This window comes from Zalophus californianus, chromosome 5, assembly GCF_009762305.2.
Source record: "Zalophus californianus isolate mZalCal1 chromosome 5, mZalCal1.pri.v2, whole genome shotgun sequence".
Taxonomy (NCBI): domain Eukaryota; kingdom Metazoa; phylum Chordata; class Mammalia; order Carnivora; family Otariidae; genus Zalophus; species Zalophus californianus.
In genome coordinates, this window is record NC_045599.1 from 40,912,638 (window position 1) to 41,200,712 (window position 288,075).

Consider the following 288,075-nt stretch of genomic DNA (forward strand, 5'->3'; position numbering starts at 1 on the left):
ATGAAATCATATCACTGACCCTGCCTTTCAGTATAGAAATTAGGAAGACCTATGACATACCTCAGCCACTGAAGGAAAAAAGAAGGGCCTTCTTCCCCAAAGAGCCACATCTTATTTTTCCACAGGTGGCCAATAATCTTCATCTCACATTTGTGGGCAAGGCTGCTGATAGACGTCATGGTAATAAAATTTTTTACTTAAGACACAAATCTCCCACTACTACCATGGGACTTTTACTAACAATGACCCAGAGACGGTAAACTGACTCCAACAGTGTTATCAACTGGCAGTGGCTGCCCAGAGCACTGTATGGAGAAATCTGAAGTTTGGGAGAAGCAATAGGGTGATTATGGATTAGGACAGCTAGGTACCAATTCATAAGGGTGAAAAAAGAAATCACTGGAAAACTTAGAAACTCCAAACCTAATGAAGTGGAGAAAACTGTGTTTTGAAGATCCTTTCAGGAACATACTATATGTGTATATATGTGATTGGAAGGAATATTTTTATAAGATCCTTGGAGGCTGTGGGTGAGGGACACAAAAGGCAGCACCCTCTAGACCCATCTTGGGTGTATCGGTTGGGTGGTGGTGGGGGGCGGACAGTCTGGGTTCTTTGGTTGACATGGAAGGTAAAAAAAAAATCACTGAAGGCAAAATTACATTTACAGGTCTCTTAACATGTCCTCAAGTCCCTAGTATCTGGGCCCTCAGAAAGTAATAAGCCTGTATAGTTAATGTGATGCAACTCCGCTGTAACAATATATGGCCCCTAACTAGCCTTCAGAAGTGGCCACAAGGGGCAGGTCCGGTAGGCTGCAGGACTTTCATTTGGCGGAGTGGATTGTGTGTGGTGGCAGTTGCCTTTAGCTGCTATCCTTGCTCTTCACATGCCTAGTGCTCTGCTCCTCTTCTCATATTACATATTGACAAAATAAGTAAGTTAGGCCCCAACCTCACATAGTACCTGAAAGCACATTTCACATAAAATAATGAGCTAAATGTAAAAGACCAAAATTATTTTTTTTCTCCAGACCAAAATTATTCTAAAAACTTAAATTAAAAATTTGGTAACATCCAGTGTTGGCAAAGATGTGCACTCATGTGTATAATTTCATAGCTATTTCTATTAAAATTTTGATGGGGTGCCTGGGTGTCCCAGTCAGTTGAGCAACTGACTCTTGATTTCCACTCAGGTCATGATTTCATGGTCATGAGATCTAGCCCTGTGTTGAGCCCTGCGGAGGGTGGGGGGTGGAGGGGGGCTCTGCACTGGTGCAGCGTCTGCTTGTCCCTCTCCTCCTGCCCCTCCCTCCACTGGTGCATACGTGCGTGCCTGTATACGCTCACGTGCTTACTCTCTCTCTCAAATAAGTAAATAAATAAAATTAAAAAAATCTTTTTACTTCATTTCTCACTATCTATCCTGTAAAAATGCTCATGCAGAGTTAAGATACCTATATAAGGTTATTCATTGCAGCATGAATATTTTTCTAATACGGAAAAATTGGAAATAAAATTTTCTTCAGAGAAAAAATATTTCTCAAAGAAAAATTGCTAGAAATTAAGGTACATCCTTAGTTACGCAGTTTTTAAAAAGAATAAGTTTATAAATATTGACGTGGAAATAGCTCTAAAACTTACCACAACTCATGTGAATTTAACTTCTTCATCTGTAAGATGGGGAGATTGAACTAAAAACATCTCTAAGATTCCTTCAAATTTTATTCTAAAAAAAGGAAGTATGTCATATAGCTCAATAATTTTGTGGTCTTAACAAAACAGAATTATCCCTTTTTCATTTTTTCCCTTGGGAAAATCTGAAATTCACAAAACTAATAACCCCCTCTCTACTTTTTCTCCTTTCTCAAGGTTAAATCTACTTTATTTCTCAATCCAGAGGATCAAAACATCTTGGAACCTAAAAGTAAATAAGGAAACACTGAAGGTAAATATGTCCAAACAGCTTTCCTAAGGGAAAAAAAAAAAACCCGAATGCATGGGTTGCGTGGGTTTCAAAGACAATACACTGCAGAGCCCACAACTAAATGAATCACTCTCTAAACCGTCCGAGCAATATTGGTGAAGTCTATCAGCAGTGATCTGCTCAGCCAGAAAAGGGCTGTGTTTGTACCAGGGAGGAGAGGTTTAAGAAGAGCCTCCTCATATGAACGACTGAGATGTCCTGGTTCCAATTAGAGGCGATTCCAAATTTACATGAGTCAAAAAGCAATCTCCTAGGAAACGGTGAAATGTAAAGGATTTCATTTTAAACAAACAGGAGAGATAACCTAAGGAAGCAGAAGTTTCGTTTCCATGTTGACTATATTTCCATAACCACTTGAGAGCCCAGAGTTCCTTTGTTGCACAAGTAAAAAATTTGCTTAACTTTTCTGGACCCTCAGCTTCCCCATATGGAAAACAGGTATGGAACTTTTGACTCATCTTTCAGGGTCACTTTTGAAGAAAGGTGAATATTAGAAAAGACTTCTGGAAACAGAAGAGAACACATCAATCACTGAGGGAAAACCAGGGCATAGAGCATAACAATAAATTATCCACTGGCTAAGAAAGTCCTGGATCCAATATAGGCAATCATTTTGGTTCTTATTTACAGCCTGAGAGGCCTCTGAAGCTCATTAGAGTCTGGAATTACTTCATACGCTGGGCTGGAAATTTCAAAGGAAAATTTCAAGAAATTTTAAAGGAAACTTCCAGATACACTAGCTGGTTTGCTCTTCACTAAATGTTAACTGTACCATTTCCTCTTTAAAATCAGGCTGAATTTTGCACTGGCAGAGCCAAATTCTGTTTCTATCTCTGAGCAACTCTTGCTGTTGTCAATGCAGCTCTGTGTGTAGACAGGAGAGGAGAATATGGCCCATTGTCCTACCAGATGTAAATTATGGTCCCGATTCAACAAAAAACATCTGCCTTCCACGCAGGGAAAATAAGAAGAGTCTCTGAAGCCAGACTGATCTTTTGTGACATGGCATCCTGGCTCTCGGCAGAAATTCACGTTGTGGTTTGTGATTAGCAAGGAAAAAAAAGAGAGAGAAAGAGAAAGAAAAAAAAGGATTCTGAAACTGACTTGATTTATGATTTATAATTATTCTGTTTTGAGGCCCATGCTAATGATAAAATCTCTATTAAAATTTATTCAGAGAGAATAAACTGATATTTTTTGAAAGAGAAAAGATTTTAAAGAAATTTTTATTTGTATTACATTGCTGTGCATGAAAGTTGATGCTTCATTCTATCATTCTCTCTGGACCTCCAATAAAAAGGAGTATCCATAATACAACTGATTTTATTATTATCTGTAGTCATTGTTGACTGTTTCACTGAAGGTACGGATGACTGAAATAAAGGGTTGGTGGATTATATAGATCACACCCTTAAAATAATAAAATGTATTTGATCTTTACCTAAGTATAATAGAATCTTTTTTTTTAAAGATTTTTTTTTAAAGACTTTATTTACTTATTTGAGAGAGAGAGAGAGCAAGTGAGCACGAGCAGAGGGGAGGGGCAGAGGGAGAGGGAGAAGCAGACTCCCTCCTGAGCAGAGAGCCCCATGTGGGGCTCAATCCCAGGATGTGGAGATCATAACCTGAGCTGAAAGCAGACACTTAACTGACTGAGACACCCAGGCACCCCTTATTTATTTATTCTTTAAAGATTTTATTTATTTATTTGAGAGAGAGAGTGAGAGAGCGTGAGAGAGCACAAGCAGGGGAGGGGCAGAGGGAGAGGGAGAAGCAGTCCCGGGACTCTGGGATCGGGGCCTAAGCTGAAGGCAGACACTCAACCGACTGAGCCACCCAGGCTCCCCAGAATTATTTATCTTGGAGAGAGAGAGACAGAGAGACAGAGAGAGACAGAGAAGGCCTGAAGCAGGGCTCCAGGCGGGGCTCAATCCCAGGACCCTGAGATCACAACCTGAGCTGAAACCAAGAGTCCAAAGCTTAACCTCCTGAGCCACCCAGGTGCCCCTAATAGAATATCTTAATATTAATCTATTAGAGGGGTGCCTGGCTGGCTTGGTTAGCAGAGCATGTGATTCTTGATCTTGGTATTGTAAATTGAAGCCCCATGTTGAGTGTAGAAATTACATAAAAATAAAATCCTAAAACAAATCTTAATCTATTAGAGTTTTCAATTTTTTGTGGTCCTACCCCCCCCCCCCCACCTCCATTGGGTGAGAGAGAGCTGTGAGTAACAATAAGCAATTTCCATGCAGTTGAGGAGTGCTGGGGAAGGTAGTTTGGCTGTTCTGGATGCAATACTGAGTTGAGTAAAGTAGGTCAGGGTTGAGAACTACTGGAACCCCTCCAAACCTTAACTTTTTTCTCAGAGAATCCCCTTGAGTTAACTTGATAAAGTGAAATGATTTCTGCAACGGGCTAAATCTGATTAACCATAGAGCATTAATCATATTCTAGCTATCAGGCAAAAAGTCATGAGAAACAAAGAAACCAAGAGATCTATATAAAAAGAACCTAGAAAAACAACAAAATACACCTTTGCCAAGATTTCAAATCAGGATTCAGAGTAGCAGGATATCTGAGATGATTTAGACTTGCATAATAAACAATTGAAGGAAACCTCAAAATGGTTAGTAAATGTGCAGAAGAGAACAATCCCTTGTAATCAGAGAGGCTCTGAGTGTCCCATGAGAGAGATGTCACCTAAACTTGACCTGACACTGCCTTTTGGGCTCATCTTAGGTCGAGGAGGTGCTGAGCCCAATGGACAGGGGTTAGAATTGCTTTGTGAGGGCTCTGTTTCTTGCTGTGCCTTGAGCAATGGCCCGACCAGAGGATCCATTCCCGTACCTCAATCTAGGTCCCAGGGCTGCCTGGTCTGTGTAAGCTGTCTCAGTTGGGCCTCATCCCTAAGGGTTTCAGAGATGATATCTGTTGGCTCTGCCATTACATGACATGCTGTTTCCTTAATAAGGCACATCCAGCAGCATCCTTGGATATATATAGCTTTAGGAAATTCCTGAAAAAGTCACAGAAAAAGGAGAGGAAATGATTTGCTACCTGCTGTTGTGGTTTGTAAGTTAGTGAGTGTCATGGTTAACTGTGTGTCAACTTTCTTAGGCCACAGTATCCAGATATTTGGTCAAACATATCTGGGCATTGTTGTGAAGGTATGTTTTTTTAGATGAGATTAACCTTTGAGTAAAGCAGATCACCCTCCATAATGTGGGTGGGCCTCACACAATACTTGAAGGCCTCAAGAAAAAGAATGACACCCCCTGAGGAAGAAGGAATTCTGCCAACACATTGCCTTCAGGCCCTGAAGCTGCAACATCCAGCCTGCTAGCCTGCCCTGCAGATTGTGGTCTTGCTAGCCTCTTCAATCCTGAGTCAATTCTTAAAATGAATACTATGTATCACCGCCCCCCCCCCCCCCATTCTCTTCTATTGGTTATGTTTCTCTGGAGAACCCTGACTGCTACCATGAGGAAAGAGCTCAAGAAACCCTACTTTGGGCTTAGACTGAGGCAAGAACTGGGGAGTAGGGTATCTCCATTGCTTTCTATTTGCATTCAGGTATAATCACACTTTTGCCAAAAAAAAAAAAATTAATAGTCCTGGTTGATTTGTGTGACATAATTAAATACACCAATATTTTGTGTTTCTATGATAACTCAGATGTTTTACCATCCACACTTACTTGAAAACCACTGATCTGATTACACAAGGAAGATAAGGTTGCTTTTCCCAATGCACTGCCATGCTTCTCTTCTCAAGCTATCAAGCCTCTCAGTAGAAGGGGTCTGGCCCAATCCATGAAGTATTTTCAGGATTGTAATGATAGAGTCCTAAAACTGAGCATTTGTGTGTCACAGTTTAATAAAGTGCTTTCAAATACAGTATTCTAAATTCTTCTAAACAACTATATGAGTTAGGTAACAGAGGTACTATTATAACCACCCTATTTTGGAAAAGAGAAAACTGAGGATGAATTTAACTTCTATATGTCACACAGCTAGTCTGTTCAGTGAGTCTAGGGAAAAATCAGGATTAGAAACCAGTTCTTCTGTGCCTTACCTAGTACTTTTCTTACCACCCAAATATATATCTGGCCAGGTAAGCAAACTCTTTGTCAAATTGGAACGCCAATTTAGCATCCTAACAAGGAAATTCATTGTCTGTGCTGTCAGTGGTTTTTGACAAGGAGATGAGATGAAAGGGAGGTTAGGGCACTGGGAACCAGGTCCAACTAGTGCTAGGGATGGCTGGAGAGCTGGAAGTTCAGGGAGCAACTGGTGAGATATCCCCATTTTTCTACTGAATGAATTCCAAGTCTATCAAGGGGCCCAAGGCTTTTTTTTTTTTTTAATTCCTCCTTTTTCCCTTCTCAACTTGTCAAAATAAGTCTAATTCAAATAGACTCTGGGGGCGCCTGGGTGGCTCATTTGTTAAGCGTCTGCCTTCAGCTCAGGTCATGATCCCAGAGTCCTGGGATCGAGTCCCACATCAGGCTCCCTGCTCGGCGGGAAGCCTGCTTCTCCCTCTCCCTCTCCGACTCCCCCTGCTTGTGTTTCTGCTCTCACTGACTCTCTGTCAAATAAATAAATAAAATCTTTAAAACAAAACAAAACAAAACAAATAGACTCTGGGAAGCAATTCCTAATCACTCAGTCAAAATTAATCACTCTCTCTCCTGTGTACTCATTCGCATCTTTTATTATAGGACTACTCATATATTAGCATGGATCTGTCTCTCTAACTAAGTGGTATAGAAGTTATGGTAGCTTTCTGCCATTATTTTTATCAATCGGTAAACACTGAAAGTACTATTATGTGAGGGTCCAATGGATTTTTATTACTATGAAAAGAGATCCTTAAAGTTAGTTTTAAGTGATGAGAGGTTGGTGAAAGATTTTTTTAAGAAACAACTTTTATTGCCGTTTTCATAAAACATGATACATTTTACTTTAACACTTTAGAAAATACAGAGAAACAAGACAATAAAAAAAAATCCAGTAGTCCTAGCACCTAATGTTCATATTTTTATATAAACTCCTAGCCCTTTATATATGTATAAATGTGTATTTATAGATGTATAAATGTTTTTAATTCTATAGTTAACTGTAATCTCTCTTCACTAATATTTATAAACATCTTTTGATGTTACATTTATACATCTGCATCATCATTTAAATAGCTACACAGTATTGTTAGATGGCTATTCCATGACTAATCTCCTACCATTGGACATTAAGGTTGTTTCTAACTTTTCTACTATAAAGAATAAGAGATGAACATTTCTGTGTGTGTATGTCAGCATTTGTCCAATAATTTCGTTAGAATATTCCTCTGGAAATGAGTCAAAGGCTCACTTTGAAGCTTTGGTGCCTACTGCCAAATAACACAGGAAATCTGCACCCACTCGTATACCTACCACATGTATCTGAGTGTCCATTTTCCACATCTTTGTCAGGGTACTATTATTATTATTGTTGTTGTTGTTGTTATTTTAGTATTTGTCAAGTAGAAAGCATTTAAAATTACTTTTCTTTTTTTGGCTAGTAAGGTTGAACTTTTTTGTCTTTAACAGCTTTGAGGGATAATTTACATACCATAAAATTCAGCCAGTGTAAGTGTACAATCCAATGACTTTAGAAATTATGTAGTTGTATAACCATTACCACAATCTGCTTTTAGAACATTTCTATTGAGTAAGGGACAGGTGAGTCTAGGTAGGGAGAGACAGGTAGGTGGCGACAGGAGTAGGGTCATGCAGGGGGCTACCTAAGCAGGCTCACAGAAATCCCAGATGTGTAAGAAATGGTAGACAAGATATTAACCATAGAGAAGGGAACATAACTAATTTATTTGGTTTGTTCTAAATAGAGATATTTTCATAATATTTACAAATCCACCTTTTTTGTCTTAAATGTTATAGACAAGGTATTTACCAAGTTCCCTGGTCAGTTTTCTATAAAAGACTGACCACAGATACAAATGTAGGGATCTGAAGGGGTACGTGCACCCCAATGTTTATAGCAGCAATGTCCACAATAGCCAAACTATGGAAAGAGCCAAGATGTCCATTGACAGAGGAATGGATAAAGAAGATGTGGTATATATACATAATGGAATATTATGCAGCCATCAAAAGGAATGGAATCTTGCCATTTGCAATGACGTGGATGGAACTGGAGGGTATTATGCTGAGCGAAATAAGTCAATCAGAGAAAGACATGTATCATATGACCTCACTGATATGAGGAATTCTTAATCCCAGGAAACAAACTGAGGGTTGCTGGAGTGGTGGGGGGGTGGGAGGGATGGGGTGGCTGGGTGATAGACATTGGGAGGGTATGTGTTATGGTGAGCGCTGTGAATTGTGTAAGACTGTGGAATCACAGATCTGTACTTCTGAAACAAATAATATATTATATGTTAAAAAAAAGAAGAAGATAGCAGGAAGGGAAGAATGAAGAGGGGAAATCAGAGGGGGAGACGAACCATGAGACTATGGACTCTGAGAAACAAACTGAGGGTTCTAGAGGGGAGGGGAGTGGGGGGATGGGTTAGCCTGGTGATGGGTCTTTAAGAGGGCACATTCTGTGTGGAGCACTGGGTGTTATACGCAAACAATGAATCATGGAACACTACATCAAAAACTAATGATGTAATGTATGGTGATTAATATAACATAAAAAAAAAAAAGATTGACCATAAAAGCTGTCAGTGGCAACCCATTTGGGACCCCTTTCTCTCTAGAGAGCTTTCCTTTCTGTTCTCACCTTCCCTTAATAAATTTTCACTTCACTTCACCCTTTTGTCCGTGAGATTCATTCTTTGATTCTGTGAGACAAGAGCCCTGCAACACTATCATCCTAGAAAGTTCCCCCACACCTGTAACGGTTAATCCCTGCTTCTACACCCAGTTCCAGACAGCCATTGCTTTGCTTTCTGTTCCTATAAATTTGCCTTTCTAGACATCCCATATACATGAAACCATAAAGATGTGTTTTGCATCTGGCTTCTTTCACTTACATTATGTTTTTGGGGTTATCCATTAGCATGGATTACTAGTTCGACCCTGTACTTTTTTTCTTTTCATGTTTATTTGCAGTTTTTCCTCTGAGAACTGTCTGCTACAAAGGTCCTTGACCTTTTTCTACTGGGGCACTGAATGATTTTGCAGATGAAGAACATAATCAGTGTCATATTAAATACAGGATTCTGGCAGCACTGGGAAGAATGACTCTATGTGCCTTTCCAAATCTAGGACAATCAGTAAAAGTTTACTGCACTGAATTAGGTTTTATCTACATACAATAAAGGACTATGATATGGCACTAAGAAGTAATTTATTTGAATCATTTTAGTTTCCTCTACTTAAGGAGTGTCATAAATTTCTAATTTATTTTCTAGAAAATGTTCAAGTTAATCCTTAAAATCTGATTTTAGTTTAGTATAGTAGAAATAGATCCTTTCTGGAACAAAGCAGAGTAAATAAATAAATGTTGCTCTTGGTAGTATGTTTTCTTACATCAAGAGCCCTTAAAATGTTCCTCAGCTATCCTGAGATTCATTAAATAGCTATTGGACAATGAAACAGTATTCTTTGTACTCTTTATCTCTGTAAAAATTGAAAGAAACCATAACAACAACAACAAAACCTGCTGCAAGACCCACCCTCAAGTTACAAACTCTAATCTAAAAAATAAAAAAGTCCGATTTTGATCCCAAGTTAACCATTAATGAGTTTGTACCCCGTGCTACTTTGCTAAGTCTTGTTTGACTTCCAGAAATAGAAGCTCAGATTTGGTAAAAGTTAGAGTTCTTAAAGGTAGCAGAGAAACTCAGTTTGACATATGGGAGGGCACAAAACTTTTCTTCATTACACCTCCTTCAGCCTCCTAAATGCCCCACCCTCGGAGCAGTTTGTGGACTGACTGTTTAAAGCTAGAGAGAAGCTTAAGTCCTGGCTCCTCATTTGCATGGCTGCTTTCCTAAATTTTGCATGTATTTCCTTAAGAGGGAACTCCAAATTATGTAAGCGTCCAGCCCCACAAAACCTGGGTCTGCCCTATAATAAAAGATCTCTCTCACCTGTTCTGAAGGTTGTTTGTAGGTTGCTCTTTACTTCATGGGTTGAATGTCGATTCATTTCTGCAAGCCTTCTTTCCATGATTTTCCCTAGACATCCTTTTAGGAAATATGTTATGCAAATAATAAAGTGACAACAGAAATGATATACCTAGAATCCCATCACCTCAGCAGGTCACCCATGTTTATTCTCCTGTGGCCCCTTCCAGGTTTTGTCATGTCTACATCATTTTATGTGATTACCCTAGGATTTTTAAAAGTTTTATCTTAAAAGAAAGTTTGATCTTGATAAATGTGCAACACAAAGTTGCATTTATTGCACCTATCCTACTTACCTCTTCAAAAACCTGTATGACATGGCTACATCCCAGCGTTCAGTGGAGACAGAGCAGCAGGAAAAGGTCAATGCCTGGAATTTCAGTGTCACCTAGGGAAAATGACCAGCTGCTGGTACACAGGAGGGTGGGAAAAGGATGCTAAACTGGGGCGCCTGGGTGGCTCAGTCTGTTAAGTGTCTGCCTTCGCCTCAGGTCAGGATCCCAGGGTCCTGAGATCGAGCCCCACACTGGGCTCCCTGCTCAGCGGGGACTCTGCTTCTCCCTCTCCCTCGCCCCCTCCTCCTGCTTATGCTCTCTCAAATAAATAAATAAAATCTTAAAAACAAAAAAAGGATCCTAAACTGTCAGGGCTATATCGTTTGTTCACTACTATATACTCTGTGCTTAGCACAGGGTCTGGCATTCAGTAAGAACTTAAACATTGATAAGGACTAATTCTGAATCTGGCTGAACCAGTTCTGTTTTTGTGGGGGGGGGGTTGATAGAACAAAATTTTAGAAAATAGCAATTAATTTATTGCTTTCCATTAAAGTTGAATGTGTCTCATTAATTTGTGTATTAAGTGTCTGCTATGACCAAACAAAACTGCGTCACTTGGGATCACGTGAGGGTGGAAGGAGGAACAATCTAGAGAGTATGCTCTTTCTAGTCCCAATCCCAATCCTAATCCTTACTTCATGGCCCATGATGAATAAGGAGAATGGAGAAGTTTTTACTCTTTTAAAAAGACAGCCTTATTTTCTATTTGCAGAGAGTAAGGAAATAGACAAAAATGACATTGGGGGAAAAAAAAAGAAATTTTACTTAGGGAAGGAAGAAAAGTAGAGCTCTTTATTGCCCTTAAATAGCTCTGGAAGATTATGACACCTACCTCTTTGCCAGAAACTAGGGTACACTTACCTGAAATGTAAGTTCATTTTGTAATGTTCTTGCAGGGCAAGATCACACCAGTTTATTGTCCAAAAGGGGTGATCATTTTAGATTTTGGTGAACATAATCCAGCACATACCTTTCCTTCAGGATGGAACACTAAAGGAGGGCTCCTTGTGGCCTAGGGTGACAGATGCCCCAATCACTTAAATGACTTGATGTGACATGCACAAAGTCACTAGAGAAGTCTGACCCTGAAAAATACACAACTTCAGCTTCTCTCTGCCCTGAGGTCAGTGCTACTAGGCAATAGCATTTCCTGGTAAAATTCAACTAAACAAAATCCCGGAGTTGTTTTTCTTCAAAATAATTTTGACTTAATTTCTCCTTTCATATAAAAAGACAACAAATTACATTTCAGAGAAAGCTGTTTAAGTTACAAGGTTCCCGTCAGAGCTGTTTTGCAATACGTGTTTACATAATCTGAAGTGAAGTCGGCAGTCAAGTGTGAAACTGGGGCCAGCCAGGCTGCCTTGTGCACATTTCACTTTGGATCACAACCTAATGTAACGTTCTATTGTTTAAGTGTCAAGTAGGTTTGAGTTTTGTTTTGGACATTCAAATTGGGATAAGAAAACAAACTGCCACCACCAGATTCTAAAAAGCAGTAAGGTCCATGCTTTGTAAAGAGAACATGCAGCATCAATATTTTCTGCTTTTATGAATGAGCTCAAACATTTGACATTTTGTATCCTGATATTTAAGTAAGTCATGTCTTTGGAGAGAAAATTTTATGCAATCTATTTGCACGACCCAATGTGTTACTACTTATTTCCTGTATTAAGTAATTGTGCTTTGCTGTCCAAGATTCACAGAAGTGAATAGTGTAGTGTTACAAATGCAAAGAGAACAATAAATAATAACCAGAAGCAGTTAAATACTTTCCATAAAATTTCTTAGAAAAATATATTTATTTATATTATTTATAATAATATAATACTTATAATAATATATAATTGCCAAAATAAAAGCAATTATACCTTACAGGATCCCATATGACAGTGAAACTATAAAAAATCTAAAATTTTGGACAATTCTTAGGAGGCTGACAAATGGGTTCTTGCTGCTTTACCCCACATTTCCTTTACCAGCCCTCTCTGAGGATCCCAATTGGAAGGGGTTTCGTTTTCTGTAACGGTCTCTTGCATTATAGTTAACTACATCCATAGTTCTTTACGAGATTAAAGTTCTTTTAGAATATGAATGAAATCTTACACATCTTTGACTCCTCCAAAGCACTGAACGTGGTGGTTTACTCAATTACTTATGGAAACAAATGTCAAAATAGAGACTGCAAACCATAAGTCAGTATTTACCTTTAATACAGTCCCTTTTTGTGGGTAAATTTATTCTTTACTGTAATACATTTTTTGGATGTGATGACAAAACTGATTCTGGGCGATTATCCACAGGTATCAAATGTCAGAGGACATTTCTTTGTTCTTTTTGGCCTAGTAACAGCCTACCATATTTTCATCCAGAACCTTTTTAGGGAATGTTTCTCTAAACAAGCCATTTAAAATTTTATAATGTCCTCAGTTGTATGTATAAATAAGCTAAATTTAAAGAAACTGAGGTTAACCACATCAGAGCAAAAAGTAAAATAAATTTAATTAGAAAATTAAAAAAAGACACAGAGAAAGTCTACAATTAATTATAATGTAATCTAAATGAATTCATATCTCATCATTCCAACGTGTGAGCCAGGACATACACACTCAAATGAAGAGCATCTGGCCAAGCTAAATAACAAGCCAAAGGTATCAGTTTCATGAGTAGAAACTTAAGAAGGCAAAATTATTCAGCATAAGCCTAATGTAGGATTTTGGAAGTTCTAAATTATCAAGTCTTTTAAAGAAAACGAAAATCAAATATCCACATTGCTTTTTAATTTAGTAAATAATGCACTGTCATATTCACTTTGATCATTACACGGACAAAAATATACCAAGTCATTTTTCCATGTGTTAAAACATTCAAGTACATTACTGAAAAGAGGCAATGAAAATTCTGTCTCTGAAGTTTTCAAAGATGAGGGAGGTAACTAGGGATAAACAGGGATTAAACGTGGGTCTCAAGGAGCTATGTAGCTTTTGATTCCTATGTCTCTAACTGAACGAGACTGAAGTCACGAAGATGCAGGAGAGCCCAAGCACAGAGACATTTCCTCCATACGTATACTCTATTCTAAGAGGTTAACATAGGGATACAGATACTTAATGTAGAATCTTCTAATCAACCTGACTTCTACCAGCAGTTTCTGCTAACAAAAACTTTTGAAAATGGCTCCAATTACCGTGGAGATGAAGTAACATAATGTCTGAGATTGGCTTTAAAATATTACAGTGGAAAAGGAAAAAAAGGATAGATGAAGCAAATACAGCATAAGTTTTATAATTACTAAGTACAGGGGATGGGGATGTGGGAGGGTTATCCTATTATTTTCTCTACTTTTGCGTATGCCTTCAAATTTTCATGAGACTTTTACAAAGAGAACTTTAAGAAATACCACGATTTTTCCATATACCTGTCTATGGAATGGACAGAAAGCTTTCCTGAAAGAAATTATGGCTGGTCTCAATTCTTGGGTTCTTTACTAGGCTTAAAAAAGACCATTTCACCTTTCAAAAACCATTTTGTCTGTCTCTCTCAAAAGAAGTAAGTAACATAAATCTACACATTATCCTGCGATGTGGGATGTGTATTAACAAAATACACTTTTTAATGTTAGCCTAAAGTTAGAGAAATCTAACTTTTCAAGCTGAACATGAAGGCTGTATTACATGGAAGATATGGATTTGAATTCTGGTTTAGACTTTATTCAGTGAAAAAGAAGAGAGAGTTAATTTCAAGAATTCAGATTCCCTAATCCTTTTCTCAGATCCAAGGAGATTTTTCTTATGGGGATTTAACCTCTAACCATGCCAGTTAAGAAGTAAGGCAGTGTGTGGGGGGGTCCCCTTCTTGGAAGTCTTACCTCAAAAAGGATTAGTCCTTTCCTGTGGTAAAGAGACACTTCAACCCCTCACAAGATGCTGGGAAGGAGGCCTCACTCTTCTGGCCCCTTCTCCATTTCCTTTCTTCCCTGTAGGGACTCATGTACCCAACATTCTCTGCCATGCTTCCTACATGCTTCCCCGTTGGTCCCGTCATGACATCCTATGCAATGCTCAGGGATTCAAAAAGCAAAAGAGCCCTCTTGGGTCTATGGGGACAATCACACTGGTTCCCATGCAAAATCTGGCTGGGGGAGCTAGACTTTTGACCTAAGTTACTAATACTAGATTAGAAAAAAGAAGTCAGACTCAAAAAGCTCTCCCAGTTCGTTTATTTTGTGTAAGGTTCATGATCAAAGAGCCTGTACTGACATTCTTTCTTTCTCTCTTTTAAATAGAGATTAAGGATGCAGTTAAAAGTTCACTCATTTAACACTGATGCCATGGAGATTTCTTTTTACAAATGAGGTATTTGGTTTACTGTCCCAAACAGTACATGTTTGGGTAAACTGAAGAAATGGCCTAGCAAGTAATAAAATGAAAGTGAATACGTTGAAACAAAACAGAAATAGCATCTGGCAATGGTTGCTGTGATACTCTGAGAACCTTTACTGTAGTCAAAATAAACCCACCCACCTTATATCTGTAAAAAGCAAAAACCAACATGATTTTTCCTAAGGGCAGATACTTCTACTCAGAAAAGACAATGAGAATGAAGGGGTGGTGCATATGAAGTGAGACAAAGATCATTCTTCTTGCCCCTTTCTCCACTCTAATCAAAATTACTTATTCATGGACCACTATTCCCCCCACCCCTTTTTTTCAAATTATTTTAGGAAAACATTTAGAATTACAGCAACAACAGCATTTATAAGTCAATTTATGTGGAACTGTTGTCAAAGTTCAAAATGCCATGAAAGATCTTGAGAAGACATCGAGTATTTCACATAAAAAACTGAACAATCAGGTTAGCCAGGCCCAAAATGATGATAAAAATGTGAAAGATTAACTTTGGCCACGTCAGACGGTCTTCTCGGCGGAGGGAAATTATATAGATGAGAGATGGATATATGAATACAAAGGCCAGGCCGCATGCTGCTCCTGAATACCTGCAAAATAAAAACTTTTTGGGTTAATTATTCCTTGCAACTATACTACAATTAAAACCCTCTTCAGTCTTATATTGCAACAAAGTTATTTTTGATTCAACTGTTGTTGACCTAAAGAATTTGAGTTGAAAACATTTTACTTCCTAAGTTAATATAAAATATTATTTCCTGTTCATCTTTATAGCATCTGCTTGACAGAGTTTTTTATTCATCTCTCCAATCTCCATAGTTTTCTGTGTCTCCATGTTTGTGGCTGCTTCCTCAGAAACATCTGGAGATAGGCTTCCTATCTTTGATCTTTTATAAACTAATTATGCATTCTGAGTTTCTGAAGGACTGCTAGCATCTGCTTAATAATGAGAACAGATGAGTACCTCTGTGGTGTTCAGCATAATTATCAAAGATAATAACAAAAATACCTCAACACAAGACTGACAGAAGAACCCAAACTTTCTTCTCCCTTACCCTGTCCTCAGCTTAACAGAAACTTTAAATCCATTATATTCAATAAGCATCAGGCTAATACTCTTACTTTTATTTCTTGCTACTTTTTAAGGTAAGGGTCTTCAAAAAAGTGACTCAAGCCTACTTTCTAGAGGTTGAGGAAGAGAAATCAGATCACTGTAAACCCGTCTTCCATGAGAATCTGAGTTCACAATTTTATTCCCCATCTACTCAACCTACCACAATATTTTTAGAGAAAGTATATTAAGTAAAGACCCACCTGGAATCTAAACTCCTATCTAAACTCTTACTTTCTGACTGCAACTCACAGCAAAATTATGTTCTTGAGTAGAAATGGGTTAAAAAAGTTAGAATACAGCCACATTGAGATGATCCTTACTGAAAAAGATATCCCAGAAGAAACTGAAGGAACAAAAACTTATGGCCCAGGAGTAAATTCTGCATAAAATAAATGCAAATAAAAGTAAAAACAGCATAGTGGTTGTCTTTATTATAAGACATATTTCAAGTATCCTCAAAAAAAAAAAGTTACAACACAGCCTTAACAAATGACAGACCTCCAGGTACTCAAGAAGTTATACACTATATATTAAATTTTTTTTTTTTTTTTTGGTAAAGAGAAGGTACAAAGGAAAACGATGAGAAAAAGAAAAAGAGAAAGGGAAAAAGGGAAAGATGTTTAAGGGATAATGGGGCTTCTAGAATCAGGAAGAAGCAGTGTGATGGAAGAAAACGAGCACCTTAACTGACACCAGGGAACTATATTTGAATGTTACCAGTTTTAAATACTCACAAGAACTTCGTACAATTAAATTAACAACAACGGTAATATCAACAGGAAAAGCATAAAAATAAAGAACAATACATGAAGGGGCACAGTTCCCTTATAGGCTTTACCTTATGATTCCTCCTATGTTTGGGTAGAAACAGGCCATGATCACTCCAGTTCCCACAATAATTAGATTAAGAATCAGCACATGGAAAATGCTAGAAGTTGAGGAGAGAATTTGGAGGAAAAAATAAAAACAGGCAAATTATAACCATTAATATGAGAATAAAATTCATCATTAACATCTTTAAATGAGAATGTCTTAAACTTGATAATAAAATCACAGCAGAAATAGAAGGCAGCAATAGTATTCAATGCTGGTGATGGCACAGTGACCCTGGACCTTTTGTGCAAATATATGAATAGGTTAAAGATTTGTAGAACAAACTGGTAGTATGTATCAGAGTTCACGCTTTTTATTTTATAATTTCATTTGGAATATCTTAAGACAATAAACAAAAATAAGAAAAAAGCTACTAACATAAAGATATCTGTGGCAAAAACAAGTATCCTACATATACAGTAAGGTAACAACTTTCTTGATGGAATATATTAAAAATTATTCAAAATAACTTATCATTGTTCCCTAGATGGTAAATTCATCGAGGCAACTTGGAAAAAAGCTAGCTAGATTTTTTACTACACAAGAAAATCTGAAAACACTGGAAAAAATATCAGAAGAAAATACACCAAGAAGGCAGTAGTAATTGTGATATGATTTGGAATTTGGAGTAATTTTTCCACTTTTCTGTATTTAACAAACTTTTTATATCTTACAATATTTTTTTGTATTTATTTTATTTTTATAATTAGGAAAATATATTAAGGGAAAGACAAAATGGGCAGGTTTTCATTTTTCAGATTCAGCCACTTAAAGATATTCAGTGTTCATCATGAATAGAAAAATAATGTAGATAAAATTTGATGCTCAAGAAATAACTCCATTTCCCAGAAAGATGATTCTTAAAAGAAATTTACACATCAAAGCAACCTTGTGAGCCCAAGTTATTAGGGGGTAATTAATCCCAGGTAAAGATTACAGAGAGAATAAAAACGAGGAGAATTATTTACACAAATAAGTAGTCATACATCCTGATGAATTACAAAGATATTCAGGCTTCCAGATCTTGCTATTTATCCAGAAACTCCAACTTTAAAGTTGCTCCAGAGCTTTGAGACAATGATTGGGCCTCTGTTATTTCTGTATTGTAAAAGGAAACAACTTTGTGTATTTTCCAAAGAAGTGGTTCTCATAGTGTAACCACGAACCCCAGGGAAGTTCCCAATACCCTTTCAGGAAGTCACTGAGATAAATATTAATTTCAAATCATAAAAGACATTACTTGCTTTGCAAAAGCAACTGTGGGTAAAACTGCTGGACCCTTAGCATGGAAAGAGGCAGTTGCACCTACGTGTATTTTACACTGTGTGCCTTACTGCCAAAAAAGAGACCTTCATAAAAAAGTAAAAATTATTAGTTTTATTAAATCTCATGCTTTGAACACACATCTGTTTTACTATTCTGTGTGATCAGTTAGAAAGTACATAATACAGCATATCTGCTACACAGTGAAGTAAAATGGTTGTCTTGAAGAAAAGTACTTGTGCAACTGAGCTGGAGAGCAATCTAGCCCTTTTTTCCGAGGAATGCTATTTTTACTTGAAAGGCAGACAAACTGTGGTTCTTCAGACTTGGGTATTTGACAGACATTTTTTTTTAAATGAATGATTATGAGCTTGTCATTTCAAGGAAAACAACTAGTGGTATGTGTGGCCAACGATAAAATTTCAGTTTTCAAGTAAAAATTAGAATTTTGGACAGCTTGTATTTGCCACCCTGAGCTTGACAGTTTTCCAGTATTTAAGGACTTTTATGATGAAACTGGTGGCAGTGTTACGAATGTGGGTTTTGATATTATATAATGAAGTGTGGAAGATCTGCAGAACTCAGTGAAATGATATTTTCCAAACGATTAAACATGGTACAAAAACATGCATGGGTTAAAGGATCCAAAGTGTACTATAGACCAATGGGTTTTAATATCAGTGACTTTCTGATTCAATTAACTTCTAAGAAACTACTACTTGTTAAGATTTGGCACAGTATCAAAGAAGAATAACCACAATAATCTGAAAATGCTATTAAAAGTACTCCTTTGTCCAACGTGTCTATGTAAGAGTAGATTTTCTTCATATATTTAAATGAAAACAACATATTGCAACAGACTGAATGCAGAAGATAAGGGAATCCAATTATCTACTAGCAAAGCAGTAGATAGAGTTTTTCTATCTACTTTCAAAGAGTTTTGAAAATGTGAGGCGCTTGGCTGGCTTAGTTGGAAGAGCACACAACTCTTGATCTCAGGGACGTGAGTTCGAGCCCCACACGGGGTATAGAAATTACTTAAATAAATACAACTTAAGAAAAAAGTTTTGAAAATGTAAAACAAAAGTTTTTTTGGGAAACAATTATTTTTCATAAGTATGTTATTTTTAAACAAGTTTTAATTTTTCATGTTAAATATTAATAGATATAACCCACATAAGTTAAAGTGCATGGGGGTTCTCAATAAACTTTAAGAGTGTAAAGGAGGTGCTGAGCCCAAAAAAGTATGCTCTGAAATATGCAGTCTGTAGAGTACTTGTAACTGTAGGATAAATGATAGTGTGTTGGTGGTGGTAGAGAAAGAAATGTAATGTGAACACGAAAGGGAACTTCCAGATTATTTCCAAGAGGAAAAAGCATTGCCACAGCCACCATTATGCAAAATAATGGCAGAAAACAGGAATAATGCATTTACCTAGCGTTTTTTTCTTCTATGACTTCACTGTATTATTTTATTTTGGGAATGTAAATACAACACAGGGCGTAAACACAACAGGAATCTCACATGTACTGAAATCCAATCCTCCAGATGAGCAATGTTATAACTGTAGCTGTTGATACTGTCAATGCTAAAAAGGCGGTACCTCTTGACTTTTGCTTTTACAAGTTTTTTGTTTTTGAACCAACGTATTTTTACTAATTATTTACTTAATGAGGGAACAGATTGCATCAGTTCACTTCAAAGAAGAACTGATGAAGACCCCTTGTTTAACTGGTTACTGTAAATGTAATTTAAAAAGTTTTTATCTGAAAGTTTTCTTCATTTAAGACCATTTATTTCAAGTAAAATAGGTTAGGACTGGGTATTTTTTACTAGGATGAATCTCTATTAAAACTTAATGTTAAGAGTAGAAGTTAACCAGGAATTCAAAATGAAGTTCCAGGGAAACTCTGAAGCAGTATATGGAAATTTCTCTTGGATGAGGGTAAGTAGCTTTGAATAGGTTTTCAAAAGGACTCAAAACTGCTCCATCACCAGTAAGAGATTAAAAATTACAGCAGTAGTTACAGAAGCAAATAGGAATTTTAGCTTGTTGTATATCTCACCTTCAATTTTAAGCAACTATGATTTAAGTAAAAATGCATGAATGTTAATAAATATACAAGTACATATCAATAACTAATAATTAAAATAAAAGCATTGCTTCTCATTAGCCATACATTGCTAATACAGGTACTATATACTACTAACTTCTTGGCAATGTGTAGATTAATGGCAAATAAATTGTAAGATAAATATAGTTGGTATCAGAGCTAGTACATAACTATACTAGAAGGAACTAACTTTAAATCATTCTGGTACGGAAGCAGCTTCTAATTTTATAGTACTTCAGGGAAAAGAACAACTGTGATCTACCCTTAGTAACCATTTTGATTAGGCAAATTTTTATAGCAAAAGGATCAGTCACATTTTAAACTGACCTGTTTGCACAGTCATTTGCTGCTTGGCACATCTTGCTCGTCAAGAGAAGAGCCCTTACCTAGGATAAATGTCACCGAAGACATGGCCCAATAGTTGAACACGAGCCAGATAGCCTAGGAGTGGGTATACAGTCATCATCTGGAACAGCAGGAATATCCTTGCAATGAAGGACAGGATGTCACTGCTAGGGAAGTTGTCCAAAAAATTCTAATCCAAGAAAGATAATGAAGTAATGTTAAAAATAAATTCAGCACGTACAAATTTATAAAACGGAATATCTTTTGGTTATTTGGATCACAGGTGCCACACAAGTTTTGGTTTGTGGACCGGTGCTCACCCACAAACTATATGTGAACTATTATTTTTCAGTAAGTACAAAAATTGAAATGTTTAGAAACTTTTCTAGAAATTTGACATTGCCACATTATTTTATTTTACAAAAGTATCAGTCTGTAATTGACTTGACATTAAAATGACAAAACCTTGCCCTTCACAGAATCTCAGAAGCACTGCTCTGTAAGGTACAAGCATAAATCTGTTTTAATACATTCAAATGGCTAATTTAATTCGATGCTATTTGATCCTCACCAATTCTCTTGCTTTTCCTTCCCTGAAACATCATAGCACTTCCAAAGTAAAGATTATAGAATAATGTGAGAGTATATATATATCACCTATTATCATTATTATTTATAGCCTATAATTAAAAAGAAAAGGATTTATTTCTATTTCCTCTCATGATTTTCTCCATTTTAGTTTGGGATCTAAAAGGAAAGTTAATTACTCAGAATTTTTTTTTTTCTTTTCAAATACGAATACCACAGATATTCCTATTCCCAAGAGAGTGGGCTTTATAAGGGATTGTTCACATCAGGGGAATTTTCAGCAAACATTTGGCTGCCAAAGAACTTCTGGAATCATGGAAATCAAGAGAAGAACATTTCAAGCTATCATAACAGTAATAATTCAAACTTATTTGTCTTATAAAGATGAGAATATTATTAACAGTATTATGCTGAAATAACTCTTATAATTGCAGAGAGCCTGATGTGAGGCTCGATCCCGACCTGAGCCGAAGGCAGATGCTTAACGACTGAGCCACCCAGGCACCCCTCCACCACACTCTTACTAGAGGAATTTCTTCTGACTAGAAAGAAACTCATCTGTAAAATGCTATTTTTGTCAGTCACATTACTCTAGAAACTACACTGTTCCTAAGTTTATGATGGGTCAAATCAAAGAAAGTATTACTTATGACATCTTTCTTTATAAAATCTTTTCTTCTATTCTTTCCATCTCCCTCTCTTTTTAACAGCCAAATAGTCTTTCTTTGTTTTACTGCCTGCCACGGTGTACAAAAATGAGTGTTAGACCTATCACTGGGGACTAATGAGCAAAGACACCAGATTATCCAGGACATTTCCAGATCCAGGCTTTGGAAAATAAGGAGGTTGCATGTATTCCCAGCAGAAGTTTTACAAATTCATGAATAGCACCAGTAACAGTTTTCCAAATAAAGAGAAATACTATGCACATAATAAAAGGAATTATCTATTTTGAGTACCATAAGGGGCTAGCATGCAGTATGCTTTCTTGAGAGTCTCTTTAAAAAATCTATGGTGTATGTATTATACTATTTAGGGAATAGGAAACCGAAGTTTAGAAAGGATGGGGAAGATGCCTAAAATCTCACATGCAGAGTAAACAGTAGAGATGGTATTATAACTTGCTACTGTATCACCCCACCTGCTCTGCAGATAGGAAGGTGTAAACAATCATAAAGAGAGGGTACCTAGTGCCTTACCTGCTCTATGCAATCCTTGGTTAATGGTGGTGAAGGAAATGAAGCAAAAACCAGGACTCCAATATAGAGGTAAGTTAATGTCACCAGCATATAAGCAATGGACAAGTCCCTCACCTGTAAAAAGAGAACAAAATTCCCATAATACTGAATAAATTTGCAGTTAAATCTGCCTGAATAGACTAAATAAGAAAACTCACAAATTCAAGATTTATCTTTTGGCTGTGTGTGTTTTTATGTACATGCCTTCTAGGTATCCAATCTGTTCACAGAAAGTAGATAAAACAAAATTCACATACTTCACAATTAGTCCAACAATTTCTTTTTCTTTCTTTCTGTTCTTTCTTTCTTTCTTTCTTTCTTTCTTTCTTTCTTTCTTTCTTTCTTTAACATAAATGGTGGCTTAACAAAAAATTATGACTAATTTCTAAGGTAATTTATTTACCACATTACAAAATATTTGATTAAAAATAATAAAGCTAAGGGACAAGAAAGCAAAAACAAGCCACCTTCAGTATGACCTACAGAATTAAAAACATTTTTCTTTCAGTAAATTGACTTTGTTAAACCATCAAAGCATGCCCTGGCTGAAAGAAACTGGTACAGTATTAAAACATATTTAATAAAGAAGGAAAGCTAGTTAAAGGGCAGACAGTAAGCAGGTATCACAGACAAGCTTAACAAACCTAAACAGTAAACAAAAGGAAATCAAAAGGCAACTGTTCCAACAGCTGCACAATGTTATTATTGGAATCAGTAAACAAATGCAGCACATTAAATAAAGTGGGTTGCTTTCTTCCACTGCTGTTCCCACCCTCCTGACCTCCTACACCCATGTGAAGGAAAAAGCTCCAAGACATTTAATGCAACCAGCTGTCAGATCCAAAGAGAACAGATCCCACGGCTCACAAATCTGGTCTCCATCATCGCTAAAGTTACAGCCAAACAATTCAGCACAACTAAATTATGGCAATAAGCCTATTCATTTTTCATTTTAAACACAAATTACTTTGAAAGCTAAGAAAACAGATAAGAAAAAAATTATATATAATTTTACTTTAGTTTGATAACACAATAAGGAAAGTGGACATTTGGCATTAGGGAGCATTTCTGATTTTTTGGACAACTCTTCTCCTTAAATGGGCTGAGCAAGAATAGAAAGTTATAAACTTGAATGTTCATAAATTCACTTAAAAAGCAAGTAACAAGCTATGAGAAATCCTAAGGTTAGGTCTAAATAGACAATCAGCTTGAAAACAAACCAGGGATTCCAGACCCTGAATTAGATGGTGGACACGCCTATGAAGAAGCCACAGGAACTTGGGATTATGCAGGTTGGTTCTAGCATTCTCAACGAGCTTCTAATTGTTTAGGGTTGAGGAAGGAAGCTTCAGGGGGCTTTCAAAGTCTTTCCTCTTTTTTTTTTTTTTTTTTAAGATTTTATTTATTTGACATAGAGAAAGAGCACAAACGGGGAGTGGGAGGAGAAGCAGGCTCCCTGCTAAGCAGGGAGCCTGACGATGACCTGAGCCTAACGCAGCGACTTAACTGACTGAGCCACCCAGGTGCCTCAAGTCTTTCCTCTTTAGTTTGTGAAGCCTAGGGCCCATTTCAGGCTAGACGTCAGTCACTCCTAAGTTTGTCTCATGGTTTTGTAGAGAATGAACAGAAATGAACAAGGAAACTCTACCTTTCATATCAAAGGGTAGTATTCTCCCATTATGATGTTTAAAAGTCATTCTACCTTCAACCTACTCAATGTGACTCAAAAACAGAGGTAGTCTTATAAAATGCAAAATCTTGGGAGGCCAAAACAGCTGTGTCAGAGATAGTTATACATAAAGTGGGACAGCTACCATTTCATGGACAGTCTTTAGCTTACATAGCACCTGATCACCCATCATTCTGGTCAGGCTTTCTGCAAAGACGTGTACCTTAGTAGACTTTGGGGGAAAGTCTGATGAAGATGATAAGGCTAAGGTGCAAAGGCTTCCTGATAATCAGTTTTCCCTTCTGTTTTCCTGTTCTTATAGCACTGTATACATACCTGAAATTACAACATCTAGTAGAGTGTACTGTAGTTATCACTAGTTTCTATTATAAAAGTAATCTATGTTCATGAATGAAAGCTCCCAAGGGGGAAAAAACTGTCCCTCAACACCCAAAAAGTAGCCAAGGTTAAGAGTTTTTGTATCATGTTGGTATTTTAATTTTTCTATGTCTAAGTTGGTTCATACCACTAGACTATGAGATCCTTGAGGGCAAGGACTATGTGTTTTTCATCTCTATATCCTCAATACCCAGAACAATACCTGGGACAGAGGAGGAACCTGGTAAATGTACAGGAAAAATAATAACCATGCTGGCTATAGTTAGTAGCCAGTTATTAAACAGGCTAGGTGCTCGGCTATGTAGTAAGCACTTTACATGTATAATCTCATTAAATGTAGGTGCATTCATTTTCTTCATTTTATAAATGAATAAACTAGTACAGCAAGGTTACAAAACTTGTTCATGGTTACAGAGTAAGTAGCTGGTAAAGTCAGTATTCAAACTAAAGATGTTATGGCTCCAAATTGCATGCCCTTAGCTATTACAGTGGAGAAATGATCAGTCTCGAATGCATCTGTGTCACAGTTAATAAACAACAATAAAGAAAAGATAGGTGGCTCAGTTAACCATCTGCCTTCGGCTCAGGTGATGATCCGAGGGTCCTGGGATTGAGCCCTATATCGGGCTCCCTGCTCAGTGGAGAGCCTGCTTCTCCCTCTCCCACTCCCCCTGCTTGTGCGTGCTCTCTCTGTTAAATAAATAAATAAGATCTTAGAAAAAAAAAAGAAAAAAGATAAAGAAGTAACAAGTTACGAGTAACAAAGGATACAGCAGAGTGCACACACAGATGCAAGAAAATATTAAAATCAGAACAGTTCTATTTTACAGTAGTCTAAATGTACATTCAATGCAACTAAGTTAAGAGTTGCATATCTGTTTTCATCTGAAACTACTCTAATGAACAGAAAAGATGTTTTAATATGAAAGCAGCTGAGGGTTAGCATGATCCTGGGAAACATGCCACCTATGAATACCATGCACACATGTGCGTTTTGCTATTCTCTGGCTTGAACACAAGCCATCACTGTACTAGGCCTGGAGATACAGCCTCTTAAAAGCCCATTTAATGGAAAAGGGAGGAAAAAAGCCATCTTTTAGACAATGAGTCTCAAAGTAAAAAATATATTTAAAAAGAGGCACAGATGACAAATGAATCCTACACATTAATAAGGTAATCTACTCTGCCTTACGAATGAGCATCGGGGGGCAGGGTGATGGGAAGAATGCTACCTCAGAATGAGGACTAGCTTTACGGGGGTGGGCAGGAGTACTGCTGGAAGCACATTCTGCTTCTCGAATATAGTTTATGATTTGTTCCACATACTGTTCACAGTGAAAACACTATGCAATGGAGCATTTACTAACAAAAATGACAGAAACTGACCACACAGACCTATCCCAGACATTTACATAAAAACCTCTGATGATGTATAGTTAAGTAAACTACACAGATTCATATGAAGAAGCAAAAAGTAAATAACAAATTGAGATATAAGGGACTGCAAATGTTTTTAAAGAACTAGCATGATGTGAAACTAAATAGACAGGCAAAACAAAACAAAAAAAGCACTGTATAGGTTCTAATTCAAACATGATGAGGAAATACCAAGAGGTTAGTCCACATATCCAGGATCATTTCCTAGATGTTTACAGAGACTATATATTCTGACGATAAAGAATGAGTTGGATGATCTTCAAATCTACAACTTTTTTTTTCTTTTGGTAAGGTATGCCTTACTAAGGAATAGAAATTATATCCCATTTAGTGACACACACACACACACACACACACACACAAAACAACTATGTTTAGTGAAAACAAAACAAAACAAAAAAACCATGAAATTAAGCTGAATTTAACAAAGCTGGAAAATCTGATCATTACACCTGTTTAGGAGCCACATTATTTTCCTCCTTCACAAATGTCTTTAGATCCAAGTTCAACTCCAGTTTATATAGAAGAAAGTGAGGCCTTTTTATTCTTTTGTCTTCTCTACTTTTAAGCCTTTGTTTACTGAACTCTGAATGACTAACACAACATTAACAATTCAGAGTCCCTGACAAGCTTCACATTTTTTTTTTTTTTAAAGATTTTATTTATTTGTCAGAGAGAAAGAGAGAGTGAGCGGGCAAAAGGCAGAACGATAAGCAGGTTCCCTGCTGAGCAAGGAGCCTGACACAGGGCTCAATCCTGGGACCCTGGGATCATGACCTGAGCCAAAGGCAGCCGGTTAACCAACTGAGCCACCCAAGCATGCCAGCTTCACATTTTCTGACTTAAATCTCAAGAAAATATATATTAACAGGACTTGTATGAGTCAAATTACTTACTGAAACCTGCTGAAAAGTATAATTATTAAATAAACTAAATGACAATTTTTTTCTTAGAATATAGTACCCATTTAGCTTAATTTATGCAAGTATATAAGCCAATTTCAGTACAATCAAAAGGAGAGTTTATGTATTTACATATATTTAAAGTGTTTAGAATTTTGTTGGCACAAAGTGTTAGCTTTACATTACAAAATGCTAGCTTTATCATTAGTATTTACTAATGTTTTAAGAAGTTAACATGAAGTCTAACTGATTTTTTGAAAGCTAGACTATACTTCATACCCTAGTTTCAATTAAGACAATAAGAAACCATCATCCACTTAAATTTTTAAGCTTCTTTTTAAAAAATATTTCCCACAAAAGACAAAAGTTGAGTTAAATTTTACCAGCTGAATCTCACATACTAGTTCTACAAAGTGCTAGTCTCAAAAGGGAGCAGAAACGGGAACGCATTTTATGGTGTGTACACATAAAAAAACAGATTTCAAGGCCCACTGAGTGTTCTAGTAAGAAAGGCAGAGAATCTTCCTGCAATCCTTGGGAGACCGTAAACTGAAATGTCTATCTCTCCATGCAGTCCTGAGCTTCTCTCACTGGGGAATGCACATCTCCAGATACATAAATTTCCAGAAAAGCGATTCTACTTAAGAGTTTTAGGAAGCACAAAGTTAAGTAGAGGCCGTCCTCTTTTTTCATAGTAGTATGACACTAAAACTGCCTGGACACCTCTTTGAGGAAGATGTGGTGGCAGCTGCAGCACAGCTGGGGTCCACCTGCTCCCGCCGTACTGCTGTTTGCTCTCACCCAGGAACAAGTTGGTCAGAAAGCTGTGCACTGCAGCTATGGCTTACAGATACCAGAAAGACTGCCGTAAAACCTGAAGTGGGGATTCGCTGAATGTAAATGCCCTGAACAATCTGTGCTGACTTCATCAGAGGCACACAGGAAAAGAATATCAAAGTAAAAGAATGAGTTTGGATGCCCACCAAGACTCTGAGAATCACTATGCGATTTAAACTCCTTGGACTGAAGGTACTAAGATTCCTAAGATTTTCCAAAGTCAGTTCTAGACAAGGATCCACAAGCCACTCACTGACTTGCACAGTCCTTCAGAGATTGTTAAGCTTTTAACTTCCAGCAGTATTGAATGGTTGAAGTCACTACTGTAGATATTTACACCAACTATTTCAATAAATTATCATTTGTTAAAAAAAATGTGTGATACGATCATAATAATCTATGAGAAAAATTGATTGTTCCATGACCTTTACCAATTTTTGTTGAAACATTAAAAACTCTCACTGTTGGTTACAAATGTATAAGGAAATGAAAACATTAGCAAAATTACTTTTTTTTAAGTTTTTTATTTATTCATTTGAAAGAGAGAGAGAGAGCAAGCAAGAGTATGAGCAGGGGGAAGGGTGAGAGGGAGAGTGTGAGAAGTAGACCCCCCCACCCCTGAGCAGGGAGCTGATGTGGGACTCGATCCCAGGACTCTGGGATCATGACCTGAGCTGAAGGCAGACACTTAACCGACTGAGCCATCTAGATGCCCTAATATACTATTTTAAAACATCAGAAACATTGAGAATTAAAGTGGTGGGTTTTTTTTATTTAAAAAAACTTACCAAGGGCACTTTGAATTATTTCCTCCTTCTCACGGTATAATTACAATACAGAGCAAGCATCTTTTCCATGCCTTAGTGAACTGTCATATTCCTTTCTTCTAAGTTTGCATTACCTTCCATCACTTCATCCATTGTGCCTTCAAAGTTGTGAAGTATTTCTCAGAATTCTTTCAATGTGAAGTTTTCTGATAGTGCCACTTCCTGGGGGACAACTTCATTCTTCTCATCACAACCACTTTCCTCATTGATGTTGATAAGTTCACCTTCCCCAGGTCCCCAGATTCCTCTGGCTGCACATTCAGAGTCTCTTGAACGTCTACCTTTCCACAAGCAGAGGTTTCTTCCATGATTTCATTTATGTTTCATTCAAATTTCATTTCCAGCATTTTCACTTTTTATTTCATTATTGCACTTTCACCTCTGTCAATTTTCTCTCTCGATTTTCCATTTTTTGTAAAATATTATGTGGATTTACCACCAGGTAAGAAGGAGACAACTTAACTATCTGCTTGGCAGTCTGTGTGTAAAGTGAATGACAGATGCGTAGTGACCAATCAATGAGACTTTGAAAGAAGTGATGTGATTGGTAACAGATCATGATATATGTCTGTTATTTATGTGGTGATTTGTGAATTGAAGGGCAAGTAGCTATTACTTTATGTAAGTACTCAAATTTCAACTCCTGTGGTAATTGGAATTTGAACCATGTTGTTAGGGGGACTGAGGTAATTTAAACCACAGTAACTGAAAGTCATGCATATAGGAACTGTGTAAAGTGAGGTCTGCCTGTCATTTAACTCATTATTTTAAGATTTTTCTACTAAGACAAACTAATTCAGAGTACAGTAAAAATGTGCATGCATGCTTAAGATGAAATATGAGACTTCAATGAAATTGTGTTCTTCACCTGTAGATTCCCAGGTATATGAGGTATTCTCTGTCATTAGGAGACTTTAGTGGTAAAGTTTGAGAAGCAGAGCCTTATTATGGATAGAATCATCCAATACGTTACTTGGTCTAAGCTGGCCTAAGAAAAAAGTTGATTAGTATAGACAGGTGACTTAGATGGCACCAAGGAACACATTATTAATAAGATACACATTATTTCCTGTGAAGATGAAACAGGTATTTTCCACTATCTTTCTAAACTTCCTAAAACTTCATGTAGGTAGCTTTGTTCAAGTGACAATGAGTGAGGGAACTTGTGAAGGAGGAGGAAGGGATTTAAAAGTACAGAGCTTTAAAAGTATATGCTCATTTTCCCCTTACATCCCAAAGTCCAAATGCTTACTTAGGATAAACAAGACTTTCTTCCTATTCCCTCAGAAGATTTAAAACTGTTTATGACAAAAGTATAAGTATAATAAGACTAAACATTTCCAAGATAAAAACTAAATCTAGGGGCGCCTGAGTGGCTCGGTGCGTTAAGTGTCTGGCTTTGGCTCAGGTCATGATCTCAAGGTCCTGGGATCGAGCCCCGTGTCGTAGGGCTCCCTGCTCAGACTCCTTTCTCCACCTGCAATTCTGCCTGCTTCTCTGTCTCTGCCCCTCCCCCTGTTTGCGCTCTCTCTCTCTCTCAAATAAAGAAATAAAATCTGTAAAAAAAAATAAAATTGAAAAATAAAATTAAAATCTAGTGCAGTGATGAGAGAAAAGATAAGAATTAACATGGTTCATTATGTATTTTTCTGGGGATCCATTATTAGCATTATAGGAAGAAATCTTGGAGAAGAGTTAATATGTTCTCATTGCAAAATACGTTTGAAGGCACTGGAAAGAATCTGAAGGGGAAGATATTTTCTCCTGTTAGGTGAGAGATCCAGTCTAAATGTAAGGAGAGAGGGTAAGAGGGGATATAGAAACAAAAAATTTCTAGCTGCTACTATACACCACAGCATGTTAAATACCTTTCCTATTTTATAATGTTTAATTGTGATTAAAACCCTGAGATGTAGGTATCAAATAATGCTATTTTTACATCTGAAAAATCTGAAGGTCACCAAGTTAGAGAGTTTGGAAAATCCAGATTAACTCAATTCTAACTCCATTCACAGGTAATATGCCAGATGTGTTACTACGTAAGAGTAAACATGAAAATGGTGGAGTTTGATTTATATTCTTGCCCTAATTTGAGAGCTAACTTCCTTCTCCTTAGAAGGATTTTTGCCTTCATAATGACTCTGCCACACATTGCTTGACGTTTTCTCAGAATCCCCAGGCACAATGAACTCTTCTTCCTTTGTATTTCAGTAACAATTGTACAGACCTCTATTAGAGCTTCACCATGATTTTCGTTTACATGGTTAGAAGCCATCAAACTGATTTCAAAATCTGCAGACAAGGCCACAAGTAACTGGTTAACTTCTGCCTGCTTTGGGTTCAATTCACTCTTCTTTCTCTAGTATCTTAAGGTGGAAGGTTAGGCTGCTGATTTGAAATCTTTCTTCTTTTTTAATGTAGATATTTACAGCTATAAAATTTCCCTTCAACCACTGCTTTAGCTGCATCCCATAAGTTTTGCTCTGTTGTGTCTTCATTTTTAGTGATCTCAAAGTATTTTCCAATTTTTCTTGTGATTTCTTCTTTGACGCATTGCTTATTTAGGAGGCTGCTATTTAATTTCCATGTATTTGTCAATCTTCCAAATTTCTTCATTAGTGATTTTTAAATTTACTTTACTGTGGTCCAAGAACATACTTGGTATGATTTCAATCCTTTTAAATTTATTGAGATTTATTCAATTTCCCAGCATATGGTCTATCTTGGTATATGTTCCATAAGCATTTGAAAAGAATGTGCATTCACCTGTTGCTTGAGAGAAGACCTTTATAAATGTTAATTAGATCAAGTAGGTTGACATTATTTTGGTTTTCTATATCCTTATTTATTTTCTATTCCATCAATGATTAAAGGAGGGGTAATGAAATCTCCAATTATAATAGTGAATTTGTCTACTTCTCCTTTCTGTTTTGACAGCTGCTGCTTCATTTATTTGGAAACTCTGTCCCTGAGTGCCTATGTATTTATGATTATTATGTCTTCTTGAGGGATTGATCCCTAAAGATCATTATGTACTGTTGCTCTTTACTTCTGTTAATACTCCTCATTCTGAAGTCGACTTTGATATTAAAACAGCCACTCTACCTGTCTTTGTTTAGTGTCTGCATGGTATATCTTTATATTTAAAGTATATAGCTGACCTTTGAACAACGGGGGTTTGAAATGCGCAGGCCCACTTAAATGCAGATTTTCTCCAATAGATACAGCACAGTACTGTAAATGCATTCTCTTTCTTATGATTTTCTTAGTAACATTTTCCTTTCTCTAGCTTACTTTATTATAAGAATATAGCATATAATACATTAAAAATACAAAATATGTATTGAAATCAACTGTATATGTTATCATTAAAGCTTCCAGTCAACAGTAGGCTATTAGGAGTTAAGCTCTGGGGGAAAGTTATACATGAATTTATGACTGTGGCAGTGGGGGACAAGGTAGTCAGCACCCTTAACCGCCATCTTGTTCAAGGGTCAACTGTAGTCAGGTTTTGTTTTTTAATCACTCTGATATCTTTTAATTGCAGCATTTAGACCATTTATATTTAAAGTTATCATCAATATGATTGGGTTTAAATCTATTATCTTGCTATTTGTTTTCAGTTTGTCCCATCTAGTCTTTGTTTCTTTCTTTTTATTCTGTTTCTTTTTTTAAATCTTTTAGATAACCTGGGTATTTTAAAAAGATTGTATCACCACTGCTGGCTATTAGCTATGCCTCTTCATTATTTTAGTGATTATTCTATAGCAGGGGTTGACAAACTATGGTCCATGATGAAATCTGGCTTGCTGTCTGTTTTTGTAAATAAAGTTTTCTTGAAACATAGCCACCATCCATTTGTTCAAATACTCTTTATGGTTACTTTCATGACACAGAAGCAGAGTTAGGTAGTTTTAACAAAGACCATAAGGCCCACAAAGCCTAAAATATTTACCATCTAAACCTTTACAGAAAAAGTTTGCTGACTACTGTTCTATGGCTTAAATTTAAGAATTAAGATCCAATAACAAAATTCAATTCCTCTGACAATTACTCACGTTGTTTTCTTGGTTCTTGTTGTTCTTCAAGAGTGTAATAATACAATTATGAATAAAGAAAGCAAGGGTAAGCACTCCAGTCAGCTGTGGAAACTGAAATCTTATCTCTAGGAGAAAAAGAGAGCGAAAAAAAAAAAACAAACCACAGTACATTAAAACTGACAGCCAGAAAACGAATGTTAATAGCCTAAAGTTGACTGCCAAAAATTAGCTGCCTCTGCTTTATCCAGGGAATATTAAAATGTCTTTACAAAGTTCCTCAAGGCTTGAACAAAGTACTTGAGCAAAGTACTTGAAAAGGGAAAGAAAAGGAATTAAGAAATGACTACTCTGTGAGGGTACTTCACATCAGTTAATGGTGTTTGAGGTCACACAACTACTGTGTGGCACAGCAGGTTTCAAATTTAGAACTTTAAAGGTCTTCCTCTTCTAATACTTGAATTTGCCAGAAAAATACCTTTAGAAAAGGAATCAGAAAAGGGAGAATTGGTCATTTAACATTTTTCAAAGGCTAATGTAAAAGGCACTGCTTAAAAATACAGAAATAACAAATGTCTACACAGAGGGCAATGGTTAAACTAGGATATAACTGCTCTGTGGTATACAGTACATAAGAATTATGTTCTAAAGAAAGGTTTTATGCTATGGCAAATGTTAATGACTCAAATAGCATGTATAGTATGATTTTACATTTATTTTTATTTTTTTTTTTTTTTTTTTTTTTAAATTTTTATTGTTATGTTAATCACCATATATTACATCATTAGTTTTTGGTGCAGTGTTGATTTTACATTTATTTTTAAAAGTTTGTGTGTGTATATACATACGTATGTATGCTAAGAAAAAAGATTGGAGGGATAATCACAAAAGTTTAAATAGTGATTATCTCTAAATTTTCTATAATAAATTCAAAGTTAATATGAAATAAGAATAATAAAATAATAAGTATTTCAAAAGCACTGCCAATTTCTGTCTTTGAGGTTTGCTAACACAAAAATGAAAAACTGCTTTTATGTAGAATAAGACCAAGATTTACATGAAAACAGTGCTATATCTAGGCAAAGTAGGTGGCAAAAGTGAAGAACAACCCGTCTCAGGGGATTCCTTAGTTATAAAAAGAAAAGAAAGTCCACTGATTTTTGCCATAGTATTTAGGAAAGAAAATAAGAATAACTAAGAATCAAGTGCTGGCTCTGAAATAAATCAGGATGTAAGAGTTTAAAAATTATATACTTAAGTTTTCCATTAAGTTTTTGTTGTTCTATTAGCTTTTTTTTTTTTAATATTTTTTTATTTATTTCTTTGACAGAGAGAGACACAGCGAGAGAGGGAACACAAGCAGGGGGAATGCGAGAGGGAGAAGCAGGCTTCTCGCCGAGCAGGGAGCCTGATGTGGGGCTTGATCATGACCTGAGCTGAAGGCAGCTGCTTCACTGACTGAGCCACCCAGGTGCCCCGGTCTATTAGCTTTCATCTAAATTTTTATTCACAAAGCAATTCAAAGTCTATTTTTCTAGGGTGCCTGGGTGGCTCAGTCAGTTAAGTGTCTGACTCTTGGTTTGGCTCAGCTCATGATCTCAGGGTTGTGAGATCGAGCCCTGTGGTGGGCTCTGCACTGGGCATGGAGCCTGCTTAAGAGTCTCTCTCTCCCTCTCCCACTGCACCCACCCCCCCCACCCATGTACACATGCTCTCTCTAAAAAAAAATATAAAACAAAAAAATTTTTCTCAGGAAAAATTTCCCCTTTTCTGTCTATAATCTTTTAACTTTTTTTTTTTTTTACATCTAAGCAATTAAATAAAATGTGGGGGCAACTCCCACTTCTGTTTAAAAAGATAAAAATTCTAAAACAATTTATTTTTAAGTAATCTCTACACCCAACATGGGGCTTGAACTTACTTCGAGATCAAGAGTTGCACTCTCTACTGACTGAGCCAACCACAGCCCCCCTGCCAAAACCAACTCTTAATACATTGGGCATATAAGGATACATAGATCACTTCAGATCAATAATCAGAATTATATTTATATAATATTAAGAGAGGTACCATTTTTGGAAATATGATAAATTATTTACATGACTTTATTCTTTGCAGAATAACTGAAAAACTCTTTAGTAAGAATTCAAAGTCATCAAATCACAAAGGAAGAGAGCAAAAGAGAAAGACAGGAAAAAAGGAATTACAAAACAACCAGAAATCAATTAATAAAATGGCAATATTAAGTCCATACCTATAATTACTTTTTTATTTTATTTTATTTATTTTTTTCTTGTGCATATCCAGGATGATTTCCTTGGGATGACTTTCTAGAAGGAGTATTTTTTTTTTTAATATTATGTTCAGTTAGCCACTGTATATATCAAAAATTCTTTTAAATGTAAATGGACTAAATTCTCCAACCAAAAGAAAAAGAGTAGCTGAATGGATAAAATAACAAGACTCAACCAGATGTTGCCTACAAGAGACTCACTTCAGCTTTAAGGACACACACAGACTCAGAGTGAAAGGCCGGGAAAAGATATTCCATGCAAATGTAAACCAAAAGAAAGTAGGGCTATACGTATATCCAAAAAAAAATAGACTTTAAACCAAAGACTGTATCAAGAGACAAAAAAGGTCATTATATAATAATAAAGCGATCAACTCATCAGACATTTGCAAATATTTATGTTCCCAACATAGGAGCACCTAAGTACATAAAGCAAATATGAACAGATCTGATGGGAGAAATAGACAGCAATATAATAATACTAGAGGGCTTCAATATACCACGTTTAACAATAAATAGATCACTCAGACAGAAAATCAATAAGGAAAGATTGAACTTAAATGACACGTTACACCAGATGTACTTGATAGACATTTACAAAACACTCCATCCAATAAGAGAATACACATTCTTCTCAAGTGCACATGGAACATCTCCAGGATACATCACATATTAGCCCACAAAGTATGTCTCAACAAATTTAAGAGAACTGAAATCATACCAAGCATCTTTTCCAACCACGATGGTATGAAACTAGAAATCAATTACAGAAAAAAAAAACTGGAAAATTCACAAATATGTGGAGATGAAGTAACATGTTACTGAACAACGAATGAGCCAAAGAAGGAATCAAAAGAGAAATCAAGATGTTGAGACAAGTGAAAATGGAAATACTTACCAAACTTAAAGGATGAAGCAAAAACAGTTCTATGAGGTCAGTTTATGGTGATAAACATTCCCATTAAGAAACAAAAAAGATCTCAAATAAACAACCTAACTAGATGCCTGGGTGACTCAGGCAGTTGAGTGTCCGAATCTTGATTTTGGCTCAGGTTATGATTTCAGGGTCCTGGGATCGAGCCCCATGTTAGGCTCTGCACTAAATGGGGGGTCTGCTTGAGGATTCTCCCTCTTCCTCTGCCCTTTCCCCCTCTTAAGCTCATGCTCGCTTGCTCACTTTCTCTAAAATACATAAATAAATCTTAAAGAAAAAACCAACTTTATACCTCAAATAATAATGAGAAAAAAAGAACAAATTAACCTAGAGTAGAAGAAAGGAAATAACAAAGTTGAGAGCAGAAATAAATGAAATAGAGACTAAAGAGACAATAGAAAAGATTAACAAAACTAAGCTGGTTTTTTGAAAAGATAAAATAGATAAACCTTTAGCTAGATTAAACAAGAAAAAAGAGAGAGGACTCAAATGAAAAAAATTATAAACGAAAGGGGAGACATCACAACTGATACCACAGAAATACAAAGATTTATGAGACGACTGTAAACACTTATACACCAACAAATTGGAAACCAACAAATTGGACTTAGACACCAAGAGATAGATACATTACTAGAAACATACAAACTACCAAGACTGAATCATAAATGGAAAATAAGAACAGACCAATTTCTAGTGAGGAGATTGAATCAGTAATAAAAAAATCTCCCAATAAAGAAAAGTCCAGGCAGGACCAGGTATCTTCACTGGTGATTTCCAGCAAACATTTGAAGATAAATTAATACTAATCCTTTTTAAACTCTTCCAAAAAATAAAAGAGGAGGGAACACTTCCAAACTCACTTTATGAGGCCAGTACTACCCTGATCCTGATATCAAATTCAGGCAAGGACACTACAAAAAAAGAAAATTATAGGCCAATATCCCTGATGAACATAGATGCTAAAATTCTCAACAAAACATTAGCAAACTGAATTCTATACCATGATTAAGTGGGATTTATTTCAGGGATGCAAGGATAGTTCAACATTCACAAATCAATCAACGTGATAGACCACATTAATAAAACAAGGGAGAAAAATCATATGATCAGCTCAATGGATGCAGAAAAAGCATTTCACAAACTCCAATATCCATTTATGATAAAAACTCTAAACTGGGTATGGCGGGAATGTACATCAACATAATAAAGGCCATGGCCAACATTGTACTCAACAGTGAAAAGCTGAAAGCTTTTCCTCCAAGATCAGGAATGAGAGACAGGATGCCCACTCTCACCATTCTTATTCAACACAGTACTAGAAATCCTCGCCACAGCAATTAACCAAGAAAAAGAAATAAAAGGCACCCAAATCAGAAAGGAAGAAGTAAAACTGTCTCCATTTGCAGATGACATTATATTATATATAGAAAACTCTAAAGACTACACCAAAAAACTTACAACTAGGGGCGCCTGGGTGGCTCAGTTGTTAAGCGTCTGCCTTCGGCTCAGGTCATGATCCCAGGGCCCTGGGATCGAGCCCTGCATCAGGCTCCCTGCTCTGCGGGAAGCCTGCTTCTCCCTCTCCCACTCCCCTTGCTTGTGTTCCCTCTCTCACTGTGTCTCTCTCTGTCTCTCTCTATCAAATAAATAAAATCTTAAAAAAAAGCAAAACTGTTACAACTAATAAATAAATTCAGTAAAGTTTCAGGATACAAAATCAATATGCAAAAATCTGTTGCACTTCTATACACTAACAATGAACCATTAGAAAGAGAAATTAAGAAAACAATTCCATTTACAATAGTATCGGAAAGAATAAAGTTAAGAATCAATTTTAACCAAAGAGGTGAAAGACCTGTAAGTTGAAAACAGTAATGAAAGAAACTGAAGACGACACAAATAAATGGAAAGATATTCCATGTCCATGTTTGAAGAATTATTACAGTTAAAATGTCCATGCTACCCAAAGCAATTCAATGCAATCCCTATTAAAATCCAACGGCATTTTTCAAAGAAATAGAACAAACAATCCTAAAATGTGTACAGCATCACAAAAGACCCGGAAAGCCAAAGCAGTCTTGAGGAAGAACAAGACTGAAGATATCACAATCCCAGATTTCAAACTATAGTACAAAGCTACTGTAATCAAAACAGTATGGTACTGGCAAAAAAGAGACACAGAGATCAGTGGAACAGAAGACAGTGCCCAGAAATAAACTCAGACATACATGGTCAATTCATTTATATTAAAGGAGCCCAAAATATACAAACTGGATCAGCCACACCCACCTCAGCAGTGCTTTAGCACATCCACGTTCTGACAGTATTTTCATTAACACTGCTTTTCTACATATTCTGTTGGTTCAGAGAGAATGCATAAATGAGGCTATAGCACCTCTGACCTCAACTTATTATATTATTATTGTTATTATTACCATTACCATTATTATTATGCATTTGACCATAGCAGCTCCATTATGAATACTACTTTTAGGCAGGGAATTATAGGACTATTTTTCCTCTACCCTACTGATGTCCTGGAGTCATAGAGGACTCCTACTTCAGCCAACCTTCAATAAAGGGGAAGGAGTGTTTCAGTGCCACTAAAGTTGTTTTTAGCTTAAAAGAGAAGGCTCTTCACGATTGGGACTTTGCCTCTCTATCCTTACCTCCAAACACTTCCCAACTAGTATTCTTTCACTCCACCAACCCAGATTCTTATAATTTCCTAAAGGGGTCATGTTATCTCAGGCCTGAACTGTTGCTTAAACATGTTCTATTGACTGGGCATATACCCCTTCCACCAATTCTTCATTTAAAGAACTCCTTTAGGTCCTTAGAAACCTTCTCTGATTTCTTTCTTTCCTTTTTTTTTTTTTTATTTATTTGACAGAGAGACAGCGAGAGAGGGAACACAAGGAGGGGGAGTGGGAGGCTTCCCGCCAAGCAGGGAGCCTGATGTGGGGCTCGATCCCAGGACCCTGGGACCATGACCTGAGCTGAAGGCAGATGCTTAATGACTGAGCCACCCAGGTGCCCCACCTTCTCTGATTTCTAATTTTTATTTGCATGCAATTCCCCTAGACTATTGTCTCTTAGATTTATCTCTACATTATGATCAGTAATTCACAAATTGATCTTACTGCTCAACTGTAAGATCCTGGAGGGTAGTGAGCCACATCTCTTTCTGACAATGTATGGCACATAATCAGAGGTATTCCTTTATATTCAGAATAAAGGACTTCAGCCATTTAAGTGGTCAAAATTCTATTTTAAACTGTTCTTCAGAATGACTTTGCTTTTTGCTAAGATCTTTCAGTTTTCAATAAGCTCCCTTCAGTATAGCTGATATTTCCTGTCTTTCAGAGCAATCAACTTCTATTACCTCTAAATGCTTTCTGAAGCAATTTATTAATTGATCCTTTTCTAACCATGGCCAGTGATACCAGTGTTGTTTCTAACTTGTCAAATTAGAATGAGTAAATATCTGGCTTTTTCCAATTAACCAACAAAAACTCTTTTTGAGTAATTTTTTTTTAAAGATTTTATTTATTTATTTGACAGAGAGAGCGAGAGAGCACAAGCATGAGGAGCAGTAGAAGGAGAGGGAGAAGCAGGCTCCCCGCCGAGCAGGGAGCCTGATGCGGGGCTCAATCCCAGGACCCTGGGATCGTGACCTGAGCCGAAGGCAGACGCTTAACAACTGAGCCACCCAGGCGCCCCACTGAGTAATTTTCTTAAAAACCTGAGATTCTTTTCAACAGTTTCAGTGAGATATAATTCATATGCACTTCACCCATTTAAAGTATACAGCCATTTTGGAATGCCAACTGGCAATATCAACCAAAGCAGAATATACACATACCTTGCAAATCCACTCTTAGGTTTATACAAGAGAAAGCTGTCATATTTTCACCTTAAATATGTATAAGAATAGAGTACAGCAATAAACATAATACTAAACAAACGGAGACAAACATCCTTGAACAGTAAAAGATAAACAAATTGTGGGTATAGTTATATAATGAAATACCAATGAGAATGAACTACAAATGGACACAACTACATGGATCAATATCACAATTTAATGTTGATTGGAAGAAGCCAGACACTAAAGAACATATGTTCTATATTTCTTTTACATGACTTAAAAACAAAACAAAACACAGACAAAACCAACTTTTGGGGTTAGAAGTCAGAACAGTGGTTAACTTTGCAGGGAGATAGCGGCTGGTAGGCATAATGAGAGGAACTTCTAGAGTGCTAGTTTTTGCTCTGGTTCTGGGTATCTGGTACATTGTGAAAATCAAACCGTATACTTAAGAGTTGTGCACTTTTATATGTGTATGTTATGCCTCAATAAAAAGTTCCAAAGCAAAAACAAAAAAATGATAGGGCCTACATGTAAAAAAATATAAAAACGGAAATTCCATTATATTTGGAGGCATTATTAAGTATCAGTGAGTGCATGGTAGAATGCAGTCTGCTCCTAATGGAAAGTTAATCACAAAGCTATTTAAAGCATATGTGGTTAGAAAATTATTTTTTCTGGTTGCAGATGAACACAATGCTGCTAACAAATGGCAAATCACTGCATAATCCTTGGAGATCAGTGTCTGAAGTCTTTCTGAAATCAGTTTCAAAGCATTTAACAGTTTTTCATTTTAAAAATGTAGTCCTAAATGTGTACTAATTGTTAAAAAGTATTACAGGGCTTCCAACAAAAAACAGCATTCTCTTGCTTCATACCCCCCATCCTGAAGCCTGTTTCCCAGAGGTAATTAATTATACCTCTTATAACTATTCAGCACACTTTAAATTTAGAATCTATCTTATTTAATGCTTATATTCCTTTGCCTTTATTTTTAAAATTTTAGACATAATCCACTGACTTTTTATGTTACTACTACCGCTCACATTTTCCCATCCCCCATCCTCCCAATATAATCTTAATTCTAATTTTGATTTTGTAAAAATAAATATTCAGTGTTTTAATTTTGATGATTATTCTGCATTATTCACAGTTAAGCCATGAAATGTATTATCATTATACTTTCTTATATAAAAATACTTTTGTTGGCCTGTTTTTATGGAGGTTTACGGAGATTTGGAGGTATTTTCTTTTTGGTTGCCTGTCTACTTAACACTAATTTTTCCCCAAACTCTCCAAAAAAGGGGTGAAAACCTACTCTGTACATGGGGCGCCTGGGTGGCTCAGTTGTTAAGCACCTGCCTTCAGCTCAGGTCAAGATCCCAGGGTCCTGGGATCGAGCCCCACATCGGGCTCCCTGCTCTGCGGGAAGACTGCTTCTCCCTCTCCCACTCCCTGTTTGTGTTCCCTCTCTCGCTGTGTCTCTCTCTGTCAAATAAATAAATAAAATCTTTAAAAATAAAAAAACCTACTCTATACAACACATCAAATAATCTTTTCCATTTCATTTTCCTTTTGAAAAAATGCCTCCTGGGGCCCTCTGTCTGCTGCTGTGATCTGGACAGGTTGCTTGCTAGGCCTGCTGCACAGCTGTTTCCTAGGATAGCCCTTCACCACTACTCTGAGGATTCTGTGATTTACTGCTTTTTGGTGGAACACATTCCGCAGGGTTTTATTTTGTGTGTGTGTGAGAAAGAGTGCCTGGAAGGTAAAATTTTGTGAGACTTTACCTTCTGAAAATATCTATTGTACTCTAACACTTGAGTTAGGGTATGGTGGGATTTAGAATTTTAAGTTAAAATAACTTATCCTGAGACCTTCATGACACTTCTTCTGTCTTCTAGTTTTAGGAGTTGTTAAAAACCTTGAGACGATTCTGACTCCAGACCTTTTGTGTAAACTTGTTCTTCATCCCTAGAAGCTTTCAGGGTCTTCTCTTTATTCATGGTGTTCTGAAATCTTGTGATGATATGCTTCAGTGTGGATTTTATTCACAGTGCCAGGTACTGTGGGACCTGTACCTCTAGAAACTCGTGTTCTTTGGTTAGCAGGAAACTTCTTAAATTATTTCTTCCTCCACCCCCCCTTCATTTTCTCTCTATTCCATGGAACTATTTTTAGTTATTAGGCTACCTGATTAATGCTTTCATTTTCTTATCTTTTCTCTATCCTTCCTTCCTTCCTTCCTTCCTTCCTTCCTTCTTTCCTCCCTCCGTCCCTCCCTCCCTCCTTTCTTCCATCCATCCAGGATTCCTAACCTACTTCTTGGGAAGTTGGCTTTATCTTCCAAATTTTCTTTGCATTCTTAATTTTTATTATATTTTTGGTTTCTAAGACCAACCTCCCTCCTTTTTTCCTTCCTTCCTTCCTTGGCACCCAAATACTGTTTCATGGATATATCACTTTCTTTTGTCATTTTGAGACGGTAATTTTTTGCAAGTTTTCTTATTCTTATTCCCTCTTATTCTCTTTTCAAGGTCTTCCCCCCTTACCGAGTTTTGTTTTCATGTAAGAGGCTTTCCACAAAAATCTAGTCATCTTTGCCTATTTTTTTTTATATCGAAGCACATATGCTTTGGTGCTTTATATTGAAGCACAAAAAAATACATACTTAGTAAACATCTAAATGGTCTGATACAAGCAAAGTACCTGCCATTTCTTTGGTAGAACCCAAATGTCCAAGACTCTAGGTCTTTTCTCTTGCACTTGTCAGTTTCTCCAGAGGAGAATCCTCTGTTATCCTATGCTGTCAGCATTCTGGGAGCCAAAGAGTAAAGAAAAGAGAATTGGAGGGGTACAGGGAGAGAGGAGAGTCTTACCACTCAACATAATACTTTCACTTAGTCCCTGTTTTCAGACTAAAGCCTTTTTCCCACCCTTTGTTGTATATGGAGAACCTGAGTTCTGAGCCTAACTCAGTTTCTTCCATCACTTGCTAGACTGAGGAGGAAAAGGGGTTTATAATCTAACTATCTACCTATTCCTGATGTAAACTTGCAAAGAATTCTCCTCATTTTAAACTCTTTTCCTTACTCTTGTTTTCAGAGGGACCAAAATGCCTCTAAATACTTAGGGTTTCGATGTATAGTTCAAAATGTTCTCCTTTGTGATGGAATGCCTCTCTACAGGTACTTAAATTTCAGCTTTGTCGGCTTTGCTGTCAGTCTAACCATCTACCAGTTTTCCAGTATCTAACAATCGACTGCTGTCTCTTGTCTGCTCTTGTCTCTTCTATAGTCTCTTTGTGTTTGTTTTTACATTTATTTCTTCACTATTGCTTTAATGAGATTCAGGAGGGAGTAGGGATAAACACCTTTATTCATTCAACATTGTTTACGGACTACTCACTATGCCCTCAGAATTATTATAGGCCTTGGGGATACAACAATAATAGAGAAGTACAGAAAGCAAAAACAAAGAACATCCCTTTTCTCAGGAGCTAAAACATTCTTGTTAAGGACGACAGATACACAAGTTAAAAAAAATACAGGTATTCCTTACCAACTGAACTTTCACTCTTGAATTCAAGAACCGAATAGATTAAGAAACATTTTTAGAAAGTCCTTTGTTTTCTTAACTTCTGCTACTTTCTATCTGAAACTCAAGAACCAAATAGATTAGAATAATAGATATCCCTTAATATTTCAACTCATTATTAGAATTAGGAACTTAATAGATTTAGATAACCAGGGATACTTGCATATAAGATTTGGTAGTGATGAGAGCTCTAAAGAAAAATAAGCAATTAAGAAGTGAGAGTGGGCAGGAAGCCAGCAAAGCCCTCTCTAATGATAATAACCATGTGGATAGCTAAGAAAAGACAAGGGCATTTCATGTATAGGTAAAAGTGCAAGGATTCTGAGCTAGGAGTGTGCTTGCATTCTTGTGGAACAGCAGGGAAACAGTGTGGCTGGAGTGGACTGAGTAAGTAGAAAAATAACAGGGAATGACGGCAGACAGGATGCCAGGAGTCAGATCATATAGGACCTGTGGACTATGACAGAGGCTTGCTTTATTTATTTATTTAAAGATTTTTATTTATTTGAGAGAGAGAAAGAGTGAGCGTAAGCAAGGGGGAGTGGCAGGCAGAGGGAGAAGCAGACTCCCTGCTCAGCAGGGAGCCCAACAACTGGGCTCAATCCCAGGACTCTGAGATCATGACCGGAGTCAAAGGCAGACGCTTAACCAACTGAGCCACCCAGGCACCCAGAGGCTTGTTTTATTCTGAATGAGATGAATGAGATGGGAAACCAGGCTTTTGAAGGTGGTGTTTTAAAAACCTCACTCTGGCTGCTAGGTATAGAACAAACTACAGAAAGGGAGGCAGAGTGGAAATGCTAAGACTAGTTAAGAGGCTAGTATAATCATCCAGGTTGACATGCTTTGGGGCACCTGGGTGGCTCAGTTGTTAAGTGTCTGCCTTTGGCTCAGGTCATGGTCCCAGGGTCCTGGGATCAAGACCCGCATCAGGCTCCCTGCTCAGCGGGAAGCCTGCTTTTCCCTTTCCCACTCCCCCTGCTTGTGTTCCCCTGCTCCCCCTGCTCTCTCGCTGTGTCTCTCTCTTTCTGTTAAATAAACAAATAAATAAAATCTTAAAAAAAAAAAGTACAGCTGACATGCTTTGCAGATATGGAAGGCGGGGAAAAAAAACAATCAAGTATGATTCTGAAGTTTGGGGCCTGAGCACGTGGAAAATTGGAGCTACCACTTTCTGAGACAGAGAGACCTGGGAGAAGAGCAGATTAGGCAGGTTGGTGCAATGGGGGTGGATGAGGATGGAAACAAATATTTGGTTTTCATAAATATAAGTTTGAAATACCTAGTAGATGTCCAAGTGGAGATGTAGAAGGGGCAGGTAGATAAGGACGATATAATATCTCTTTATAAGAGATAAAAAATTGGGACTAGTCCCCATATAGACAATATATAAAGCCAGGTGAGTACATGATATTACTTAGGGAATAAAGGCAGAGAGAAAGGTAGTTTGAATAAAACCCTACATAACTCCATAACTAACTGGTCAGGAATGTGAGAAAGCAGTCATGTAGAAGAATCAAGAGAAAATGGGGTTTTACAAAGACCCCATCAAAAAGGAGAACTACAGACCAATATTTCTGATGAACATGGATGCAAAAATTCTCACCAAAATACTAGCCAATAGGTTCCAACAGTACATTAAAAGGATTATTCACCATGACCAAGTGGGATTTATTCCTGGGCTGCAAGGTTGGTTCAACATCCACAAATCAAACAATGCGATACAACACATTAAAAAGAAAGAACAAGAACCATATGATCCTCTCAATAGATGCAGAAAAAGCATTTGACAAAGTACAGCATCCTTTCTTGACTAAAACTCTTCACAGTGTAGGGATAGAGGGCACATACCTCAATATCATAAAAGCCATCTATGAAAAAACCACAGTGAATATCATACTCAATGGGGGAAAAACTGAGAGCTTTCCCCCTAAGGTCAGGAACACGGCAGGGATGTCCACTCTCACCACTGCTATTCAACATAGTATTAGGAGTTCTAGCCACAGCAATCAGACAACAAAAAGAAATCAAAGGCATCCAAATCGGCAAAGAAATGAAACTCTTGCTTTTTGCAGATGATATGATACTGTATGTGGAAAACCCAAAAGACTCCACCCCAAAACTGCTAGAACTCATACAGAAATTCAGTAAAGTGGCAGGATATAAAATCAATGCACAGAAATCAGTGGCATTTCTATACACCAACAACAAGACAGAAGAAAGAGAAATTAAGGAGTCAATCCCATTTACAATTGCACCCAAAACCATAAGATATCTAGAAACAAATCTAACCAGAGGCAAAGATTCTGCACTCAGAAAACTATAGAATACTCATGAAAGAAATTGAGGAAGACACAAAGAAATGGAAAAACGTTCCATGCTCATGGATTGGAAAAACAAATATCGTGAAGATGTCAATGCTACCTAGAGCAATCGACACATTTAATGCAATCCCTATCAAAATACCATCCACTTTTTTCAAAGAAATGGAACAAATGATCCTAAAATTTGTATGGAACCAGAAAAGACCCCAAATAGCCAGAGGAATGTTGAAAAAGAAAAGCAAAGCTGGTGGCATCACAATTCCGGGCTTCAAGCTCTATTACAAAGCCATACTCATCAAGACAGTATGGTACTGGCACAAAAACAGACACATAGATCAATGGAACAGAATAGAGAGCCCAGAAATGGACCCTCAACTCTATGGTCAACTAATCTTCGACAAAGCAGGAAAGAATGTCCAATGGAAAAAGGACAGTCTCTTCAACAAATGGTGTTGGGAAAATTGGACAGCCACATGCAGAAGAATGAAACTGGACCATTTCCTTACACCACACACAAAAATAGACACAAAATGGTTGAAAGACCTAAATGTGAGATAGGAATCCATCAAAATCCTTGAGGAGAAGACAGGCAGCAACCTCTTCGACCTCAGCCGCAGCAACTTCTTCCTAGAAACATCACCAAAGGCAAGGGAAAGCAAGGGCAAAAATGAAATATTGGGACTTCAGCAAGATAAAAAACTTCATCAAGATTATATGTTAATAAAAAAAAAGAAAAAAAAAGAGAAAATGGGTTTTAGAAGTTCAGAAAATGTTTCAAGATGGAAGGAGTGACCAAATGTGCTCATGCTGCTGCTAAGTTGAGCAGGAAGAGACGTGAGAACTGGTCACTGGATTTGACCAAGATGGAGTTACTGGATATGAGTGGAGTGACTGGGGCAAAAGCCCAGCAAACACGAGTTCAAGGCAAAATGGAAGAAGTAGAAAGAGTCAGAATAGACAACTCTTTCAAAGAGTTTTTCTTTAAAGGGAAGCAATAGCTAGAGGGGAACGTGGAATTATCTGAGTTTTTGTTTTAAGACTGAGAGAGAGATTTTTATCTGGGACGAATAGTTCAGTAAAGGAAATATTTGATGGTACATGATTAAGGAGAAAGAAGGGATAACTACAGAAATAAAGTCCTGGAGGGGGAAAGGATAGGATGAAACATACATGAGTAGTTTTTTCTACTTTTCCAATTACCTGGCAAGGAGGGCAATAGGATCCACTGCATTGAGAAAGAAATTTTTGCAACAAAAGTATATAAATAAAGATTCAATCAGAACTATAAGTTTATGTGAATTGTTCATCAAGGACAGTAAAGGCTCATACCCTCCAAAGTTCTCTGATTCTTAATTAGCCTTTACTGAAAAAGATTTATGACATATTTTGATTCCTAAAAAATTCTTCATTCATAATAAAGTAATTTCAGGACCATAAATATAAACACAAGCCTCTTTAATCCTCATGATTCTCCCTTCAGATCATTTAGAAATGAAATAAAGTGAAATAAATGGCTTAATATATAAACATATTTTCTTTTCCATCTTCTAAATATTTATACTCTTTTTTTCATATTTCTCTCATGTCTTATTATTAGCAGAAACGTTTATCACTAAGACTCTTAATATAAATCAGTATGGACCTAATTTTAGAAAAGACATCCTAGACTATTTTTATCAATGAATGGAAGCACTAGCTTAAAGTGGTCATTTTCATTCATATCCAATTTTAAATACAATATGGAAGAGAAGGATGCTTTTCGGGCTCCAGTATTTCCTTTATCCTGAATTTACACTGACTTTTTAGTCTATATGGGCTTTTTTTTTTAAGATTTTATTTATTTATTTGACAGAGAGAGACACACAGCGAGAGAGGGAACACAAGCAGAGGCAGTGGGAGAGGGAGAAGCAGGCTTCCCGCTGAGCAGGGAGCCCGATGCGGGGCACGATCCCAGGACCCCGGGATCATGACCTGAGCTGAAGGCAGACACTTAACGACTGAGCCACCCGGGCACCCCTATATGGGCTTCTTATAGAAATAAAAAAAAAAATCAAAGCTAATGCACCCAGATGATCTGAAAATAAGTAACCATAGTAACAAACAACTTCCAACAAACAACTCAATGCACTTGGAAAACCCAGGCGTGTTGTAACAAAAGAAACAGAAAGCGTGGTAGACAATTCTAATTACTGACTTCAGAGAGTAACACCAGATACTAATTAGACCTGAATTCTAGACTACCTGAATTAACAGGTGAAGAATGGAAAGTCGTCTTTCTAAACCAACAAGAAAATTTTGTACTGCTTTCTCCTTATGAGTTTTCAGGATACTAGTATAATACTTCCATTTTCTAATCTTTTTTCTTACTTAGCATTGTCCATTCATTGCTTCATGGTGCTTTTATCATACCCCAAATCCACTGAATTTGGGTGAAACTTAAGATAATTGCCAAGTTATAACCATAAGAGAAAAAAGGAGGGAGAGAACACTTAATAACCACCATCTTAATTAGCCTGAAAAACAATTAAAAGAAAAAACCCATAAGGGAACAGTGATGTTAATGAACAGTATTATCCACATATGTTAATCAATGACTATGTTCTAAGCTTCTGAAATTCTAGCGGTATGCTTCCCCAGAAAAGTCTAGAAAATGAGTTTGATTTTTTAATTGCATTATAACTTCACTGAACTTCAATTTTCAAGCAGAAATGACAAAGGGCCTTGGTTACTCCTGAGAGAAAAGCAGACTAATTTTAACTGCATTCCTGTTTTTAGCTTAATAGCATTAATAAAAAGTGCTCATCAAAAAAAATATTATTTGTCTTATAATAACAATAGTTAGCTAAAAGATCACATTTTTGTAATTTATTGATTTTTTATTTGGCCAAAACAGCTTACCTGGTACAAAATACTCTGTTTGCATAAGCCAGTGAAATTCCAAATGAAATCCCAAGTGTATGGCCTTAAAGGTGACAAGGAAAATCAAATAGAGAACGGACACTGTGCCTGTGAGAAAAAATTCAGAAACCATTTATCATCTTTGCGTGTTTTATAGACTATTTTAAAATTAAGCTTTGTTTCTATATTCTCAGCACAGTTTGGAAAATTATTACTCTTGTTGATTATGCCCATTAAAACCCAGGTGGGATCTAAAGAATAGAAACAAGCTAATATGAGTTTTCAAAAAGCAAAATACTATGTAGTAGGCCTAAGAAGAACTAGATGAAAGTAGCTCATATATTGAAGAATGCGAAACTGTTTAATTTATTTAAGAGTTCAGTTAAGAGGAGGACACATGTAAAGAACTCATTACAAAATTGTAAGCTTATACAGGAGAAAAAAAAACACAACATGAAACTGACTCTTATTCTCTGTATTGGAAATATTAGAGATGGTGAATAAGCTGGAAAAGTCTGTCATAGCGATTACTATGTGATAAGAAAGTAAATAAAGAAAAGTAGTGAATGTGGATCATAAGACTATTTGAGAAAGGTGATAAGCCAAATAATCCATGAACAATCTGATCTAGTATCTAGAGAAGGGTCTGACTAGGGAATACTACCTGCTAGATGACAATATTACAGATTCCATTCATAGGTAATCATACACAGCATGAAGTGGGTATTCAGATTTTTTTAGTATTCTAGAAGTTGGAGAGTTTTCTTTTTAAAGAATTAAGTCCAGTCATTATGGAGTAGAGTCAAGAAATCCAAGTAGGTTTCTTTCTATAGGAATTAGATACTAATATCTGTAAAGAAGCTATAGTTTTAAAAGAAAGGGAAAGTACCAAAAAAAAGTGGGGGGCAAAAGCAAAATATTCTTAAGGAGGTAGAGAATAATCAACTTGGTTACAAGTCTGGTGATTGTTCTAGCAAATACTTTTACCAGTTTATATGCTAACTTTTAAAGATCTGTTCCATAGGAAATTCGGCAAGCAAATCAGGAAACCACAAATGAGTTATATAAGCTGACTGTGGGTTTGCAGATTAGCTGATTCAGAAACGATAAAAACAAGAGAACAAAGCTTATATAACCACAATGCTTGATTTTCTGTGTGTGTCTGCGGCAGTCTTGCAAAGAATCCTATTGTGAGGCAGAGAGGTATAGCGAAAACCCCCAAAACCAACTCCTTGATGTGATGAGTAATCTAATTATTTTATACTCTACACTTCCTACCAGGAGATCAGATATATAGGGAGGAGGTGTAACCCTATGTTTTATTTGGGGTAATCAATTTTTTATGAATGTTATCCTTATCTTTAGTTAACCAGATCTAAGTTTTTAATTGGGGTTCCTTTTGCCATCTTAAAGTTCAGTACTGCAAATGAAGATGGGATCAAAAACATTCCTTTAATGATGCAGAAATCTGTGAAATTTCTTTAGTGACTTCAGAAATTTCTGAAAAACTGGGCTCACAGTAAGAAGTCTGTTCTTTTAAGGAGGCAATAGTGTTCCAATAAAGAAAAAGCACTGGAGAGCAAAAGCAGAATAAACTTCATTAGGTTGAGTTAGAGAATGACACCCCAGGTTGAAAGCTAGGTGATAATTCTGTGCTATATTCTTAAATAGAAACTGCAGGAAAAAATATTCCATAACCTCCCTTAGTAAATTCTTATGTTTCCAATCCTTAGTATTGGGAATCCCTGTAATATACAGTTTGGATCTCTCCTCCTGAAATCTTAATCTGTTTCCTGTAGTTGTACCCACCAAAGAAATGAGGAACAGTGGTTCAGTAAGGATAGAATGGGAAATCTAATAACTCATATTTAAAAAAAAAAAGAACTTGGACTTGAAATGGTCATCTACATTTTTCTCTGTGTCAAACTCCACGAAAAAAACCCAGAAAGCAAGGTAACATATGAATGAGCAAATTAAACATAGGTGAACAGGCCTGGTAGGTAACTTTCTCTAGCCAGATCATATTTCCACAGAATCCAGTGTGTACTCTATTACACAGAAGCTCCATGACACAGTGCCTCAGCTTACCTAGGATATTAAATTTTGAAAAAAATGAAGGAGATTTGAAATTGAGCAGTGGAAGGAGGAGCCCTATGAGGTAAAAGGGCACTGTCTTGGACTTATTCCACCACTTTTCAAACTGCTGGAGTCCCGTGTCATTGGCATAGAAAATCATAGAGCCATTGTCAGGATGGTCATTGCTCCCAGCACTTGGACAAATCACTGCAACAGAAAGCATCAGTCAGATTAGAGAAGACCACGAAGAATACAAAATGACTACCCCAGAGAATGACACTTGCTCTACCAAACTCAACTTGTATCATGAATAAGTTCTTGCTTTCTGAAATAGAGGGTAATATTTAAACACATTAGGAAACTTTTACTTACAAATAATTAAAGGTGGAAGAATCTTAGAAAATTCTGAAGTATATCCTTAATTTCTATGGGAGGTTATAAAATTATCCTACCAACTATCTTTTGGTTCCATTGCCAGAGAGAAAATTTTGGACTAAATGGTATTTGATCTTATTTATACAATAATGTAAGAAATACTCAGGATGATTGTTACCTTTGTGCTACTAACCCACACAAAGGCCAAACAACAGGTTTGTTTGTTTCTTTCTTTCTTTTTAGAAGGCCGGGAGGGCCAAAAGGAGAGGGAGAAAGATAATCTCACGCAGCCTCCACACCCAGTGCAGAGTCCGATGTGGGGCTCAGTCTCACAACCCTGAGATCATGAACTGAGTCCAAGTCAAGAGTCAGATGCCCAACTGACTGAGCCACCCAGCCACCTCAGAACAGATTTCTTTTAACAATAAACAAAATCTATGGGTTTGGAATAAAAAGTGGACAGCATTGAAACAGATGACATGGTATTGCCAAAACCTAACTATTGCTTATAGCTTACGAATCTTGAATTCCAGCAATCTGGAATAATTCTCATGAAAGTTTATCACATATTATAGCAGCCTAACAGCCTAGATGATATCCAGAGAACTGGGAATTGAGTAAAACATATTTTCCTAACAATGATTTTCAAGTGGCAATTTCTGCTGTTAGGAGAGAGGATACAAATCATTCTGTGTTTCTAATTTCATAATAGTACTTTTCCTAATAATCAGCTCTTTAAAAAGAACTCTTAATGCTGGTGAAAAATACTCCTAATAAGTAACAATCATTCTCATCACTAGTCAAAGAGAAAATGATATATTCATTTTAAGTTCTGTTTTTAATTTATTCTCTATCCATTATATATTTGGCATGCCACAAAGCCAAACACTTAATTTTCTTGCTTAGTCAGCATTTTAACATATACTTTTGTCTTCTATATCTGGACAGAAGTAAATTAACTTGAATTTTTCTTGTGCTAATAATTACAGTGGTAAAGAGCACAGGCTGTGGAAGTAAACTGACTAAATAATGAATCTTGACTCTGTCACTTAGTAGTTATGTAACCTTGGGCAAGTCATTAACTTCGCTGTGCATTGGTTTTTCTATCTAAGAAGTGAAGTGAACATTATCTACCTTACAGAGGTGCTGTAAAATGTTTAGAATAATGCCTGCACACAGCAAGTATCCAATAAAGGTCAGCTGTAATTTTACATTAACTGAGATGGACTGTTTCATAGTATTTAACACATCATTCAAAGAGAAGAATGCAAAGTAAACTGTCTTTGCTGATGGTACTCTCCAAATCAACAGTGTAATCACGAAACTTATGAATATATTTTAAAATTATACCAAAATACATTAATATAATTATTCAAAGGTGTGTGTGTGTGTCCGTGTGTCCACAGAAGAGCTGGTACTGCACTTACTCATTTGCTAGTGTTAACAAAACACAGGTCAATGAGTTTAATAAAGGAACAAAGTAAGACACTGAATAGTAAACATTGAAAGGTTTGCTTTAAGAAAGGAGAGACTTCTGTCTGTTCATTATATCCCCAGAGCCTAGACTAGATCCTGACGTATAAGAGGCTTAATAAATATATGTTGAGGGGCATCTGGGTGGTGCAGTTGGTTGAGCGGTCAAGTCTTGGTTTTGGAACGGGTTGTCATCTCAGGGTGGTGGGATGGAGACCCTCGTCGGGCTTGTGCTCAGCACAGAGTCTGCTTAAGACTCTCTGCCCCTCCCCCTGGCAGTGTGCTTTCTCTCTCTTAAATAAATAAATCTTAAAAAAAAATATATAGAATGAATTTTCTCATTGATCAATGTGTTCCTCCATCAAAAGGATATCAATTTAGTATCTCTGAAATCTAAACACATAAATCTAAATACATAATGTAAAGATACATTAGTATTTCTGAAATCTAATACTCTAAAATCTAAATCATTAATACATAAAGCTTTAGGTGATGTTAAAGGTTAACAGCGTAACTGTTAAGAAGGTTACATTAGCTTTTGCTTTTTTTTTTTTTGTTAAAGATTTTATCTATGTATTTGAGAGAAAGAGAGAACAAGTGAGAGGGAGAGGCAGAGGGAGAAGCAGATGCCCTGCTGAGCAGGGAGCCCCACTTGGGGCTCTATCACAGGACCCTGAGATCATGACCCGAGCCGAAGGCAGACGCTTAACCGACTGAGCCACCCAGGCACCCCTACATTAGCTTTTACATTCACTTTCCTCATGACTGCCATAGTGGATAAAACCACAAGCCACAAAGATTTATTTTTAACAAATTAATTGAAGGAAACTTTTCTAAGAAATTAAGATTTTCTTTTTTTGCCAGGGCTTCAATTTATCTTTCTGCATTTACTAACCTTCGTTCATTATTAGGAAATTATTTTACAGGATACAGATTTGTATATCTTAAATATTAGTAAATAATACAGTAAATGTCTAAAAAAGTTAACAACCTGAGAACTATGCTTCTAGACTTCCAAAACAATGAGCAAAGATACAAACTCTTAAAAATATGTATTGACTATTCATAGGGAAACATGGATTCTATAGATGGAGCTACAGTTGTGAATTGTATAGTATGAACTCAATCTTGTTTAGCTCACATTAATACAACCTTTTATGGAGTTTTTTTTTGAAACACATTGGTTGTCATCAATTTAATAGTGGTTCAGTTAACATAATGGTAATGATGTTGCACTAATTATTTACCTAAAATAAAGCAATATGTTCTATCTTAAATTCCTTTTGAAGCAAAGTGGAAAATAAAAAAAACAAGCTAAACTTTAAATTTCAAACTACTCACCAGGGTTGCTATCATTGGTACTCAGTACAGCATCCGTGTCATTAATGTGATGAATAAAATCTAAAAATTAAAAGAAAAAATACAGTTTAATACCAAAATAAATATGCTAATTCAATCATCCCCTAAAATCTTTGATCTATAAAAATCTTTTAAGATCTACTGTGTGGTAATACTACCTAGTACACTGAACCAAGACCGCTTCATTGTTAAGAGCTTCACCATTTTCAGCTTCCTCTACTTACAGGAATGATGTCATTGGCTTCAGGGTTCCCACTATGGAAAATTTTTACATGATTGAAGATTTAAAGAAAAAAAAAATCTACCCACATGGCAGAATTTAGTTAAAGCCCTGGAATCAAGATAAAGTGTACAATTTTTTTCTTCTATTCACGCTAATTGATATAAGTATAGTTACTTCTTATATAAAGTTCTAAAGCCTGCAGAAGGGGAAAACCAACACTTACAACAGCAACACTTAGCTGGAGAATCACTTAAAGCTTTTACAAAGTATTATATATGCTTTTATAGACTGAAGATTATGTAGTAATTATTGCTCACATGTGCCACTAAGTTACACTAAAGGAAGTAGCAAAGTAAAAAGCATATGCAGAATGGGAGAAGATATGTGCAAGTGACATATCTGATAACAGGTTAGTATCCAAAATCTATCAAACTCAATACCTAAATAATCCAGTCAAGAAATGGGCAGGGCGCCTGGGTGGCTCAGTTGGTTAAGCGACTGCCTTTGGCTCAGGTCATGATCCTGGAGTCCCGGGATTAAGTCCCACATCGGGCTTCCTGCTCAGCAGGGAGTCTGCTTCTCCCTCTCACCCTCTTCCCTCTCGTGCTCTCTATCTCTCATTCTCTCTCTCTCTCAAATAAATAAATAAAATCTTAAAAAAAAAAAAAGAAATGGGCAGAAGACATGAACAGACATTTTTCCAAAGAAGATATCCAGATGGCTAACAGACACATGGAAAGATGCTCCACATCACTCATCATCAGAGAAATACAAATCAAAACCACAATGGGATACCACCTCACACTGGTCAGAATGGCTAAAATTAACAACACAGGAAACAACAGAGGTTGGCCAGGATGTGGAGAAAGGCGAAGCCTCTTACACTGTTAGTGGGAATGCAAACTGGTGCAGCCACTCTAGAGAACAGTATGGAGGTTCCTCAAAAAGCTAAAAATAGAACTACCCTACAACCCAGCAACTGCACTACTAGGTATTTACCCAAAGGATACAAAAATACAGATTCTAAGGGGTACATGCACCCCAATGTTTATAGCAGCATTATCAACAATAGCCAAACTGTGGAAACAGCCTAAAGGTCCATTAACTGATGAGTGGAAAAAGAAGATGTGGTGTATACATACATACATACATATGTATGTATACATATTACTGGAATATTAGCCATCAAAAAGAATGACAGCTTGCCTTTTGCAATGATGTGGATGGAGCTAGAGTGTATTACGCCAAGTAAATTAAGTCAGTCAGAGAAAGACAAATGCCATATAATTTTTTACTTACATGTGGAATTTAAAAAACAAAACAGATGAACATGGGGAAGGAAAAAAAAAGAGAGGAAAGCAACCCATAAGAGACTCTTAACAATAGGGAACAAACTGAGAGTTGATGGAGGGAGGTGGGTGGGGGATGGGTTAAATTGGTGATGGGTATTAAGGAGGACACTTGTTATGATGATCACCGGATGTTATATGTAAGTGATGAATCACTAAATTCTACTCCTGAAACCAATATTACACTATATGCTAACTAGAATTTAAATAAAAATTTGAAAAGAAAAACAAAGTATCTGGCTGCTTGAAATTAAAAAAAAAAAGCATATACAGATATCTGAGCATTCAAATCATTCTATAGTTAATGAGAGAATGGGTAAGAATGTGTTTTCTTGTTAGACTGAAGTTATTCTGTTTGATGTCAATCTTTTATAACCTTGGTAACCCTTAAAAAAAGGGTTTAATGTGAAAGTTAAATGAGATGACAAAAAATGCTAGATTAGATTTTCAGGTCATAAAGTAAGTTAAGTATGTGAATTATTCACCTCCACTGTATGCTTCTCAAGATAAAAGCAGTAGAGTAGTGTTCTAGGTTTTTGTAGTACCTTCAAGGGTTATTAGTGATAAGATTGGAGGTGATCAATCTTTATCTATTTCCTGATGCCAAAGACTCAAATAAGGCTAGTAAAACCTTGACACCAAGTATGGTAGGGTGAATATTCTCCCCCCAAATCCATGTCCACAGGAACCTTAGAATGTGACCTTATTTGGAAATAGGGTCTTTATGGAAATAATCAAATTAAGATGAGGTCATACAGGTTAGGGCAGGCCCTAAATTCAATGACTTATATCTTTAATAAGGAAAGAAAGATGTGCACTAAGACACACTGAGCGGAGATGGCCATGTGAAGACAGGCAGAAATTGGGTGATGCAGCCACAAGCCAAGGAATGCCAAGGATTGCCAACAATCAATCATCAGAAGCTAGGAGGAGGCAAGGAAAGAGTTTTCTTCCCTAGTGACACTTCAATTTTGGACTTCTAGTCACCAGGACTGTGAGAGAATAAATTTCTCTTGTTTTAAGCCAAACAGTTTATGGTAATTTGTTACAGCAGCCCTAATATACCAAGGCTCAAAAAGGACAGCATGAGAAAAACAAAACAAAACAAAACAGACTATAGGCTAATATCTCTTTTGAAAAGACACAAAGGTTCTAAATAAAATAGTAACCCCACTCCTCTCGAGAGTAAACTGAATCCAGTAAGATATTAAAAAACAGACATCATGACTGCTAAACTAAGTTTATCTCAGAATATAAGAATGATTTAAGTAAAAGTATATTCATATAATTTACCATATTAACAGTTTAAAGGAGAAAGATTGGGTTGCCTGGGTGGCTCAGTCAGTCAAGCATCTGACTCCTGGTTTCAGCTCAGGTCATGATCTCAGGGTAGTGAGACTGAGCCCCGTGTGGGGCTCTGTGCTGGGCATGGAGCCTGCTTAGCGTTCTTTCTCTCCCTGTCCCTCTGCCCCACCCCACCCTGCTCACACTTTCTCTTTCTAAAAAAAATAATAATAATAAAATAAAAGAGAAAAGATTTATGATCATCTCAAGGGATGTAGAGTATTAAGTGTCTGATAAAATACAGTACACATTAATAAAATTCTTCAGAAAATAATAGGCAGGAACATCTTTAAATTGCTAAAGGGTATAATCAATATCCCACAACAAACTTAACATTTAATGGGGAAAGATTTCCACAGGAACAATATAAGGATGTCTACCAGCACTGCATCTACATAACTTTATACTTTAAAAAAGATAAACATGTCTACATATAAACATGTATAAATTGTGTTTGTGTGTATATATGTATATATATATATATATAAATATAAGGGTATCTGTATACAAATATAAATGTATGTATATATATATGAATCACTTAAAAGTAATAACTGGACAGGAAGTTTTCATTACTCATGGAAATATAACTATCTAAACATAAAATCCAAAGTGAATCTAAAAATTAGAATCAATAAGAGTTCAACACATCTGCTAGATTCAAGACAAAGGCTCCAAAACTTATTAGGTTATTTTATAATATCAACAAATAATTTGAATTTTTATAATTAAAAAGTATACCACTACTTTCTAGGAAGATGGAATGGTTTTGTTACATGGATATATTCATCAAAATCGCATGGCTAAGATTTATGTGTTTCTATGAATGTATATTCTATCTAAAAAAGAGAACTGTATATATAATAATAGTTAACTGAGGCGGGGAGTGGGTATAAGCATAGATCATGTTTTTTCAATGGATAAGATAATGACCCCAATCGGGGGAAAAATCTGTGCCTAAGAGGAAAAAAAAAAAAATCCCTTATTCTTTTTACATATAAAGCACAAATACACAGAGTTCATAAATGGATAAAAGTATATCTATGATATTAAAACAAACTGAAGCAACTATATTTTCTAGAATTACAAATGACTTTTTGCTTTATTTATCTCAAGTCCAGAATTTAAGGCTGAAACTAAAACACCGCAGAGTTACTGTATCTAAAAGTAACTACTGTTAAAGCATATGATATGGATACTTACTAAAAATAAACCTTCCAGTATTAAAAAGAAAATTAGACATAAGCACCCAATAAACTATCATTGCTCCAATGAGAGATACCAAGGAGAAAAGGAGACTCGACCACTGTCCAAAGGACCCAAAGTAGTATCTGCAGACATCTGGATATTCCCAGGTAGTGGTATCCACTGATGCTAGATAAAAATAAGAGAAAGAATAAAATTAGATGTTACTCATATAATCCCATAATCATAATCATAATTGTGTTATTAAGAATATTAAGAATATTCCACCACCAGATATTAGACCAGAGAATGACATAACAGAAATTAAAACATTATAAACACATAAAAAGAAATGTAGGTCAACAAAACAGTACAGATAATAAAAGAAACAGATTATAGTATAGTATTTTGTAATTAATAACAACAAACAATAAATCAAGGCTAAGCAAATCATGAGTAAGAGTCAGATGATATTATCCAATAATATTTGGCATACTTAAATAACCTATGGAGGAAACTTTCCTGAGTCATACTTTATACCACATGCCAATTTCAGACAACTGAGCTAAAAATTCAAAAATTAAATAACAGAAAAGTTAGACAACAATATAAAAATAGACTTTGAAGGGTTATTCTTTTCTATCAAATGAAGAAACAGAAATTACAGTGGAAAAGATAGGTAGATATAAACAAACTTATATAATACAAAAGCCATTCAAATGTTGAATGGAAAAGAAAATTGACAAGAAATAATGGATAAAGGGCTAATGCCTACATCATACAAAGAACTTAGCAGATCTATAAGAGCACCAAGGGACTTGAGGATAAATGGGAAAGAGATAAGAATAAATAATACAATTAAGAGAAAATATACCATTGCTTAATAGAGACCAAAAAAAAAAAAAAATTGAAGACAAAGCCTGGTCTCTTGATTCAAAATTGCTAAGATTCATTGAAATAATGTAGGTCTATTTAGGTCCTAAATTACTTTAAAACAATCTAAAAAGGTATTTCCCTGATGCAGAATTTGTAGAGATGAGTAGAGGCAATGTATTACTAAGCTTTGTGAATTCACACATTCATATTTTCATATTTTTCTGTTATATTTTCTACTTTTAGGACATTTAGATCTCTTGGTAAAGGATAGATCAAAAGTCACACCATTAACTGACAAGAATCATAGAATTTTCTTTTCTTTTTTTTTTTAAAGATTTATTCATTTGAGAGAGAGTGAGTGCAGGGGGAGGGGTACAGGGAGAGGGAGAGGGAGAGGGAGAGAGACAATCCTCCAGCTGACTCCCTGCTGAGCAAGGAGCCTGATGTAGGGCTGGATCCCAGGACCCTGATATCATGACCTGAGCTGAAATCAAGATCCGACACTTAACTGACCAACCCACCCAGGCACCCCAGAATCACAGAATTTTCAATTTAGTTCTGAAAAAGACTTTATTTTAAAAATATGACCTTAATACTTTTTCTTATAAGGAAATTAGCATCAAAGTAAATGCATTCTGCAAAGAACTACAAACCTCTCTGAATTTCAAAGGTAGTCACTAATTCATGGATTTATCAGTTCAGCTGAATGCTATGAATTAGAGAATTAAATCTTTAGGCACAAAATAGTTAACACACATGTGGAATGTACACATTGGTGATATACTTCAACAGGATATACTTATTAATACCCAAACTGCTACTCTATTTTCACCATGGCAAACTCTTACATATCATAGCTCGTGATTTCACTACTCTGTAGCAGCAATAAAGTGTTAAAATGCCCATCAGCATGATGACACACATTCCAGTAGTAAATCCAGCCTGTTTAAAAATACAAACATAAAACAACATATATCATCATGTTAGAATAAATTCATATGCAACCATATTGTTACTGTACCCTAAACAATTATGATAAAAACCTGATGATATAAAATTAAATATAATTATCTATTTTCTTTAATAAATGTTGTGTAGATTTATTAAAACCTCTATTGTAAAACTTACAATATAAAGAGAAAAAAATTGAGGCAAAAAGTGTGAAAAAGCTGAAAAATTATATTACCTGTTTTATGCCCCAAGGAATACTTAATATAGATGTTCCCATCATGGTATTCCAAATCATAAAACTGAAAACACAGAATAGTAGCAGTAAAAATATGGAGCTTGACTCTTTAAACATTTTAATTAAGACAAAAATTAAAATAACCATGAATTTTCATTTACATATAGTTTAAGTTATGCTCCAAAAAGAAGTTTTACTCACATGGTTACTAAACTGGTGTTTTTGCCATATCCTTCAGTGTAACTTTGCAGTTTATAAGCGGAACCCAATGGACTATATACATAGCACTCTTCTGGAGCTGGAACTACATGATCTGGGGCAATCTAGTAAAAGAAGAAATGTTATAAGAGAAATGTTACAACCAGTAAATGTGTAAAGTAGGATATTTTCTAGATATCAGAGTACCTGACTCTAGACACAATTCTAAATATCATGAACAAACAAACAGCACATATCCCTGATTAATGAATATAAAAAACCCTTTCCAAATGTAGTAGAAAATCTAAAGGACCAAGAGTTTAAAGAATAAGAGCAATAAAATGTTCATGTGAAATGACAATGAATTCCTAAAATATGCAACTATCAAAATATTTTTCTCTTCATTTTCATGAGAAAGAAAGAAGAGTCAGCAAAGAGTGAGATTAAAGAATTCTAGATGGAGGAAATCTGGGTCTTACGTGAGGGGAATTTCAAGAATCAAGTGGCCACTGAACTCCTCTGTGAGGGTGGTTTTAGCAAAGAGGTAGGGAACTCAAACTATAAAGAAATGACACATCAATACAAGGTAAAGAAAGGAGATATATACTCAAAAGCATTTAAAAAGCAGAAGTAAAAAGTGAGCTAACATAGCCTAAGGAAAGGCAAAGCAAGGATTGGTAAGGATGGAATATATAAGCAAAAGGATAGGAACCAAGAGAGGCTGAAGACACACAAAATGACTGAACAGATACATTTTCTTATACACATAGCTCTCACCTTACCTCCTATACATATCTTCTGAATTCTACCTCCCTAGAGAGGGGAAAAAAATTAGTCTCCAGATAGAATTCTGCCCATCTCCCTGAGAACAGTCCTTTGGAATACGTAGTAGTCCCATATATAGTAGTATAGTAGTTAAAAACATAGGAGCTCACTGGTATAAATCAACGATCTTTTCTCTTTTTTAAAGATTTTCTTCTTTCTTTTTCTTTCTTTCTTTCCCATGCGAGTGGGGGGGAGAGGCAGAGGGAGAAGGAGAGAATTTCAAGGAGACTCCGTGCTGAGCACAGAGCCCCCCATGAGGCTCCATCTCACGACCCCTGAGTTCATGACCTAAGCCAAAACCAAGTAGGACATTTAACTGACTGAGCCTCTTTTTTTCTAAGTAGGCTCCACGCTCAGCATGCAGCCCACTGCAGAGCTTGAATTCATGACCCTGAGATTAAGACTTGAGCTGAGATGAAAAGTTGGAGTCTTAAGGGACTGAACCACACAGGCGTCCTTCAACTATCTTTTATATTTAGCACCTACTATGTAAATCTACAACTTGGTGCTAGGTTTAGTGTTCAAGAAAAAAAAAATACAGTCCACAACTTTAAGAAGCTTAAATTCCATCTGGAAGACGTATGAAGAAATTAGATAAGGCTAGAAGAGAGAAAAAAATTGTGAGATACTGTACTGCAGGAATGACAAAAAATTAACAGGGACTAGAATAGTTAGGGAAGATTATCTATATAAATAGGAAGTGATGGAACATTGAACCTCAGTAGGTAGACAGGATATGGACTGGTACAATAAGAAAGTGTTGAGTCCTTCTTTATGCTTATAATTGGTGGTAGCTTGTGGGTAAAAAATGTTTTGAATGCTATGCCTTGTGTGGCTTTGGAAACAACTATTTCTGAGAGATAAAAAGGCATATATAGAAATGGGTCTGCTGCCTTCTCTTTTATCCTTAATCCTCCTGGGTCTGACTTATATTATCTTCTTCAAGGGAGTAAAAAGAAAAAAGCGAAAGGACCATGTCTGCATCAGGCAGAGATAAACCATGATGGCTAGCAAAGTTCAGAAAAAGTGAAAATTGAAAGTTACAGGAGGCAGGATTAGAAGCTAGAGGGTAAGAAGTTGCAAATTCTAGAGAGTTACAGACAAAATGGAGAATTGGATTCCATACTTTGGCAATAATATAGGGCAGTGTTTTTCTTTCTTTTCTTTTCTTTTTTTCTTTCGTTCTTTCTTTCCTTCCCTCTTTCTTTTTTTTAAAGATTTTATATATTTATTTGAAATAGAGAAAGCAAGAGAGCGAGCATGAATGGGTGTGAGGGGTTGTAGAGGGAGAGGGAGAAGCAGACTCCCTGCTAAACGGAGAGCCTGATGAGCCATCCAGCACCCAGGCGTAGGGCAGTGCTTTTCAAACTTAAATTTTCCCGTGACTGACACAGGGATGTTGTTAAATACAGATTATGATTCAGTAGGTCTCGAGTAAGGACTGAGACTCTGCATTTTTAGTAAGTTTTCAGTGATGCCAATATTGTTGGCCTGTGCAGGCCACATTTTTGTTAACAAGGATCTAGGAGATGTTGGCAGTCAAATAATTTTCTTCCCTTCCCCATTTTATAATAAAAATATTAAGATAAATGAGGAAATTTTCAGAAATAAAAAGGCACAACTCCGTAAAATCCTGAGACATGTGGTTTCACACTGTTCTTCCCTTAAACACCTTTTAAGGTGTTTTAAGAAAAATAAATTTGTAATTCTCAAGAAATGAGCCTGGATGTATACATACATTCATTAAAAATGGTCATGTCTTGGGGTGCCTGGGTGGCTCAGTTGGTTAAGCGTCTGCCTTTGGCTCAGGTCATGATCTCAGGGTCCTGGGATCGAGTCCCACATTGGGCTCTCTGCTTGGCGGGGAGCCTGCTTCCCCCTCTCTCTCTGCCTGCCTCTCTGCCTACTTGTGATCTCTATCTCTCTGTCAAATAAAAAAAAAATGGTCATGTCTTACTGTTAATTCTAGATCACTGTTTATATACTTTTACTAGAGTCTTCTCACTGTCTGTTAACAAAAGGTATTCAACTTGGTGTACAATGTTGACTTAATTTCCAGGCAAACAATGTCCATTCAGGACTAGACTGGCCCAGCTGGTATCTCTGAAGTTTGCTTCCACAAGTAGAGCCTCTAGAAGGTCTGAATTAGACCCAGAAACATTGGATTACTTCTACTCCACAGAGGGCTTAGATAATTGTTATGGAACTAAGACTTTACTACAAGTACTGATATAAAGGCCTAGGGGAGGAAATAATGAAAAGATTGGGGAAAAAAAATGACCAGAATATTTTGGAAGTCATTACTCTGGTTATACAAAAGGAGATCTTAATACTTCACAAGACTTTAAGTGAGATATCTATGTTCAAATGATACCCCACTCCTTGTCTCTCCCTCAGTAAACATCTAAAGAGTATTGGTTCCCTTCTCCTTTTTTTATTATTATCAATAAAAATATCATTTTTCCTCCCAGAATGTTTCCATTTTTCCTTAAGCTTTCAAGTTTCTGCATCTCTCATATGTGATGATTCTTACAAAGCAACCAAATTACTTCCTATATTTTTGATCCTAAAATAATAATACAGATTTTAGAAGGTCAAAAGTCAACAACTATGGCCCATGGTCAAATCTGGCCTTCGACCTATTATTTTACAGCCTCTTTGCTAAGAATGGTTTTTATGTTTGTAACAATCATAAAACAGTAGTGGGGGTGCCTGGGTGGCTCACTCAGTTAAGCGTCTGCCTTCAGTTCAGGTCATGATCCTAGGGTCCTGGGATCCAGCCCCGAATCGGGCTCCTTGCTTGGCGGGGAGCCTGCTTCTCCCTCTCCCTCTGCCCCTCACTCGTGCTTGCTCTCTCTCTCTGGTGCTCTCTCTCTCTCTCTCAAATAAATGAAATCTTAAAAAAATACACAACCAAAAGTGAAGAAGACTATGCAATGGTATATGGCCCACAAAGCCTAAAATGTTTAGAATCTGCTCTTGGACCCTTGTTTTTGATCTATAAAAGGACATTACTAAATAGCAATATTATATGTGTTTGTATGTATTTCAATTTCCCACTCCTGTAGAAAACGTCTAAAAACTTTTTTCCCTTGTAGCTTCAAACTTAATAACTGAACAGATTAATCAGATCTGTTATTATTTATGTTCTTTATCAATGACCTACTAAAGTACTTCACTAATTTATACTCCTCAGAGCTCTTAGGATTGGGGACTAGCAGAATTCAATCCAACAAATCTTTTAGGCTACTGTCAACATAGAGATATTATTTCAAATCTCTATGTCATGTTAGATAAGGCTGAGCTAGCCTGAGATGTAAGATGTGTACTAATTACTATCTTGATTTTCCATGATGCCATCCTTGGAATAAAAAGTTCACCCACTGGGAGTTTCCCTTGCTTATGCTGTTCACTGTTCATTTCAACTTAACCTTAGACAATTAGCAATGTTTGCCCCTTACCAGTGCCTTGTCTGCAGGAGCGGTGAGCCGGCTGTAGTAATGAATCCTCTTGTTCATGGCAGAGGCATGGTCGCTAACCCTCTGAATGACATCATTCACATTGATGATGTTTGTGGGCTCTATATAGAAAGGCCTAGAGAAGGGAATATACACTTGACAAAGAACATTCAGCCAGAAATTCTGGAAGTCAGCCATTGAAGAAAATAACTTCTTGTCCTCCATTAGAAATGGGATGTACCAAGGCAAGGCATTCAGTTCTCACTTTTGGTGGGAAAAGAAAATATCACAAAAGAAGTATTATCCAATCCAAAGACTAAAGCTTTTGTCTCATAATACTATTATAAATACACTTTTTTAATCTTTAGGAATTTAGCAATAGGAGATATAACAGAAAGAGTTTCAGTCAGTTATTAAAAAGAAGTATAGCAGCTGTCAGTTTTCAACAATGAAATTTAAACCCACACAGCTTTGAATATCCTCTCAAAAAGCTTCTGGCACTAAATCAAAGAAATTATTGTCATAAATGTTCCTCTACTAAAGAGGAACTACTCTCTTCTACTAAAAGAGTCTCCACTCCTTCTTTATGGGCCTAAATTACTTCCTATGACAAATAAAATATCTACTGCTTGGTTCATGTACTAAAGATTAGTAATCTCAACCATACCCCTTGTGAAACTTGTCTGAAGTCCTATCAAATGGAACATCAAGACACTAGCGATATTTTGCCTCATTCTACTGTATTTGGACTTCAGTAACAAATCCTATTATGCTAATATTTATGTGTATGCTTCTTTCCCATAATTATATCCCAATCAACTGCAGATCTGGTTTTCAATCATCATTTTCAGTTACTAACCCTCCCAGTTCATTACCAAAACTCCCTCCATTTGCTTCTAAACTTCCAGTAATATGATCCAAAACAGAAAAACCATGAAAAGGACTGCCTTTCTCCACTGATTCTCAAATCTCTCAAAGTCACAAATGATATTGTGCCCCAAACTGCATATGCTATGCCCCAAATTGCATATAATATGCTATTTTCAAAATACACATAGATCCAAATAATGAAGGAAAAAAACCCTCAGATTTCTCTGGTTCCATATAACTCTTCTACACAATGGGGTGCCTGGGTGGCTCAGTTGTTAAGCGTCTGCCTTTGGCTCAGGTCATGATCCTGGGGTCCTGGGATCGAGCCCCGCATCGGGCTACGTGCTCAGTGGGAAGCCTGCTTCTCCTTCTCCCACTCCCCCTGCTTGTGTTCCCTCTCTCACTGTGACTCTGTCAAATAAAAAACAAACAAACAAACAAACAAAACAAAGTCTTCTACACTTACAGTTCTGAAAGAAGCTTAAAATGTATGTTAGTCATAAGCTGTAATCATCAAGATAGTATGGTACTGGCATAAAAACAGACACATAGATCAATGGAACAGAACAGAGGACCCAGAAATGGACCCTCAATTCTATGGTCAACTAATTTCCGACAAAGCAGAAAAGAATATCCAATGGAAAACAGACAGTCTCTTCAACAAATGGTATGGGAAAAATTGGATAGTCACATGTAGAGAAATGAAACTGGACCACTTTCTTATACCATACACAAAGATAAACTCAAAATCGATGAACGACCTAAATGTGAGACAGGAATCCATCAAAATCCTAGAGAACACAGGCAGCAACCTCTTTGACCTCAGCCACAGCAACTTCTTGCTAGCCATGTCTCCAAAGGCAAGGGAAACAAAGACAAAAATGAACTATTGGGACTTCATCAAGATAAAAAGCTTTTGCACAGCAAAGAAACAGTCAACAAAACTAGAGGGAACCTATGGAATAGGAGAAAATATCTGCAAATGTCTTACCAGATAAAGGGCTAGTATCCAAAATCTATAAAGAACTTATTAAACTTAACACCCAAAAACCAAAAAATTCAATCAAGAAATGGGCAAAAGACATGAACAGACGTTTCTCCAAAAGAACACATACAAATGGCCAACAGACACATGAAAAAATGCTCAACATCACCCGGCCTCAGCGAAATACAAATCAAAACCATAATGAGATAACACTGCATGCATACCAGTCAGAATGGCTAAAATTAACTCAGGAAACAACAGATGTTGGTGAGGATGCGGAGAAAGAGGAACTCTCTTACACTGTTGGTGGGAATGCAAAGTGGTGCAGCCCCTCTAGAAGATAGCATGGAGGTTCCTCAAAAAGTTAAAAATAGAACTACCCTATGACCCAGTAATTGCACTATTAGGTACTTATCCAAAGGATACAAACATAGTGATTTGAAGGGGCACATGTACCCCAATGTTTATAGTAGCAATGTCCACAATAGCCAAACTATGGAAAGAGCCCAGACATCCATTGAAAGATAAATGAATAAAGAAGATGTGGTATATATCTACAATGCAATATTACTCAGTCATCAAAAAGAATGAAATCTTGCCATTTGCAATGAAGTGGATGGAACTAGAGGGTATTATATTAAGTGAACTAAGTCAGAGAAAGACATATGATTTCACTCGTATGTGGAATTTAAAACAGATGAGCAGAGGGAAAGGGAAGGAAAAATAAGACAAGAACAGAGACGGAGACAAACCAGAGAGACTCTTAATTATGGGAAACAAACTGAGCGTTGCTGGAAGGGAGGGGGTGGGGGGCGGGTTAAGTGGGTGATGGGCATTAGGGAAGGCACTTGATGGAATGAGCCCTGGGTGTTATATACAACTGATGAATCACTAAATTCTACCTCTGAAACTAATAATATACTATATGTTAATTAAACTGAATTTAAACTACATTTGTTAGTCATTTCTGGAGACAATCTAATTTTGTGGAAGTACTTGAAAAACCAAGTGACTGAAATTTTAGTTTCTGCTATTTTTCCAACTACTAGACATTAGAGAAATGATAGTACAGATGTTAAATTTAATCCTGTCTCTCTAGTTAGTATACAGAATCTCGGAATCTTTCTTTTGCTATTTATTCTCCACCACAGCACCTAAATAGGATGGGTACTTTCCAGTTCAATCCAACATATATCTTAAAGTTGAGCACTTACTAGAGCAAATATGTGGCTATAGAGATCAACATGACAGTCTACCTCTACTAAGCATATCATTACCAAGTGAAGTAAGGGATGTCAATAAATCTGAAGGTGATATAAAGAAAACAAGAGCCTCAGAGGCTGAATAAACTATCCCTACTTATAAATTTGGTAGCCTTAGATAACTACCAACCCTCCCAAAGCATTATTATAGTGTTCTATATAAATTGTGTATCTACTGTGACAGCAGTACTAAAAAGCAGTGTAAAAATATTTATGTCCAGGAGAAAGTTTAATCATACCTGGTTTCACAATCTACAAAGCATTCATTTCTTTTTTTGCAAGAATAATACCCCACAAAATTCAAGAAAGAATTACAGCTTTAAGGCCAACATAAAACAGAGATTGTAATTAATCAAGGATTACTAAAAGAGACTAACAAGTATATTAATAGAGAGATGTAGATGTTCTACTTGTAGCTTTTTACTCTGAAAATCCAACGGTATTAATATCAACCACTAAGTTGGCTTGAAGGCTTGCTGAAAAGCAGTCCAGGAAGTGCTACATTTTTTGGCTCCTGGCCTCTAACAGAAGTGTTAACTGTACCAGTTTAGTTGGCTTGGGTACTATGAGAGCAGAATGACTCTGAAAGTTTTTCTTTTCCAACAGTTTTCATCGAGATGCTGAGTGCCTGTTCAAACAAATATTTTGGAATCTTTTCAAAACAGATTCTCTTAAAAAATATCCAACTCAGCATATTTTAACTAAATTATTAGAAACATACGCTTACGGCTCCATCTGAGAGAGCAAAAAATATAAATTACCTTTCTAAACTGAACTTCAGTTGGTTCTGAAAACACTTTTAAAATTAATAGTATACAGAAAACAGTATTAAGAGTAAAATACTTTTGAAACTTGGGCTTTTTCTTTTGAACATGGTTTCACATGATTGCTCCCTATCAGTGTTACTTCCCAAATGAAATGTAGCTCAACTGTGCCAAAGTAAAAATAAATTATGATATTTCATGTAGAAATTATATTTGTTTTACCTTATAAATATGTATGGTCATGCTACAGAAGAAAATGCTTTTAACATTTAGCAAAATTTTTAAAATATTTAAAAATGTGATTCAAAATCCCATATTTTCATTTAATACCCTTATAAACAGAAGAACGTTATTTCTACCTCACACCTTTTCTAGGTTCCACTCCTTAAATTCCTTAAGCATTTTTGGCTTTTAAGTTTGTCTCCACCCTTCTACTGACCAGTTATGCTTCTCTGAAGTTTAGCAATAATCCCATGACTCTTAAGGTCCATACTCAATAATGAAGACCTATGACTTAAAGCTGTTCTTTTATTCACATCTCTATGAAAGCTGAAGCACTTCAACAGGTGCTGGACTTGGGTAGGTTGTTAAAAAATGAAAAGGGAATCAAGTATTCAAAAATCTCAAGCAAAATAAACATCCAAAATAATGAATCCACTGCACATGTCTCTTCCTGCTTGGTAAAACACTATGTCTGACACGCAGCTTTTTAATAAAGACAGAAAAGGAGTTAATCAAGTCATTGTACCTAGAAATTCCTTGCTGCTATAATAAAAATACTGGTGACCTGTAGCTTGCTAATGTGTTTATCACTTCCTCTGATGCTTATACAACATCTTTTTCCACAAAAACCCTGCTCTACACTCCAATTTCACTCATTATTATCAAAGGCTGAGCCCAAGATTTTCTCTATTATGGTTAATTAATTTGTACTGGTTCTCAAATTTATTAAATAGTATTTTAAGTGCCAAGCAAGTATGAAGCATAGTTCTAAACATTTAACAATGAATAAGACATAAAACCTGAAGGATCATAATCTGCTGGAGGAGATAGGTAAGCAATTCCAATCCAGAGGGAAAAATACAGAGAGAGTGAGTACTTATGAGCAACAGTGGGAGCAAGAAAGAGTGGACAGAGTTGTGTGGTACTAGGTATGTACAGTGTACTATGTGATCAAATAGAAGGAGAAGCTAAACAATGTCTGACAGATCACTGAGGAAGTTACAGCTGAGGTGAATCCTAAAAGATACAGAGTTCGTCAGATATGGGAAAAAGTAAAGAAATAGTGTTTCCAAAAAATATATAAAAGCATGTAGAAATAACCAGGAGAGAGAGCATGATGTATTTTTGAAAACTCTAAGTAGCAGGAAGAAAAGGGGTAAGACATGAGGTAAACCTGGGCAAGGACATGGAGGACTTCACATGCCAACAAAGGATATGATCCTACAGGGAAGAATCCCCCAGTCTTGGTATCCTCTGCTGATTCCTTCTCCAACCCCAACTCTCAAATAATCAGAGTAATCCAGAGTTTAATCCACTGACATTTTCTTTTCTCTATCTAGACTCAATCTCTTGGTGGACTCATCTAGTCACGTAAATATAAATATCATGTATATGCTAATGGCACTCAAACTATTATCTCTAGCCTGAACTCCTGATTCATGTATCAGGCCGCTCTTGCTACCCCCTCTCCCCCATCCCATCTCTTGGACTTCACTGCTTAAAATACTAATCACACTAGCCTCCTCACAATTCCTGAAACACTACAAGCGTGCACCTACTCCAGGACCTTTGTTACTAATTTCAGGTAAAACACAAAGTTTCTGAAGGCCTTTCCCCTAAATATCTGCATGGCTTGCTTCTTTACTTCTTGCAATTCTTTCCTCACTTGAGGAATGAGGTATTTAGCTACTCTTGACAGCACAGCTAAAATTTCAACCCATCTTCTCTACCCTTGTAATTTTATATATCTTCTCTGCTTTACAATATCTCCTTAGCATTTATACTATCTAACACAACATATACTTATTATTATTGGTTGCTTCCAGTAAATGTAAAGTTCCATAAGAGCAGGGATTTTTGTTAATTTGGTCACTCTTATATTCTCAGGGGCTAGGATAGTACTTGGCATATCATAAAAGTTCATTAGAATATGGTGAGTAAGATATGGTGTATTACTTTAAGAAAAAGTCTATTTTGAAATAATTTTTTTAAAGTAAACTCTATCCCCAACATGGGGCTTGAACTCACGATCCAAAGATCAAGAGTCTCATGCCCTACCAACTGAGCCAGCAAGGTGTCCCAATATTTTGAAATAATTTAGAGTCACAAAGAAGTTAGAAAAATAGTACAGAGAGTTCCCATAAACACTCCACTCAGGTTCCCCAATGACGATATCTTACATAACCATTGTACAATCATCAAAACTTGTATTACTTTTATTTATTTATATATTTTTAAAGATTTTATTTATGTATTTGACAGAGGCAGTGAAAGAGGGAACACAAGCAGTGGGAGTGGGAGAGGGAAAAGCAGGCTCCCTGCTCAGCAGGGAGCCCAATGTGGGGCTCAATCCCAGAACCCTGGGATTATGACCTGAGCTGTAGGCAGACATTTAACAACTGAGCCACCCAGGTGCCCCAAAACTTGTATTACTTTTAAAATTAAGAAAAAAGTTAATGAAAAATTATGGGGATAATTCTTTCAACTTTTCTGTAGGTTTAAATGTTTAAAATAAAACTTGGGGGAAAAATGATGGAGGAAGTAATCAAAGTGTTAAATACTGTACAAAATAAGAAGAAGCAACCTGTACAAAAATCAATTTAGTGTGTTAATTTAGTGTGTTATCCTCAAACCAATTAAACAGTTTTCAGGAGGACAGAATGATTAACACCATGTCAAGTGCTACTGCTATGTCAAATGAGATGAGAACTGATCAATGAAATGACCAGTGGTGACTGTGATGTGAGCAGTTTCAGTGGAGTAGTAAGGGCAAAAGCCTGTCTGAATTAGGTTCAAGAGAAAAATTGGGTATGTGAAGTATAAATAATTCTTGCAAAGAGCTCTTTGTAAAAAGGAGTGAAAGAAATGGAGTGGTAGCTAACGAGTTAAGTGTAAATACTTCAGAAACCATAAAAAAAAAGCATAACAAATACAGTAATCACCCATAATCCCACAATGAGTAAACATTAATAACATTTTGCCAATCTCATTTTCTTGCAAGAAACATGAGATTCCATTACATGTTCACCAGAATTGCTAAAATTTTAAAATCTGACAATACCAAGCACTAGCAGGAGGTAGAGTAATGGAAACTCTTACACACTATAGTGGGAATGTAAACTGGTTTAACTCCTGTAGTAAAGAGTTTGGCATTATCTAGTTAAGTTGAATATACACATACATATATCCTAGAAAAGTTCTTGCACATGTATGCTAAGACACATATGTAATAACGTTTATAAGAACATTAATTGTAAGATCTCTGCACTGGAGACAACCCAAATGTCTAACTAGAGTAGAATGTATACATAAACTTCAGATAGTTATAAAATACCAGAAAGCATGGGAAAGAAATATTGTTACATACAACTTGGATGGAAATTACATGGAACAAAAATTCTAAAATAATACACATAGAATGATCTCATTCACATGAAGTACACAAAAAGGTAAAACTGAATTCAGTATTTAGGGATACAGAAACAATAAATAAAAATAGGGAAATGCTTACACAAACATCAGGAGAGTGGTTACCTGTAGGGAGGAAGGAGGATGTGTTTGGTGAAGGACATATGAGGAACTTCTGGGTGCTGCTGTTTCTATACCTTGGTGTTGGCTGCATAGGTGTTGGCTTTATAATTATTTCTAAAATTGTACATATGGGACGCCTGGGTGGCTCAGTTGGCTAAGCATCTGCCTTCAGCTCAGGTCATGATCCCAGTGTCCTGGGATCGAGTTCCGCATCAGGCTCTCTGCTCAGCGGTGAGTCTACTTCTCCCTCTCCCTCTGCCCCTACCCGTGCTTATGCTCTTCCACTCTCTCAAATAAAATCTTTTAAAAAATAAAATTAAAATGTACACACATGCTACACAGTCTTCTGTACATATATCATGTGATAAAAGACTTTAAAATACAACTTGAATTAACACATTCTTTCAAAATTTAGTAATGAGATCAAAAGGGACCAAAAAATCTTTTGTATTATACAGAAATTTACTGGTTATCTTTTGGCAAACTACCTTAATAAAGATGTGTCAAACTTAAATACAAGTTACCTACTTTTCTATAAAAAGACAACTGTTCCAAATTTGTTAACCCCTCCTGTGATGGCAAGTTGCTATCAAAAGTATGCTACATGAGTACACAGCATGCGTTAAAAACCTAAAAGCCTCCACATATTTAAGTAGGCTCCACGCTGGGCGGGGCTTGAACTCACTAACTGAGATCAAGACTCAAGTTGAAATCAAGAGTAGGACGCTTAACTGACTGAGTCACCCAGGGGCCCCAAGAAAGTAGCTGCTTTTTAAAAATTCACATGAGCAGAGAATATTCTGATAATGGATGTTTAGAAATGTTTCCATTGTACATAATTTTATTGCTGAAAATGATGTCTGTCACCAATAAAAACTCCTATCTGCAATCTTACATACATGGATGAAACTTTTTCTAACATTTAAAAACTTCCAAAGTATGTAAATGGCTTTTGAATCTGTTATTAAACATAAAAAAGTCAAAATAATAATTGTAATAATAAAGCAAATGGTATTTATTCCATGTAATACAAGCACCAGTCAGTATTTTCACTATAAAGTGTTTAGAGTATAAAATGTTTACAAATCAATGAAATTAAACATTCAAAATATTTCAAAAATGGAAATTTGCAAACATTATAAATCATCAAATAAAAATTAGTTTATATAACCTTTTTAAAAAAGATTTATTTATTTGAGAGAGAGAGCGAGCGAGAGAGAGAGAGGAGGAGGAGGGGAAGAAGGAGAGGGAGAAGCAGGCTCCCCGCTGAGCAGGGAGCCTGATGTGGGGCTCGATCCCAGGACTTGGAATCATGACCTGAGCTGAAGGCAAGATGTTTAACTGACTGAGCCACCCAGGTGCCCCTATATAACATTTTTATAAAGTTTATAAAAAACTGTAAAAGTTTGAGGCACCTGGGTGGCTCAGTTGAAGGAGCGACGACTCTTGGTTTCAGGTCCGGTCATGATCTCATGGGTCATAGGACTGAGTCCCATGTTGGCTATGCACTCAGCGGGGAGTCTGCTTGAGATTCTCTCCCTCTGCCCTCCCACCACTTGCATGTATGTTCTCTCTCTCTCAAATAAATAAATCTTTAAAAAAAATGTAAAAGCTTATAACCCTTTTAATAAACTTCAGGACCTTCCTCAAATATTTAGTGCCCCGTCAGCGGAGGGTTCAAACCAGATGGGCAGCTCCTCCACTTTGGACAGAAGCTAATGGGTTGTAGCAGTTTTGATTTCTCCCACAGTTAACCTGGTAAAGATGGTTCTATTAAGTTCTCTCCTTCCCCCAGCAGAGATTAGCCACCTTCTGAAGATTCTAATTCAAGGCCTTTTCTCCCCCTTCTCCAGGTGTGTGTGTGTGTGTGTGTGTGTGTGTGTGTGTGTGTGTGTGTTGGGAAGTAAATGCTGCAAGTAAGTGGAAAGTAGAGCTAGGAGGATGTGAGAAATGAAGGAGAGGAGAGATTGGGGGATAATTTGGAGAGAGAACCAAAAAAGGTGAACAAAACTACTGGTTGTTTTCAAATTAACAGTATTAAAAAACACTATTTTGGACTTTAAAATTAGCATAGAATACTAGAATATACAAAATAGCACTGCCATCACTCAATGTAAGAACTGAGTGACATCAGGGAGAATGAAAATCTACCAGGCAAATTTCAACAAAAATTTCCACATAATTGTTGGATGATATGCAAATGAACTTCAGATCAGTTTGAATTACTGTGTAGCAAAGTGTTACCAAATATTTTAAGATAATAGAGCATAGGGGCGCCTGGGTGGCTCAGTCATTGAGCGTCTGCCTTCAGCTCAGGTCATGGTACCAGGGTCCTGGGATCGAGTCCCACATCGGGCCCTCTGCTCAGCGGGAAGCCTGCTTCTCCCTCTCCCACTCCCCCTGCTTGTGTTCCCTCTGTCACTGTGTCTCTCTCTGTCAAATAAATAAATAAATAAAATCTTAACAAAAAAATAGAGCATATTCAATTGTTATTGATAACATACATGATAAAAGTATTAATATACTGTTCATAAATAAAATTTAAAGCTAATTTTGTCAAGATCATTGTATCTTATAATTTTTATGCTTTATAAGGTACATGATATGTAAGTTCAGTAGTACATATACATAATTTGCAAATGAATATGCACATGTATGCACACACACATACATATTCAGTCCCATTATTTTTAAAATGTTATTTTTATTTTTTTAACTGATAAGGGTGGTCTGATGAAAAAAATAAATGTTAATAAACCCCAGGTTGAAAATTATGGATTCCTTATTTTAGAACCCCAAGCTTTACTTAGCTGCAAGTAAACAACTTCATCAACACCATATAGACATAGAACTTCACTTGAATATTAATTCTCAGGCCTGTATATCTTAATTAAATATAGATTCTACTAATAATGAATTTCAAAATTCTTTCAATGCAATTCAAGCTTCCAAATTTTGGTTTACAAAAATATGTAAACTGGGGGTGCCTGGGTGGCTTAGTCTGACTCTTGGTCTCATTTTCGGTCATGAGCTCAGAGCTGGGCTCCATGCTGGGTGCAGAGTCTGCTTGAGATTCTTTCTCTTCCTCTCCCTTAGCCCCTCCCCACCTGGCACAGTTGCTCACACACTCTCTCTCAAATAAATAAATAAAACCTTTTTAAAAAATCCATAAACTGGTTTATGGGGAGGCTGGGTGGCTAGGTTGTTAAGCGTCTACCTTCGGCTCAGGTCATGATCCCAGGGTCCTGGGATTGAGCCCTGCACTGGGCTCCCTGCTTGGCAGGAAGCCTCCTTCTCCTTCTCCCTTTCCCACTCCCCTTCCCACTCCTTCTCTCGCTGTGTCTCTCTGTCAAATAAATAAATAAAATCTTAAAAAAAAATCCATAAACTGGTTTAATCCTACTGTCCTGAAAATAAACAGTCTCTTCTTTTATGGCCACAAAACGATCACTAACAGAAATGTGCGGATTTTTGTCTTGTTTTTAGTATCAGCACTGGATTGAGGCTAAAAGAATTAAATAAACACCAGGAATCAAGGTAGAAGCAATTGTAAACAAATACCAACATATATTCTTCCATTTTTCTCTAGGTTGATATAAAATAGTACCACCACCATCGCTTCATCCTATCTTCCACCTAGAAAAAGCAGACCCACAAACAGGACATGGTGAGTGACCTCAACAAAGGAAGATTAGGAATGTGGGAAAAATTCCCAAGACAGCATAGTTCTCCAACAACTCTTCCTTTTAACTGCTCTATGAGAATGCAAAAATAAATCACAAATTGTCTCAATTAACTTAAGTGCAATAAATTAAGAATATCATTAACTTAGTATTTTGAAATAAAGATTTGTCTTACTTATAAATAAAGGGTAGGCTTCAGCCTGCAATGTCATGCCAATTGCTACTCTCCTTCTTACACAAATCTACCAAAAGAATTTCTGGAAAAGAAATAAAACTTCGTATCTTGTAACCTAAATATTCTCCATTAAAAAACAAAAAAATGGGGAAGAAGAAAAATGCCAGGTCAGCATTTTTAACTAAAATTTCCTTTCCTTAAAAACTGGAAAGGGAATACAAAGAGGTGAAGAATTAAGTAAATATAAATACTAAGATAAAATCTTATTTTTAATATATACATGTGATTCTTCAAATGAATATCAACATTGCTTTGCTATGTTAATTCAATTGCCTAGAAATTGAAAATACTAAAAGGAAAACTCATCTATTTTTTAAACAGATCACCAAAGAAAATAAGGCTTTCTTGCTCCTCTCCCATAACTTAAGAAAGGGCTACTACACATCAAGCCTTAGATATCTTCGTCATGGTTCAAGAAAGGCAGATGACTAAGAGAACTTCTGCTTTGCCACTGGAAATACACTAGCAACAGATGGTCTACCCAAATAGTCATTCAGGTGATAAAAGCTATATTTTCAACACAGATGGCAAATATTGTAGTAGCCTGATCAGAACCCATTGTTAGCTGTATGGCATGTTACTCAGCCGACTCAGCCACAGTAACAGAATAGACCATAAAGGCAAGAGTCCACTGTGAAATCTGCCCTGCTAACTGGCTTCTATTAACCAACTTTTACATATAGGAAAGTTTTATAAACAAAATATGAGATATTTTAGGAAAAAAGAAAATAAACAGTGCTAGAAAGGGGATTGTGAAATAGGAACTTTCATACATTGCTGGTAGGAATATAATGTGGAACAATCTTTGTAGAAAACAATTTGGCTATAATATGTATCAAAAGCCTTAATTGTGTTTATATCCTTTAATCTAATAATTATACTTCTGAGACTCTACTAGAAGGAAATCAAAATATGGTATGTAGAAAGCTGCTAATCAGCATTATTTTAAATAATTATAAACAGCATAATATTTAAACATTATTAAATTATGATACATTTAAATTCATATTTTTTAACATAATGTTTAGAAAGAACCCTTGGGGTGCCCGGGTGTCTCAGTTGGTTAAGTGTCCCACTCTTGATTTCGGCTCAGGTCATGATCTCATGGTCGCTCAGCACAGAGTCTGCTTGTCCCTTTCCTTCCCCTTCTGCCCCTCCCCCTCACTCTCTCTCTCTCTCTCTCTCTCTCTCTAAAAATGAATAAATAAATCTTGGGGAAAAAAAAGAATTCTTCATACGAGAAAATGCTGACAATACAGTTTTGGGGGGACACTTCAGTGATTTTTAAGCACAACTTTTACTGTAAAACTTTTTACTTCTCCTTGAAACCTGGTACTTTCCCCTTATATATCATTCTGGCTTCAGTCTCTATCCCTAGAGTTTATGGCAGTTAAAATCCTTGGATAACCTTGCCAAAGGACTTTAGGCTTGCATCAGGGGCAGGAAGTTCAGGGAAAGGCTAGAGATTGTTTTATTGTCCAAAGGGCCATTTTGATCAGAACACTTTATGAGAACAGTTTTATTAGAAGCAGTTGTGGGGGCAGAGTGAAATTAAGGTGAGTAGCCCTTACTTTCTAACTTTTCCAGGAACAAGGCAAGAGGTAACCCCAGGAGTCACAGCAGTACAAAGTACGTCCCTATGGTTGCGTACACCTGAGTCCCTACAACCCATTCTTAAAGATCACAGGTTGGTAGATTATGGCAGGATACGACAAATCCAGCCTATGGCATGTTTCATTGGATCACAGCCATGTCCACGTAATCTTGTATTCTATGGCTACTATCACCCCACAATGGCAAAATTTAATTCATAGGACCAAAAAGCCTAAAGTATTAACTATCAGGCCCTTTATAAAAAAAAGTTTCCTAACTCTTGCCATAGACCACTGAAAGTCTCCCTAGGGACTTAGAGGTGGAGATAAGGACTTCTATTCCCCTTCCTGGCGGGCCGAGGGGATAAGGAGGGAGGAGGCCTCATGCCCTTGTCACATCTATGTCAGGGAGCATCTGAATAGGCTTTTCCTTTAGAAATGTTTGTAACCAGATGTTAGTAAACTTCATTCAGCTTAATCCTTTAGAAAATCTACCACCAACATATTATAAACAAAACAAAAATCAAATGAAAGAACTTCAACCTCAGTCAAAACAACTGCTACAACAAATGTTCTTACCCAGAGCAGTGCCTTACAGAAAGCCCCCAAAACACCTAGCCATCAGTACTACAAATGGCCTCGTTGTATTCCTGGCTGGGCTAAGCCAGACCCTAGAGCATAGTTACTCACAGGGATATAATTCCACAGAGTTCTTGGTAATGCTGGCTCAGGATGGGATAAACCAGTATTTTTCCTAATGAAAAATGAGCACTGAGTTAAAAAAAAAAAATAAAATCAAAATATTTATAACTGCTCATCATAGTACTCCCTTTTTTTCAGTGTGTACCTCTCTCCTTCCCTGGAGGTAGGGGCTGTGTTTGAGCACTTTCTCGCACACTACAGGAGCTTAGTGGATGTTTACTGACAAAAGGAAAACATATAAGAAAGAATGACGGGAGGAGGCAAATGGAGAGGGACGGAGATAGAGAAGGAGGCAGGCAGGGAGATAGCTAGGGAATAAAAGGCAGAAGTAATGAATTTAAACTGAATAAGCAGTATATTAAATTGTATAGACTATGTGACCTCTTTAAAAAAATCATAGAAAAGGACAAGATGAAATATACCAAAATATTTCAACAACTCTTGCCTCTATGTGATGGAATTTATTTCCTTATGCTTCTGTTGTCAGAAACTTCCTTATACCCTCCTACTAAAAAAGCTCCACCAAGTAGAGAAAAAACATGATTTGTAACAGTCCACAGAAGCACAGGTGATTTAAACAATGCTTTTAAGAAAATGGGTTTTCATTTTGCATATACTACTTTTATCCTAAATTATAGGAATGCTATATTTTCTTTTCTTTTTTAAGATTGTATTTATTTATTAGAGAGAGAGAACAAGTGCGCATGAGCAGGGGGAGGGGCAGAGGGAGAAGGAGAATCTTCACTGAGCAGGGAGCCCGATGTGGGGCTCATTTCCAGGACCCCGGGATCATGACCTGAGCTGAAGGCAGACACTTAACTGACTGAGCCACCCAGGCGCCCCTGAATGCTATATTTTCTGAATAACTTGGTTCTCATTATAAAAGCAGTACACTGTCTATACTGAAGATAATATATAAGTTATAGAGGAAAATGAAAATCATCCATTAGATAAAAATCATTTCATATTTTGATGAATTTCCAAATGCACATAGACTTATAAAGATGTATGTAAGCATTTAGCAAAAAAGGGTTCCATTGTGGAAAAGTAATGTGGGGAGTGACACACGGGGGGAAGAAGGGTGAGAGAAGTAGACAGGAGAGGGAAGAGAATAGGAGGAAAAACAAGGAAGAGAGGGAGGATACAGAAGGAGTGCTGTAATCAGCAAGTGGGCCGTCCGTTCCATGTCACTGATATATAGTCAAGACCCTAGTCCCATCTAATTAACATGGATGGCACATTCCTCAAAAAAAAAAAAAAAAATGTAATTTATGCAGCTCTGGAAACCAACAGTCCTGGGAAAACTACTCTTTCATCTCTTGCTATACATCTCCATAATCCCTAACTATGGAACTACCAAGCCTTAGTAACCACTTCCAATCATTATTATTGGGCCCAGATCTACCCTTATAAATTAATACACTCTTCACTTTGCTTTGTTATTCCTTCTCTCTCCCAGAACCCAAAAGAGTCAATTCAGGCTGCTAATCAGGGATAGTATTATTGCCAGATGAAACAGAAAGAGGCCAACTTATATATGTGCAGACTAGTAGACATTCTAAGAAACCAGGGGCCGTAGCATAGTGTGTTTGAAGGCACCAGGAATGCTGCTTATTTTCACTATCTACCTCTGTCCCACTGGCTTACCAGACTTCTTGCAATGTTGTCAATTACCAAAAAAAAAAAAAAATCTAACTTTTAGGTTAGGCTTTTATATTTCTGGGATTCTCCACATTAAAATGGAAATAGCCATGGAAAAGGTAAAAGACTAGGTCTCTGACACCTCAGACTGTTTCCCATTAAAACAGCAAAGAGACAACAGATCCCTACAAGAATAGGACAGATAAGTACTAGTGAAAAAGGGGTGAGGAAAAGTATGCTTTACCAAGCATTGCCTAAGAGGAAACTGCTGGGTGAATTATTGCCCTGGGGAACACTGTGGATACAAAAGGAGCATGAAAACCCTAGGCCCTAGGAAAAATGGAAAAGGAAATGTTGGTAGAAGAAAACTGAAAAAGGGGAGCTCAAAAAGAAATTAACCACTTCACAGTCTGGTTTCAGGCCAGCTGGAATGTTCAACTCTCAAGGGGCATAATCCCAGAGCAGTAGCACAGTATGAAGCAACCCTGAATACCAGCTCTATCTTCGGTTACCAGAAAGTCTGGGAAAAGCAGGAAAACAATCTCTCGGACTAGTGATTGCCAATGGAATTTATCACATCCGACACAGGAGATTTCTAAACTTTTCTGTCCCTCCACCCACATTCTTAACTCCACCCCAAGCCAGACGAAAAACTGAGGGGGAAGAGGTGTGTAGAGAGAAAAGTGTACATGTATAGCTGGCAGAAGTTCCTCAAATGATTCAAATGGTTATGGCATGTATTCCTATTCTACAGTGACAAGCTTCATCTTCCATGAGTCTAATTAGACCCCCGTTCCACCAATGTGATAAGCAGATCCAGCACACTATCAGTTCAAAGGAGTTCTTAAAATTGTTACATTTGAACTGATACATGATTTTGATTGCCACCTAGTGTAAGAGATAAAATTAATCACAAGTTAACTGAGAAAAAGCAAGCTAAAATTAGTATCAAATGTTGTTTTCTATACTCTGATGGCCAAACAGTTTCCCAAAGTGTGGTTACATGTGAGATGATTTTTAGGTAGCACAAGGACTAATGCTATCTTAACTACTTGATATTTATCACAATGCATATTAGAATAATGATGAAACTCATCATTTCACAAACCTCTGAAGATGAGGCTAAATTAAGCCTAATTTTAAGAACAGATTTTAAAATATATCTAAATTATAATATTACACAGGTAAAATTGTAATGGGACATCACCAAAGTTATGATCCAAAATGATCAATGTTCTAGAAATAGTTGTCTAAGCTGGTTCTTCTAATGAAGATAACTTTCCTCAGTGTGTCTGAGGTTTTTTTTATGCACACAAAGTGAAGTAACCCATCTTTTAATAGAACTAACAATGTTTTTAGGTACTCCTACTTTTTTTCCTCATCAAATAATAGTTCCTGTTTTCTTAAGCAGAATTAATTCACAAGCAAATTAGCATTCAATACTGCGAAGTGCCTATAAATATTTGCCTTCCTTAAAACATGCTCACCTAGGTAGTTATCCCATGATTGTCAATAGTTGATCCCTTCTCATTTTGACAAGTTTCATTATAGAAAATGTATTTCCATTTAATCTACACGGTTAAACAGATTCTCAGAGAACTGTCTGAACTCCTGCCAACTTATTGCAATGGAATGCACTTTAATGACCTATATTCTATTGTCACAGTGGTCAATTATTTATCATAGAATTCAGAGGTTTCAAGAAAATCCTGAGCATTCAATCAGCATTCATAATTTCTTGTATTCACTTGATGGTGGAATACACAAATGAAAATTTTAAGATTCATTTCATTATCTTTTGTGATGGTCACTATGTAAATGACAATGATACATTTCTTATATGATAAATTTCACACTGCCATCTCTAGCTTCAAGAAAGACTAAAAAATTAAGTATCTGGAAAATGGAAATAGGATTATGAAGGCTAGCTTAAATCACTCTTCCTTTATCTCCTAGATTGGAACCTAGTCCCCCTGTTGAAAAAATTAAGATTCTGTGGGCAAGAAACGACAGTATCTGCCACACCTCCCACCTCAAGCACTATTTCTCTCTGAGGAGGCAACCACTCTTAAATTTACTACTTATTCTTCCAGAATCATTTATACATATTGTATTATACACAGTTTATTTATTTTTACCCAAATGATGGTACACTATATACATTGTTCTGCACTTTTTTTGATTTAACAAGTTGAAGACTTGTTTCATTTTGATATGTAATAAAGCCACTGCCTTCTTTTTAATGGGTGAAAAATACTCCATTGTATCAATGTGCCAAAATTTATTTACCCAGTCCTGTAAGAAAAGATATTCTGGTTGTTTTAAATCTTTTACTATTATAAAAAAAATACTGCATTAAACAACTTTGTACATATAGTATTTGACATTGTGAGTTAATGCTTAGAAGTGAAACTGCTGGGCCATATAAACTTTGGAACTGGCTACTGGCATTTCTGGGGGTGGGGGGGGACATTAAATTTATGGACTAAAATTTAAAGAGCATAAGACTGTATTTTAGAGTCCTTCCACTGACTGCAAAATATGCCTTTTCATTATATGTCATATTTTACCAATTCTAATATATACACTTCTAAAATATGGACACATCTGCATAATCCAGGATATCTTTTAATCACTGTCAGCCAGGCAGCTGTCATAAAAGTAATTATTCCTGGTGGTATGACAGGTAATTGTAATTCCTGGTCATTTCAGTCATCAAACCATTTAAGAACCACTGGAGAAGAAATATGAGCCATATTATTGTCAGAAAAACTTCTATGACACCTTCTGGTAAAATCAGGAAAGTGCAAGCATCCAAACTAAAGAAAGTGTCAGTGATTTGAAAGAAAATTCTTTTAACAAATACTACATTATTAACATTCTTAATGATACGAAGGACAATTGGGTGTGGGAAGGGGAAAAAAAACAATTTTGATGACACCAAGTCAGAAAATTGATTGTGAAGAATCATATTCTAAATGTAAAGTATTAGTAATATCTTAACTGAAATATTTTATGTTTTCATTTTTATAATTGCATAAGAAATATATGATAAAATACCAAATAAGCTCAAGAGTTCTTTCAGTAAATTAAAAAAAAAAATCTCTAAGTCCTAAGAGATTATTGTATCAGGTGTACTGGTAGCAGTTTATCTTTGTGTGCTATATTACAAAAAGAAGAACAGTTCAACTCAAAATCAGCATCTCAGATATGAAAAAATACTCTAAATCTTATTTTGAAGTTTCTCTCATGTAGATTTTGCACACTGTTAAGGCTACTCTTATTTTTTCTTTTGTTCCATTACACTTTCTTACTGGAATACTATTATTTTTGTTTATTTTGTAAACAGCCACTTTACTGAATTCTCTATAATTTTTCAGTGGATTCTTTGGGGTTTTCCAGGTATGCAGTGAAATGAATTTTAAACTCAAATTATCTTAAACTATTTGCTGGAATTTAAGCTCAGTGAAGGTAAGGATTACGTATTAATTTTACTGTTTTATCCCCAGTACTTAGCATATTACCTTGCACAAAGTAGGTAATCAATATATATTTGTTAAATGAATTACATAAATGCATCTTACTTTTTAAAATTTAACCCAACCCCTTTCACAGCACAAATGGTGAGCTTAGTCAAAAAAGTCAAATATAAACAATGAAAGAGTATTCATATTTTTTCCCTTCCACATACAAACATACAGATGCTGTTAAGTAACTGGATATTTTATATTCAAAACTACATATATTTGGTTACATAGTTAGTCCTAGTCTAAATCAAAAAACCCTAGTTATAAAAATAAATGTTTTATTTTAATCACTTACCTTTTGGATCTTAGATCTGATGAATCAAACTGGATATTCATAGGTCCAGGATTTATTATTTCATGATCTACCTCAGGGACGAGACGATGCCTAGAATCACTATCCATATCTGCCACTTTTCTTAGCCTTTAAACACTGATGAAGTCAGTCCTGTATAAATCAGAAAGTATAAAAAATATAAAAATTAAAAATTATTTTACTACTAACAAGTAATACATTGCATGCATAAGATATTAGGAAAATATAGGAATTTGCTGATGATATCTTAATGAGGTATATGCCTAAATCTTTTATCAGAAATTAGCTAAGCTGAATTGGAGTTACTGTTTATTTTTCAGCTTACTAAAAAATAAGTAGGGCAATCTGTTTCTAATAATAAAACAGATTAGGCTATTTGGACCCACTTTCCTGTAGAAAACAACTATAAAAATATTGGATAAAATACAGAAAACGTCTTTTGAAAAGCATCAAAAATGATGATAATCAGGTGATTGGTAGATGTAGGTAAGGAACCTAGTGAGGTAAATAGCTCAAGAAATTGCTTCTGCCCAGAGTATTTGCTGTACCAGGAGAAAATGGGACTGAGGTTTTCAAGGCCTTGTGAAGTACAAGGAAAATAGAAGATAAAACCTGGGATTCACCCAGAGTAAGGAATGATGTAATAAGAAATCATCCCCTTTCCCTTCTCCCAATAACATAGCTGGGAGTACAAAGATCTTTACCATTAGACTGGGAATTAACAAGCAGGAGAAGTGCCGCACTCCCTCACAAGGGAATTACAAACAAGATTTCTTGACAATGCCCATAGGCAGTGTATATGTGTGCACACGTGCACACATGCATGCATCTGTGGAGGAGGAAGTGTTCAATACCACAAACTGCACTTCATGTGGATTTGCAGGAGGTCAAAGAACACTTAAAGCTGTGAATATAATTTAAGGTTAACTTGCTTGGTAGGACTTCTACTAGGTAGGTATCTGCTAGAAACAAATATAAATCAGGCGCCTGGGTGGCTCAGTTGGTTAAGCGACTGCCTTCGGCTCAGGTCATGATCCTGGAATCCTGGGATCGAGTCCCGTATCAGGCTCCCAGGTCAGCGGGGAGTCTGCTTCTCCCTCCAACCCTCCCCCCTCTCATGTGCTCTCTCTATCTCTCATTCTCGCTCTCTCAAATAAATAAATAAATAAAAATCTTAAAAAAAAAAGAAACAAATATAAATCTTTTCTGTGAGGACACACCTTGATCCTACACCTCAAAACAGACCTAACAATCTTTCAAGGACACTGAACAGTACACAGACAAAAATAATCTAGCATGCAAAGAAATAAAGTGTTTTTAGTGAGAACCAGAAGAAACACCAGTAGAAATAGATTCATAAAGACTTCAACTATATGGATTATCAAAATAAGATTAGAAAACAATTATGCTTCCCATCTTTAAATTAAAAACAAAGTGGATATATATACAATGGAATACTACTCAGCCAAAAAAAATAAAAAATCTTGCCACCTGCAGCAACATGGTTGGATCTAGAGAGGGTAATGCTAGGCAAAATAAGCCAGTCAGAGAAAGACAAATATATATGGTATCACTCACATGTGCAATTTAAGAAATAAAACAGCCAACAAAGGAAAAAAAGAAAAACCAAAAAACAGACTCTTAACTATAGAAAACAAACAGATGGTTACTAGAGGGGAGGTTTGTGGGAGGGATGGGTGAAATAGGTGATGGGGATTAAGAAGTGGTGTTTATCTCAATAAGCACTGAGTAATATATGGAACTGCTGAATCACTATATTGTACATTGAAACTAATACAATGCTGTATGTTAACTATACTGAAATTAAAACAAAAAACGAAAAAAGAAAACAAAGAAAAAAAGAAAATTTTAAGTACAATGTACTGCTCATCATAGAAGCTAAATTCAAGAGGGTTTCAGGGGCACCTGGGTGGCTGCGTTGGTTAAATGTATGCCTTTGGCTCAGGTCATGATTCCGGGGTCCTGGGATAGAGCCCCACGTCAGGCTCCCTGCTCTGCAGGAAGCCTGCTTCTCCCTCTCCCTCTGCCCTTGCCCCCACTTGTGCACTCCCTCTCTAATAAATAAAATCTTAAAAAAAAAAGAGGGGGGTTTTTTTCCTTCTACTGTCAACTTGCCATTAAGAATTTTTGATTTAGGGGAGGCTAGGTGGCTCAGTCAGTTAAGTGGCTGCCTTTGGCTGAGGTCGTAATCCCGGGGTCCTGGGATTGAGCCCCATGTTGGGCTCCCTGCTCAGTGGAGTGTCTGCTTGTCCCTCTGCCTCTGCCCCTCCCCACTGCTCATGCTCTCTCTCTTTCACTCTCAAATAAATAAATAAATAAATAAATCTTTAAAAAAAAGAATTTTTGATTTAATGGTGTGCCTGGGTAGCTCAGTTGGTTAAGTGGCCAACTCTTGATTTTGGCCCAGGTCATGATTTCAGGGTCTGGGATCGAGCACTGCATCGGGCTCTGCACTCAGCAGGAAGTCTGCTTGAGGATTCTCTCTCCCTCTCCCTCTGTCCCTCCTGTGGCTTGCATGCTCTCTCACTCTCTCTCTCTCTCTAAAATAAATAAATAAAATCTTTAAAAAGATTTTTGATTTAATATACTAATTACATTAATATCTCACTTTGCATATATGAAGCTCATTCCACCAGCTTAGTTTACAGCCTCAAATCTGATTCCCAGTCCACATTGCAATAAATGTATTCTGTAAAACAAACAAACAAACAAACAAAGACAAAGTGGAAATTATCAGAAAAGTAACTTAGTGGGGCACCTGGGTGGCTCAGTTGGTTGGGCGACTGCCTTCGGCTCTGGTCATGATCCTGGAGTCCCGGGATTGAGTCCCACATTGAGCTCCCTGCTCAGCAGGGGGTCCACTTCTCCCTCTGACCCTCTTCCCTCGTGCTCTCTGTCTCTCATTCTCTCTCTCTCAAATAAATAAATAAAATCTTAAAAAAAAAAAACTTAGCATGTTTGACAAGAACATGAATTTTAACCCCCTCCAATAATAAAATAGCCAAAATTTAAAACTTCATGGGTGGGTTTAAAAGTTCAAAACTAATGAACTAGAAGATACATCAGAAGAAACTATCCAGAACAGCAGAGAGAGAGAAACAAAAAAAGACAGAAAATGTGGAAGACAAGTTAAGAGACATGGGAGATAGAGAAAGTCTAACAAGCATGTAATTGGAGAATCATAAAGAAAGGAGATAGCAGAGGTAATATTTGAAGAGACAGTGGCTGAGAATTTTCCACAATTCATAAAAGATAACAATCTGCAGATTCAAGAAGTTTAATGAATTCCAACCAGAATTAATAAACACTATTATCATAGAGTGGAAAAAAAGAATTAAAATTCCAGACCAAAGGGAAAAAAAGTCAAGTGAAGGTCTTGGAATTAGTGTTCTAAGGTCCTTGTATCGTCCAGATCAACATTATACTTTGAAGCAATGCATGTTGTAATTTTTAAAGGTAACTATTAACATAATAGAAAACAGCATGTAACTTAAAATCTAGTAGAGCAGGAAAAGAGAATGATAAAAAAAATTGCAGACCTAAACAAAAGTAAGAAAGGAGAAAAACATAAAAAAGGTTGGACAAACAGAAAGCATAAAATAGATAAGATCCTCCCATTCTTTCTTGACACCATGCTAATCAGGCTTTCTTCCTCACCGCTATACAGGAAGTGCTCTTGTTAGATTACCAATGACCGACAGTCAATGGTTACTTTTCAGTATTTAACTTACTTGCCCCATCAGAAATAAGTGCGATAAGGGACACTTTCCTTCTTAATAAACTAGATTTACTAGGGCTCTAGGTTTTCTCTATACCTCACTGGTCTCTCCTCTTTGTCTCATTTACTGTTTATTTCTTGTGTCCCAGAATTCTTAAAATTGCAGTCTCAAGTTTCAGCCGTGGTTCTCTTCTCTATCTACCCTCAATTTGTGGGTAATGTTATCCAATCTCATGGTTTAGTAACACCACCTCCATTATATAATACAGCAGCCACTAGTCACATGTAGCTATATATATTAATTAAAATTAAATTTAAAAAAATTCAATTCCTGAGTCACACTAACCACATTTGAAGTGCTTGATAGGCACATGTGTCCAGTGGTTACCATACTACACAGTGTAGATATAAAATATTTCCATCATTATAGAAAGTTCTATTATCTAGACAATGGCAACTCGCATAGTAACATTTCTAGCCAAAATTTCTCTCCTGCATTTTTTTTTTTTTGGAGTTCCAGTGGGCTTTTATTGAGATAAATTAACAAAAACCAAGATTTTATCAACCATTTTTTTCTCTCCTGCATTTCACATTTGCATATCCAACTGCTTACTTAACATCTTTTTTTTTTTTTAAAGATTTTATTTATTTATTTAAAGAGAGAGAGCGTGCAAGCAGGGGGATGGGGAGGAGGGAGAGAGAGAATTCCAAGCAAACTCTCCGCTGAGCCCAGAACCCAATGTGGGGCTCAATATCATGGTCCTGAGATCATGACCTGAGCCAAAATCAAGAGTCAGACGCTCAACCAACAAAGCTACCCAGGTGCCTCCATCTTTTTTTTTATTAATACAATTGACATATAACATTGTACTACTTTTAGATGAACAATATAATGATTTGACATATGTATGTATTCTTCTTAACATCTTTATTTGGATATAACAGACAACTAACATGTCCAAAACTGAACTTTTAATTTTTTCCCCAAAAAATGCCCTACCCATTGTTTTCCTGATTTCAATTGCTAGCATCTCCTTCCTTCTAGTTATTCAGGCCTAAATCTTTAGAAGTATTCATGACTTCTTTTTCTCAGTGTACATTCAATCCATTAGGAAAATCGTGTTGGTTTTCTCTTCAAGTATACTCAGGGTCTGGCCACCATAATTTGTTACCAAGATTTCTACAACAGTTTTCTGATGGAGCTCCCTGCTTCCACCCTTATGCCCTTACTGTCTACTCTGTACACAGCAGGTAGAGTTGTAGAGAGATAAAGAGAGGCATTTGATCTCACCCAGTTGGTTTTTATCACGGGGGGAGGTGATATTAGACCCAATGGGTAGAAACTAGGGATGCTCCTAAATATCCTACAGTGAACAAGACAGCCTCTTACAACAAAGAATTATTCAGTCCAAAATATCAATAGTTCTCAGGTTGAAAAACCCTGCTCTAGGCAGGTAAAATAAGAGGTTGATAGGAAGGGACAGGAGAAGACCTTAAATGGTGATGGCAATATTGTATTTTTCAACTTGATTCTGGTTATATGGCCATTTGCTTTATAATTATTGTTATGTTTTATGCACTTTTCTGAACGGATGTTGTATTTCACACATAAGCACGCACACACATTACACACACACCAAATGCCATAAAGTGAAATAAATAGGTTTTAACATTTAAAGGCAAGTGCTTTACCTTTATTCTTCAACTCTAAGTTACTATGACTATCCTCATTTTATAAATAAAGATACAAGGCACAGAGAAGTTAACCAATTACAAAGTTAATAAGTAAGTGGGAGAGTTAGAATTCAAACCCAGGCAGTCTAAGTTCAGAGCCTATATTCTTTGCCATTATGCTGTGCTTCTTTCCTGTTCTTTGCCCTTTGTCTCTCTTTTATCTTTCACCTTCTTCTGTTTCTTTTTACCAGACTACTTAACAAGTATAGTTTTATTGGTGCTGTATTTGTTTAACAGAGTCTTATATCTGCTGTTGCTATTTTTCTAAATATAGCACTTATGACAGAGTAGAAAGAAAACACTTTTCGAGTCAGCAATCCTTACCTGACACTCACAACCTATGTAATTGAAGATTAACCTTCATGAATCTATTTTCCCATCTGTGAAACTGAAACAATAGCATCCACCTCACTGGTGTGGTTGAAAATTAAGTGAAATGATGCATGTTATACTTAGCACTTTATAATAGGAAAATAAATGTTCAAATGCATTATTATTCCTCTCAGATAACAAATGAAAAAACTTGTTTTGTTGTTTGTTTGTTTTTTACATGGGCAGCCTCTTGAGGTTTTCCTCTTTTCTCTAACTGAAAAATTCTGCAGTAATGAGGTGAGAGATAGGCAAAAGTTGTCAAAATGCCACTATTAAGTGACATAGATGTTGGTAGCATATTCTATCCCCAGAATATGTGCATCTTCTTTCCTGTCATTCCCTTCCATTTCCGTCTTCTGTTTTCCTGCCCAGCATTTAAGCCAAAGATCTCATTAACTTATTAGTCTCTAGAGACAAATAATGTTGAAGTACCTTATGTAATAGTGACTTTTCAAAAAAAGTGAAATCAAAATACTACCATCTCCAGTCATGAAGGGCTTTATTTCTATGTCTTTCTATAAAGAGTATACAAACAATAAAGAGTATACATGCAAAAATGATTATCTATTTTAAGATGAGACAACTAAAATACTGAGTAACGGCAAACCCTGAACAATATATTCATTCAACAACTTCTCACCAAGCCTCTACAATGTACTGAAGTACTGAGAAAAAAAATATTTTTTTAACTCATGGTCCCCATCCTCAATAAACTTAAGAAATATTATTTAGGAAGCCCAGAAGTTAGGTAACTTGTTCTAAATCACTTAAATAATAAAACCTAGTAGGATGTTAATTACCAATTCCGATTTTCAGTTCATCTTTTTACTTTTAATTAAAATCTACACCAATTGCTGGTCCTAGCTCCTAAATTAACTTTCTAATAGATCAGTGCAAAATTTATTTTTTTATGGTAAAAAGTTTACTTGACTGTTTAAAACACAGATTTCACAAAATGCATTGTACATATTTAAGTGTGAAGCATCAGAAATGATCCTGAATATAAAGTATACATTATTCAAAGTAATCGTTATTAATCTTCCATTAATATGGAAGTAACTGAGGCAAGGTTAAGTAATTTCACAAAAACAGAGTTAGCTGAGAAGCAAAAACACTAACTTGATCTTTCAGTTCCTTCCTCTTCATAATAAAACTAATAATTCGGTTGACTTGTTTAGTCTTAAATTTTAAAACTAAAAAGCAGTATTTTTGAAGATTACTTTGAACCATTAACTATAAAACTAGGATTGATAATCCTATTAAACTTCCTTAATTTAAAACTGTCACTGCTGGAGGGCCTGGGTGGCTCAGTTGTTAAGCGTCTGCCCTGGAATTGGCCCTGCATCTCACTGCCTCTCTGTCAAAAATCTTAAAAATCTTTAAAAAAATATTTATTCATTTGACAGAGACACAGTGAGAGGGAACACAAGCAGGGGGAGTGGGAGAGGGAGAAGCAGGCTTCCCACTGAGCAGGGAGCCCGATGCGGGGCAATCCCAGGGCCCCGGAATCATGACCTGAGCTGAAGGCAGACGCTTAACAACTGAGCCACCCACGCTCCCCTAAATAAATAAAATCTTTAGAAAAAAAAAAACTGTCAATGACTACTTAACTTGAAAAAATTGCTCCCTGGATATAAAGAGTGAAAATACTCTATATAAAATACCAACAAAAAATACATTTTAAATTAAGGCAGACATAGCACAGGAATTAAAAAACTTGGGAAATAAAGATATTGTAGAGAAGTTATGCTGTGTATTGGTTTGATATGACTTCAAATCTACTTGTTTACAACCTAAGTGAATTGTTTTAATCCATCTGTTTATGACAAAGACAAAAAAAATTGTTTTAGAAGTAAAGTTGTTTTAAAAGAACGTTGTTTTGACATAAGAATGAAGTAAGCTGTGCTACGATGTTATCTCAACTGTTTTCACTGATAAAAACTCAGGAGCTCAGTTGCTTATCAATAAAAACATTCGAAGAAGCAACTACAAAGAAGCAACTATGGCAAGGGGATATCTGTACTATAAATAGTGAGTTTGGAAGGACTATCAGAGTGTTGGGTATGGGGAAGGCAACTCTACTGATCTAAAATAGCTCTCTGAAGACCTGGGGGGCAATTAGATACTGCTGAGGAAAAGGCTACTTCTATCTGCAGTGGCAAAAGCGGTGCAGCAGCCCAGAAGACCATCTTGCCCATCAACAGGGACAATGCCCTTCCCTAGCAACATGCTCTAACAACAGGAGACTTACTTTTGTGCAGGCAGCTGGACATTAGCTCTGGTTGGCTAAGCTGTCCTTCCCAAGTATCAATTCCAAAAAAGTACATCTTAACTAAATTTGGACTTTATTCCTTTCATCTCCCCTTGTCTTGAACAAGAGTGTGATTAATTTGTCACTGATTTGGAGTATTTCTTTACTGGCTTATCAAGAGTCATTATACTACTGGCTTGTGAAATTCCCACAGTGGACCTATGTTAAATAAACCATTGGCAAATACAATCTCAGTCTCAAGCATTAACTTGCCTCCTGAAAAAAACCCAAGTTATTAGCTTTATAGAATTTTTAAAACATTCTCTCAGTTTCAAAAATTAAATATTTTAGGAATTGAAAAGATGACTGTCAGCCAGTATCCTTTCAACAAAAGAATAACATAAGAACTGGGGGAATATTCATTCAAGAAAATCCAAAGCACATAAAATTTTTTCTAACAACCTATAAATTCATTTGTGTAAACATTTAGAAGCATGCCAGGGACTGTTAAATTCTGTATAGAAGTTCGCTATTATTTCTGAACTTAGTAAAACTAAGCTTAATGAAATTTGTATACTGTGGGAGAAAAGTCATCAATAGAATTGCTAAGAAATACTAGAGAAAAATTTATTTATTTATTAAATTAACATATAATGTATTATTTGTTTCAGGGGTACAGCTCTATGATTCACCAGTCTTACACAATTTATAGCACTCACCATAGCACATACCCTCCCCAATGTCCATCACTCAGCCACCCCATCCCTCCCACTCCCCTCCACTCCAGCAATCCTCAGTTTGTTTCCTGAGATTAAGGGTCTCTTATGGTTTGTCTCCCTCTCTGGTTTCATCTTATTTCATTTTTCCCTCCCTTGCCCTATGATCCTCTGTCTTGTTTCTCAAATTCCTCATATCAGTGAATCATATGATAATTGTTTTTCTCTGATTGACTTACTTCGCTTAGCATAATACCCTCTAGTTCCATCCACTTATTGCAAATGGGCTAGAAAAAAATTTAAATATTGATGAGGAGACACAACCTTATTGCTCCTCAATCTCTAAAAACTGATAAAATCATCTTCAGAAAGTATTGCCAGGATATTCCTTCATTTGAATTATACACAACGGTTAATTTGGGGCATGGCCTACACTGGTTCATTAAGTAGAGTGTGGCAGCTAAAAGCTCATGTGTCACATTGGATTTGAATCCTGGCTCTGCTATTTCCTATGTGGCTTTGGGCAACTGATTTAAATTCCCTAAGACTCACTGGTTCAGGGAATAATAAAAGTACTAGTCTTACAGGGTTTGAGATTTAATGAGATAATATACATAATGTGCCTCACTCACAGTGAGTGTTCAACAAACACAGCTATCATTTTATTATGAGTTTGGCTCTTTAAAAGTAATTAGCATAATTATGTCTTGGCTTAACTTAGTCGTGTGGATAAAACAGCTGATGATCTATATGCCTTTAGTATATAGTGAGTAAACTCAGTGAGGTAAGAAAGATAAAGAAGTTGAGCTTCATAGTATTACTGAACTGTCACAAAGAGAAAAGACCTAAAGGACAGAATTCATTTCTGAAGAAGAAAACTGGGTGTCACTTTGGAGAAAAACTCAGGGAAAAAGACAAATCAATAAATAAGTAGTAGGAGTTGGGACTAACATTTATTTACTGAACACCTACTACTGGACTAAGTTTTTACATGTTATTTAACTGTAACTAATCCTTAGAATTTGAGAAAGAGGTATTACTTTCAAATTATAAAAAAAGAAACTGAAACTCAGAAGTAACTTGTCCTATATCACTTGGCTAATAAAGCCACAGCTGGAATGGAAACCAGGTTACTTAGGTCCCAAATGTTACTTCCAGTATACTGTGATGTCTGCCCTGACTTCTGTTTTTAATCAATACTCTCTGCAATATTCGTTCCTATACTAATCTGAGGATGCAGTTGAGTTTAGGAAGAGAGGATTCTTTTAACCTGGAGATTAATACTTTTGCTAAGATTAAATGTTAGGAAACCCAGAACAAGAAAAATCTAGAAAGGTCCTTGGATTTCAGTCAGCCTTACCCAAAAATGATAATCAAAGTTAGAGAAAACATGAGGGGTGTTCAGGATTTGACGTAAAAGTTCCAGTTTAATCACATATGTGTATTTGTTCTGAGCAAATCTGAAATGTTGTGGCATTGTCAAATTAGCTCTTACTGGGACGCCTGGGTGGCTCAGTCTATTGAGTGTCTGCCTTTGGCTTAGGTCATGGGTCCTGGGATCGAGTCCTGCATCGGGCTCCATGCTCAGCGAGGAGTCTGCTTCTCCCTCTGCCCCTCCCCTTATGCTCGCTCACTCTCTTTCTCCCTCTCTCTCTCCCGAAAAAATAAAATATTTTTAAAGAATTAGTTCTTTATTCCAAAAAAGAACACTGTTTCTTCTCAGTGATCTAAATAAGCTGTAAATGAGTCTAAAGTCTATAGTGCCTTTCAAAGATTTAATAATATTGAAGTAAATACAAAGAATTGTAAGAAAATTGGTAATTTTCAGTTGCCTCAATTAGACAATTAGCCTGAACTTCAAATACCCCAAAAATGCTATTTTGAAGGAAATGTAATGCCTTTTGGAAGTCTTGATGAGTACAACTACAAGATATTCTCAAGTTTGATGAATTAGATTAAAAGGCAAATTAGAGTTTCATAGCTAATATTACATAGATAATAACACAAAATAGTGCCATCAATGATTAACTAAAATGTTAAATACTCCTATACCATTAATTTGCCATAGACAACACTGATACAGGGAGCTAAACATGCAAGATGACATAAACAGATACATTCACTTCTAATGGCTTACTCAATCCTCCGAGTTTATTTTATTTTATTTTTTTTAAAGATTTTATTTATTTACCTGACAGAGAGAGAGACAGAGAGACAGGGAACACAAGTAGGGGGAGTGGGAGAGGGAGAAGCAGGCCTCCCACGGAGCAGGGAGCCCAATGTGAGGCTTGATCCTAGGAACCTGGGATCACGACCTGAGCCAAAGGCAGACGCCAACGACTGAGCCACCCAGGCACCCCAATCCTCTGAGTTTTAAAACAAAGTCCCAGAAGCAAGACTATTAATGTCAAAGCTAAGTCATTTAATAATAAGTCCCACTTACTTTAAAATTGGTTTCAGTATGGAGTCTCAATGGGAAAATGACAGTTTACTGACCTGCTTGCTGATACCTGTGCTGAAAAATACTTTTCTCCATAAAAAGGACATAGAAAGCAACCAAATAAAGTTCATTTGACATTATTCTTAAAAGTATTGACTATTAAGTATCAGTATATTTCAAAGAATGTCAGCTCTTTTCCATACTAGGCTCAGAAGTGTCCTTTCATAATTCTTTGCAAAAGCCAATCTATAGTATCTAGCTAAGATGCTAGCATCCATCTGCAATAGGACCCATCAGTTTTTGCCCACAGAAATGTAGAGCTGACCCTTGAACAAAGCAGAGGTTAGGGGCGCCGACCCCAACCCTCCCCAACCCCACAGTTGAAAATACACATGTAACTTTTGACTCCCCCAAAACTTTAGTAAAAGCCCACTTTTGACTGGAAACCTTATTGATAGCATATATAGTTGATTAACACATATTTTGTATATTGTATGCATTATACACTATATTCTTACACTAAAAGCTAGAGAAAACAAAATGTTAAGAAAATCATACAGAAATTACATTTATAGTACTATACTGTAAAAAATTCACAAGTATAAGTGGACCCATGCAGTTCAAACTTGTGTTAAGGGTCAGTTTTATTATGGAGCCAGCATACAAGTATTTATATGTTCTTTCTTGGAGACTGAAAATTAGTATTACCTAATACCTCTGCATATGGTAGAGGTTTCAGAGACTGAAAATTAGTATTACCTAATACCCCTACATACATTAGAGATTTGAACCTCTGCTTTGAACCTCTGCTTACCAGAGCAGGGGTTAACAAATTTTTTTCTGTAAAGGGTCAAATAATAAATATTTTCGGCTTTGTGAGCTTTATGATCTCTGCAACTACTCAACTCTGTCCTTTAGCACATAAGACAATATATAAATGAGTGAGCATGAGTGTGTTCCAATAACACTTTATAAAAAATAAATACATCTGGCAGCAATGGTGTAGCAAATTTGGTCATAGTTTACCCACCTCTGTCCTATGTCAACATGAAAGCCAATGGAACCATATCATTAAAAAGGCAGCTTGGTGAAAGAAGTTATGCTATGTATATGTGTTTTCTTCTGTATAAGTCTGTAACTGCTAAAAGTCTGGTAACAAACTTATCTCAACCTCTTCCTTATGAATCATTTAATGGTCAGCCAGTAAGAGCTATAATGCTCCAATTCTGAGGAGACTAATGGAACATGCTTCCAAATTGATCCAATAAATGCTTCAAAAGGTGTTAAATTTGACAGTGCTGGAGGGCAATGTAGTCTAATAAAGAAATTACCAGCCAAAACAATGCAAAGGGAACACTAAATGCTCTCAAGCTATGTTTAGGCAGTAAGAAAGAAAATGCTGATGAAGGACTGAAATTTAAGTGTATTATAAAATGCAGGCCCAGTAGAAGCTTTTAACCTCTTAATGATTTTTTTTAACTTTTATGCTCATATCTCCTTCTTAAAAAAATACCATAAATTATTTTATTTTTTAATTCAGGTGGATATTCCCATCACCCTGTGCTGTTTACCCTTTACTGTAAATATTTACGGTATTGTAAAATCACAATTAGCATGCTATTTTTATATGACTGAGATATACAGCATTTAGGATTGAGAAGCAATCTAAGGCTGTGTTATCAGAGCTCAAGTGGGCATGCGTTGGGAAAGGAAAGGCCACATCTTAATTTGTCACCAACCTTTTATATTACTATGAAGTTTGTAGCGATTTTTTCTTCAAATTAAGACAAGGGTTTCTTTGACCTATTGAGAAGTTTAAAAACTTTCCCTTCAGCGGCTGCCTATTATTTTGTATACGCAAGCATAAAAAAAAAAAAGGAGTAACAGGTTAGAGTTTGCTGATCTACTGATCTCAGCAATAGATTAAGGCACTGCTTCAGAGTCATGAAAATTAGGTTTTAGTCAAGCTGGCCATTAACTGGCTGTCTGGTCATGGGCGAGGCAGTTTCTCCAACTTGGTGGACCTTAGTTTCCTCATCAGTAAAGTGAAGAGAATGTGCTTGACTTGTTATTCTCGAAGGCCTCTTCCAGCTCTAGTATTCTAAGACAGCTAAGATGTAAAGTCACCTACTATCAAGACACCCGCTCTCACATTTGAGCCGGGGAAAAGTGTGGCGAGGACTACAGTGTTTTGGCCCTCCATCCATCTGTGGTCCTAGCTCAAGGCACAAAGGTGTTGTGAGCTGCCTTCCAGCTCTTCCCTACTCGGGACAGAGAAGGCTCTCCCATTCTCGCAATAATTCCAATTCTCCTCCTTCTCACCCGGGTGTTTACCTATCATCACCCTCAGGCTCAAACACGCACCGACTCCCCACAGCCCCTCAAATTCTCTCAGCTCCCGCGGGAGTCACCAGAGCCCAGAGAGGAGCGCGCGCCGCCCCTCCGGAGTGGTCGCCTCAGTCCCCGACTTTGGCCTCACGGATCCCCCAAGAAGCAACTGTTCGGACGCGTTTCACTAAAGAACTTCCCGGTGACAGCCGGCTCCATAGCAAGCTCAGCGGTTCCCGCCGCTTCCCACCGCTTCCCCTCTGTCCCCTCCGCTCGGTCACGAGGGACGATTTTGCAAGACCAGGGAACTGCCCTACCTGAGCTTCCGCCAAGTCCTCAGTCTCCAAGAAGTCAGCGAGGAAGGCGTAGACCCTATCCGAAATCCTCTCAACTTGCTGCAGCCCGGTTTCTCCTCCCCTGAACAGGAAGAGGCAATAGCCGAGGCCGCGGGGGCCGGCGGGGGATGGAGTTCTGAGCGCGTTAAGCCGGCAGCCGCCGTCAGACCTCCCGCCCCCGGGGACTACAACTCCCAGAGGCCTCTGCGAGAGCCAACACGCCTCTCGCCGCAGAGCTCAGTCCACCAGCTTTGGAAGGAGGGGCGGTCCAGTTTTGCAAATCTCATCTCTGCTCCCTGATGTTCGGCGTAGTGTGCGATGCTTGCCTGAGGTCCAAAGGCATCTAGGAGAAGAAATGCCATCTCCCGCAGTCCTTACACCTCCAGAGGTTACTTAGGAAAGGGTTGACATGACGTCTCCATCTAGGGCTGACTTCCCACTATCTCTTCTCAGGCTCTTCTGGCTAGTGTTTAGTACTATCGTCACGTGCTTGAATCCCACAGACAGCGAGGGAAACTGGTTTGAAAAATGTTGGGTTGGCACTCTCACTCTTTTGGCTGGACACTTAATTTTTGTTGTTTTTGTTGTTCTGGTTTGTTTTCTTTTATTTTAATGCGTTGACAAATTCGTCCCTAGGCTAAAAGAGGGGCTTTGGGAGTATTTTAGTCCATTCTCCACATCCCTAGTAATTTCTCCCAAAGCCATCCCAAATTAACTGTAATCTAGGTAAAATTAGTATGCTTGTTGTAAAAAGTCAGCTCAAAGTCCCTTGGAAACCATACAGCAACACCTAAGCCCTTCTTACATAGGAAGCCAGTTGCTTTTTTTTTTCTTTTAAGAAAACAACCAGAAGAAAACAACACATGTAATGGGATAAAGAACCCAAATTAACGAATCCAAATTTAAGAGCTAATATTGAGTGCCAAGCATTTTACATATAATACCTTTTTAAGTCTCTACCATGATTCTAGAAATGTGTATTATCCCCATTTTACAAATAAGGAAGTAATCCTATAGAATTTAAGTAACTTACCCAAGGCCAAAACAACTAGTAAGTGACAGAAGAGTCAGACTTCCAGCTGAGGTCTTATTTCAAAGCCTGAGCTCTCAAACACCACCAAACACTGCCTCTGTTATCGAGGGCTTGACAACAGGCAGTTGATATAATGGCAGGTAAAAGTTACTTTGCTAATGGTGTCCTTATTCAAAACTTTTTGCAATTACTCTTTGGCCTACCTTCAAATAAGCAGAACATTCTTTTGATAACTTCAGTGATAGCAAAATTTTCTTCTTTCTCTGCATTCCACATTGAGAAAATAATTTTAGAAAAGACTGAAAAGCACAAAAGTGAATGGTATGGAATGACATCAGTGAAATGGCAAAGTAGGGAACTTCAAAACGTTGCCTCCATAAAAGCAATGAATAAACTGGCAAAATTGCTGGAATAAACTTTTTTTTTTTGAACTGTGGCACTTAAGAAAAGAATGCTGAATTTTGGCAAGAGAGCACTGTGATCATCTCCTACTCTCCATGTTGGTAGCGGCCTTGAAGACAGTAGCTTATGTTCCTGGTGTAGGTTGTTGGTATCTGAGGGAGCAATATGGACCTTATTCTCAAGGAATTGTAATTATGCGTTTTCCCCTTTCGGTGGTTCCCTGAAGGTTTGTCTCAATGGCTTACCTTTATTTTGCCTGCCTTAGAATGTCCCCAGGGCTGAGGCAGCTTCCCAGTGTGTTTGTAGAAAGCATTTAAAGTGAACGTATTAGTCACTGAGTTTATTAAGTAGTTAGGTCCAAACAAATTAATATGCATTTATGTCCTAACAACTTAGTAGTCATTTAAAAATATATTGAATTGAAATTGAAAGAAAAATATTTTATTTCATTCTTAAATAGCCACAGTTGCTTACTAATGGGATATGTACATCTATTGGGTACTGCCTAACTTCTCAAACCTTGAGATCAGGTGGGATACCGCTATCCTTGTTTTGTGCTTCACATTGGATTTTGCACACTTGCTTGAGACCATAGCAACCACTGAAAACTCAACTTGGTGGATATGATGTTATCCAAAAAAATTAACTTGATCTAATGTTGAAATTGTGAATTATCTCAAGGTAGTAGTTCACATGGTATCTGACAGATGTTGCTGTGTTTTCCTCAAAAATTTAAAATACCCTGGGGCACCTGAGTGGCTCAATCTCTTAAGGATCCAACTCTTGGTTTCTGCTCAGGTCCGGATCTGATGGCTCATGAGGTCAAGCCCTGCACTAGGCTTCCATGCTTAGCAGGAGTCGGCTTGGATATTCTCTTTTTTCCCCCTCCCCCACTTGTGTGCACTCTCTCTCTGTCTAAAATAAAGAAATAAATCTTTAAAAAAAGATATTGTACTCTGGGGGTCCCTGTGAGTTTCCTGTGGTACTTTCACTGTTTGGGAACTGCAGGTCACTAGCCATTATTTCTACAACAAGGATTGTCAAACTTTCTCTATAAAGGGCCCAATAGTAAGTATTGTGGGCTTTGTGGCCATATAGTCTCTGTCATCAACTACTCAATTCTGTCTTTATGGCATAAAAGAGCCAACATAGACAATATGTAAACAAGTGGAGTGGCTGTATTCTAATTTATTTATAGAAACAGGTACTGAGCTGGATTTATCCCCAGGACTATAGGTTTTCTGACCCTCAGCATAGAGGATCCAGAGTGGAGATTTTTGTGTATTAGTTGGAATTCTTCTAAGGAGAAGAATTTTTTCTCAATGATTTGGTTACCCCAAGGTGAAATGTGTTTGAGAAATGTAGTATAAACACTTGCATCTGGGTGCCCGGGTGGCTCAGTGGGTCAAGCGTCTGCCTTTGGCTCAGGTCCTGATCTCGAGGTCCCGGGATCAAGCCCTGCGTTGGGCTCCCTGCTCAGCGGGGAGCCTGCTTCTCCCACTCCCCACCCCCTTGTGTTCTTTCTCAGTCTCTTCCTCTCTCTCTCAAATAAATAATTTATTTAAAAAAATAAAGTAGGGCGCCTGGGTGGCTCAGATGGTTAAGCATCTGCCTTCGGCTCAGGTCATGATCCCAGAGTCCTGGGATTGAGTCCCGCGTTGGGCTCCCTGCTCCTTGGGAGCCTGCTTCTCCCTCTGCCTCTCTCTCTCTCTCTCTCTTTCTCTCTGTGTCACTCATGAATAAATAAAAATAAAATCTTTAAAAAAATAAAGTAAAATAATTTCAAGTTTACAAAAAAGTTGCAAAGGCCAATATATCCTTTACTCAGAGTTATCAATTGTTTTTTTTTTTAAAGATTTATTTATTTATTTATTTTGAGAGAGTGAGAATGAGAGAGAGAGAGAGAGAGAGAGAGAGTACATGAGAGGGGGGAGGGTTAGAGGAGAAGCAGGCTCCTCGCTGAGCAGGGAGCCTGATGCGGGACTCGATCCCAGGACTCCAGGATCATGACCTGAGCCAAAGGCAGTCGCTTAACCAACTGAGCCACCCAGGCGCCCAGAGTTATCAATTGTTAACGTTTGGTCATATTTATTTTATTCTCTCCCTTCCTTCCTCCTCTGTCCCCTCACTTTCTCTCTCTCTCTCTCTGCATACACATTTTTCCCTAAACCATTTGAAATTAAATTGCGCACCCTATGCCTCTGTTTCTAAATTCTTGAGTGTATATTTCCCAAGAAAAGGATTTTCACAGTGTAATGGTCAAAACTAGACCTTTTAAAATTGATGCAATGCTCTTACTTAATCTATAAGCCTATGGCAAATTTCACCAACTGTTTCAATAATGTTGTTTTTTTAGTTTTTTTATTATGTTATGTTAATCACCATCATTAGTTTTTGATGTAGTGTTCCATGATTCATTGTTTGCATATAACACCCAGTGCTCCATGCAGAACGTGCCTCTTTAATACCCATCACCAGGCTAACCCATCCTCCCACCTCCCTCCCCTCTAGAACCCTCAGTTTGTTTTTCAGAGTCCATCATCTCTCATGGTTCGTCTCCCCCTCCGATTTCCTCCCCTTCATTCTTCCCCTCCTGCTATCTTCTTCTTCTTCTTTTTTTTTTTAACATATAATGTATTATTTGCTTCAGAGGTACAGATCTATGATTCAACAGTCTTGCACACTTCACAGCACTCACCCACAGCACATACCCTCCCTAATGTCTATCACCCAGCCCACCCCATCCCTCCCACCCCCCCACCACTCCAGCAAACCTCAGTTTGTTTCCTGAGATTCAGAATTCCTCATATCAGTGAGGTCATATGATACATGTTTTTCTCTTCAATAATGTTCTTTATTAAGAGGTTTTGTTTTGGGTCTTTCTTCCTCATTCAGAACCCAACACAGGATTGGTCATGCATTGCATTTAGTCTTCATGTCTCCCTAGGCTCCTTTATTCTGGAATGGCTCCTGAAGACTTTCTTCCTCTTTCATGACATTGACGTCTTTTGTTTGTTTGTTTTTTAAAAATTTTATTTATCTGAGAGAGAGAGAGTGAGAGAGAGAGAAAGCACGGGGGTGGGGGGGTGGGGAGGGTCAGAGGGAGAAGCAGACTCCCTGCTGAGCAGGAGCCCGATGTGGAACTCGATCCTGGGACTCGGGGATTATGACCTGACTGAAGGTAGACGCTTAACCGAGTGAGCCACCCAGGCTCCCATGACACTGATGTTATTGAAGAGTATAGGCCATTTAGTAGAATGTCCCGCAATTTGAATTAACCTAATGTTACCTTGTGATTAGATTCATTATGCATTTTTGGTAGGATTAATACATGAGTATTGTAGAGTCTTTCTCATTGCATCGTATCATGAGGAACATGATATTAACTGATGCTAAAGATTCTAATATTAATTGCAACGTGGGAGAAGGGTTTCCCATACCATCGAGTAATTCTTGGATACCAACTGGGTGTTCTACAATTTAACTCAATTCTAATACTACCTACCTGGAGATAGTTCCAGATCCACAGGTTAAAGGCTCAGTCCTACATGAATTCCACCCCCCCGACTCAGACACCCCTTGAAAGTCCAGATTGTCCTTGTGCTTCCGACCAATTGGCTGTATAGATCAGAGGTTTCCATGACCCCTCTCCTTGGGTTTGACTAATTTGCTGAGTGGTTCCTAGAATTCAGAGAAATATTTTACTTAGTAGATTACTAGTTTATTATGAAGGCTATAACTAAACAACAGATAGATGGAAAAACCACAGATGGCAAGTTATGGGGAAAGGGTATGGAGTTTTCCATGCCCTCTCCAAGTGCACTGTTCTCAAATTCTCATGTGCTCACCAACCTGGAAGCTCTCTGAACTCCATCCATTTAGATTTTTAAGGAGGTTTCTTATCACATAGATACTATTTATTAAATCGCTGGCCCCTGATGGTTGAACTCAACCCCTAGCCCCTCTCCTCTTGCCAGAGATGAGGAGTGGGAGGACTGAAAGTTCTAACCCTCTGAATACCTAGTTGGCTCCACTGGCAACCAGCCCCATCCTTAAGTGTGGTACAAAAGTCACTTCATTAACACAGCAAAAGAAAAAAAAATCACAGAGCCAGTAGAGATTCAAGGAGAGGGAACTATATGAAGACATGAAAACTGGAGACATAGTTCACTGAAGAACTTGGAAACTAGCTATCAATGATGACCAATATGCACCTGTGATACTATGATTTATACTGAGAAATAGATATTTGGTCTTTGACCCCTTTCTGGCACAGAGCTAAAACTCTTAGAATCTCCTGTGATGAGAGTGATAAAGATATCTTTTGCTGTGTTAATCAAATGATTTTTGTACCACTGCAGAGTACTCTGAAGGGGAGCAGAATATGCCACGCCAAAATATGCCACTTTGGCATATTAATTATTTTGAATTTAAGGTACTTGAGAAGCAGCTGATGCAGACAGGACTCTCTCAGCCTTCTTTGTGTCCCAAAAGCATGTGACAAGTTACCCCTGCCCTCATACCAGGAGGGTAGAAGACATCCTTATCACCAGAGATAGGGAATTTAGGGTCAAGAAGGCTATGTAAACAGAACTTGTTATTTCTTCATCAGCTTACTACTTTAAGTCCAAATCTTTTTGTCTTGTCAATTCTTCACAGATTTATTGTTTGTCTAAAAGGTGTAAAAGCCTCCTGCTTTGGTCATTTCTTTGAATCTCATATTGTTGTGGGGCTCCTATACATATGAAAATAACTTGGTTATTCTCCTGTTTATCAGTCTTATGTCAATTTAATTATTAAGCCAGCCAAAGAACCTAGAAGGGAAAATTTTTTTTACCCTGCCACTACATGGGTGGGATGTTTCACTCTGCTAATGAGGGACTTTTGAGTTTTTCAGTCTTTACCTTTTAGCTCTACAATTAATAACTTTGTGTATACCCCCTTTTATATTTTCTGAAAGTGTGTATTTGAGATAAATTCCAGAAATAGGATTACTGGATCAAAGGGCAAATGCCACATGTTAATATTGCTAGATACTGACAAATTCCCTTCGCTCAGGACTAGGCCACAGTCCCTCACCAACAGCAATGCATAAGGGTGTCTGTTACCTGCAGCCTCTCTGATAGTGTACATTATCAAACATTTGCCATTTTATAGGTGAAAATTGTATTTTAGTTTAGTTTTAATTTTCATTGTTCCTGAAATCAAGGCATCTCTATTTTTAAAAACCATTTTGTTGTTGTTGTTTTTTAAAGATTTTATTTATTTATTTGACACAGAGAGAGCACAAGCAGGGGGAGAAGCAGAGGGAGAGGGAGAAAGCAGATTCCTGTTGAGCAGGGAGCCCCATATTGGGCAGACGCTTAACTGACTGAGCCACCCAGGTGCCCCAGCATCTCTGTATTATATATATTAATCCGTTTTCTGGATTATGTTGGAAATAATTCTTCCCAGTTTTGCCTTTGCTATTTATTTTTTTGTCATGCAAAGTTTTATTTTTAATCTTTATGTAGTCACACTGTATAAAATTATTACTTCTGGATTTTGAACTGTAGGTAAATGTTTTTCCAAGCATAGAGAATTCACTGTTTTCTTCTAGTATTTGAAGGTTTTATTGCTTTTACATTTGAATTTCTTATCCTGTTATATGGTGTGAAGAGCAGGTCCTCTTTTATCTGTTTCCATATGGTTGTCCAGTTATATAGAGAATATTTTTGTAAAGAAGAAGTAGTCAACGGTGTCAAGAATTGATAAAAAATCTGTTACTGGGGTGCCTGGGTGGCTCAGTTGTTAAGCATCCGCCTTCAGCTCAGGTCATGATCCCAGGGTCCTGGGATAGAGCCCCGCACTGGGCTCCCTGCTCCGCGGGAAGCCTGCTTCTCCCTCTCCCACTCCCCCTGCTTGTGTTCCCTCTCTCACTGTGTCTTTCTCTGTCACATAAATAAATAAAATCTTTAAAAAAAAAATCTGTTAGGTTAAGAATTGAAAACTGTCAGTTGGTTTTAGAAACAAGGAGGTCAGTGATGCTATTGATCTTGCCCAATATCGATGAAGCAATGGGCAAAAGCCAGATTGCAATGGGTTCAGAAATGAAAGATGGGAAGTGGAAAAAGCAAGGATAGGTAACTCCTTGTGAGTTCGTAAATTAATAAAGTATTTTTATTAAGCACCACATAACAAATTTACAATTCTAGATTTTAAAAATCTAGAATTTTTGGCTCAGTTGGTTAAGCGACTGCCTTTGGCTCAGGTCATGATCCTGGAGTCCTGGGATCGAGTCCCGCATCGGGCTCCTGCTCAGCAGGAAGTCTGCTTCTCCCTCTGACCCTCTTCCCTCTCGTGCTCTCTATCTCTCATTCTCTCTCTCTCAAATAAATAAAATCTTTAAAATAAATAAATAAATAAGAAATAGTTTTTGTTTCAAAAAGTATATATTGAAGGCATCCTAAAATCTTAAACAGGATTCTGGACACCTAGGCCTATAAGAACAATAAATAGGCAAATCTGCCTCCCCCTCTGGGGTTGGAACTAGATGTTGGACACCGAAAGTGGTGTGTCCTTCAGTACATAAGAGTCTCTGAAATCATATAAATATAGAATACTTTATAGCAAATCAGCATTAAATACAAGTCGCTGAATTTTCATAACTTAATTTGTCTCATAGATCGAAAGTTCTGTCCATCCAACACACAGACGGCCCCCACCCCCAGCTGGCCCATCTTTGACCCATTTCAGAGTATTTTTCAGTAAAATCCCTTTATTGGTCAGGGACCAAGTAGGAAAATAGATACCATTTTAACTGTGGTAAAATAGAGGGAATTTGACCTTTGCGAGAATGAGAATATGGTACCTGATGTGGATACATGCCGCTCTGCAGGTACACAGCTTGGTAGGTGGTGTGTAGGCTGAGTTCAGCTCCTTCTGCCTCTTGGCTTGGTGCCTTTGTTGAGGACCTAACCTTCATAACTCTATCTGGTGGCCTGGTTATCCCCATTTTACAGACAGAGTGATTAAATAACTTGCCCAGTTCCTATGGTTAATAAATGGATAACTAGAGATTACCAATACTGACTTCTCAGTAAAATGCTAGTAATTCTTCCTCCCTGTTTGAAAGCTCCAACTCTTTAGTCTTAGTAAGCATAGGTAGAAAGAGCTTTATCCCTGGCTGAGGTTCATTGACAGGACCTGGTCATACTTCTCTTGAGGTGAAATACTTCCCTCTTTTATACCAGGAGATTGACAGTAATGACTTTCACAAATCACATTGCCTTGCCATTTGGGACACAGAAAAGTCAGCTTTTTGTTGTTGTTGTTGTTAGGTATAGCAAACATCTAGTGGGAATGGAAAGGGCTAGACTTTGGTATACTGTGTTTTCCTCGTGACTCTTTTCCGTACTCCATACATAATTCACTGATGAAACACCGTTTTACAGTGAAGGGCCAAGAAGACCCCTTAGTCTTAGGTTCAATGTACCCTGACACAGTATTTGACTTGTATCCTTCACTTACTTCTAGCTCTCATTAAATACCCTTGTAAAAGTACTTAGGGACTACTGAATGTAATACGTCCTCTAGAAGGTCTGGTTGATTATAATCAGGATCTTTCAGGAACACTATTTAAACAAGACTGATATCAGGATCTTTCAGGAACACTATTTAAACAAGACTGATATCTAAACTAGACTCTCAATGTATTCATTCATAATGGGGAGCAAGTAAGGCTTATATGTCTTATCCACTGCACCTCCTTTCTTACTATCAAAATATTTTTGGGAAGTTGAATTATTAATTAAGAAGTTGCTAAGTGAGCATAGAATCAGAACATGTGCTGATGAAATATCATTACCTCATAAAAGAGAAAACCTGTCTAGTGACCAATCCCCATAACCAAAGTCTTTCCATTTGCACCAGTGTTTTCCAAATGTTAGTCATTTGAATACCACCTTCATGATTTTTGTCATTCCTGCATACCATTAATATATACTTTTTCTTTAATTGAACATACTTTTTAAAAACTTAACTATTTAGCTTCATTCTAAGCAATTATATTTCTGAAATACTAGGTTTGCTATGATTGTTAGTTTTCTGAAACATTAAAATAAATATTAAGTATAACACTCAAATAACGATTAAAATGAAAATTGTCCATAAATTGCCTAAAATCAGTGGTATGTGTACCCCACTTTGGTAAATATTGCCTTAATTATTATTGGAAAAATAAAGAGTTTCGTCTCTCTGAATCCTGCTTGGTATGCTGAAAACCCCTCTTTGATGACTTTCTTCGTTAGATGTGTTACTAGCGCCATAGTATCTTAGAGATGCTATAAACCTACCCCCTCCTCCATTTTGTGTTGATTTACAGGACTCCAACCTGTTTTATTTACTTATTTATAAAAGATTTTATTTATTTGAGAAAGAGAGAGAGCGTGCGAGCACAAGCAGGGGGAGCAGCAGAGGGAGGGGGAGAAGCAGGCTCCTTGCTCAGAGGGGAGGCTCAAGGAGCCTGCTACAGGGCTTGATCCCAGGACTCTGGGATCATGACACTTAACCAACTGAGCCACTCAGGTGTCTCTGTAATATTTATTTTAAAAAAATCTTTTGTGTGGTTATGTGCATAGTAAGAGATTCTCAGATATTTTCAGTACCTAGGAGTGAATATCTACTTTCCCCCATTTGAGGTGACCCATTTTTGGCCTACTGGGTAGATTAAAAGAAAAATTTAACAGGCTTGATATGATACTAGGCACAGTTTACATGAATTAAAAAATCATTTGAATAATGTGGAAATAATACTGAAAACATAAGTCTAAAATATCAGTTCTCTTTGGAGAATTTAATGCTTCTTTCTAAGGAGTAAAGGATATTAACTGCAAACTTTGATTCTAAACTGTGAAAAATCTTTGAGAAAACCTTATTACACGGGATGTACAGAATTTGGATAAACTGTATATAAGCTTTCTAGTGAATCTTCTGAGACAGAAATCTTAAAGTTTTATATTCCATTAGCCACTACCATTCTTTTTCCTAGACTGTTTCTTGAGAAATTGGCTAATTTTACTTGTAGCACTTAGCATAGTACCTGGCACATATTAGGTGTTCAATTAAAGCCAATTCAATAACTAAATGAATAACTAAATGAATTCCTGCATTTTCCCCATGTTGCAATTTAGTACCGTCACTAATTTCAGATCTGTCGGAAGGAACACGGAAAATAGAAATGCGGGTGTCCCCCACTATCTGAAAGTGGAGTGTTCTTATGAAACCTTTCACAGGTCACAATAGTGTAAAGTGAAGAAGCAATTACCATGAATTTCTATGAAAAAATTTTGACACTTCTCAGACCAAAAAATGACCTCCCTTATACTTTTCTGATATCTTAGGATACATCTTGCTAATGGATGCCCAAAATAAATTGAGTTAAACCAAAGATGCTCACAAACACAGTCTAAAGCAACAGTGGCATGATGCTGAGATGCTTAGCTCTTGGGGAGGGAGCTTGGTGCTACTCGCTGCCTCCATAAGGCATCACTGCAGAAAAAACACTGAATGCTATTTTTGCTTTTGCTTTTTCCTAAAAGCAGAAATCCTCTTTGGATTTTTGGTTTGTGAAAACAGGCCCAAATGTAGGTCTTTCATAGAAGCAAAGTGGCAGAATGTGAGCTTTCTAAACACGGGAGATACCCATACTGCTTTACTTTCTTGGCACACACATCATGGAGCAAGTATTTACTTAACTGTGTTTGTCTTTTTTCACTGTTTATGTTCAATTTTTGAATTGTATTATTTTCATCCATCTCTTATTTATCCTTTCCTTAATATTGAACTTAAGTTCTCATTAGAATTTACTTTATATTAACCAGGGATAGCTCCCCAAAATTATATAGAATGTTTCATAAAGAACTGCTTAATTGCAATACCCGAAAGCAATAACAATCTGTTTGTTCTAAGACTGAATAGCAGAAAATATTTGCTAAGTGTTTTCTTTAACCAAAATGAAAATACTAATTTATAAAGATATATGCACCTTTCTGTTTATTGCAGCATTATTTACAATAGTCAAGATATGGAAACAACCTAAGTGTCTATTGATAGACAAATGGATAAGGAAGTTATGTATGTTTACACAATGGAATATTATGCAGCCATGAAAAATGATGAGACTGGCATTTGAGACAACATGGATGGGCCTAGAGAGTATAATGGTAAGTGAAATAAGTCAGATTACAAGTATCATATGATTTCACTCATATGTAGAGTCTATAAGGGAAAAAAAGACAAAAAGCAGAATCAGATCTATAAGTACAGAGAACAAACTGATGGTTGCCAGAAAGGAAGGAGTTGGGGGGATGAGCAAAATGGGTGAAGGGGAAGGGGAGATACAGGTTTCCAGCTATGGAATGAATGTCACAGGAATAGAAGGTACAGCATAAGGAATATAGCGATGTATGGTGACAGAGGGTAGCTACACTTGTGGTGAACATAATACATAAATGTGTTGAATCACTATGTTGTGTATCTGAAACTGATGTAACAGTGTGTGTCAACCATGCTCAAATTAAAGAAAGTTATTATCTTTAGCTCAATTCTGAAAAAAAGTTCATTTTAGAAAATATCTCCCAAGTTTTCTGTACCTGAAAAAGAATCTACTTGGTTATCATTCTATCAATGCAATTTCTTATCTTACTCCTTTTGTGTAATATTTTCCCATGACATAAAAAATTTTGAAACAACACATTCAATTCAAAGTGAGTTAAAACACGTTAGAGGGCCCCTTTTTACAAATTCAGAGCAACGGGAATATTGGTGGCTCTCCCATACACATGTAGTGATTTAAGATACTAGCCTCCTCAAGGGTAGGATGTGAAAATTTGGTTTAAAAAGAGAAATTATTAAAAATGACAGTTATGTTAAAATATAATCTGGGTTTATCTTTGTTAAATACAATCTTTTAAAAACAATTCACCTTGAAAATAGAGCTAACTAGATAAATATTGACATATTCTTGGTGGAAGAGACAGAAACAATAATGGTGGTTCTAAAGATGAAAACTATGAAGCTGAACCCATAAAGTGTGTCATCCTCTCTGTCTGAGTGTCAGATTATGTTGGGATTTATATTACTGAATGAAATATTCAGGTATTTCTTCAAAAATTTAGAGAACAGAAAATGATGAAAATAAAAAAATGGAAACTATACATTCAAAGCATCCCTTTGTTAGGCTTTTTGGTGGAATGGGGAAATACTGAGAAATTTATTTTTTGTGAGGCAAAACTAGAATATCTGCTTGGTGAGAACATTAAGCGTGGAAATGACCCTTGGTCACTCTTAGGTTTGGCTAGTATCCCTAGGGATATAAACCTGTGGACCACAATTTCAAGCCTTGTTGAACGACCTACTCTAGCACAATTTTCGTGTTTCTTCTTCATCAGAGGGCATCTCTTTTCCAAGGACGTGGACCCTTGACTCTCCACGACAGGCTTTCTTTACAACAGCGAGACAGAACCTCATCCCAGACGTCACTGGGAGGAAAAGGAAATCTGCCAGCTCCATGGGCCTAGGCTATATGTTGAAGCAGCAGAAATCTCCAGATGTGAAGTAAGCGCCTCAGAAACGAAGAACCAGAGGGGCCAAATGCCTGGGACTGCAGTAGGAAAAAAGGAAAGAGAAAGCTCAACAGGTTGGAGGGAGGGCATTGCCCATCTTCCCTTTTATTTTTGGTGTTAGAAAAAGGGAGGCTTGCAGTACTTGCGCAGAGAAAATCTAGGGCATCTCCAGATTGAAGACCCCACCGAAGAATCTAAAGAGAAGTGGCTCATGGCCAGCCTTGTACCCAAAGGCCCAACGGGCCACTATGGAAACAAGACAGTGGGTCTCACCACAGCGACCTGAAATGCGAGCAAGTAGGGAATGCGCGGCGGAGGTGGGGCGGGGCGACGCCGGCTGCCTGAGCGCTGATTGGCTGGTGGCGCCCGTCGCCTGGTGCCATTTGTTGTTGAAGCTGCGCACCTGACGCAGTCGACGGCGTCCTGCACGTGCAGCCGTTTAAGCGGCGTCCGCGCCTGCGAGGGCCCCGGGGGAGCAAGCGGCGGAGAGGTGAGTGGCCTGGGTGCCTCCCTTTCCTGCGCGGGCCTCCACCTGCCCCCTTGGGCTTCCCAGGGGCGGGAGTTTGGGCTAGACAAAGAATAGATGGGGCAGGTGGGGCTTGGGGCCGTCCTATGGGGCTTTTCCTTCTCCTGCCTGTGTAGGTCTTAAAGCCGAGTGGGCGCCCGAAGTACTCAAGGCCTACAGAGGAGGCAAAGGAGCTTTTTTTGCCCAGCCCCTGTGCAGGTTTTTCTTTGAACAAGAATGGCCCTAGTACTTTTTGTGTACGCACGCTCTTTGGAGTAACTGGTTGTCCATTGTTGGAAGGATTTGGGCCATCTAACCCATGTCCCCTACCCCGCTAAACTTAAAAGGCTTGGCCCCAGCTCTCTCTCTTCCCTTAAACTATCAAAGATAACAAACCAAACGTCTTTACAAAGATGTGCGAAGAGAAACTTTAAGTAGTAGTTGAAAATTTTCCCTTGCCCTTAATATCCAGTAAGCTGTTTGGGGACCCTTGGAAGGCGAGGGTAAATTCAATGAACAGGTTTTAGGGAAAACCCTAAGCATCAGTAAGGACATGATGATTACTAGAATGATTAAGTTGTTTAACTCATTTTTAAAGGTAAAAAAGGTGGGTATAAGGTAAGAAACAAAACTTCCCTCTTTTTGGAAACACTTGGGGAAGATCAGCAGCTAGTTCAGTAGTTTCAGGAGGTGTATGTGAAATTATGATAACTTATGCTTTTAAATATATGATTCTGATCTAAGGCCAAATGTGTGTGTGTGTTGTTGGTTTTTTTTTTTTTTTTTAAGATAAAAATAGAACTGGAAGCCACCATGGGAGATGAAGATTGGGAAGCAGAAATAATCAAACCTCATATGTCTTCTTATGTTCCTGTATTCGAGAAGGTAGTAATATTGAAAGTTTGTGGTTGTTAAATGCTACAGATTTTATTGAAGTTGAAAAATCACTGTGGCAGGAATGTTATAAATTACAGCCTGTTTCAGTATGCTGTGCTTATCTCCATCTGATAGTTATTAACTATCTTAGGGACAATGAGGAAGAGGCACTCTAAGCCTCAAACAAAATAAAATAGGTAATTTGATAATTAAAATAAATGTCATATTATTAACAATTTAAATGTCGGTGATTTAGGACTTACTGTGGGTGGAAGCAGGCTGGTACAAATGTGGTTGAATATGTCTGAGAGACACTTGTATTGAAAATTGAAGAATACAGTCTGGTGCTGGGTGATTCTTTGAATTTTGAAAATTGGTTTCATACATCTTTCAAGATGAATCTGTTAGGCTGATTGAGATGGTGTCAGCACCTTGCTTTTCAAATGTACAAATCTTCAGATCTTTTTCCTTAGTGGCTTTTGGAGAGTTACATTGTAATTCACAAGAAGAGGCCTTGGAGTAGGTTTTTGGGTTTCAGTTCTGACTTGAAGATTGACTTTAAAAAATTCCATTTTAGAAGTTTATATATTTATTTAGAAGTTAAAATTTTAAGGGATTGTTTTTGCATAAGTGTAATCTATTTGAAAATGTCTCCAAAAGTTGATTTTCTTTTCTTTCTTTTAGAATTTCTAGTTTGCATTTATGCATTATGTTGATGAATTTTGACAAACACTTTATTTCAAGTGATGTCTTTGTGGAAGTTCTTACATCACACAAACGTATAAAATACATAATCCTATATTTGTCTTAACTGGATTTGGTCTGTATGTAAAGTTTATTTCAAAATACCGAAGATAATAATCTGAATTTATCATGTTTCCTTTTGTGGAACTTACTTTAGAAATGACATCTTTTGTGTGTTACTTTTTTTATAGTCCTCTGCCTACCATAAAATTCTGTTACAGCATTGGGAAAAGAGGAGAAAAATCACTTAACAGTCTTATTAGCACAAACACTCTCATAAATTTTTAGTAAATTTTCTTCTTTTCTTCCCCCAGTGATATACATAATAGTATTTTTGATTCCAGCTTTTTCACTCTTCAGCACTATTCCATATTATTACTAATTTCCTAGAAGTAATTTCTTATGGTCACATAATATTTCATGGAATGGATCTACCATAATATAATTGATTTTCTGTTGTTGGGAATTTAAGATGTTAGCTTTTCACTGTAATGTTGTCATGAATATCTACAGCTTATTTTTGATCAGGTAATTCCATTTTTGAAAGAAAGTACTCAGTCAAAAGATATTTTATGGTTCTTTTTACCCCTGGTTCTCAGTAGGTTTATTATATTACAAAGTTTAATTCACAGATACAGACTTTTTCACTTGAACTTTAACAGTCACCTAATTTTTATTTCTTCTTAGTCTGAGATTTTTGTCTTCATTAAGTATTCTTCAAAACTACACTAGACTGTAGCATGTTGTGCATGTTTATTGCATAGGATGTCTGAAATTGGGGATGGTTGACTGTCAGAACTTTCAGTTTACCTTTCTTGAAATATTTTTGCTATTTAGTAACCTACCTTGTTTCTTAATATTAGGAATACTAAGTTGAATGTTAATGCTAATTTTACCTTATGATTCTCAATACATTTGTGTGGGGCCAATTTGTAATTTTTTTGCATTGTCTGCAAACTTAATTCCTGGTGCTGGTTATGCAATTAGGTATCTGGCCTAGTTGACTTGAAGGAACATGGTGCAATCAATGGCTTTGTTGTCTGCCTTGGTTGATAAAAAAAGTGCAGAAAGTGAGGATGAATATATGATATGTATGTGTGGGAGAGATCTGAGGTCTTTTATTCAGGTTAGTTTCATTTAAAGATACCATTTTGATTGGCTGTTCTGAATTTCTATTTTAAGAGACAGCTGGGCTTTTGTTTTTTAAAATGTCTTGGCTCTGCAACTGTCTTGGATTGATATCAGACAATATCTGATCAGCCTTTTCTGAGTACTTTTCAGGATCTTTTTTTGGAGATTTAATATTTACCCATGCTTATATAATTTTGAACTAATAGGCCACTGTTCTGATAGCTGTTGGAACTTCCCAAATACAGATTTTGAAGTTGGTGTACCACATGGGTGTGGAACAGTGAAAGATGTGAGGTTAAGAAAATTTGATAATCTAGTAATGATGTAGTCCATACATCTCAGTTGTTAGGCAATGGCACATTGCATGTAAGCTTTTTGAGATGAGTGTTGGAGGGGATGAGTATGGTGAATAACAAGGTACTGGATTTGCTTACTAGCTGTGTAATGAATACTGCTTGTTAGATGACCATAGAAGTAAGTCTCCACAGTGATTGCTTCTGTCTCATCTATCTGCCTTTTTGGTGGCACATTTCAGAAGGCAAATACTCTTGGGATTAAAGCAAACCTAGCTTGAGATAATTGGTCCATCCACAATTAAAAAATTTTTTTTAAGTAGGCTCCACGCCCAGTGTGGAGCTCAATGCAGGGCTTGAACTCACGACCCTGAGATAAGACCTGAGCTGATACCAAGAATCAGATGCTTAAACTGACTGGCCACTCAGGTGCCCCCACAATTATAATTTTATTAAGCAGTAGTAGCAAAGTTTATAATAATTGTCTAGATAAGAAAATAAAGTTTGGGTGTTCTCTGTTCACATTTGTAGTATGGTTCTGAAGTAGCAGGAAAAAATGTGGCCCTTGGACATCATTGAGTTGGCAGAACTAAGGAAGCTGAAATGCTACAGTCTGAGGAAGATTGTGAGCAGTTTCTGCTTATAATTACCACCAAGATGTGGGAGGATATTGTGTGTCCTATTAGAAAGCAGAGAAATTCTTGTTTCTTGCTAAATACATGCAACTTGTGGAAGCCAGTCAAAATGGTCATCCAAATAAAAGTCCAGGTGGCAAGCTTGGAGGAAAGATCTCTGACTCCTCTTTAAAATCTAAATAATGGAGTTGAGAATAGAGTGATAGAAAGGTATGAGAAGGCTGAGAAGGCTAAAGAAATTGCAAAGATGGCAGAAATGTTGGTGGAGCAGGTCTGGAAGATAGAGAAAACTGAATCCTTTTAAGATTAAGATTAAGATTAATAGCTTACAGCCAATGGATTCTAGTCAACTGATAGATTGTCACCAGAGAGAAGGTGAAACTAGAGAGCCTTTTGTTTTCTGTTTTTCTCTGTCTATACTCTGTCCTCATTTGCTCTAGTTTTCTCTCATAATATGGGGTAGATGATTTCACTATGAGTTTTGATTGTTAAATGTTTTTGTTTGGGGAAATAACTTTTATTTGGAAAATGCTCTCACATATAGAAATTAGGGCCTAGATTGTGAGCTCTTGCAGCCGTCACATTTGTTCCTGGCTTTGGTAGTTATCTCTAAATTTTGAGGTTCTTTGCTCTTTCTGTGACATGCTAGCTCTCTTGAACTTTGGGTATGTGTGTGATACGTGAGACTCAGGAGTTGGAGTTCTTCAGCTCTGGAAGTGCTGAAGTAGCTGCAGTAATTTTAGATGTCTTCATGTAGCAATTGCTGAAGAAAGGGAAAAAAGACCAGACTTCAACTGGGGTTGTGTATGGGGCTGACCTAGCTAGGACTGATCAATCAGAAGAAGGGATATAGGATAATATTGTCTGTATTTTGGGACTTTAATTTCTGTGTCAGACCAAAGAAGGAGACATGCTTTGTTTGAAATTTAAATTTTTAAAATTTTATGCAGCACACTATCTGACATAACCTGTGTGGTCTGTTTATTTGGACAACCTATCTCAGCTTTATTTGACATGGAACCTAGAATAGGAAATGAGATCTTGGTATTCTGTATAAATTGATAAAATACTCTTGATGCATTTCAGGGGATTCTGGGTATAAGATGAAAGAGATATTTGCTAAGAACTTTAAGGGGCTGGGGAAAGAAAACATGGAACTGTCTGCATTGGACCCCACATTGGACAGGGAAGAGGCATCTTCAGGGTTCACAAACTGTTCATCTGTACGTTCATTTGGATAGCAGACCTGACAAGTTTTTGAGATCAAAACCTTACCATGTTGATGGAAGTATTCATTGGCTTAAAAACACAAAAGACCTAAAAAAAAAAAAGTGATATTCCAGAATTGAAAATACTGAGTACATACAAGGTCAAAAGAAATGTGTTCACCAAAATGCAAATGGATTCTTTGTAGCTGCATATGGGAACCCTTATATGTAAAACATTTTGAAAATTCTAACTTGGCTTATTTGAATCATCCAATGAATTTTTATTGAGCCCTATTAGGTGTTGGGGATAGTGGTGAACATGATAGATAAAGTGCATAACAAGGTATTAGTTTTCCAAGGCCAGAAGTTAGAAATCTAGGTGTCACCAGGGCTCTCTTCCTTAGGCTCTAGGAGATACACCTCCTCCAGCATTCTGGTAGCTATAGGCATTCTCTGGCTTGTGGCTCCATCTCTCTCTACTCTGTCTTCCCATGGCTGCCTGTGTGTCTCTCTCTCAACTCTTTTTGCCTCTCATAAGGACACTTGTGGTGACATTTAGAGCCTACACAGATGATCCAGAGTAATCTCCTCATTTCAGAATCCTAAATTTAATTATATTTGCAACAACTCTTTTTCCAAATAAGGTAACATTTACAAGTTTCAGGGTTTAGTTCTTAATGTCTTTTGGGTGGCCATATTTCAGCCCACTATAGATAGTATGGCTAAAGTACACTGAGATAAGACAACAGTGGTAGAAAATGAACTCAGAGAGGGGAAGAGGAGAGGGAGAGGAGACTGAAGGTAATTGTGGACTTAAGAGTTAATAGGACTGGCTTGACCGGATATGGGGAGTGAAAGAGAGTAATCAAGGATGATGGCTAAGTTTTTAAATTCTATTTATTTTTAGGAAGTATAGTTGAAACACAATGTTATATTAGTTTCAGGTGTACAGTAGTGATTTAACAAGTCTGTATGTTATGGTGTGCTCATTAGTGTAGCTACCATCTGTAACCATGTAATGGCATTACAATACCATTGAGTGTATTCCCTATGCTGTACCATAGGTTTTTTTAATTTAAGCAACTAGATGGATGATGGCGCCCTTTGCCGAAATGGAGAATCTATGAAAGATGTACAAGCTTTTTCTCTTTTTATGTGCCCCAAATTTTATTTTAATTAATTAATTTTTTTATATTTTGTTCAGTTAGCCAACAGATGTACAAGCTTTGGAGGGGTCAAAACAAAGAATGTTGTGTTTGTTGTGTTCAATTTGGGTTTCCTATGAAAGCATAAGTAAAGATACCAGTCAGTAGGTTATATGAATTTGTTGCCTAGAAGAGGGATCAGGGCTATAGATATAAATTTGGTAATTATCTGCATAATAATGGGATTTAAAGCTTTGAGATTGGGTGAAGTTGCATGGTGTAAAACAGACTTAAAGAGATTTACCCTGGGTACTCCCGACTTGAGTGGCTTAAACAAAAAATGGGGTATAAGGAAGTGGAGGCAGCAACTGTTGACATTTTGCTTTAAGAGAGGTAGAGAAATGGGTATAGTAGCCAAGGGGAATATGAAGTTAATTTATTCTTAAGGTAATGAAAAAGGTTAAGGTTTTTTAATGATGTTTTATTTCAAAATTTGCCTTGAAATTTTTAAATTCTGTGTATGTGGGATTTTAAATTCCACAGCTTGAAGATTATCTAATACTAATAGTTTTTAAGTTCTTGAATGCTAAAGTGCCTCATTACCCTTATTAGTTTTATAATGCTTAAACCAGCCCTTTTTTAGATTCTCTTCATCCAATAATACTTTGGCCACTAGAAAAGAAAAAAAAGTCTTCAGAATTTCACTTTAAAGAAGGAAAACTGGATCACTCTTCTTAATTGTTTTATTTATTTAAAAAAAATTTTTTAAACATGCTATGTCTTGTACTCTGACTTTCTAGTTCATCACAGTCAGGTTCTTAAAAACCTAATTATCTCACAGGATATTTGTTTTAAATGGTAATCATAAATTGGAACTTTTTACTGTAGTAATTACCAAAAGCCCCAGGCATTTCAATGATGGTGTATTGCCTTTCTGTTCTTAATAACTCAGAAAATAATTGGATGACTCTTGAGCTTTACAGAAGTGGTTTTTAAAGTCATTTAGTGTTTTGTGAAAGAAATTTTAGAAAATAAGTATGACTAGTGCACTACCTCTAGCTTTTGGTTTATTTAAAGGAACTCATTTGAAGGAATGTGACTATTCTAATGTCATTTAATTAAGATATCATCTGTAAATTGGAGGTCACCTGTCATTTTTAAATTATTGAATTCTGCTTTTCATGTGCAAGAATTTGGGTGTTCTGTTCTGTAAGTTTTGTCCTAAGTAGATGAAGCTTATGTGAGGGGAAATTAAGTCAATGATGATAAGGGCACCCTAGGAGTTCCAAGTGAGAAAAAAAAGTTATTCAAGTTGTTGTTAACACAGAGATACCTGAAAAATGTTGAAAGATTCCCAGATTAATTTGACATTTAGCTGTTGATTTAATAACAAAAGTTGAATTTTCTGAGCCCCACAGAAATGCAAATATGCCACTGCAAATGTAATACATATGCATTAATAGCAAATACATTTTTTGGAGACTAAGGTAGGGAAAATGGGACAGCCAGTATTTGAGAGCATCAGCAACAGTCTCCAACTGTTGCTGTGACAAGTTTGATTAAAATTAATTGTGAATATTCTGTAACTGACATGAGCCACTTCTTTGTATTTATACTGTACTTGGAATGTATATGTATATATAGGTATATTGTTTTTAGTGCATCAGTGATGTTTTCTTTATTTTTAGAACGAACTTTTTAAAAACCATGAACACATTAATTTGTTTCCCTTTATATAAACACAATGGAAGTTTCTTTAAAAAAGATTTTATTTATTTGGGACAGAGAGTGCGTGCACATGAGGACAAGTGTGGGGGGGGCAGGAGAGGGAGACGCAGACTCCCTGCCAAAGGGGGAGCCCAATGCGGGACTCGATCCCAGGACCTTGAGACCTTGAGATGGTGACCTGAGCTGAAGGCAGACACTTAACCAACTAATACTAATAGTTGAGCTGCCCAGGTGCTTCAATACAACTGAAGTGTTTTCTTTTTTTTTTTTTTTTAAGATTTTATTTATTTATTTGACAGTTCACGAGAGCAGGAACACAAGCAGGGGGAGTGGGAGAGGGAGAGGCAGACTCCCCGCTGAGCAGGGAGCCCAATGTGGGGCTTGATCCCAGGACCCTGGGATCATGACCTGAGCCGAAGGCAGACGCTTAACGGCTGAGCCACACAGGCGCACCTTGTTTTTGTTTTTAAAGATTTTATTTTTATTTATTTGAGAGACAGAGACAGATAGTGACAGAGATAGCGAGAGAGAGCACAAGCAGGGAAGAGAGAGACAAGCAGGCTCCTGCTGAGCAGAGAGCCCGATGTGGGCCTCGATCTCAGGACCCTGGGATCATGACCTGAGCCGAAGGCAGACACTTAACCGACTCAGCCACCTGCATATCCCACAACTGAAGTGTTAACAATAAAATCCTGTAGTACTTTGCTGTAGAAAATGTTACCTCTTAATCTCTTTCTGTGTTCTATTTTATTCTGTGTGGTATTATTGAGTATACGGTGAAATACTGAACTTTAAAAAATATATTGTATATTGGAAGGCATTGATTTATTCAGTGTTACTTTGGTCAGATTTTATTTATATCATAATAATAATTATACTTTTCAAGTATATGGGTGGGTAGACTTTTAAGTCAGATGTCAGCAGACTCTTCCCATAAAGGGCTAGATAGTAAATATTTTAGTCTTTGCAGGCTTAATGATCTCTGTTGCAACTTGGCTGTTGTGGTGGAAAAGCAGCTATAGACATGCCTAGATGAACGAAGGTGGCTATGTTCCAGTAAAACTTTATGAAAACTGGTGGCCCACCAGATTTGGCTCATGGCTCTAGTTTGCTAATCGCTGTTTTAAGTGATATGTTAATATGCTATGCATTTGGGGCGCCTGGGTGGCTCAGTCATTAAGTGTCTGCCTTCTGCTCAGGTCAACATCCCAGGGTCCTGGGCTCCCTGTTCAGTGGGATGCCTGCTTCTCCCTCTGCCACTCCCCTTGCTTGTGTTCCTTCTTTTGCTGTCTCTCTCTCTGTCAAATAAATAAATAAAATCTTCAAAAAAAAATGCTATGCATTCAGTGTTAAAGTGAAGAGATTTTGGAATAATTAATAAAGTAATGAGTGACCTGGAAATCTTACAGTCTGCTTTGTTTTGTTTGGAACAAAGCCCAGTTATTAAAATTTTCTACTATTTATGATGATGCATTTTTATTTTCAAAATAGAAAATGAACCTTTTCTTCCCTCTTACAGGATAGGTATTCTTCTGGAGCAAATGGAGACACTTTTAACAGGACTCGAGCTTCATCATCAGGTATGGGTTAAGGCAAAAAGATGGAACCCTTTTTAAGGTAAAGGGCTTCATCTAGTGAATGAAGAGCAGATTAGTAGACATCTTGTAAAGAGTGTGAAATTTCTGTGAGAATTTATTGTTTGGATGTTTTAGAACATTGTTACTTGGAATGCGGTTGACAGACAAGTAGCATTGATGTCACCTGTGAATTTCCTAGAAATGCAGAGTCTGGGGTGCCTGGGTGGCTCATTTGGTTGAGCATCTGACTTTGGCTTGGGTTATGATCTCAGGATCATGGGATAGAGCACTGTGCCCAGCTTCCTGCTCAGCGGGGAGTCTGCTTCTCCTCCCTCTCCTCTGCCCCTCGGGCCCTGCCCCTCGCTTGTGCGGGCTCGCTCTCTTTCAAATGAAAAAAAAATCTTAAAAAAAAAAATGCAGAGTCTAATGGTCCACCCAGAACTACTGCATGACAGTCTACATTTTAACAAGATTCCCAGACAATTCTTGTGCACGTTACTTTCATAATTACATTATCTCTGGAAGACTGAACATTGATGATTTATAAAGTTTAGTCTTTGAGCTACTTGGGATAATGAAGGGGACTAGAAGTTAGGACAGCTGGCAGCCCTAAATACTGAGAAGTTGTTTCAGAACTTTTGCCACCAAGTCTTTTTCATCTTCCCTTTCACTTTGGGTTAAGCGGATCACTCTGGAGGAAGGATGGAAGATTACAGGAGGACTAGGGCTCATAGTGAAGTACCATAGTTCTTTGTTCTTTTGCTTGGGGGTTAAATATGTGGATTTTTTTTAAGTCGTTCAAAATTTGCTCCTCCTTCCTGGATCTGGTCCAAATGTGATTATATGTGGGACATATTCTTTGGTCATTTAGTGGGAATTGCTTTCATTAATTTCATTTTAAGAGGAGTTTATTTTTATTTCTTTTGATTTGTTTTGATAGGCTTCAGAGCACTAAAGAAAAATAACTATACTTCATCATTTATTAGTATCATGGACTTCTTTGATATTTCTCTTACTGTGTGTTTATTATGATGGGACTTGAACCTGATAAAATTCAGTGATGGTGTATCATTAAATTCATGAAAGTGAGAGCAGCAATCCCTAAAACGATTTAAAAAAATTAACTAAAAGGGAGTAATTTGCCTATTTCCTCTTGACTGTATGCTAATAGCAAAAAAGACAAGATGGGTTAATTCTTTATTAGAACCTTCTATTTTTGGACCATCATTTTTACACTCTACCTTGAGCTTTTTAAAAATTTTGCATGCTGTTTTCTGTAACTCCTAAAAATATTTGTATCTGTCCTCTGTTTTACTTTTCAAATTTGAATGGCTAATGGGGTCTTTTCCAAAATTATTTTTAACTTTATCCTCTGATTTACCATCTGGAGATGGCAAGGTGCTTCTCACAGATTTACTGTAGAGAGTGTGTACAGGTCTTCAATAAATAGGTGTTTAAGTCTGTTAATTGGGTTCAAATTGAAGTCTAGGCTTCATACTGGCCGGATGACCTTGGTGAATTTGCCTAGGTTCTCCAAACTATGTGTTTTCTCATTTTTAAAATGAGGATAATACCTTTTATGTTTATATGTGTTAAATAAGCTAGTTAATATATATAAAGGCCTAATGTAGCATTATACCTGGTATCTGTGGTCCTCAAATGATAATTTTCTTGCACACATCTAGTAACAATTAGCTATCTTGAATTGATGGTAATAAACTACTTGGATCTTAAGTTTTTCTCTTTGGGTGTTAGCTTACTCTATTTTTTTTTTATGTCTCCTGTAAGTTCACATAATTTAAATTGTTTTTGGAATGGGTATAGATGAGCACAGTTTTGAGATGGAAATCCTGCCTTCTAGACCTAGCACCTATAGGTTCTGTTATGTTGGGATTTTTACTTAATTTCATCTTTTTCTAAAAACAAACTTGGCAACACCTACCCTGATTCCTAACAGGGTTGACAAGGATAAAGATCAAATGAGGTGTAAAGTCATTTTGTAAAGTATAAAGCTGTATACCAATGTAGAATGCTTTTGTTGAAGGAGACAGTACTCTGTGTTGTTTGATTAGATCTATTGTACTTTATTTGGCCAAACAGGTAATATAACTGTTGGAGAAAGAAACTACATATAATGAGAATTTGCTTTTCTCTCCAGACATGGTTGAAAATTTATTAAAATAGATGAAGCCGTATAGGAATATAACTATATCAGGTTTTCATTCTCAATTCCAAGTGTGGCTAAGGCTTGCATGATAACAGCATCATAGGCGTTTTAGTTAAGCAGTTACAGTGCTTACAAAGCTTTTATACTCTTGACCCTTTCTTTACTAATAGGCATAATACTGTATAGCTCGTACCTGTTTAATTAAATTTGCTTGACTTGAGGGAGGTTTCAGAATACAAGATTCCATGCTCTTATTAGGAAATCATTTATCCTCTTGCCTCCCCCACACTTATTTCTATGGTAATTTTAATTTTTGGCCTTCCAACTTAGTAATTGGGTTTTTGTCATAGAATTTGGGAGAAGTGTGGATCTAGATACTGTAGTAACCAAATGGACATGTATCATGTGGATCTTAAGTGCAATGTGGGTTAGATGAAGAGTTACTTGAAATTACAGCAGATGAAGAGAGAGGAAAAAAATCAGTAATGGTGAAGTAATATAAATGTCAAAAGATAGAGGAAATCCTGGGAAACATATACAGGAATTTCAGTTAGTTGAGTAAAGGATATTTTAGTCTGTTACTTGAGGGTAAAACAATTCCTGTTGACTCTTAAGAGCTTGCAGTGTCTTATATATGTTACTTTCTTAAGTATTTGAGTACCACTGTACTGAAGTCAGCTTTATGTGTTGATTCAAGATGGAAACATGACTGAACACCTTACTTCTTTTTCTATTGATATCTTTGTGCCACAGCTTGGGAACTACCAATCTTAGACCAGTGCTGTTCACTAGAACTCTCTGCAATGATGGAAATATATATTTTTTTAATCTTTAAATTTTTAATCACCATACATTACATCATTAGTTTTTGATGTAGTGTTCCATGATTCATTGTTTGTGCATAACACCCAGTGCTCCACACAGAATGTGCCCTCTTTAATACCCATCACCAGGCTAACCCATCCCCCACCCCCCGCCCCGCTAGAACCCTCAGTGTGTTTTTCAGGGTCCATCATCTCTCATGGTTCGTCTCCTCCTCCGATTTAACTCCCTTCATTCTTCCCCTCCTGCTATCTTCTTCTTTTTTTTTTCTTAACATATATTGCATTATTTGGATGGAAATATTTTTTAATTGCACTGTCTAATATAGCCACAGGGTGCACATGAAATGTGACTAATCAGCACAACTGAGGAATTGAAGTTTTGATTTTGCTTATTTTTAATTAACATAATTTTAAATTTAAATGGCTACATATGGCTAAGGATGGTAGTATTACACAGCATAGCTTTAAAATTTGAACCAGCTTAAGCATGGCTGTTCTCATCTTTTATATTTGGGGAGAGCCTGGCAAACATTAGAAGTTGGTGTTTAGAGAATTGCTAATTTTTCTGGTTATGTCCTTGTCCTTGTAATGTTACCTTCCCTTTCCTGTTCACTGTGAGAACTGTTCACTCACAAGAACCTGTTCACTCACAAGAACCAAAAGCTAAGCTACTTTTAAAAAAAAAAATTTTATTAACATATAATGTATTATTTGTTTCAGGGGTACAGGTCTGTGATTCAACAGTCTTACACAATTCACAGCGCTCACCATAGTACATACCCTCCCCAATATCCATCACCAGCCGCCCCATCCCTCCACTCCACCACCAGCAACCCTCAGTTTGTTTCCTGAGATTAAGAGTCTCTTATGGTTTGTCTCCGTCTCTGGTTTCATCTTGTTTCATTTTTCCCTCCCTTCCCCTATGCTCCTCTGTCTTGTTACTCAAATTCCTCATATCAGTGAGACCATATGATACTTGTCTTTCTCTGATTGACTTATTTTGCTTAGCATAATACCCTCTAGTTCCATCCACGTCATTGCAAATGGCAAGATTTCATTTTTTGATGGCTGCATATTTCATTGTATACATATACCACATCTTCTTTATCCATTCATCTGTTGATGGACATCTAGGCTCTTTCCATAGTTTGGCTATTGTGGACATTGCTGCTATAAACATGGGGGTATAGGTGCCCCTTCAGATCACTACATTTGAATCTTTGGGGTAAATACCCAGTAGTGCAATTGCTGGGTCGTATGGGAGCTCTATTTTCAACTTTTTGAGGAACCTCCATACTGTTTTCCAGAGTGGCTCCACCAGCTTGCATTCCCACCAACAGTGTAGGAGGGTTCCCCTTTCTCTGCATCTTCTCCAACATCTGTCATTTCCTGACCTGTAAATTTTAGCTGTTCTGACTGGTGTGAGGTTTTGATTTGTATTTCCCTGATGCCGAGTGATTGTTGAGCACTTTTTCATGTGTCTGTTGGACATTCAGATGTCTTCTTTGCAGAAATGTCTGTTCATGTCTTCTGCCCATTTCTTGATTGGATTATTTGTTCTTTGGGGATTGAGTTTGATAAGTTCTTTATAGATTTTGGATACAAACCCTTAATCTGATATGTCATTTGCAAATATCTTCTCCCATTTGTTGTTGTTGTCTTTTGGTTTTTTTTACTGTTTCCTTTGTTGTGCAAAAGCTTTTTATCTTGATGAAGTCCCAATAGTTCATTTTTGCCCTTGCTTCCCTTGCCTTTGGAGACGTTTCTCACAAGAACTTGCTGTGGCCAAGGTCGTAGAGGTTGATGCCTGTGTTCTCCTCAAGGATTTTGATGGATTCCTGTCTCTCATTTAGGTCTTTCATCCATTTTGACTCTATTTTTGTGTGTGGTGTAAGGAAGTGCTCCAGTTTCATTCTTCTGCATGTGGCTGTCCAATTTTCCCAACACCATTTGTTGAAGAGACTGTCTTTTTTCCATTGGACATTGTTTTCTGCTTTGTTGAGGATTAGTGGACCATAGAGTTGAGGGTCCATTTCTGGGATCTCTATTCTGTTTCATTGATCTCTGTGTCTCTTTTTGTGCCAGTACCATACTGTCTTGAGGATGACAGCTTTGTAATAGAGCTGGAAGTCCGGAATTGTGATGCCACCAGCTTCGCTTTTCTTTTTCAACATCCTCTGGCTATTCGGGGTCTTTTCTGGTTCCATACAAATTTTAGGATTATTTGTTCCTTTCTTTGAAAAAAGTGGTTGGTATTTTGATAGGGATTGCATTAAATGTGTCGATTGCTCTAGGTAGCATTGACATCTTCACAATATTTGTTTTTCCAATCCATGAGCATGGAACGTTTTTCCATTTCTTTGTGTCTTCCTCAGTTTCTTTCATGAGTATTCTATATTTTTCTGAGTACAGATCCTTTGCCTCTTTGGTTAGATTTATTCCTAGGTATCTTATGGTTTTGGGTGCAATTGTAAATGGGATCGACTCCTTAATTTCTCTTTCTTCTGTCTTGTCGTTGGTGTATAGAAATGCAACTGATTTCTGTGCATTTATTTTATATCCTGCCACTTTACTGAATTTCTGTATGAGTTCTAGCAGTTTTGGGGTGGAGTCTTTTGGGTTTTCCACATAAAGTATCATATCATCTGCAAAAAGTGAGAGTTTGACTTCTTCTTTGCTAATTCAGATGCCTTTTATTTCTTTGGGTTGTCTGATTGCTGAGGCTAAGACTTCTAGTACTGTGTTGAATAGCAGTGATGATAGTGGACATCCCTGCTGTGTTCCTGACCTTAGGGGAAAAGCTCTCAGTTTTTCCCCATTGAGTATGATATTCGCTGTGGGTTTTTCATAGATGGCTTTATGATACTGAGGTATGTGCCCTCTATCCCTACACTGTGAAGAGTTTTAAACAAGAAAGGATGCTGTACTTTGTCAACTGCTTTTTCTGAATGTACTGAGAGGATCATATGGTTCTTGTTCTTTTAGTAATGTATTGTGTCACATTGATTTGCAGATGTTGAACCAACCTTGCAGCCCAGGAATAAATCGCATTTGGTCATGGTGAATAATCCTCTTAATGTACTGTTAGATCCTATTGGCTAGTATTTTGGTGAGAATTTTTGCATCCATGTTCATCAGGGTTATCCATCTGTAGTTCTCCTTTATGATGGGGTCTTTGTCTGGTTTTGGGGTCAAGGTGATGCTGGCCTCATAAAGTGAGTTTGGAAGTTTTCCTTCCATTTCTATTTTTTGGAACAGTTTCAGAAGAATAGGTATTAATTCTTTTTTAAATGTTTGGTAGAATTCCCTGGGAAGCCATCTGGCCCTGGGCTCTTGTTCTGAGATTTTTGATTACTGCTTCAATTTTCTTACTGGTTATGGGTCTGTTCAGGTTTTCTATTTCTTCCTGGTTCAGTTTTGGTAGTTTATACATCTCTAGGAATGCATCCATGCTTCCAGATTATGTAATTTGCAGGCATATAGTTGCTCATACTATGTTCTTATAATTGTTTGTATTTCTTTGGTGTTAGTTGTGATCTCTCCTCTTTCATTCATGATTTTATTTATTTGGGTCATTTCTCTTTTCTTTTTGATAAGTTTGGCCAGGGGTTTGTAAATCTTATTAATACTTTCAAAGAACCAGCTCTAGTTTTGTTGATCTGTTCTGTTCTTTTGGTTTGTGTTTCATTGATTTCTGCTCTGATCTTTATTATTTCTCTTCTCCTGCTGGGTTTAGGCTTTATTTGCTGTTCTTTCTCCAGCTCCCTTAGGTGTAGGGTTAGGTTATGTATTTGAGACCTTTCTTATTTCTTGAGAAATGCTTGTATTGCTATATACTTTCCTCTTAGGACCGCCTTTGCTGTATCCCAAAGATTTTAAACAGTTGTGTTTTCATTTTCATTGGTTTCCATGAATTTTTTAAATTCTTCTTTAATTTCCTGGTTGACCCATTCATTCTTTAGTAGGATGTTTTTTAGCCTCCATGTATTTGAGTTCTTTCTAACTTTCCTCTTGTGATTGAGTTCTAGTTTCCAAGCATTGTGGTCTGAAAATATGCAGGGAATGATCCCAATCTTTTGGTACCGGTTGAGACCTGATTTGTGACCCAGAATGTGATCTATTCTGGAGAATATTCCATGGGCACTAGAGAAGAATGTGTATTCTATTGCTTTGGGATGGAATGTTCTGAATATATCTGTGAAGTGCATCTGGTCCAGTGTGTCATTTAAAGCCTTTATTTCCTTGTTGATCTTTTGCTTAGATCTGTCCATTTCAGTGAGGGGGTGTTAAAGTCCCTTACTATTATTGTATTATTGTCGATGTGTTTCTTTGATTTTGTTATTAATTGGCTTATATAATTGGCTGCTCCCATGTTAGGGGCACAAATATTTACAATTGTTAGATCTTCTTGTTGGATAGACCCTTTAAGTATGATGTAGTGTCCTTCCTCATCTCTTGTTATAGTCTTTGGTTTTAAATCTAATTTGTCTGATATAAGAATTGTCACCCAGCTTTCTTTTGATGTCCATTAGCATGGTAAATGGGTTTCCACCCCTTCACTTTCAATGTGGAAGTGTCTTTGGGTCTAAAACAAGTCTCTTGCAGGCAGCATATCGATGGGTCTTGTTTTTTTATCCAATCTGATAGCCTGTGTCTTTTGATTGGGGCATTTAGCCCATTTACATTCAGGGTAACTATTGAAAGATATGAATTTAGTGCCATTGTATTGCCTGTAAGGTGACTGTTATTGTATATTGTCTGTGTTCCTTTCTGGTCTATGTTGATTTTAGGCTCTCTCTTTGCTTAGAGGACCCCTTTCAATAGTTCTCATAGGGCTGGTTTGGTGTTCACAAATTCTTTTAGTTTTTGTTTGTCCTGGAAGCTTTTTATCTCTCCTTCTATTTTCAGTGGCAGCCTAGCTGGATATGGTATTCTTGGCTGCATTTCTTTCTTGTTTAGTGCTCTGAATATATCATGCCAGTCTTTTCTGGCCTGCCAGGTGTCTGTGAATAGGTCTGCTGCCAGTCTAATCTTTCTGCTGTTGTAGGTTACAGACCTCTTGTCCCAAGCCGCTTTCAGGATTTTCTCTTAGTCTCTGAGACTTGTGAGTTTTACTATTAGATAGATGTTGGGGTGTTGACCTATTTTTATTGATTATGAGGAGGATTCTCTGTGCCTCCTGGATTTTGATGCCTCTTTCTTTCCCCAAATTAGAGAAGTTCTGTGCTGTAATTTGCTCCAATATACCTTCTGCCCTCTCTCTCTTTCTTCTTCTTCTGGGATCCCAATTATTCTAATATTGTTTTGTCCTATGGTATCACTTATCTCTCAGATTCTGCCCTCGTGATCCAGTAGTTGTTTATCTCTCTTTTTCTCAGCTTCTTTATTCTGCATCATTTTGTCATCTATATCACTAATTCTCTTCTGCCTCACTTATTGTAGCATTTAGAGCCTCCATTTTTTATTGCACTTCATTAATAGCCTTTTTGATCTCGACTTGCTTAGATTTTAGTTCTTTTATTTCTCCAGAAAGGAATTCTCTAGTATCTTCCATGCTTTTTTCAAGCCCAGCTAGTATCTTTATAATCGTCATTCTGAGCTCTAGTTCTGACATCTTACTGTCTGTATTGATTAGATCCCTGGCAGTCAGTACTGCCTCTTGTTCTTTTTTTTGAGGTGAGTTTTTCTGTCTTGCCATCTTGTCCAGAGGAGGATAGAGTGAGAGAAAAAATGCTAACATGGTAACAATGACCCCAGAAAAATATACACTAAACAAATCAGAACAGACCCGAAACTGGGGGAAAAGAAAGGGAAAAAGAAATCAGGCTGGTGAATAGAATAGAGCCACCACTAGATTTTGGGTATATTTCGTTCTGTTAGAAGAAATTGCCTCCCAAAATTTTAAAGAATTAAAAACTTATATATGTACAAAAATAAGGGTAAATACAATGAAGGGATGGAATATGACTTTAGTAAAGGTGAAAATTAAAAAAGATTTTTAAAAACGAATTGATAAGTTGGTTGAAAAAAGAATGAAAAAAATAAAAAAAAGAATGTGGACAGGTGGGAGACTAGGACAACGTCATACACTAGATTTAGGATATATTTTGGTCTGTTAGAAGAAACTGTATCCCCAAATTTTAAAGAAAGGAAAACATATATACACAAAAAATAAGGTTAAATACCATGAAGGGATAAAATGACTGTAAAAATGAAAATTAAAAAAGATTTTAAAAAACGAATTGATGTTGGTTGAAAAAGGGAAGAAGAAAAATTCAACTAAAAAAATAGAAATGGAAAAAAATAAAGAAAATTTTAAAAATTAACTTTGAAAGACTAAGAATCATGGGGGAAAAGCCCTGAACTCTATGTGCTGTATTCCCCTAGGTCTGGAGTTTTGCTGTTCTCATTGATCGGTAAACTTGGTCTTAGCTGGCTGTTCTTGCTGATCTTCTGGGGGAGGGGCCTGTTGCAGAGATTCTCAAATGTCTTTGTCAGAGGTGGGATTGCCCTGCTCTTGTCAAGGGCCAGGCTAAGTAATCTGCTCAGGGGGTTTGCTTTTGGTAGCTTTTGTTCCTGAAAGCTTTCCCTACAGCCTGGTGGACGAGAATGAAAATGGCGGCCTCCCAGTCTCTGCCCCAGAGGAGCCGAGACGTTGGGGCCCCACTCCTTAGTGAGCCCCAGAGAAAAGCAGTCAATCGCTCTCATCTCCCCTGTCTCCATTGCACTCCATGCTCACCCAGCCTGTGACCGAGCGTTTCTGTCTCTGGCACATGACCCCGTGTGGAGTCTCCAAACCCAGCAGATCCCTGCAGTGTGCTCCTGCACTGCTCCTCCCCCAGGAGGAAGGGGGGTTTCCCGGATCTGCCACTTGTTGGGTCCCTGCTTGGAAGAGCAGTGGACCAACTGTGCCGTGGATCACGGTTTATGGCCACCCTGAGCTGAGAGCCCGCTCCTCGGCTCCATCTCTGCAGCTGGCTTCCCCGCTCCAATACCTAGGAGCTCTGCTGCACTCAGGCACACCTGGTCTTTCTGTGACCCCAAGGATCCTGAGACCACACTGTCCCAGCGAGGGTTCCACCCCCACCCCACACCCCCCACCCCCCCAGCCACTGGAGCGACGTCCCTCAGCGGAGCAGACTTCTAAAAGTTCTGATTTTGAGCTCCGCTGCTCTATCACTTGCCAGTAGCGGCCCATGGAGGCCCCCTCCCCGCTGTCTATCCTTCCGAATATCGCCTCGGATTCACTTCTCTGCACGTCCTACCTTCCAGAAAGTGGTCGCTTTTCTGTTCGGAGTTGTTGCTATTCTTTTCTTTGATCTCCTGTTGAGTTCGTAGGTGTTAAGAATGGTTTGATCCCCACCCAGCTGAATTCCTGGGACCAGACGAAATCCAGGTCTCTTACTCCTCCCTCCTAATTATAAGTTTTTAAGTCATAGATCATGTTGAGTTATTTCATGTACTTTTATCTGTGGAGGTAGTTTTTTTCTTTTTTTTTTTTAAAGATTTATTTATTTGACAGAGAGATAGAGAACACAAGTAGGCAGAGTGGCAGGCAGAGGGAGAGGGAGAAGCAGGCTCTCTGCTGAGCAGGGAGCCGGACATGGGGCTCGATCCCAGGACCCTGGGATCATGACCTGAGCCGAAGGCAGCCGCTTAACCGACTGAGCCACCAGGCGCCCCAGTTTTTTTCTTTTTAATATGTTAATGTTAATTACCTTTTAAAGATGTGATGTTAAGATACCCTTGCATACTGGAATAAACCCCAGTTGGTCATAATGTTTTTTATCTATTCAGTTTCCTGTTGGTTTTGTTTTCCTAATAATTGTTATGGAGGTTTTACATGTCCTTGTGAGTAAGGGAGATTTTCTTCTGTCCTTGACATGTCCAAAATTAGGTTGACTTGGTGGAATGAATTGGGGAATAGTTCTCTTTCTGTTTCTGGGAGGGTTATATGTCACTGAAATGATTTGTTCTTTTAGAGTTTGGTACCTATAAAACTATATCTAGGCATGATACAGAGATTTAAGTACTGATTTAGTTTCTTTGTGACAATTTGGTTTGTTTACCCAGAGGAGAAATTAATATACTTTCAAAAAGTATATTCTCTTAAAGGTAGGATCAATATCTAGTTTGTGGCTTTACTATAGTATATGATTTGTGCTTGTTTCCCTATGTCCTCAGTGGTTTTTGGTATTAGCAAACTTAAACTGTTTTCCAGTCAATCATATGGTTGAAAAAAGCTATCTCCTTCCTTTGATTTCCATTTTGTTTAACTGAGTAAGATTTAGTCACCATTTATTTTTCTTTTGGAGAACTACATTAGGTAGGCTGCTAGGCTGTTTGTCTTTCTTAATGACTTATAGAATTCTTCCTTAGTTGTGTGGGGTGGCCAGGTTTAAAGTTTGTGTACCACCAAGATACTTACTTTGACTTGCTTCAAATTGTTACTTGATTTAGAAATGGATGATGGACCTTCTCGAAGAGATCATTTCATGAGAAGTGGATTTGCCTCTGGAAGGAGTATGGGAAACAGAGGTAAGTATCTTTGTCTTTCCTTAATCTTTTTTTTTAAAAGATTTTATTTATTTATTTGACAGAGAGATAGCGAGAGCAGGAACACAAGCAGCGGGAGTGGGAGAGGGAGAGCAGGCTTCTTGCCGAGGAGGGAGCCCGATGTGGGACTTGATCCCAGGAGCCTGGGATCATGACCTGAGCCAAAGGCAGACACTTAACGACTGAGCCACCCAAGCGCCCTGTCTTTCCTTAATCTTATCAACTTGAATGGTGGAAAGAATAGACATTATTATGACGGTTTAGTGCAAAGTTAAATCTGTTATAAATCACCACACAATAGACTTTGGAATAATGAGTTTATAATTTTTTCAATTAACAGTTTTCTTTTTGCTTTTTCCTTTTCTGGGATAGTAGGAAATAGTTAAATTGATAAATAGATGGGTTTAATAGATTGGTTAAAGATAGTTGCTTTACAGAGCTACTTCTTAATGTGTTTATGATTATTGATATCCAACAATTGGCATAGGAAGAATGTTTGTAAAAGCTTCAGAGATCTGGGTGAGAACAATCTCTTTTTTAAGCTTTTATTTCTCAAGAAAAGGCAATTTGGAAGCATTTCTGTTAGCCTATTAGTATTCCGAGGTTATTTCCCCAAGCTTGGAACTTTTTATTTTTAGAACAACCAGTATTTGATTTGGCAGATAATGATATAGCAAGACACCTTCCTATAGTCCATTTTTAAATTTGATAATAAAATGCTGATAGTATTCTGCTTTATATTTTAATTTAGTGCCATAAATATTAGAACCTCCAATTTATTTAAAAATCCATATGACCACTTATTTCTTTTATAATGCATAAGTTAGGGCTAATTGGTAGTTTTATTTTTTTAATTTTTTATTGTTATGTTAATCACCATACATTACATTAATTGGTAGTTTTAAATACATGTAACACTTAATCTTGAATTTAAGATGTTAATTGAAAAACTTTATTTCTAGGTATTTTTATTCATTGGAGACACTAAAGGTTGTTGTGTGGTATTTCGGTACTTGGAAAACTTAATTTCTTGTTTAGATTCAGTTAATACAGATGTGGATCTATAGATATATCTATTTTTCAAGATTTATTTATTTGAGAGAGGGAGAGAGAGCCATGGGGCGCACATGTGCCGGGGGAGGGGCAGAGAGGAGAAGCAGACTCCCTGCTGAGCAGGGAGCCCGTGTGGTGCTCCATCTCAAAACCCTGAGATCATGACCTGAGCTGAAATCAAGAGTCAGATGCTTAACCTAGTGAGCCACCCAGGCACCCTGAGAAATGTTTTAAATTAATTAGCTATTTTTAAATTTTCAAATTCAGAAAGTATATTCATATATCTTGTTTAAGTTTTACATTAATTGAAGAGGCTTTTTTTCTTCTTTAAAGGTTTTATTTATTTGACAGAGAGAGACACAGTGAGAGGGACACAAGCAGGGGGAGTGGGAGAGGGAGAAGCAGACTTCCTGCTCAGCAGGAAGCCCAATGCGGGGCTCAATCCCAGGACCCTGGGACCATGACCTGAGCCGAAGGCAGACACTTAATGACTGAGCCACCCAGGCGCCCCTTTTTTCATCTTTTTTAAAAAAAATTGAAGTGTGGTTGACACAATGTTATATTAGTTTCGGGTATACAGCATAGCTATTGCACAACTCTATAGGTTGTGCTATGCTCACCACAAGTGTAGCTACCATCTGTCACCATACAGTGTTATTAACAATACTAATGACTATATTTTCTTTGATGTATCTTTTATCTGTATGACTTACTCATTCTGTAACTGGAAGCCTGTTATCTCTGAATAAAGGGTTTTTAAATGAGAAAACCATCACTGAGACATTTTACTATACATTGTTAAGTCCCTATGTTTAGGTTGAAAAACACATTAAACTTCTGATCAGAACTCTTGATTGAATGTTAATACTTTAAAAAATTACCATTGTATTACATACAATCTTGGAAATTCATAGACCCACGAATGTAACTTCTTTCCCTTATTGTTAATGTAATATTTTAGTTTCAGTCTCTATGATAACTTTTTCTCAGAGCTTTCATAGCTAGTAATTTGTTTTTGAAATTGACTATTAATTGCTTATAATATAGAATTGATCACTTTTCATGTTCTGTAAAGTGTGACCTAAATAGTTTTAACTTCTTGAATCACACGCATCTTTAGAATTTGATGAAAATATGGATAATTGCTCATACATAATTTTGCACATGGCTTTAGGAGTTTTGCGATCCTTTAACTGCCCTGTATTAAGATATTATACAGTTAGATAAGACACAATTTATGAAGACCACAAGATAATGCTTTAATTTGTCTAGTGATAGTTTGAAGTGGCAGTTTATGTCATTTTGGATGTCTTTTGTTCCAGTTTTTTGTTTTAAATAGCCATGCTTCTTGCCATAGCAACTCTGCTCTCAAAATTCTTAACTAGTGGTAGAGAAACACATGGAAAGAAATAAAGAGAGTGGGAATGTGGAGGAAGGATTGATTATGACTAGAGGTCTGAAGAGACTTCATAGAGGAGGTAGCCTTTGAACTGGGGTTTTGAAGAGTGAAAAGAATTTTGATAGGAAAAATAGGAAAGTAGGGAATGCCATACTTAACTAACGGTGTATACGAATGTAGAAAATATTTGAAGTTCACAGTATGGAGAAGGGAAGTTGTTTGGTGTGAATTAAAATGTTGGGTGCTCACCATTGTGTAGTGGGAGATAAAGCTCACAAGGATAACATGAAGAAAGACCTGGAGGAGTGGAGATGTGACTAAGGGAGTGGTAGTTGCAGTTTTTATTTATTATGTAGTTCCTTCCTAACTTGAGTTTTAAAAGTGGAAAGATTGAGAGCAGTTTAAATGCCAACAAAATGAATAAGAAATAATTAAAACAAGACAAGCGTATAAAATTTTCAATAGCAGGACTTTCTTACAGGGGCATAAATAGCTGGCTCTAATCAGGGTGAGGTTTTAATATACAGAAAATCACAGAGTTGAATTTCCTGATAAAATGTCACTAGTAAAATAAAAACTAGTAGAAAGCTGTATTTCATCAGTAGTATGTTTATGTTTTTATGTTGGTTTTATAATTCAGGAGTTTTTAAATAGAAGTTGCAGGATATTTTATCATTGCCTGATTTCACTGATATGAAATCAGGCAATGATAAAATATATGAGCATATATTTTATCTTAACTTATAAAGATAAGAAAGAAATTCTTTCTCCCCCATCCTTGGAAGTCCCTTTATGTCAGAGATTCATTCATTCATTTAAAATTTTTATTTTTAAGTAATCTCTACACCTAGCATGGGGCTTGAATTTACCACCCTGAGATCAAGAGTTGTATGCTCTACCAGCTGAGCCAGCCAGGTACCTCCCCCACACTTTTTAAAAGATTTTTTTTTAAGTAATCCCAAAGATTGGTTTAATTCTAGTTTTTGATAACACAGTTAATTTTATGTTTTAAAGAGTTTTAACTCTATCTGAACGCTTTCAGATGCTGGAGAGTCTAATAAAAGAGAGAATACATCCACAATGGGTGGTTTTGGAGTTGGAAAGAGTTTTGGAAACAGAGGTAAACTGTTATGATATCTTATAGTCACAATTTGAGTGAACCTTAGTTTTTTTTCCTTTACTCATGACTCCCTTCCTCTGTGCCCTGCAACAAGAGATCCATCTTATATACTTCCAAAGGTAAATTTCAATCTCCATCTAGATGAGCAAAGAACCAGTAGAAGCTTTGAAGTTTTTTTTTTCCTTAAAAACTTTAAAAACTGTATATCAGAACTGGAACATAATTTAAGATCAAGACCAATAATGTGTAGGTTGAAGACTTCCAAAGCATTTTGGAAACCTAGCAGTCGAGGGTAGAAGGGAGGGAAGGGGCAGTTGTGGAGGGCAGTAGATAGAATATAATCCTTTTCTGAACCAACTTGAAGGATTGCAAATTCTGAAATGGAACTAAATAACTCAGAACTTAGGTTTTGTGGTAATATCTTTTTGTACAGATTGTGTTTATTTTGAAATGATGTATCTTTTCAAGGAAAATTTTTTGTCATCTAATCATATATTGAGGCTTTAGGGTACTTTTGTATCATAATTGTGTATTAAATTTCTCTGCTAAAAAGGGATGTTAAATTTTTTGAACTTGAGATATTAAGTGACTTTATGTATACATTCTGCATATAAATTTGACATCTGTCAGACAGTAATTGATTAGTCTCTTTATTGCAGAAGCCATGACTTAATATATTTAGTATTTTGTAGTTTAGCTTAAATACTGATTGACAGCCATCTTATAATGACCTTTAACTTAATTTAATTGTTTTTATTTTTTTTACGATTTTATTTATTTATTTGTCAGAGAGAGAGAAAAGAGAGAGCACAGCAGGGGGAGCAGCAGGCAGAGGGAGAAGCAGGCTCCCTGCTGAGCAAGGAGCCCCATGTGGGACTCGATCCCAGGACCTGGGATCACTACCCGAGCCAAAGGCAGACGCTTAACTGACTGAGCCACCCAGGCACCCAAAACAGGCCATTTATTTATTTATTTATTTATATTTTTTAAATTTAATTTTATTATGTTAGTCACCATACAATACATCATTAGTTTTTGATGTAGTGATCCACGATTCATTGTTTTCGTATAACACCAGTGCTCCATGCAGTACATGTCCTTAATACCATCACAGGGCTACCCCATCCACCCACCCTCTTCCCTTCTAAAACCCTCAGTTTGTTTCTCAGAGTCCATAGTCTCTCATGGTTCGTCTCTCCCTCCGATTTCCTCCCTTCATTTTTCCCTTCCTTCTCCTAGTGTCCTCCATGCTGTTCCTTATGTTCCACAAATAAGTGAAACCATATGATAATTGACTTTCTCTGCTTGACTTATTTCACTTAGCATAATCTCCTCCAGTCCCATCCATGTTGATGCAAATGATGGTATACATCCTTTCTGATGGCTAATATTCCATTGTATATATGGACATCTTCTTTATCCATTTGTCTGTTGAAAGGCATCTTGGCTCTTTCCACACTTTGGCTATTGTGGACATTGCTGCTATGAACATTGGGGTGCATATGGCCCTTCTTTTCACTACATCTCTGTGTTTGGGGTAAATACCAGTAGTGCAATCCTGGGTCATAGGGTAGCTCTATTTTTAATTTTTTGAGACACCTCCACACTGTTTTCCAAAGTGGCTGTACAACTTTCATTCCCACCAATGGTGTAAGAGGATTCCCCTTTCTCCACAACTTCTCCAGCATATCTCAATGTGGTTTTGATTTGAATTTCCCTGATGGCTAATGATAACAAACATTTTTTCATGTGTCTGTTAGCCATTTGTATGTCTTTGGAGAAGTGTCTGGTTCATGTCTTCTGCCCATTTTTTGACTTGATTATTTGTTTCTTGGGTGTTGAGTTTGAGAAGTTCTTTATAGATCTTGGATACCAGCCCTTTATCTGTAATGTCATTTGCAAATATCTTCCCCCATTCTGTGGGTTGCCTGTTTGTTTTGTTGATGGTTTCCTTTGCTGTGCAGAAGCTTTTTATCTTGATGAAGTCCCAAAGTTCGTTTTTGCTTTTGTTTCACTAACCTTTGGAGATGTATCTTGAAAGAAGTTGCTGTGGCCAGTGTGAAAGAGGTTACTGCCTATGTTCTCCTCTAGGATTTTGATGGATTCCTGTCTCACATTGAGGTCTTTCATCCATTTTGAGTTTATCTTTGTGTATGGTATTAGAGAATGGTCGAGTTTCCCAGCACCATTTATTGTAGAGACTGTCTTTTTTCCATTGCATATTTTTTCCTGCTTTGTCGAAGATTATTTGACCATAGAGTTGAGGGTCCATATCTGGGCTCTCTCTTCTGTTCCATTGGTCTATATGTCTATTTTTGTGCCAGTACCATGCTGTCTTGGTGATCACTGCTTTGTAATATAGCTTGAAATCAGGCAACATGATGCCCCCAGCTTTGTTTTTCTTTTCTAACATTTCCTTGGTGATTCGGGGTCTTTTGATTCCATACAAATTTTAGGATTGTTTGTTCCAGCACTTTCAAAAATGGAATTTTGATCAGGATGGCGTTGAAGGTATAGATTGCTCTGGGTAGCATAGACATTTTAACAATGTTTATTCTTCCAATCCATGAGCATGGAATGATTTTCCATCTTTTTGTGTCTTCTTCAATTTCTTTCATGAGTGTTCTGTAGTTCGTAGAGTATAGATCCTTTACCTCTTTGGTTAGGTTTATTCCGAGGTATCTTATGGTTTTTGGTGCTATTGTAAATGGAATCATTTCTCTAATTTCTCTTTCTACAGTTGCATTGTTAGTGTATAAGAAAGCAACTGATTTCTGTGCATTGATTTTATATCCTGCCACATTACTGAATGGCTGTATGAGTTCTAGTAATTTGGGGGTGGAGTCTTTTGGATTTTCCACGTGAAGTATCATGTCATCTGCAGAGAAAGAGTTTGATTTCTTCTTTGCCAATTTGAATACCTTTTATTTCTTTTTGTTGTCTGATTGCTGTTGCTAGGACTTCTAGTTCTATGTTGAACAATAGTGGCAAGAGTGGGCCTCCTTGTCGTGTTCCTGATCTTAAGGGAAAGGCTCTCAGCTTTTCCCCATTGAGGATGATATTCACTGTGGGTTTTTCATAGATGGATTTTATGAACTTGAGGAATGTTCCCTCTAACCCTATACTCTGAAGAGTTTTAATCAGGAAAGGATGCTGTATTTTGTCAAATGCTTTTTCTGCATCAATTGAGAGGGCCATATGGTTCTTTTCTCTCCTCTTATTAATGTGTTCTGTCACATTGATTGATTTGCAAATTTTGAACCACCCTTGCATCCCGGGGATAAATCCCACTTAGTCATGGTGGATGATCCTTTTAATGTATTGTGGGATCCTATTACCTGGGATTTTGTTGAGAATTTTGGAATCCATATTCATCAGGGATATCGGTCTGAAATTCTTTTTGATGGTGTCTTTGCCTGGTTTTGGGATTAAGGTAATGCTGGCCTCATAGAATGAGTCTGGAAGCTTTCCTTCTGTTTCTCTTTTTTGAAACAGCTTCAGGAGGATAGGTGTTACTTCTATTTGAATGTTTGGTGAAATTCCCCAGAGAATCCATCAGGTCTTGGACTCTTGTTTTTTTGGGAGGTTTTTGATCACTGCTTCAATCTCTTTACTGGTTATTGGCCTATTCAGGTTGTCAGTTTTTCCTGTTTCAGTCTTGGGAGTTTATAGGTTTCTGGAAGGCATCCATTTCTTCCAGGTTGCTCAATTTATTGGCATATAGTTGTTCATAATAATTTCTAATAATTGTTTCAATTTTCTTGGTGTTAGTTGTGCTGTCTCCCCTTTCATTCATAATTTCATTAATTTGGGTCCTTTCTCTTTTCTTTTGGATGAGTCTGGCCAGTGGTTTATTGATCTTATTAATTCTTTCAAAGAACTGGCTTCTAGTTTCATTGATCTGATCCACTGTGTTTCTTGTTTCTAATTCATTGATCTCTGTTCTAATCTTAATTCTTTCTCTTCTAATATGTGGCTTTGGCATTGTTTGTTGCTTTTTCTGTGGTTCTTTAAGGTGTAAAGTTAGTTGGTGAATTCAGGATTTTTCTATTTTTTGAGTGAGGCTTGGATGGCTATGTATTTCCTCCTTAGGACTGCCTTTGCAGTATCCCATAGGTTTTGGACCAATGTGTTTTCATTCTCATTGGTTTCCATGAATTGTTTAAGTTCTTCTTTGATTTCCTGGTTGACCCAAACATTCCTGAGAGTGGTCTTTAGCTTCCAAGTGTTTGAATTTCTGCCAACTTTTTTCTTGTGATTGAGTTCCAGTTTTAAAGCATTATGGTCTGAGAATATGCAGGAAATAATCTCAGTCTTTTGGTATCATTTGAGACCTGATTTGTGACCCCGTATGTGGTCTATTCTGGAGAAAGTTCCATGTGTGCTAGAGAAGAATGAGTATTCTGTTGTTTTAGGGTGGAATGTTCTGTATATATCTATGAGGCCCATCTGGTCCAGTGTGTCATTCAAAGCTCTTGTTTCTTTGTTGGTTTTCTGCTTAGATGATCAGTCTGTTGCTGAGAGTGGAGTATTGAGGTCTCCTACAATTAACGTATTATTATCGGTATGACTCTTTATTTTGGTTAACAATTGGCTTATGTAGATGGCTGCTCCCATGTTGGGGGTGTAGATATTTACAATTGTAATTCTTGTTGGATAGCCCTTTTAAGAATGATATAGTGTCCTTCTGTGTCTCTAACTACAGTCATTAGCTTAAAATCTAATATGTCTGATATAAGAATTGCTACCCCAGCTTTCTTTTGAGGTTGGTTGGCATGGAAGATGGATCTCCATCCCTTCACTTTCAGTGTGGATGTATCTTTAGGTTCAAAATGAGTCTTTTGTAGACAGCATATGGATGGGTCCTGTTTTTTATCTCATCTTCAACCCTGTGCCATTTTATGGGAGCATTTAGGCCATTCACGTTGAGAGTGATTATTGAAAGATACGAATTTATTGTCATCATGTTGCCTGTGAAGTCCTTGTTTCTGTAGATTGTCTCCAAAAATTTCTGTTCTGTATCACTCTTGGGGTCTTTCTCCTTTTATAGACCCAAACCTTAATATTTCTTGCAGGGCCGGCTTAGTGGTCACATACTCTTTCAGTTTCTGCAGGTCTTGGAAGCTCTGCATCTCTCCATCCATTATAAATGACAGCCTTGCTGGATAAAGTATTCTTGGCTGCATGTTCTTCTCGTTTAGTACCCTGAATATGTCTTGCCAGGCCTTTCTGGCTTGCCAGGTCTCTGTGGATAGGTCTGATGTTATTCTGATGTTCTTTCCTCAGTATGTAGAGGAATCTCTTCCCCCTAACTGCCCTTAACATGGTTTCCTTGGTTCTAAGATTTGCAAGTTTTACTATTACATGCCGGGGTGTTGGCCTGTTTTCCTTGATCTTGGGAGGGATCCTCTCTGCCTCTAGGACATGAATGTTTCTTTCATTCCCCAGATTAGGGAAGTTCTCAGCTACGATTTGCTCAAATATATCTTCTAGTCCTCTCTCTCTCTCGACCCCCTTGGGATCCCAATAATTCTGATATTGGAATGTTTCATTGTGTCACTTATTTCTCTGATTCTATTTTCATGGATTTTGAGTTGTTTTTCCCTGGCCTCCTCTTTTTCCTTCTTGTCTATTAATTGGTCTCCTAAATCACTAATTCATTCTTCTGCCTCACTTACCCTAGCTGTTAGATTATCTAGATTAGATTGGATCTCATTGATAGCATTTTTAAGTTCTGCCAATTCAGCTTTCATTTCTGCCTTTAGAGACTATGTTGCCATTCATCAATTTCTCCATTCTAGCTATTGTCTTCACAATTGCTATCCTGAATTCCATCTCTGAAATCTTGGTTATATCTGAATCCATTTGTAAATCTGTGGCATAAGTCATAGTCTCTGAGTCTTTCCTATTTGGGGGTTCTTCCTTCTAGTCATTCTGTTGATGGGTGGTTGAGGGAATGTATAGAGTCCAAATTAATGACCACAACCCAAGCAAGATGCACCTGTTTTCTAGGGACCTTAGGGTTGCTGGCCTCTTGTTCTCCCAGCCTGTCTTCTGTGGGAGAGGCCTGCCACACTGTTACTCAGACAGCCCTGTTTGGGCAGAGTTGCCCTGCCCTGTGTGGGGGGATGGGCTCAGTGAAGACCACTTTTTGGGGGCTTTTGTTCTCTGGCGGCTTTCCCTGGTGGCTTTCCGTGTCTCTTCCGAGAGTCAGAGCAGAAGAGACTGTTTCCAACCCTCTGCTCAGAACAGAGATCACAGTCTGTTCTTCAGTGAGCACTCCAGGCCACACCATCTCCGTTTGTGTCTTTGCTGCTATAAACTGCCGTCCTGGGTTGTGCGCCCCTCTGCAGTGCTCCCAGTCATCACCTCCAGGTTGGGGCTTCTCTCTGCCCTTTGTGCTTCTAAAACTGCTAGCCTCTGCCAGTTTACCCACAGCCCCGCAGTCCGAGGAGCTGCCCTAAAGTCCTTTCCCCTTCGCTACGAGTCTGTGCCCCATCCCCAGCACATGAGGCTGTCGCTCCCGGCAGTGTAGGATCCCAATGGCTCCCTCCCCCTGCCGTTTGACCTCCGATATCTGCCTGCAGAATCCAACCATCTGCAGTATTCTGTTTGTAGAGATCCAGATCTATCTGCTTACATCTCAGGCTGATTTCGTGGGTGTTCAGAGTGATCTGATAGATATCCAGTTCAGTTCCGGGGACCGGTTGGAATAGGGTCCCCTACTCCTCCGCCATCTTTTCAGCATCACCCATCCAACACAGGCCATTTAATAAAATCCCAGGTAGGATGACAGGAGTCCCAGCGGGCAGGCAGGTCTCTTAGAGCCACCCTGAGTCTCCCAACATAGCCTTGCCTGGCCTTTAATTTTAATGGATATTAGTCCCTGACTATCTTTGCACTAAAGATCATTTTATTAAGATTCAATATTTAAAAATTTTGTGAAATACTACTGATGAATGCTTTTAAAATTAGAGATGTATCTATATGCCCCAGAGACACATAAATCTAGATACAGGTTTTTATTATATGAGAAATTTGAAAGCAGAACTAAATGAAAGATACAAAAAAATTTTTGTAAACAAAAAATGGAAGGATTTCCTTATTACTGAAATGGGAAAAATTACTGAATATTGGATTATAATTTAGTTGTATTGTCCTCTGGCAGATGAAGAGATTAATTCATAAGATTTTAAAAACGTTGACATTTTGAATAGAAAGTATATAGTGTTTATGTTGATATATGTTGCTGTTCTGACCATCTACATATATATGACATTTGAGGTAATAGAACACTGGCTGGACCTTTTACCTTAGTTAATTGACACAAGGCAGAAGTCATAATGCAACCTGAGTTTTCATTCAGTGTATGTATGTGTATCTATATCTATATAGATACACACACATATATATAGCTCTGTGTGGTTTATTTTAAGGGGGCACCATAACTGGTAGTCCCTTTGGTTTTTGGTTTACCACAGAGGTACAGGTCATTGTTTTCAGAAATTTGCATGTTTAATTTTCTATTTTGTATAGGTTTTTCATATAACAAGTTTGAAGAAGGTGATAGCTCTGGTTTCTGGAGAGGTAAGTTCAGTGTTTTCTGTAGTGGCTTCTAAAATTTAATGTTCAGTGTACATGCTAAAGAGAAACTAAGATTAAGTGTCATAGTCTTTTTCAGTTCTAATTTATTTAAACCCAGTTTTATAAAGCAGCTGTTGCCAGAGCCTTAACCAAGAATTCAGGCATCCTACTTTGACCTTTTTGAGCCTGCCTTAATCTATGAGGTGCAACTTTGAATGGTTTGCTACCTCAAGAAAAAGTAGATAATGGAAAGAACGTGTCAAGAATCAAAACTCCATGTCCATATATACATGCAGTTTGGGACATGCAAGTCCCTATTCAGACTAACATAATTCTTGAGAGTGGAAGAAGATTCTTGAGAATGTAGATGACTACTGAAATCAAGACATTTCTGTCAAAGGTACTGACAAACTGATTTGGAGGAATACAGAGGATGATGTGAATAGAGTAATGTTACCAGAATATAGATTACAGTAATTAATAGTGCTTTCCTAGGAGAATCTGATTAAGGTGAGGCCTTGGAACCTGTATTTAAAAAGCATCCCTGGTGACTCTGATGCCTTTTTGTTTGGTCATCACTTATCTGTGGAATCTTTTTTTTTTTTTTTTTTTTTTTTTAGAGAGGAGAGGGTAGGGGCAAAGGGAAAGAGAGAGAATCTTAAGCAGGCTCCATGCCCAGTGCTGAGCCCACTTGGGGCTACATCTCAGAACCCTGAGATCATCACCTAAGCTGAAATCAAGAGTTGGACGCTTAACCGACAAAGCCACCCAGGCGCCCTTATCTGTGGAATCTTAATAACATAATATACTTTGGAGTTGCAGACTTTGTTTCCTGTCCCTGCTCTGCGCCCCCCTAGTTGAATGACTTAGAGCCAGTTGCTTAATTTCTCAGAGCCACAGTTTGCTATTCTGCAGAACGGAGGACATCTCTATTATAGGTTGTTAGGCAGACTTAATGAAAATGTGTATGAAAATATGAAATTCAATACCAGACACATTCATGGTAAACAGTAAATGCCATCTATCTTCATTAAATATTTGAGTCTTAATTTCATTATACTCTTAACAGTGATTCTCAAAATCAAAACCAAGCTTAGATCACCTTAAAACCCTTTGGAATTAGATGGGGTTTTAATATATCTAATAAAACTGTTTTCCCTAAGTTATTGTTAGTCTCATTCTCCCTGATTTTCTATGCTTTTTTCATTTTATTCAAATGAAAATGTACATAACATAGAACAAATATTTAACAGAAGAAAAAACTGACCATTTTTATTCTTTTCCATTTGTATTTTACCTAATCTCCCTTTTTAAAAATCAGTGAATATTCAAGATTATTTTCAGTTAACCAAGACCTTCTTCCCCAGTTGACTCCTACCTGTGGTAGACCAGAGCACTTTTGAGCACAAATTCTAGTTGCTTATGGCACCTGAGAGAACTTTTCTCCAAAATGGTTTGCTTTCTTCCCTTGGTCTATTTTCTATATGTATCTTTCTCTATATATATGGATTGAATTCTTTCATTCTTAAAATTGTTATTGGCAAGCCCAGAAACAGATTTTGATATCATGATAGAAGCTTTTATTCTGCACACAAATAGCATCTTTTGTGGTTGTTATTTTCCCTGTAGTCTAGTTTCCTCCATCTGGTATAGTTAGTGATAAGGACTGTTGATTTTGGATTTGGACACCCTAGGTTTGAGACCCAGAGTCTCCTCTCAGTTGTATTATCTTGCAAAAACATATGTAACTTCTGTATTTCATTTTTTCTATTTATAAAAGAGGATAATACCCACTTCACAAGGTTTTTGTGAAGATTTAAAAAGTTAGTACATATTGGGCACCTGGGTGGCTCAGTCGTTAAGCATCTGCCTTCAGCTCAGGTCATGATCCCAGCGTGCTGGGATCGAGTCCCACATTGGGCTCCCTGCTCTGCGGGAAGCCTGTTTCTCCCTCTCCCACTCTCCCTGCTTGTGTTCCCTCTCTCGCTGTCTCTCTCTGTTAAAAAAATAAATGAGATCTTAAAAAAAAAAAGTACATATTACTCATTTAGAACAGTGCTAGACTGTACTGAATTCTAAATGTGTTATTACTATTAGTTAATAATAACATTTATATGAATATATACTTAGATACCTAATATATTTATGTACTAAATATATATTTAATATAATTAATGTATCATTTATGTTTATATTTTTAAATATACTTTATACATGTTATATATGCTTTATATATTTTCTGTAATTTTTATGTAATATAATGTGGTTGTAGCTAATCTTGGGATAATATCTCTTTTTTGTTGGTGCTTGGCTTTATTTCCTAACTCTACAGATTTTTTTTTTCAGTAACTATATTTTGAAATAGTATAAGGCTCACTACAAGTTAGAAAAATAGTACAGAGAGTTTCCTTCACCCCTCTCCTAATGTAATTGTACTCATCACCCAACTTCTCCCACTGTCAGCCTATTTTTAATTCCCAGTGTGGTCAAAATATAGGTTTGTTTTAGGGGAATAACTGGACAAAGTTAATGTGAGACCTCTTTGTCCTTGTCAGGTCTCAAATTAATTTATAGGTTTTTCTTACATAAGGCAATAAATGTTAGTTGTCCTCATTATTCCAGGACCAGCAGCCTTCTTTTCAAAATTCTTTCCTTCCTGTTAAGCTCCCTTGTAGTATTAAATCCTGTTTTCCAGATAGTTGTCTTGATATTAAATGGCTCTTTAGGAATATTTAGTAGTTGTTGACTTCATTCCAAGTAGGAACCTGCAATAAGAGCTCTGGGTTATTTCTTGTAAAACAATATTAGTTGTTAAGTAGATTAGTACTTTTGCACGGAACTTAACTCATAGCTTCTAAGCGGTCTAGTCACTTGATGTCATTACTACGACTTTTAAAGTTCTCAGATTTTAAACGTTTAATGACATGTACAAAGGTCCCTTGAAATCATTTCTGTATTCCCCAGATGTGGCTTTGTTGGAATCTTCTAGAGAGCTTAAAGTTATTACTTCAAGTCATATTAGTAACATTTTTAAGTTTTTAAAAATTACTTATTTGTTGCTCTCACTCTGTACTTTTAAAAAAATAAATGTCTCTGAGGGTGGATTCTAGGGATCTATGTGTTTATTTAATTTTTTTTCTAGGAATTTATTTTTAAAAAACCTTCCAGCTAATTCTTAGGCAGCCTTCAGTGTAGTGATCCTCATTTCACTGTTGAGAAACTGGTAATGTTACTTGATAACATCTTAAAAACAGAAAAGCCAAGATATCCCCCAATTGTTTCATTAGGATGATTGGGGAAAAATTTGCATATGTTTAAAAAAATCCATTAATGTCTGAGATATAGTAAGAAAGGCAAATTACAGAAATATTGACAGTATTATAAAAGGAATAGTCATGTATTTCTAGTGGCCTATGGCCTACATTTAAGAACCACTTGACTACTTTAATAGTTTAGGTATTTCTGAAACCATTTTTAGTCATACCAGTATTGATGAAATTCTTCTTTTTTGGCTTGTGTGTAGCACTTGGGAAATAGTGAATTCTCAGTTATACACTTAACATTTAGGTATGTTAAATGATTTATAGGGAGTTGACTGAACAATGTCTTTATATTTCTGTTGCTAAAATTATTTCAAGAATTAAAGTGTTCATACTTTAACTTAAAAATACTTATTTTTCTCACTAACTTATCCTGTGATAGTGCTACTCGTTAGATATTACAACTTTAAAGTTAATTGTTTAGATGCTATTCACATGTTAAATTTTTATTCAAGAATCTAATAATGACTGTGAAGATAATCAAACACGGAGCAGAGGGTTTTCCAAGAGAGGCGGTAAGGACCACATTTTGGAACGATTTATACTTACACTTTTTAATGTCACTGGATTTTTTTTTCCCCCAAAGATCTCCAGAATGTGCTATGAAGTGCAGAATAGGGACTGTGAGTTCTGGTTAGTCACAATATCTATGAACTGGGCTGTCTTTGTCTCTGAATAGAATATTTGGATATGCGGGAGAGTGAAGAAATTGTAGATTACTTTTTGTTCAGGTCTGGCAGTGCTCTACCATACTCTGCTAATCCTGCCTTTAATAAAGTTGAGATGAGATGGTATAAACATTACCATATTTAATTTTTTTTTAAAGATTTTATTTATTTGACAGAGACACAGTGAGAGAGAGAGCACAAGCAGGGGGAGGGGGAGAGGGAGAAGCAGGCTGCTGCTGAGCAGGGAGCCCCATGTGGGGCTCGATCCCAGGACCCTGGGACCATGACCTGAGCTGAAGGCAGACACTTAATGACTGAGCCACCCAGGCGCCCCACCATATTTAATTCTTGATAACCTATGGGTAGACATGTTAAAAGAACAACAGTAAAACCCACAAAAAACATAGTGAACTTATAAGATTGTTAAAGTTGTGCGAATCTGTTTATGATAAAAGTTTATTTGTAGGAACTATACAATAATCACGATAAATCAGTGTTTTTACAGTAACTTGGGAACATCATTTTCCTTTGCCCATTAGATAGTTAGTCCACTGAATACCAGGACCCTCTTAGTGCCGATAGGACTTGTGGGGACTTCTCTATAGCATTCTTAGGGCAGTGAGGTGGGGAGGAATTTTGTGGTGAAGGAGGTTTGGCTATTTGTCTCATAAATTGAGGTTTTTTTTAGTGATAATTGCAGGGGGGCATGTAATGATGTGGAGGAAATTTAGCTATAAGAAAAAGCCAGACTCATCTTTTAGAATTGCCCTTTTTCCCCCTTTAACAAGCAATTTTTAGCACTTAATGTTCTTAAAACATTGCTTTTAGTTTTAAATTTTTGGTTGTTTTCTGCAGAACAGTGAATATCTTCCTCAGTGTTTTCTTTAAATTAATCTAATTCATGTTTAAGTGAGGCGGTCCAAAGCTAGTTGCAGCTCTGTGTGCTTGATTGTGGCTTATTGACTAATACAGGGTGACTAGCAGGGAAACAGTCATTTTTGCATATCCCTGATTGCTGTTCTCTATAGCTGTATACATTTGAAGGTAGGAAATTTGCACATGGCAGTCACTCAGTAAATAACAAATATATGTGCATAAATATAAACATATTTAAGTTTATATTGAAATATGACTTGATATAGCACCAGACATGTGCATGCGTTGTACCTGAATAGCTCAGTGATATTTCACTAACTGAACACACTGGGGTTTATTGTGTTCACAAGCATCCAGATCAAGACCTAGAAATTACTGGCACCTCTAGAAGTCCCTTTTATGCTCATTTTCTTTCACTGGCAACCCTCCCATTCCATGGTTAACTTCTAATCTGACTTTTAGCAGCATAGGTTAATTTTCTGTTTTTGTACTTGATATAAATGGAATCATACAACATACTCTTTTGCGTCCATCTTCTGCTTAATGTATTTGTGAGATGCATTTATAGTGTTGGTTGCAGTTGTAGATCATTACCGTTACTATATAGGCTTGCTGGTTCTACTCTTATGCTAATGATGCTGTTTGGATGTCTTCCAGCTTTAAGCTGTTTTGAAGCTGCTGCTGTGGACATTCTAGTACATTTCTTTTGGTGCTATTGATATATATTCAGAAGTAAAATTGATGCTTCATAGATTTTGTATATATTTTGCTTTAATAGCTGTTGTGAAATGTTTTCAAGATGGATACACTAAGGTATACTTCCACATCTTCACCAATGTTTGGTATTTTCTTTTTCTTTAAAGTTTAACCATTCTGCTGAGTATGTGGTGGTATATCTTATTGTGGTTTTAATTTGCCTTTCCTTGATGGACTAATGAAATATCCAGTGCTTCATAAGTTTACTGGCCATTTGTACATCATCTTTTGTGTAGTGCTGATTCCATTCTTTTGCCATCTTTTCTGTTGGGTGTCTGTTGTTACCTTTTCATTGGCAAATAATTTAAAACTTACAGAAAATTTGCAAGATTAATAAAAGTAACTCCTGGATAACATTTATATTGGGAGTCTCTTTGCTTCCTCTTAAGTCGTGAAGATAGTCTCTTCTATTTTTTTTAAATTTTATCTTTTGGAAGGGAAAATGAAGGGGGGAAAATCGGAGGGGGAGACGAACCATGAGGGACTATGGACTCTGAGAAACAAACTGAGGGTTCTAGAGGGGAGCGGGGTTGGGGGGATGGGTTAGCCTGGTGATGGGTATTAAAGAGGGCACATACTGAATGGAGCACTGGGTATTATATGCAAACAATGAATCATGGAACACTACATCAAAAACTAATGATGTAATGTATGGTGATTAACATAACAAAATAAAAAGAAAAACAAATAAAATTTTATCTTTTTAACTTGCACATTCAGATTGTAATTCATCTGGCCTTTATTTTTGTCTATGATGTAAGATAGGGATCATGGTACATTTTTTCCCCATAAGAGTATCCAGTTGATTACTGAAAGACTTTCCACTCTATACTACAAGGACATCTTTGTTCTAAATCAGGTGACAGTATATATGTGGAACTGTTCCTGGACGTGTTTCCTTTCCATTGGTCAGTTTCTATATTTTTGCACCTTTGCTATATAGCCTAGTTACTACAATTTCATAATAGATCCTAATATCTGGTAGTGTAAGTCTTCCAGGTTTATTGTTCTTCAGTATTACTTGGGTTATTCTTAGTTCTTTGCATTTGCTTGTGATTTTTAGAATCAGTTTATCAATTTCCTGGAAAAAACCTAATGGGATAATTTGGGGATTGCATTGAATTTGAGGAGATTGACCATTTTTACAATACTGAGCCTTTCAATCCATGAATATCCCTGTTTAAGTAGGTCTTTAGTTTTTCCTAGCTATGTGTTGCACTTTTCACTAGAGTCATTACACCTCTTTCTTTACATTAGTATTTGATATTTTGTGATGCATATGCTTTTTATTTATCTAATACTCCATATAACATGGGTTTCACCATTTCAGAGTATATACTTCAATAGTTTTAAATATACTCACTATATTGTATGCCTATCATCACTATTTAATTCCTGAACATTTTCTTTCTCCCCCCCCACCCAAAACCTTGTGCCTATTAGCAGTCAGTCCCCTTTCTCTCTTATCTCCATCCTTTGGCAACCATTAATTGACTTTCTGTAGCCATGGATTTGCTGATTCTGGACATTTCATATAAATGGAATTATGTAATAAGTGATCTTTTCTGTGTTCTTTCACTTAGGATGATCTCATAGTTTGTCCATGTTGTAGCATGTGATGGTACTTAATTACTTGTAATGGCTAAGTAGTATTTCACTGTGTAGCTATGCCATATTCTGTTTATTCATCAGTTGATTGATTATTAGGTTGTTTCTACTTTTGGGCTATTATGATTAATACTGCTATCAACCTTTGTGTACAAGTTTTATGTGAACATATGTTTTAATTTTTCTGGTGCATATACCTAGGAGTAAAACTGCCAAGTTGTTTTCCACAGCAGCTGCACCAATTTATCTTCCTTCCAACAATGCATGAGTGTCCCAGTTTCTCTGTATCCTTACCAGGCTTTGTTATTGTGTGTCTTCTTGGTGGTTGTGATCCTTGTGGGTGTAAAATGGTATCTCATTGTCATTTTGATTTGGGTTTCCTGATGACGATTATGTTGAACAACTTTTCCCGTGTGTATTGGCTATTTGTATATTTTTTTGGAGAAAGGTCTGTCTAGATCATTGGCTTATTTAAAAAAACTGTGTTTTTTTATTGTTTAAAGAATTCTTTGTGTCTTGGTACATGTGCTGTTGGATAGACAATTTGCAGATATATTCTCCTTTCTTTGTGTTACCTTTTTCTTGATGGTGTCCTCTGAAGCACAGAAGTTTTAAATTTAGATGCTGTCTGGTTTATCTATTTTTTCATTTGTTGGTTGTGCTTTTGGTGTCATATCTAGAAAACCTTTGCTTATTAAAAGGTCATGCAGATTTTCATCTGTGTTTCCTTCTAATAATTTTATTGTTTTGCTCTTTGGTCCATTTTGATTTCATTTTTATATATGGTGTGAGGGAGGGGTCCAACTTAATTCTTTTGCATGTGAATATCTAGTTGTCCTAGCACCATTTGTTCTTGTTTTATATTGATAGGGTGGAGGTGTAAATCTCTTTAAATTTATTCCACTGGGAGTTGGTTAAGCTTCTTGGATGTTTGAATTGAAATTTTTCATCTAATTTGAGAAATTTTCTGCTTTTTTTTGTGGTAAAATAACTATGACATAGAATCTGCCATTTTAATTATGTTTAACTGTAAGTGGCATTAAGTATATTTACAGTGTTACGCAGTTGTCACCACTATCCGTTTCCAAAACTGAAAGCAGAAACCTACGCAGAAATCTATATCCATTATATATTACATCCCCTTATCTTCTCCCCTGAGTTTCTGTTAAACTCTCTTCTATATTCTCTTTGAATTTGCCTCTATTCTAGATATTTCATACAAGTGGAATCATACAACATTTGCCCTTTTGTGTCTGGCTTAATTCACTTAGCATAATGTTTTCAGTGTTCGTTCATGTAGCATGTATCTGAACAAAGTACATTTCTTTTTATGGCTGAATAATTATCCATTGTATGTATAATACCACATTTTACCCATTCATCTATTGATAAACTTTGGGTTTTTACTTACTTTGGCTATTGTGAATAATACTTCTGTGAACATTCATATGTATTTATCTGTTTGAGTCCTTGTCTTTGCACCTTTTGAATATATGCCTAGAAGTGGAATTGCCAGGAGATGGGACTGAAGTTAAGTTGAAATATGCCACAAAGTTCACTGTTCTGAGAATCAGCTTAAAAAATATTCTCTGGGTTACTGCAAGTTTGATTAATTTTCATTTTAGAAAATGTTAATTCTGACAGTTTTTGTGCATTTTATTTTTTGGAGTAGCAGAATTCGGAGTTTCTTACTTTGCCATTTTTGCTGATGTCAGTGATCCATATCATTTAAAAATTTTCATTTTGTTTGCTAGTATATAGAAATACAATTGAATTTTGTATATTGAAGGTTGAGTGACCTCGCTAAATTTATGGTAAGTACTCTTTTAAATGAAGAGAAGATGTTCATATTTCTTTTACACAAAGTTTAAATGATTTATAAACTTACTCCTTTCTGAAGATTGTTACCAAACATCTTTAAAAGGCTGCAAGAGATTGTCCCCTGTCCCTTATGAAATGCAGAATTCATGGAAGGACTAATGTCACCTTTAAAAATATATTAATGTTATTTTATGAAAAGTGACATTTAAAGTGGTAAATTTTGAAATATTTCAGAAACTCAGAAAAGCAGAGACTATTCTGTTACAAACACTTGTATACCACTACCTGGATTTAACAGGGACATTTTGTCATTTATACTTCAAATATAGAAAAAAAATTACATTATTGTTAGAAGACCCATCTTCCCTTTGTATTTTATATCTCCTTTTTTCCCAGAGGTAACTTTTTTTTTTAACATTGGTGTGTAGTGTATACTTCCTATTCATACTTTTATAAAAGTTTATTATACCTATCTTTTTGTGATTTTTTTAATAAAAGATTTTATTTTTAAGTAATCTCTACACCCATTGAGGGGCTCAGACTTAAAACTCTGAGGTCAAGAGTTGCATGCTCTACCGACTCAGCCAGCCAGGCACCCCCCGCATTTTTGTGACTTTTTTTTTAATCTAGTTCATTCATTTTAACTTTTATAGTGTTTTACTTACCATTTAACCTATTTATTTAAAAACAAATTATTTTTAACACCATGTAGGATACGTAGAGTTTCTGTCCCTACTTTCTAACAAGTCATTCAGACTTTTAATTCTGTATAACTTCCATATTCTTTTCACCTCTACTTATTAGACTTCTTACATAACTAGAAATTGGCATCAGCTATGGAAAAAAAGAGCATGTTCATTTAAATGTTTGCGTTTCTCCTGTGTATGGAATTATTAAGCTATAGATACTAGAGGTACTGAGTCATTATATAGTCATTTGCTCAGTAGAGAAGCTAGTTTGGAAAAGGAACCAAATTGAATTTACAGAAAGCAGTAGTGAATAGATTAAACAGATTAAACAAAGATGAGTAGAGTAAGTGAATCCAAAGATAGATCTGAGGAAATTCTCTAAATTTTGGAATGGAAAGCATGAAAGCATTTAACAGTTAGGGAAGATAGAATAAGAAGCTCTGTTATTCCAACATATGTCTAAATATCTCCTGAGAAGAGAACAGAGAAAATGGGAGCAGGAGAGAGAGGGAAAAGAAAACTATTCAGAGAATAGTTGAGAAGCTTTTCCAGAGTTAAGAAGGAACAAGAATCATGAGCAAATTAAAAAAAATTCACATTCTTATATGTGTATTGACATTGCAAAAGTACGAAGATAAAAATATTTAGAGCTAACAGAGAAAAAGATCCATGTATAAAAGAACAAAAGATTGGCAGCAGAACTTTTTTTTTTTTTCCAATAAAGGTAGAGAACCTAATAGAGTAGAATGTAGAATCCTGAGGGAGAATAGTTCTGAATCGAAACTGCTATATCCAGGTAATTTAGGTGTCATAGAGAAATAACACCATTTAGATAAAGATAGTATTGAGTACTGTCAGGCCACTGAGGAAAGAACTACTGAATCATGTGTATTAACAAGAAGGAAACTGAATGCAACAAGAAGTAGGAAGCAATGATGAGCATAACTAAATAAATACACATTTTAAAATTGGTAAACATACTGGTAAACCTAAATAAGTATTGGCTTTAGAAGATAGTAATAATGTCATTAATTTAGGGGTTTTAGAAATAAGAAAACTAAACTACTAGCAAATGAAAAGACTTAAGTTCTTTGTCAGCTCAGTAGGAAAGAAAACAGATTGAAACTAATTTCAGAATTTCTTAAAAATGGTAAAATATAATGTATAACTTATTAGTGCAGGAAATCCAATAGGATAGAAGGCTAGGACTTTGAGGAAGGAGACAAGGTTGAAAATAAATATTTCTTAAATATTCATGCTGAGATTGAAGGATATCAGTAAAGGCATAAAATACAGTGTTTGGGAAATCAATAGAAGGAAAGAAAGGAAAACCAAAAAACATTGAAAAAAACTTGGGGAAGGGAAAACACAAAGTAGGATGATTGAAGTAGGAAATTGATACATTAGTAATCATAATATATATTAACAGTAAACGTATGTCAATGCAGAGTTGAAAATAAAGAGAAAAAATGTCAGTTTAATGTTAACCCCAATAGAAGTATAGGAGACAAAATAGACTCTAAAGCAGATATATTAGGAATAAAGAAGTAATTACTTAATGATAGAAGTCATGTTCACTGGGAAGATAATAACAGTTCGGAACATGGTTTGAAATCTAACAAGATATTCTTAAGTATATAAAGCAAAAATAGACAATTATATGGAAAAATTTGCAAATTCTAGTTAAACCACTAATCATGGGATTTCTTTTTTCAAGATTTTATTTATTAGGAAGAGAGAGGGAGAGCATGAGCAGGAGGTGGGGCAGAGGGAGAGAGAGAAGCAGGCTTCCTGCTGAGCAGGGAGCCCCACATGGGGCTTGATCGCAGGACCCTGAGATCATGACCTAAGCTGAACCACTGAGCCATTCAGGTGCCCCCCCCACACTAATTTCCCTTAGAACTGATAGAATGAGCAGACCAGTTGGGGCACCTGGGTGGCTCAGTTGGTTAAACGACTGCCTTCAGCTCAGGTCATGATCCCGGAGTCCTGGGATCGAGTCCCACATCAGGCTCCCAGCTCAGTGGGGAGCCTGCTTCTCCCTGTGACCCTCTCCCCTCTCGTGCTGTTTCTCTCTCTCTTGCTCTCTCATAAATAAATGAATAAAATCTTTAAAAAAAAGAATGAGCAGACCAGAAATGATTAAGACTATGGAGACTCTAGAATTTTTGAATACCAGTTATTAAGCTTGATTTAATATTTCTGTTTGGAATAATAAACCCCATATTATAAATTACACATTCTTCTGCAATGTATTGAAAATACACACAATTTTACCATCTATTAAGGTCAAAATGAAGTCCCAAAATGTACTATAGAATTTATCACATACTATGTCCTCTTGTTAAAGTTTCATGAAAGTAGAAATCTGTAATGAAAAGCCTAACCATTGTGATTTGGAAACTGAATTTATCAATTTATGAATTAAAATTCATCTGGCAATAATAAAGTATTTAGACCTGAATAGACATTAAAACGTGGAAACTTAAGGGATACAGCTAAAGCAGCTAACTTTTTGAGGAAAGTTTACAATCTTAAATGTATGGAGTAGAAAAGAAATTAGTGAGCTCAGTATTCAACTTAATTAAAAACTCAGTAGAGGAAATTTAGAAAGATATAGACATGAATGAAACAGATACAGTGGAATGTAGTAAAAATGAAGTACATTTTCACACATCAACAGAAACAAACGTGGATTAAAGAAGCAAGACAAAGAATATATTCTATATGATCCTGTTACATAAAGCTCAAACACAAAACTAAATAATACATTACAAAAAGTTATGTACATAGTTGGTAAAAAAATAAGAGCAAGGAAATGAAAAACAATTCAGGATATTGGTTGAGAAAGGGGGAGAAATTTTACAGGGCAAAAGACTATCCACGGGCTTCAGAGGTATTGGGAACATTCTTAGTTTTAAGCTGGGTAGTTTGGGTCCATAGGTTTTCATTTTATTACATTTTAAACTTGTATATATATGTTCTATATATTTTAGTTATTCATGTGCATACACCAAAGTAACAACCTTAAAAAGAAGCAGATCAGAAAGATAAACTGTTTCTTGAGAAGAGATAAACCCCAACAAGGCTTATTCAAAGATAAAGAGGCACAAATAAATAATTTAGAATTAAAGTGTAAATGTAATTATTGATTATTGCCTGATTGAGGATCTGTAAGTTTTAGGTAGTAGATGTATAACTCTGAATCTACCTTGAATTAAGTCTGCCCTATTTTATAAATAGGTTTTGAAAACACATAATTCAATATCAAGAAATATATAGAGAATTTTTACCTTTATCTTGGTCAGTTTCTTTGGGTCTAAATAGTGGCAAGTTCATAAACTAAATCTCACTTTCTTTATTTTCTGCCCAATTGACATTTTGGTTTTGATTTGATCTCATTCTGCTCTAGGTGGGATCAAATTTTACTTGAACTGTTAATACTGATTTTTGGTATTCAGTTGAATTAATATGTTATTTATAGCAGGAAATCAGACTTTATGTATGCTTTTATGTCTGTGCTTTAAGATGTTTTACTATTTTCTATAAGGAACAAATATAAGCCTAGATTTATCTAATCCTTCTCTACATTGTAGAGATCTTGCTAATGATGCAGTCATGGCAACTTTCATTGTTTTACAAGTAACACTTTTTCCTTTCAGTAATCTTTAGTTTTTTTTTTTTTTTTTTTTTTAAGTAAACTCTACTGCCAACATGGTCTTGAACTCAAGACCCTGAAACCAAGAGTCATGTATTCGACCAACTAAGCCAGCCAGCATCCCCTAGTCATTTTTAGGTTTGATTCTCAAAGCAAGCAATATGTATGTTTTTTTTTTAATTGTAGCTATGTCTGTTTAAGTTGAACATTTATAGTTCAAATATGGCATTTCTTTTTTAGTAACTGTTAATGCCTTAAAATATTTAAAGTCATTGAATTATGCAAGGTTTAAATTAAATTTGGCCACCATTTCTCCAAGATTTTTTTGTTGTTGTTTTGTATTGTTCTTGTGTGTGTGTTTTAATATTATAGGCTATCAAGATGGAAATGATTCAGAGGCTTCAGGGTCATCCAGAAGAGGTGGAAGAAGTAGTTTCCGAGGTTGCCATGGAGGATTTGGTCTAGGAAGTCCAAGTTAGTAGTGACTTGCAAATAGTGTGCTTTATCTGTTAGATTTTATTTTTCATCATTTCCTTTTTATACATAAGGTTGTTGAGAGGATTATATGAGAACAGCTTAGAGTGACTGGTACATAATCACCTACATTGTATATAACATTATTTTTTAGACACATATCTCATTGCATACTTGTTAGTTGGAATATATGAATCTTTCTAGAAGTTTCTGTGACTCAGCTCTTTAATCTTATTTATTCTAAGTGTTTTAGAGCCTTGATAATGACAGCCAACCTTAGAAAGAGGTGGCCTTCTCTAAAGTTCTCCCCCTCCAATATAACTTTTTTCACTAATGTAGCTTTCTACCTTAAATTATTCTTGGCGCTAGGGGTATTGACTTCAGAAGTCACTGTTGGATTGCATTTGTCTCTTAATGGAGGAGGATAGATTAGTGGTTTTGGAAGTTAAAATTAAATCTGTAATAATGATTTAATAAATGTGTAGGAGATTAGTGAATTGTCACTTTTAAAAAAGTGTAGGGGTCTAGGGGTTATTGTTCAGGACTTGGAAGGTTTGATTTGGCAACAGTGGGAGCAAGGGGGTGCTATTCTGGAGAATAAGTAATGAGATGATGGGTAGTAACAGTTTACTTTTTAGAGGTTATTTAACTTTTGCTTATATGATATTTTAACATAGCATTGGCCCTAATGCTTTTATAAAATAATTTTAATAAAATAAAAACTTTGAGGAAGTAATTTGTAATTAAAGGAGATGATGTGGAGGAATTCTTTGTATGGTACTTCAAAAAATTGCTCATTGTGATTCCTTTAAAATTTAAACTATTTTGCCTCACATATTTAACTTCTGGCACTATGACTTGATTTTCTTCTCTATACTGTATGATTTTAAAACTTCTTAAAAGTAACATAATCTCATTTTTATGTATAAATATAGATAGTGAATATGAACAAGATGAGGGGACACAGCGCACTGGTGGCCTTTTTGGTTCTAGAAGACCTCTTTTTCTTTTTTCTTTCTTTCTTTCTTTCTTTCTTTCTTTCTTTCTTTCTTTCTTTCTTTCTTTCTTTCTTTCTTTCTTTCTTTCTTTCTTTTCTTTCTTTCTTCTCTCTTCTTTCTTTCTTTCTCTCTCTCTCTCTCTCTCTCTCTCTCTCTCTCTCTCTCTCTCTCTCTTTCTTTCCTTCCTTCCTTTTTTTTTTCTAAAGATTTATTTCAGAGAGAGAGATAGTATAAGCATGAGCTGGGGGGAGAAGCAGAGGTAGAAGCAGACTCCCTGCTGAGCAAAGAGCCCATTGTGGGGCTGGGTCCCAGAACCCTGGGATCATGACCTGAGAGGAGGGCAGATGCTTAACCAACTGAGCCACCCAGGCGCCCCAGAAATAGAATTTCTTATTGAATGTTAACAATTCATATATGCTTTTAGCTCTACAATTAGTAACTGAATAGATACATTTAAGTATACTAGGTTAGCTCATGAGTTTCTCTGCTTTTAGATCTGCAGGCAAAAATAAGTGGGCAGCTTTGCCTTCCTTAGAAAATTTGTGCACTGTGAATTATTTCTTCTCTCTTATCTACCAGTTAATTTGAGGTGTAAAGTATACCTTTAATCAGAGGAAGGAAAATTAAGTTTGTAGTGGTTTCAAAAAGAACTCTGAGGGGATTTGAGGAGAAAATGAAAAAAAAAAAAACCCCACCACATTTGTTGATAAAAATGTGCAAATATGGATAAACTGGTACATTCAGACAATAGAATATTATTGAACACCAAAAGGAAATGAGCTATCAAACTATGAAAAGATAAGGAGGAACCCTAAATGCATATTACTAAATGAAAGAAGCCAATCTGAATAGGCTACATACTGTATAATTTCCAACTGTATGATGTTCTGGAAAAGAAGCAACTCTGGAGAAGGGTAAAAAGATCAGTGGTTGCCAGTCGTTGGGGGGAGGGATGAATAGCATGGAACATTTTTTCTAGGACAGTGAAAATACTTTGTGTGATACATTAATGGTGGATACATGTCATTTTGTGTTTGTCCAAACCCCTAGAATGTACAACACCAAGAGTGAGCCCTCCTGTAAACTTTGATTATGCCGTGTTAGCTTAGGTTCATCAGTTGTAACAAATGTACTACATTGGTGGGGGATATTGATAATGGGGGAGGCTGTTCAAATGTGGGGGCAGGAGGCTACCAGTGTATGGGAAATCTCTGTTCCTTTCCTTCAATTATTCTGTAAATCTAAAACTTTCTTTAAAAAGGTGGGGGGGAATCTTTAAACAAAATGTTCAAATGAGGAAAAGATTTAAATTAAATGTAGAATTAAGAGATGGATGAAAGGGCCAGGAATCCTTAGCACTCAATATTTGAATACAAATAGCTATATGGTTTATGTGTTCAAGGAGGAGAGCTGTGTTTAAAAAAAAAAAGGTGAGCTGTGTTTTCTCTAAATAATCTGCAAAAAAAAAAAAAAAAAAATGCATTACAGGTAATGGTGACACTTACCAAAGCCGAAGTGGCAGTGGAAGTGGACGAGGTAAGTTCTAACTTGGTTTACCTATATATGGTTAATTAACATTATAGTAATCCTAATTTCATTTTTGATATTACAGGTAGCTGTTACTGCTTTTATACATTTTGAGGAGTAGACATATACTCAAGTCTGTTTTGGAGAGTTAATATTCCTCATCGTAACAGTTCCATTATAGGAATTGTATACCATAGATGTATTTGCTCAATGTATGCACAAGGGTGTTCACTAAAGCTTCATTTATAATAAAAAACTGAAAAGCAACAAAATATATCAATAAATAATGGTTTAATAAATCATATCACCCTAAAATGGGATGTTGTGCAGATGTTGAAGATTGAAATAGGTCTGTATGTGCATGTTCTTATATTAAAACAATATGTTTTTTTCTTATGGGATAGTTATTTGGTATAAGGCATAAAGAAAGCTCAGTATACATGATTTTGTACTATGAAAATTTTTTTCAGAGTTATAAATATTTAAATGTCATAATATAAAATTTAAAATGCTTTCCAGACTAGGAAAATAATAAACTTACTTGATGTCTCTGAAAAATCCTTAGTGATCATTAGTAGTCTGAGAGCATTCAAAGAGACAACTCCCTTGAACTGCCTCTGTTACCCCACCTTGATTCTTAGATTCTTCATTATAGAAAGAGGTTATTAATGGTTAGTTAAACCATATCTACAAATGTTCAAATCTTGTTGGGTAAAGGATTCCAAAACCTGTGGACGTTCAGGACAAGAAAGAGAGCTTACATATAAAAATGTATCTAGTTAGATTTTCAAATCTAATGCAGTCCTTATTCTTTTTTGTGATAATACCAGAAAGTGGCACAATAGAGGACTAGTTATTTAAAACCATGAAGGTCATGTATGGAAAAGTGTTAACATGACAGGCCTGACTGCTTTTCTTTGAATATCCTGCTTACAAAGTTGGTTTTTTTCCTGGCATCTGGGAAATTGGATTTGGGGAGGGTTCTCTCCACCCTAACTAGTTTACGAATGGCTTACTGTACCTGGAGTGTTTTTACAACAATGTACTTTTAATACCAGCTTTTCTTTCAGGAGTCTGGAATATTGGTATGTGCCAGGCAGAAAGTGGCTACATTTTCAGCCTCTAATAAAAACCATGGGTACTGAGTCTCTAATGAGCTTCTCTGGTAGGCAGCATTTCCAACATGTTGTCACAACTTGTTGCTAGGGAAATTAAGTTTATCCTGTGTGAACCAGTGGGAGAGGACTCTTAGAAGCTGGTGTCTGCTTATCTCTGGACTTTGCCCCATGCACCTTTTTCCCTTTGCCCATGCTCCCTGTCCTTTCACTGTAATAAATCCTAGCTTGTGAGTATGACTATATTCTGAGTCCTGCTGAATCATACAACCTGGGAATGGTAGTGGGGATACCCCAATACAGTTGGACTTTTAGTTCATTTTAGAAAATACATTCCTTTGCTGAGGCATATAGCAACTAGGAAAGGGACTGAGCAGCTTAAACAAAAACTGATAACATAAAACAGTATCATACACATAAAATCAGCATTTTGAATATTAAAATTGTTAAGGATTCTATTAATCTTAATTGTCTTACTCATATGAAGGACTTTAAAGATGTTTGTCCATTTTTAGAATTTGTTCTCTTTGAAGACAAGCAATGAAAATAAAGATGTGCACAGCCTTGTATCTTGACTAATTATCAGTATGGATTTCTTTAATTAGGTGGTTACAAAGGTTTAAATGAAGAAGTAGTAACAGGCTCCGGAAAAAGTAAGTTTTATTTTAGAATAAGGTATTTGATTTTTACAGTGAAAGTTCTTTCATCCCTCATTTAAAAAAATATTTATCTCTTTTTTGGGTTTGATTCCCTTTAAGATTCTTGGAAGTCAGATGCTGAAGGAGGAGAAAGTGGTGACACCCAAGGTATATTAATTTTTGTGTGAGCCATGTGAACGTCTGTTGCATTTTAATAAAAATGAAAAATAAGAGCAGAGTTAACCTTTTTTTTTAATTTGAAGTGAATTTTAATGGTAAACAGTGGGAAGTTCTTCAGTATTTACAATTTGATTTTCAGTTTTTGTTTTCTCTCTTACTTTTCTTCTGGTCCTTGTCATTTAAGCTCTGTCTTTTGTTTGAATCCTAAGGACCGAAGGTGACCTACATCCCGCCACCTCCACCCGAGGACGAGGACTCCATCTTCGCACACTATCAGACAGGCATCAACTTTGACAAATATGATACTATTCTTGTAGAAGTATCTGGGCATGATGCGCCACCAGCAATTCTGGTTAGTGTGATAATCATTTCTGAATTGACTGTAAAGCAAACTTCGTCATGTATATGGTACATTTCTGTAGGTTGTTATTACTGAATACAGAAATTTCATTTTTAGCAGATAATGGTTTAGGTTAGAAATTAAGAACCACATCTACCATATACTATTTGTAGAATTAATGGCTATGTTGAAAGAGTATTAAATTTCATCCTCACATTCCCAAACTGGGATGAGAACTTCATTTAAACTTACTAAAAAGGATATTTTTCTTAGGGATTGAAGATTTCTGCTTCCTAAGTATGTGAGAAAGTCTGTCTTAGGAGAATGATACTCTGAGGAGTGGGAGGTTCCTACAGTCCCCTGTTGTTAATGGGCCATTGTTACTGATCAGGATATTTATATTTTACAGGTTTTAAGGGGCCAGGAAAAAATGTCTTTAGAACTAGTGTCTGTAAGGGTACTCTTTAATTCCGTCAAGTAATAATATACAGGCTGTAGATAGTACTTTTGAGTGGGGGCATATTGGTAAAGTAACCTTAGTATATAAAGTGGAATTAACAAAAACTTGAGACTAACTCAAATGAAATATGTTTATGGAATGATCTGCATATGATAATATGGAATTTAATCATACTCTTCCCCCCCTTTCTTTAGACTTTTGAGGAAGCTAATCTCTGTCAGACACTGAATAACAACATTGCTAAAGCTGGTTATACTAAGCTTACTCCTGTGCAAAAATACAGTATTCCTATTATACTAGCAGGACGAGATTTGATGGCTTGTGCTCAGACAGGGTCTGGAAAGACTGTAAGTCCTTTTTTTCACATGTATTCTGCCCCATAATCAAATTATTAATAGTTTTTGAACTTTGGTTCTTCTCAAGTAGTTTGAGTCTTTTTTGTTGGATGGGAGGTTGATGATTTCAGTGAACTGTTAAAATGGGTATTAAAGAGGGCACATACTGAATGGAGCACTGGGTGTTATACACAAACAATGAATCATGGAACACTACATCAAAAACTAATGATGTAATGTATGGTGATTAACATAACATAAAAAAATACTAAATTTTGCTTCTGAAATCTGGTTTTATTGGGGTTTGTATACTTTTTTTCAAGATTTTATTTATTTGATAGAGCGAAAGAGCACAAGCAGGGGGAACAGCAGAGGGAGAGGGAGAAGTGGGGGGCTCGATCCCAGGACTCTGGGATCATGACCTGAAGCAAAGGCAGATGCTCAGTCATCTGAGCCACCCAGGCGCCCCAAGGGAGTTTTATATACTTCTGAAGAAAGAATTTTGAACTATTTCTGGAGTAGTGCTGCAGTTCATAGATGTTTAGTCCATTTTAAGACTGTTAACTCCTCCTGGAAGATGGTAGTGTCTAAAACAAAAGGGGCGCCCTGGGTAGCTCTGTCAGTTAAGTGTCTGACTCTTGATTTTGGTTCAGGTCATGATCTCATGGTTGTGAGATTGAGACCCTCATCGAGCTCCATGCTGAGCATGGAGCCTGCTTGGGTTTCTTTTTCTCCCTCTGTCTTTGCCCCTCCCCGCCTCAAATAATTAAAACAGAATGATTGAGGGTCAAAGCACCAGAGGTTATAAAATGCAGAGAAAGAGAGAAAATCAGTTGCATAATAAAGCTGATAAAATTTTGGAGTCAAAAGAATGAGAAATCGCAATATTCATTGTACCTGGTCTATAATATGAAGTAACTTCAGGTTATGTTATCTAAAAGAACTCTGATGAGATCAGGTTGGTCTCGGGACTTACCTCTGGGATCTGTTAAAGAGGGTTCCCTGAGATGAGTCTTAAAGCCTATCCTTTCTGAATCAAAGAATTGTGGTTCATGCTAGTTTAGCTTTAATCAGCCTCTGTAGTAGAATTGAAAGGATAATAAATGAGTTGTATAATACAGCTGCTGATGAATGACTTACACGATTTTGGAGGTAGATTTTACTGTCTAATTTGCTTAATGAGAAAACTCTAGCACTCTTGCCACATTACCTTCCCTAAGGGTGAGTAATCCAAATGAATGATTTCCCAATTTTTGCTGTTTGTGTACCACCTTTGTCATGCATTCTGTGATATTTGTAGCTCTACTCCAGAAGGAATTCATTTAGAGTAATTCCTAAATGCAGTGATTTATATCAGGTTATGTGTACATTACCCTCTGTAAATAAGTTTATGTTAAGTATTTAGAATTCATGGGTATGCTTTTTAAATAATTGAAATATACCTATCAAAAGTTGAAGTGTTAAAAACTCACTGAAATAAAAATTGTTCTCCTCTCTCATCTTAAATTTACCAGCAAGGTGGAAGAAGAATCTAGAAGCTGTAAGGGAATAAGGAATAGGTTTATTTCTACAGGGAGAAGGATGACGTATTATAAATTTGTAAATTATGTAATTCAACTTCTAGGCAGCTTTTCTCTTGCCAATTTTGGCACATTTGATGCGTGATGGAATAACAGCCAGTCGTTTTAAAGAGCTGCAGGAACCAGAGTGTATTATTGTAGCACCAACTCGAGAATTAATCAATCAGATCTATCTGGAAGCCAGAAAGTTTTCTTTTGGGTATGTACATCTGGAATGCCACTCAAAACAAGCTTTTCTTTATAGAGATTTTTCTCACTTATTTTGGGAAGAACTCAGTGCAGTCATGTAATTAGTGTTACTTGATTGAAGTGTACTTTTTCATAATCTTTATGGAATCCCTGTTTATTTTTATCTTTAAAAGAAGCATGTTTATTTTTAAAAAAAACATGCATATTAAAAATCAGATGATAATGGAAGTAGAAAGATAAAATAGTGAATATGTTGATGGTATTTTTTCTGGTTGTTTTAAATGCATGTTTGATGCACTTAGGGTGTTCCTAGTAATAATCTGTTCACATGTAACTTCATAATATAGAAAATGCTTATATCATAATCACCCCAAATTTTAATCATTTTTAAGATTGTTTAGGTGTACATATTTTATGTCTCTAGTTTGGGGCATTTAGGTTGTTTCTAGTTTGGGGCTACTATAAATAAAATAATGAACAGCTTGCTAAATAAAGTTTTTCTATTTTTATGTTTTAACTATTTCCTTAGAGTAGGATTTTACAAGTTTAATCTTAAAGGGTATGACCTTACAGCTTTCACCAATATATATTTCTATCAGCAGTATATGAGAATGCCGGTTTCACTATACATTCTGCCAACATTTTGTATTGATTGCTGCCTAACAAATTACCCAAAACGTAGTTGCTCAAAATGATAAATATTACCTAATAGTTACTGGGGATAAGGAATTGGGGAACAGTTTAGCTGAGTGCTTCTGGCTTGAGGTCTGTTATAAGACTGCAGACAAGATACCAGCTAACAATTGTAGTCATCTGAAGGCTTGACTGTACTGCTCCTGTAAGGATCCTTGGTTGTTCTTAGGAAGTGACATCTGGCTTGCTTAGAGTGATGAATGAGAAAGAGCAAGGAGGAAGCTACAGTGGCTCTTTTAAAAACAGTCTGTCACTTCTGCCATATTGTGTTCATTACTCAGCAGGTTACTAAATCTACCCCATACTCAGAACTAACTATGTCATTTGCTGGAACCAGTGCAAAATGAAAACACAGGGTCCTTTGTTCAAAAATTATTAATGAATTTTAAGACAGCGTGTCACAGAGCATTAAACCAAGCTAAGAGCTCTTCTTACCCTGGGACCCTATGTGACTGCACAGGTTGCACACGTATGAAGCCAGCCTTGCACACACTTAAGGGGAAAGAGAGTTAGGATCTATATTTGAAGAAAGGAAGGAATATGGAAGAATTTTGTGTATAACCACCACAGGTAGCTTCACTTTTTTCATTTATTTATTAAGAGGTTAAACTACTTTTGGAATGCTTAATAAATTTTCCTTTGTTAATTAAACATTGTTATTTATCACTTTATCTGATAGGATCTTAGTGTTGTTTTTGCAGTTTTTTTTTTTTAGAGCTTTCTATGTAGAAATTATTAACATTTTATTTTCTGTGAATCAGTTCATTTTATTTTTTTACGTAGGCTCCACGCTGGGCATGGAGCCCAGAGTGGGGCTTGAACTCAAGACCTTGAGATCAAGACCTGAGCTGAGATCAAGGGTCAGATGTTCAACCAACTGAGCCACCCAGGTGCCCCTGAGTCAGTTTATTTTAAAACGAGAAGAAAAAACTAAAGTTATTAAAAAATCTAATGTCAAGCTTAACAGATTTTTTTTTGAAAAAGTGGATATATATTGCTTAGGCCAGTGTACTATGTTGCTTTTAGGCTTTTAAGTCAAGTAAAAAATAACACATATTTTCTCTCTTAAAAGCAAAAACATGTGCATGGTAAATTCAGATAACATGTATGTACAAAATGAATATTTGTACATGGAAATTTGTTGTAACGTTGTGGCAGAAGACAAAAGTATTTAAATGTCTGTCATTCAAGGACTGGTTAAGTTATGGTACACTTAGAATAATAATGGTAATAACTAAATTACTGAATCCTTAGCATTTACTAAGTTATAAGTACTTTTTATGTATTACCTTATTTAGGCCTAGCAATAGGAGAAAGCAAAGAATCTGTTTAAAGTAATGAGTTTATTTAATAAAGTTTTTGGGTGCCTGGCTGGTTCATTCAGTAGAGCATGCAACTTTTTTTTGTTGTTGTTGTTAAAGATTTATTTACTTGAGAGAGAGAAATCTCAAGCAGTATGAGCCTGATGCAGGGCTTGATTCCACAACCCATGAGATCATGACCTGAGCCAAAATTATGGGTCGGGCACTTAACTGACTGAGCCACCCAGGAGACCCAAGCATGCAACTCTTATCTCAGGGTCATGAGTTTGAGCCTCAAGTTGGGTGTAGAGATTACTTAAATAAATAAATAAACTTGAAAAAAAAAAAACCCCATAAAATTGTCCTGTTCTCTTCACCTCCGCCCACTTACTTAATTCTCCTCTTTATAGAGCCACCTACTCATAATAGTTTTGTATGAATTAGTATAGAAATAACTGGTGCACATGTATGCACTTTAATCCTCCTCTAAGCAAATGGTAGCATACTAAGCTGTTGTCACTCTATTTTTTTAATGGTAAATGTTGGAGATAATGCTTAATCTGGAATGTATTATACCCCTTTTCTTTTTTGAATGCACAGTATCCCTTTGGATGACTGGACTATAGTTAGAACTTTTCTACTGTTACTTAGTTTTCAGTCTTTTGATACTAAAAATAAAGCTGGCAGTGAATATTACTGTAAAGTCATCTTTTCCCATTTGTGAGGGCATAACTGAAGGGTAAATTCGTACATGTGAATTTATTGGGACAAGAGAAAAGTTTTTAAATTTTAAGAGAGATTAAAATTGTGAAAGAGATTAAAATTGTGAAAGTTTATCCTTTTGAGTGCCAATTTGCCCACACCATGGCTAATGTGGTATTATTACACTTAAGGAAAAATGTGTTAGTCTTCATTTGTCTTCATTTTTAATGTTGACCTTAAAAAAATGTTTAAAAGCCATTTATATTTTTTATGAACCACTTGTTCATGTTTTTGGCCAATTTTTATGAGGTGGTATTTGTATTTACTATTGTTTTTGAAGAGCCCTTTATTGGATAGATTGCAGGGTTTTTTTTTTTCATCATTTGTCATTTGCTTTTCAGCTTCTTCCTAGGAAGAATTTAAATTTTTTCAGGTAGTTGAATGTGTTAGGTTTTTTTCTTTATGGATTTCTTTTTATATCTTGTTAGAAACAAATGTATGCTATTCACATAACTAGAAAATAACGTGCATTTTTCTTGTTAATAGGACCTGTGTAAGAGCTGTTGTTATATATGGGGGAACCCAGTTGGGGCATTCAATTCGACAAATAGTACAAGGCTGTAATATATTATGTGCTACTCCTGGGAGACTGATGGATATCATAGGTAAAGAAAAGGTAGGCCCTAGATAGGTAATAAAATTGTGGATTGATTAATAATTTTTTTTGAATGGGAAAGGGAAAGAATGATGCAAAGAGATAGGGGTTTATTAGAGCACCATATATGTTAGGCCCCCATAAGATTCTCTGAATGCATTCTTTTTTTAAAGATTTATTTATTTATTTTAGAGAGAGCGTGAGCATGGGGTGGAAGGGGTAGAGGGAGAGGGAAAGACAGTCTTAAGCAGACTCTACGCTGAGCACAGGGCTCAGTCCCACAATTCTGAAATCATAACCTGAGCCAAAACCAAGAGTTGGACACTTAACTGACTGTGCCACCCAGGAGTGCATTTTTTGAATGCGGTCTTACGTAATTAGTAAAATAATTCCAAGAGTAGATAAATAGTATTTCCTAGTTTGTATTTGAGAAGACAATGAAATTATGTAATTTATTTAAAATCCCTCACTTAGCTCTAGTGATAGAGCTAGGGTTAGAATCTGGATCTGACTCAAGTCTGTATCCCATATTCCAGTACACCGGGAGAAATGGAGTAAATGCTTCTATCTAGTTTCATGTAAGTCGTGATGACATCTTTTCTTCCTGAAAGAAAGCCTGGTTATTAGCATTTGTCTCTTTAAGCATGGGGATGATTGTTAAATTTCTGAATCTTTAAAAAGACATTTAGGTTTATGTACTTATTTTAGGTATTCACATAACACATCACATCAGTAAATCAGTGCTTTAAGTTCACTTTGATGAACCTCATTTGCTTTTTTTAGACTCTTCTCTGAAGGGATTACTCAAAACATGGTCTTTCTTTATAAAGGTAGTTTTCTTTGGATACTTATTCAGACTATCCAGAGAAATCCACCTTGATTTCTCACTAAACCACTTACATGGTTGTACCGAATTCATTTGTTTTCCTTGAAAATGTCTGCTTCTCCTTATAGTAAGTAATAAGTATTCATGCAAAGGTGACAGAAGTTTCTCAGTTGTTCCCAAGTGATTAGAGAATGGCAGATTTATTAAGAGTTTAAAGTGTTAGAGCTAAATTTAACACTTATAAGACATTTGAATATGTCATGCTGTTAGGAAATTTTTCCTTACATTAAAAAGTCTGATTTTATCAGATAATAAGATCTAATCTGTGTAGTCCAATATGGTAGTCAGTAGTCACATGTGGCTGTACAAATTTAAAAATGATATAAAAATTCCGTTCTTTAGGCATAGTAGCTGTGGTTCAACTACTTAATATAGCTATATGTGGCTAGTGGCTAACATGTTAGTGAAGATCAAGAATTGTTCATCAATATTTAAACAGTACTAGTGTTATCTAAGCATAACAATTCTCTTTATTTTATGCATTGATTTCTAATCTTCATGCTTAAGAATTAATTAGTAGTTGGAATTGTGAGGAGCATTTTAGTTTAATATATTGATTAATATTCGTTTTCTACTCTAACTCTTGAAAATATTCTTAAAGATTGGTCTCAAACAAGTCAAATATTTAGTTTTGGATGAAGCTGATCGCATGCTGGATATGGGTTTTGGACCAGAAATGAAGAAGTTAATTTCCTGCCCTGGAATGCCATCAAAGGAACAGCGTCAAACCCTTATGTTTAGTGCAACTTTTCCAGAAGAAATTCAAAGGTAACATTTTTTTCTTCTTAAAAATAATTGTTTTGTACATAAATGCTTTTATGAAAGGAAAAGCAATGCGAATATATTATTTTTGAGGGTTTTTTTTTATGTGAAGATTTTAACATAGAAGTGGATGTATTCCTAAAAAGTTTACTGTATTTTTCATCTCATTGTTTCTTGCCTTTATCCCTGGCTTTGCATTAGGGTCACAGGACCTAGCTAGGATTTAATAAGTGCTTACTAAATGAAGTTATTTTTATATTTATGTCTTCTCTTCAAACCAGAATTATAGAGCTTGGGAAAATTGGGCCTTTCTTAGAAAATTCATGTAACCAATTGTTGACATGTATTGAATATCTTACTATATATACTATATGGCTTGGTGAATTCTGAGATTAGGAAGACACATCCCTTCTAGAATTGTGACTCTTCTTCCTGCTTGCTGCTCCCTTGGCCACAAGGCACCTGAAGTGACCAGAAAGCAGCTTTAGCTCGTAATTCAGTAAGACTCCTCCTGTTGACTCTGGCAGAACTTTTTGCTCTTTGGGAACCAAGACCTCCAAACCTGCAGAATCTGTAGCTTAAGGGGAATGGGAAACACAGATTTCCTATGTGGGTCACTGGGAGTGATGGTAAAGGGGCCACTGTTGCTTTGTACTGCTTGGCTCTCAGACTGAATGCACCATATAAAGATTTCTGATTGAAAGTTACTGTGCCCTGTTGAATGATGTGCTATCTTGTAAAGAAACACTTCCAAGCTGGCCTGTGAGCTGTTCTTTAAGTGGATGTTCCACTTTCTGTCAGGCTGACAGCTTCTGAGTGTTGTGGTGAAGCGGGAGAGCTAGGTTCTTGTCTCACAGTGTCCAAGAATGAATCTCGTGGACAAAGGAGGGTAAAGTAATAGGGTTTTATTAAGTAAGGATACAGAGAAAGCTCTCTAGAGTGAGAGGGGTCCCAAATGGGTTGCTACTGAGGGCTTTTAGTGGCAGTCTTTTATTGAGAACTGACTGTGAAGCTTGTGTCCTTCAGATTCTTGTGTCATCTTGGTTTGAGCAAGGACTATTGATAACCCCCTTAATGACTTAATTCTTTGAGGCTTGGTCATTTTCTGTGATACACTGTAGCCACCAAAGAAGAATACTCCCTAACATCCAAGGCCAGGTGGTCTGTTTCCTTATACCTTGTTCACTCTGTTTTAGTGCTTCTGCCCGCCAGGAATAGTCTCAGAGCCTAGCCAGGGGCTCCCTATCTTTCCCTGCCTATACCTTAACCCTTTCCTTACTCAGTGGTATGATATGATCTATAGACCTTATGGTTATGGGCCTGCTCCATTACTTCTTTTGCTGTAAAGTGGGTCTCCCTGTCTGATAGAGTGTTACATGGGATCAGACACTTCACAAGTCATCTGATGGGCTGGCTATCGATTTGGTTTACTTAAGAGAGGATTTAAAAATTCTCTCTGTAAGGTTAAAAAGAGCTCTTTATTGGGGAAAATGTCTAAATAATAAAGCATTTGGTCAGTTAGGATTTCTTTCTTAGTATATAAAATAATAGTTTCTTATATTAAATGGTGTCTTAAATTTGAAAATTGGTATCTGCATTTCCCTCTTCATCTTTGGCAATTAATAGTGGGTAGGTAATTATCTACCTAAATAGCAGGTAATATTCTGTTGCCTCTCTGTTTTTTGATTCACCCTGAAATAGGAAGGTATTTGGATATTGGCCAGTCAAAATGACTAATGTGTACTCTCATCACTAGTATTTGTTGAGTGCTTTTTATGAGCCATATTTGATTATAAGTCCTGGGGATATATGGTAAACAAAATAGAAGCCCTGACCTTGAGTTGCTTACAGTCTTAAGTTACTGAAGACTCCTTGCTTGCTTCACTCTCTGCTTTCAAATGTTACAAGTTGCCCATTGCTGTGTTGGAAGTACACTTTGATCATTGCACATGTCACTAAACCATTGCAGCATCCATTTCTGTGGCTTATGTTTTTTTTCTATAACTGTCCCAGATTTATTATCTCTATCCCTAATCTCTTTCCTGAGCACCAAACTTAAGGTTTTAACTCTTTAAGGGCATCTTCTTCAGGGCGCCTTGGTGGCTCAGTTGGTTAAGTGTCTGCTTTCGGATTAGGTCATGATCTCAGGGTCCTGGGATCCAGCTCCACATTGGGCTCCCTGCTCGGCTCAGCAGGGAATCTGCTACTCCCTCTCCCTCTATCCCTGCTTCCTGCTCATGCTCTCTCTCTCAAATAAATAAAATCTTTAAAAAAAAGAATATTTTCTGCTTAGATTAATTACTAGTAACTAATGTCCATTATATCCAAAATGGAAGCTGTTCTTCAATACCCTCTTTCCTATCCAGTTTTCCTTATTGGCAGCATGGTCTTTCTAAGCCAAAATCCTTTGAATCCTGTTGATTCCTCCCTCATATTGCTTTAACTTTCTCCCTTCAAAAATACTCATTTTAGTAGTTATCTCTAGAATATTTCAAATCTGTTAGTTTCTTCTCTGTTTCCTACCTTAATTTAAGTCCTTTTCACTTTTCCTTCTACTCATTTGTTAGTGGCTTTCTAACCTGTTTCCCCGGACTCTAATCTCAATTTTGTGTTAGTAATGATTCCAAAGTAAAGTCTGGGCTTTTTTAGACATTTATTCAGAATAAACCCTCCCAGGTCTTCCCATCTCCAGAAACTAACCATTTTCAAACTCGACACATGTTGTAATCTTTGCTTCCCCTCCTACTTTATTACTTGGAATCATGTATTTCTTGTCTGTTAAAACTATTTCCTATTGGCTGAGCAGGCCAAATTCTGTCTCTCCTCATTATCTGTTCTTGTTTCTTCTTTCTCTTTGCTCAGAATGCTTTTCTCTAATCACCACTGTTCTACTTTCTTGCTTGTTGCTGCTTAGATCCAGCTTCATACTGGGAAGCTCTTCCAAATACACATCATTTCATCTGTTTCCTGCCATTGTATTTGTGAAACTGTTTTAAACACTTTGCACATTTTTGGGAATATAGGAAGTGTTCAGTAGATGTGAATTATTAAAACTAGAATATTATATTAAAATATATTAAATATTAAAATGCTTAATGTGATTATACAAATATTAAAATGTTAAATACTTAAAATATAGTAATTATTTATTATATAACTATGTTTATCTTGCTGATGTGAGCATCTCAGTGGCAGAGAACATCATATCCATTCTTGTACTCCCAGTACCTTGCACCATGTGTGCCTGACACAGACACTCACTAAATGTTTTAGTGAATGAAAAGGATGATGGATAATAAAGAATTCCAGATGATTTTGAAATTTGTGGTTGGGAGGGTGCTTGACTCTAGAAGGAGGGATATCAAAAAGAAGCTTTTCTTTTTCTTTTATTGTAAGAGCAGGTAAGGAGAAAGAAGCAGCAGTGATTTATTAAAGTTCTGGAAATGCTGAGTTTGAACTATTTTCATGATATTTTAGGAGGCAGCTAGAAAGTAAGGGACTGCTAACTGGGAGAAAGGAGGACTGACGATAGATATGGACCTTCTCCTTAATCCTAGAACACTCAGCTCTTTGGCAGTTCCCTTTCTCTCCTTCCCTGTGTTTCTGGATGATCTAAAGCAGACCTTATTAATTGTGTGCTGTCAGTGAGTTATGTGTGTGTCAACATGCTGATACCCTCAACCTGTGGGGTGAGCCCCAGCCCCTAGGCCCTTCACCTCTTGTCTGATTTTTTTTGCTCAGTTGTACTTTATAAATAATATCATTTTTTATGTGTTACGGCATGAAAAGCACTGACCTAAGATCTGGTTTGCTCATAGTTGTTCAAAGTATAGTAATTTAACAAATAATGTTATCAGAAAATAACTCCTAGCAATAATATACGTAAAAGCATTTGTGAAGAACAGAATTATTGCCCTAGGCTTGCATTTCAGCTTTTAACAAAAAGTCCTGTTTGTTGTAGTCTGATATTTAAGCATAATTTTTATTATAACAACATTTTATATAGTTTTACATGGCCACCACATCCACTTGAAATTATTGTATCCATAATTTCACACAAATTTTTTCACTAACAGTTGTTGAGTATTTAACAAAATCTTAACATTTTATACTGATCTTTGGAATTAGTCCTTGGATGACATAAGTTATTTACCTAATTTAGTTGTTACAATCCAATATTGAAGTAACACTTGCAGAAATTCAGTGCATATTACGAGTATTAATGGAAGAGGATAAGTTAAGGAATAATCTTTTGTCTTTTAAGGTTGGCTGGGGAGTTTTTAAAGTCGAATTATTTGTTTGTTGCTGTTGGACAAGTGGGTGGAGCATGTAGAGATGTTCAGCAGACCATTCTCCAAGTTGGCCAGTACTCCAAAGAGAAAAACTTGTTGAGATTCTACGAAACATAGGTATCTTACGTTGATATAATTATTTTTTCTCATGATTTTGATTTTTAAAAAATGACTAATTTTTAAAAATTACTCTAAAAATTGTTTGGCATGAGCTTTTAAATAAGTGGGTTTTTATTGCTTTTTCTCTGAAGCTTTCTTTAAAAGGTTTTATGATTCAATTTCCTGTGTAAATTATGTAGCAGTATAGTCCTTTCTTCATAAAGATTAAAAATAGGAAGGATTTGAGACTTAAACAGCATTTGACTAAAAACTATTCCAGTAGAAATATATGTATATTTTGTTTTAAGAAGTAAAAAGGCCTACTAACATATCTTTACATCAAACTGTGTTTACTACACCAAAAGTGAATTCTTTGTTTTTAGTTCCCAGTTTTTGCTTACCAAGACTTCCCATAATCATAGATTCAGAGAATTTTAGAGCTGACGGGGACTTTAAAGATCTAGTTCTGTTTCTTCACAATACTGATGAGAAATTTCTCACCCCCCCCCAAAAAAAAACCCACTGATTTTTATAGAAGGTCATATTTCTTTGTTTGATTGAGATAGACTTAGTTTGTGCCTGGAAATAGAACTTTTCAATATCACCAGCTAAGTGTACTTACATGCTGTACATTCCCCTTCCCTCCTTCATTTTAGTAATTGTTTCAATTTGAATGTCACTGTTGGGATGGGGGAATGAGAAGAGAGGGCAGGACACCATCTAATTTCCATCAATGAGGGGGGAAAAAAGGAAGTTGATTTAGAAAGCACTTTTATTTATTTATTATCTTTAAAGATTTATTTATTTGACAGAGAGCACAAGCAGGGGGAGAGGCAGAGGGGGAAGCAGACTCCCCACTGAGTAGGGAGCCCGATGCAGGGCTTGATCCCAGGAACCTGGGATCATGACCTGAGCTGAAGGCAGATGCCCAACTGACTGAGCCACCCAGGCACCCCTCGAAAGCACTTTTATAGGCTTGTAGTCTTCAGTTTTTGCTGAGCCTTATTAAAAAAAAAAAAACTTTTTAAAACCAAATACTCATCTTGAGTTTGAGGAATATTATTGGTTTGCTTCATCTGATGTTTCATAATATACTGCATATATGGCCTATAAAATTAAAATAATGACTTCTATGGGCCACATACTGTTCTCATTGTTTTACATGTGTTAACTCATTGAATTCTCAAAACAACTTTCTGAGGTAGGTTTTGCTACCCACATTTTAACATTGAGGACACTGAAATACAGAGAGGTCAAGTGACTTGCCTGGTATTAATTGAAGTTCCATATGTGGAAGAGATGATCAGTATGTAGTTTTGTTGAAGTTAGAGCACATTTCTAGTGTAATAACCTTAAGATATTTTTATCTGTGAATTGGTGAAATAAAGATTATTTTAAGAATCCTAATGAGAATTTTTCAGAAGTGCTGTTTTGCATTTGAGAAACCTTTGAGGTCAGTGTATGAGCACTATCGGTATACTTCTGTATTATTTAAACTGTTAAATGTTTTGTACCTTAGAGTTCATTGTTCTTGCAATTTATGTATGTGTGTATGAGTGTATGTATGTATATTTTAAAAAATCTGCATGGAATTCAGTATATCCTCAAATTTTATATATTTTGTTAATATAATCTTTTTTTCTACTCTTAAATCTTCTAGCCTATCCTCTGCACCTTTAAAATGTATAGGTATCATTATTTTATAGTAGTATAACCAACTGCCTTTTTCATAAATTAATTTTAATTGAACATGTATCAAAGATTTTATTGAGCTAGTTAATTAATAGGAGAACTAGTAAGATGTTACAGCCAGTTCGAAGAATTCAAAGAACACATGTATGTGGAGGCTATTAGAAAGGCTCAAATAAATTTACACATAAGTGTGAAATTGGTCAATATCCACAAAGCAATAATCAGCTGCTCCTGAGGAGAAAACTTCATTTATATTTTTATAGATAAGAATCACTTGCATTGCTATCAGTTGCAATAGAGGTATAATAGAAAAAAAGAGTAAAAGACGCATAACCATGAAACGTGTTCCAGACAGTAATTTTTTTTGCTTATTTCAAAGTCTTTCACAGTTTTTCCTGACAGCCTATATCCTCTCATGATCACAACAATCTCAGAGATTATTCTTGGCCACAAGAAAGGTTGGTCTCATGTTTGGCTTATTTGCATAGATGCAGCAAGATTGTTAATTAACAGCATAGGCCTCTTTGAGTTTGCTTTGCAAATCTAGAGCCAGACAATACTGCGTAATTACTAAGATCACAAAATTAACTTCTTTCTGAAAGTTTGTGTAAGAAATCTGACATTGACCTTTTAAAAGCCTCTATAGGCTTTTCTTAGATAGGAAACTAAGTCTGGGAAACTCTCAGTCAAATTACATCTGTAATACCTAGAAATTTGTGTGAGCTCCTATCTTCTAAAGGTCCCCGTGTCCCCATGATATTTCATGTAATTATTCCATTACATCTGTTGGCAATATGCCTTCATGATTCTTTCTGCTTCTGAACTAGTTCTAGAAATTCTGCTTGTCCAGTGATATGGTCTAAAAGTCATTAAAGCAGTGTCAGCATAGAACCTTCTACCCAAGACTATTCTTTTGAAATATTGATAGTTTGAAGTGCCTGATACAGGTTTTTTGTTGTTGTTTTTTTTTCTACAAGGCTTGGAGAGTCTGTCCTTTGTTGAAGATAACAAACTGTGCTATCTAGCTTACAGCACAGTATTTGGGAAAGCATCAAAAGAAAACAAGACTTAATGATCATGGTTAATTTGTTACTGATAATTGTTAAATATAGAAGATTTGATGAGAGGGTTCATAATAAAAAATGCTAATAAGGAAGTGTGGTTGTTTCTGTGGCGTGCAAAATAAAGGTAATATGTTATTTTAGAATATTTGGCATGCCAAAGAAATTTTAGGGGAAATGTTTAAATAAAATGAATTTAAATAAAAATGACTAAGTCTGAAAGATTTAACTGACTTATAACTGTAGGAATCAGTTGCCATTTTGATTTTTCTGCTTGGTTAATAGATCTGAGACTTAATGAAATACCACCTCTGAGCCTTGTTTTCTTGCAGATCTCTTATCTCAGTTAATGTTAGTTCCATTTTTCCGGTTGTTCAGACACAAAGTCTTGGAGTCATCCTTCATTTCTTTCTCTAACTGCATATATCTTATCTGTTAGCAAAATAATTTTGGTTCTACCATCAAATAATTTTGGTTTTACCATCAAAATATTAGCTCCTCAGATAAAACAAAGATCAGATCTTGTCACTTCTTTGCTCAAAACCCAGTGGCTTCCCTTCTCAAAAGAAGTTCTTTCAGGGGCGCCTGGGTGGCTCAGTCGTTAGAGTCTGCCTTCAGCTCAGGTCATGATCTCAGGGTCCTGGAATCGAGCCCCGCATCAGGTTCCCTGCTCAGCAGGAAGCCTGCTTCTCCCTCTCCCACTCCCCCTGCTTGTGTTCCCTATCTCTCTGTGTATCTCTCTGTCAAATAAATGAATAAAATCTTTAAAAAAAAGTTCTTTCAGTGGCCTTCAAGACACTATGTGACTTAACCGCCATTACCTCTCTGTCTTCATGTTCTGCTGCTCTCATGCTCATCCTACTCACACAGCCAGATTGTTCATTACTGTTCCTTACATGCACCAGGCACACTTCTGCTTCATGGCCTTTGTACTTGCCTCTTTTCTGTTTGTTTGTTTGTTTTTCTTTTTAGCACATCAGGAACACCCATAACTCAGAGTGTTTATATTTGTCCTTCCCTGTGCCTTTTACCGTGCTTCCCCAATTATTTCAGTTCACTATATTGTTTTATTTCTACTCAGATGTCATCTAATTAGGGTACATCTGAAGTAACCCTCTTGAGACTCTTTATCCTTGTGGGTTTTTTATTTCCTTTTTAGGACTTAATGCATAATATTTGTTTATTATGTGCCTCTTCACAATGAAAGCAGGGGCTTTATTTTATTGCAGTATTTCCAACACCTAGAATAGTGACTGGCGTTTCTTAGGCACTATTTGTTGAATAAATGAAGCCAACTAATAGGAGATGGGGGAGAGAGATTATGAACAGTAATACAGTTTTCTTTCCATTACTATAAATTATCCTCTTCCCTCTCTAACATAGGGAAATATGTGAAAAAAATCTCTGGGCTATGCTTGAATTTCTACCCATTAAGTACTTTTAGCTAACCAATAAGTATTTTTGACTCATTAAGACCCTAGGATAAAGTTTATTAATTTTCTTGATATATGATACTTTGGGAATAAAGAGGTTTGACTTAAGAGAGAATGTTGGAACATGGAATATTGTAGAATTTGTCAACCCTGGGTTGGATGCCTTATAAATACCTAGGGCAATCAAGGCAGAATGAATGATTGAATTATCTTGGGAGGTAAGGAGCAAAGGCATTTATTTAACTAGAGAGGGAAATAAAGGTCCTGAAATGAACTGCTAAGGGTTGGCAGGTAGATATCATTTATTTTGCCCTGAATCTCTACCTTGGTGTTGGACTGGGAGGGCAGTGGGTAAGCTAATTTTTTTTTTTTTTTTGGGTCCCTAAAGTAGAAAAATAGTCCTTGATTCTTTAACTTTGACATTCATTCATTCAGGAAATATTTGAGTTTCTATTACCTATCAGGCCTGGTCTTGGTCTTGGGAATACAGTGGTGGATGAGACCATTTCCTACTAACACCTCTCTGCCTTTTTTTCCTTTCCCTAATTTTGTAGTTGGAATATTAATTACTGTTACATTGTCTTATAGGTGATGAAAGAACTATGGTTTTTGTTGAGACTAAGAAAAAAGCAGATTTTATTGCTACTTTTCTTTGTCAAGAAAAAATATCAACAACAAGTATTCATGGGTGAGTAGATTAATATGATTTCAAAGTAGGGAGGTGACACTTGTATTTGCCATCAGTTAAGAAACATCAGTGTGTATAACTAACATCACATAATCCTAGGATTAGGATTCAGAGTTTTCAAGATCTAAACTGTTATTTTCATTTTAAGTTTTTATAACAACTAGGTGATGGGATTAAAGGTCTGTCTTAGACTCCTCATCATGAGGAATGGTAACTTCTCAAGAGAGCTTGCTTAAGGTTCTCTGTTCCTTAGATCTAAGTTTTCCTTCAGAATCCAACCTTTCTCTTGCTTGACATTTTTTTATTGAATTGCATAAAAATGTCATTAACACAACTTTATTGGCACTTTACTAGTGGATCTAAAATATTAATCCATGAATGTACAGAAATCTGAGATTATAATTTAAAAAAACTTTTTTGATATTCTAATCAAATAGTCATATATTATTTGTCAAGACTAGAAAGAGATTGTTAATAGGTGAGATTTGATGTTTGTCATACTTAAGTTTGTGTTTTAGCTCTCTGTACTACCTGTTACCTTCTGTGTGCAAATGAGGATAACTGTTCCACCCTCAAAATATTATTCTGAGAATTAAATGAAATTATGGCTTGAAAAGAATGAGTATAATACCTGGTATGTAAGAAGTAGATAGTAATACTAAATGCTGCTATTTTTACTATTATTAAAAATATATATGTTGAACTTTAATGGTTCACTGTAATAATTTTCTTAAGCGCTGTCTTAACACATGCTTGCTTTTATTTTTAGTGACCGAGAACAGAGAGAGAGAGAGCAAGCTCTTGGAGATTTTCGCTGTGGAAAGTGCCCAGTTCTTGTTGCTACTTCAGTAGCTGCCAGGGGGCTGGATATTGAAAATGTTCAACATGTTATCAATTTTGATCTTCCTTCTACCATTGATGAATATGTTCATCGAATTGGACGTACTGGTCGTTGTGGGAATACTGGCCGAGCTATTTCCTTTTTTGATCCTGAATCAGATAGCCATTTGGCACAGCCTTTAGTGAAAGTACTGTCAGATGTAAGTTTTAAATGTTTAAAACTGAATGGATAGTATTCTTACCTTATCATTGAAAGTAGACATTAAGGGGCACCTGGGTGGCTCAGTCGTTAAGCGTCTGCCTTCGGCTCAGGTCATGATCCCAGGGTCCTGGGATCGAGCCCCACATCAGGCTCCCTGCTCAGCAGGAAGCCTGCTTCTCCCTCTCCCACTACCCTGCTTGTGTTCCTCTCTCACAATCTTTCTCTGTCAAATAAATAAATAAAATCTTAAAAAAGTAGACATTAAATATATATGTATATTTAGGATAATTATACTGTTCCAATCTTTGAGACTTGATGCATGTTGTATATGAAATTAATGTGTTTTTTAAAGGCTCAACAGGATGTTCCTGCATGGTTGGAAGAAATTGCCTTTAGTACATATGTTCCTGGCTTCAGTGGTAATGCAAGAGGAAATGTGTTTGTATCAGTTGATACTAGAAAGGTTAGTTGAGGGGAAAAATTCTGAACTTGGCTTCCAGGAAATTACTCTTTGTGAATGTTGTGGTTAATAATGTGAAGTAACTATAATAATTCAGTAATTATCTGAACCATTTCTTTCACATCTAGGAGATTAATATTTCTTAAAATTTTATCTATGTATATATTTTTGGTCTTAAAAATGAGGGATTAACAATATTTATGCTCAAACATCCTCCTTTCCCAAATTTGCTGGCATTTAAAATTGTAATTTGGATTCTTTTGAACCTTCTATAAGAATTCTTTGTTTTTAGAATTCTGATGGTATTATTAAGTAAGACAAAATACTAGAGGTAATGATTTGCATGTCTTTTTTGATATGTCATTTTATAAGCAGCACCACTTTTATTCAGAAACGAGCATACTAATCATTAATATTTTTGCTTATTTATTGAAGTATAGAGCTTTCACTTTTTCCATTTGCCAAATACTGGTTTAAGAAAGCTTTTTCTTAAAATATTTTGTGCAATTTAGACTTCCCAGGTTGATAATGGGCCTTTTATTTTTCTCAAATGGATTAAATTTAGTTTAAAAAGTTTTTTATTATATATTTGGGGAATACATGGTGGGTGAGTCCCCTTTCTGAGTCTGGGCAATGTAACTTTAGAGATGTAAAATTAAATGTTATTTTCTTTCTTTCTTTTTAAAGAATTACCAGGGCAAGAGCACTTTGAACACAGCAGGGTTTTCTTCTTCACAAGCTCCCAGTCCAGTAGACGATGAGTCATGGGATTAAAGCTAAAACATCCTTCAAGTTTGTGGTATAGTTTTGATGCAGAGAATAAAATAGTTTTGATTTTTGAGTTTTTAACAGAAGTGTGAAACCTGACATTCTTGTATCTTCTGTCCTTCTGTTCTTACTCCCACCCTTAAAAAATATTCTTACTGACTAGTTATGTGAAATGCTAAAAATTACAACATTGCAGTTGCTGATACAAATGGTGTTAACTGGAAAGATTAAAGCATTCTAAATGTCTTGCTTATTTCTACTGTATTCTTCAGGGGTTTTAGACATGTTTCATGTCTAAATGCTTAATCTTAGTGTGGTGTTTATTGATCCTATAACAAGCAGTAGGATTTATGATAAACTTTTGTTTAGAAATTACTGAGTCTCGTTTTTTGCTTAAAAGGAGCCTTTAAAGCAATAGTATGTCACTGAAACATGGTAACATGATTTTCATGTAGCAGACGGTGAAAGACATAAGCCTTTTAAGGTGATTTTGGTTTTAGATCATTAGATATGTGATGAAAATGGTTAAATGCAATGTGAGCTCTGTACTCAATGACATAACAAATGTTTGTTTTTATTCTATACAGACTTTCCTTGAAAATAAAGGTTGAAACATGTTTCCCCCTTTGTTTTCCAAGAGCACTTTTAATTTTTCTTTGTTGGCATATCATAGTTCTCCTATATTTTGAAATTTTGAGTCTTGTAAAACCAATGAAGTGAACAAGGTATTACATAAATATACATAAATAAAACATTAGATATTTATGTATAATAGACATTAATACACAGATGTAATGGTAAAAATCATTCTTCAAACTCATACTCTGTCAACAAAACACAATGCTGTTCACTCTTGCCATAATTAATATTTTGATATTTTAAGATTAATGAGAGAATTGTTGATTAACATAACAATAAAAGAAAGAAAAGTTCTCCCCCCCAAAAAAAGATTAATGAGAGAATCCTTTTTTCATTTACTAGTATATATCTTACATTCTAGACATACTAAGTTTAAGAAGTACTTCTTAATAAATCATTAAATAAATGAACCAGAATATTAAGACATGAAACAAGTGAGATGTAAATATTAGACAAAAAATGGTCAATTATTAATGTTATTGTTAACTTAAGAAATGCAAAGCAATCTATCCCCAACGTATATCTTGTTACATGAATTTGGTTAATAAATGAGGCATCACATATGAAAAGAGAAGGTCTGTTCAACAGATGTTGTTAGGACTAGATGCCTGCCCCATGCCATATTCAAAATCTGTTCCACATGTATTATTAAAAATTAAAACTACAAAAAATACAGTTAAATATGAAACCTTTGAATTGGGGATGAGAGTTGACTTAATTTCAAAGGTCAGAAATCATGAAACAACAGATTTGAGCACAAAAGGATTAGTTGCTTATATAAAGAGTAAACAACAGACAAGGAAAAATATTACTGTGACTACAATGGATTATCAATGTGTAGTTCTTTATATATGGATATGTAGGAATACCAGTAGAAAAATGGAACAAAGAACGGACAACTCAAAAAAGGAAAGTTCAAGTAATGAAAATATGGGAAATATTTAACTTGTATTCTGTAATGTCATTTCGGGGAAAGGTTAAATGAAGGAAAGTGTTTGGGTCGTTACTTGCAAAATACCTGTGTGTCTTAATTTTCTCCTCCATTTTGTTTTGTTTATGAAGAGAATTTATAGGCCATTTGTCTCCCCCCTCTCCCATTTTTAAAAGAGTTTTTTGGCCTAATTGCTTTTAGAAATTTTTTGAATTTGCATGATTTGTAAAATTACCATAATGGCATTACTGAATCAAATGTAAAAAGGGAAAGAATATTGTACCTAGTTCCACTATCATTACAAACCAACTATAAATGTTCCTATGTTCACTTACTTTCTGCATTTCTAGGTATGCATTTGAATGATTTCTTTAAAAAATATCAAAATAAGGTATGATTAGAAATAATAATAGAAATTAGAAAAATCAGGTACAAGTATGATTAGAAAATAAAATGCCACAGAAGAGTTTATAATAGGAATCAGTATTCTCCTGCATCTCCCTTTCTTAATTGCTATTTCACATCCCATATTCAGCAGGCTTTCATGATTTCTGGTAATTGGTATTGTGTGTTTTATTTTTGTCTCAACAAATTTAGATTTCTCTTGGCTTTCCCTATAATAGGTAAAGATTTAACTTAAGTCACTCTCACTTTCTTGGTAGCTTTAATAGAGTAAGAGATATACTTTATGAGGTAATGATAAAGGCTCCCTTTCTCTTTTTTATGGCTCTTACCCTGTATCATCTGTAAATTGTACATTTACATTTCCAGGGTTAAAATGTCCACTCTATTCTATAACCATAAAGTCTCTCTTCTTTTATTTATGGGTTGATTCTAAATTGGAAATCAGTAGGTAGGTTTTACATTATATAAATATTGTTTGATGAATGGACCAATTAACACAGTCTGATTTCCTTTGTTATTTTTCCAATTTTATGATCTGTGTTTCCAGGGAGAATTACAAATGTCAGGGTGAAGTGAAAATTGATCAAAACCATTCCACATACCAGCTTGCTTTAAACTTGCATCATACTCATTTTGAGCAATTTGTCTATCCTATAGTTTGTATTTTTTTTTTCTAGGAGAGGAAACATGCTCTTTCCACCTTATTACCTTTCTAGGTTCAATGTTATTGTATTGATCCCAAAAGATACTGATGTTTTTAAATTTTATGAGTGGGCTTTCAAATTCAGGCTAGTACTTGGTATTTTAGCAGACCGTTCTTTTCTGGTCCTGGAAATGTTTTGTATTGTTTCTTTGATAATTTTTCTGAAGTTTTCTTCATTCTCTCTATTTCTCATATCTTTCATGTTTTTTTTTTTCATCTTTTTGCTTATGTTCTGGTAGAATTTTTACTATTTTTCAACCCTGTGATTTTTTTTTTTTTAGCAATTACTATTTCCAAGGGCTGTCTTCATTTCTTCTCTTATTCAGTGTTGCTATTTAATAGTGAATTTTTTGCTTCACTTAGGAATTTAACCTAAATATAATTTTTCTTACATTAAGCATTTATTTTTCTGCTGCTTGACATCAGAAATCTTAAGTCTTTATCAATTTATAAAGTTGTATGTCTCTTGAATGCTGGCTTTACTCATGTTCAGCAATCTGTACCTTCCCCCTGGAGCCCCTGTAGTCTGAGTGCTCTTCTAATATGACAAGGCCTGCTTTCAAGAGAAGGCATAGGTTGAGATGTGAGTAATAAAGCTTAGCTTCCTTTACTAAAGGCTTCTGCATTTTTAATGAGCCAAAGGCTCTGGCCTAAGCCAAAGCAGCAAGCTCAAAATGTGGAATATAAAGCATCATGTGAAGGTTGGGAATAATGGTGATGTAGTAGCAAATAAAGTTGAGGCGAGGTCCTGATTCCACTTAAGGTAGATTTACCGAGGTATTCCATCTGTCCTTAGGTTCTTGGAGGAGAGGAGTTAGGGTTTTTCTGATTTTTTTAGCATGGATAACATCTCTATGTAGAGCAGCAGCCCTGGTCAGAAGTTTTCCCTTACCGCCCTTCCCAGGACTTTACACTTACCCAGTTTGCACAGTTATGTCTTTATTGATCCTCTGGTTTGGGAGAAAGCAGCTTTTCATTTTGATTTGTGTGCTCTTCAAAGATTTTTAAATGTGTTGAAACTGGGGTACCTCTCTAAGTCTTTAATTTCTGAGGGCTCTTTCTCAGTCACTCGCCAGCGTGCGGCTGTCATCTATGGCTGGCAGACGCTGCTTACGCTCAGTGTCGGCTTGATTCCCCCGTCGCGCCCCAAGCCGAACTGCGTGCTTAGTACCTCTTCGGTAAAAGTCCACTGTGGAACCGCATTGTGTCCTGAGGCCCTGGCAGTGAGGAAAGGCGCTCTCTTCCGACGATCAGGCCAGGAGAGAGCTGAGCCTCGGCAGTCAGACGGCTCTGGGATGGCTGTGGCCACCGTGAAGCCGCCGGTGCTGGAAAGCAGCTTCTGCCTGGTTCCGGCTCGCGGAGGCTGTTCCCAGGGGCGGCCCCAACCGGTGGGCCTTCCGCTCTCCTGGACCTGGCAGAGCTCACTCCGAGGCGAAACCGAAGCCGGGAAATGACAGCAGGCGAGGGCGTGGGGCGCAGGGAGCCTTCGGGGCGGAGCGGGAGGTTGGCCTGAGGGGATCCAGGGTGCTGAACGGTTGCGGAGGGGTGGGTGCCTGGGCGACGGGTGTGCCGGTCGGTGTTGGGCTGGCCCTGTGGCTTTCCCTGGACTCTCTCATTAGCATTCCTAAACTTTTTCGATCACATAAATTACAGAGCCCACTTGTACATTAGGTTTCAGGGATCTTATCAGCCTCTGTCAAATCAATTCATAGACCCACGCAAAGGGTCCGGAACCACAGATGAAGACTCCTACTCTAGAGACAGATGTGGTAGTGCCATGAGGCACTCAGGTGAGAAGAGCACGGGGGAACAACAGGGTGGTGTGCTGGGACACTTACGCTGGAAATTGAAGTGAGCTAATGATATGTCCTCAAGTTTGTGGGCTGGTGGTTCAGGTAAATCTGTTAACCCTTTAAATGATTCATTAATTGTTTTGCTGTAATTTAAGGGATGATTGGCAAATTGTCAAAGTAGAGTATTGGAATTTGCTTTTCCTGTGGGGGAATTTTCAGTGTGAGAATCCACCAAAGGATTTTTTTTTTTTTTTTTTTTGGTCTCCATTAGTTAGTGTTTTTATGGATTTGGAGTCTAATGGGTTTGTGGGATTCCTTTTCACTATTCAGGAACAAAAACCAATTTTCTTCTGAATATATGAACTTACTAATTATCCCAAAGTCTTTGATATGTCTATTTTAATTTGATTTTTGTCTTAGTTTTAGGAGAGGGGTTACCATGTGGGGGATTAAAACATTCTCAACAGAAATCCAAACACTTTATTTAAAAACTTCTATGTAGGAGAAGCTCCTATATAACAAGGTGGGCATGATGCTTTATAATAAATAGTTGGAGTAAACTTAACATTGGCTTTATTTGTTGACTTGTCTAACACAGTGATCTGCTTTAGGCCTTGGTTTTCTTATATATAAAAAGAAGACAATAACTGGATTTTTCTTCCTGCTCATCTCCAGCCAATGAAGAAGTCACATAATGCATGCAGTTACAATAAAGTATTTTTTAAGAGAGGCAGCCTTGTATAAAAACGCAGAGTATCATAGCTAAATGTTGGTGCACTTGTATTTTAATGTTCAAGTCTTAGTCTAGTATTGCACTAGCTGCTTTGTCAGTGTTAAATGGATAGTTGAGAAACAAGTCAGATCACATTTGCAGCTCTAGTGGTTGAATCTCTATTACAAATACCACACAGGCATGAGTGATGCTTGTTAATTGACCATTTTGGCATCTTACTGTGTACCTCATCTGTTAATTTTTTCAATCATTCCTAATATGTTCACCACTGGAGATTTATTATGATCATTCACACATGGTAATCAGCCAGTGTGTTCTTGCCAGGTAAATGCAGTGCAGGTTCTGACAGTTTCATCTTAATATATTTGTTCTTCTGAATTATCTTACTGTGTTACCAGTCATCTGGGTTTGTAGAAAATTTAGTTGCAGTAATTTATTCCAATTCTGTAAATATAAGTACTGTTGATACAGTGCCACAAAGTTAATACCAGCATTTGACATAGAATGTAGTATCAAAATAAGTATAGTTTATCATAGTGTGGATATTAGGAATAAACTATATAGAGAGTGATGCTAATCACTAATTTGAACTAAATGATAACAGAAGCTTGTAGTTTTCTCCTCTGTGTATAATGTGGTAGGAAAATGAACACTACTGTAGTGAAAAGACTCAAGTTGACCTAAGTTTGAACCCCAGCTCAACTTCTTACTAATAATTGTGTGCTCTGGGACAAGTTAACTGTGTGATTTCTTTATTTGAAATAAAATTTACATATAATAAAATGCACAAATCTTAAGTGTATGGCTTAAATTTTCACCTGTGTATACTTCTAACCAACACCCAAATCAAGATAATGTAACACTTGTATCACCTTCTTGCCCCTTTCCAGTCAAATCCCTACCTGGAGGTAATTACTATTCTGATTTTTATTATGACAATTAGATTTACCTGTTCTTGAACTCTATATAAATGGAATCATAGAGTATGCCCTCTTTTGTGTCTGGCTTTTGGCTAACATAAAATCTGTTAAATTTATCCATGTTGTGTTTTGTTTGTCAGTAGCTTATTCACTTTTTTTATTGTGTAGTATTCTGTCATATGAATATATTACAAATTGTTTTTCCAATTTCTTGTTGATGGGCACTTGGGTTGTTTTCAGTTTTTTATGAATAAAGCTCTTATGAATATTTTGTACAAGTCTTTTGGTGAACATAGCACTCAGTTCTCCTAGGGCTGGAGTTGCTGGGTCAAAAGGTAGGTTTAGGTTTAACTTTATTAGAAATAGCCAAAGAGTTTTCCAAAGTGGTTGTACCATTTAACATAGCCACCAGTGTTTTGAGAATATTTAATTTGCTCAACATCCTCACCATGACTTGGTACTTCCAGTATTATTAATTCTAGTCATTTACTGTGGTTGTAATTTATATTTACCTGGTGATTAATGATGTTGAGTGCCTTTTCATATGCCTGTTGGACATTTTTGTCTTTCTACACCTGTTTACATATTTACCTAGTCAAATTGTGTAAACTGTACACCTTGAGTGGGAAAAGGGAGTGAGAAAAAATGGAATCAAGAGATGGGGTGCTATCTTGCTGCTCAGTGGTGACACCAAGTGCTGTAAAAATTGTCCTTAAACTTAGGGTTACTGATTATATCTATTAGGGTGACACTAGCTGCTGTTAAAAACCCTAAGACTTCAGTGACTTAAGAGAGAATTTTTTTTTTTTTTTTTTGCCCGCCATGAATGTCCAAGGAGGGAATTCCTGGTAGGTAGGTGGCCTTTCAAATATTTATTTAGGATTCTAGGCTTGTTCCATCATGTAGCTTTGTAATCTTTGATCCATGGCTTCCAAGGTCTTTATGCTTCTCTTCATCAAGCCAGAGAAGGGAAGAGTTGGGGCAGGGGAGGGAGGACATGGGCATATATGGAAGATTTTGATGAGTTAGGCAAGGAAACGGCATATACGTCTCTTTTCATCATATTCCAGTGTTGGGAACACAGACGAATCTAACTGTAAGGGAGGCTGGAAAAAGTAGCCTTATCTGTGTGCCCGGGAAGTTGGGAATTGGCCAGCAGTCTCTACCACTAGTGATGAAATGGTATGTTTTTAGGAATAGTCAATGGATTTCTGTATTAAACCGAGTCAGGACAAAGACTAAACTTCTTTGTTAGCTTCAAATAGCAATGAATCTGTATAAATTGTTAAGCAAGACACTTCCCATTCTTTTTGTGTAGCCTGACAATGCTGTAGGAGTTGGAGAGTGACTATTAGAAGTACAGATAATGATAATGAGTCCATTCTGTGATAGCTAAAATGCTTTGCTGAAATCTCTTTTCCATTATAATTTTATTTATTTAATATCTGATATTTATAAAATTAATTTAGAATAAGGTAACTACTTTGTCTTTTATTAATATTTCAGGACTTTGTGATTTTAAAACTTAAAGTGATGTAAGAAGTTTTTAGTGGCTTGTTAGAAAATGACTTCTGATACTGTCCATGGGGAATTGCAAAGCTGTTTCTTTAACACCTTTCCCTAAAGTTTCTAAGATACTCCTAATATGTTAGAGTTGCTGAGTCATTCAACTTTTTAAAAAATTGTTATATTCTGAACCAGTAAGAGATGGATTACCTTGAATTCTCTAAACCCTGGGTCAACAATTAAGAGTCCAGTGCACATCATTGTTAGAGGGAGGAGGGAAAAGAAAACAAGGGAAGAAAGAAGAAAGGGAACAAAGAAAATGAGCATGAGTTGAGGTCCATGCAGTAGAGCTTCCTAAGTAGCCCTGTTTGTTTAAGGTTTCTATGGGCAGTGTTGCTCTAGGATAGTGCTGTACTTCAGAAATACAATGTGAGCCATATATGTAATCAATACATCCCAAATATTTCTGCATATAATCAATATAAAAATTAATGAGATATTTTACATTTTTTGGTACTAAATCTTTGAAATCAACTGCACATTTTATAATTAGCTCACATCTCATTTTGGATGTGATTTTCATTGGAAATACTTCAACAGTATTTAATCTTTATAAAATATACACAATCTATATTGTGATTCACATATCCAATATAGGTTCACATACCCAAGTTGTTCCAAACAGACTTAAAAGTTTTCCGATAGCTGAAGCAAGTCTCAGTTTTAAAATTTAAATTTAGGTTAATAAAAATTTATATTCTCAGTTGCACTGGCCACGTTTGAAGTGTTCCATAGCTACATGTGGCCACTGGCTTCTGTATCCATAGTGCAGCTCTAGAGTCTAGACTGAGTTTGAACTCTAAGCTCTAGGAAAGCATGTCCTTCTCTCTGTCATTGAGAAAGTACTCAGATATTTGTGGTTTGAAAATATCATCAACATGTTTTCAAGTAATGAAAATATGGAGTTGAAAGTGAGGCATAATAAATAAGCTAATTTAAGCTGGGGGGAAGCCAGGCTTCTTTTCCAAAACTTAATTATTCCTAATTAGTTTTCAGAGTGCAGCTATTTAGACCAGAGTGGCTTTACCTTATTGGAAGATGCCTCTTTCCAACCTTATGGCTGGTAACTGGTCAAATTACGTATTAATTGCCACATGGTGGATTAGCTAAACAACTGCGGGGGAAAATATTCAAGATGCCCTTTCTGTAATCCACTAGTTTGGATTTGGGGTATACAAATCAAAGGATAATGAATGTAGTGAAAACAAGGTTGAAAATATGAAAAATAATCAAACATTCCATTTCATGTCACTCTGAAGAGGAAAATACTTTGTTGTTAGAGGGGCATACACCTCTAATTTACAAAAAAATAAAGAAAAAATCTAACTTGGAAAATGTTCTGCAGTGTTAGAAAAGAACTCTTTATATTCTTTAAAAATGGGGATATTGTACTCTAATATACATTTGTTTTGTCCACTAATTACCCAAATTGTACTAGTTCAGTGTTCTACCAAAGATGCATTTCTTCCATAAAGCCTTCCTTGACTACCATAGTTCAGGGGCTACCTTCTTTCCTTGAATTCTTTTCTCATGAGAATCAAATATTTTGTCATCCAAATACATAACTACAGTGTTGTGAACTGTTTCCATTTGATCAATAAATTTTGTCACGTCTAGCACATCCAACTCAGTGTTTTAATAAGTACCAGTTGCTCAACATTTTCTTGAGTCCCCAGAAAATGAGAACAATCCAAAAGTTCTGGCTGATAAACCATCTTAGGAACCTCTGACTGTTCCCATGCTTTGTGTTCAAATTCCTTTACTGCATTCTACTCGACTGATGGCACAAACTCAGCTGAGCTCCCATGTGCTGGAGTACTGGATGAAATAAGCCAAAATGAAAGTGACAGTCAAGCTTTTAATCACTTACTGTAATTGTATACACAGGCGTCTAAACCAGAGAAAGACTCCCCTGTTCCACTTATCCCTGTGAAATGGCCCATTGGTTGAGGGTCAGTTGCAACAGCACGAATATGGAGTATTGTCTCACTGTTGAGTGAGCCACAAACAAAAGGTTTCTGCAGATTTATGGACTAGGGAAGAGGAAAAAGGGAGGGCTAGGAGTGAAAATGCATTAAGTCAGAGTGAAGGAAAGTGTTTTCCAGTTTTCCCCCATAAGGAGACCTCCAAATAGAGTCACCTGGGCCTGCGTCCTTCATTGCAACAGCGTTCAGAGATTGAAGTGCACTGGCTCTACACCAAATCTGATGTGGCAAGGACAGCTTTCTCCTATGAGGCCTGCCAGGTAAAGCCTTTGTAATGGCCTATGTTCAGTCCTGAAATTTCAGAGGTTTTTTTTTTCTTTTTGGCCAGAAGCTGGACTCTTCAAGTATGAAATCACTTCTCTTCTAAAGACTTGAAACTACTTTCATCTATTGCAGGATGTACATTTTTCCTATGTTTGAGTATCTTTGATATCAGGATATCAAAGGTAGTAACAGTCATGATCTAACAGTAACAAAGGTAACCAGGTAACAGTTGTGATCTAATTGTGTAAAACCTTCCATTGACACCTTTGGGTAAAATCAAAAGTACCAGCATCAAAAAGTCTTCAATTTCAGTGTCTTTTCCCCAATGTATATTCTTGCCTCCTATATTGTAGAATGATTGTGTAAGCATGGACTTATTTCTGGGCTTTCTGTTCCATTCCATTGAGCTCTATGTCTTTTTTTTGTGTCAGTACCATCCTGTTTTGATTACCACACCCCTGCAGTATATTTTGAAATCTGGGATTGTGATTCCTTCAGCTTGTTCTTTCTCAAGATTCCTTGGCTATTTGGGGCCTTTTGTGATTCCTTATGAATTTTAGTATTATTTGTTTTAGTTTCATGAAAAATGCTGTTGGTGTTTTGATAGGGATTACATTGAATCTGTAGATTGCTTTGGGTAATGTGGACATTTTAACAATAGTAATCCTTTCAATCCATGAGCATGGAGTATCTTTCCATTTGTTCATGTCATCTTCAATTTCTTTCATCAGTGTTTTATATTTTCAGAGTAGAGGTCTTTTCACCCCCTTGGTTAAGTTTATTCCTGGCATTTAACTCTTTCTGGTGCAGGTTACAAATGGAATTGTTTGATGAGATGTAGTATCCTTTTGTATTGTCTTATCTTCATAAACTACCTATATCATGTCTTGTTGGCATTTTATGTCTTTGGCATCTCCATTTTAGACTTTCTTAGCATGTTCTGATGAGATAGATTGATGTATAGGGTATAGAAGAAGAAGAGAAATATAATGGGGATATTATCAAGCAGAAAAGGTAATGTCTAATTGAACTTTAATGGTTGTTACCCCCATATTTAATTATGAGAGCTTCCATAATTAAGTAAATTTTCTCCAGCCACCTAAGAAGAGTAAGTTTTCTGTTATTTTTTTCTGATGAAAGGCCCTTACCCTATAAAGGTCACCAGTCTAAAAACACCTATCAAATCTTTGTTGTCTCCCCCCCCCTTATGTTTATTTACCTTTTGTAGGGATTGTTTGAAGCTCTAACTATGCCAACCTTTTCTGGAAATGACTTGAAATCTTGCTTAGTACTTTTGGGGAAATGTGACATGGCTGAAAATGAAACTTGCCCCATTTGGCTAGCCAATGATCCTGAGGGAGTTGTAAAGAGACTACACACATGAAAGGACATTTCCACTGTATTCTGTGTCAGGACTGCTGTGAGCTGTTGCGTAAGCTTTGCCAGAGCAGAACAAATGAATTAAACCATGGAATATTCTATGAGCTTTTGTAGGATTACCTGGAGCCTTTTCCTAAAATCCAACTGCTAAAACTGTCCTGGAATAAGGTCTAGGTATAAGATTCTGATGATACCACGGTGCTACCCCCCTTTAGTCTCATTTGTCTTCAGGGCAGTTTGGAAACCAAATCCAAATGGTAGATAGAAGCAGGAAACCAAAGAATCCTGAGGGACCACATAAGGAACGTGGTGAGCGAGGGCCCTACTGTAACAAGGAGATCAAATCCTGGGACAATAGCCCTGACAGCCTTGCCTGCCATGGACTGAGCCAGAGGCTCAGGTGTTGGAATCCCATTGGAATAAAATGGACTTTGTCTTCCTTTTTTGTTACCCCCACTTTACTTTTCCCGTGTATTTCTCTATTCTACCACTCCCCTTAGCCCTGGCTTATTGTGATATGCACCCTTGACTACTGGCCGGACCTACTTTAGAAAGAAATATCACATATAGATAGATGTAATTAATAAATTTTCTACTTTCTCTCTTGAAATTAATTACAGCTGCATAATAAATTACCCCCAAACTGAGTGGCATAAAGTCACATTATTTCACTGTTTCTGTGGGTTAGGAATTGTGTGTGGCTTAGCTAAGTCCTCTTTCTGGGTGTTTAACAAAGCTGTAGTCAAGGTGTTGGCTGGGATGTAGTCATATCAGGGCTTGACTGGGCAAAGATCTGCTACAAAGCTCGCCGAAATTACTGTTCACAAGATTTAGTTCCTCTCAGGTTGGTTGGACTGAAGGCCTGTTTCTCACAACCTCTTGATCACAGGCTTCCCTGTGAGTTCTTTGCCATGTGTGCATCTCTGTAGCACAGTCCACAACATGGCTGCTGGCTTCATCAGGGCAATCGAGAGGGAAGAGAGTGTGAGAAAGAAGTTAGAATTTAAAAACTTGATCTCAGAAGTGACATCACATCACTTGTGCTATATTCTGTTAATTAGAAGTGAGTTACTAGTTCTAACTCGAACTCCACAGAGTTACTAGTTCCAACTTGAACTCCACAGAGCATTGAATAACATGTGAATAACAAAAGGCAAGATCAGTGGGAGACTTTTTAGAAGCTGTGTACCACAGAATATACATTATTACATAATGATATAAAAGTGAAAACATGGGTATGGATGTGAATCCTGTTCTGTACTCTTGAATGTAATATCACAAATGAAAAATTTATCTTTAATCCTCCATCTATCCAATTGGGATAGTAGGAACCTTATCTCAGTCATTACTGGGGATCACTCTCACTCAACACATAAACTTAGAGTTGGCTGAGATTTTAGGTCATGAGCACCATCAAAGCCCTGGGCAGGCCCTTTGCATCAAGCTCATGGAGCCTACAAATTCTTAATCTCTCCCCAGTCTGAGGTTGGGTGGGAGCTTCCTTACTCTTACTCTCTGCTGCCCTTCTAGGCACTTCCTCGCCCTTCCTTGAGGTAACTTTTCCATTAATCTGGGCTCTCCCTAAAGACTGGAAGAGTCATGGACTTCAGGTGGACATTTCCAGTTTGTTCACATTCCTAAGTTAAAGAAATAACAGTGATCCTGGTTTCTTGCTTGTGGGAAGAAAGGAAAAATAAGAGTGGAATACTAACATCCCAAACTATCCTGTTGGACAACATATAAAGAGAAAAACTTTTTAGACACCATTTAAATATTTTTCACCAAGCTGTTCATATGGTTATCATCTTAAAATTTGTTTGATAGCTCCAATATCTGAGTCGTGTCTTAGTTTGGTTCTGCTAACTATGTCTTGACAAATATTGCTCAAATTCCAGTCATGTGTAGAGACTCAGGTAAATAGTTTTTATGCCTGGAAATAGATGTCCTTGTTCTGGCAGGCCATCAAGGTATGCGGAGTTGATTTAACTTGGCAAAATTTTGAGATGGGTCTGGGCTTCAGTGTACCGCAGGCTGCAAATTCCTTTAATTGTGGGCTGCTATTACCTTGTGCTTAGGGTGAGGTCTGGGCTGCTCTGCACAGGTCCACCACAGAGGGGTTCTCTCTCTCTCCACAACGCTCTTTGCCTTTCCCCCAGCAGAAGACCTTGGTTGCTGCTTGCTTGGTGCTAGGCTTGTAGCCATCTTAGCATGACCTAAGTCATCCTAGACAAGGCTTGTACTCTTAGGCCTTGGAGGTGAGGCTTTCTCAGCATTTCTGCCTTTCCTACCCTTTGTAGCCAAACTCTGCCTTAGATCTGCAGTTGGTCTTGGGCAAGAGACAGTCTCCTATTTTTTCCAGTGGTAGCAGATTTCCGGATCTTAGTGCCAGATCCTGGGCCAGAGATTCTTTCTTGCCCCTCCCCGATGAGTAGAGAGGTTTTGCTTTTACCTCCTCCCCAGTGGCCAGTGGATCTTCTCCTGTATCCTGTGTAAGAGGATTTCCTGTCCTCTTCCAGAAGCAGTGGGTTTGCTCTTATTCCTCCTACAGAGGCAGCCGAGTTTTGTTTGTGCTTTGGTGGTGAGAGGGTTCTTTGTCCTCCGATACTGGTCACTGATTATATCTTGCCATTTGCTTCGCTGAGGAGGGGGTGGGGGTGGGTGAGATCCATCTCCCACCCAATCTCCAGTCTTTCTTGTGAACACTCTTGCGGAATACTCTCTGGTAAAGAGCTTGTCTGTGCCCAGCTTCTCCAACTATTTGAAAAGACATGCTAGCCCACACTTGGCTTTAAGGATTCATTACAAATCTTGCCGACCTCTTACCTGCTTGTAGGGCGGCCACTTCTTTCTCCTGTCCTTGTTAAAGGTGCAACAATTTGTGTGTTTCTGTCTCTCCTTGCAGGAACTTGGTCCCTCTCTAGAATTCCTTTTATTGGTTGCCTTAGGACTTCAGCTCTTTGATGGGCTCAAGAAAGTTTTTGTGTAGTAAGGGCTGTTTTTTGTTGTTGTTAAGCTGGAAGTTACATTTTCTTGCAGTTTTCTACATTCTAAGCGGAAGGCTAAATTCAGTTTTCTATAACATTGAATCAGCAATGATACTTTCCACAAACATAGATATAAGTAATGTCAGAGGCAAAGATTGTATTACAAAAACAGAACACTAAAGTTCCCCACTTTAGTGTGGAATCTCACAGAGTGCTTTTTGCCAAAACAAAAGCAGCACCAGCAACGCACACCCTGTAATAAGATGAGGAGTATACATAAATCTGCCAGGAAAGGAACCTTTATCCCAACTTGGTTAATATTTGTTTTTAGTGTCTTCAAGATAATTATTATTTGTATAAATATTTTTCAGTTTTTTAGTTTATCCATCATACAGGATGCTATCTGTGTCAACTGTTTTTTCCATTTTTTCAGAATTCCATAGTAAATTGCAGTTTGAGTCCTATGCCCTCTGGCTTTAGTTCTAACTTGCTCAAAGCCGATTTGCTGACATCAAATAAAATAAGCACACCAATAATAATACAGACTGTTTGGATCCTATGCTTCTCTAGTACCTAGACCTTTATTTTTTATCTGCTCCTCTGGCCCTTAAAATAAATGCACAGTGTGTGCATATCGTAGATCAGTTCCCATTCCACATTATGACAGGTTCTTTTGGGTAACAAATTTGTTCCTTCTTCCCTTTCCCCTCACATATACTACAGACTTCCAGAACATATATCCTTAGAATTGGAAAAAAAATCCAGAAATTAATCTCATTACGATAAGAATGATACTTTGATTTAGTAGAATAAGAAATCATAGATGAATACAAAGCAAATTCCGTATAGAGTAGGTATTTAAATCTATAAAGATTTAAATGTATAATGAAAAAAAATCTCAAAACCTCTCAATTGATATTGTAAATAAACTATAAAAGAAAATTTGAAGGGTGAAGGGGATTAAAAGTACACTTACTGTGATGAGTACTTAGTAATGTATAGAATTGGTGAATCATTATTTTGTATACCTGAAACAAATATAATACTGTTTGTTAATTATACTTGGAATTAAAAATGAAAAATTGAAATATTTAATAAGGGTTTCAAATAGAAAAATCAAAATGACTTATATGATAGAATATATTGTTATAAATAGCTAATATCCACAGATGGTGATTGAAGCCTCTAAGGAATGGGATGTAGGAAGAGAAGACAAGACCCAGGACAAAACTCACAAAGGAGTCAATATTTAGTGGATGGGCGGAAGGGAGGTCTCCCAAGACTGAGAAGCAATTAGAGCTTGGAGTGATCAATTCCAAATACTATTAGAGACCAAGTAATGTCTCTCCTCTCATACTTAAAAGCCATGAAAGGCTTTCTTTTATTATTTGAGTAGAACTTATTTAAGGCAATGTGATTACTTATGAGGTAGAATTTGTACAGAGGACTATTTCTTAAATATGCGTGTTTTAAAAATTATACCTGTACAAATCCTACCCCATACTTCTTGAATCAGAATTTCAGGAGGTGGGGCCCTGGCGCACATATATATATATATATATATATATATATATATATATATATATATATATATATATTTGGGGAAAAATGTCTTTCACTAATGATTTTACCACCCCTCATTAAGAAACAAATCTGCAGATGGGACTGGCTATAAAATTTGCAGAGCTTTATGCAAAATGAAAATGTGGGGCCCCTTGTTGAAAAATAATCAAGAATTTCAAGACAGCAGTAGCAAGGTAGTAACCCAAATGAAGGGATTTTTTTAAGTACAGGGCCCTCTGTGATGCATTTATGTAAGTGGCATGCCTTGTCTATAGAAAATGAACAAGTAAGAGATGGAGGGTTGCAAAGTGACTGAAGAAAACGATTCATTTATTTAAAACTAAAATCAAAAGAAGTCTATTACTTTCATGATACAGATTACAGAAAATAAATTTAGACCAAATCTTCTTGGCCTTATGGGATATACAGAGGACTGACATTCTTCAATATATGAGATTTTCAACTAGAGGGATCACTGACTGTGTGTTGTCTCTAAGAGCGAGAATGAATTATATTTTTGTGTTTATCAAAAGTGAGGGTGGATTTGTAAAGTTGGGAACCACTACTATACAAAATACATAATTTGGATAGGAAAGATTGCTGTTTAGATTTCCAAGACAGACAGCTATATGCATTCGTTGAACTAATATCTATGCAGTAGCTGATAGACTGCCAAGTGCCAGTACTCCCAATACACTTTCCAAGTAAACATGGAAAACTTCGTCTTTATTGGGGGAATTTACTGTGGTTGCTTTACTTTGGGGCATAGCATGCTTATCAATGTCTCTGAAAGGGAGGGGGTAGGAAGCAGGATTGGGCAGAAGGATAACTGGAACTGAGATGATGCAGGTCCAACAAATCCTAAAAGTTTGCATTTCTAAACAAGCTCCTAGTTAATACTCACATGGCTGATTCCTAGACTCTACTTTGAAAAGCCACATTCTGGCACACATTGACTAGTTCTCAGCTGGTAGTAACACAGTGAGAGAAGAAAGCGTGACTGTTACCTGTATACAGACTTTTTTAAAATTTATAATGGTTTAGATGTAATGATGTGGAAAAACCATTTGGTATTTGTGAGACATGCTTAGTTATATGAAAATGCAAATAATGTTTTCCATTCATGGGTCTTAAACATTTTTGAAGTTAATTAATGAGGTAAATTCTTGAAAGGCTTGTAGAGTTTCCCAGAAAGCACAATACTGCATTAGCTCTTGGCATGATAATGTAATGGATCCATTTGTAAGTGTCCTTGGAAAGTTATATGATTCTATTATATTTCAGAAAAATAGATTTCAAAACCCCACTTTATTTTTTAATTTAATTTTTATTAGTAGTTTTAATTCCCATATAGTTAACATACAGTGTTTTATTAGTTTCAGGTGTACAATATAGTGATTTAACAATTCTATACATTACTCAGTGCTCATCATAATAAGTGCACTCTTAATCCCCATTACCTATTTTACCCATCCCCCCACCCACCTCCCTTTTGGTTACCATCAGTTTATTCTCTATAGTTAAGAGTCTGTTTCTTGGTTTGTCTCTGTCTTCTTCTTCTTCTTCTTTTTTTTTTTTTGTCTCCTTTGCTCATTTGTTTCTTAAATTCCACATTTGACTGAGATCATATGGTATTTGTCTTTCTCTGACTGGCTTATTTCACTTAGCTTTATACTGTCTAGTTCCATCCATGTTGTTGCAAATGGCCAATTTCATTCTTTTATGGCTGAATAGTATTCCATTGTGTGTGTGTGTGTGTCACATCTTTTTTATCCATTCATCTACCAATGGATACTTGGGCTGCTTCCATAGTTTGGCTATTGTAAATAATATGGCAATAAATACAGAAGTGCATGTATCCCTTTGAATTTGTGTTTTTATATTTTTTGGGTAAATACTGAATAGTGTGATTACAGGATCATAGGGTAATTCCATTTTTAACTTTCTGAGGAACCTCCATACTCTTTTCCACAGTGGCTGCACCAGTTTGCACTCCCACCAAGAGTATATGAAGATTCCTATTTCTCCACATCCTCTCCAACACTTGTTTTTTCTTGTGTTTTTGATTTTAGCCATTCTGACAAGGGTGACGTAATATTTCATTGTAGTTTTGATTTACATTTCCTGATGATGAGTGATACTTAGCATCTTTTCATGTGTCTGTTGGCCATGTGGATATCTTCTTTGGAGAAATATCTGTTCATTTCTTTTCTTTTTTTTTTTTTAAAGATGTTATTTATTTGAGAGAGCAAGGGAGAGAGCAGGCGGAGGGGCAGAGGGCAGGGGAGAACTTCCCCCTGAGCAGGGAGCCCAACATGCATCTCGACCCCAGGACCCTAGGATCAGAACTTGAGCTAAAGGCAGATGCTTAACAGACTGAGCCAGCCTTTCTGCCCATTTTTTAATTGGATTACATTCTTTTTAGGTGTTGAGTTTTATAAGTTCTTTATATATTTTGGATAATAACCCTTTATCGAGATATCATTTGCAAATATCTTCTCCCATTCAGTGGGTTGTCTTTGAATTTTGTTGATTGTTTCTTTTGCTGTGCAGAAGGGTTTTATTTTGATGAAGTCCCAATAATTTATTTTTGCTTTTGTTTTCCTTGCCTCAGGAGACATATGTAGAAAAAAGTTGATACAACTGATGTCAGAGAAATTACTGCTTGTAATTTTCTAGGATTTTTTGGTTTCATGTCTTATATTTAGGTCCTTAATCCATTTTAATTTCTTTTTGTATATGGTGTAAGAAAGTGGTTCAGTTTCATTGTTTTGCATGTAGCTGTCCAGTTCTCCCAACACCATTTGTTGAAGAGGCTGTCTTTTTCCCATTGCATATTCTTGCCTCCTTTGTCAAAGATTAATTGACCATGTGAACGTGAGTTTATTTCTGAGTTTTCTATTCTATTCCATTGATCTATGTGCATACTTTTGTGCTAATACCAAAATATTTTGATTACTACAGTTTTGTACTATAACTTGAAATCTGGAATTGCAGTGCCTCCAGCTTTGTTTTTCTTTTCAAGGTTGTTTTGAATATTCAGGGTCTTTTGTGGTTCTATACAAATTTTAGGATTGTTTGTTCTAGTTCTGTAAAAAATGTTGGTATTTTGATAGGGATTGCATTAAATGTGTAGATTGGGTAGTATAGACATTTTAACAATATTTATTCTTCCATCCATAATCATGAAATATCTTTCCATTTGTGTTGTTGTCAGTATCTTTCATTAATGTTTTATAGTTCTCAGAGTACAGGTCTTTCACTTCCTTGGTTAAGCTTATTCCTAGGTATTTTTTAAAAAATCTTTGGTGCAGGTATAAATGGAATTGCTTTCTTAGTTTCTCTTTCTCTTGCTTCATTATTAGTATATAAAAATGCTGTGGATTTCCATACATTGATTTTGTATCCTGCAACCTTACTAAATTCATTCATCAGTTCTAGTAGTTTTTTGGAGGAGTCTTTAGGGTTTTCTGTATATAGTAACATATCTGCAAATGGTGAAAGTTTTACTTCTTTCTTTCTAATTTGGATGTTTGTATTTCTTTTTGTTGTCTGACTGCTCTGGCTAGGACTTCCAGTACTATGTTAAATAATAGTGGTGACAGTGGACATCCCGGGATTGTTCTTGACCTTAGGGGAAAAGCTTTCAGTTTTCCCCCATTGAATATAATATCAGTTGTGGGTTTTTCATGTATGGCTTTCATTATGTTGAGGTATGTTCCCTCTATCCCTATTTTGTTGAGGGTTTTATCATGAATGGATGTTGTACTTTGTCAAATGCTTTTTCTGCATCTGTTGAAAAGGTCATATGGTTTTTATCATTCCTCTTATAGATGTCATGTATCACATTGATTGACTTGTGAATATTGAACCACCCTTTAACCCTGGAATACATTTTTGAAAAATATTTTATTTATTTATCTGAGCAAGAACAAGAGAGAGCATGAGAAGGGGGGAGGGGCAGAGGGGGAGAGAGAAGCAGATTCCCTGCTGAGCAGGGAGCCGGACACAGGGCTCCATCCCAGGACCCTAGCATCACAACCTGAGCCCAAGGCAGACCCTTAACCGACTGAGCCACCCCGATGCCCCTAGCTGGAAAATTTTTGATTACTAGTATAATTTCATTTCTTGTAATAGGATTCTTGAAATTTTCTATTCCTGATTTATTTTGGGAGGTTATATGTTTCTAGGAATTTATTTCTATTTATCAGTTTGTTGCTATGTAACTTTTCATAATCTCATAATTTTTTGTATTTTCTGTGGTGTTGGTTATTTCTCCTTTTTCATTTCTGATTTTATTTATTTGATTCCTCTCTTTTTTGATGAGTCTGGCTAAAGGTTTATTGGTTTTGTTGATATTTTCAAAGAACCAGCTCCTGGTTTCATTGATATGTTCTACTATATTTTTAGTTTCTATTTTGTTTCTGCTCTAATCTTTATTTTTTCCTTCTTTCTACTGGTTGTGGGTTTTGTTAGTTGTTATTTTTCTACTTCCTTTAGATGTAGGTGAGATTATTTACTTGGGATTTTTCTTGATTCTTGAGGTAGACCTGTATTGCTATAAACTTCCCTCTTAGATCGGCTTTAGCTGTATCCAAAAGATTTTGGACTATTGTGTTTTCATTTTCATTTGTCTCCATGGAATTTTTTATTCCTTGGTTGACCCATTCATTGTTTACTAGCACTTTATTTAAACTATATGCATTTGTGTGCTTTGCAGATTTTTTCTTGGGGTTGTTTTTGTTTTATAGTGTTGTGACCAGAAAAGATGCATAGTATGACTTCAGCCTTTTTGAATTTGTTGATACTTGGCTTGTGGCCTAATATGGGATCTTTTCTAGAGAATGTTCCATGTGCACTTGAAAAGAATGTGTGTACAGCTGTTTGGGGATGGAATGTTCTGAATATATCTCTTAGATTCATCTGGTCCAGTATATCATTCAAAGCCACTGTTTCCTTGTCAATTTTCTGTTTGGATGATCTGTCCATTGACGTAAGTGGGGTGTTAAAGTCCCCTACTGTTTTTATTTTACTATTATTTCCTTTATGTTTGTTATTAACTGTTTTATGTATTTGGGTGTTCCCATGTTGGGTACATAAATATTTACAGTTGTTATATCTTCTTGTTGGATTGTACTGTTTATGATTACATAGTGTCCTTCTTTGCCCCTTGTTACAGCCTTTGTTTTAAAGTCTGTTTTGTCCAGGGGCGCCTGGGTGGCTCAGTCGGTTAAGCAGTTGCCTTCAGCTCAGGTCATGATCCCAGGGTCCTGGGATCGAACCCCATGTTGGGCTCCCTGCTCAGTGGGGAGCCTGCTTCTCCCTCTCCCTCTGCCTACTGCTTTTCCTACTTGTGCTCTCTCTGTGTCTCTCTGTCAAATAAATAAATAAAATCTTTAAAAATAAAAAATAAAGTCTGTTTTGTCCAATATAAGTATTGCTCCTCTGGTTTTCTTTTAACATGATAATTTGCATGATAAATATTTCTCCATCCCTTCACTTTCAGTCTGCATGTTTCTTTAGGATGAAATGAGTCTCTTTTAGGCAGTATATAGATGGGTCTTTTTTTTTAATTATTCATTCTGTCACCCTTTGTCTTTTGATTGGAGGTTTTAGTCCATTTACATTCAAAGTAATTATTGATATGTATGTATTTATTGACATTTTGTTACTTGGTTTTGGTATTTTTTTTGTAGTTCCTCTCTATTCCTTTTTTCCCTGCTGTCTTCTCATGATTAGTTAGCTTTCTTTAGTGAAATACTTGGATTCTTTATTCCCTCTTTTTTGCATATCTATTATTTTTTTTATTTGTGGTTACCATTTGGTTTATATATAACATCTTTTGCATATAGCAGTCTATATTAAGCTGTTGGTTGCTTAATCTTTAACTCATTCTTTACTCTTCTCCCCTCCACATTTCAGATATTCGATTATCATATTTTATGTCCTTTTACTTTGTGTTTCTCTCAACTGATGTTTACAGATAGGATTAATTTTTGCTTTTGTGCTTCCTATATTTATCACTCTTACTATGGTTTTTGTTTTCCACTCACAGAAACCCCCTTAATAAATCTTGTAGGGCTGGTTTAGTGTCAAGCCCCTCCGCTTAAAGTGTCTCATTTACATCATTGTTCCTATGGAAGTGTGATTGTGTGCACAATGGTTTTGGAGTTTTACTGTAGGTTTCCTTGTTAAATCAGTGGAGTTACATTCCATTCATTCATTAGCCTATTCAAATCCCAAGCCCTGGAAGTGGGATCATTGCTTTTTGCAGGTATAGAGTTAGAATTAAGAACTGTAGAACAGGGGTGCCTGGGTGGCACAGTCGTTAAGCATCCATCTCTTGGTTTTGGCTCACATTGTGATCTCAGGGTCATGAGATCAAGTCCTGTGTCAGGCTCTGCGCTCAGTGCGGCATCTGCATGAGGTTCTCTTTCCCTCTCCCTCTGCCCCTCCCACTTATGCTCTCTCTCTCTAAAATAAATAAATAAATCTTAAAAAAAAATAAAAAAATCTTAAAAATCACTATAGAAGGCATAACTATGCAATTTAGAAATTTATTTTTTGGGGACGCCTGGGTGGCTCAGTTAGTTAAGCGTCTGCCTTTGGCTCAGTCATTATCACAGGGTCCTGGGATTGCGTCTGCATTGGGCTTCCCGCTCAGCAGGGAGCCTGCTTCTCCCTCTGCCTGCCACTTCTCCTCCTGCTTGTGCTCTCTCTCTCTGACAAATAAATAAATAAAATCTTTAAATAGATTTTATTTTTTTGAAAATCAGAATTTGTTAATCTAAAGGAGTGTTAATTCCTCAGGGTGTCAGTTTACAAGATCACCGAAGTATTTCAATAATATTGTAATTGCTCAAAATTCAGTAGTAATTCCGGCTACTTTTTTGGATATCCACCTCAACTGGCCTTTCTCAGCTGGAGTTCTGTGAGAGAATTAAGCTTAATGCCCTAAAGGCATCCATTGTATGTAATACTATATTGTACATCTTGTAAATGAACTTCTCTGTATCTGGATTGGTACTAATTATGTTCCATTCTTGGTGAAATGGAAGAGTCATTTAAATTCTGGTTTGTAGTTCAGATGAGGAGCCCAGTTAAGAAAGGCTGCCAGAGATTCTTCTAGTTTTAGTGGAACTAATTTGCAGATTGCTGTGTAATTACCTCCTGTTATAATTATTAAAACAGGAAGAGGGAGGGAGTCAAGAGTTTAGTTAAGGAAACAATAATGAAAACAGAAATCTCCCTTTGATCTGTGCCAGGAACATATTCCTTGATTGTTATGTTATAGTTATTTTCTCTTGAAATAATAAAGAGCTGAAGTCTTCAGATGAGTGCCACAGCAATCTGAGGATGTTTTTCACCAGTGCTCACTCTTCAGCCATGTAGGGTCCTGGGTGTCACTCAGTTATTCCTTGTCCTCAGCAGGATCTGGTCCCTACTGTGCTCTTCTCATGAGAGAAAGGAGATCCTTGGATCCTTTTCTTAGCAGATGGCCCTTTTTCCTATTTTAGTGGAGGAGATTGAGGCTGTCAGGTGGAGAGGACTTCAGTCTACAGATAGGTCCATTCAAGCCCCTTCTTAATTCTGGGATGACAAATAAACACATACCCTCTCTTCTACCTTGCATCCCACCAATGTGGCCTTTTGTCACAGTGTTCATTTCAGAATTAAGCTTCTTTTAGGAGACATGGTGTTTCCTCCCTTCCTACGCACCCCTCCTGTTGTATCCACCTCCTGCTGCCAAAACCTCATTGTAGCTAGCTCCAAGAAGATGCTTCAGAAAGAAAATACATCCATTTTAACAAAATGTATGGTGAATAATTTGGATGATTTTAGTATTAGGTGAAGGTATAGGCTCCTCATATCAACAAGAAAATAGCAGACAAAATCTTCAGGAAAAATAAAAAGCTCTAGTAGAAAGTCATTGTCCAAGTAGGAGGAATAAATGTGGCATGATTTTGAGGAATAGAGTTTAGGAAAAGATAATCCAGTTGACTTTGATTTTTGAAATATACTCAGTCTAGCAAGACAATTTGAGGGGCATGGGATTCCATTTCTTTTTCTGTGTAAAACACTACTTGATTCTGCTGTGATTACCAATTATATAGTCATAATATTGGAAATGCTCTTTATTAATGTTTAAGTTTTAGAATCAAGGTATAGGAAAAGCATGCATGACCTAATTAAAATAATGGAAAATTTACAAACTTTGAGAGTATAAAAGTATAGCTGAAGATTTTCAGAAGAAGAGTAAGGGTGGAGAGAGGTAGAGGCAAGGCTGGATTAAAACTAGAGTAGCTATAGTCCAATAAATATAATGCAAGCCTCATTTTAAAAAGTAAAAAACAGTAGGGGTGCCTGGGTGGCTCAGTTGGTTAAGGGTCCAACTCCTGATCTCAGTTCAGGTCTTGATCTCAGGGTTGTGAGTTCAAGCCCCACACTGGGCTCCATGCTGGGGGTGGAGCCTACTTAAAAAAAGAAGTAAAAAAAAAAAGTAAAATTATAATATATTTAATCCAATGTATTTAAAATATTATTTCAACAGGTAATCAATAGAAAAATTATTAATAAGAATGTTATACTTTCTTTGTGTATTAAGCCTTCAAAACCTGGTGTGTATAGTACACTTCCAGCACATGTCAGTTTGGAATTGCAATTTGCTTGCTCAGTAGCCACCTGTAGCTAGTGGCTACCGTATTGGACCTACCACAGTCCTTGGCACAGAGTACATACTAATAGATTTTCAGAGACTGAAGGAATTGAGCAATTGGCATATAAGATATTGAGACCAAATCCAAGGCAGAAGGACTACAAGACCTACCCTGTGGAAGGATGTGAACGGTGCTTAGTAGAGCTATGCTTATTTCAGTCTTTGGACCATTTGATATTCTCTTTTTCCAACTTCTCCCCTGATGTGAATATATAGTCTGGGGCCTGAAACCCTCAATGTTGTATTTATAAAAGAAAACTTGCTTGCTTGCTTTTCAGTGTGTCTTTTCATTGGTAACATTTCCCAACTGTTACCTTTTCTTTCCTAATCAGTTTACACTTTGAAATGACTCATTTGTTTAGTAACTACCATTTTATTTCCACCTCCTTCTATTTTCTTAAAAACGAGTTACTTCCAAGCATCACTGTTATATTGGGGATCATTTGGTTGCAAGGAACAAAAATGTATTGAAATGTAACTTAGCAGCAGATTATTGGAGTGACATAGCAGGTAATGTCATGGACATCCACAGGCAGAGAATGCACCAGAGTCTCATGTGTTCCACACAAACAGCTGGGAAATCAGGTACTGAACTTTCCTCACACAAACTCTCCCCTTTGCTTATCTCTTTGCTTTGCTTCACTGTCTTCTTAACCTTCTCTCTTTTCTTGCATGTCTAGAACATATCTGCCAGCACCCATGACCTGAGAGCTTCATTGTCCACCACAGTCTAGCCTCATTTAGTCTAGTCATTTCCATATTCCTAGATGAAAGAATTTGATGGGTCAGCTTTGCCTGTGAATCTCATGTAATTTGGGATAGAGGAGTATGTTAGTTTCCTTGGGCTATCTAACAAATTACCACAAACTTGGTGACTAAAAACTAGCATTTATTTTCCCACAGTTCTGGAATTCCAAAGTCCAAAATCAAGGTGTCAGTGGGCTTGGTTCCTTCTGGAGGCCCTGAGGGAGAACCTGTACCATGCCTCTCTCCTTGCTTCTGGTGGCTCGGCAGGCTTAGGCTTCCTTGACTTGTAGACACATCATTCTGATCTCTGATTTCCTAGTCACAAAGCTTTCTCCTGTGTCTCTCTGTGTTTTCTGTCTCTTATAAAGACACTGGTCATTGGCATTAGGATCTACCTTAATCCAGAATGGTCACATCTAGAGATCTGTCTCTTAATTACATCTTCAAAGACCCTTATTCCAAATAAGGTCATATTCTGAGATTCTGGTTGGATACATCTTGTGGGGGTCCAACATTCAACCTACTTCAGAAGGTATAGTGAAGGGATACCAGTATGTCTTCTAGACCCCATCCCAGGTGCCAGCAAATGTCTGGCTGTTACACATTTCTCTACCAGGAATGTTTATAATTTTGTATATTTACTTCCAAGTATTGTGTTCCACTTAAAAGTCCCTTTTTCTTATTTTCTGGGATCCACTTCCCTTAGGGTAGAATTAATGGCTCCCTTTCGTCATTTTCTGTTGCACTTTATACACCCCTCTTTGGCACCCCTTGCCATATTTGTTTATAGCATTGTGTTTACATGTCTCTTTTCCCACTTAAGTTGTGAACTTTTTCTGAGGGGGCCTCTGCCTTTCTCAGCTTTGTTTCCACAGTGCCAACCACAGGACCTGATGGCAAATTATGTTTGTGGAATTGGGTTGACATGCTGGAATGCATGGATCGAGTCTCTTCTCCAACTTCAGTGTTACTTTATTCAAGCATATTAATAATCTGTTCTAGTCACTTCTTTGTGATATTGGGCTCTGTTGTGTTCTGCCACATGCTCAGATCTGCCCATGTCTTCAGACCTCTCATGTGGCCACCACACACTTAAATCCTTGTTATCATACTTCTGCTGCTATAATGTTAATGGGCCCTGCAGATTCAAGTTACTCTCCTGCCTCAGTTCACATTGATCTTCCCTGTTACACAGATGTTATTTGTGGTAATTGTGTTCTATAAAGTCACTGACAACACTAAAATATCGAGTAAGGAAGGAACTGTTATCCCTAGGGGAAGTGCACAGTTGAGTTCCTGCAAACCTCTGGTTACAATGCTTTCATCAGTTAATCAATATATAACCTTGCTCTATGTGTGTTTTGGCTTTAAAATACTTTAATATATGTAGTTGATGCATTAACCTTGAACTTAGAACCAATAGCAGTGTAATTCATGCCTAAATGAAACTTACCTAATAGGTATTTTCTCTGTAAGGCACATCACTTCTTCCACTGGGGAACACTAGCCAATGCTTTAGTGCTGTCCTTAGGGGCCATTTTAAACAACAAAACCACCTACAAAAATTTAGAAAACATGGCTCTAAATAGATCACGAAAAGAACTTTTGCATGCAGGTGACTGGGTTTTCACCAATGTATATGTTTGCAAATGACTGTGAAAACACCTAGAATATTGATTTGGGGAGTAGAAATTAAATTTTAGAGAGTAGGTGGATTTGCAAACAGAGAATCCATGAATAATGACGATAGACCGTGCCCACCTGGTCTCTCAAATTCCTGAGCCATTATGAGACACAATTCTTGTTGGCATCTCTCTTAGGCATTTTTAGCTTTCAGTTTTCTCATTTTCACCAACTCAGTTACCATTTGATTCACTTCTCATTTTCCAAAAACCTGTTGACGTCTTTCATTCCATGTGTTACTGTCTCTGCTCCCATTTGTTTTGTCTTGTGTCTCTATACCTTTCCTGTAATTTTTGTGGAGTTTCCTGAGAGATTACAGATAAATATCTATGTTTAATCACAAATTCTTAACCAGAATTTTATTTCATACACAACACCTTTAGTCAAGTGTGACACATATAATAGGTTTACTAAGTACTGTTTGAACAAATTAAAGAAGTGCTATTTTTATGCACAAGTGTAGCTCTGCTAGATAATACCTTACAATAGGGTTTTTAATATTTCATAATCTACTACTTAAGAGACTACCTCTCTCTCTCCTTACTTCTGCTAAACTTTTTTACTTAGTGGAACATTGCCTGAGGAAGGTGAGGGCAGGAGTTTAAAATATAACATGAGTTTGGAAAACATATCTTGTTTTAAAACATATTTCTGAGGTGCCTGGTTGGCTGAGTCAGTTGGGCATCCGACTCTTGGTTTCATGGTCTCAGGGTCCTGGGATCGAGCCCTTTGTTGAGCTCAGAGCTCAGAACCAAGTCTCCTTGTTCCTCTCCCTCCCCCTCTGCCACTCTCTCCCATTCCCACACATTCTCTCTCTCTCAAATAAAATCTTTAAAAAACCAAAAAACCCTTATGTTCCTTTACCTTTGCATTGTAATCTCTTCCTTAGTCTGTTTATGTCCTTTATGATTTTGTTCATTATAAAAGAATGTAGAATTATAGTGCTCACAGGAGTCCCAGAAATCATGTAATTTAAACTTTCGATTTGTAGGGAACTGAGGGTCAAGACTGCCTTGGCTCCTTTCTTGGCTCCACCACTAACGTTGGACAGGTTTCTCAATTGTTTTGGCCTCAGTTTCCTCCTCTGTAAAATGGGAATAAAAATACTATCAGTGTTTTAGGATTGTTGTGAAGATCCAAGGAGGTAATTAAAATTCCCGGTACAGTGCCTGACACACCGTAAGAGCTCCACATATTATTAATCATCATTATCATAATAAACTGCTAAATAAGAAGCTTAGAGAAATAAGTGGCTTAGTTTGGGCTTTACACATAAAGAAGAATTACAAACCTCTTTTCCAAGTTAGCTACTATTATTTTCTTCCCTTCATCTCCTTCTTCATTTAAAGCTAATCACATGATTACATATTTCTCTTTTCCAGTTAAAGATATTCTCAGCATTTCATCCATTACCACATTTGTAAGGATTTCCCAATAGAAAATTTAAAATTTAGTTGTTCCTTTTAATTGTTTATGACACTTTCCGATGGTATTTTTCCTGTAAAGTTGAGTAGTCTCACAGAAACCGATTCTTTCCAGTTACCATAATGCACCTCACTTCCCAGCATAAATGGGTTGAGTGCCACCCTGGCTTGGGTTTTGCTTAAAAGCAAAGAGAAATCTCCCAGACAACCAGAGAGGAAATATTCACACATCTCTATGCAGATAAATTTCAAATTCCCCTCTCTGTCTTGACTTGTGCTGTAGGGGACAGAACACCTTTGATGGGGAGCTTTTGAACCAGTAGGACATCTGAACACCACAGGAAGGTGAGTGCCACATTCCTTTAGAGGAGTCTGAGAACTCAAACCCTTGCAAATTAGGCCTTTTTTTCCTATTATGGGAGGGTTTTTTTCTGCTTTCTTCAGTGAAATTATGGGTCAGGACCCACCATGTGAATTACTCCTTAGTTAGACTGGTCTTTGCTAATTATGGGGAATCTAATCTTTTGGAGTTAATATTTTAAACTGTTGGGGTAGGGGTGGGGAATTATGGGGGTCAAAGTTCAGGGGATGGTGAAAATATGTGAATATATATAATGGATATCTTTCTGGAAACTCTAGAGAAAATTAGATCTAGGAGCTTCAAAAGAAGATCCTTTTTGTGTACTGGTGTTTTGTGGCAGGAGGGCTGAGGGACAGTAAATTGCTAAAAGCTACGGTTTGATTTTGGTAGAAAGAGTCTAGGCTTTGGAATAAGACAGTCATGGGTTTAAATCCCAGCTATGCCAAAAATGATTTTTGGACTGATTACATAATATCTCTGAGCCTCAACTTCCATATTTGTGAAGTGGAGATAATACAAGTCCACAGGGATTTTTAGAAGGGCAAGCTACGGGGAGCCTGGGTGGTGCAGTCAGTTAAGCGTCTGCCTTCAGCTCAGGTCAGGATCCCAGGGTCCTGGGATCAAGCCTGCTTCTCCCTCTCCCCCTGAGCCTCCCCCTTGCTTGTGTACTCTCTCTCCCTCTCAAATAAATAAAGATCTTTTTTTTTTTTAAAAAAAGGGCAAGATATTTTTATAATGTAATCAGCACTTTGTAGACTCTCACTATCACATCACGATTATGTTTTTGCCTGTCTTGCTGCTGGCATCTCAAAATGTTCTTTGTGTGAAGGCATCCTGCACCTCAAGTGGGTTTTATAGACTTTGAAACTGAATGTTGTTCTTTGACATCTTTTTTAATTTATATATAATTACATATAACATTATATTAGTTTTAGGTGTACACCCTAATGATTTGATATTTATATATATTATGAAATAATCACCACAATAAGTCTAGTTAACTTCCATTACTATACATAGTTAAGGAATGTAGTGGGACTGAATGAGGCTGGGCAACTTGCTGCTTGCTTCCTCCTTCCCATCAGTAGAGTTCACATGTTCTTAATTAAATTTATGGCCAGAGTGCTGTACCTAGAATTTATTCCTTCTTTGCCCATCCTTTAAAAACCTGATTCCATGCTATGCACAGTTCCTGGCACAGAATGGGTATCAATATATGTTAGTTAGGTGAATGTATGGATGAATGAATGAATGAATGAATGAATGAATGAATGAAAGTAGGACCAGCCCTGGGAAAAAATCACATGGTGGTACATTTTTGTACAAGTGTATTCAGATGAAACTTTGCATCTAGGATGCAGCCTTGAGTGGGAATTACTGAACTGCCAAAGGCCAGCTTGTGTGTGTTGGGGTGGGGGGAGTGGGTGGGTGTAATGGGGGACTGCTACAGAGTAGAACACCCACACTATTTCCTTTGCTTTGGTCTATGAGACAGGATGTGGGAAGGCAGGGATAATTTAACATGCTAACGTTTTTAGCAGAAACTGGCAGAGGAAGCATCTTCTCCTTTGTTTCCTGCTTCTTGTCTTTTCCCCAGGCACTGTGCATAGTGCGCAGTAATTGCTAGGATGTGTTTTCAGTCCTTCTTCTCGTAACAGTAGCTACTACTGGGTTTACACCTTTAAAGATAAGATACCACACGTTACTTAAGTGGCATCACTATATATTCCAAGAGTCCTTTAGTCCAATGTGGAATATTCATAGCGTTGTTTGAGAATTCTGGGTCTCCATTAAATGCTGTATTCAAATGAGGTCCCACTAATGAGAAACTGTATATTTCTAGGAAGTGACCTTTTATTGAAGACAGTTCTTCAAAGCATTTAGAAGTTAGGGTTGATGACCTGGGGAATGCAGAATATGGTTTTGATTTTCTCCAGAGCGTGGCATAATCTTTTTTAAAAAATTTATTTATTTTTTTTGATGTAGTGTTCCGTGATTCATTGTTTGTGTATAACACCCAGGGTTCCATTAAATACGTGCCCTCTTTAATACCCATCACCAGGCTAACCCATCCCCCCACCCCTTCCCCTCTAGAACCCTCAGTTTGTATCTCAGGGTCCACAGTCTCTCATGGTTCATCTCCCTCTTCAATTTCCCCCCCTTCATTTTCCCCTTCCTATCCTATTATCTTCTTCTTCTTCTTCTTCTTCTTTTTTTAACGTATAATGTATTATTTGTTTCAGCGGTACAGGTCTGATTCATCAGTCTTACACAATTCAGAGTGCTTACCACAGCACATACCCTCCCCAATGTCTATCACCCAGACACCCCATCCCTCCCACCCCCCCACCACTCCAGCAACCCTCAGTTTGTTTCCTGAGATTAAGAATTCCTCGTATCAGTGAGATCATATGATACATGTCTTTTTTCTGATTGACTTATTTCACTTAGCATAATACCCTCTAGTTCCATCCATGTTGCTGCAAATGGCAAGATTTCATTTTTTGACAGCTGTATAATATTCCATTGTGTGTGTATATATATATATATATATAATATATATATATATTATATATATATATAATATATATATATACCACCGCCTCTTTATCCATTCATCTGTTGATGGACATCTTGGCTCTTTCCATAGTTTGGCTATTGTGGACATTGTGAGCATGGCATAATCTTTGTGAATTTCCTAGGACCCAGAGTCTTGCTACACCCCAGAACTGCTCAGCATTAAGGAGGGTGAGTTACCTCATTTAGACTCCAAGAGACTGATGGGGTTTTTTTTTTTTTTTGAACATGAATTTTCACAAAATTATTCTTGTGCCTAAATTCAGATAATTATTGAGAAAAGGTAGCCTAAAAAAAAAAAACCAATACATGAATATGTCTCCACTTAAGTACATGCTCTCAAGCGAGTTTAGAAAAAAAAAAAAAAGTGGAATTAGGGTCTCCAGAGCTTTAGGAGTCCATCCTCACTGTAGGTAGCTGTCAAACTCTGATGAGGGTGATGTGCGATACCAATCACATCTTTCTCGTGAACTGTCCCAGTTCTCTGCAGTTTGCCAGTGACTATGTTAACATGGTAGAGCACAAAGTCCTCCCCTACACAGTAGATCCATTCACCACGGGGAGGGAGGGCGCAGCAAACAAAATCACCACCACCTCTCTTACCAGAGCTGAAGCTTCTGACAATCTGACCTTGTATGGTCATGATGACCACTGTATTTCATCTGTTTGCACACCACAAAGTGTTCTGGGTTTTTAGGAACCAGGATCACACTGTTGACTATGGTATCTGTCCCTGCAGTGCTGCCCAGGATTTAAAGGTATTTGAACATTCTGTAGTCTTCATATTCCAGATCTTTACAGTGCCATCAGAAGATGCACTAATATAAGGTCCATCTTGTGTAAAATTTGCTTCATTAACAAGGAGGGATGGTCACAAAATTCCTTCAGGGTTTTCCCAGATTTTAAACCATGAATTCTAATTGTCTCATTAGAAGAGGCACTAAGGATATGACTACTGTCCTGAAAACAGGTGACACCTTTACTGTGCTCAAAGGGAGTGGGGGGATTCTTGTCTTTAAAGATTTATTTTAGAAAGAGAGAACGCGAGTGAGCATGAGTGTGGGAGGGGCAGAGGGAGGGAATCCTCAAGGAGATTCCCTGCTGAGCATGGAGCCCGACTCAGGGCTCCCTCTCACAACCCTGAGATCATTACCAGAGCCGAAACTAAGAGTTGGTTGTGCAACAGACTGAGCCACCCAGGTGCCCCAAGGGTAGTCTTTCTAATGACTCATGTCCCTTGTTCAGGGTCTCCTCCCCTAAATTAATCATCAAAGAAGGCTTCACAGATTCACAGCAATGGTGGAGATTTTTGGTTTTGAGTTTCCTTTCATCAAGACTGTGGTTAGGTCTGATGGGTTGCCTGGTTTTGGAGTATATCACTCCAGTACCAGGAAATTTCATCATTTCCTCCAGGAGATAGTACTGATAAACTCAGCCAACTTCTCCTTTTTTTAACCATCAACATTCATGCTTCTGTCTCTGCAAGTAGAATGATGGTTCTCAACCTTTTTTTCTTCTCAAACCCATTTGGAGGGATATGATACAGAGCCGTCAGTAACAGTAGCTTACTTTGGCATCTTCCCCATCCTCTGACTCCCTTCTCCTTGTTAAAAACCATTGAACTACAGTGAGGTTGGGGACAGGATCATCTTTTATTCCAAGCACCTAATGTATGGCTGGGACACTACTGAATGAATAAGAGAATACCTGAGGTCACCAGCTGATTCAAGGGCGTGCCAGGGCTAGAACACTTAGGCAGTGTCATCTTCTAGAATGCCCCTCTCCAACTACTGCAATTTTTCTAATTTTGTCTCTGAGTATGATTTAATACTGTTGATTTTTTTTTGAGAAGGATTTTTTTAAAATTCACAAATAATAGATGAGTATTCTCATTTTAAAGGAGGCAAGCAGTAATTTCCATTAATTTTAAAATGTTTTATTCAACAGTTAATATTGATAAGATTTTAAAAAATAAAACCCCATGTCAGAATAACAATTTTAGCTTTCACATCCATAATTATTTATTTATTTATAATTTGAGCTTCATAGATTTTATAGAGTTTTCATGGTTGGACCTCCCTCCCTTTCCAGAATGCTTTTAGGACTACTATAAAGTTATGTCTTCTAGCTAAGAAATGGAGAAAATTAAGACAATGTTCTGAATAATTAGGCACTGACAAATACTATTGGTGTTAACGATTAATTTTGAAGAACACACTTATTCTTCATTAAAAAATTAAAAAATTTCCCTTTATTTTATACTCATTTAAATCAAGTTCTCATTCTGCTTTATTGCCATAGGCATTTTCAATTAATAAGGTGTTTCAATTTTATCCTGGTGAGAAAATTTTATCCTGGTGGTTTTCTCCAGAAATGATGCATGTGATTTTTTTCTCAAATAATTTATTTTGTTGAGAATTGTTTCTTTTTTCCCATAATGATCTGTTGGATGAAATTTGGAGTCCTTTTTTTTTTCCGGAAATGAGTTATTGCTTTTACATTTCCTTTAACTCTAGATTATCCCACCATCTCTCTGTGGGATGAGATAGTCAGTAGCCTTTTTGTTCTAATTAATTCCATTAACAATATTGTATGTCTATCTTGTATCAGTAGGTACTTACTTAGAGGAATAAGAGGAATAAGGGATGTGAAATACCATGGCACTTTGAGGAAATTAGGAGTCATTCCATTTGGCCATAGTGCTAGGGCCTGAGGCAGAGACCAGATTATGGTCTCAGATCTATATGACTCATAGTACTTTATTTCTTGGTGGCTGGTGTACTTTTCCTATTACATAGTGGAATGAATTATGGACAAATTAAATGGTGACTGGGGCTGATGAAGTAATTGTAAAGGGATCTATGTGATGATAGCCAAAAATATAAAATAAGAGAAAAAAAAAAAAAGGATTCTTCCTTAAAACCCCCAGAGTCTATCACTGGAAATAGAGTTGTTTAAAAGAGATAGGAAACTAACTTTTGACTGATGACATTTTCAGTTCTCTCCTCAGCCTGCCTGCATTAACTTGGGGATGATGTGGGCCTGGGCACTGTGGATGTTCCTTCTACTCTACAAATTCAGCCTGGCAGGTAGGTTGACAGGTGCCCTTTTACGGATTATGTGATTCTTACTAACTTCTTTGGACAAGAACTGTGAATCTGAGTGCAAAGGGACTCCTGGAGCTTGGGCATATGTGGATGAGCAAAAAGGGATTTGTGAACTCCCTGAATTTCTGTGGATGGGTGTGTGCATGTTGATGTATACATATGTGTGTGCAAATTTGGCAAGATGTCCTATCATATTTTCAGAGGGAGATATGACCCCCCCAAAAGGCCCAGATCCACTGTTTTAGTGTGGTAGTAAGTTCTTATCTCAATAGTTTTTGTGTTAGGAGCAGTCATTTCATGTAAAACACACACATAAAAACAAAAATATACGACTTTCACAGTATTTTCAATAATTTCCAAGGATATAAAGGGAAATGATGAAATAACACATTTTTACAATGGTCCAATTTAAGACTATGGGCCTAATATCCTAAAATCCTTGCAGATTTATTATCCATTACTTAGATTGCATCTTATATTAAAAAAAATAAAGACCAGAGAGGAAAAGTGGGGATTGGTTACTCGGAATTTAGAGAAGGCATCACGTCATGTACCAGTTTGCTAGGGCTCTCATTACTACACACTGAGTGGCTTAAAGAACAGAAATTTATTTTCTCATAGTTCTGGAGACTGGAAGTCCAAAATCAAAGTGTCCAAAGTGTTGATTTCCTGACACCCGTCTCCTTGGTGCATAAATGACATTCCTCTTGATTCCTCTTCATATGGTCATCCCTCTGTGTGTCCTAATCTCCTTCTCTTCTAAGAACGCCAGTAGGATTAGATTAGGGCCTACCCTAATGGCCTCGGGTTAACTACTACCTCCTTAAAAACCCGTCTCCAACCGTCTCCAGATAGAGTCACTTTCTGAGGTAATGGGGGTTGGGGCCTCAACATATGAATTTGGCCATATATAATTAAGACCGTAACATGTAGTAATTGGGGGTGACCAAGAGGCCGCCATAACCCACAGATAATGTCTTCCAGACCTCTCCCCTGGCTTGGACTGACTTGTAGCCCCCTAGGGTATACCTGTGGTGCTTAGGAGTTTTATAGACACTATGGGCAGGTAGGCCTATATCTCTCTGTCTCATCTAGCCTCTCCTGGCCAGCTCAGAGACCAAAAATTGGTCCCAGTTATGCAATTTACAGTTGAAGTTATATGCATCATGGCTCCCCTCCCAACTCACCCTTCTGCTCAACTTACCTCTTCTGTCTTCTATCTCTGGCTTCTTCTCTTCTTATTACCTTTTACTTATACCATGTCCTACAACAACTGGCTCCAGTTTCCACCTGACTTCCCTTTCAGAATATCCTTCCCTAGGTCTCAATCAGCCCTGCCCTTCTTCTCGTTCAAGACATTTTTCAAAACACTAATTTTGCAACAGCTCTAGGTGATATGAGCATATATGGAAGAAGGGAAATCAAGAACAATGAATTTTGAAAAATGTTCTTTCTGCATGTGGGAAATTCTCTCATAAGCAAGAATATTCTCTTTATGTTTCTTAGAGGAAGGTTAATGAATATTTCCCCTTATTTCTAGATGTAGGAGAAATAGTAATTTTTAGAAACATAGGAATATAGTTATGGCTTTTTTTTTTTTTTGAAGATGTGGGGGAAGGATAGATAGGCACAAATGGTAAATCTATCCTTCAGGTGTCTATTTTTAAAAAATAAAAGTTCTGCGGGACACCTGGTTGGCTCAGTCGGTTAAATGTCAGCCTTCGGCTCAGGCCATGATCCCAGGGTCCTGGGATTGAGTCCTGCATTGGGTTCCCTGCTCAGCAGGGAGCCTGCATCTCCCTCTGCCTGCTGCTCACTCTCACTCTCTCTCTCTGACAAATAAAGAAATAAAATCTTTAAAAAAATAAATAAAAATAAAAATTCTGTTTTTGAATTGTTTTAGATTTATAGAAAACTTGTGAAGACAGTACAGAGAGTTCGTGTATACCCCTCATCCAGTTTCCCCCATTGTTAATATCTTATAATACATTTGCCCAAACTAAGAAAGTGATATTGACACATTATTGTAGACTAAATTCCAGACTTTATTTGGATTTCACTGGTTTTTTTCATTAATGTTCTCTGTTCCAAGATCGAATTCATGGTACCATATTGCATTGCATTATCGTATCTCCCTAGTCTCTTGTGGTCTGTGATAGTTTCTTAGTCTTTCCTTGTTTCTCATGACCTTAACACTCTTGAGTACTTGCTCAAGTACTCAAGTAAAACCCCGTACTCCTGGGTTTTTATAAAAAGTATAACAGAAATGAAGTGCCCTTTGTGCTCTATCACATGTAACAGTCTTCAGATGAAGAGCTGATACTCTAACTAGAGATAATGGATAAGGCTTAAAATCAGCACCCTGTTTTCCAACAAGTGGAAAGAGAGGATGATAGATGTATAGGCTTTGAGAATAGTGGTGGTTCCATTACGTAAAGTAAAAGCAGTTCATACATGCAGGGTCACACCAGATAACAGGCAGAAATGTAATTGTAAGTAAAGCAAGTAAGTCAAAGTGAAGCCTAATATTGTTTATTCATCTGGTTCCTTCTTATTCCAGTTCCTCCTAACCTTAATTGTGATAAAACTAATCTCAAATGACCTGAGATACATACGCAGAATTCGAATGTCGTGAGGACACGTGAAGAGAGAAAACTACTGATAAAATGAATTCTTCTCCCAAGTCTTAGAATCCTGGATTTTCAGAGCAGACGGTCTATTTTTTACATTAGTCAGGAAAAGTTGTTTATGCTGTAAAAATAAACAAGCCCCATATCTCAGTGTTTAAAACAGCAGGAGGCAAGCAGGAGCCCAGACTGATGAAGGCTCTACCATCCTAAGACACTATCATCTCAGCATGGATTTGCAGGGTGTGCATGAACACAGGAAGGAGAGAAAGGAGAATCATGCACCAGAACTGAAATGATTCACTCATTTGGCCAGAGCAAGTCACATGGCCATGCCTAATTTCAAGGGGGCAAGAAAATAAAATCTTGCTGTATGTCCAAGAAGGGGAGATATTGATAAGCACTGGAAATACTTCTTTTTTTAAAAAAAGATTTTATTTATTTATTTGAGAGAGTGAGAACGAGAGAGAGAGAGAGAGAGAGAGAGCACATGGAGGGGGGAGGGTCAGAGGGAGAAGCAGACTCCCTGCTGAGCAGGGAGCCCGATGCGGGACTCCATCCCAGGACTCCAGGATCATGACCTGAGCCGAAGGCAGTCGCTTAACCAACTGAGCCACCCAGGTGCCCGAGCACTGGAAATACTTCTGAATGCACATTTTATTTATCACAGATCTCTTCTGTAATACTAGGGTAAGGGATTAAAATATTCCATTCCAAAATATGCTACTTTGACATGGGGATTATTTTGATGTGGAGGCAGATAAGATTCAACAGATGCAGAAATGAAGGCTACTGCATTAGTTTCCCACACGTATTTACCTTCCTGCAGTTTGCTACCCTTGGAAACCTAAATTCCTTTTCCTTTGTCCTGTCTCTTCTGCACAAATTTATTGTGTTTTTGTTAAGACGCTATGTGAGCCCAAGATCTAACCACCTCTTTGGATTACTCTTTATTGAGGTTTCTCCTGCATGATGTGTGCTGCATGCATTAATATAGTGTTTTTTTCTTTTTAATCTGTTTTTTTGTTATTTTATTTTATAAGGCCCTAGCTGCAGAACCTACGAGGGTAGAAGGAATAGGAATTTTTTCTTCTTATACACCAATATCTCTATAAGAATATTGCTTTCTTGCCATATTCCAAGCAGTAAGGGCAAGACAAATGTAGCTCCATTAATAAGCTCATGTGGAATGGAAAATAATTTTATTTTATTTTTTATTGTTATGTTAATCATACATTACATCATTAGTTTTTAATGTAGTGTTCCATGATTCATTGTTTGTGCATAACCCCCAGTGCTCCACGCAGAACATGCCCTCTTTAATACCCATCACCAGGCTAACCCATCCTCCCACCCCCTCCCCTCTAGAACCCTCAGTTTGTTTTTCAGAGTCCATCATCTCTCATGGTTCGTCTCCCCCCTCCGATTTCCCCCCCTTCATTCTTCCCTTCCTACTATCTTCTTCTTTTTTTTTTCTTAACATATATTGCATTATTTGTTTCAGAGGTACAGATCTGTGATTCAACAGTCTTGCACAATTCACAGCGCTCACCATAACACATACCCACCCAATGTCTATCACCCAGCCACCCCATCCCTCCCACCCTACCCCATCTATAGTTTCTCTTATAGATGTGATGTATCACACTGATTGATTTGAGAATATTGAACCACCCTTGCAACCCTAGAATAAATCCCAGTTGATCATGGTGAACAACTTCTTTTAATGTATCATTGAATTCACTTTGCTGGTATTTTGTTGAGGATTTTTGCATCTATATTCATCAGAGATACTGGCCTGTAGTTTTCTTTTTTTTGGTGGAGTCTTAATCTGGTTTTGGTTTTAGGGTAATGCTGGCTTCATAGAATGAATTTGGAAATTTTCCTTCCTGTTCTATTTTTTGAATAGTTTGAGAAGAATAGGTATTAACTCTTCTTTATATGTTTGGTAGAATTCTCCTGTGAAGTTATCTGGTCCTGGACTTTTGTTTGTTGGGAGTTTTTTGAGTACTGACTCAATTTCCTTTCTAGTAATGGATCTATTCAGATTTTCTATTTCTTCCTGTTTCAGTTTTAGTAGTTTTATGTTTCTAGGAAATTATCCATTTCTTCTAGGTTGTCCAATTTGTTGTCATATAATTTTTCATAACACTCTTTTACATTTGTTTATCTTTCTGTGGTGTTGGTTGTTATTTCTCCTCTTATATTTGTGATTTTGTTTAGTTGAGCCCCCCCCCCCCCCCGTCTTTTAATGAGTCTGGCTAGAGATTTATCAATTTTACTGATCTTTTCAAAGAACCAGCTCCTGGTCATTGATGTGTTCTACTGTTTTTTAGTTTCTATATCATTTATTTCTGTTCTAATCTTTATTATTTCCTTCTTTTTGCTGGTTTGGGATTTCATTTGTTGTTCTTTTTCTAGCTCCTTTGCGTGTAAGATTAGGTTGTTTATTTGAGACTTTTCTTGCTTCTTGAAGCATGCCTGTATTGCTATAAACTTCCCTCTTAGAACCACTTTTGCTGTGTCCCAAAGATTTGGACCGTTCTGTTTTCATTTTCATTTGTTTCCATGTAATTTTTTTATTTCTTCTTTTGATTTCTTGTTTGACGCATTCATTGTTGAGTAGCATGTTATTTAACCTCTGTGAATTTGTGGTCTTTCCAGATTTTTTCCTGTGGTTGACTTCTAGTTTCATAGTGTTGTGATCAGAAAAAAGGGAATGTTATCTATGATTTCGATCTTTTTGAATTTTTTGAGATTTGTCTTGCAGCCTAATATGTGATCTATTCTGGAGAATGTTCCATGTGGGTCTCTGTACCTCTTGGACCTACAAAGGGCACTCTGTGCCTCTTGGAAGTTTTCAGCTCTTATTTCTTCAGATAAATTTTTTGCCCCCTTTTCTCTATTTTCTTCCTCTGGGCTCCCTGTAATGCAAGTATTTTTTTCAGACTTGATGTAGTCACTGAGTTCCCTAGACTATTCTCAAGTTTCATAATTTTTTTCCTCTCATTTGCCCAGTGTGGTTACTTTCTACTACTCTGTCTTCCAGGTCATTATTTCTCTGTTTCGTTTAGCCTGCTACTTATTCCATCAAGTGTATTTTTAATTTCATTTATTGTGGTCTTTATCTCTGATTGATTCTTTTTTATCTCTTAATTAAGTGTCTTACTGATGTCCTCTACTCTCTTCTCCAGTCTAATGAATATCTTTATGATCGTTTTTTAAATTCTCTATCAGGCATATTACTTATGTCTGTTTTGCGTCGGTCTTTTCTGTGGTTTGGTCCTATTCTTTCACTTGGATATATTTCTCTGACTTCTCATTTTTTGTAACTGTCTGTGTCTGTTTCTCTGTGTAAAGTAAGTCAGCTATGTCTCCTGTTCTTGAAGGTAATGGCTTTAGGAAGAAGAGGTCCTGAATTACCCTGCAGTGCATTGTCTCCTGCTCCCAAGGACCTAGTCCTTCAGGGAGTTTCTCCTCTGGGTGTTGCATGTGTCTTATGTTCTTGTCTCTTTTTGCTTTGGTTCAGTTGTCTGCAGTGGCTCTCTGTGCCTGTTGTGGGTAGTGTTTGGTTCCCGACATTTGTGACCTGTATTTAAACAAGGTACACTCTGGTCTGTTTGCTAATTGAGACCTGGAGCTGCTGCTATTGGTACTGGCCAGCCTAAGGGGATCTGCAAAAGGCATGTGGGAAGGTCTTGCACTTTTAACAAGGCCTCAGGCTTCTGCAGAGCCTGCCACCGACAAGACCAGGGCTCTGCAAAAGGCAGAGGTCAGAAGATGCAGTGCTGGTGAGGTTTGTGTTGATCTTCTATGGGAGGGGCTCCGCACTGCTAGGACCAGGCAAGTGTGACTGGAAAGGGCAGATACATTGAAGCATGGGGTGGGGGGCTTGGTGCAAGCAAGTTAGCTAGGGAGTGTGGGCAAAGTACTGGTTCCCATAGGCGTCTACGTGTTTATGCTGGTGGGCCGGGATGGGAAATTTTACCTACAAACTCCTTTGTTCCTGGAGGTGTCTTTCTGAGATCCATAGCTCTCCAGGACATACTCTGTAATGAGTAAATCACTCTCCCTCCCACTTGCCACCAGTGTTTTTCTTTCCTTTTTTTTTTATTTTTAAGATTTTATTTATTTTTAAGATTTTATTTATTTATTTATTTAGAGAGCACACAAGTGGGGGGAGGGGTTGAAGGAGAGGAGAGAGAGAGAGAATCTGAAGCAGACTCTGTGCTGAGTGCAGAGCCAGACACAGGGCTTGGGATCATGACCTGAGCTGATATCAGGAGTCAGACACCTAAGTGACTGATCCTCACAGGAGGCCCTGCCACCCAGTGGTTTTCAAACTGCTGGTCCTCCACTGTATCTGCTCAGGCTGCTTGTCATGCTGCCTCTTTATGGGTGAGGACTCAGCTTCCTAATGCCCCCAGAGCTCTTCTAGAGCCGAACACCTTATTTTAAGAATTCCAGGCTGTGAGTCCTACTGTTTGTAAGAACTCACAAAATCAGGCCCCTCTTGTTTTCAAAGCCAAATGTTATGGGGTTTCGTCTTCCCCATTTTGAGTCCCCAGTGTGATTGTCTGTTTCTTGCCTTTCACTGTACTCCCAGCTCCCTCCTGTTTGTGGATGGCCCCAATCCCTTTAGGTCTCAAATCGCATCTCCTCCTTCTTCGATGTGGCCTTTTCTCTACCTTTGTTTGTGGGGTTTGTTCTGTCAGTCTTTGGGTCTTTTTCTGGAATATTCAAGCTGATGTGAATGTTACCTAGTTGTATCTGTGGAACGAGGTGAGTTTAGGGTCCTCCTACTCTGCCATCTTCCCAAAAGCACAAGATAAAAAATCTTTGACTTCACTACTAATGGGTGCTTCAAGGATGGGGTGCAGCAGTAGGGGTGCCTGGGTGGCTCAGTTGGTTAAGCGTCTGCCTTCAGCTCGGCTCATGATCTTAGGGTCTTGGGATAGAGCCCCATGTCGGGCTCCTGCTCAGCAGGGAGTCTGCTTCTCCCTCCCCCCGGCTTGTTCTCTCTCTCTCTCAAATAAAGTAAAAATAAACTCTTAAAAAAAAAGGATGGGGTGTAGCATTCAGAGGAAGGCAACTTCTCAAGAAAGAGCTGGAAGTGTTGACACAACATGCAGGCACCTAGCTCTCCCTCATTCTTATTTATCATTTCCAGGGGCTACTTTTCCCCTGTGGATAATGCTCATTTCATAAAACAAATATATGAATATATATACAAATTTAAAAATCCTAAACCTAAACAAAACAGTGAATGTCATCAATTCTGGAAGCTTTTACTATTGCTTTTTTGTTAGAAGGTAATACCTCTGACAGTGGTGAAATAAATACAGTATTAGTTAGGTGTGCAGAGAACATATAACATCCTTATAGTTTATGATCAAGCCAATCAATTCCAAAAGTTCCTTCTCCCCTGGAAAGCCAGGCAGGGTTGAGGAAGAGGAGAGGGTGGGTAGCACTCTTATTTGTTAACATCAGCTCATTTTCTATGGTTTATAGTGTTTTTTAGCTAATTCAGTCTCTCTGGAGTAAATGCCCACCTTCCAGAGTTCCTGCCTTTCTCCTGCTCCTTTTTAAGATGGTGTCTGGGTACATGAGCAGGGTTTATATGACTGAATGAAGAACCTCTGGCAAGGGATTGTGAATCTATGTAAGAAAGTCTTTGTGTTGCCTTCTGGTCTCCTTTGGACTGCCTGCTTTGGTCTCATGCCTCCTCTGCAGGACAGCTGGCTTTGCCTAGACTTTGGGGCATCATATTGGCACCTATTCCTGAAGTTCATGTCCCATTTGTTTTCCTGTGGTTCTGAAGTCCCCTGTGCATAGCAGTCTCTTCATCTGAATCCCAGGCTTGGACCAACCTCACACGTCTATACCCACTCCCCACCCTGAGATACCAGGGACTTCTGGATCCCAGAATGCTACACTTGCCTGTGTGGGGCTTCTCTGAAGAGCTGTGCCATTGCAGTGTTAGGACTTCTGCATTATGTTGGAGTTGAAGCTGAATGGAACTTGAGCCTTCTTTTAGACTAAAGGCTTGTGACCTGCCCCAGGCTGTGCCTGGTGAAGTAGCTCACCAGCCCAGATGATCTAGTTTCACAGATCCATCTGTGTGTTTCTACTGCTCTATTAAGAACACTGACATCTGAGCTCCTTACTCTTACTTTCATTATCTACCTACCCACCCCCTATTTTACTTGCTAGAATTGATGGGCTTTTTCCTATTTCTCGTCTGGTAGGGGCTTCCTTCCTGGACGGACTAGAGCTTTGCTTTGATATGTAAAGTTGTCTTCGTCTCTCAAAAATGCCTGCTTCTGGGGCACCTGGGTGGCTCAGTTGTTAAGCGTCTGCCTTTGGCTCAGGTCATTATTCCAGGGTCCTGAGATCAAGCCCTGCATTGGGCTTCCTGCTCGGCAGGCCTCTCCCACTCCCCCTGCTTGTGTTCCCTCTCTCGCTGTCTCTCTCTCTCTGTCAAATAAATAAGTAAATAAATAAATAAATAAAATCTTTTAAAAAAAAGCCCGCTTCTTTTTTTTCTTTAAATTTTTATTGTTATGTTAATCACCATACATTACGTCATTAGTTTTTTTTAATTTTTTATTGTTATGTTAATCACCATATATTCCATCATTAGTTTTTGATGTAGTGTTCCATGATTCATTGTTTGTGCATAACACCCAGTGCTCCATGCAGAACGTGCCCTCTTTAATACCTATCACCAGGCTAACCCATCCCCCCACCCCCCTCCCCTCTAGAACCCTCTGTTTGTTTTTCAGAGTCCATCATCTCTCATGGTTCATCTTCCCCTCTGATTTCCCCCGCTTCATTCTTTCCCTCCTGCTATCTTCCTCTGTTTTTTTTTCTTTCTTAACATATATTGCATAATTTGTTTCAGAGGTACAGATCTGTAATTCAACAGTCTTGCACAATTCACAGCGCTCCCCATAGCACATACCCTCCCTAATGTCTATCACCCAGCCACCCCATCCCTCCCACTCTACCCCCACTCCAGCAACCCTCAGTTTGTTTCCTGAGATTAAGAATTCCTCATATCAGTGAGGTCATATGATACATATCTTTCTCTGATTGACTTATTTCACTCAGCATAACACCCTCCAGTTCCATCCACGTCGTTGCAAATGGCAAGATCTCATCACCTTTTGATGGCTGCATAATATTCCATCGTGTATATATATATATATATATATATATATATATATATATATATACCACATCTTTTTTATCCATTCATCTGTCGATGGACATCTTGGCTCTTTCCACAGTTTGGCTCTTATGGACATTGCTGCTTTAAACATCAGGGTGCATGTACCCCTTTGGATCCCTACATTTGTATCTTTGTGGTAAATACCCAGTAGTGCAATTGCTGGATCGTATGGTAGCTCTATTTTCAACTGTTTGAGGAACCTCCATACTGTTTTCCAGAGTGGTTGCACCAGCTTGCATTCCCACCAACAGTGTAGGAGGGTTCCCCTTTCTCCACATTCCCGCCAACATCTGTCGTTTCCTGACTTGTTAATTTTAGCCATTCTGACTGGTGTGAGGTGGTATCTCATTGAGGTTTTGATTTGGATTTCCCTGATGCCGAGCGATGTTGAGCACCTTTTCATGTGTCTGTTGGGCCATTTGGATGTCTTCTTTGGAAAAATATCTGTTCATGTCTTCTGCCCATTTCTTGATTGGATCATTTGTTCTTTGGGTGTGAGTTTAAGAAGTTCTTTATAGATTCTGGATACTAGCCCTTTATCTGATGTGTCATTTGCAAATATTTTCTCCCATTCTGTCGGTTGACTTTTGGTTTTGTGGACTGTTTCTTTTGCTGTGCAAAAGCTTTTTATCTTGATGAAATCTCAATAGTTCATTTTTGCCCTTGCTTCCCTTGACTTTGGCGATCTTTCTAGGAAGAAGTTGCTGCGGCTGAGGTCGAAGAGGTTGCTGCCTGTGTTCTCCTTTAGGATTTTGATGGACTCCTGTCTCACGTGTAGGTCTTTCAACCATTTGGAGTCTATTTTTGTGTGTGGTGTAAGGAAATGGTTTCCTTCTTCTGCATGTGGAAAAAGCCTGCTTCTTAAGACTGATTTTACCAAAGACTCAAAAAGAAGTTAGAGTCTCAGAATTGAACATTGCCCCTTAGGGTAAAATTGTCTTTGTTCTTAATTATGTATGTGTGTATGTGAATGCATGAGCATGTATGATTAACCCCTTGGGCATCTGGTGAAACATCTGGACCACTTCTCAATATGTGTAAGTGCATAAATAGTATACATAGGATTACAAAGGAATTCAAATATAATGAAAGAATGTTATCAAAGTATTAAGGAAACAGGAATTCTCCCAGGAGCCACTGCTCTTCCTCTTCCCCTAAGCGGCCTGAGGTGACCTCTGAAAATGGCTTGCTATTCGCTTGACCCAGAAAACCCTACGAAATCATGCAAATCAAGAGGTTCAAAACTTCGTGTTCACTTTAAGAACACACGTGAAACTGCCCAGGCCATCACGGGTCTGCAGATCCGAAAAGCCCCCAAGTATCTGAAAGACATCACTTTGCAGAAGCAGCATGTGCCATTCCGTTGCTACAATGGTGGAGTTGGTAGGTGTGCCCCGGCCAAACAGTGGGGCTGGACACAGGGTCGGTGGCCCAAGAAGAGTGCTGAATTGTTACTGCACATGCTTAAAAATGCAAAGAGTAATGCTGAACTTAAGGGTTAGATGTCGGTTCTCTGGTCACTGAGCATATCCAGGTGAACAAAGCCCCCAAGATGCGGCATAGAACGTACAGGGCTCGTGGTTGGACTAACCCATACATGAGCTCTCCCTGCCATGTAGAGATGATCCTTACTTAAAAAGAGCAGATTGTTCCTAAACCAGGAGAAGAGGTTGCACAGAAGAAAAAGATATCCCGGAAGAAACTGAAGAAACAAAAACTGACGGCCGGGAGTTAATTCTGTACAGAATAAATGCAAATAAAAATAAAAAGAGAAAAAGAAAGTATTAAGGAAACAAATTTGTGACAGTACTATATGTGCTTCTTAATCGATACATCAAGGTATCTGCAACAACTGAAATATAATATGAAAATACTCTGACATTTAATGGTGACAAAGTAACAAGTAATGATACAACTGTAGGTTGTTGACTACATTTATGACAGAAGGAAACTGTAAATTTCAACAACAGGTATGTGAAAATTTTCCTTTTTAAGTTCATGTACCAATAGATTGTATCTCTGGACCCTTGCAGGGTCTAGCTCCATATTCTGGATTGTATCTATTTTCCCTATGAAGGGATAGGTGTTATTGGGTGAGAAACTACAAAGAGCAAGATTTGTAAGCTATGAAATACAGATGAATATATTTCAGAAATTTTCCCTATTAATGTAATCTTCTGGGGAAAATTATTGATACATAAGGTTGAAATGTGGCATAGTTGAACATTTTGTGTTTTTCTCTTTTCCACATATCATCCATTGCCCAGTTACCCAGACCGGTTCCATCATTTGATGCTCTACTTAGTATTTCACTAACACTTCATATTTCCTGGTATTTTAATGATTTTTGCTTCTCAAATGTTGCTTTTGAGTGAGAATATAATTTTTTTGAAAGGCAAAAATCTAATTCTTCAAGGGGAATAATTAAAGAGCGGGAGTTAGATTCTTTCCTTGGTCCTGAATGGGCGAATTTATTATATGTATAAACTAACCAAAAAAGACCAGCTTTTGATCTGCTTATTTTCATGAAATGATTGTGTCTCTCACTGTGTGTGTGTGTGTATGTACATATGTATTTATTTATGTATTTATTTGTGTATGTATGTATGTATGTATGTATTTATTTATCTATTTATATAGTTGTGCCAGCTAAGCCTGAGAACATTTCCTGTGTCTTTTACTATGAGGAAAATTTTACCTGCACCTGGAGTCCAGAGAAAGAAGCCAGTTATACATGGTACAGAGTGAAGAGAACGTAGTAAGTATGGGAGCTTGTGTGCTATCAGTGGGAGTAAGGGAAGGAGGCAGAGGCTCCTGGTTCATTCAGGATTCAAATCACTTATGAAGTGAAACGTTTTCTTCATTACAGCTTCTGAGTGACCCCTATTTGCGCCCAGTGTCTGGGGTGACACCTTGGCTGCTGTAAGTGTGTGACAGGATCTGCAGCTACGGGGGGTGGGGTGGGGTGGGGTGTAGATTCATGAAGGCCTTCTCTGAGAGGCACTGAATTGGCTGAGAATAGTCACCAGTTATAAGCACAGTGGAAAAATCTGCTTATTTACTATATTCAGCTATATTCGTCCTCTTTCCAGAATGCGTCATAAAACTATTCCTACTTCATGGACCCAATTATAGTAAGTGGGGTTATAAACCCAGAACTAAGGAGCAAATTTTTCTCAGTCTGCCACTAATTTGCTGTGTGACCTCTGTCAAACAGTATTCCACCAGGACAGTGATTCCTAAATTTTTCACTACCTCAAGCATCCTCTTTTATTCTAATAAGAATAAAAATTTAAAAGTTTTTATTATAATTCTAGCCAAAAGCTAGATGTTTTAGTGAGTTTGTGCAGGGAATTTTTTTAAATTTTGAAAATAGCTCATGAAACCCTTTATGTCCTTCATGTTCCCCTAAGAATAAGGAAGCCCGCATTAGGAAATATTGAAAGATGATCTTTAAATCTTTTCCATTTCAGAAAGAGAGTCTGTAATTCCAAGTTTTTGTTTTGTTTTTAAATATAAGATCTCACACATCTTGCCATTTGCAACGACGTGGATGGAACTGGAGGGTGTTATGCTGAGTGAAATAAGTCAATCAGAGAAGGACATGTATCATATGACCTCACTGATATGAGGAATTCTTAATCTCAGGAACAAACTGAGGGTTGCTGGAGTGGTCGGAGGTGGGAGGGATGGGGTGGCTGGGTGATGGACTTTGGGGAAGATATGTGCTACAGTGAGCGCTGTGAATTGTGTAAGACTGTTGAATCACAGATCTGTACTTCTGAAACAAATAACGCAACATATTTTAAGAAAAAAGAAAAAGAAGAAGATAGCAGGAGAGGAAGAATGAAGGGGAGTAAGTCAGAGGGGGAGACGAACCAGGAGAGATGATGGACTCTGAAAAACAAACTGAGGTTTCTGGAGGGGAGGAGGGTGGGGGGATGGGTTAGCCTGGTGATGGGTATTGAGGAGGGCACATTCTGCGTGGAGCACTGGGTGTTATGAACAAACAATGAATCATGGAACACTACACCAAAACAAATTATGTAATATATGGTGATTAACATAACAATAAAAATTTAAATATAAGATCTCATACATATTCTTTTTTCCCCCACTCCTTAGAAAATTGGTAACTAATGTTATCAGGGAGGTCTACTTCATGTTTTACAGTAGAAGAAAAAGATAAAAGCGAACACTATTCCTTGCATTACTCATGTATCAGTGATACATCAGAGAGATGATTTAAAACAGAGGTCAGGAAACTTTTTCTATAAAGGGACAGATAGTAAATATTTTAGGCCTAGAGGAGATTGGGTCTCTGTGAGACTACTTAACACCACTGCTGCTCTACCAGGAAAGCTACCTAAACAATATGTAAACCAATGGACTGGACTATTGTCCAATAAAACTTTATCTGTGAACACTGAAATTTGAATTTCATATAATTTTCACATGACACAAAGTATTTTTCTTTTTATGTATTTTCCCCAACCATTTAACAATGGTTGTTATGCACCATATGAGGAGATGGGCTGTATTTGGTCTGCAGGCCTAGTTTCCTGAGCCCTGCTTCTGAAAATCAGAGTGATAAAGGCCCAACAATCCATGGTCTCTGTGTCTTATCTTCTCCCAGACTAATCAGTTAAAGGCCCAGTGTTTAATAGAAAGTACCAGTAGAATGAAAATCTGGAAACCAATAAATGTACTCCTATTTTTCTCTCTTAAGGAGTCATTTACCCCCTTCCATCACTCCCCGTGTATTATCATTATTCTCACCCACTGGTCACGTAGAAGTGGGAAATGCCTGGGTGTTCTTTTTTTTTTTTTTTTAAGATTTTATTTACTTATTTGAGAGAGAGAGCACAAGTGTGGGGAAGGGGACTGGGAGAGGAGGAAAGGGGAGAGGCTGTGGTGGGGAGAAGGGTCAAGCAGACTCCCTGCTGAGTGGGGAGCCCAACGTGGGGCTCTGTCCCAGGATCCTGAGACCATGACCTGAGCCAAAGTCAGATGCTTAACTGACTGAGCCACGCAGGTGCCTCACGCCTAGATGTTCTTAGGCCTGTATACAATCCATGTCGATGGCCTCAAGCTTGCTGGGCTCTCCAGGACTCCCAGACTGGTTTGTACTTTTGTCAGTTTATCACTGAGAATATCTCTTCCATGTAGAATGGAAGAATTTCTTGTGGATGGTCAACCCTGAGGACAGATGATGGTGGGTCAGTGGTATGAACAAAAAAACCTACTGATGCTCAGATATGATAAGAATGGATTTTTCCTTGGGGAACAATAAGAGGAGTTGGGATACCTTTAAGGAAGTACTGACTTTTGAACTGAGATGTGAAGGAGCCCTAGAGGTGCAGAAAAGGGAAGAAAGTTTATTTCTTAAAGGTTATAGCATGAATAAAGGCAAAAATATTCAGCTATATTAATAGTACTAATAACAATGATAGTAACGTTTCTAAGTGGCTGACATTATGTATATTAGTTCATTTCATCCTCATAACAGTGCTATGTTATAGGTACATTACTATTCTCATTTTAGAGATGAGAAAACTCAGGCATGGAGAGGTTAGGAAACTTGCCCAAGGCACAAGATTCAAACCTGGTCGGCTTCCAGAGCTCATGCTTGTAACCACGACCCAACATTGCTCTGGAGGCCGTTTTTATATTGTACAACAACTGTAGAAAGACTTTAAAGTCTTTACTACTTTCAAAATTCTATGATTCTATACATTTAAGTTCTGCTCCTTTGCCCCCAGCCCCAGCCAGCTTTGGCATCTTGCAAAGTGGGGCCTTTTGTGTTCTCTGCCTATTTCATCTCCTCCCTCATCCTCACAGCCATGGGGATTATGGCTCTACCCACACATCTGATTCCTACCAATCTTTGTACTTGTCTTCATTAAGTTATAACTTGATAGGATTTAAGTTATCTATATGTCTAGGAAAAAAAATTTAATGAGCTTTCTGAAAACAATATATGGCAGTGGTAAAAAATTCAATCTGAAAAATATAAAGAATGTAAAAAAATCACTTGAAATTCCACCACCAAAGATAACAACTTTAACATTTTGATGAATACTTTTCCAGACATCTCTGAGAATAGTTATATAAATATATGTTTATATAAATGTGATTATTCTGTACAAAATACACATCCTTTTTTTTCTTTTACCACCAATAAGAGTATGGGCATCTTTCCATATCAATAACTCTAGATGTATTAAAAACTGTATTTTTAATTCTATTTATGTATCTACCATACTTTATATAACAAATCCTCATTGATTTTATTTTTCTTTTAAAAATAACTTCTCAAGGCTAGAATCTGGGGTTTTCAGGATCCTAGTCAGTATTTCTTACCAAGTGGAAATGTATTATAAGCATAGATTTTGATGGACTTACAGAGAGTTCCAAGGAAGTCTCCATGGCTCATAGCATCTCAGGCAAGAAGCGGGTAACTTTGATCTCTCCTTAGAAGAGATGAGGAGGGAATTTGGAGAGAAGGGCATCATCTTCGGGATGATATAGTCCTCAAGAGAAACCCAGACTGAAACTAATAAATACATGCTTAATATATTAAGTATGGCTTTATTTCAAAACTGCTGTACTAAACTCATGTTGAATTGCTTTTGCCTTCAAAGCTCTTATGGATATAAAAGTGATATTTGTCCAACTGATAATTCTACAAGGGGAAATCATGCTTCTTGCTCCTTTCTTCCTCCAACAATAACAAACCCAGATAATTACACCATTCAAGTGGAAGCTCAAAATGCAGATGGTATAATTAAATCTGATATAACACATTGGAACTTAGATGCCATAAGTAAGTATCATTTTTTATTCTTATATACTCTATTATTAAAAGATAAGCCCCTCCCCTCTTTTTCTCAGAAGAGATTCAAACACAAAAGTAAACTCAAAGCTCAAGGATATAGTAGGTACAGCAAGGGTTGTGGATATGTATGAGGCTTCCGTTTTCTCCACATCTTCACCAATACTTGTTATTTCTTGTTTTTTTTTTTTGATATTAGCCATTCTCACTGCTATGAGGTAATATCTCTTTGTGGTTTAATTTGCATTTCTCCGATTAGTAGTGATGTTGAGCATCTTTACATGTATCTCTTGGCCCTCTGTTTGTCTTTGGAAAATGTCTATTCAGCTCTTCTGCCCATTTTTTAATTCAAATTGTGGTTTTTTTTTTTTTTTTTGGTGTTGAGTTGTATGAGTTCTTTATATATTTTGGATATTAGCTCCTATTTAGATATATCATTTGCAAATGTCTCTTCCCATACAGTAAATTGCTTTTTTCATTTTGTTGATGATTTCCTCACTCTGCAAAAGCTTTTTATTTTGATAAAGTCCCAATAGTTTATTTTTGCTTTTATTTCCCTTGCCTGAGGAGACATATCTAGAAAAATGTTGCTAAGGCTGATGTCCAAGGGATTGTTGCCTATGTTTTCTTTAGGAGTTTTGTGGTCTCAGGTCTCACATTTAAGTCTTTAATCCATTTTGAGTTTATTTTTGTACATGGTGTGGGACAGTGGTACCCAGTTTCATTCTTTTGCATGTAACTGTCCAGTTTTCCCAACCATTTAGCAAAGAGACTGTCTTTTCCCCATTGTATATTCTTGCCTCCTTTGTCGTATGGTAATTGATGATATAAGTATATGTTTCTTTCTGGACTTTTGATCCTGTCCCACTGATGTGTGTCTGTTTTTATGCCTGCACCATACTGTTTTGATTACTATAGCTTTGTAGTATAGCTTGAAATCTTGGATTGTGATACTTTCAGCTTTATTCTTGTTTTTCAAGATTGCTTTGGTTACTTGGGGTCTTTTGTGGTTCCATACATATTTTAGTATTTTTTTTTCCAGTTCTGTGAAAAATGCTGTTGTTATTTTGATAGGGATTGCATTGAATCTGTATATTGCTTTGGGTAGTATGGGCATTTAAAAATTTTTAATTCTTCCAATCTGTGAGCATGGTATATCTTTTCAGTTGTTAGCGTTATCTTCAATTTCTTTCATCAGTGTCTTATAGTTTTCAGAGTACAGGTCTTTCACTTCTTTGTTTAAATTCATTCCTAGGCATTTTATTCTTTTTGATGCAATTGTAAGTGGGATTGTTTTCTTAATTTCTCTTTCTCCTACTTCATTACTAGTGTATAGAAGTGCAACAGATTTCTGTATATTAACTTTATATCCTGCAATCTTATTAAATTCATTGTTTCTAGAATTTCTAATGCAAGAGGGTGTATGTTGAATGAATAGTGTTATTTAAGAAGACAAAGTTTTTATTTAGCATAATATCAATTTTGTTTAAAAAATATACAAATACTTACATAGGATAAAAGCCTGGAAATACACCAGAATGTTATAATGGCTCTGGTTAATGGCATTATGGATGATTTAAGCTTTTTCTTTGTATTTTTCTATATTTAAAACATTTTTTGGAATGACCATATGCTACTTTTAAAACCAGAAAAATATTATGTTTTTGAAAGAGAGAGATTTTGAGTGATCATGTTTGTAGTGTTCAAGGGAAATGAGAGGTGCTTTTAACTGGACACTTTTGGGGGTCAAGGAAAGAGAGGTTGAGGGGAATGGAGATAAGAGAAACAGCCCATTTTCTAGCTGTGTAGTCTTTTCTTTTGACCTCCTTTCTTCTTGGCATAAGATCTGAACCAATCAGTAAAAGGTGTATTTGCAGAAAAATCATAGAAATGTATCTTCTCCTCATTGGCCATTCCTTTTTTTGGTTGGGGGTGGGTGAGAGAAGTGGGGGTGGCACCATTCCTTTTGCCCTGCCTTCCTAATGCCTTCTGCATATGGTGAGTTACAAAATATGCATTATCATTTCCTTTCTAGTTTTCTTTTTTTTCAGTTTTAGATGGATGTTATTAGCACCTTCTGATCTTTTTTGCAAATGTGAGAAATTTATGATTTTTATTTTCAGTGAAAATTGAACCACCTGAGATTTTCAGTGTGAAATCAGTTTTGGGCATCAAACGAATGCTTCAAATAAAATGGATAAGGCCTGTGTTGGCTCCTTTTTCATCTACTTTAAAATATACTCTTCGATTCAGAACAGTAAATAGTGCCCACTGGGTAAGTTATGCCATTACAGTGTTTCCATTACAGGGCCCAAAGAAGAGAATTATTGATAACCTTTTTTTGACCTGGAATCATTTTTTTTCCATTTTCTACCTTAAAAAATAAAAGACAGATAACAGTGAGTACTTTTCTTCCCAGTTTCCCATTTGGGCCTTTTAGAATGGATAAGTGTTTCACTCTAGGCGTCTTGCATTCCAAACACAGGGACATATTAAAAAGTGAGAAATTTACTTTTGCATTCCACTCTGGTTTGTGTCTAGATGTGTTGGTGGCCAGAGATTCTATGGCTTGGCCATTTCCTTTTTTATTTTTCCAACCTTTTATGAAATTGTGATATATGACTTATAGTTAGAAAAGTGAACAAAACATAAATATTACATTTAATGAATTATTATTAAGTCAACATTATGTTAAAACCAGGGAGGCCCAAAATAGCATGCCAAGGTCCCCTGCCCTGTTCTTTCCTGAAGACAATCCCCATACCTTCTTAGAGCTTTTATCTTGATTTTTCATGGTAAATACTTCTTCACTTTTTATTATGGGTTTGCCATTTAAACCTGCATCCCTGAACAACATAGTTTGAAACATTATATGATAGGAACCCATACATTTTGTATTTTGTAAATATTTGGCTTCTTTCAATATTGTACTTTTAAGGTTCATCCATGTTGTATAGTTTATACATTTTAATTGTTGTATTCCATTATATAGTATCTTTCTCCTTTCAGCTTTCACACACAATCAGTTCTAAGCCCAATTATACCAACCCAACATTTCCATGGAGAAAGGTCCAAATCCTTAAACCTCCAAGACCTGGCCCCTATCAATCCCTCTGACCTCATCTTTCATCCTGCCCTGGCTTGCTTCTCTAGTGGTTCTAAACTGCTAGTTTCCCTTATGTTATGTCGTTTCACTATTCTGTGTCTCTGCTTTTGCACCTCTCCTCCTTCCCCAAACCATGTTGAATCGTTCATGTCTCAGAACTCAGTTCTGACATATTTCCTTCTGAGAACCTGAGCTAGGTGCTCCTCCTCTGTCACTGCACTTAACATTCAGCACAGTCATTTAAAGTCATCTCTCCCTGCATTAGACTGTAAAAAAATACCCACTATGATCATATAGCAAGACTTAGGTTTGTATGATGCTATGTGGGTTGCAAAGTACTTTCTTATACTCCAGACTATTTAATTCTTGCATATATCTTGTCAATGAGGCATCACTATTCTTATTTTTACAGATTAGGAAACTGATGTAGAGAGCTTAAATCACCTGTCCAAGATTGCAAGGTTTGTAAGTTGCAAACCGGAGCCCCGGTTTTCTAACTCCAAGCTGTCATTCATTTGACCATATTTTAGCAATCTCTAGACCATCTTCCTGTTGCCTATTCTAAGGAGTTTCCACCTTTATAAAATGGAACCATATGAGCACTCTGCCAAAGGATCTCAAGACTGTTTTAAGAATTTGACTCAGGGGCGCCTGGGTGGCTCAGTCGTTAAGCGTCCGCCTTCGGCTCAGGTCATAATGCCAGGATCCAGCCCCACGTCGGGGCTCCTTGCTCATCAGGAAGCCTGCTTCTCCCTCTCCCACTCCCCCTTTTCCCTCTCTTTCTGTCTCTCTCTCTGTCAAATAAAATCTTAAAAAAAAAAAAAGTTTGATTCAGGCTTAGGCTTTGTACCAACACTTTTGACTCATCTCTTAGAACATAAACACTTTGGGCGAACTAGGATTTGGCACAAAGTATAGATTGTTAGAAACAAATCTGATAAAGTTAATTAGTGTTTTGTTAAGAGTCCTTTGTCTGTGTTGAGCTGGGGAAGTTTTAGTTAAGCCTGTATAGGGAGGATCAGTTTGTCCTGGACCTTGTGTGGGCCAAAGGCACATGCCCAGACAAAAAGCCAAACTAAAAGAAGCCTTTCAGACAGGCACACTGTTTGAAAGACTGAGCAGATTTTTTTTTTTTTTTTTTTTTTTTTTTTTTTGCTTTGGGGTAGGGCTGAACAGAACATGCTAGCATAGTTACATTAGACAGAACTTTATGAGCATGAATGCGAGGAGCCCCAACACACAGGCCAAGCATACGCTTGAGGATGCTAGTAATGCAGGAAGAGAACTTTGAAAGATTGTTTTAAAAGAATATTATATGTTTAAAAGAGCATAAAAGGAAAACAGAACTTTATTAGGCTTCTTTGCATTTATTTTGTAGATTAGTATAGTTTTCACTTTGATTTGTGTATGGAAGTCACCATGTGGTTGGCTTTCTTCTAAAGGTCTTAATCTGGTTACACCTGGGCCCCATAACTAGGCTTAAGTTGGGGAGGCCACTGTCCCAGAGATGACGGATTGTCCCAGTGACCTTGTTCTGCCATTGCAACATTTCCACGGGTGATTGGAGGAGGGAGCTCAGGGAACTTTGGATTCAGCAGTGGAACTCTCCTCACCTCTGGCTCCTACGTCTTTTTCCCAGCACCATCTTACTAGGCTGGGAGTTCAGAAATGTCCATCTGCAGCTGGGATGTTCAGCTTTTTGCTATACATTGTCATTTTGCCCAGTTTCCTTTAGGCTCAATACCTATAATTATGTACTTATTTTCATAGCTGTTATATGCATATGGGAAATGTCAGGACTTCCTTCTCTCACAGGGTTTTATGGGACTAGTGGGCATACTCACAAAATAGATATGCCCATTAGTACAGTTTATTAATCAACTCGATATGAGTTTATATAAACCAACAGCTAAAAGTTCTTATTGCAGCAACCGTGATCATGCTCAAAAACAAATATTTGAATTTTTAGTTTCTCTTGGAAAGTTGGATCCAGAAGGGAATTTAGGGATTATATAAAGCAATGTGCTCATTTTATTAGTGAGGATACTGAGGTCTAGAAAGGAGAAGTGATTTATTTACCTCTCCCCCTCCATGCCCCAAGAGAATGTCAAAATGAATTCATGCATCCAGGCTGCTGAGATCCTTAGCAGACCTACTGGTCACCCAAAGACCAGTAATTTGCAGTGGAAGATTTGGGTAAAGGGAAAGTGTCTAGGAGGGAGGAAATCTGTGTTCTGATCCCAGTTCTGCTCATAACAAACACTGAGGTAGTTCGTGGTCACTTAACTTTTGAGGTCTTGTCCATGACCTGAGGTTGAACGTGATGCCACTAAAGTCTCTGTTGCCTATTGTTCTGTGAGGCCTTATATCTAGGTGTTGGAGTCACCTGCTGTGTTTGAACTGAGGCCTGGGTTGCCTGGGTCCCAGGACTCCACCTTGTATTTTCCAGAACAACACGACTACTCACTCACGTCCAGCCCATAGGCAGGAATCTCTGCCTTCCAAGCTCAGAGATGGGAAATGGGGAGGGTGGTGGTTCATGGGGCGACTCACATCTGCTTAGGCGCAAATGATCCCCAGGCATGCATGGAGGTTTATTAACGAAAACTATATTTTTTAAAACTTTAGGTACAATGCTTCTAGTTCTGAAATGGTTGGGGAGTGGAGAAGAAAAATGGAAAGATAACAGGGATTCTCCCATCCAGCTCAGGGTCATCTCTGTCTTTTAGATGGAAGTCAACTTCACCAAAGAAGATATCGATAGAGATGAGACCTACAATCTCACAGGGCTGCAGGCTTTTACAGAGTATGTTATAGCTCTGCGATGTGCCCCTGCGGAGTCCATGTTCTGGAGTGGTTGGAGCCAAGAGAAAGTGGGAACAACTGAGGAAGAAGGCAAGCTGGTCCCTTGCAATTCCTTTTCTGCCTGGTCTGGTTTCGGGTGGCCTGGGCCTGGCCTTTTTGGGTTTTGTCAAGCTCTGTACTTGGGATTCATCGATTCTCGTTGTCTGTACATTACCTCTCCACAGGGCACTCACTGTGCCCACCTGAGCCCACACGGTAAGCCAGCGCTCCTCAGATGGCCTTAGTTAGCATCTTTTTCCCCAAAGGCAAATGATCACATCTTTAATACTCTTAGAAACTTCTTATACTATACATGAAGCAGTGTAATATCATTTAAAAGTGTCCTATGATAAATTAAAGCTATAGATTGTAAACCCTGGAGCTACCACTAAAAGGTAGATAAAAGTATAATTAATGAGGAAAAAAAAGTCAGATTCTTAATGACAGTGAGGAAAAGAAAGAGAAAGGGATTGTACGATGAGTGAATGCTTGTTGTGAGTCAGGTATGGTCATTCAGAGCAATACTTTAACTCCGTGGGCTTGGCTGAAATCCCAGCCTGGCTGTGGAGTGACTTTGGGCTAGATACCTAATCTCTAACCCTTAGTTTTCTCACTATTTACTCCCCTTTTCCATAATGGAATATAATTTATAAAACTGAGTTAAAAGTAGTAGCTACTTTTTAGTGTTATTTTAAAGATTCAATGACATAATGTATTTAGCTCACCATAAACATTCAATAAATGTCAGGCTTTCTATTATTTTTATTAAACCTTCTAGGAGCCCTAGAAAGTATCTGGAGTCACCCCCACTTGGAGGTGAAGGACCTGAGTTTCAGACATATTAGCCAATTGCTCAGGGTCACTCAGCATGTGTTACCGTTCTTTGTAAATCAAGAGTCTTGCCCAGTGCCTGTCCCTCAGTAGTAATAAATGTTTGATGAATGTATCAGTTTCCTATGGCCACTGTAATAAGTTATCACAAATTTAATGACTTAAAACAACACATTTTTTTTTCTCTAACAGTTCTGGAAGTGAGAAGTCCAAAATCAGTTTCACTAGACTAAAGTCAAGGTGTTGGCAGGGTTGTTTACCTTTTGGAGACTCTGAGGGTAGAATATGTTTTCTTGCTGTTTCCAGCTTCTAGTGGTTGGCTGTATTCCTTGGTTGTGGCCCCTTCCCCCATCAACTAAACATATCACTCTGATCTCTGCTTCCATCATCACATTACTTTTTTCTCTTCTTCTGTGTCAAATCTCTTTGCCTCACTCTTATAATGACCTTGTGAAAACATTTAGGGCCCACCCAGATAATGCAGGATAATCTCCCCAACTCAGGATCCTAACTTAATCACATCTGCAAATCCCTTTGGCCATATAAGGTAACCTTACAAATGGCAGGGATTAGGACTTAGATCTTTGGGGTACATTTTTCAGCCTAACACCATGAATGAATGAATGAATGAATGAGTAGTTGAATACTTGGTATGTCCACACATCTTTTGAAATAAGGAGAAGAAATGCAAAATGCTGATCCTGCTAACCTTCTGAGGCTTTACTCTCATTTGTTTGTAAGACACATGGGTTCTAGACCCTGAATTTTCCTCAGCTGCACACCCAGCCATAATTTCAGTCATATTCTTGTAAGTCTTATTCAGTCTTATAGCCAAGTACCACACAGGTCTCAGGTAACATTTGAAGTCAATTTCTGTGCTCCCTAGTCCATATGACAACAATTTATTCCTCTGGATCTTGCTTGAGTTTCCTATGAGACCAAGTTGGTACTAACAGCTGTTTAACACATTCGCCCCATATGGACAGATGTCTGGAAATAATCCAGCGTCTTCTGAATTTTGTAGCCCCCACTGGAGATGTTTGTGTTAGTTCAGTCTAAACTACCCTTGGTGGATGTGGTTACACAACAGGTGTTCATGCAGCGCATGGGAAATTGGGCTAGATGACTTCCTTTTAAAAAAAAAATAATTTATTTGAGAGAGATGTAGAGATAGAACGAACACAGAGGGAGAGTGAAAGGAGAAGCAGACTCCCCGCTGAGCAGAGAGCCTGACATGGGGCTCGATACCAGGACCCTGAGATCATTACCTGAGCCGAAGGCAGAGGATTAACTGACTGAGCCACCCAGGAGCCCCACGCTAGATAATTTCTGAAGGCCCTTCTTACCCTTAGATTCCATTCATCTATGCCATTCAGGCATCTAGTTTTCTATGTCAGGCTCTAGCAGTCCAAGAAAAAGTCATAGAAAATCCCAAATCTTTACGTCTTTAAGTACTTAGAACAACAGTACCTTACAAATAGTAAGGGCTGTATAAATTTTACATCAATAGAAATACAGACATGATTAAAACAAAACTAGTCAGTTTGTGGATCTCATGTAACTTTTGATTAAAATTACATACACTATTTGGGAACACATTTACATTCTACAGACATCACCTCAAAGTGTCAAATGAATACAAATATAGTTTACAAATACTGAACAGCACATAAATTACACAGCAAAAAAATGGCCCATTGTTTATAATCTGTAGGAGTAGTTCGTTGTTGTCTGTCTTAACTGAGCCCTCCCTTTGAAAAGATTAGAAAGCAATGCATGCAGTATTGTTGGGTGAAGTGTCCTCTGCCTTTGCTATACCTTTTAGCAGGTCTGGGAGATTAAGTTCTACTTCAGGTATAACCCTGTTTTGCATGGCCCTTCCCTGCCCTGTAGTTGGCAGTCTTCTCTCCAGTGACCTCCTGGTGCCACAGTGGTTCTGTGTCCTCCGTTAGCTCACGACAGCCCAGCTGCTCTCTCATGTCAGTTTCACTTTCAGTTTCATCCACTTGTTTTGCTGCCAGAAACAAGATTTACCGTTTCGGCTGATTTGTTATTTCGGCTAGTTGGGCTGGGATTCATTAGCAGAGCCCTAGATGCTGGTGTTGTCTGTGCCTGTGGCTGATTAAATCAAACCACTTATTTCTCAAAGTCACTCCTGTAGAGTTTTTGCTTTTGTTTCTCTTCATTTTTTCAGGATCCCAGAGAAAATTGATGAAGACACACCCCTGGCTCCCAGCAAATCCTAATGTCCCCTTTTCCAATTCATAAATAATTTGTTTCCCTATTTCACAATGAAATGCCAGTTGTTTAATATACACCACCTCAAACCATTTCTAATTTGAAATTTTCTAAGTCAAATGTGAAACATTACTTATTTTCATTTGGATTTCGATAGATTGATTATTGGGGCAATTTACCCACATTTAAACATATAAGTACCTACTACATGACACAGATGTAATTATATTCTGATCCTGGCTTTATTATCTAAAGGCTTGTAGCACTGAAACATGCTTCTCTGTGTTTCAGAAATGGTGATGACAGTACTACTCTACCTAATTATAAGGGTGTGGAGATTCAGTGAGGTGAATCAGGTAAAATGCTTAGCATAGTGACACTTGGCTATAAGTTCACTATTCTTATTATTGGTCGTCAGCAAGGGCACCAGGTTGTCTGACATGTCTGACTGGTGGTACTTGTGGACATTCCTAGATTGCAATGGAAGCAAAATAGCATGAAATTGTTGCTAATGCATCCAAAGAATTGATGCCTTTGATTATGTAGATATTTTGATGGATTTGGAAAAATTTAATTTTGCTCTTTTACAAATATAGAATTCTTACTTTTTTAACTTTGATTATATGGCAAAGCCATTACCAGCTCATGGTTAATGGAAAATTGCTGTTCATTGTAGAAGATTTACAGGCTACTCAGGTAATGGCTTTACTAAAAGCTGCATCTGTGGGAATTTGATAGTGTGGGAAGATGGTTCCCTTTTGGCCTTTATCTGCAGGAAATAGTGGCCTCAGTGAAAGGAGAAAATACCTGATTAAGTTCATTTGCCATCACCATCTACTACAACTAAATGCCTGCCTGTGGGATAAATCTAAGGAGAATTTCGCTCATATTTCTAACCAAGTCCTTGCAATGATTGATTATCTAATAATCAGTTTATTTTGCCTCTGTCCTTTAGATGAATATTCGGGGCTGGATTGTAAAACACACTTTGCCTTTAGATTTTTTCTTTCTTACTCTCAGTGCTATTATCTCTGAGTCTGACTGAACATAATGGGAATAGAGAGATTCTGAAAGTGAGAGATGGAGTGAGAGTCCTTCCAATTCCGTGGGTTGCCTTTGAACATCTCGCAACACTGGAGCCTTGTGCTAAAGCTATCTGCCAGGAGGAACTCTGTTCACATCTCATTGGCTTGTAGACAGGTTGAAACCAGCCTCTTGTTCCCTGTCTGAGAAAGTTGAGTACAGGCTGTCTGTCTTCTGATTTTTTATTGAAGAATCGGTTTGAAGACATTGATATTGAAGAATATTGATTTCTTTGGGAAATCAGATAACTTCTGACAGAGCTTGTAAGACAGTAAGACAACATCTTAGTGGAGTACAAATGAAGTCATGTTTAAAGTCTAAATAGTTCCAATTTCCTCATATGCAACTTACAGATCTCATCAAGATCGGGACCTACCAGTTAGACTGTTTTACCCATGTTTCAGCTTCTGCAAGAGTGGTTGTAGAAATGTGACTCTCCATTGATGACAAAACAGGTTACTGACTTAATTGCCCTTTGGCTCATTTCACCCTAAGACAGCAGTTACCTGAAGTGTGATTTCAGATACCTGAAAACAGTCTGTCAGTACTAAAATAGTTTAGATCTTGGCCTGAGTGGTTGACCCCATTCTCTGCAGACCTACTTACATTATCTTCAGCCATGTGGTTTCCTCAAGAAAAAATTCAGAGTTCATTAACTGCATCTTCAATTAGAGACATTTCCTTCCTTCTCCAAATTACAGGCCACTAGCTTTCTGGGCAGTTCTTTAGAATTCTCTGCTTTCTTCTCATGGTTAACATGCATAGGTCATTCTTAAATCAGAAACTCAGAATTTTGAAATTATTTCTGTCTGGTTAGATCATCAGAAGCTAACACACTTGAACTGTATTGTCTTGGATTATGTTATTCATTGGAGAAATGTATAAATTAGGTTTAACCTTATGCCCTTGCATTTTGTAGAATACAAATATGAAAAACGTACATATGTCATATTTCTCAACTGTGATTGCAGACATTGGACTTTATGTTTCCCATTGTCTTTTTAAGAGCATCCCCATGATAAATTCCATTTATTAATTCATTCCGCTAGCCAGAAAATACTTGCTCCTTCATATGGTTGTGTTTTGTCATGCTATGAGAAACGTGCAATTCAATATGATCCTTTTTTGCTTTTTCTGCCACAAAGATTAGCATTGAATTTAAAGCTCAGGAAATGACCTAGTAAAGATTATTTCTCTGCTCCTTTCTTCTTTAATTCTTTCTTATATTTTATAACATCTTAACATTTTTGGGAGTAGATCTTGGTCTCTCTTTCTCCCTCCCTCTTTCTTTCTCTCTTTCACACCCTCAAAGAGTATATTTAATATAATAATATATCTCTATCTATGTATCTATCTCCTTATCAGTTTCTGTGTCATTCCCAGCTTTAACGTATATAGATGTTATATCTTACAGGACATGAGATGTTACCTTTCAATCCAGATATCAGTGATAAATTATATTACAGTACTATCTATTGTACTTTTTTTTTTTTTTTTTTTACCTTACATTAAGTCATCAGATCCAAGAGCAGTTTTATTTTTTACTTTGGTTGATGCCAATCCTTTGGCTACAAAATGAAGACATCGTGGGTTGTTGCAATGCTGCCATCCCTCCACCAACCACTTTACTCCTCCTGACTCCCTCCAGCAAACCCTTCCCAACTGCATTACTAATAGGCAGCCCAGCTAATTGCACTGTATTCTGTTTCAGCTCCCTTCTGTCTTATGTTGAGCACCTCACCCTTGTTTCCCTACAGCTCCCTATGGCCTGGATCTGTGGAGAGTCCTGAGACCAGCCAGGGTCGATGGAAGAAGGCCAGTGCAGTTGATGTGGAAGGTGACCTTACAGTTTTTTTGATGTTGATTTTTGTTTTTCTGTTTAAAACCCTTGGTCTTTTACACCTCCAAGAACTGTAATTCTTGAACTTTTACCTCCTGAATTTCCTTCCCTGGAGGCTTTAAAATGCCCCAAATCTCACTGTGGTTTCTCAGTTCACAAAGCCTCATAGGTCATCTTATAGTTGGCCTAAATGTGCCTTCAGATGCTGCCGCCTCTCTTCTTTGTTCTGAAACATTAACATTTAAGGTACAAAGTGCACATGCAGGGGGCACATTGACCTTCTGGGGAAACCCTCCTGGCTGGCTGCATTAGAAGGCAGTGTAATGTTGTATAGCACCCACCCCGACATGGGAGAAGAGCACTGACTTGGGGTCAGCTCACTAATGTGTCCTCAGGTCATTGAAGACATATATTGCACACGTGTCCCTTTGAGTACTGGTATAGTGGGGTGCAAGGACAGAACGGGGGCCAAATGGTCCTTTCTAGGATGGAGGCCTGGGGTTAAGGAATAAAGGAGAAGGTGCGGGCATCATGCAGAGAGGAGAAAAGAAGAGAAGAGAAGGTTGGACAAAGAACAGAAAAGCCAGGGAAGAAGGAATAAACAGGAAAGGAAAAGGGCAAATATGAGGGGGAAAAACCCAGCCAGGAACCAGGAGAGAAAAGGGGGAGGAGAGCAGTGAGATGTCCGAACCCTGTCGTGGTGTCCAGAGTGCTCAGGAAACAGTCATCATATTATTTCGTACTTGCTAAAGTCCAGGCAAGTTTAAAATCCTTCAGAAAATGAAGAAATCACCTGCTTTACCAAATGATATTCTAATCCCAATTATGTCCCCTGCATCTCCCCACTCCCTTCACAGCCCTGGGGCTATGGGGCACCCTCAGGTTGTAGGGACAGCAGGCCGGGGCGGGGGGGGCGCTCAACCAGGCACACTGGGAAACCTTTGAAAATCAAGATTGTGTGAATCCCAGATGTTGTGGTTTCTTTCTCACTGATTAAGTGTGGAAACAAATCACTCAGTCAACATATTTTTGGGGAAGGAAAGCAAACAATGGTGCATATCCACATATGCACCCACCCACAGAGTGTTGGGTCAAGTAGGCCAACATGTGAAGTTGGTGAAATGGACTTAAATGCCCTCCTCCTTCTCCTCCTCACCTGGGGACTGGTCCTTATTTTGCCTCAGTAGGAGAGGTTTCTAAGAATTAAAGTTGGTTAAAGAGATTGGACTAAAACTGAATGGTGGTAATGGTTGCACAGCTCTGTGAATACACTAAAAAAAATCCCTTAACCATATACCTTAAAGTAGTGAATTTTATGGTATCTGAAGTACATCTCAATAAAGCTGTTGTTTACAAAAGAGAATGCATTGTCCTAAGAGGTAAAAACCTCCCAGTCATTACGAAGTTTCTGTCCATTCCTGAACTGGAAAGGCAGTGGGACAAAGTGACTTCTAAAGTCCTGTCTGACCTTACATTCAGTCACTTTACTCCATCTGTGTGTGCTGTCAGTAACACAAAGTGAACAACTGGAAAGCCCTATAATTCCTGGGAAATACTCAGCAAGCTGAACCCTAGGCAAAAACATAGGATCAGTAGGTTCAGGTTCAAGGCGGAAAAGAAGAGTTTGGCTTGGAATCTCTGGGGTCACCTTAGGCTTCTCACCACAGATTTAGGACTGGTAGGGCAACTGTGAATGTTTTAGGCCTCTTAGCTGGGATATTTGGTATGGCTGGTCCAGGGAAGCTAGCTCCTTTCTCAAAGGAGGAGGTGTGCTGCTTTTTATGTAACAGCGCATGTACTTTCCGGCCCTTGGAAGCTTCCAGAGAAGAGATGACCCCGGGCTAGAACAGAATTGGGATTCTTGGAGTGAATGCCTCACATTTTTAGCTTATACTGTCCTGTGCATGTGGGAGGGAAAGAAAGATAAGCATCAGAATGACTTGCTTACATTGGCTTGCACCTTCTCCTAGTTAAGCCTCATGGAATTAGACTTCTGTTAAGGGTTGATACCAAGGGACCATTTATCAAATCTCTTTTGGCCCTTGAAGGATGAATAACACAACACGGGGTGTGTTATTCATCCCAGAAGGGTGATGACCTAATTGTAGTTTAGCACCTAATAATTAACATTACCCCTCACCCCTCATGTTCACCATTTATTACCGTCTCAGTGCCTATCTTTTCTTGTTTCTGGCAATACATTTTGTTTCCTTTGGGTTCAGAAGGCAAACGGAGCTCCGGTCCTGGAGAAGGCCCTTGGCTACAACATATGGTACTTTCCAGAAAACAACACTAATCTCACAGAAACAGTGAACACCACTAACCAGATGCATGAACTGTATCTGGGAGGCAAGACCCATTGGGTATATGTGATTTCTTATAATTCTCTTGGGGAATCTCCAGTGGCCACCCTGAGGATTCCAGCTATTGATGAAAAGTGTAAGTAGAGTGTAAACTTCTTACTTAGATGCCTGGTCCCAACGAGTTGGCCAGGAAGTCCCCTCAAGGATTGCTCTTTCTCTCAAGTCAAAATGAAAATGAAGTGGGAGCTTTTTAGGTTATGGTGAGGAGACCAAAATCTTGTGGCAATTAACGAGCCCCTTGAAATACACTTCCTTTGGAACAAAGCCTGTGTTGAAAAGCAGAGACTTCATAAAGTCGTATGAGACAAAGTCATACACCTAAAAGTTCTACAAGCAGCTTGTACTTATTTTGGTCTGAGTGAGCCATATAAAACTGTCTGATAAACCACGTTTGTCCTCAGTGGCAGAAACTTCTCTTTTGAGCTTTCCCTCTCACAGTATTGACAAAGTCCCAGCCTGTGTTTGCTCACTCTTCCATGTTCTTCTTTTTTCCATATGACTCCTAAGTTAAGAAAATTTCTGATGTTTATACTTGTGAATAAAGTGCTCCTTATACTTTTGATTAAGTAGTTTTAAACATTTTACCGATCCCAGGCAAACTCATCTTTTAAATCGCATATTAGAATAAAATACCTTCTTTGATTCTTAGGCAAGGAATTGCAGGCAAGGGATTTCTTCTCTCCTACTTTCTTTTCTCTATAAATCTTACTGTTTCTCATTACATAGATTTTCTCATTTATTTTGTTTAATACCTACTTCTCCCTCAGTTGGATGCAAGTTCCTTGAGTGCAGAGATTTTTGTCCGTTTTTCTTTTCCTCTTCTTCCTCTTCCTCATACCACTCTCCCCGCCTGCAGCACCCAGAACAGGCATAGAGCAGTTGGCAGAGAAAAGGTGCTCAGTAACTATTTGTTGAAACACATCATAGTTAGGTAACGCACTCTCCGATTTTTTACTTCTCTTTACTTAGACCTAGACTGGTTCAGGCCTTTGCACTACCAGCTCTAGACCTATTGGCTTATACTCCCTTCTTCCTCTTCCCCTTAAACTGAACCAGTTTCTTCCCTTGCCTCATTTTAGAACTTCTATACACAGATGACTCTTGAACAATATGGGTTTGAACTGGGTGGGTCCACTTATATGCAAATTTTTTACTGTACAATAGTATAAATGTATTTTCTATTATGACTTTCTAAATAACATTTTACTTTCTCTAGCATTCTTTATTGTAAAAATACAATACAGAGGGGCGCCTGGGTGGCTCAGTCAGTTAAGCGTCTGCCTTCAGCTCAGGTCATGATCCCAGACTCCTGGGATCAAGCCCCACATTGAGCTCCCTGCTCAGCGGGGAGCCTGCTTCTCCCTCTCGCTGTCGCTCCCCCTGCTTGTGCGTGCTCTCTCTCTCTGTCAAATAAATAAATAAAATGTTTTAAAAAATACAATACGTAATACATGTAACATACAATATATGTGTTAATCCATTCTGTTATCAGTAAGGCTTCCAGTCAACAGTAGGCTATTAGTAGTTAAGTTTTGGGGGAGTCAAAAGTTATACATAGATTTTCAACTGCCCAGGGGGGTTGGTGCCCCGTGTTGTTCAAGGGTCAATTGTATACATAATCTGTGTTTTGAGCTACACTTGACATTACTGTAGTGTTTAATAATATTCCCCACCATCCTTAGTTCCTGGCATCCTACTTTCTGCCTATCCAGGACCTCTAGTGATGAGGTTCCTGACAAATGCATGTGTCATAGAATGAACATTCTTTGTTAGCAGAGGCACTGGTGCATGGTAAAGCCAGTTTCTTGGTGTGGCCCTGGAGTGGGAGGCAGTAAAGAATAGGGGATAGAAACATGGGTCTTGGAGTCCAACAGCCCTGTATTCATATCTTGGCTTTTTCACTATGATATCTAGATACCATAAACTTTGGGCAAGTTATGTAACCTCTCTAAAACTCAGCTACTTGTAAAATGGAGCTATTATATAGTAATACCTCCTTTACAGAGCCGTTGTGAGGATGAAATGAGATTGTGTATTTAAAATGATTTGCCTAATGCTAATTATTACTATTGTCATTCTTTTTTAAAAAGATTTTATTTATTTATTTATTTATTTGAGAGAGAGATAGAGAGAGAGAGAGTGTAGGAGGGAGGGGCAGAGAGAGAGAATCTGAAGCAGGCTCTGTGTTGAGCACACCCCAATGGGGCCTTGATCTCACAACCACGAGATCATGACCTGAGCCGAAACCAAGAGTTGGACGCTTAACAGACTGAGCCACCCAGGCATCCCACCATTGTTATTCTTAATAAAATTTCTGAATGATTAAATTTTTATTAGTCAGGGATTATCAACTTTAAAAATACTATAAAATAATATTTTAACTAAAGTTATGCTAAATTCCCATAGGGTTTTTTGTTAATTTTTCCCAATTCTGAAGGTACTTGGTTTGTGTCAGAATCGTCAGCATGATCATCGGTTATAATAATCCCAGACCAGATGTAGGCAAGCTACAGCTGTGGACCAAACCTGGCCTGATACCTGTTTTTGTAAATAAAATTTTATTGAAACATAGCCACACCTATTTGTTTACATTTGCTTATGTCTCCTTTTGTGCAACAGTGGCAGAGTTGAATCGTGACGAAGACCACAGGTGTTATAAAACCTAAAATATTTACTATTTGGCTTTTTACAGAGAAAGTTTAAAGACTCCTGTTTTAGACATATAAGAAAGTAATGCTTTACAGAATTTTGTTTAATAAGGTGGAGTCAACTAGAGAATAGTTATAATAATAATAATAATAATTGTTATAAATGTAACAATCACTAAGTAAGTACAATTATCATATACTGTTCATTAGTATATGTCAGGCATTGCGCTCAGATGACATAGGTTAATTTAATGCTAATCCTGAAATGGTCCACAAGGTAGATGCTATTAGAATCATTTCATAGATGATGAAGCTGAGATTCAGGAAAGCTTAGGAATCTGCCCACGGTTGCTCAGGTGGAATTCAAACCCAAGTCTGCATGATCCAAACTTGTACAATATATCAGAATCTTGGACTTGATGCTGTTTGACACTGAACCGGTTCTTTACCTCTGTGGGCCTCCATTTTACCATCTTTAAAATAAGGGTTTGGAATAGATACACCTTCAGATTCCTTCTGCCCTGAACATCTCTGAGTTTTTAAAGGACCTTAGCCAGCAGGTGGCCCTGGAGTGATCTGAGGCAGGGCCCAGAAGACCGCAGCCACTGTGTGGTGCGGGGTGAGGAGGCGGTTGAGACTGGGGCAGAGCTGAGGGTAGGCTCGGACAGCTAAGGTGAGGCACCATAGTGCCTGAGGGTTGTATTTGATGGCCCACAGTGACTGCCTTCATGCAAACCACAAGAACTTAAAGGTGTTGGCAGTCAAAGCCCCTCTCCACCTCTCCCAGGAAGAATATGGATTTTCTACTACACCTGGGGGTATGTTGTATTTGTAGAAATTGTTTAGATGTTTTTGTTGAACAATGGAAGAATTCAGGAGTGAGTTTACACACAGCAGTGTGATGATTTGGAAACTTCTCTTTCAGCACCCTTAGCCCTGCCCAGGCCCTTTCACTGTTGACTTATGACTTAATTGAACCTTTTCCACTCCTCTCTGGCCCAGAGCCTGGGCTGTCCCCTTCATCCCTGCAGCATGTTTGGCTCTTTCAACCTGACACCTGCTCTGCAGACAGCCAGTGTTGGTAAAGAAAAGGAGTGTGGGCTTAGGAACCAACACTCACTCCTGTCTTCAGGTCAGGATTTGTGTGCAAGTAATTATTACGAAAGTGCCTCTGGGAGACCAGAAAAGGATGTGAAGGAATCAAGGCCAGGGAAGGGGGGTTGGCCAGGCCAAAGGTGGTGTGTGATCTTCCCAGGGTTGCTGTAACAATGCACCACCGACTGAGTGGCTTCTAACAACAGAAATTTACTGTCCCATTGTTCTGGAGGCTAGAAGTCTAAACTGAAGATATTGGCAGGGCATTCCTTGGCTTGTAACAGCATAACTTCAGTCTCTGCCTGGGTCTTCATGTGGCCAGCTTCCTATGTCTCTTTATTTCTGTGTCCAAATTCCACTCATGAGGATATCAGTCATATTGGGTTAAGGACCCACTGTCTTAACTACTAACATCCACAACAATCTGATTTCCTGATAAGGTTACATTCTGCAGTACTGAGGATATCTTTTTGGGGGGACAGAGTTCAACCATAATAGGTACAATTTGCAAGAAAAATCTTGGGGAGGGTGGTTCCAGCGTGACCTGCAAAGGGACTCTGGGGTGTGAGTTATATCACACAGTTCTTCCAACCAAGCAAAATATACAGACACACACAAACAGTAAGAAGGAATTGAGAAGATCAGGGAGCATGAACATTACCCACTACCAGAGGTTAGGGAGGATTCTAGAAGCTCTAGAAATGCCTTTTATAGCCTGACTGGAATGGTAAATGAGGATGCTTAGAGGCTATGAGCGGGGGGGGTGGGAGGTGGGGTAATAGGAGCTCTAGGGATCACACGGGGTTGACGTCCTGGCGCCCACCCCTATTCCAGCTTCACATTTCCTATATGCCTCAGTTGCTTTTCCTGACCCTTTCAGGAAATTGACAAGTTACCTGGCCTTCCTTCTGGGACTAGCAGCTGGAGTGTCTCATAAAGGCCCAGTTTGAGAAAAAGATTCATAAACTGTGACCTTCAAGAACAGAGGCTCCTAAATATGCACACAGCTTGCTAGGGCTTGTTGCCTAGAAATAGCAGGATTCAGTACTCCCAGACCTCACACCAAATTCCTGTGCTTGGCCTAGGCTTCTAGCTTCAGAAGGCTTTTTTATTTTTTTGAAAGACACTGTTTCCTGCCTTTATCCAGGACTGTCTTTTGTGTTCATTGAATCATACTTTCTGTTAATTGCAATTTTGAAGCCTCAGGGATGTTGTGGGTGGTAAGGAGAGGGGAGAGTGGAACTCTGTGATCTTCTGGGCTCCACCCCTTTTGTGCCCTCCTTCTCTGCCACACTGCCCTCCAGTAGTTCTCCTCTCTTCTTACTTAGAACATTTTTAATAAGATAGCTCTCTGATTCTAATTAAATCCTAGGTATTGTATTTGAACTCACATGTTCAACTTTTCCTTTTTTTTTTTTTAAAGATTTTATTTATTTATTTGACAGAGAAAGAGAGAGAGAGCACACACAAGCAGGCAGAGTGGCAGGCAGAGGGAGAGAGAGAAGCAGGCTCCTTGCTGAGCAGAGAGCCTGACACGGGACTCGATCCCAGGACCCTGGGATCATGACCTGAGCTGAAGGCAGACACTTAACCAACTGAGCCACCCAGGCGAGCCCTTCCCCCCATTTTTTAGGATTTTATTTATAACTTTTCTATTAAAGGAGTCCTTGTTGCTTGTTTCCAAACATGAGTTTTTTGGTTAGGCCTGCAGAAAATGTTGTCATTTGCATATCAGTCCATACCTAGGTGCTTTGGAGGGTGTGTCTGCATCTTTCTGGTACAGATACAATTTTCACTGCCTTGCGGATAGCAGTCCATAGCCAGGTTGTGTGGGGCCAGCCTAGATAGTCGAAATTTGAAGCCATCTCCCAGGTATGACTGTAAGGGCACCATTTCCCAGCTCCCAGCCGTAGAATTCAGGTACCTGAAATTCTGCTTTTAGAGATCCATTCTTTGTCTTAGACTTGCTTCCTTTTACTTGCATAGGCACCTGTGGAAGGTAAGTCTTGTGAGTCAGCAACTCTCTAGTGAGATCTTTTCTTGGAAACAGGTAAATTTTGGGGACATAAGGAAAGATTAAGAAGGTACTTAATCATCAAAAGTGGGAGGCAAGGAAAAGTGATACAGTAAAAAGGATGGAAACAACCATAAGCGGAAGCTGCAGGGGAGATCCTGAATTTTGACCTTCTTTATGATTTGGGCAGTGAATGGATGCCAGTGTGGTTGGTGCATTTGGAGGATGAGTTGGGCAGCTTTCTCTCTCTCTCTCTCTTTTTTTTTTCCCTTCTCTTAGCATTTCAGTGCATTGAGGCCATGCAGGCCTGCCTCACTCGGGACCAGCTGGTGGTGGAGTGGCAAAGCTCTGCTCCAGAGGTGGACACATGGATGGTTGAATGGTTTCCAGATTTGGACTCAGAGCCCTCCACTTTTTCCTGGGAATCTGTGTCTCAGGCCAGGAACTGGACAATCCGGAAAGGTAGCCACTGTGGACCCCATAAGTTCCCTCTATATAGGATTCAGTTTCATTTCCACTGGTTTTAAAATCTTTAACTTTGACTTCAAAGCTGTAGATATGGGGGAATAGCATTTGACAAAGTGAGTGCAAGCCTAGTGAACTGCCCTATTTCTTGGTGGTTCCCACTTAGGCTGGGTCAGGAAGCCATGGATATCAGACCAGGTATCTGGTCTGTTTCCAAGTGGAAAACACCATGTTGACCTCGCCATCAGAGAGCCCTTCCTGGATATCTTGATCATGTGGGTAACACTAGAGTTTGTCTCTCATCAGTCCTTCCCAGGCTACCCTTTTAGTTCTGGTTCCCTGTTTAAGATCTAGGTCCCCTCTCCAGGTCAATGATATAGAGAATAGTCTTCTTTTTAAGAAAGTCCCTGCTCCTTGAAAGACAGATGAGTGAGGTTTCACCCTCCCAATCCTGTCTGTCCAACCATTTCTTAATACTTAATGGCACCCATATAAAGAATTATACTCATGCAGAGGTTCATGGTAGAGGAGCTAGAATTCATGGTACTTGAGTTCTCAGGTTGATATGCTATTGACAGAAGGATTAAGTTTTATTCTGTAGTGCTTCCAAATCATGTAACAAAATCCATGGTGGAAGAGGGACCGGATCTCTTACTTTTCCCTTCTTGGGTGGCTTTGTCATTTCATCGGAGTGGTGAAGACTTAGTTCTAAGAATTAATTTAAAAAGATTAGAACGGGAATAGACATTGGAGACCATCCAACCTAACCTCCTTATTTTCCAGATGTGGAAACTGTAGAGAAATAGAGTATGTCCCGTAGTCGTAGATGTAACTCGGTCTAACAGTTCTCCTTTGCCAGGCTCTGAGCTTAAGGCTTATTTTCTGTCTGTCTCTCTCCCTCTCTCTCTTTTTTACAGATGAATTAAAGCCCTTCTGGTGCTATAACATCTCTGTGTATCCAGTGTTGGGAGACCGAGTGGGCCAGTCGCATTCCATCCAGGCTTATGTCCGAGAAGGCAGTATGTATGGAAAGGCCCCATGGGGCAAGGAAACCCTGGGGCCTGTCCAACATCCAGACAAGGCTGTGAATGTCTGTAGCTCATTCACAGTTGCCTTAGTGCTTAGCTGTGCTGCACCTTCAGCTTGTAAGCTACATATGCTTGACACAATTGTGGTCAGGTTGTAGGTTCACTGGATTTCAAAGCTGGCGTAGAATATAGAGCTCCTCAAGTCCAAGCCCCTCATTCTACAAGTGGAAAATCAAGGCTCAGAGAGGTGAAATAGTTTGTCCAACCCCACAAAGGAGCTTAGTGCCAATAGCCCTGTAAGCAGAAACAACATTTTTTAAAGACCAAGTTAGGGACTTACAGAGTTAATCATAAGTTGGAGATGCTAAAAAAATTATTTTTAATTGTGTAGCAGTAATCAAGGGTTGTACTGATGAATTGCTCAGACTTTATTTTTATCACTTGGAAGTTAACCTTTTCCAGATTCAACATTAGAAAATATATCCTGTTGCTCAAAGGTAACCCATAGGGGCATGTCCTTCAGCTATATCTGATAATAGCTGTTACCGATATGAGTGAAAGCTGAATGCCAATTGAGAGTGTAACTGTATGTGAATGCCAATTGAGAGTGAGGGCTCTGTAAGAAAGTACTTTTTTGCAGGCCTCTGACAGTGCTTTTCTTCTGTTCAAGATGGGTAATTCCAGAAAACTATGTTCTTCCCAAACAAGGTGTTGCACTGCATCCCTACTCTGCCCCTACCTCCCACCTCTGGCACTGATTTTGCTTTGAGTACTAGCCACAACATTTGTGGGGAAAGGATCTACTCAGCTGTGATTCAGTTCTTATTATTTTTCTCCCTGGCCTGTAAAGTTCCATCAGTGGGTCCTGTGACTGAGGCAGACAACATCGGTGTGAACACAGTCACAGTCACATGGAAAGAGATTCCCAAGAGTCAGAGAAATGGTTTCATCAGCAACTACACCATATTTTACCAAGCTGAAGATGGAAAGGAGTTCTGTAAGTGTGCTTGTAGCCAAGTTGGAAAACCCCCAAGCCCCAAAGAGATGCTATGGATACACCTGCCATAGGGGTTGGTGCCCTACAATCTTGCATGAGTCACTTAGCCTCTTTGATCCTCTCTGAGAATGAGGCCAAGAGCACTGACCTCTTGAGATTTTTCTTTTTTTTTTTAATTTTTTATTGTTATGTTAATCACCATATATTACATCATTAGTTTTTGGTGCAGTGTTCCATGATTCATTGTTTGTTCATAACACCCAGTGCTCCATGCAGAACGTGCCCTCCTCAATACCCATCACCAGGCTAACCCATCCCCCTACCCCTCCCCTCTAGAACCCTCAGTTTGTTTTTCAGAGTCCATCATCTCTCATGGTTCGTCTCCCCCTCTGACATGCTCCCCTTTTCTTCCTCTCCTGTTATCTTCTTCTTTATCTTTATTCTTAAAATATGTTGCGTTATTTGTTTTAGACTACAGATCTGTGATTCAACAGTCTTGCACAATTCACAGCGCTCACCGTAGCACATACCCTCCCCAATGTCTATCACCCAGCCACCCCATCCCTCCCACCCCCCACCACTCCAGCAACCCTCAGTTTGTTTCCTGAGATTAAGAATTCCTCATATCAGTGAGGTCATGTGATACATGTCTTTCTCTGATTGACTTATTTCACTCAGCATAACACCCTCCAGTTCCATCCACGTCATTGCAAACGGCAAGATCTCATTCCTTTTGATGGCTGCATAATATTCCATTGTGTATATATACCACATCTTCTTTATCCATTCATCTGTCGATGGACATCTTGGCTCTTTCCACACATTGGCTATTGTGGACATTGCTGCTATAAACATTGGGGTACACGTACCCCTTCGGGTCCCTACATTTGTATCTTTGTGGTAAATACCCAGTAGTGCAATTGCTGGATCGAACGGTAGCTCTAATTTCAACTGTTTGAGGAACCTCCATACTGTTTTCCAGAGTGGTTGCACCAGCTTGCATTCCCACCAACAGTGTAGGAGGGTTCCCCTTTCTCCACATCCCCGCCAACATCTGTCATTCCCTGACTTGTTAATTTTAGCCATTCTGACGGGTGTGAGGTGGCATCTCATGGAGGTTTTGATTTGGATTTCCCTGATGCCGAGCGATGTTGAGCACTTTTTCATGTGCCTGTTGGCCATTTGGATGTCTTCTTTGGAGAAATGTCTGTTCATGTCTTCTGCCCATTTCTTGATTGGATTATTTATTCTTTGGGTGTTGAGTTTGATAAGTTCTTTATAGATTTTGGATACTAGCCCTTTATCTGATCTGTCATTTGCAAATATTTTCTCCCATTCTGTCGGTTGTCTTTTGGTTTTGTGGACTGTTTCTTTTGCTGTGCAAAAGCTTTTTATCTTGATGAAATCCCAGTAGTTCATTTTTGCCCTGGCTTCCCGTGCCTTTGGCGATGTTTCTAGGAAGAAGTTGCTGTGACTAAGGGAGCTTTTTCTTTTTCTTTTTTTAAGATTTTATTTATTTATTTGACAAAGAGAGACACAGCAAGAGAGGGAACACAAGCAGGGGGAGTGGGAGAGGGAGAAGCAGGCTTCCTGCTGAGCAGGGAGCCCGATGCAGGGCTCAATCCCAGGACCCTGGGATCATGACCTGAGCTGAAGGCAGATGCTTAACGAATGAGCCACCCAGGCGCCCCTACCTCTTGAGCTTTTTGGAGTCAAATGAGAATGAAGTGACTGTACTTAAGAATCCTGTAGGAACCACAGGAGTTGATACAATTTGTCCTGGTCAGGCTGTGAACAAGTGGGTCTCCTGGGAACTTTCCAATTATTAACGCAGAGTGGGATGTGCCTGGATTAAAGAGTAGAGTGGTGACACTTACCTCAGTGCAGGACTCTTTACCCTGACTCCTGTTGCCCACTGCCAAGTCATACTTTTGTCTTGAATCCACAGTATCTACTGACATCCTAAATTCTGGGCTAGGCTTGGATTCCTATTTAGGCTAACTTTTTTTGTTGTTATGATAAAATACATAAAACATAAAATTTACCACTTAAAACATTGAACAATGTACAATTTAGTGGCATTGAGTATATCAGTAATGTTGTGCAACCATCATCTTTACCTGTTTCCACCCCAAATAGAAAAACTGCACCAATCATCTCTTCTCATTGTCTTCTTCCTACAGTCCCTGGAAACCACAAAATTGCTTTCCATCTTTTGGATTTACATATTCTGGCTATCTCATGTAAATGGAATCATACAATATGAGGCTTTTTGTATCTGGCTTCTTAGCATTGTGTTTTCAAAGTTTATCCATCTTGTAGATTGTAATAATATCTCATTCCTTTTTAAAGCTGAAGAATATTCTATTCTATGGATATTCTGCATTTTGTTTATCCATTCATCAGTTGATGGGCATTTGGGTTGTTTCCACTTTTTGGCTACTGTAATTAATGCTGCTGTGAACATGGGTATGCAAATACTGTTTGAGTTTCTGCTTTTAATTCTTTGGGGGCATTTACCTAGGAGTGGAATTACTGGCCCATATGATAATTCTAGTTTAACTTTTTGAGAAACCACCCAACTCTTTTACCATAGTGGCTGCCCCATGTTACATGCCCACCAGCAATGGATGAGAGTTACAATTTCTCCACATTCTTACCAACACTTATTTTCTGTTAAAAAAATTATTATAACTATCCTAGTGGGTGTGAAATGGTTTCTCAGTGTGATTTCGTTTTGTATTTCCTGTAATTTTGTATTTCCTTAACTAATGATGTTGAGCATCTTTGCATGTGCTTATTGGCCATTTGTACATCTTTTCTGAGAAAGTCTGCTCAATTTCTTTGCCCATTTTTAAATTGGGTTGTTTGTCTTTCAGTTATTGAGTCATAAGAGTTATATATATATATTCTGGATAAAAGTTCCTTATAAAATATATGATTTGCAAATATTTTTCCCTTTCTGTGGATTGTCTTTTCACTCTCTGGATAATGTCTTTTGATGCACAAAAGCTTTTAATTTTGGTGAAGTCCAGATTAATCTGTTTTCTTTTGTTGCTTATGTATTTGGTATCATATCCAAGAAACCACTGCCAAGTTCAAGGCCACCATTTACCCTATGTTGTCTTCTAAGAATTTTATAGTGTTAGCTTTTATGTTTAGGTCTTTGATATATCTTTATAGCCTAATGTTAAGCGGAACATGGACAGAAGGATTGGGGTATTAGATTGGCTGACTTGGAGGTACAGGTCCCAGTCCCTCTTATTCCACTCTTCCTAAAGCACAATTTTTACTTGGGCTTGGCTATCATGTTTGACTTCTGTATTTTTCCTTTAGCCAAGACAGTCAACTCCAACATCCTGCAGTATGGCCTAGAGTCCCTGACACGAAAGACCTCTTATACTCTTCAAGTCATGGCCAGCACCAGTGCTGGGGGAACCAACGGCACCAAGATAAACTTCAAGACATTATCAATTAGTGAGTATTTCCTTTATGCCTTGGATAAGTCTCCTTGGCATTTCTCTTAGGCCAGTTAGAGATGATGTTTGCCAAAGGCAGGGGAAGCCTAATGAAAGAGAAGTACATAAGTAGGAAGAAGGAGGAAGTGAGGAGAGAGTAGGGAGAGCAAACACATTGAGAACTGAATTTGAAAAGACCGGTCATTTTGCTCTTTCATCATGGGTAGTCCCATGTCACCTTGAGGAAAAGGGTTCAAGTTAATTCCAACTTCACTCTCAGTACAAACCAGCCCCTGCTTCAAAGCTGTCCCCACGTTCATAGTCTCCAGTTTCTGTGTTTCAGTGTTTACTACATAGTGGGGCCTTGGAGGGAAAACCTTGGTAGAACAAGTACCATTGTCCATAGGTGGACTTACTACCATCATTTGTGGAGATTCTAGAGCAAAAAGATTTACTCCATCATTTGTGGAGATTCTAGAGCAAAAAAGTACCTAATATGTTCTACTTATCAGCTTTTACATTAAAAAATAGCAAGAAAAATTTAATAACAATATAAAATACAATATAGTGTTGTATGATGGTTATGGGAAATATTCAAGAGGAAAAGAAGATAGAATGAGAGGAGAGATGAAGAAAGAAAGAAGGGGAATGGGAGAAACAGAGATATGTTAATTTTCTCAAGTCCTTGAGGGGCAGAGATATTTTTTTAATTTTTTAAAAAAAGATTTTATTTATTTGACACAGAGAGAGCAACAGCGAGAGAGGGAGCACAAGCAGGGGGAGTGGGAGAGGGAGAAGCAGGCTTCCCACTGAGCAGGGGCCCAATGCGGAGCTCAATCCCAGGACCCTGGGATCATGGCCTGAGCCACCCAGGGAGGGGCAGAGATTTGATTTTAAAGATATACTAGAACTGTTTTAAGAATTATTTATATTAAAAGTAGGAGGCATTGCCAATTTTTGCAGTAAAAATTAAAAATATTCTGGTTTAAGTACTCTCTCTCTCTCTTTTTTTTAGTGAGAGAGAGTGTGTGAGCAGAGGGTGGGGAGGGGCAAAGGGAGAGGGAGAGAGAGAATTTTAAGCAGGCTCCACGCTCAGTGTGGAGCCCATTGTGGGGCTCAACCTCATGACCCTGAGACCGGAGCCAAAATCAAGACGCCCAACCCACTGAGCCATCCAGACACCCCTGGTTTAAGTACTCTTGAAAGCCTCTTGCTCATCACATTTTGAAAAGAATAAAAATATCTTTATGGCTCTGGAAAATGGGAATATAGCATGTGTTTCCATATAGAAAATACGTTCTGTTTTTATGGACTAATACTGCCTTTTTTGGAGTTCTTTTTGATACTGTTCTGTAGAATCTTTTAAAATCATATTGTATTTTCCTTTCTTTTTTTTTTTTAAAGATTTTATTTATTTATTTGACAGAGAGAGAGACAGCTAGAGAGGGAACAGAAGCAGGGGGAGTGGGAGAGGGAGAAGCAGGCTCCCCGGTGAGCAGGGAGCGTGATGTGGGGCTCGATCCCAGGACCCTTGGGATTATGACCTGAGCTAAAGGCAGACGCTTAACAACTGAGCCACTCAGGTGCCCTCATATTGTATTTTCATAGCACTAGGCACAGATTGCATCATCTACTAGAATTTTCTCCATGGGTCAAATTTAAGGCAAGAGCCTGCCTTGGAGCCTCAATATTTCTTACACTTGTCTGCAGATTACAGATCTCCCTGCTTCTGTCTTTGTTCCTCTGCAGTCTATTCTCCACACTGCAGTCAGAGTTTAAAACCCTAGCCCCCTGCTTGAAACCCCCAGTGGCTTCTGTTTTGTGTTAAATAAAATACAAATTCCTACCCATTGCTTTCAGGGTCCTTCGTGAGCTGGGGTTTACTGACCTCAACTCCTACCATGTTCTGATTCCATTTGTGCTAACTTCTTCCTGCTTCAGGGCTTTTGCATCTGCTGTTTCTTCTGCCAGGAATGCTTTCTCCGTATTTTTGCATGAGTGGTTTCTCTCATTATTAACATTAGCTCAGATTTCACCTCTCAGAGAAGTCTTCCTTTGCTGATATGTAACGTTACTAACTGTCTTGCCTAAACACACTCTATCATCCTGTTATATCTGAAATAATCTTTATTGTCTGAATCCTTCTACCAGAATGTGGGCTCCATGCAAGTAAGGATCTTGTATTTCTTCCTTATTGCTGTTTGTTTTATTACCCAGAATAGTGTTTGGAAAATGGTAAGTGCTCAATAAATATGTGCTAAAGGAATGAAGTTGGAAAATGAACCTGGTGAACATAATTATTAACCAGTCGTGATCTATGATTATTACAATATCACTATTATTCAGGTAGAAGAGGAGCCATGAATGCCAAGTTTCTTTTTATGAATACATTTTAATTGAACTGAAAGAAAACTCATAAGGAACGTGTTGCTGAAACTACTGGAAGAAAAAAAATTAATTTTTAATTTTTGTCAAGAAAGTGAGGAGCTCATCCTTTTACTGACTTTTGTTCTCCTATTCCCAAAGGTGTCCTTGAGATTTTCTTTTTAACTTCTTTGGTTGGAGGTGGTCTTCTCATTCTCATCATGTTGACAGTGGCATATGGTCTCAAAAAACCCAAGTGAGTTTATAGGCAACAATAGCACGTACCCTCAAAAGCAGGGATCGAAATGGGTGGAAATCTTCGTGGGTGGAGAGGGCCCTCTCTTATTAAGGGGGTGTTGATTCGTTTATTAATTTGGTACATATTGACTGAGTTTATTTATATGCCATACCCTGCTCATCAGAACTGACCAAATGAGAGGACTTTCACTCCCCACAGCCCACGCAGCAGGCTTATGCCAGGGGATTACCAGCCGCCCCACAGGCTTTATCTTCTGTATTTGGCATCTGCCTCTAATGTTAGGGAGAAGGTTGTTTCTCTCAGCAGCAGAGGCCCCAGGCCACTTGCTTCCCTCCTGGGTAGAGAGGGAACGTACCCATGGAATTAGAGCACTGGCCAGCAGTATGCCCAGCATAGACTTGTTCCTTGTTCGTAGCACAGTATTGGAGGGCTGGCCGCGGGAACATTTGTCCTGCGTGCCCGGGCCACTGTGGGAAAGGAAGCTTGTCTTCAGGGTCTTGTGCTTTCTCTTCCCAGAGAGCCTCATGCTACCCTGCTGGTCAAGGGCTCCCTCCCTGGTAGACCTCTCTCTCCGGAATTGCACAGTTGAGGGCCTTCTCTGCCAAGCAGCTATGCTTAGTTCTAGTGAAGTGAATGTCAACCTCATTTCCCAACCATAGGTAGAAACCAAGCCACCAGCCAAACTCTTGTACATTTTGCATGTCTAACAGGCTTCCAGGTGGTGCAGCTGCTGCTGGTTGGGACCACACTTTGAGAATCACTGCACTAAAGTGTGGGTATCCTATCAGGCTTAGAGCATTACCCTTCCTGGAGAAAAATCTCAAAGACATGGTTCTGTGATGGTGTAGTTTCCAGCATCAGGTCTTGGGATGGGGATGCAGGGGCAGGAGAGGGTAAGAAAGGTGTCTTTCCATCACATCCCATTGATGACTTGGAATTTCACTCTCCAGACTATGTGTTCTCAGCTTCCGTTAGGAGGTCAGAAGCTTGCCCTTATTTATTCCCTGTAGCAAAGCTCCACTCTTCTGGCAGAGCCATGCAGTGTAAGATACTTCTTGAACTGACTTCCTGTTTTAAAATCTTATCTCTTGTTAGCAAATTGAAGCACTTATGTTGGCCTGATGTCCCCAACCCTGCTGAAAGCAGCATAGCCACATGGCGTGGAGATGATTTCAAGGTAAATACTTCTGCTTTTGTTAAGGAAATCATTGAGCAGGTTGGTTGCAGAAGACAAGGAAGGGCGATGGAGGTGGGGAGGAGTCCTGGGCTGAGATTTGTCAGGGTTCACAGCAATAGAACTTGAGGTTAAGAAGTCCCAGCGTATGGCTGGCAGGACAGGTGGAATGAGCCTTCCTGGAATGACTTTGGCCCTCATCCTCTTGAACCAGCAGAAAGGACTTGACTAGGCTCAGAGGACCCGGTGTGTGCTGGGCATGGAACTGGTCCTATAAGGGGTGCCACTGAAGGACACTGGCCCTACCCTCAAGGACCTGACTGTTTAATTAGGGAGCAAGAGATAGCCTGGCTATAAGATTCAAGACTGTTTAAAAAACAGTCAAGAGCAAGTTAGTCTAGAGACCACCAGAGACCGTGAGGGGATGTTGATGTACACAGCCATCCACAGGCTGACAGGGCTGCCTCCAGTTGTTTTTCTCAGATTGGGGAAGTTATAGTCAGACTTTAACTGGTAATAAGGTTTTTTAGTGAGTTATCCATAAGTATAAAACTTCCTTTTTCATAAGTTTAAATTGAAAACTGTTTTGCAATTTTTAAGATATAATTTCTTAGCTAAGTAAAAATAAGCCCTATCAAATATAACCTTTAAATTTTTATTATTGAAAGACTGTTTCTAGTATTTCTTGAGGCAGGAATTTTTAGTACTAGCCCTTGCTTGTTTCAACTCAGAAGTCTTTTTTAAACATGGACATTTTTATGTATTTTTTTAAATTTTTGTTATTTGTGTTATTTCTATTTTCTTCTCTCCTTTATCAGCTGTGTGTTACCCTATTTGCTACTTATTAAAAGTTGTTACGAAAGTAAATGAGTTTATAGGCAGTATTGTCTGATGTCTAAAATGCTTTTTGAATAATATAGGGCTGGCCTCGACAGCATGCACATATTAATCACTCACTGAATGCCAAGTAGTGAGCTAGGCTCTGGGGACACAAAGATGACAAAGATACTGTCTCTGCCCAGGTGGCCATCTTTGATTTTCTGGTGATGTTGGGCAAGTCACTTGTCTTCATGATTGTGGTTTTTCATCTTATGTAAGAGCTCTAATTTTGATGCTCCCATCTCAACTGGGGTTTTGTGAGCTTATGATTGTGTGGAAAATAGCCTTGAGCTCTCTAGAGGAAAAAAAGTTTTTGAATACCATGTGCCGTTTCTCAGGAAATGGGCCAGTCTTGCCAAGCTCCTTTGGAAGGGCATGTGGAGGTGATTGGACATCCCTTCTGGTCTCTGGAAGGAATGTGGGGGGCTGGTTAAGAGGTGAGACATTGGTTATTCCAAGTCTAATGAGCTTTTGACTACCTCGTGTGAAGCTCCCAAATGATCACTGGAGGTGTCCCTTTCTCTTTTTCAGGATAAGCTAAATCTGAAGGAGTTTGATGACTCTGTGAACGTGGAAGAAGACAGGGTTCTAAAACCGTACTCGGCCCCCAGTGACTTTATTGACAAGTTGGTGGTGAACTTTGAGAATTTTTTGGAAGAGGTTTCCCCAGAGGAACCTGGAAAGGGTCAGGATAACATTTTGAGAGAGGAGAAGAATGAGTATGTGACTTCTCCATATTGGCCTTATCGTCCTCCCGTTTCAACTGAGATTCCACAGAGACAATCCCAACAGCTGTGCTCTAGAATATTAGAAGGGACCTGCTCAGAAACCAAAGAGCAACCTCTCTCTTCTGTTCAGAGTTTAGGGCCAGAGCATCTCTGTGAGGAAGGAGAACCAAATCCATACTTGAAAAATTCAGTGACAACCAGAGAATTTGTCACATCTGAAAAACCTCAAGACGAAGCCAGAAGAGAAGTTTAGCTGTTGCTGTGGCCCAAATCCCTCTGGGCCTCAGTTTGGGTGACTCCTGCAGAGAGCATATATCATGACTTGGCCAGAAGAGCTTCCTTGGCTGTCCCCCCACCCTTGCTTGTGTTAGAGAAACTCTCACACACCCAAGTGGCTTGTTGAGCTTGGTTGGCACAAACGTGTAACATGGTCATATGTCTGAGCACGTTGCCCAGGAAAAGCAGTTTATGTATTTATTTTTTTTCAATTTCACACTGAGGCCTCTGACATTGACTTTAAGGGACAGTGGGGCCCCTAAGGTGGATTTGTCTGGCCTTCTAGGAATTAAGTCATTGTCACAGCTTTTGGTGAAGCTACCCCTCAGAGTTCCGGCAGACTCCCCACTGCTAGAGGACAGGGTCTGATAGGAGGTGAGGGTCTCTATACCTTGATCTCCCTTGGGGTCTGGGCTCTACCTCCAAGGCAGCACTGAAATCTCACTTTCGTGATTTTGTTTTTCCCTCCGTATAGAGGCAGGGGCAGTGGAGAGGCCTTCCTGATGGTGTGCCTGCCTGAGGCTTCTCCTTACTTCATAAATCTCAAGTGTCCGCAGCTGTAACTCCACCCAGGATTCTTGGCCCTAGTTCACAGCACACTGGCTGCTGGTAAATCAAGGAATGTGGGGAGGTCTCAGCAGGACACTGGGGAGTGTACTCCAGTCTTCACATTGCCCAGCTCTGGAAACAATTCCCAGAGGCCTTTGCTGCCGCTTTATCTTGCACCCAAGCCTGGGAGCAGGAAGGCACCAAACACTGCCCTGCTTTTAGCCAGGGACTCTGGCCCCTCATGCGGCCTCAGAGCCTGGGAACGCTTCCTGAGCACGACCTTCCAAGGCCTCTTCCCAGAACGACCTGAGTAGGCTGTGGAAACACTCTGACACCAGGACTCCTCTCTCCTTTGCCTCAGCCAAACACAGAGCTTACTACAGTCAAGGGCAGGATTCAGTTACCAAGACCTCGCATCTTGACCACAGTGATGCCAGATGACTTCCTAGGGTGTGGCTTTGACTGATCTGCCTGTTGGTGGAGGTGGCTGAGAGCCTGGTGAGATCGGGTGAGGCCAGGCAGCAAGCGAGCGGCTGAGGTGCTGTGAACCTGGCATTTACCAGCCAGAAAGGCTGACGGTATTTTTTCATAGGAGGGCTTGAGAAGTTAGTACTTGAGTAGCAGACATGAACTTCACAGGCTCCCAGTTCAGGTGTGCAAAATTATCACTTTACTGTCCAGAGTTCTGGAATTAAAACTGAAATCAATTTCTGTCCCAAGCCCTGGATATTTTGAGGTAACCAATTTGATGGTTTCTGAGTGTCTTTGGGTGTGTAACTCAGTCACATTCAGGATTCTGATTCCCCCGTCCACCCTGGGGCTGACTGTGAGTGCCACAGGGTGGGGTGTTCAGAGGGGCAGCAGGGTTTTCTCTCCCATCTGGTGTCTGCCTAACTCTGGTCTAGAGACGTGCCTGTGGCCCCCCCTGTTGGGTCACCTGCCGCTTTCCTCAGCCAATTGCTGCCTCCTTACCTCAGGCACAAGCAGGCGGAGCTGTTCTCCCAGAGCTTTCTCCCGGTGAAATCTCCAGTGTCTGCAGCACCTTCCCACACACAGTGATCTCCCGCCCTGCGCCGAATTCTTCACGCCTAGTGTACAGAACAGTGACCACTTAGGAGGCAAGGAATGAGGGAGGCCGGGGGCGGGGCACTGGGGAAACTGCCCCTTTGTCCTGGGAGTAGAACGGAGCCAAACAGAAGGGGTCCCCTGGATCCAGCTGTGGTAGGCTCCCTCTGCCCTGTCTTCCCCAGCCCATCTGTGGTGACTCAGGCACTTCTGTGAGCCCCCTGTCCCCCGAGTTCCCAATGGGGCCCTTTCCACCTGTGCCTTTGGACTTGTGAACTTATAGGGAGGCGCTAGCCTTGTACCGCACAACTGTTCTCTTTCCTGTGGCCATCTGCCCACTCCCGCTGAGGGGTCTTCTCAAATTCTGTAGGGGTGAAGTGGAGGGGGAAGGGAGTGCCTGGAGCGAGTTGCCCCAATCTTACCTGTATTACACCTGGATGAGGCTTTTGAACCTAAAACCCAAGAATGAGATGTCTGAGGAGAGAGGAGGGGTCCCAGATGGCTCCTGTGAGTGGGTCTCAGAGGTGAAGCCATTCCCCTCTGCTCCCCCTCCCTTAATCACTCATTAAAGCCTGAGGTGTCTTCTGGTGGACGGTTGGCAAGTGCCACACTCCTGGCCCCTCCTCTGCTTCGCCCCTTCCTCCCTTCTTGCCTCCTGTCTTTGGCTTTCCCGCCTCTCCCAGCAGCTTCTCATCTTTTTAACACTTCCTTTTTTTTTTTCTAATTTAATTTTATTTAAATTCAGTGTTTTCTGCTTTCTTTTCTTTTCATTTCTTCTTCCTTTCCCACTAGCCTCCTTTTATCATTTTTCAACTGACTTTTCTGCCTTGAGGGCTAAGGAAACGGGCTCAGTGTTGTGTCCTAGATGGCCCAAGGTAGGGCCTAGGAGTCAGTGTTTCCTGCCAGTAAGGGGAGCAGGACCCCCGAAGCTCCTGCAGCGGGCCACACACTGCTCTCTCCAGAGCACATTGATAGGGCACAGGCCTAAAATATACGAGGCCACAGTGGCCTTTCTTTCCTGGGATTGAGTCGAGTCTCAAACCGTTCCCACTCGCAGCATCCTGGGCTGCCTCTGTGGTCTGAAAAAGCCATCTACATTTTCTCTGTTATGTCAAACAGACAGAACACAAACAGGAAAACTTGTGTTTGGGTAAATTCATTAAAAACTGACAACATCCCCAATGAAGTTTTCTGGGGCTCTGGGAATCGCGTAAGCAGCTTTGTCAGTGCCTTTTTAATGGCCCTTCTAATAATACCGGAAAATTTTAAAAGAATGGCAGAAAAGCCAATCTGTGTCTGGGGAAAAAAAAAAAAGTGATACTCTGTGGTTTCTCAGGAGGCAGCAGTAAACCACACCCAGTACACAGACTATGGGTGGGCGGGCGGAAAGCTGAGTTTTGAAAAGAGGCAGGAGATGGGGAGAGGTTGTTGGGAACTGAGAGGCATCCTGTGTGTGTCCTGGGATGCCCACTGCTGTTCCCCCGCTTTGTGTGGGAGAAGCCTGTGCCTGGCTGCCCCATCACGCCGAGGGGGTTCTAGCGCCCTCTCCTGGCACGCCCCTGCTTACTGCCTGCTGACTGCACATTGGCCCTCGGGCGAAATCTGGGCCATGTTTTTTCCAAGGCCCATGACCCAGAAATGCTGTTGATATTTGTAAAGGCCGGATAACAAAATCAAAGGAAGAATCATGTTTAATGACATGTGAAAATTCTATGGAATTCTAATTTCAGTGTCCATAAATGAAACTTCATAGGAAAAGAGCCACGCCCATTGTTTACGTATCATCCATCAGCTTTCCTCCCACAACTGAGTAGTTGTGAGAGAGAATTTCTCCCACAAAGCCTAAAATGTTCACCACCTGGCCCTGTGCAGAGAAAGTTCGCTCACGCCTGGGTAGCCCGCAGACACGAGGCTCGGATGGCACAGTGTTGGCCCACAAAGTGTTTTAACTTTGAATTAGCTGCTAAGGAAAGAAAAATGTTATGGTCATTCTGGATTTCTAACTGAGTAGGAACAGCTTCTGTAGGAAAGGCACACACTGGCTCCCCGTCCCAGGCCTCACAACTGCCCATAGCTAGGGTGGAGAGTTGATGGTTGGTTATCACTTACTCCAGTGGTTCTTTTTTTTTTTTTTAAGATTTTTTTAAAAAAAGATTTTATTTATTTGAGAGAGAAGCACAAGCACAGGGAACGGCAGAGGGAGAGAGAAGCAGGCTTCCCACTGAGCCCGATGCGGGGCTCGATCCCTTAACCGACTGAGCCACCCGGGTGCCCCTCCAGTGGTTCTGGAGAGAGCTTACTTTGTCCCCTACCTCGACATTTGGCACTGCCTGGAGGTAGTTTTGGGAGGATGCTGCTGGCATCTAGTGGGTAGAAGCCTGCAGTGCTGGTAGTGACCCTGCAATGCACCAAATACCCCCACAACAAAGAATTCTCTGGCCCCAAACCTCAGTAGTATCGAGATTTAGAAATCCTGGCTGAGCTCCGTCTGCCCACTTGCATGGGTCCTACTCATCGTTCACAGGTGTTCTTTTTTTTTTTTTTTTTTGGTAAATTTAAAATTTGTTTTGGACTGTATGCACTATAACAACACCATCAACAACAAAAATCTCTAAATACCAATTATCTGTATCATTTTTAGTCCCTTATATGATCTGTGTGCGCTAATATACATGTTTATCTCATTGCATGTTATAGATTCTATTGTATTTTACCGTCACTTTCACTTACTATTTCCTGTTTAAAGTTTCATGCACAAACAAAGTTCATCGTGGTAGCATTTTGAATGGACACTCAGAACTCCATGGTGTACCTGCATATTATGTTTTGCTAAGGCCCCTTAGTTGATAGGATTGTTTTAAATGTCTTCTTTGTATAGAGAGCAACTTCAATAAATGTTGTTCTTTGTACAATTTCTTTTCCCACCTTTGTCCTAACTCCGTGGGGGCTCTTTCTAAAGGTGGAATTGCCGGGTCAAACTTTTATAGTTGTTGTCACATATTGCACAACTCTGTCCTCAACGTTACAATGATTTGCAGTATCACTAGGGGTGTCTGGGGCCTCCTTTGTCCTTGCTAATGATAATCAACTCTTTACTGCTGTAAACTGAATTTTGTCAATTTATTGGCTATGGTTAAAGACAGTTCATAGTTTTTGTGTTGCTTAAGTCATTGTGAAGGCAAACTTCCTCATGTGTATTTTATAGTCCACATGTCCACCTGTTGACAATACAGAATGTTCTACCTCCAAGCCATTGGGGCATTGAGAGAGCAGGTGAGCTGCTAGACATTAGAGGCCCTCAGCCAAACTTTACAACTGGTTGACTTTGTCATTTGTTTGACTATTTAAAATATGTGGGTTTTGTAGAGCATTTAAAAAGAAATTTCACATTGATGTGTTTTGTGTTAGTGACAAGGTCTATTTGTAATTACTGTATGTGGCATTACCTGTGTCTTGCACTTTTGGGTGGAGGGTATCTGGACCACGTATGACACATCATTAGCAGTTCTTATCTCTCTGCAGCTTTTACTAGACCTTGGGGTCAGCAGGGAGAGAGTTTGCTCAGAAGCACAAACAGCCCCAGTCCATGTTGGCAAAAGCCCGGACATGCCTGCCCCTTGCTGTGGAGAATGGTGTGGGAGAAGGGCAAGGGGAGGAAGCCCACGAGGGCACAAAGCCAGCAGCCACATGCCTCAGATGGTTATTCAAGGGAATCTAGGTGCACCTACTGCTGATTTCATTTTTAGGAGCCAGATTCTCTGTCCTGCCCAACTTCACTATATGTGTGGGGTAAAATGAGAGGAAAGTAGCCTGAGGCCTGGACTTTGAAAAAGAAGTCAAAATGTGCAAATCAGAATGGATGTGCAGAATATTCTGAATGATGATAGTAATGCAGAAGATGGGACCTCTGTACCGAGAGAACCACTCTTTGTAGGCTGTGCATGCTGTCTTTTCCACATATTGTTCATAAATCGTTACAGTGTGTAACGCATGTGCCTGGCAGTTCTGTCCTCCTAAGCAGAGTATGAAAACAGGGTTTTAGTATAATGAGAACAGCCTTTAAAATGCTTTACTATAAATGCGTTTGTATTTCAGTCTTTCAGGTAATAAAGCTATAATAACATTTTCACGTAAAGCTACACTTCTGTTTTAAAGTTTTACCCACTCAGGTGTGGGTTTTTTTTCTTTTTTTAAGATTTTATTTATTTATTTGAGAGAGAGAGAGAGCAGGGAGGGAAGGGGAGGGGCAAGGGCAAAGGGAGAAGCAGACTCCCTCCTGAGCAGGGAGCCCGATGCAGGGCTCGATCCTAGGACCCCGGATCATGACCTGACCCGAAGGCAGGCGCTTAACTGGCTGAGCCACCCAGGCGCCCCCACTCAGGTGTTTAAAAAATGGGACTTCAAAATGTAAATATCCACCTTTGGTAGAGATCAAGGGAGGCTCTTGGTTAAGGGGACACACAGAAGAGCTACGGGAGAGCAGGAATGAGTAGGAATTACCCCACCAGGGATTCGGTTGGACCTGCCTCTCACCGCAGTTCTCACTCTCTATTTGATTCCTCTTGGCAGCATTTTCAAACTCCCAGCTCCTCAAGTTCCCTCAGGGTCTCCCCTCACTGCTCTCAGCAGATGACGTGTTTCCCAATTTCATGGAGGATGCGCCAGCCCCTGTCTCTTCTCTCCTTCAGGCCAGACTTCTGGGAAGGTCTCAGAGGCGGAGGTGGCCCTGCTCGCGCAAATCCCTCCCTCTGGCTCTCTTGTACTTTCCAACGTCTCCCCCTTGATTCCTTCCCATCAGCTTCTAAACATGCTCAGGTCACTCCCATGTTACGAGAGAACAAAGTGTGAACCTGATCTTCATCTCCCTCTGGCTGCCTGCTGCCGCTGTCCATTGCTCAGCCTGTGGTTTCAGGGGAGAGCGGGGCGTATCCCGTGTAGCAGCCTGGGAGGAAATGACCGATGGGGAAGGCTCTGGGGCATTTGCACCCCGGCACCCTAGCGCCCCCAGGCCACACTCTGGTGGGATTAGACAGAGGCCCAATAACAAAGCAGGGATTCTCTGGTTTATTCTCACCATCAAGGCTACAGAACCCAGGCAACAAAGCCCTCTTTTCTAGGGTTATGTGGCTACCAGTTTCTCGCTCCTGCCCAGGTGTGTCCCCAGCTCCTGAGGGCCTGTGTGGAGCCGGGCCTGTGGTTAGAGTGCCCAGCTGTGTGGGACTGGGGCGTTTTTCAGGACATGAACCCGAATAGCGTGATCCTATACTGTAGTTCCGTGGGCTCGTTCCCTCTTTTAAAGTTATGTACTTGTGCTGGTGTTACCTACAGTTTGATGTGTCCTGCCGCCACGCCCTCAGCCAGCTTGTGCTCTGTGACCATACCCTCAGGGAGCCATCCTCTAACTGGAACATCAGCTGGGGTTATGAGGGCGGCCATTACTCCCCATTTCTTGGCAGGCTTGCTCCTGAGGTTCGATCAGCTTCCAGTAAGGCTCTGGTGTCCCTCCCTATACCCATGATGCTCCTTGTGGCCCCAGCTGGCCCCCTCAGTACACCTGATCATGTCACAGAAAATCACCCCATGACACATTCATTCCATTTTTTTTTTTTAAACAACAGCAACAAAATGGGCTATGCTCTATCCTCTGGCTTCCCCCCCTGTAGCCAGTGTTCATTTTAACCTGGTTTTGCCTTTGAGCCAGCTGGGTGTGGGACCACAGATCTCAGGGTTTGCCCTGTTGCATCTCCTAGGACGACCTCGGCCCCTTGTCCTTCCTGGAGGGCACGGGTGCCACAGAAGCATCTGCTCCTCCCAACAGACCCACAGCCCTGCCAAGCCCCTGGCAAAGTCTGCTGTGTGCAACCTTGTCTGCTCTTGGAGGCTCTGACTGGCCCTCTCAGGTTAGATTGGTCAAATGTACCATCCCCTGCAACACGATGAAGAATAGGTTGATTTCTGGCTGGTCTGCCAGAATTTGGTTCAGCATTTGGGGCATGTTGGTTGGAGATGTTAAATGTGCTAAAACCTGGGCCCCCTGAGAGCTTTCATAGACCTTAGCGAGCCCACATACTGTCAAATACATTGAAGTTTCCACAATTCACATTAATTATAATATTTTTTCCATAAAAATTTTGTAAGGATTTTTGTTTCATTTTTGAAATTATTTGACTATATGTAACTATTTTATGATTACATTTCTCAGCAATCATCCTGTATCTATAGGGATTCTTATGACTTTAGCAAATCTATTCTAATTTGCAAAATTTTTACCAACATAACATTTTTCTAACTTCTAAAATAATGAAGTTATTTTGTTTTATAACTACTTACTTAAATATCCTTATATTTCAACTTAGCAACGCTCTTTTCTTGGCTTCAGCCAATAATTGTTTTTCTAAGGATGCATATGTTTTCATAGGTTCCTGACAAACTCCCTGGCCTTGGATACTGCACCTCTAGTGCTAGAGTGTAGAATATCTCTGCCTGAGTGTTCTAACTGAAAATACCCAACTGGCATCTAAGTAGGAACTGCTGTGGAGTCCAACATCTTGAAAATGGAACCTGGAAGAAAATGGGGCAACACTGTTTACTCAGGGGCAGGCTGTTTCCAGGTGGAGGGCCTTGGGATCAGGAGTCAGCTCGTGTTGTGGGTGGGGAAGCAGGACAGTACCGCTGGGGCTGATGGGATCTGGATGTAGGCTCTCTTCCGTCCAATAGCCTGGCTATTAAATGGGACTCATAAACAAGTAATGCTGATGGGCCCTGTGTGAGTTTGGTAACGAGGTTTATCCAGGGAAGGATGTCACGTGCACGTGCGTGTGGCGGGGTGGGACAGGCCCTGGCGGACTTGTGGTGAGGGTAAAAACCCATGAAGCTGACAGAGAAAGTGGGGAGGTGTCGGTGATCAAACGGAAGCGTAGATGAGGGCGCGGAGGTTCTCCTGTGGGAGGGGGAGGGGGAGGCGGTTGGAGAGTGAGAGGTGGGACTTGGTCACTCGGGGGTGGGGGGGGGCCTCAGGTGGAGGGAATGGAATTCAGGGTGTGATCTTGCACCTGCCACATACACATTTTTGAATCCAGTGTGTCCTGGGGAGGTCCCCAACGCCTCTTCCCCCTTCACCTTCCTTTCCTGTACGCTCGGTAAAGCAGCCGGCGTGGCCCCTCTCCCTTCCTCCCCGTATGTCATCGCCCGATCACACACTGATGATCCCACCTCATCAATACCCTTTCTTCTCCATCCCTTCCTCTTTGTCTTTCTGACCCGGTGGTCACCGTTGGAGCCTTTCCTGCCTCTCCCTGAATTAGAGTAGCAGCCTCCCCACTGCTGTCCCTGCCTGTTCGCGCACCCTACCTTATACCAAGCATTTCTACCCCCTGAATAAAGCGGTGTTTTCACTGTTCTGTTCCTGCTTGTTGCACCTAATTGGCACCGACACTGCTGCTGGCCTCTCCGACCCAAGGCCCCGCCACAGCCCCCACGTGCCTCTAGCGGTGACTTTCTTAAGGCTTGCCGGGCCGGTGGCGGGGGGGGGGGGGGGGGGGGGGGGGGGGGGGGGGGGGGAGGGGTCTTTGTGCGGGCAGCCTGTACTTTCTTCTCTGCTCAACTCCCTTCAAGATTATGTTTGGAACAACAGTGGTGGGACCTGCTCTCACCTCCTGATAAAGTAATACTCCCACCCATTTTGTGTTCTTTAATGTTCAGCCTCCCTGAGGTATATTAGGAAGGAAAAGGAAACTTAGAAATCCAGGTTTTATATTCTTTCTTCCTACCTTATGTATAATGTTACCAACACTAAATGCCATTTATTGAGCATTTACTAGGGACCAGTCACCATGTCAAAGTTTTATGGGTCCTACTTCATTTAAGCTTCACAACAATTCCAGGAGGTGAGTTCAATAATCATTTTCATTTTATTTTTTTAAGATTTTATTTATTTATTTGAGAGAGAGCAAGCATGAGCAAGGAGAGGGAGAAGCAGACTCCCCGCTGAGCAGGGAGCTAGATCCCAGGACTCCAGGACCCTGACCTGAACCAATCCAGGTGCCCCATCATTTTCATTTTAAAGTTCCTACTACTGCCACTCCTTGTGCTTAAGATTCTTAAAAATTCTGGGATGACTGGGTGGCTGAGTCGGTTAAGTATCTGCCTCCAGCTCAGGTCATGACCTCAGGGTCCTGGGATGGAGCCCCTGGTCGGGCTCCCTGCTCAGCAGAGAGCCTGCTTCTTCCTCTGCCACTCCCCCCTCCCTGCTTGTGCTCTCTCGCACCCTCTCTCTGTTGAATAAATAAATAAAATCTTAAAACCAAACTCACAATTTTGGTGTGGTGCAGAGTGGATTGGGAGCTTAAATGAATTTAGTTCAGGAGTTGTATGGTTTCTGGTCTTACATTCAAGTCTTTAATCCACTTGGTAAGTTAATTTTCGTGTATGGTGTAAGATAGTGGTACAGATTCATTCTTCTGCATGTGGCTGCCCAGTGTTTCCAAAACCATTTATTGAAGAGACTATCCTCTCCCTATTGTATATTCTTGGCTTCTTTGTTATAAATTAACTGACCTTGAATGCATATGTTTATTTCTGGGCTCTCTTTTATGTTCCTTAGATGGATGTGTCTGTTTTTATGACAATAGCATACTATTTGGATTACTGTAGCTACATAATACAGTTTGAAATCAGGAAACAGAGCACTTCCAGCTTTGTTGTTCTTTATCTAGATTGTTTTGGCTATTTGAGGTCTTTTGTGCTTCCTTAACCATGTGAAAATTGTTCTATTTCTGTGAAAAATGCCATTGGAATTTAGATAGGGGTTGTATAGAATCTGATTGCTTTGGGTAGAATGAACATTTTATTATTATTACTATTTTAAAGATTTATTTATTTCAGAGAGGAGGGTTTAGGGGCAGAGGGAGAGAATCTTCAAGCAGATTCCCTGCTGAGGGAGATGCCCATTGCAGGACCCAATCCCATGATGTCTTCTTTGGAGAAATGTCTTTTTATGTCTTCTGCCCATTTTTCAATTGGATTATTTGGTTTTTGGGTGTTGAGTTGTGTCAGTTCCTTATATATTTTGGATATTAACTCTTTATTGGATATACCATTTGCAAATATTTTCTCCCATTCCATAGGTTGTCTTTTAGCATTGTTGATTGTTCCTTCATTATGCAGAAGCCTTTTATTTTTATGAAGTACCAATAGTTTATTTTTACTTTTGTTTCCCTTGCTTTAGGGGCCCTATCTAGAAAAAAGTTCCTATGGCTAATATCAGAGAAATTACCTCCTGTGCTCTCTTCTAGGATTTTTTAAAAAGATTTACTTATGTATTTGAGAGAGAGAGAGAGAGAGAGAGAGAGCATGTGGGTGAAAAAGAGTGAGAGGGAAAGAGAATCCCAAGCAGACCCATGCTGACCACAGAGCCCAACGTAGGGCTTGATCTCAGGACCCCGAGATCACAACCTAAGCTGAAACCAAGAGTCAAACGCCCAACTAACTGTGCCACCAGGCACCCATCTTCTAGGATTTTTATAGTTTCAGGTTTCACATTTAGGTCTTTCATCCATTTTGAATTTATTTTTGTGTATGGTGTAAGAAAGTGGTCCAGTTTCATTCTTCTGCATGTTGCTTTCCAGTTTCCCCACCACCATTTATTGAAGACACTGTCTTTTTCCCATTGGATATACATTTCTGCTTTCTCAAAGAATAATTGACCATAGAATTGTGGGTTTATTTCTGAGTTTTATATTCTCTTTTATTGATCTATGTGTCTGTTTTTGTGTGCCGCTATCATACTGTTTTGATTATGACAGCTTTGTAATATAATTTGAAGTCTGGAATTGTGATGCCTCCAGGTTTGCTTTTCTTTTTCAAGGTTGCTTTGTCTATTTAGGGTCTTTTGTGGTTGCATATAAATTTTAGGGTTGTTTGTTTTAATTCTGTGAAAAATGCCATTGGTCTTTTGATAGGGATTGCATTAAATGTGTAGATTTCTTTGGGTACTATCGACATTTTAACAGTATTCTTCCAATCCATGAGCATGGACTGTCTTTCCATTTCTTTGTGTCACCTTCAGTTTCTTTCATCAGTGTTTTATAGTTTTCAGAGTACAGGTCTTTTACCTCTTTGTCATGTTTTCATTTTCATTTGCTTCCATGTATTTTTATTTCTTCTTTAATTTCCTGGTTAACCCATTAATTCTTCAGTAGGATGTTTTTTAACTTCCATGTATTTGTGGTCTTTTCAAAATTTTTTTCTTGTTGACTTCAAGTTTCATAGCGTTGTGGTTTGAAAGTATTCATGGTATGATCTGAAACTTTTTCTACTTGTTGAGGCCTGATTTGAGTCCCAGTATGTGATCAATTCTGAAGAATGTTTCATGTGCCCTCAAAAAAAAAAAAAAAGTGTATTCTGCTGCTTTAGGATGACATGTTTTGCATTTATCTGTTAAGTCCATCTGGTCCAGTGTGTCATTCAAAGTCATTGTTTCTTTGTTGATTTTCTACTTAGATGATCTGTCCATTGCTATAAGAGGGGTGTTAAAGTCCCCTGCTATTATTATATCAATTAGTTCCTTTGGTTGTTATTAAGTGATTTATATATTTGGGTGCTCCAAAGTTGGGGACATATTTATAATTGTTAGATCTTCTTGATGGGTGGACCCCTTAATTATGATATAATGCCCCTTTTCATCTCTTGCTACAGTCTTTGGTTTAAAATCTAGCTTGTCTGATACAAGTATGGCTACTCTGCCTTTCTTTTTACATCCATTAGCATGATAGATGGTTCTCCATCACCTCACTTTCAATCTGCAGGTGTCTTTAGGTCTAAAATCAGTCTCTTGTAGGCAACATACAGATGGGTCTTGTTTTTTAATCTATTATGATACCCTATGTCTTTGGATTGGAGCATTTAGTCCATTTATGTTCAGAGTGATTATTGATAAGATTTTAGTTCCTTTGTGTTACTTGTAAAGTTGGCATTTCTATTCTTTCCTTTTTCCACTGAAAGAGTCCCCTTTAATATTTCTTGCAGGGTTTGTTTAGTGGTAAACTCCTTATTTTTTGCTTGTCTTGGAAACTCTTTATCTCTCATTCTAATCTGAATGAAAGCTTTGGTGGACAAAGTATTGTTGGCTGCATATTTTTCCCATTCAGCACGTTGACTATATCATACCACTCTTTTCTGGCCTGCCAAGTTTCTGTGGACAGTTATGCTGCAAACCTGGTGTGTCTTCCATTGTAGGTAAAGGATCTTTTTTTCCCCTTGCTGCTTTCAGGATTCTTTCCTTGTCTCTGTGTATTTTGTGAATTTGACTATGATGTATCTCAGTGATGACCTGCTTTTGTTGAATTTAATGGGAGTCCTCTGTGCTTCTTGGATTTTGATGTCTGTTTTCTTTCCCAGATTAGGGAAGTTTTCAACTATAATTTGCTCAAATAAGTCTTTTGCTCCTTTTTCTCTTCTTTTTCTGGGACTCCTATGGTACAAATGTTACTACTTTTTAAGGAATCGCTGATTTCCCTAAGTATACATTCATGATACAAAATCTTTCCCTCTTCTTTTCAGCTTTATTGTTTTCCATAATTTTACCTTCAATATCACTGATTTGTTCCTCTGCTTCATCCATCCATCCTTGTTATTACATCCAGTTGACTTTGTATCTTGGTTATAGCATTTTTTTTTTATTTCAGCCTGACTAGTTTTTAGTTCTTTTATCTCTGCAGTAAGGGATTCTCTAGAATCTTCTATACTTTTCTCAAGTGCAGCTAGTGTCTTTATTATTGTCATTTTGAAATTCTGGTTCAGGTATTTTACTTAAATGTGTATTGATAAAATCCCTGGCTGTTCCTTCTTCCTTTTCTTTCTTTTGGGGTGAATTCCTCCATCTTGTTATTTTGTCTAGGTCACTGTTTTTTTGTGTGTGTGACAGTTAGGAAAGCCTGTTATAGTTCTGCTCCTGAGAGTAATGACTATATTAGGAAGAGGTCCTATACTGTCTTGGGCCTGGGGCTTCAGAAGGTGTTTCAGAATGTACACTCTGCTGTTGTGTTTTGGCTGCTCCTTCCCTCAGGTCAGTCTTTGAGGAGTTGCTCCTTGACTGTGGTAGGGCGGGGTGGGTGGGGGTGGTGTTTGGCCCTTGTCCACTGTGTGGCAGGTTTAAACTAGATGTGTTTTGGTCTGCTTGTTACAAGAAGTTAGATCCAAAAGGGGGAAAAAAAAAAGAAAAAAGCTGGGTCCTATTTCCCCTAGAGGTGAAGCTTTGCAGCACTCTAGGAACAGTAAGTAGTACAAGTGAGGGGTTTGTGCTGATCTTCTGGGGGAGGGGCCTGCTGTGCTGAGTCTCGGGAAGACTTGCCCTAGTAAGGATGCACCTGCAGGGCACAGGGTGGAGGGCCTTAGTGTAAGTGGCTCCACCCTCCACTGGGTGGCGCTTTGTTGCTCAGGGAAGTTGGTCAGTGCTGATGGGTGGGGGGAAAATGGCCTTGCCCCACTCTCTCCTTCTTGGAGCAGGGAGTTCACACCTACCATTCTTCAGGAAGCCCTTACAGAAGAACAGTCACCCCTCCTGTGTCTCCAGCTTCCATCAAATCCCTGCCTTCACCCTGTTTGTGTCTGAGCTGTGTGCCTAGCCAGGCAGCACAGTTCTCTAGTGTTGAGTGAGGCTAGTTTTCAAAACTCCAAATTTTGGGGATCTGTGTAGTGGGGAGTCTACTTCTCCTTCTGCCTGTCACTCGCCCTGCTTGTGTTCTCTTTCTCTCTCTGACAAATAAATAAAATCTTTTTTAAAAAAAAGTCAATTTTATCTGATAAAAGTCATGGTACCCTAGCTTATTTTTTATTTCAATTTGGGTAAAGTATCTTTTTCATTTCCTTCACTATAATCTGTATTTGTCTTTATGTCTAAAGTGACTTCCTTGTAAGCAGCATATAGATGGGTCTTATTTTTTTTTAATCCATTACATCAATCTGTGTCTTTTGACTGGAGTATTTACACCATTTACATTTAAAGCAATTATTGATTGTTATGCACTTACTGCCATTTTCTTAATTGTTTTCTGGTTGTTTTTGCAGTTTTTCCCTCTTGCTCTCTTTCTTTGTGATAACTTTCTGTAGTGTTATGCTTGGCTTTCTTTTTATTTTATGTATCTGTAATAGGTTTGTTGTGTGGTACAGTGTTCATCTATTATGTCCTAAGTATATAGATATCTATTAAGTTGATAGTCACTTAAATTTGAACGCATTATAAAAGCAATACATTTTTAATCTTTCCCCTCTACATAATTTGCATAGTATATAAGGCTTGTTTAGTGGTGATGAACTCCTTTAACTTTTGTTTGTCTGGGAAACTCTCTCTCCTTCAGTTCTGAATGACTATTTTTGCCAGTTAGGGTATTTTTGTTGTTGGTTTTTCCTTTTCACATTTCAATGTATCCTGCTACTCTCTTCTGGCTTGCAAAATTTCTGCTGAAAAATCAGCTGATAGCCTTATGAGGTTTCTCTTGTTCACAACCAGTTGCTTTTCTCTTCCTGATTTTTTTTGTTATGTTAATCACCATACATTACTTCATTAGTTTTTGATGTAGTGTTCCGCGATTCATTGTTTGCATATAACACCCAGTGCTCCATGCAGTATGTGCCCTCTTTAATACCCATCACCAGGCTAGCCATCCCCCCCACCCCCCTCCCCTCTAGAACCCTCAGTTTGTTTCTCAGAGTCCATAGTCCCTAATGGTTCATCTCACCCTCTGATGTCCCCCCCTTCATTTTTCCCTTCCTGCTATCTTCTTCTTCTTCTTCTTCTTCTTTTTTAAACAAATAATGTATTATTTGTTTCAGAGGTACAGGTCTGTGACTCAACAGTCTTACACAATTCACAGTGCTCCCCATAGCACATACCCTCCCCAATGTCTATCACCCAGCCACCCCATCCCTCCCACCCCCCACCACTCCAGCAACCGTCAGTTTGTTTCCTGAGATTAAGAATTCCTCATATCAGTGAGGTCATATGATACATGTCTTTCTCTGACTGACTTATTTCACTCAGCATAATACCCTCCAATTCCATCCACATTATTCCAAATGGCAAGATTTCATTCCTTTTGGTGGCTGCATAATATTCCATTGTATGTATATACCACATCTTCTTTATCCATTCATCTGTCGATGGACATCTTGGCTCTTTCCACAGTTTGGCTATTGTGGACATTGCTGCTATAAACATCGGGGTGTACGTACCCCTTCAGATCCCTACATTTGTATCTTTGGGGTAATACCCAGTAGTACAATTGCTGGATCATATGGTAGCTCTATTTTCAACTGTTTGAGGAACCTCCATACTGTTTTCCAGAGTGGCTGCACCAGCTTGCATTCCCACCAACAGTGTAGGAGGGTTCCCCTTTCTCCGCATCCTCGCCAACATCTGTCGTTTCTTGACTTGTTAATTTTAGCCATTCTGACTGGTGTGAGGTGGTATCTCATGGAGGTTTTGATTTGGATTTCCCTGATGCCGAGCGATGTTGAGCACTTTTTCATGTGCCTGTTGGCCATTTGGATGTCTTCTTTGGAAAAATGTCTGTTCATGTCTTCTGCCCATTTCTTGATTGGATCATTTGTTCTTTGGGTGTTAAGTTTAAGTTCTTTATAGATTTTGGATACTAGCCCTTTATCTGATATGTCATTTGCAAATATCTTCTCCCATTCTGTCAGCTGTCTTTTGGTTTTGTGGACTATTTCTTTTGCTGTGCAAAAGCTTCTTATCTTGATGAAGTCCCAATAGTTCATTTTTGCCCTTGCTTCCCTTGCCTTTGGTGGTGTTTTAGGAAGAAGTTGCTGTGGCTGAGGTCGAAGAGGTTGCTGCCTGTGTTCTCCTTTAGGATTTTGATGGACTCCTGTCTCACATTTAGGTCTTTCAACCATTTGGAGTCTATTTTTGTGTGTGGTGTAAGGAAATGGTCCAGTTTCATTCTTCTGCATGTGGCTGTCCAATTTTCCCAACACCATTTGTTGAAGAGACTGTCTTTTTTCCATTGGACATTCTTTCCTGCTTTGTCAAAGATTAGTTGACCATAGGGTTGAGGGTCCATTTCTGGGCTTTCGATTCTGTTCCATTGATCTATGTGTCTGTTTTTGTGCCAGTCCCATACTGTCTTAATGATTACAGCTTTGTAATAGAGCTTGAAATCTGGAATTGGACTGGCTTGATGCCACCAGATTTGCTTTTCTTTTTCCACATTCCTCTGGCTATTAGGGGTCTTTTCTGGATCCATAAAAATTTTAGGATAATTTGTTCCATTTCTTTGAAAAAAGTGGATGGTATTTTGATAGGGATTGCATTGAATGTGTAGATTGCTCTAGGTAGCATTGAGGTCTTCACAATATTTGTTCTTCCAATCCATGAGCATGGAACGTTTTTCCATTTCTTTGTGTCTTCCTCAATTTCTTTCATGAGTATTTTATAGTTTTCAGAGTACAGATTCTTTGCCTCTTTGGTTAGATTTATTCCTAGGTATCTTATGGTTTTGGGTGCAATTGTAAATGGGATCGACTCCTTAATTTCTCTTTCTTCTGTCTTGTCGTTGGTGGTTAGAAATGCCACTGATTTCTGTGCATTGCTTTTATATCCTACCACTTTACTGAATTCCTGTATGAGTTCTAGCAGTTTTGGGGTGGAATCTTTTGGGTTTTCCACATAAAGTATCGTATCATCTGCGAAGAGTGAGAGTTTGATGACTTCTTTGCTGATTTGGATGCCTCTTATTTCTTTTTGTTGTCTGAATGCTGTGGCTAGGACTTCTAATACTCTGTTGAATAGCAGTGGTGATAGTGGACATCCCTGCCATGTTCCTGACCTTAGGGGAAAGCTCTGTTTTTTCCCCATTGAGAATGATATTTGCTGTGGGTTTTTCATAGATGGCTTTTATGATATTAAGGTATGTACCCTCTATCTCTGTACTCTGAAGACTTTTGATCAAAAAAGGATGCTGTACTTTGTCAAATGCTTTTTCTGCATGTATTGAGAGGATCATATGGTTCTGGTTCTTTTATTAATGTATTATATCACATTGATTAGTTTGCGGATGTTGAACCAGCCATGCAACCCAGGGATAAATCCCACTTCGTCGTGGTGAATAATCCTTTGAATGTACTGTTGGATCCTATCGGCTAGTATTTTGGTGAGAATTTTTGCATCCATGTTCATCAAGGATATTGGTCTGTAATTCTCCTTTTTGATGGGGTCTTTGTCTGGTTTGGGGATCAAGGTAATGTTGGCCTCATAAAATGAGTTTGGAAGTTTTCCTTCCATTTCTATTTTTTGGAACAGTTTCAGGAGAATAGGTATTAATTCTTCTTTTAAATGTTTGGTAGAATTCCCCTGGGAAGCCATCTGGCCCTGGGCGTGTGTTTGTTGGGAGATTTTTTTTTTAAAGATTTTATTTATTTATTTGAGAGAGAGAATGAGAGAGAGAGAGAGAGAGAGAGAGAGCATGAGAGGGCAGAGGGTCAGAGGGAGAAGCAGACTCCCCGCTGAGCAGGGAGCCCGATGTGGGACTCGATCCCAGGATTCCTGGATCATGACCTGAGCCTAAGGCAGTTGCTTAACCAACTGAGCCACCCAGGCGCCCTTGTTGGGAGATTTTTGATGGCTGCTTCAATTTCCTTAGCGGTTATAGGTCTGTTCAAGTTTTCTATTTCTTCCTGGTTCAATTTTGGTAGTTGCTACATCTCTAGGAATGCATCCATTTCTTCCAGATTATCTAATTTGCTGGCATAAAGTTGCTCTTAATATGTTCTTATAATTGTTTGTATTTCTTTGGTGTTGGTTGTGATCTCTCCTCTTTCATTCATGATTTTGTTGATTTGGATCATTTCTCTTTTCTTCTTGATAAGTCTGGCCAGGGGTTTATCAATCTTGTTAATTCTTTCAAAGAACCAGGTCCTAGTTTCGTTGATCTGTTCTACTGTTCTTTTGGTTTCTATTTCATTGATCTCTGCTCTGATCTTTATTATTTCTCTTCTCCTGCTGGGTTTAGGCTTTATTTGCTGTTTTTTCTCTAGCTCCTTTAGGTGTAGGGTTAGGTTGTGTATTTGAGACCTTTCTTGTTTCTTGAGAAAGGCTTGTATTTCTATATACTTTCCTCTTAGGACTGCCTTTGCTGCATCCCAAAGATTTTGAACAGTTGTGTGTTCATTTTCATTTGTTTCCATGAATTTTTTAAATTCTTCTTTAATTTCCTGGTTGACCCATTCATTCTTTAGTAGGATGCTCTTTAGCTTCCATGTATTTGAGTTCTTCCCGACTTTCCTCTTGTGATTGAGTTCTAGTTTCAAAGCAATGTGGTCTGAAAATATGCAGGGAATGATCTCAATCTCTTGGTACCAGTTGAGACCTGATTTGTGACCTAGGATGTGATCTATTCTGGAGAAGTTTCCATGGGCACTAGAGAAGAATGTGTATTCCGTTGCTTTGGGATGGAATGTTCTGAATATATCTGAAGTCCATTTGGTCCAGTGTGTCATTTAAAGTCTTTATTTCCTTGTCGATTTTTGCTTAGATGATCTGTCCATTTCAGTCAGGGGGTGTTAAAGTCCCCCACTATTATTGTATTGTTGCTGATGTGTTTCTTTGCTTTTGTTATTAATTGGCTTATATAATTGGCTGCTCCCATGTTAGGGGCATAGATATTTACAATTGTTAGATCTTCTTGTTGGATAGACCCTTTAAGTAGGATATAGTGTCCTTCCTCATCTCTTGTTATAGTCTTTGGTTTAAAATCTAATTTGTCTGATATAAGGATTGCCACCCCAGCTTTCTTTTGGTGTCGATTGGCATGGTAAATGGGTTTCCACCCCTTCACTTTCAATCTGGGGGTGTCTTTGGGTCTAAAATGAGTCTCTTGCAGACAGCATATGGATGGGTCTTGTTTTTTAATCCAATCTGATAGCCTGTGTCTTTTGATTGGGGCATTTAGTCCATTTACTTTCAGGGTAACTATTGAAAGATATGAATTTAGTTCCATTGTATTGCCTGTAAGGTGACTGTTACTGTATATTGTCTGTGTTCCTTTCTGGTCTATGTTACTTTTAGGCTCTCTCTTTGCTTAGAGGACCCCTTTCAATATTTCTCGTAGGGCTGGTTTCTTGTTTGCTAATTCTTTTAGGTTTTGTTTGTCCTGCAAGCTTTTTATCTCTCCTTCTGTTTTCAATGACAGCCTAGCTGGATATAGTATTCTTGGCTGCATATTTTTCTCATTTAGTGCTCTGAATATACCATGCCAGTCCTTTCTGGCCTGCCAGGTCTCTGTGGATAGGTCTGTTGCCAATCTAATGTTTCTACCATTTTAGGTTACATACGTCTTCTCTCGAGCTGCTTTCAGGATTTTCTCTTTGTCTCTCAGACTCGTAAGTTTTACTATTAGATGTTGGGGTGTTGACCTATTTTTATTGATTTTGAGGGGGGCTCCCTGTACCTTCTGGATTTTGATGCCTGTTTCCTTCCCCCAAATTAAGGAAGTTCTCTGCTATATTTTGCTCCAATATACCTTCTGCCCCTCTCTGTCATTCTTCTTCTGTGATCCCAATTATTCTAATGTTATTTTGTCTTATGGTATCACTTATCTCTCTAATTCTTCCCTCATGATCTTTTGTTTATCTTTTTTTTTTCCTCAGCTTCTTTATTTTCCATCATTTGGTCTTCTATATCACTAATTCTCTCTTCTGCCTCATTTATCCTAGCAGTTAGAGCTTCCATTTTTTATTGCACCTCATTAATAGCCTTTTTGATTTCAACTTGGTTAGATTTCAGTTCTTTTATTTCTCCAGAAAGGGTTTCTCTAGTAACTTCCATGCTTTTTTCAAGCCCAGCTAGTATCTTTAAAATCGTCATTCTGAACTCTAGTTCCAACATTTTACTAATGTCCGTATTGATTAGGTCCCTGGCAGTCAATACTGCCTCTTTTTCTTTTTCTTGAGGTGATTTTTTTCCATTTTGTCATTTTGTCGACAGGAGAATAGATGAATGAGAGAACAAAATGCTAACAGGGTAACAACGTCCCCAGATAAATATACACTAAACAAATCAGAAGAGATCTTCCAGGAAGACCTTCCAGGAAGGTCATTTTTCTATTCAGAGTTGCTGCTATTCTTTTCTTTGATCTCCTGTTGAGTTTGTAGGTGTTCAGAATGGTTTGATCCCTATCTAGCTGAATTCCTGGGACCAGACAAAATTTAGGTTTCCTACTCCTCCGCCATCTTTCTCCTCCCCTCTCTCTCTTGCTGATTTTAAGATTCTCTCTCTCTTTTTTTTTTTTTTAATTTGTGCTATTTTCATTACTATGTGTCTTGGTGTGGCTCTCCTTGGGTTCATATTTTTGGGGGCTCTCAGTCCTTCTTGGATCTGGATATCTGTTTCCTTCCCTGGGTCAGAGAAGTTTTCAGCTATTATTTCTCCAAATAAGTTTTTTGCCCCTTAGTTTTTCTCTTCTCCTTCTGGGACCCCTATAATGTGAATGTTCACATGCTTGATATTGTCCCAGAGTTCCCCTACCTTTATAATTTTTTAAAAATTCTTTTTCTTTTTACCATTCAGCTTGGGTGCTTTCCACTACCTCCTATTACATAGCTGATCTGTTCTGCATCCTCTAATGTGCTGTTGATTCCCTTTGGTGGACTTTTCATTTTAGTTACTGTATTCTTTAACACTGGTTGTTTTTTACATTTTCTGTTTCTTTTTTGAAGTTCTCACTGAGTTCATCTACTCCTCTCTCACATTGAGTGAGCATCTTTATGACCATACTTTGAACTCTTTATCAGGTAGATTGTTTATCTCCATTTTGTTTTGTTCTTTTTCTGAAGTTTTATGTTGTTTTTTTGTGACCTATTCCTCTGCCTTTTCATTTTATTTGACTTTGTTTGTTCCTATGAAATAGGTGAAAACTCTACTTCTCTGTCTTGACCGAGTGGGCTTGTGTTGGAATTCCCTTGTGTAGACTGCATATGCCTGGCAGGTTTGGCTGGTTTGTTGGATCTGGGTGGGTGTAGGCCAGGGTCTTGGGCCTTTCCATGCTGGGGCCACCCTGCTGGGATGACTAGAGCTTCAGCAAGTATGGTTTGGGGCATTCCTCACAGGGGGTGTCACATTGGGATGGCTGGAACTGAAGTGGGTATGTCCTGGCAGATCCTCAGGTGCTCCATGCCAGGGCCACCCTAGCAGGATGGCTGGAGCCAGGGCAGACACTGGCCAGCATCCTTTTTGCCGGGACACCTGGCAGGATGGATGGAGTTGTAGTGGGCACAGGCTGAAGATTTCCCAGGGAATGCTGTACCACGGCAACCTTGGTGGGATGGCTGTAGCTCAGGTGGCATGGGTGGGGGTGATGCCTTGAGGTGATGGCTGGGGCTGCTGTGGGACAGCTAGAGTGCTTGGACCCTGCTTCCATGTGCTTTGTCAAGGTGGAGGGGGAATGCGAACAGTAGCACTCAGCAGCACCTCCAACCCTGAGGAAAGTTGTAGCAGCTCTCCTACCATTTAGGGCATTGTCTTGGGTTAGTAAACAGCTTTCCTTCACTTACAGCTGGGTTTTTTGTTTTGTTTTGTTTTTTTCTTTTTGCTGTGCTGCTGGTCAAGTGAATCTGTATGTGGGCCCTTCAGTGATATCCCTCCCTACTGAAATTTGTAGCATTGAGGCTGCGGTTCCTGTTATTATTGTGTCTCCATGTCTCCTGCTGTTCTCTTTGTGGTCCCTCCATCCTTTGATGTACAGAAGTTGTTCAGTCAGCCATGAGTTCTTCAGGAAGAGTTGCTCTAAATGTAGGTAGAGTTGGTGAGTCCACTGGAGGAGGTCAGAGTCTTGTTACATTGCCATCTTGGACTCCTCTTAGTATGGACTTTTAAGCAATATTCTTCCAATCCATGAGCATGGAATATCTTTCCATTTATTTGTGCCTTCATGATCTTTCATCAGTGTCTTATAGTTTTTAGAACACAAGTCTTTCACCTCTTGGGTTAAATTTATTTATGGCACTTGTAAATGGGATTGTTTTTTTTAATTTCTCTTCTAGGTTGTTACTAGTGTGTAGGAATGCAAGAGATTTTTATATTGATTTTTGTATCCTTCAGCTTTATTAAATTTGTTCTAACAGCTTTTTGATAGTCTTTTGGTTTTTTTATATATAGAACTATGTCATCTGCAAATAGTGACAGTTCTTCCTGTCCAATTTAGATGCCATTTCTTTTTCTTGCCTAATTGCTCTGGGTAGGACTGCTAATACTTCATTGAATAAAAGTGGCAAGAGTAGACATCCTTGTGTTATTCCTGAAGAAAAAAAAAGGCTTTAAAATTTTAACTGTTGAGTAGGATATTAGCTGGGGGTTTGTCATATATGATCTTAATTATTTTGAGGTATGTGTTTTCTGTTCCCACTTGGTTGGGAGTTTCTTATCAGAAGTGGATGTTGACTTTTGTCAAAATGTTGATCCTTTCTGGCATCTCTGTAATAAAGCCCATTCAGTCATGGTGTATGATTTTTTAATGTATTGTTGAATTCAATTTGGTAATATTTTATTGAGAATTTTTAAAATTTTTATTTAAATTCCAATTACTTAACCTACAGTGTAATGTTAGTTTCAAGTGCACAATACAGAGATTCAATACTTCTCCTATCGAAGCACTAACAGGCCTGACCCTGCTCAGCTTCCAAGATAGATGAGATTGGGCAAGTTCAGGGTGGTATGGCTGTAGACTTATTGAGGATTTTTGCATCTATGTTCATCAGGGCTACTGACCTGTAATTTTCTTGTAGTGTCATCATCTGGTTTTGGTTTCAGGGTAATACTGGCCTAGTGAAATAAGTTTGGAAGTGCTCCTTCCTCTTCTTTTTTTTTTTTTTTTTTTTTTTTTTTGCGTGGGGGGAGAGTTTGGGAAGGATTGGTATGATTTCTTCTTCGAATGACTGATAGAACTTACTAGGGAAGTCATTTGGTCCTGAACTTCTGTGTTTAAGGAGATTTTGGATTACTGATTCAATCTTCTTATTAGTAATCAGTCTGTTAAGATTTTCTATGCATTATTCAGTCTTGGTAGTTGTGTGTTTCTAGGAATTTATCCATGTCTTAGAGGTTGTCTAGTTGGTTGCTGTATGCTTCTTGTTGTTATAGATAAGGTAAATAAGGGTCAGAGAAGTGGTACCAAGTTAGTGTGCCTCCAAAGCCCGTGCTGATCCTAATGGGTAGTCTTGCATAGTTTGTTGACTTCTGTGTGGGTCTGTGTGTGTAACTAGGGACAGCTAAATTTGGATGGGGTGTGAACCTGGCTGTTACTAAAAACCTGGGGAGCAGCTGGGGCAGGAGTCCCACAGTTTCCTACCCCCCACCCCACACCCATCACTACTGTCTTTCTTGATGCTTTCCACAAACAGAACCTCAGGGGAGGCCTGTAGTGTCAGGGTACTGAGTGCCTGAGGCTAGGCAGTTGATGCTGGAACCTTGGAAGGACAGATAAAGGCAGATATTGACTGGGCAGAGGTATTGACTACAATTGTGTTAAAAAAGGAAATGAGCTCTTTCTCAGCTCTTTGCCATTAGTGGTTGCGTGGAGACACCTTTGCGAGATTCCCTATCTAGTCACACCCAGGAAACCATTCCTTCCTGTTGGCTT

General features: G+C 37.9%; 3 protein-coding genes across 11 annotated transcripts; 2 read left to right on the forward strand and 1 right to left on the reverse strand.

Moving 5' to 3' along the window:
- Nucleotides 1-12,347: 12,347 nt before the first annotated feature.
- Nucleotides 12,348-97,737, reverse strand: SLC38A9 (solute carrier family 38 member 9). 9 transcript variants are annotated; one of them, XM_027606716.2, is made up of 16 exons: nt 97,582-97,712; nt 86,314-86,394; nt 83,667-83,816; nt 64,361-64,493; nt 60,078-60,199; nt 59,877-59,940; nt 59,539-59,632; nt 57,833-58,003; nt 53,696-53,755; nt 50,519-50,713; nt 48,431-48,538; nt 32,532-32,638; nt 22,364-22,477; nt 20,618-20,766; nt 16,819-16,908; nt 12,348-15,456 (listed from the first exon to the last, which is right to left on the reverse strand). In XM_027606716.2, the coding sequence occupies exons 3-16, from the start codon at nt 83,771-83,773 to the stop codon at nt 15,291-15,293; spliced, it is 1,680 nt and encodes a 559-aa protein (XP_027462517.1). In that variant the 5' UTR covers nt 83,774-83,816; nt 86,314-86,394; nt 97,582-97,712; the 3' UTR covers nt 12,348-15,290. The 9 variants fall into 9 exon arrangements, 8 of the variants coding, with proteins under 8 accessions (XP_027462517.1, XP_027462516.1, XP_027462521.1 ...); XM_027606715.2 differs by lacking the exon at nt 86,314-86,394 and having other exon boundaries at nt 97,582-97,737; XM_027606720.1 differs by lacking the exons at nt 83,667-83,816; nt 86,314-86,394; nt 97,582-97,712 and adding exons at nt 68,018-68,102; nt 81,332-81,567 and having other exon boundaries at nt 64,361-64,621.
- Nucleotides 97,738-110,998: 13,261 nt separating this feature from the next.
- DDX4 (DEAD-box helicase 4) lies at nt 110,999-181,713 on the forward strand. Its single transcript, XM_035727651.1, is given in 23 exon segments — nt 110,999-111,127; nt 111,932-112,027; nt 120,422-120,482; nt 131,931-132,008; nt 135,521-135,598; nt 143,135-143,185; nt 146,958-147,017; nt 156,951-157,052; nt 157,988-158,057; nt 159,528-159,586; nt 161,298-161,345; nt 161,451-161,498; nt 161,720-161,862; nt 162,505-162,657; nt 164,270-164,424; nt 167,657-167,786; nt 169,253-169,419; nt 173,678-173,784; nt 173,787-173,822; nt 178,579-178,678; nt 179,448-179,718; nt 180,073-180,183; nt 180,868-181,713. Coding segments are annotated over 22 exon segments (2,187 nt in total). The 5' UTR covers nt 110,999-111,127; nt 111,932-111,955; the 3' UTR covers nt 180,955-181,713.
- A 31,253-nt stretch (nt 181,714-212,966) lies between these two features.
- On the forward strand, nt 212,967-263,947 carry IL31RA (interleukin 31 receptor A). The gene is made up of 15 exons (XM_035727519.1): nt 212,967-213,080; nt 215,321-215,411; nt 227,931-228,048; nt 231,935-232,116; nt 234,249-234,400; nt 237,961-238,126; nt 243,985-244,064; nt 246,290-246,506; nt 252,467-252,649; nt 253,570-253,671; nt 254,531-254,677; nt 258,014-258,154; nt 260,662-260,755; nt 261,854-261,935; nt 263,343-263,947. Exons 1-15 carry the CDS (start codon nt 212,967-212,969, stop codon nt 263,790-263,792), a joined length of 2,319 nt encoding a protein of 772 aa, XP_035583412.1. The 3' UTR covers nt 263,793-263,947.
- The last annotated feature ends 24,128 nt before the right edge of the window (nt 263,948-288,075 follow it).

What these genes read in the sequence shown, in the direction of transcription:
- SLC38A9 (XM_027606715.2), bottom strand. Translation starts at nt 83,773, where the DNA reads ATGGATAGTGATTCTAGGCATCGTCTCGTCCCTGAGGTAGATCATGAA. An exon ending in CTCCTGCAGACAAGGCACTG is followed by an intron (nt 60,200 to 64,360) that starts GTAAGGGGCAAA and finishes TTCTTTTACTAG; the next exon opens with ATTGCCCCAGATCATGTAGT. An exon ending in TTCCTTGGGGCATAAAACAG is followed by an intron (nt 59,633 to 59,876) that starts GTAATATAATTT and finishes ATTTTTAAACAG; the next exon opens with GCTGGATTTACTACTGGAAT.
- IL31RA (XM_035727519.1), top strand. Translation starts at nt 212,967, where the DNA reads ATGACCACTGTATTTCATCTGTTTGCACACCACAAAGTGTTCTGGGTT. An exon ending in CAGTAAATAGTGCCCACTGG is followed by an intron (nt 234,401 to 237,960) that starts GTAAGTTATGCC and finishes TCTGTCTTTTAG; the next exon opens with ATGGAAGTCAACTTCACCAA. An exon ending in GGCTTATGTCCGAGAAGGCA is followed by an intron (nt 253,672 to 254,530) that starts GTATGTATGGAA and finishes TGGCCTGTAAAG; the next exon opens with TTCCATCAGTGGGTCCTGTG.